Raw genomic sequence first — 259,627 nt, 5'->3', positions numbered from 1 at the left:
ATTAACGACCAAATTTTCGATTTACAGATTTTGGTTTTATTTCTCCTTATTTTATACGTTAAATTCAATTTTGAACTAATTTTCGAATTTAAAATTTTTGTTCTTAGAGAAATGACTTGTTGCAAAACGCATTATTTTATGTTTTTGCATTATTTTCAAACCAAAAACGCATTAATGTGTTTATTTTCTTTAAAAGTCAAATCAAAACGCATTTTTTTCGCGTTTTAAGACATGGTTTTAATGATATTTCTGAAATATCGTTTGGCCTGTAAATTGTTTAGTACCAGAATATAATTTGAGTTGAAAAATCCAAGTCTACTATATAAACTTGAAAGAAGTAAGTTGGGGTATCTTAAGGCAAAGAAAGTTTGAATTTCGCGGGTTTTCTCCATATTTTGGTTTTGGTCGTTAATGCTTTTGTGCTTTGCACGGCAGAACACGTACCTGTAATGAATTTCAATTAATTTAAAAGCTAACCTTCAAAAGGTTTTAGTTAATATTAATTTTTTTGGTTCCTTTTTAAATTCCAAGGGAGGCCATGGCCTATGTATGACGCTAGCACTTATTTTCAACGTGTAATAGTTTTAGAAAATCACTCTATGGGTTTTTACACGGCAATATTTTTATTTTTAAAATTCATCAAAACGAAATAGCGATTAATATTAGCAGTATAGGGAGATGGGTATTGGATTACTTCTGCCGTATTAGATTCCTTCGGCCGCGTTAGATTCCTTCGGCCGCGTTAGATTCCTTCGGCCGCGTTAGATTCCTTCGGCCGCGTTAGATTCCTTCGGCCGCGTTAGATTCCTTCGGCCCCGTTAGATTTCTTCGACCGCGTTAGATTTCTTCGACCGCGTTAGATTTCTTCGACCGCGTTAGATTCCTTCGGCCGCGTTAGATTCCTTCGACCGCGTTAGATTCCTTCGACCGCGTTAGATTCCTTCGACCGCGTTAGATTCCTTCTGCCGCGTTAGATTCCTTCTGCCGCGTTAGATTCCTTCTGCCGCGTTAGATTCCTTCTGCTTACCCTTATTTTTCGAAATTAATTTTATATGAAAATAATTGATTACAACTATTCATATTTACTTGGTTTCGCGCCAAAACATTACCACTCAGAATGTCCGCCATTGACGCTCACTTATGTAACATAATTACTCATAGGTCTGCCTCTGTCTAAAATTCCATAGACAAATTTACAATGAGAGCCATAAATTTAAATTGGTATAATCCTTGGGCTATTGAAAATTTTACCAAGGCAACGAAATCAAGTGAACTGATCGCGAAGCCCGAGCTAAACAATATGTTTTTAAAGTTAACAAGTTGGCAAGCCAAAATATACCTCTCCTCGGAAGAATTGTCCCTAGTGGTATTAATTTCTCGAGATGACCCTTAAAGATAGATCTCCGCAATTCAGAGTTATTTACTAAAACCGTAATCCCGGTTCAATCCCGCCCGGTATAAAATTTTAATTTTAATCAAAATAATAGAGACGAAACAACAGAGTTTAATTTATTCAGAATAATATAAATTAAGTAGTTACAACAGCGAGTTAGACGTACTAAAACAATGCACAATTGAATTTAACCCTATTTACAGAACAAGTTTATCAGTTAAATATAATACGAAGCAAATTTTAATGAAATAAATATCTACAGAGGCTTCTTGTAATTTTCTTGCTTACGAAATACTTGCCGCATCTTTAACGCTCATTTTATTTCAACACTCGCCCTTGATGAAGATACCGTAGATATCTGGTAGTGGACGACTCGTAGACTTCCTGTTGACGTTGTGACACATACCGCATGAAAAAGACCTATACCGTCCAACTTCCAATATAATATAATGACTCGCACACCCAGGAAATCAATGACTGCATTAGGAATCGTAGATGTCCAAATATCCACACCAACAAAAAATTTATTAACAAGAAGCGAAAAACTTACCATTCACAAAGCACAGAAAGCCACTTGACTAAACGACAGCCGTAGACGGAATAGTTAGGGCTCTTTATTAATAAAAACAAACGAACCCAATTGATGTACTGCATTAAACATCTAAATCAGTCGAGAAAACGTTTATAATAAATTACGAAGTAATGACGACCGAGTTGAAAATCAGACCAACTCGATATTTTTTTCATTAATATTTTCTTAATATACGACTGAAAAAACGAAATAAATTACAAAAAACTAACGGTTTCCACCGTTCAATCATCATATCTGCTGACTGCGCTAAAACAAGATTTGACCTTTATATTTTCATACGTAAAAAATGTGGACTTTAATAACGCCAAATTTGGTTCAAAAGTGTTGCTAAAAACTTATTTTTTGACTGTAACTGGCTCGTCAAATCACACCTAATCATGAAACCGAACGGTTATCGAAACTAGTCGTATTATGAAAACAAAATATTTTAACCAATACTACGCAATCAGGCTTCAGAGCAAAAATAACCTATAAAAATATTTAATATTAACCCAATCGATCAGCCTTCAAAACAAAAATACTTTATATAAAATATATAATATTAACTCCATCGATCAGGCTTAAAAGAAAAAATAACCGGAAGAAAAATATAACGCAATCAAGCAACAAATTCCTTCAAAAATTTAGAAACCAAACAATAGAAAATTTAATTATAGCAAGAAGTGCGACACCTTACCATTAACAAACAGGAATTTTCGACGTTATTATTATGAAACCGGATAAGCTAAACAACACTGTAAAAATTCCTTCAAAACTGGACTTTTTCGTGGAAAAAAATAACCTCAAACAAGATTTGACCTTTAGATTTTCATACGTAAAATATTTAGACTTTAACAGGTTCACAAAAATTAAACAAGATTAAATTTAAAAAAACAGATTAGGCCTTCATAAATTCATTCATAAAAAAATTCAAGACTTTATTACCTGTTATGGTTACGATGAGTGTCTTATTTTCAGTGAAGCTAAGCAGCTATCGGTGGTTCTGTGGTAGAGCGCTCGACTGCCAAGCCGAATGGGCTGGGTTCGAAACCTGGGTGGCGCATTTGTTTTAATCAATAGAGAAAACGCTAAATTAGAATTTCTTCGATGTAATAATTTCAATTTCAATTCTATTTCAATTAAACCAAAATTTCATACTCTATTAAATACGCTTCCGATAAAGCTGAAGGTCTAATTTTCAATGAAGCGTAACAAGTGTCGGTGGTTCTGTGGTAGAACGTCCGTCTGTCAAGCAGGAGGTCTCGGGTTCAAATCCCGCCCGATGCGATCGCAAATTGATACTAAGACGAATACCGTAAACAATTGGTGGAAACCCTGCCATTGGACGTTGAGAAGTTGCATAACATTCCAAAGTCATTAAGAAGAAGTTGGAGAGAAAACGCCCGTACAAACACAACAGACTCAACATCCACAACCATCATAACGCAAACACCACAAACTCAACACCCACAACCGTCATAACACGTTCTTAACATTCACAACCTACACAAAAACATTACAATAACGAAATATCCAATCAAACTGAATTAAAACTGTCGCCACGGTGAGCGTTGATGATCAAAAGACAATCCAGACCCAACCTAACCGCAAATAAATCCGTTAACGCTCACCGTCATACGGTGGTTTTGCCAACCCTTCGAGAAACTGCGAACGCAGAAATTTCGAGAAACTGCGTATGCAATGATTAACCTTTGCACGGATAATGCGAACGCGTTCGCAGGACAGACACACACACACACACAGACAGACAGACAGACACGGTGATTGTATAACCCCTCCTAGGGGACTTTTTCCCCTCGGAGAGTTAAAAATGTGCGAGGAATTATTCACGTTTTCAAAATTCGCTTCACTAACTTCCGTTTTCCATCAGTAAAGTTGATTACGCGTTTTTCGTCACGAAGTTAAAAGTGACGCAATTTACAAGGTTTCATTAAAGAAAATGCTTTTACTCTTTTATGGCATACTTATGATTAATTATGTTACATATGCTAGATTGCGAGAGTTGATTTCGGAAAATACATCCGATGTTAACACAGGCTTCTGCTAAAGTGTTTTCTACTTTCTGAGTATGTACACAACAGTGGCGTAGCCAGAAATACGTCCAGGGGGTCTAATTATGTGGATGTTAAGAGGGGTAGAGAAACGGGTGGAAATTTGGTACAATCAAGGAGCTAAATAATAATCAGAGAATTTGTCATAGATCTAGAGTACAATTACCTTAAAACAATGTCAATATAAAATTTAATCCCCTGACTTTTTCCAAATTTGTAAAATTTCCTGAACTTTTCGGCCCATTTGGAAATTCCTGATTTCCCTGACGTGTGGCAACCCTGTAAGACCCAAAAGTGTGTCAGCCCTACCTTTGCGCCTTTTGAAATACCAATTCCAAGCTAATATCACCATCGACCACAAAGTCACCTAGATGGCTATGTACTGAAAGTGTTCTCTTTGACCTGTGGGCTAATTTCTGTCTACCTTCATTGGCGCATAGAGATACGTTCTATAACGCCACACTTTGTACTCTAGGAGGGGTTATACAACCACCGTGTCTGTCTGTCTGTGGGTCTGTCTGCCTTGGAACGCGTTCGCATTTTCGGGGCAAAGGGTAATCACTGCGTACCCAGTTACTTAGAATCAGGGAAAAGATTTTTCCAAAAGCGCCCTCTTTTTGTAATTGGTTGTAGTATAAATTTTTAATCGGCCGGGATTCGAACCCGAGCCCTCTTGCACGACAGGTGAGCGTTCTACACGGATACAGTTACGCTTCACTGAAACATGGCAGCGCCCACATTTTGGCGCGAAACAAAGTCTACAGTTTACAAAGAAACAACCTAGTATCTTACTTGAAGGTTTGGAAGTAATGAAAGCATTGGGTGATTCACCGCCGATGCAAAAAGTGGGCGCCAAGTTGATAGCGGAACCATTGCTGGGCTGCGAAAACATTCCTCTCTACAGCTTCGAGTACTACGCCTGCATCGCCAAAACCTTCACCGCTCCTGGTTACCACACCTGCTGCAGCTGCAGAATGGGACCACTCCAAGAATCCACCACCGTCGTCGATCCACGTCTGAAGTAATTATTACCCGCACATTTTCTTCTTTAATTTTGGTCGTGTACTTAATCGCCACCCGCATGCCACAATTCACCGCCAATAAAATGATAATGATGCTCTTAAATTCAATAAGATTATTACGCGTCAACTTATCCGAATACAACCCATTCGCGATTTGGAATAAAATATTAATACATAGACATGCATGCATTCTACTCTCTATAAGGTACTTGTAAGGGCTGGTTTTCAAATGGGAAATAGCACCTCAATGCTGAAAGCGTAGGCGCTAAAAACCTGTCCGGTGTAACGGATAATTTATGGAAAAATTACGTTTCTAAAGTTAATGTCGAACCTAGTCGTCTGTCTCTGATTTGTAGTTGGCTCTTATAGCCAACCAGGCAAAGCTGATTACCAACCAACCGGAAAAATTTCTTCCTGCGATCCCGCTTTCCTCATCAAGGTCGATGACGAATAAAACTTTTTTTTTATGAAAAATAAACTTTGTATTAACAGAAGTGTATAGCATATCTCTTACGAGACAATTATCCATCTAGGGTATGAGAAACGTGTTCCTTCGCAGATTGGAGGCAGTATACATTAGTCGCCATTTCCTCCAAAACGCATCACAGATTAACATTTATAGCTGGAATACATGAACTTTCATTTTCATTCAGAAAAGAGTCTTTTACAGGGGTTAAGCGCAGAGAGGCTCCATATAGTATAAAATGTTTATGTCTTCGTCGGTTAAAAGATGGCGTTACTACTCCTATTTCTTTTAACCAATCGCGAGTCGGTTCTGTATTGCTAGAAGAAATATGGCGGCGGGTACACCGGACGGGTTGATTTATCCTATTTTAGGATATGTACCATTTTTAAATAAGGTTCCTAAGTTTTCTGAAAATGATATTAAAGAGTACTACAATAAACGCAACAATACCCAGAATCACTACCGTGGAGGAATATATTCAAAGAAAAAACAGAATGACTTTACGTAAGCCTTGCCATTTTCACTCTAATGTTATGTTTACCCATGATAATTAGTTACCTTCATATTTTACAGAGATAAGTGCATTATCTACATCAGCAGTCAAAAGGCTAGGCCAGATCCGTACACCATAGTAGCTGCAATGCATATGGAAGGCATAATTTTGGCCTCTCATTGTGAATGCCCTTATGACACAACAGGCACGTGCAATCATCTAATTGCATTGTTAAGATTGCTACTAAAGATTCAGTTGAATGAACCATCACTAGACAACATTGAAAACACACCAATTTCGTGTACTGAAGTGCCTCTACGGCGGAATAGAAAAAGGGTGTAAAAATCAAACCGCTATGTCTTATGGATGTAAACTTCCAGTCTCCGAAGGAAATTGGTTCAAGCCAGGATATGACATCTAAAGTGTATGAAGCTAGGAAGAAAGTAAGAACTCCGGAGGAAATGGAGGAAGCATTTGCTAAATTGTCAGAAAAGTTTGACTTTATGAAACTTATGACTCAACCGAATACTAAATCGTGGAAACCTACAAAACTAGGTGCTGCATCTACAGGTTCACCACTAACATATCAGTTAAGCTATGTCATTAGCTCATCTGAAGTACTACACAATATTACGAGTTTTACGCCACAGTTCTGTGATACAAGAAATAAAAATGTCATTCAAAATACCAGTGTTTCAGAAACACTGCCAATACCATCAAGCTAGAAGTTGCGTCTTCCCTCTAACGTCTTCGCTAAATGAAATTTTTCAGGTAACTAAATTTTTTAATTACGTTGTCAAATCGCTACCTCAGAATAAAAAAACCGGAACTTGAAAAATTGAGTTTTGGGAAAACTCACCTTAAAGGTTTGACTCCAAGTCTTAAATAAGCTATAAAGGTTCTTGGGCTGAAACTTACTTAAGACCTTTTCACACGAGCCAACTTTTCAAATCAAAATGCTGAGTCGCGTACTTTTTTGGTGTATCAACTCATCGAAGTTTTATTCACACGAACCAACTAGTTGACTCATCTAGTTGGGTCAAAAAATGGCTCGTGTGAAATAGCCTTTAGTAAATTAATATTATTTGAGATTTCAGATCAAGCCTTTAAGGCGAGTTTTCTCAAATCTTGATTTTTCAAGTTACGGTTTTTTTATTCTGAGATAGCGAAATATAGAAACGACTTTTAAAAATTTTAAAATTACAGGGAATTGCATTAAGTGAAAGAGAATGTGTGGAAGTGGAGAGAAAAACCACCGAACATTCACACGAATGGAAAGCGAAAAGAAAGAACCGCCTCTGCTCATCTTCATTTGCCACTGTGTGTCGACATTTAAGGGCTATACAATATGAAAAAAAGATGGAATCGGTGGCTAGGGCTGAGTATATAAAACACATGCACGAGCTAGGACATAAAGTAGAAGTGGTGTTAAACGGACTTGTTATATCCCTGGAAATGTTTTGGTTGGGTACCTCTCCAGATGGGATTGTATTTGATCCAAAAGAAGCTGAGTCATTTGGTTTATTAGAATTAAAGTCTGCATACGCCATGAAAGATCTCAAACCATCTGAAGCTCTTGAAGAACACAGATCTTTCTTTAAATTAGTTGATGGGTCTCCGCAACTGATGCGATACCATCAATATTATTATTAAGTGATAGGCAGATGGTCTTAGCTGGGTACTCGTCATGCGACTTTGTTCTATACTTCGAAAAAGGTTTAATAATTGAGCGTATCAGATTTGATAAAGACAAGTGGGAAGATATGGTTAGAAAGTTTGAGGAATTTTACTTCAATTATATGCTTCTTCGTCTTAAAGAATCTTTTGAAGAAAACTAGTCAATTTCTTATTTTTTTTAATAATTGATAGTAAACAGTTCCTTTTTATGAAATGCAATCTAAATGCAATTGTGAAATACTCAGGGTTATAATAATTTTAAGTTATAAATGAAACTCTTGGGTTATTTAAACTCTAATTGGATCTCGTGATATTTAGAGTAAAAACGCGAACAAGTAAAGAGACCAAAGAAGAGGGGGGGAAACTAAGCTTTAATAGGGGAAAATGTGCGGTACATCGGCCGATACGCCTTCAAGGCGAAAAAATTAATCACGACTAACCGACAATTTGAAAATAAAGACGCGAGACGTTAACACGCGACAACCAAAAGATAATATAAACACGACAACAAGGAGGGGAAAAAACTACAAAAGCTAAAAAGGACTGTCATAAAAGAGGCATGTTTGCAATAAGTTTGATGAACTATTAAAGGGGGGAAAAAGGACAAAGAAAAACGAGGGGCGAGGGAACCAAACATCAAATGCTTGCGAACAAACCCCTACCCGACAACCAAAAAAAACCGTCCACGTTCGAAAAAGACGACAACCGAGCAATGTCGAACGAGGGCGGGAAAAACACGAAGTTGGGATGACCGCAAAAAAAAAAACAACAACTCCCCCAAAAAAAGATCGCACCAACCTGGCTAAAAACTAATTTAACGTTTAACCCCGATGGAAACTCTGTGGCTAAATGAAAAATGAGGCGGTTTTCCTCAGTCCGGCGGCCTTTCGTGGGAAGATTAGTAGTTTTCATGACAGGGATGGAAACGTCATTGATGTTCTGAACGTGATTAAAATGATGGGTGACATGGTTCTTTGCTGTCGTCTTTCTAATGTCGTTAAGATGAACCTGTCGGCGAGCCGCCTTTCAGTCTCACCGATGTAGAGCATCGAGCAGACTTTACAGCTAAGAGCGTAAACGAGATTGGACGTCGTGCAGGTGAATGACCCTTTGATCTGGAAATCCCGCTTCGGACCACGCACCAGTAGATCACCGTTTGCAAAACCAATGATTTGGACACCTCACATTTAATTTCCGTCGCGTCGATTATGACCCGAGTAGAGGGATATTTTTCTTTAAATACTTCCGGCATGTGTTTGGCAATATTTATTCTGGTTGACCAGATATTCATTTGGCCAAGTTGCACGATAAACATGTGCAGCTTATCAGGCTTTCTGACACATTAAAACGATGGGCTTAATCTTTTACTAGGAGACCAAAACTCAACCTCATCATAACTATCAGAAACTGATCCATAACCTCTAATTTTCGAGGCCGTCCAGCAGGAGAGGTGGAATCTACTTAAGTATTTTTTTCCCTCCATAAAATTATATTTTCTCTATTAGCCCCTGGATTCAGATGGTCAAACAAGTCCTTGAATTTTCCATAATTTGGTAAGTCTGTGTAGAAAAAAATATCTTCGTCGCGATCTTTAATGGATTCGAAGTTGAAAGTTTTCTTTATCAATTTGTTTTCTAGAAATAGATTTCTTTCTTTTTCTTCTTTAAGCTCTTTCGTGTTCTTCTCCAAAGTGTACTTTAAATAATTTGAGGTTTTTACTTGAGCATCTAGTTGTTTCTTTAAGTCATTTATTTACTTGACTAGTGCATTATTTTGGTCAATAAGTTGTCTCGTCGATATCAAGAGGTTTTCACTTCCGTTCTTGCTATTTGCTGCTTCATTTCCCCTTCCATTTCTGTAACTTCAGGTGCTTTATTTTTATCTTCTAAAGAAATGTCCCCTAAAACTTCCATTTCGGATGATCTTTTTTCAGCTGTGATTGAAGGATGTTCATTTATTGCGGATGGTGCTTGTTCCTCAAAACGTGGCCATGAAAATATGGAAGGAAAAACACCGTCTAGTAGTCTTACCTTGTTATTGGCAACATTTTTAACAAAACCTTCATCTTTAAAATGCAGCGAACAAACAAACATTCTTGATACTAAATTGTACAGAAAATCTCGTCTACGGATCAGCTGTATCCATTTCTTTCGGTGAGGCTGGGTAGATGGTACTCGATGATATGACAAAAAAACTTTTTGTAAAAGGGCTAAGCTAACTATCAATTTTAATTTCTTACTTTGTTCCCAAATTTATCTATTGGCCCTTTTTGCTTGCACATAAAAACCCCGCAGTACCGCATTGTCTAAGGCTTAGTAAACACTAGTAGTTCTTCTCAAAATGTATGCTTTTACACCGTTTCAAACACCGATATTCTTATATTTAAATTTTCTACTATTATTCCTACAACTACTATTACTAAAAATTATGCTAAAAGAAGTTGATTTTATATTTAACTCTTAAATTATCTTTCACTAACGGAAAACTTCGGAAAACACCAATGTTTACAACCTACAAACAATATCAGCTTTTTCATCCAATTACAATTGACCACATATCTCAGCGCCATCTAGCACCAAATATAAACATTAATATTTTATACTATGCGGAGCTCGCCTGTAGTTAGACTACTCTCTATGGCATATGAGGATAAGTGTAATACACTTATTCCGATATAAAGTGTAGAAATTTATCTGCAAAATATTTTTTTTTTCAACTTAGGGAGAATGACAAGTTTAAGTCGATTGGGTTGGTTGGTTATCAGCTTTGCCTAGTTGGCTAAAAACTACAATCCTTACATAAATCAGAGCCAGTCTCAATCAATTAGGTTCGACACTCACTTTATAAACGTTATTTTTCCAGAAAATCTTCGTTATGGCCTAACATGTTTTTTGCGCCCATCGCTCTCAGCAGTGAAGCGTTTTTTCCCATTTGAAAACCAGCCCTTACAAGGAATTTATAAAGAGTAGAATGCATGTCTTGGGGGTTTTTTGGAACCGGGGGCGTAATGTGATTACCGTCACGTCGAGAATTCGGGGCCACTGTGATGTATTCATAACTATTCTACTCGTGCCTTCCTCGGATTCAATATTTTTATTATTTTAGCATATTTATATTTTAGTAGTAGATTCATTTTGTTCAATTTTATCGCTCAATAACATTGTACTCGTGAGTTCATTTAATGTTAATTCCTCCCTGGTTCAAATTGATTGATATTCCAAGAATAAATATCAATCTATCTGGAAGGGAAAACGTCACCAGTGTGGGCTTTAATCGTATCGAAGCACGTCACAGACCTGAGACCAATGATATACCGCGATGATTTGATTTTTTGGGGGGATTAGGAGCAACGCTTTAAATCATCTCAACATAGGCATTATCCCTTAGTTTAATAAAGATATTATTACTATAGTTAAGTGTATGACAATTAGCAAAAACCATTGTTAATGCACAATCAAGGATTAGTACAGCACAGAGCCCTCTAGTGTCTTAATATGCCCAAAGCGAAACATAATACTATAAATCAGTTGCAGGTAAAGAAAGTCAAAATATATTTCGTAGAAAGGTACTAGTAGCACGAAGCCACGAATTTCCGTTAAATCGGTTGGAATTTCGTATGTGGCCTGTTTACGCGTTATATAATTTTGGAAAATACCGTCTATACAGTGGCGGCCTAAGGGGGGGGCGAGGGGGGTGGTCCGCCCCGGGTACCTGGGTAGCCAGGGGTGCCATCGGAGAAGCTCGAGGGGGGATGCAAATCAGAACGATTAAACTTGAAGAAGACCAGCATGAAAACGTCTGCACGGTCCTGGGGGGTGTCACAAAACGTTATATTTCAAAGTGATAATTAATTAATTAACATCGATAAGATTTAAAAACAGTTATAATAACTTATAATAAGTGAGGAATACCTCAGAAAATTCCACTTGGCGAGTCCAGGTTAAGTATAAAACAGGTAGTGCCGAGATTACCACGTTGACGTATATAAACGTGCGGTTTGATGATTGCTTAGGAGTATAATACTAAATTTCGCTATAATGAAGCTTAAAAATAATAATATACATTAAATATTTATTGACCACTTGGAAATTTACGTAATAGACATTTCTAATATGGATTAATATAACACGCGCCGGAACCTTTATTAATTCAACAGAAAATAGGCGAAAATCAAAATTCCCGCCGAAGATTTACCGGAAATTCGTGTTAGTATCTTTCTGCCAAATGTGCTAGATATTTTGCCTTTCTTAACCTGCAACTGAGTATAGTATAGTTTAAACGTAAATTACATGACCAGATTGATACCTTTAGAAGCCTTAAGCACTTTGGTGCCTTCATATATATCTGAACCTGGTTTAGTTGCACCCAGTGGCGTAACAAATGTCTTTTTCATACGGATCATTTTTCATAACGATGCGATTACCTACATAGGGCACGTGACCTCCGAAATTGGTTGCTTTTTAACCCCTTTCCCCTTAAAAACCAATCAAATCCGGTATATCATTAGTTTCTTAAAACTGACGTCTTTTGACGAGATCGAAACACACGCCGGTGACAGTATTCCTTCCCCTCTTCTCGCGCCAGGGGAAAATTCGACCATGAAATACACGGATCGTCTCAACATTGGCATCTAGGAGCAACAAACACAAGGAGAACGCAGCTAGCCTTACACATTGGACGAGCCTTTACTCTGAACGTTTTGCGGAAAGGGGGAAGACAATTTCCAAATATTCCCCTTCCGACGGCAGCAGGCGCTAAACGTCTAACCAATGAAAACTGTACGCAAGAAAATGCACGACTTTTGACGGATTGCGTTCTCCTTGTGTGCGGTGCTGGGTTTGTTGCTCCTAGTTGGCACGCTCCCGACCGTAGAAATAATTATATTTTTGGTATATTAAACATCTCTGGTATTTTTTACCCCCAAATAAAGTACTTATTTCAATTGTTTTCCAGAGTAAAAGGAATTGAACGCTTGAGAGTCATCGACGCGTCAGTGATGCCGCGCATTATCTCTGGCAACACGGTTTCAGCCGCATTGGTCATCGCCGAAAAGGGCTCCGAACTCATCAAAAGCGAATACAAGCTCAAATAATCACAAATAACGGAATTAAATGTGCGGAAGAAATGGTTTTCTGTAACTTTTGGAGTATTTCCTGTATTTAACGAATACAAAGGCCTATTTCGCTCCCCCCTTTGATTCTGACTGTACATAATTTCAACATTTGCGAACTTCTCATAAATTCTCTTTTGGAAAATACTATAACTAGAATGTTAAATTTAACAAGAATACTTTTTATAATTTAATTTATTAATGATTAAAATTACATTACAACAGTATGAATGAAATGTAAATAAAATGCTATATATTATATGATAAATATAACGTATTTATAAAACATAATGTATTTCGAATAATAAATTAATATATTAATTCTTGTAAGTTTGAGAAAAGAGTTTTATGCTTTCAGTTTTGAGCCCAAAAAGGGACATCATCGTTTTTTGAATCGTGAATTGCGCGCTAACAACATAGATGCACGGGTTCGTCTCAAATTGGAGACAAAATGCCAGTTTGAGACCGAGTACTTAAAATATACCATCGTCAGGTTGAGACGAGACCATTCTAAGTTTCCTTAAAACAGGACTTTGAGCTAAATCTTTCTTAAAGGTGTAAAAAACCACTGTGTGCTAGCTAAGAAAAAATATATTTAGCCAAATATTAGAGTTGAGCTGAGACCCGTAATTTTCTTCAAAAGAGGCTGAACCTATATTTGGTTGTTCTAATTTTATAAGCCTCGTAGTAAAGAATCAAAAAAGAAAAATCTCCAAAGGAGAAGAAATCGCTCCAAAGACTCCAAATAAGAAATCGCTCCAAAGACTCCAAATATGAAATCGCTCCAAAGACTCCAAATAAGAAATCGCTCCAAAGACTTCAAATAAAAAATTGCGCCAAAGAATCCAAATAAGAAATCGCCCAAAAGAATCCAAATAAGAAATCGCCCAAAAGAATCCAAATAAGTAATCATTCCAAAGACTCCAAATAAGAAATCGCGCCAAAGAATCCAAATAAAGAAAACGCGCCAAAGAATCCAAATAAAGAAAACGCGCCAAAGAATCCAAATAAGAAAACGCGCCAAAGAATCAAAATAAAAAATGGCTTGAAAGACTCAAAATAAGAAATAACTCCCAAGACTTCAAATAAAAAATCGCTGCAAAGACTCCAAATAAGATATCGCCCCCCACCCACCGCCAAACAAAAGAAAGAGATCCCCCAAAAGAGAGACATTAAAAGCAGATAAGTCATTTCAGGGGGGGGGGGGGGCGCAAATTTAGTATTTTTTGGGTTTTTAATCGAAATAGTTATTGCATAATTGCTAGTGATTTTCAGGATAGTAGACAGAACATCCGGCATAATCGGCGTCACAGTAGGGGAAAAGTTCCGATGTGTCATCTGATTTGAACAAGAGACGCAGGTTTGTCGTTCCTCGTATAGATACCGAAAAATACGTTTGCCATAGCTTGAGATGTACCCTTCACGGCGAACTAGATATCAGTCCAAGTACCCATTGAAGCATATCGAAGGCTTCCAATGGCTGACGCAAACTACGTTTGACCCACTAATGTCTTCTGGCCGTCTTCGCTGGTGTTTGGCATAGATGCTTGTGTTTTTACAGCTTTACAGTCAAGCATGTTGAAACTTTCCAAGACTTTCTCGAGATAGGCGCTCTGATGAAGAAGAATTGAACCATCTTCCGTGAAGTCGATCTTGAGATCGAGATATGTTGAGACAGCTCATGTGATAATTTTGAATTCATCGGTGAAGCGACGGAGGAAAGCATCAACCTGTAGTTCCGGCAATGAGACCATCGTCGACGTAGAGAATAAGGATAAGAAAAGTCCCTCCAGACGAAATAACGTAAAGGCAATGGTCACCGACAGCACGTCTGAAACCGTAATATGGTAGAACTCGATCAATTCGTTTTTTCCAGGAGCGTGGTGACTGTTTTAGTCCGTACAGACTTCTGTTGGGGCATGTAGATCTCCTCGCACAAATTTCCACGAAGAAAGGCAGTCTTTACGTCAAATTGCTTTAACTTGTAAGTGCAACTTCTTCTGAGCAACGATACTGAGAAATATTCTCAGCGTCTCAAAACGGGCAACTGGAGCGAAAGTCTCTTCGTAATCGATCCCTTCTCGCTGTGCATAGCCCTTGTCCGCGATTCTGGCCTTATAAAAACTCGTTGTACGTAAATGACTGGGACTTCATTCGAATTAAAATGAACTATTTATTTATTAACATTTTAAAATCTATTTACAAGATTAGATAATGAGCGCGAAATAGCCTCCAGTTGAGTCATATATGACGCCGTTAGTTTTCGTGGAAACCTTTTTTCAATCAAAGTTCAGGTTTTATTTTCCTTTTTTTATACATCGATTTTTATTATTTAAACTATTTTTTGTAACCAAATTCTACACTTCCGCCCGATGAGGCTTTAAAGACTCATAACTACAATAGTAATAAAGTTCAATTAATTTCCAAATTACATAACAAATTGATTGGTCTTCGGATGTGTTCGTGTCTAGTCGTAGAATTCAGCCATCCCAAACCCCTGGAACTAGCGCGACTTAAACTAGGCAGCAGCAACAGCAAAGACAAGTAACCGAAAGCAGATCTGGATGAACTCTGATCAATATTTTATTTTTCATAAATAAAGTTAGCTTTGAGTAGACTAAAAAACATATTTCAACGTTAAAAGCATATCGCCCGAAAATGAATCAATGGTTAAAAAAAAACACAGTAAAACGTTAAAGATTATACACAATAAATGAAGAAACGAAAAAAAAGGGTTTTTTTTTTATCCCTTCGCGAATATTTACATCGACCGGAACTATTAACATAAGTTAATTGAATAACTAGAAGTTGAGCGTCTGAACATACTCCCGGCCTTGATGCGGTAGCGTCAAGAATCGGGTACAGCGTCTTCCTGGTCAAACGGAAGTAAACAGAGCTTCACGATCGGTCTTTTAAGCTCCCCTCTGCTGGTGCGTAAAGTGACCACCCTCGTCTGTCCGTCTCGACCTGGATGTATCTGGACGACTCGAGCAAGAGGCCAGCTGGCAGCGAAAGAGGCGTCCGATTTTACGAGTACCATGTCCCCGACTGAGATATTTCGTTGAGGAGTCATCCATTTCGGACGTTGCTGGAGTCTCGTTATATACTCCCGGAGCCAGCGCTTGTGGATGTCCTGTTTCAGCTTTTGAAGGAGTTGCCAACGATTGAGTCTCGTCATCGGAAGTTGCGAAAGATCTGGGTCGGGAACCTCTTGCAGAGACTCTCCGATGAGGAAGTGTCCTGGCGTCAATACTTGCAGATCCGTCGGGTCAGACGACATCGGAGTTAAAGGTCGAGAATTGAGGCTTCCCTCGATTTGAGTGATAACTGTTGAAAACTCTTCAAATGTAAGACGAGTTGGCCCAATGACTCTATGCATGTGGTATTTCACGGATTTTATTCCAGCCTCCCATAATCCGCCAAAGTGAGGGGCGCCGGCAGGGTTGAAATGCCACGCTATTCCTTGTGACGAAAGGTGATCCGCGACCGCTTCGTTATGGGAATCGGACTGGATTAATTTCATGAATTCCGTCAATTCTTTCGCTGCGCCGACGAAGTTCGTGCCACAGTCGCTATGAATGTCGCTGGGCTTTCCTCTCCTTGAGGTGAATCTTCGTAAAGCTGCGATAAACGCTTCTGTAGACAAGGATGAAACGAGCTCCAAATGTATCGCCCGAGTGACGAAGCAGACAAAAAGCGATATATAAGCTTTGTAAGTCGTTTTACTTCTAGGCGTAATTGGTCGTAGATTGAAAGGCCCGGCGTAATCGACGCCGGTTGTTGTAAAGGCTCGACAATATTGCAGTCTAGACTTAGGTAAGTCCCCCATCATCTGTTTCGCCGTTTCTGCTCGATACCTTGTGCAAACTATGCATCTCCGAATTTGATGTCGAATTGCATCCCTCCCTCGGAGAATCCAGTAGTTTAGAGATAGAATACCATGAACCAACTGCGCTCCAGCATGCAAATGCTGGACGTGTGCTTCTTGAATCACCATTTCCGTAAATTTGTGGTGACGTGGTAGCAGAATTGGGCGTTTTACGTTGTCGGTGAAATCGCCATGTTTTAAACGACCTCCCACTCGAAGGATGCCTTCCGAATCCAACTCAGGGCGTAAACAGAGTAATTTGCTCTTCCTTGGCAACGGATTTCCTTCCTTCAATGACTCGATTTCTTCCGCAAACTCTACAGCTTGCATAACCTTGATTAGAGCAAATAACGCCGATTGCAATTCTTCAGTCGTTAATGGACCTTCCATTCGTGAAGCCGTTGATTGCGGATCGGTTCTCAGTCGGTATCGGAGTAGACTGTTATAAGCGAATCTTCGACTCCACGCGGTGATACGACGTAACCGTAAAAGTGACGAAAATCTCGTGAATGTTGAGTTACCAACAACGTGGGCCTTCGTGGCAACGATGACGATCTTCTTCTCCTCATAAACTTGATTGACCTTTGAGGTGTCCATTACCCATTTCGACGTTTTTGGAGCGGGCGTGCTCTCTGCTAACCATAACGGTCCCTTCCACCAGAGCTGATGCTTTACGAGTTCTGAAACGGAAATTCCTCTCGACGCTGCGTCGGCTGGGTTATCGGTGCCAGCTACGTGACCCCACTGCGACGCTGGGATAGTTTCTTGAATTCTCGAAACTCGATTGCCAACGAAAGTTTTCCATCGTTTTGGACACGACGATATCCAGCATAGGACAATTGTGGAATCTGTCCATGCTTTGACCCGAGTGACATCAAGTCCCAGCGATTCTTGTACTGATTCTAAGAGGTCAGCGAGTAGCAATGCGCCACATAGCTCCAGTCTTGGAATGGACATAGCTTGGTTTGCTGGAGCCACCCTTGTCTTCGATGCAAGGAGTGAAACATTGATCTTTCCGAATTTGTCTACCATTCTCAGATAAACCACTCCAGCGTAAGCTTTTTCCGAAGCATCCGAGAATCCATGGAATTCCAACTCAGATATATCCGGTGAGGTGTAAACCCAACGGTCGATACGAATTTCCTGAATTTTCAAGATCGAATCTCGAAACTCTTGCCATTGTTGCTGAATCGATGGTGTCGGTTTTTCGTCCCAACCAACTCTCTCCCTCCAAACGTCTTGCATCATAATTTTAGATCGTATCACGACAGGAGCGAGCCACCCCATCGATCCGAGGCTAGCCACTATTTTTTGTAACCAAATTCTACACTTCCGCCCGATGAGGCTTTAAAGACTCATAACTACAATAGTAATAAAGTTCAATTAATTTCCAAATTACATAACAAATTGATTGGTCTTCGGATGACTGTTCCTCCTGGAAGGCGAACTGAACAAGATCGGACTTTTGCAACTTTGTTCGGGATAGTACGAATTTGGTCATCTTCGCTAGGAAAAGTACCTTCGATTCTTCCCAATTTCCAGACTTGACGAGGAAGCCTGTCATCCGCGACTAAAACTACGTCGCCATCCTTCAGGGGGGTAAAGTCTTTGGGATGCAGATTTTAGGTCTAGGATATTCTCCTTCCGCCATCTTCGCCAGATGTGGTTCATGAGCGTCTGTTGAAAACGCCATCGTTTACGAAGTTGATTTCCATTTGGAACTGGTATCGACACGTCAGTTGGAAGAGAATCTTTACGGTCTAGAACTAGAAAATGTTTGGGAGTCAAGGGGTAACTGTCTTCAACATCTTCGTTAACATACGAGATTGGCCTCGAATTAATGACATTCTCAGCTTCGGTAAGAACGGTAGTTAGCTCTTCAAATGACAACAAGGCTTTGCCCAACGTTTTCTTGAGTATAATTTTTATACTTTTAATAAGGCATTCCCACCATCCACCCCACCAGAGGGCTCACTCTACGACATATTTCCAGGAACTTCCCTTCGAGCTAGAGAAGTCTGAAACCTTTTCAGTCGTAAACGCTTTGAAAAATAATTTAAGTTCTCTTTATGCTTTCTTAAATGTTTTGGCATTGTCGAAGTAGATTATTTGAGGTACTCTTGGTCTCGCAACAAATCTTCGCAATGCCAGTAAGAAACTTTCGGCTGATAGATCCGATACCAATTCGATATGAACCGCTCTGACAACAGCGCCAGTAAAGAGCGCTATATACGATTTCTTGGTTCCAGGGTTACTTCCGTCTTAATTTAAGGGGTCAGCGCAGTTTCCTATGGCTAAAATTAATACAGCCAAGCGCAGGAGAATCAATAGTCGGGTCGCTAAAAAATTTCAAGACTTTATTTTAAGCGATTTTCATGCCCAATATTCAGTATTGTGGATGCCTAGCGGAATTATTCTTACTGTCAACAATTATTGTCTGCCAGTACTACAATTAATATTAATGTAACAGCGTTGGTGTACAGTACAGAGATACTCATACGTATTTGCTGCTACTGTCAACTTCACCGAGAAACGTATTAGAATCCCGTTATTTAACGAAAGTTAGTCGACTGTAGATAAGAAGCTTCGTACTGTTATGAGTTAGTGTACCATTTTTGACACGGAAGGCCAACTGATCAGCTCGTAGCCAGTTTCCCGGAAAAATGCAAAAATAAAATTTTGTCCGTCTTCGAGTTAACGTTGATTTTCGCACTTTACTCATGAAATAGTAAACCATTTCGTATGGGAACTTTAATTAAATCTCATTATTTTTACGAAATTAAGTATTTTTTAAGTAACAATTATCATTTTCGTAATTCATTTAATTGCAATTTAATAGTAGTTAACATTTAACCGTTAAGCCTTTGCTTCGTAGGGAAAATTAGCCTGTAGAACCCGATCATATATTCTAGGTTAAAACTAACGTATTTAGTAGTACCAGAAATAATTTTGTGGAAAGTGAAATTTAGTTTGAAGTTAATTTTGTTTTATCTCTTACATATTTTTTTTTACCCAGCTAATTTTTTCAGAGTTAAAGAAAATAATCATTGAATTTTGATTTAGGTGTATCCATTTAGCATTGTGAAAATAATTTTGAGAATTTTAATTACAGTAATGAAGTATGGTAAATATTTGAATAATTTTTCATAACAATAAACGTTTTGGGCATTCAAACTTAATCCTCTATGTAAAGGCGTCTTAATTATTCAAAAGCTTAAAGGGAATATAACCTCTGGTATTTCTGTCGCCCTCCGAGGGTTCCAATATTGTCCGCTGCCTCCCGTGGCTTTTTACATTTGCGGCGCTGATAATCGCTGATTGTGAAGGGAATAAAGGAAATTGATGGGGTCTTCCATAAAGAACGCGTTGGAGGTTCTATTCCCTTTAAAGAGAAATTATTGTTATTTGAGGATCAGTAGTGTACGAGCCATTTTTAATATAATATATATTCATATTAATTGCCTTTGTGGCTATTTTCATTTACAATATCTGTGTACCCCATTCTATTATAATATAAATTACACATGGTTGGTTTTTTATTTGAAAGCTCGGCAGAGTTGGAAAACTCTTGATACATGATTGAGATAAAAGTAAACGATTAGAAGCCCTTCACAAATCACGCTATGCTACCCATAAACACTATCTCATCAAAGGTCTGTGTTTGATTGAAAGTTTTACTAAAATTAGCATATTTCACTTGCTTACTAGAACCAGTTATACACCTATTATCTTGTTATCTAAGTCTTAATGGCAAATTAAACCTCAATTTGACCTAACCAATTATCATCTTTATTTCCCAATGTTAAGTAAAATATTTAAAATAATATTCAATACATTAAATTACATTCAATAATATTAAAATGGCTGTACAAAATATTTTTAAAAATGAAACCTATTTATTTTCTAACTTATGGATTTTATTTTCAATTATAAACTTTAGTCAAAATTTGCCCTGTGATGCAGAGCAAAGGGACAGCTATTAAATAAAAAATGCTTTTATCAAAGCAGTTGGAAGGTTGATTTAAGGGGTAGTTCGGATCAATGAAGGCACAGATATTTGAAATGTTTTAGATTAAAAAGTTATTTTTTGGAATTATTTTAAAAAGCAAAATATATTTCTAAAATAATTTCCATAAATTTTCCCTCACCTTTTATATATTTTAAAACCCTTTCCTTAAATTTGAGCCTTGAAACTGTAACTGTAAACTGAGAAAATTTTAAATTGTAAAGGATTACGTGTAAAATTACAGCATTTAAATTGCTGAAACTCATTATAGAAACTAAACTAGTAAAGAAGTCATGAATAAAAGAGATTTGCAATCAATTTAATCAAGAAAATTATTAAAGTTAACATGCCGTACATTGTAAACCCAAAGTTACGACTGAATGACTTATTTCAATTTGACTAAGTCTTTCTTGAAAGTCCCTTTAACAATTCAAACAGGCTACTGTAGTGTAACTGCACACATTTCATCAGGCCTTTCTAGAAAGAAATGTGGTCATTTCAATGTAACTCTATTGTCAATTTTTTTTACTACTGCTTGACTTGGATCTTCAGTTTTTCATGATGTATGCCAAATTTAAATACTGTTGCATAGTTCTACTTTAAACCAGAAGTTTAAAATAATAAGTGCAGACTTGGATATATATAATTTAGTACATGTCTGTTTTATAAATTCATTATGAGAATTAGCTTACATAGAAAGTTGCAAACTCCTTTAACCGTTTAATTTCTTATGTATTTAAACAAAAATTTTATTTAACATATAAAACAGCATATTAATTAAGGTTATAATATTTTGCGAGTAGTCGTTTAGTTGGAAACAAAACTGCAGAATCCAATTACGACAGCATAGCAGACATCAAATGTGGAAGCCCTGTATAGACATCTAAAATTTTCCTCTTGCGATAATTTCATTTTCGCGTTTTCGACCTAGTAATTCCCATTTTTTATCCCTCGCTCTTAATACTAATTTATATAGATATTAAGATTAATTCTTAAAATTTTTGAAAATTTAAGGTTTTATTTATTACAAAATTACTTACATTTTAATAATTTTGCAAAAACATACCCTCAAAAGTTGCTTTGGATATTTAGATTGTGACTTTCATTACTTTTATAATGACCCTTTATTAAATTTCCATCGCTTTTCCCGTTTTCCCTTTTAAATTGCATTATTCCCTTTCAGCGTTTTTAAAGGTTGAAAAATTCTGGTAAAAGGAAAAATTCCCCGTATATAGAAGCACTGCGTCTATAGCATTGTAAATCAATGCCAGAAATAAGCGTTTCAAAAATATGGTGCCTTATCAAGCAAAATAACTCAGCTCGTAGTATGTCTTCTCTTTCGAATTTTTTATCCCACAGCCTTATTTTAAATCCATGGCGGCCGATTTTAAAATTCATTTTAAATATTTCCATTAGAATATACATAATTCTGAACTAAACACGCGTACTCCTCTACAATTTAAAATTTTCTCAGTTTACTGTTACAGTTTCAAGGCTCAAATTTAAGGAAAGGGTTTTAAAATATATAAAAGGTGAGGGAAAATTTATGGAAATTATTTTAGAAATATATTTTGCTTTTTAAAATAATTCCAAAAAATAACTCTTTAATTTAAAACATTTCAAATATCTGTGCCTTCATTGATCCGAACTACCCCTTAAATCAACCTTCCAACTGCTTTGATAAAAGCATTTTTTATTTAATATATACAAGGGTCCGGCCAAATCAATGCCCGTAGTGGAGAAAGGGGGAGTCTCAACTATTCTATCCCTTGGAAGTGGAGCAGTCTCTTCTTCGGATGGTTTTACTCTTAACTGTTTACATACTAAGCATTCGTTGTGATCCGTCTACATTTTACGATCCAGTACTGATCTCGTAGGCTTGCAAGCGTTGCACCCATTACGGAGAGTAAAAGTCGTTCGTGTTCGAAGTAATATGATATTTGCTTTATTATTTATAGAAAATTCAATTCGTTTAAATATATTTAAAAAGATATAATATAAATTTTTGTTCAATTATGGGTCGCATTGGTCCTAAAATACCTATATATTTAGTCTTTTTCCAACTCTATTCGATCCTGACTAAATTCCCAACGCACTTTTTATTCAATTTCCATAGACCAAGTAGTTCCAGTGAAGTAGACGGTTATGGTACGAGTGGGTGGCGGACGAGGTTTACTTCACTTAAACGCGTGATAGTTCGATGCTATCGGAGACTCTTCACTGAAAACGGGACAATTCTGCGTCCCGAAGCTTTCCTCTGGGACACCGGGACGGAGTAACGAAAAAAAGGGACAGTCCCGTTTAAAACGGGACGTATGGTCACGTTAGTTTAAGACTATAGCTATTAAAACAATAAACATATTATTCAGGGCAAAAATAGTGGTATAGTTCTGGCAGTTTTGGGCAGTTCTAAAATCGGATTTGGGCAGTGCTATTTATCGCAAAAAAAGTAATGAAAATATTAAAATAGCTGATTACCTCATGGGACATGTCGACGGGTCTTTCCGGGTACACATCGACAAACGCAGTTATTTTTGCTGAACTAAGTTACGGCCCTTTTTGGTATCATAATTTTGTTAAAATATTCGTCATTGAAATTATGTTTTGGGGGTTAAGTTTTGTTTGGGCAGTTCTAAAAAATCCTTATAGTATTACTTAATTGAAAGTAGTCGCACGAGTTTTTTAGTGATTTAGTCTCGTCTAAGCTTTTTCATTTAGTTTGCGCAAAAATACCTAGAGAATGCTCTATCCATCGGAAGTTCGTAACCAGGGTTGGACATAAGAATATTTTTTAAGTAGTCAGCCTGACTAGTGAGCCTCCAATCTTAATTAATTTTAGTAGTCACTGACTAGTGGGGGTAAGAAATGGGGGTATAAAAACTAGAAGGACAGCTTACTTTTTGCTTTACCCGTCAGAATTAAAATAGGAGTTTATTATCACTTGAGTTAGATTATGTAATTTTTTTAAATAAAATGGGATTGATGAATGATGAATTTATGATAAGCCATATTTGCCATATTTATTAATATTTTGGTAAATTTTTCATTAGTCAAATTGACTAGTGAGCCCCCGGATTTCGATTCATTTTAGTAGTACAGAGCATTTATTTTAGTAGTCAAATGCCGTGACTAGTGCCTTGTGTCCAACCCTCATCGCGTAGCTTTTTAAACTATAGGCGTTAAAACTGGGTTTAAACCAAATATTTTCTTTTTTTAGTGAATTTATTAAATTAAAGCCATTCAATATGAATTTAATTAGACAGTTGATAGTGAAAATTATATTCCATGAAGTTGGCCATTTTTAGGCTTTGAGTTGGCCAAAATTGATCTTATCCCCCCAAACCTAAGTGTTTCGCTACGCCCCTGTCAGTTACATTCACGTACAACGCCCTAAGAAAACTACTCGTCATCGTAAGTCAAATACGACCATCGTTAACGCCAAAGAACCAGACATTAGAGATATTATCATAGTAGTAACAAAAGGCAGGTTAAGCCATCACCCGAGAACGTGAACGGGGTAATTTGTAGGAGGTGCAGGCTGTACACACAAAGGCGCGTCTACACGGTTAAAAGTAAAGGTTTTATTTTAGACCTCCAAAGTTGTTAATTTTTGTTCAGTATTTAAGACCATTCAGGGTATAGCCAAACATTCTGCTCTCCAAATTTTTTTGTGGAGTGTTTAAGTACTTCTTTTTTGTCCATTTTACTTGATAAACAGTAAGAAGTTAGACATTTTATATTCTATTTTTATTACATTATAGGCCCTTATTTTTATGAATTATTCAATACGACTTAATATATTTAACAATAACATAGACCGATTAACCTGGTTTTAGCCCGGAGGAAATAGCGGAATTAGCGTCCCCGAAGTTGAGGATCAAATGGGGGTTGCAAAACGTAAAATATCTTTTCGGTATTTGAAATAAATATAACACCTTAATCAACATCCCCTATATTTAAAATCTGTAATTAAACTTTTAAAGACTTAAGGGTTGTGAAATATTCCAGGTGATTGAAAGTTCTTCACATTGTGTTATTTTACAGAAAATATTTAAAAAGATAATAATGTAGTATTCAAATAACCAGTGGTCCAGTTCTCGAGAGAGAGAACGTCATTTTAATAAATTCTAATGAGCATTATATTGTTACTAGCTTTAATACCCGGCTTCGCCCGGGGTCTTAGTTTTAATGAATTAGATCTGATTTGTACGTAAGAAAGGTAAACGCTGTAGAAAAAACGCAACACGCGTAGCAAAAACGGTAGCAAAAACGCAACACGCGTAGCAAAAACGGTAGGAAAAACGCAACACGCGTATCAAAAACGGTAGAAAAAACGCAATACGCGTAGCAAAAACGTAACACGCGTAGCGAAAACGTAACACACGTAACACGCGTAGCAAAAAGTCCTCGTAGCAAAACAGTAACACACGTAACACGCGTAGCAAAAAGTTCTCGTAGCAAAACAGTAACACACGTAACACGCTTAGCAAAAAGTCCTCGTAGCAAAACAGTAACACTCGTAACACGCGTAGCAAAAAGTCCTCGTAGCAAAACAGCAACACACTTAACAAAAAGTCCTCGTAGCAAAACAGCAACACACGTAACACGCGTAGCAAAAAGTCCTCGTAGCAAAACAGTAACACACGTAACACGCTTAGCAAAAAGTCCTCGTAGCAAAACAGTAACACACGTAACACGCTTAGCAAAAAGTCCTCGTAGCAAAACAGTAACACTCGTAACACGCGTAGCAAAAAGTCCTCGTAGCAAAACAGCAACACACGTAACACACGTAACAAAAAGTCCTCGTAGCAAAACAGCAACACACGTAACACGCGTAGCAAAAAGTCCTCGTAGCAAAACAGTAACACGTAACACGCTTAGCAAAAAGTCCTCGTAGCAAAACAGTAACACTCGTAACACGCGTAGCAAAAAGTCCTCGTAGCAAAACAGCAACACACGTAACAAAAAGTCCTCGTAGCAAAACAGCAACACACGTAACAAAAAGTCCTCGTAGCAAAACAGCAACACACGTAACAAAAAGTCCTCGTAGCAAAACAGCAACACACGTAACACGCGTAGCAAAAAGTCCTCGTAGCAAAACAGCAACACACGTAACACGCGTAGCAAAAAGTCCTCGTAGCAAAACAGTAACACGTAACACGCTTAGCAAAAAGTCCTCGTAGCAAAACAGTAACACTCGTAACACGCGTAGCAAAAAGTCCTCGTAGCAAAACAGCAACACACGTAACAAAAAGTCCTCGTAGCAAAACAGCAACACACGTAACACGCGTAGCAAAAAGTCCTCGTAGCAAAACAGTAACACACGTAACACGCGTAGCAAAAAGTCCTCGTAGCAAAACAGCAACACGCGTAACACGCGTAGCAAAAAGTCCTCGTAGCAAAACAGCAACACACGTAACACGCGTAGCAAAAAGTCCTCGTAGCAAAACAGTAACACACGTAACACGCGTAGCAAAAAGTCCTCGTAGCAAAACAGTAACACACGTAACACGCGTAGCAAAAAGTCCTCGTAGCAAAACAGTAACACACGTAACACGCGTAGCAAAAAGTCCTCGTAGCAAAACAGTAACACGCGTAACACGCGTAGCAAAAAGTCCTCGTAGCAAAACAGTAACACACGTAACACGCGTAGCAAAAAGTCCTCGTAGCAAAACAGCAACACGCGTAACACGCGTAGCAAAAAGTCCTCGTAGCAAAACAGCAACACACGTAACACACGTAACAAAAAGTCCTCGTAGCAAAACAGCAACACACGTAACAAAAAGTCCTCGTAGCAAAACAGCAACACACGTAACAAAAAGTCCTCGTAGCAAAACAGCAACACACGTAACACGCGTAGCAAAAAGTCCTCGTAGCAAAACAGCAACACACGTAACACGCGTAGCAAAAAGTCCTCGTAGCAAAACAGTAACACGTAACACGCTTAGCAAAAAGTCCTCGTAGCAAAACAGTAACACTCGTAACACGCGTAGCAAAAAGTCCTCGTAGCAAAACAGCAACACACGTAACAAAAAGTCCTCGTAGCAAAACAGCAACACACGTAACACGCGTAGCAAAAAGTCCTCGTAGCAAAACAGCAACACACGTAACACGCGTAGCAAAAAGTCCTCGTAGCAAAACAGTAACACGTAACACGCTTAGCAAAAAGTCCTCGTAGCAAAACAGTAACACTCGTAACACGCGTAGCAAAAAGTCCTCGTAGCAAAACAGCAACACACGTAACAAAAAGTCCTCGTAGCAAAACAGCAACACACGTAACACGCGTAGCAAAAAGTCCTCGTAGCAAAACAGTAACACACGTAACACGCGTAGCAAAAAGTCCTCGTAGCAAAACAGCAACACACGTAACACGCGTAGCAAAAAGTCCTCGTAGCAAAACAGTAACACACGTAACACGCGTAGCAAAAAGTCCTCGTAGCAAAACAGTAACACACGTAACACGCGTAGCAAAAAGTCCTCGTAGCAAAACAGTAACACACGTAACACGCGTAGCAAAAAGTCCTCGTAGCAAAACAGTAACACACGTAACACGCGTAGTAAAAAGTCCTCGTAGCAAAACAGTAACACACGTAACACGCGTAGCAAAAAGTCCTCGTAGAAAAACAGTAACACACGTAACACGCGTAGCAAAAAGTCCTCGTAGCAAAACGGCAACACACGTAACACGCGTAGCAAAAAGTCCTCGTAGCAAAACAGCAACACACGTAACACGCGTAGCAAAAAGTCCTCGTAGCAAAACAGTAACACTCGTAACACGCTTAGCAAAAAGTCCTCGTAGCAAAACAGCAACACACGTAACACGCGTAGCAAAAAGTCCTCGTAGCAAAACAGTAACACACGTAACACGCGTAGCAAAAAGTCCTCGTAGCAAAACAGCAACACACGTAACACGCGTAGCAAAAAGTCCTCGTAGCAAAACAGCAACACACGTAACACGCGTAGCAAAAAGTCCTCGTAGCAAAACAGTAACACACGTAACACGCGTAGCAAAAAGTCCTCGTAGCAAAACAGTAACACACGTAACACGCGTAGCAAAAAGTCCTCGTAGCAAAACAGTAACACACGTAACACGCGTAGCAAAAAGTCCTCGTAGCAAAACAGTAACACACGTAACACGCGTAGGAAATTAGTCCTGAACTACTTAATAATCCCAACGAAACCTCCCCTTCTACGAAGTCCCTTTCTTTCACACTAAAGACCCTTCTACGAATTTCACACTAACCCGTGAAAAAAGTTTAAAGGTCGGGACGGGCGCAAGGAACTTAAGAGAGGAAAATAAACAGGGCGACGTTTTAAAACAAATAACGGCGCGATCACCTGACATTTTTCCAAAAAAAAATAGATCCGATTTAGATAAGGGAAGTCAAGAGGTGCAAGTCGGAACCATCCGAAAAATAGATAAGGGAAGCAAAGGGGTGGAAGTCGAGAATCAAATTGAAAGCCGAGACCAACCGGAAAAATAGAAGCTTTCTTTGACTTCACTGGCATAATACGAATAAGCAGAACAACTTACTTTACTATGCAGGAGTCCATTCTAAACCCAGAAATAAAAGCTATGTGGTCCAGAGAACGAAACAAAATTATAAAAGATTCAAAAAGTAGAAAAGTTGTTACTATATCAGCAGATGGACGTTGCGACTCACCAGGCCATGGAGCCCGTTATTGTGATTATACGCTAATGGACCAGGATACAAATAAATATTTCCATTTTGAGCTTGTTCAAAATGTGAAGTAGAGTACAAGTCAAAGGAAATGGAATTGGAAGTCTTGAAAAGGTGTTTGGACAAGATGAAAAGTAAAAATATCAAAATAACCCAAATTACTACAGATGGACATGTACGAATCCGAGTGTTTTTAAGACATATATGGCCTCCTATTGTTCATCAGTTGGACATCTGGCATTTGGCAAAGTCAGTCAACCAATAAATCGCTAAAATATTGTAAAACATCTAAAGCAACTGTCCCTCCTCCAAGCTTTAACTCTTCAAAGATGAATGGTGAATTTTCAATTTTACGATAAAGCTTTTTAAATAGTGTATCTCGTCCTAAACAAGTGAAATCTGTTCTCGACGTTACGTGAGATAAATACTAACCACTATATTTTAATCATTGCGCTTTATTGAACCTTGATAGATTACCATCAACAGGCAGATTGTTTTGTTGTGTTTTCATAAATCGCTGATTTTGTGTAGTTGTACTCCCTATTTTGCTCACACTTATTTATATTAATGCAAACTACCGCGTATAATTGTGTCGTACACGTAAATAATGAGCTACTTCAAGAATATATTCAAGGTAACCGAGAATAAATGTATGCAGATGCAACTTCTACATCTCTTTTCGTGATTCCCGGGTGATATTCTCTGCCCACACAGAGAAAGAGATTGTGCTTGTGCCCGAATGATTTTCCCATAACCGGGAGATACACAAGGAAAGACGGAGGGATGTGAATTTTCTTCGGGGAATCAATAGGCAAACTGGGTACTGCCTATGGATTTTCTGATCATCCAAATAAATTCTTGCTAACATTTCATTATGGAGTGAGAAAAAATATACCCCAGTTTTGTAAAGTAAATGTTGGATTAATTTTGTCATAATTTAATGTTGACAATTATATAGGGGCAGAATTACGTACTGCGGGTACGTTTCGGCTTATATAGTTGTCTAGTGTATTACGGAACGAAGTCTGGGTGCTAGAACCATCGGAGAAGTAGGAGAATATAATAAAATTGGTGAGTAAAAAAACAACTTCATAATTGACTATAGCTTCAATTCAGATATAACTATAATGCAAATCCTCTGTTTTTTATCGTTTGAATTAAATACTAAATTTATAAAATTTAATCCCGTTTCGTAACTTTCAATACCTGAAATTACCTCTCTATAGGTATTTTTGTCTTTGTGGGCTGTTTTGTCTCTAAAGGCAATTTAGTTTCTGGAGGTAGTTTTATCTCCGAAGAGAGTGTTGTTTAGTGGCGTAGCCAGAAATTCGTCCAGGTGGGGTCGAAGTATGTTATTGTTAAGAGGGGGGTCGAGAAGGGGGTGGCAATTTAGTACAGTCAAAGGTAGGTTCAAGGGGGGTCTGAACCCGGAAACCCCCCTTGTCTACGCCCCTGGTGTTGTTTCTGTGGGCATTTTGGTGTTGGTGGGATTTTTTTCTTTAAAGAAAGGGTTGTGTCTGTGCGCAGTTTCATCTCTGGAGGTAGTATTGCCTCTGGGGGAAGTTTTGTCTTTGACTATAGGGCTGTCTCTAGATGCACTTTTGACTCTGGACCGAGTTTCTAATTAAATAAGTTTTTTTGAAGTTACTTGTCCCAAGTGCCATGTTTTCCAACATGTGTTGGGATGAAGCGCTTTTGAACAAAGCGTATGAACTTGGATACGGTTTCTGTATGTATTTTACGTTAACAAACATTTCGCAGGCCAGCTGGTTCGGCGAATAACAATCAACGCAATGAAAGTAGATGTAAAGAGAGCCGTTGCCTTCACTTCCACAACGATTCTGAGCGTAATGTTCGCTTCATGGAAACGTCCGAATCTCGCCGTTTTCGTGCTGCTCGGAAGCTACTTCACTGGCGCCTTGGCTGAAGAAGAATGTGACTTCATCATTGGTGAGTTTTGAGTACATTAATGAAGGTAGCATTTGAAGATCTTACATTGCAGGGAAACTGTTCACCCCAATTTTAGTATCTAGTTACAAGTGAAATCTTAAAATTCAGTGACGTAACTACTACTAACTAAGCCAATGATGCCATTGCGGTGCATTCGGGCTCACGAGTTTAGGCGTCTCTTCTCAACTAGTTGTTATTTTCATTACCGGAATTTCGATTTTTTTTTTTGTTATGACGTCAATATCATAAATATTTCGCCTTACCAACATACTTATGGACGCAATCAATTACGAACTATTTAAAGATTAAGAACCAATTGTAATAAAAGGTAATGCTAAAATTAACTTTGAAATCGCGGATAGTATAGTAGACAAATGATGGTATTATCCCCGACGTAACCTGCTAGTTGCACCCTGTTATAATCTGGACCCATGAAACGTGCTCTAGCTTCGTCTTTACCATGGAAAGTTGAGGGCCCATGTGACACTTAAGCCTATCCAGCCTATTGGTTAATTCACCACTGGCTCATTGACACCAAATGTACATTTCATATGATTTCTTGTGTATTCCGTTTTCTATGAATATATTGCAGCAATTAAGATGTTAGTCTGTTTAATTTCCGTATAGTGGGTGCTGGTCCAGCCGGGTCACTCTTGGCTAATCGCTTGTCGGAGGACTCTTCCGTGACAGTGTGTCTATTCGAGGCTGGAGGTGATCAACCAGAGTACACCCAAATACCAGTGTCTCTTCCCATTGTTATTTCGGATCCTTTCATTTCATGGAACTACAAACTTCAACGGCAGACCGTAGGATTCAAGGGAACGACCAATCAGGTACTTTTTCAAACTTGTCCACAAAAATAGTCTGACCTTGACAGTTAGTGTGCAACAACAATATATCAACACAGTCAACTCACACCATTTTGGCCCTAGATTTGAGTGTATTGGCTCGACCCCTTTGACATTTTACAGTCGTTGAACCGTATAACAGAAAATTGAGAATTTGGTTAAAGGGGAATACTAAACGTGGAAGTATTCTGTAAAATGTCACAAAAATAAGTTTAGTTGACACGAGTTTTCTGACCCTCCACCGAATTGTCAGTAAGCCTTGCTTTAACACATATATTCCATCCTTGATTTTTATGACTATGCTTGGAGAAGGTCTGGCGTATCAAAAATCAATCGTTCTACTATCTAAAAATCTTTTATTATTATGCTGTTATCAGGAAACTATAGAGGTATACACTTTGAATGTCTAAGGTTCCATTGGGGCGGTGATACGAAAGCGCGTCGAGAAAAAGGCGGGGCTTAACTACGTCAAGTGTAAGACGTAACATGACTTTTCAAATTCATTGGCTCGAGGTTTGACGCGAAAATAATGCGTCGTCATGGTAACAAATAGGCGATCTCCCCGCGCAAAAAAATAGGCTTATAAAACAATGGATTTAAAAACCTCAATTGCGCGATTTCAAAATTACGTTTTTGCTCGTGGCAGTACATTTACATTGTGAGGTATAGCAGACTTATTTACCTGCTTTTATACCCTAACATGGCGGCGTATTTTCACGCGCAAAATAAATTTTAAGATCCCCTAATTGATTATCGTACTTAATATTTTAAAGTAATTATAATGTTCTTCGCGAAAGAAGTGTAGTGATACGCCGGGAGTAGTGGCTCACTCCTGTAATCCCAGGCGTCCGGGAGGCAGAGTTTGTGGATGGTCGTGTGAGAACGACTACCAATTCCCCAACGGGTGGTCGGAATTCTTCCGCCACGGGTGTCCCCACCCCTGTCCCCACGTATCCCCCCGTTGGCGTGGCCGTTACACATATCTCGCCCTGTTTAATCAGATGGTGTTTCGCCGGGCTCGCGGTCTTCTCAGACTCAATCAGCCTTTCTTCCTTGAATAAAAAAAAGTGTAGTGATACCTAATTTCATGTATTTGTATGGTTATAAAAGAGATAATCAGGTAAGCTAATAATATAATAACCATGACTAGGCTTAATGAGGAGTTTTCGTCGAATTAGGGCAGCGAGGCGCGAGTGTTTTTCTCGTGAGTTTTCGCGCCTTAAGACACGCCTATTTCTACGAGCTTCATCACGGCCATAAAAAATCTTCCTTCGACATTCCAAGTGTATACCTATAGTTTCCTGCTATTATTTATTTTATTTATTTATGATATCTGATAACTTTTACACAGCAACCTCCATATCCGACGGGCAAAGTAATGGGTGGAGCGAGTGTCATGAGCAGTTACTACACCCGTGGAAACAAAATAGACTACGATATTTGGGCCGAAATGGGCGCCACTAATTGGTCCTACAACGATATTCTTCCATATTTCATGAAATTCGAAAATTACAAAATTGAATCTCCGTTAGACGAAGGTAATCTTTTTTATATGGTTTTTATTGCAAATGTTTCTTCAAATTGGTCTTGGAACGATCTTTTATTACAAATGCAGATGAAATCGAATACCAATTGTTTTCTCGCCACATCAAATACCGAATCAAATGTTTAAAACGTCGAGCACTTTGGTCGAATATTTAAAAATTTAGAAAATAGGGCCAGTCAACTTATTAAATACCAATTAATATTCCAATACGAAATAATTGGACAGATTTGGTTTATAATTATAGTTTTACTGAGGCACTTCTGTTGTGGGTACAGCTACGTGGCAGAATCTACTCAAACTGCACCTGGAGAAAATTTGGCATGTTCTAATTCAAAGAAAGTCCGTACAACGCCAAAGGTAATAGCTTCAGTGTCACGGTGCAGTTTGAGCAGTTTTTGCCACGTAGTTTTCCCCACTGACCACTTTGGTTACCCTTTAACTTACTAATTATACCCTGCCTCGACTCATTTCATTTCAAAGCTTTGGGCAAAGGTATCAATCCTGAGGTATGTTTTGGGGAATTTAGAATTTGAAGTTTCTGTTTATTAGTGTCGCCTCTCGCGTTATATAAATTAATTAAAAGAAAGTCAACTGCGCGTTATGAAACCGAGATTTCTCTATCAGAACTTTTACCCTTTCTAAAGTTACAAAATCAAACAACGCCAAAGGTAATAGCTTCAGTGTCACGGTGCAGTTTGAGCAGTTTTTGCCACGTAGTTTTCCCCACTGACCACTTTGGTTACCCTTTAACTTACTAATTATACCCTGCCTCGACTCATTTCATTTCAAAGCTTTGGGCAAAGGTATCAATCCTGAGGTATGTTTTGGGGAATATAGAATTTGAAGTTTCTGTTTATTAGTGTCGCCTCTCGCGTTATATAAATTAAGGAAAAGAAAGTCAACTGCGCGTTATGAAACCGAGATTTCTCTATCAGAACTTTTAACCTTTCTAAAGTTACAAAATCAAACAGGAGAGAAAGTCTTGAACTGTTCGCTTCTAGCTTCCACGGTGATTGACATGTTTTTCTACGCCAACACGTGACTCATAGAACCAATTGAATTGCTCCGAACTCGAGCTCTTCTTTTTAAAACATTGAGTTTGAATAATGTTGTGATATATTTCCAATTTTTGATAGTTTAATTAAAAACTATTTTTATCAATAGAAATTATAAACTGCGTGAAGTAAAATGTCAAATGTAATTTTTAAAAGCACCTACGAGTGTAGTTTTGTCTTATAAAAGAATAAAAAATATATAGCTACTTTTTTCCACTGCAGAATACAAATTTTAATCAACTTTATGTATACAGGAATTTGGGGTGTGAAAGCGGATCATAGTGAAAATCGGGGCGAGACCATCTGATGCCATGAAGTTTATAGCCAGATTCATAGGTGTATATTAATAAATTAAAGGGAATATAACCTGCCAAGCAATCTTTATGGAAGACCCCTCATTTTTTCAAATAACCCTCAGGCTCGACAAGAGAGAGGGGAAGCCGATACAATTTACCGGGGCCAGTGCAGTCTCGGAATGTATAGCTATCTACAAACTTGTTGAGGTTAACGTTAATAGTTAGTGTAGGGAGCTGTTGGCTCGAACGCGTGGCATGCAGGGCTTGTCACCACCCTCCTACGCATTGTAACCCGGCCACCTGAATTAATGGCTTCAAAAGTCGCTTGATGACTTAGGCCTAAGGTGGTGCCTTGGGTATTAGCGTAGCTGATTATTAATTAATATTTTCCCGAGGCCCGGGGATGCTCTCGGTGATAACCCTGTACAGTGGCGCCAAACATTTCTGAAAGCCAAAGGCGAGAGCGCCAGAGCGCCAGAGCTGCAAACGTTGGTGTTCCACACCAAATACCTAAGGTTATATTCCCTTTAATAACCAAACTCAATTATTTCTGTAGCGTTTCACGGATATAGCGGCGAACAAACCGTAGAGTACAGTTCTTACCGCACTGAGTTGGACGAGGCCATTCTAGCAGGCGCCAGATTCTTGGGAATACCCACCAGAGACAGTAACGGAGAAACACAAAAAGGTAACATACATAAAATCTGTACAATAAGTCAGTAAGTCAAGAATAAGGGACCATTCGAAATTATGTGACGCAAAAAAGACCTGTTTGAATCCCACGTACAAAGTGTAGCAATTGAAAAGATCCACCCCTAAATTAAGCAACAAATAATTGCACAAATAATCTAAAATGTTTTAAATTACATTAAAAATGAAATAATTTTTTTATTGTTTTAACCTGATCATACTTTTAGTGTAACTGAAAATAAAAAAAAAACATGAAATAAATTGCTCTAGTGTACCTTAAAGCAAGTGGCGGCTCTATCATTGCCACCTGTATTATGAAAAGCCCCCGTTATTAGAGATGCCCATGAATCTATCCGATTCTTTGAAAAACGCGACTTTACTGGAGAGCGTGGTGCCATCTATTTATGGCAAAGGAAGCTAAAATTTGAAATAGTCAAATGATAACGTCGTCAGAGAGCCATTGTAGAGTATTATAGATAGACAACGAGCCAAAATTAAAAAAAAATCTTATAATCCTTGTGCTATTGAAAAGGTAACCATAGAAACGAAATCTCGTGATCGCAAGGCACGAGGTAAACTATACAGGGTGTTTCGGAAAAGTCTGGCACAATTTTATAGGAGTGTTCTTTAGTTAAAAAGGAGTGAAAAAGGTCCTAAGAAACGTTTTCCTAAATTGAACCGTATCCGAGTAATTGGCCTCCAAAACGTCGAAAAACGCGCAAATGTGCAGTTTCTAGTATTCCTTGGACCCAACGCGTAAATCTGATGACGAGTTTTTCGTCCCTGGAAGTGACGTAATTTACTTCATATCCCGTGAACAAGGTCTCCTTAAAGAAAAAGCTTTTATAGCATATTTTAAAGTAATTATGTTGCGTACGGTATGACCCATACGTTCCTCATTAGTTCCTTTTATAAATCAGCTACGCTTGCCGAACCTGTTTTTATGTTGCTCTTACGTCACGATGTCATAGCTTTATTAGAATAGTTTTGACACGCGCGGTTTGCACGCGCACGTGAAAATCCTAGGTTTCTCGCGCCCTAAGCACGCGCTCGTGATATTACTAAAGTTAAAGTTGTGACGTAATAGCTACATTCAAACAAGAAGGCCACGTTAATTTATAAAAACACCTATACACTCTTTTATATCCTTAATTGTGAGAGCTGCCATTTTATTACAGGTCTGATTTCAAATAGTGCATGGAAGGCCGCTTCACGCGGTCAAGTGCAAGCGACGTCTCGAGCTGACGAGCACGTGCAGGTGCCCTTGCCTGTACTATTTTAAATTAGGCCTGTAATGAAATGGTCGACTTCGTAAAAGAGTGTATTATTTGCACTATTTGCAAACATTTTAACTCGTGCGAATAGGCCTATAATGTTTCTGTTTCAGGTTTTTCATTGCCGCCATTGATGAACAGAAACGGATACAAGTGCAGCAGTGAGAAAGCTTTTTTGAGACCGGCGTACGACAGGAAAAATCTCAAGGTCATGAAAAACACCTTAGTGACAAAGGTAACACGATCGTTTTATCACGCCAGCATTGTCCAAATCCGCGCTACCCTATACATGTAGTGTTAACACAACTTTACATATTACACAGAATAAACCACCCCTTGAAGGATTGTAAACGTAGCTTTACTGTGTACTATCTTGGACTAAATAACACAGGGACGCCATTAGTCTTATTCCTATATCGATGGAAATAGGCTTAAAATTTGGGATCTTCAACGTAAGCTACGTCACCTCAAAGCTATTAGAGATATAAGCTATGAGAGACGCATAAAGTAGAATATTGTATAATAATCATGCCAACAGAGCACGCTACCTAACAGGACCACTCCGTGTGATATTTTCGTGCTTGCGCAGAGTGAGTAACGTATTTTTCGCCAGTAGTGGGATGACCCTAAGTGTGGTTAACGTTTTAGGGAAGCCGAAACGTCCCTGTGTTAATTAGTTCAAGGTACTATCAACACGTCTACAAGTTTTCGCTACAAATAATCTTATGTTACTAATTTTACTAAAGAAGTTATTTAAATAAACAGTCTTTTTAAACCCATGAAGTTTCCATCTTTTCAAACAAAATAAATTAATATTAGTAGAATGATAATCTTCTTTGAAAAGAATCACCTTCAACTACTTTAGAAAAATAACTCGTGGGACGGTGGGAATGGTGCACGGTATGATTAGAAGCCCCTAAAGACTCTTTACTCTAAAAGTCAATTAACAGCGTTCCTAGCGGAATAAATATAAAATTCTGAGATCCAGCCTCAAACTTCCCGTTTCCAAACAGTGCTTTATTACAAGAAATAGTTTATACTAAACAGTGTTTAATGTAAATTAATAAAACAGGTTGACATTGATGAAGACAACGTCGCACGAGGAGTGTACACAGTCAGAGCTGGGATAGAGAGTCGTATCAAAGCCAACGTTGAGGTCATACTCTCAGCGGGCGCCATTAACAGCCCACAATTACTTCAGCTCTCTGGAATAGGACCTCAAGAAGTTCTGGACAAGTATCAGGTTTCAACCATTTTTATCCCTTTCTAGGACATATTTTTTAATTAATTTGTTGTAATCTGCCCGAATTTCCGGTAGCTCCTCACCTTCCGTATACTTCGTAATAACAGATCCAACGAATGATAGCTAATGCTTCAATAAAATTCATTCAGTGATTCGCTAAGAAGTAGTAATACATAGATCCTGGACGTGCAAGCTACTCTCTATATAGTCCTTGTAATGGCTGATATTTAAAAGGGTGTCGACACGAAAAAGTTTGGTTAGTTCAAACGGAGATTTTCGCGTCGATACGAAAAACTTTTTAACGGAGATTTTCGCGCCGACGCGAAAAAAATATTTTAGGCGTAAGGAAAAATTGTATTTTTAAAGTGAATGACCAACCTAATTGACTTGGTTGGGCTTGATTTTGCATATTGTAGTTGGCCTTTTTGCTTAGTCGGGCGCAACTAGTAACCAAAAAATTGGAAATATATCATTTAGTGATCCCCTTTTCAGCTCGTATGAGGAAGTAAAGAGAGAGGATATTTTATTGAAAAACTAAATTGACATTATTCAAGCCTATTTCTGAAACTCAAACGATTCGGTTTAAAATAATGTATAATTTTTATTCTTGAATTAGATTCCTGTGAAGTCAGCCATTCCGGCTGGTGAAAATTTTCAAGATCATGTCATGGTGAGCGGAATGTTTTATGGAGTTAACGTTACAACGGGCATTAAAGTGGGAGCTGCTTTGGCCTCAGCTCTGCGTGGGACATGTATGTATTCAAGACACCGTTTTCTGGTATTTAAAAAGATGCAGACAAGCTCACTTTCACAGATGCTTTTACATTTTGTAAATTTGTAGTCGTTTCGTTCAGTTACGATCAACGAGAGATAGGAGAAGCCTGTATACCAGGGCTTGTGTACTTTGAGGTTCCTGGTTGGGGTCAACCAGATTTATCCCGGAAAATGTAGAATAATTTCCCGAGGGTTTGATCACTCCCCGTAATCGGTGTACAGGCCTTTAGCTTTAACTGCACTAAAATGATTACGTAAGTGAGTAAAGATTTAGCACTACCAAAGGCTGTACTCGTTTTCATAATTATGTAATCGGTGTACAGATTTTCAGAGAGTGGTTTTACGGTTTGTAATTGTAGGACAGATATAAGTCCCCGTCATCTATTCAGACATGGAGATTCTACAATAGTGTTTTCTATTTATAGTATAACTAATTTCTTTGAATAGGTCCACTTCAAGGTTTATTAACAAGTAACACAGCAAGTGCCGCTGGCTTTTACAAAACTTCCCTGGAGACAAGAGAGGGAGATTACAGTGATATTAGAATTGAGTTCAACGAACTTCTCAGTCTTTTTACTGGGTTTAAGCCAGAGGTAAATGATACTTAATCTTTCTGCGTAAAATAATACACTAAGAAAGGAGATAATTCGAGTTAAGCCACAGTCACACGACAGCCTTCTAATTATTTAGTTTTAAAAGGATTTCTGTCCTTGGGGGAATCAAAACAGGTTGTCAAGTTACAAGTTCCAATAGAGTAAGAGCTTTGTGAACTGCTATTACTCTATACCGAATTTGCGCCTTGGTTCTCTCATATAACTACATTAGAAAGGTCTTGTTTAATTGCATGTATACATTGTTTTCGCTTGAATGCTATTCTTTATTTCAATCTTAAGTAGTTCGGCGATATCCATTTACACTATGCAGCTTCAGTGACTAAACACGCGACGGTCTAAACATAGATTTTTTTTTTTACATTTTAAACTGGGAAGTTTTCGACGGATTGTTGCGTTTTTAGTAGGACTGAGCTGTATGAGGAAACTGTAACCAAAACTGCGGTATTTTCGGTAGTACCTAGGGCTGCTGACTGTAGTCGGTGTAGTGTAACGCTGTCGGGGAGTATCCCTAGTTTTTTTAAGAAAATAAAAGACGTAATTTCTTGTAAGTAATTAAATCAAGTTCTGGCCCCTCCTGAAAAATCCAGAAATGACGTCCCTGACTGTAGTCCAATGGGATTTTTCAATCACTTTTCCTTCTTCGTGTATCTTGCTTTATCAGAAAAAGGTGCAAGCGAGTGCTTTCCCCGCCGAAACTCGAGCCGAAACTGGAGCCGAAACTGCTCGCCGAACCACCGAACCAAAGAGTATAAAAACTACGTAACCTAGAGATATAATGACGGTCGAAAGCAGTAAAGGAAGTTGTAGCAACCGGGGGGGAAGGCACTCAGTGAATTTGCACTTCAAATTTCGGTACCGCAGCGCCACTACGGCAGTATTTAGTACAATAAATAATAAAACCGGAGAAAAATCGCAAGTTACGGTGTTGCGGAGGTGCTAAATTTGGCATTTTGGATATTTAATTGTCTAATATCTGTCAATTCAAAAAAGTGACAGTAATTGGTTACTGTTTCGTGATTTTTTTAGTTAGAATTTGTGGATTCGTTGTTTCGGTGTTTATTTTCAAAAAGTGAAGAATAAGGCGTTTGTTCTCTAACGTTGCCAAGTCCTAAAGGTAACCAATTCCGTAAGGAATTTTCAAGAATGTTGAACTAAATCAAAATGATTGCCACTTAAAACTGCCGTAGTGGCGCTGCGGTACCGAAATTTGAAGTGCAAATTCACTGAGTGACTTCCCCCCCGGTTGCTACAACTTCCTTTACTGCTTTCGACCGTCATTATATCTCTAGGTTACGTAGTTTTTATACTCTTTGACCGAACCCTCTTCGCATTGCTTCGCGAACCAGCGCGTAGAAATAAATATGTTAAATCGAAAACGTAAATCGGGCAACGATTTTAAAAAGGAACGTCTAAAAAGGTAGAAAGCTAGTAATAAATCAAACACGAAAACTAGATACCTGGATTAAAAAGGATAAAATAAAAGGTTTGACGTTTTTTTTTTAATATAGTAAAAATGTGTTATTATGGGATTATGAAAATCAAATTTTTAAAAGTAGAACACGTTTTTCTTAAAGCAACACGCGGCAATGTAGATTTGTAAACTATATTGGTTTTTATTCTAGTTTAAAATAAAAAGTACTATTGTTTCTTTATAATACTCTACTATACCAATTTCTAGCCACAACTATTGAGAAAGAAAGGAACTACACAGGAGCGTCGTGGTATTTAATAAGTTTCACAAAAAAGGATAGAGGGCGCAAGAGCTTAAAAGGGCGTAAAATCTGCAGTGACCTGCTTTAAATGCCTGCGCACGCCTATGTGATTAGACGATATTGCAGCAGTGGTATAATAAAAGCAAATAGGACTTCAGTCGTCGCGAGTCGTCGTGTACCCTACTGTAGCAAAATATAATAGAAGAATACCAGTTGTTTTCTGTGACTCTAGAATTGAAACAGTTTTCAATGGCTAGTTTATTATTATTGAACGATTTAGCCAGTCATGTGACCGTGGCTTTAGGACGCGTCAGAGAATCTGATAAAGTGACAGCGCCATCTACTGCTACTCTTTTCTCATTGTCTAATTCGTATTTAAATGTGCAGTATTTCCTAGCCTATGGACCTTTTGCCTTTGATAACGTGTTCACACCAAATGTTATTCATCTTCACCCTAAGACTAGAGGAACAGTTTTTATTCAATCAAAGGACCCAAAGAAACCTCCAATCATAGACTTGCCATTTTACTCGGACGACGACGACTTGCAAGCTGTCGTCAAAGGTACATCTTCATTATTCACACCACTTCATTATTTATTGTGCCCCATCTACGTCAGTCCGTCGATACTATTTAAAGTAAATAATAAATACAATACTACGCAGTTCTCTTTTCTGATAGTAGATGGCGGGATTGTCACTGCGATTGCACAGAGCATATTACTGAAGTGGTGTAAAGGTTATCTGGCCTTGTCATTTTATTTTCCAACTCTACTGTTAGGATTAGAATTCATGAAATCCTTGGGTGAGACTCCACCGATGCAAAAAGTGGATGCCAAGTTGATAGCCGAACCTCTGTTGGGCTGCGAAGACATCCCTCTCTACAGCTTCGAATACTACACCTGCGTCGCCAAAACCTTGACCGCTCCTGGTTACCACCCCTGCTGCACTTGCAGAATGGGACCACTGCAAGAGGCTACCACTGTCGTGGATCCACGTCTCAAGTAATTATTTCCGGAACATTAATCTTCTATGTATTTTGAAGAGTGCATCACGATTTCTACTCTACAGACAACCCACTTATTAAATTTTACTTGTGGCTTACAACCATAAGTCTAAAACATTCTTCCATAAGTATATCTCTATGCGCAAGTATTTATCTGAGATATTAACAAAGTGACCTCATCTCAGTAAGAATATCCCCCCTAAGCGAGGCGCTTTGAAAAGCGGCGTGCGATGTATGAGCTAGCGGACCCAAAATAGCACTGCAGGGTTGCAACAGTTTTTTCAGAATACAATACCCTGACTTTTACTTCAAACTTTACAAAATGCTTAACCTATACTTTAGTAAAGGTTTCCTATTTATAACAGAAATCAAACTCTCTGACATTTATACTAATTTTTGAAATTGAAAGACTTTTCTTTGACTTTGAGAGCCATATTCAAATTCATGGGCGTAGGAACCGGGGGGGGGGGGCAATGCCCCTCCCTAGAATTTCACTTGGAGGGGCAACTAATGTTATTGCCCCTCCAACGTGTTGGTCAGTTGAAATCTTCAAAAGGCTCAAATTCTCATTTTAAAAGCATATAAAGCTTATAGAATCTCAACTGTGTTTAAATTTCTGTCTTTTCCCGCCAATTTCCATAGTAGTAAAAAGTACACATGCATTCGGAGAAGCTACACTCCTTTAAAAATTCAAAACCATTCTCCAGACCCCTTTTCGTTTCTCTTTGCCCCCTCCAACTTCTAGAACGTTCCTATGTCCCGGTTCAAATTCTCTGACATTTCCGGGAATTCCAGGTTTTCCGGGTACTGTGGCAACCTTGCAGTCTCAGTAAAATGTACGGCAACGAAAGAATAGAGTATGACACTTCTTTTAATCAATTTCAGAGTGAAAGGCATTGAACGCTTGAGAGTCATCGACGCGTCAGTGATGCCGCGCATTATCTCTGGCAACACTGTTTCGACCGTATTGGTCATCGCCGAAAAGGGCTCCGAACTCATCAAAAGCGAACACAAACTCAAATAATCACAAATAACGGAATTAAATGTGCGGATACTCCTTAATGACTTAACGATTTTTTTAACAGCCATAAATACATACCACTAGGAGTATGTTATAAATCTTTAAACAAAAAAAGTACCCATCTAATGATCTAGGACATAAAAGTGAAAGAAGTGAAAAAGGATCTTAAATTCTAGAACGAACCTGAGTTGCTAATACTAACACCTTGTAACTTGTAAGTGAATTATGTTTTTCTAACACTTTGTTTTCCATTAATGGACAATATTTTATACAAAAAGAAGGCCTAGCTATAGGAAATCCTTTGCCAATTTGTGTGTGGAGGATTAACAGGACGTTATTTTCTCTAATTCGTTGGATAATTTTTTCTTCAATGCGGATTTTTTTTATGGGTGATATTTTCTTTGTGTGGTCAGTTAATAGAAAGGATCTGGACTCTTTACACCAAAAAATTAGTAAACTAAGTTTGAAAATAAAATTTTCTGTAGAAATTTAATATTTTGAATTAATTTAATTTTAAGACATCAAAATTTAAAATTTAAATAAAGGCTGTTCAGAAATAATTAATTGAGATTTATTTAATGTTTAAAAAATTTATTTTTAACTATTATATATTGGTATTGCATTATCTTTATTCTATTTTGTTAATTTGTGTGGTTCTGCATGGCGTATGTTTCTCATGTATCATATTTGAAATCGCGCATTTTTAAAATGTACGCTCGTATTACAGTAGGCTTAAAAAACGAATTGCTGAAAGACCACGGCTCGAAACATCTCCAATAATCCAATTAATGAAATTGTTTATAGCATAAGTTTTTCTACAGTTTCATTTTTGATATTTATATTATAGCACGGTAGTTAATAAATTAAATATTTATAAAACAAATACCTTCGCAGAAGCATATGTTGGAGTTCAAATCGTATTTTAGCTGCCTAAATATCGAACTTAAGTCTCATAAAAGAATGCACAGGCAGTCGCCATAAAAGGTCTAAACGGAACTGTTTTATTGAGCTTTGGTAACAACAAAGAAAAATTCTGCTATATACAAAATGTGTGGGTGTGAACAAAGTTCACCGAGTTAGAGGATAGAGGGAGAAATAACAAACACAAAAGAAAAAACCAAGGAGGATTAATACAACGGGACAAACAAGCATATATATTTCCAACATTCCCCCTTTTTCCCATGTTTCATTTATTCTCGTAAACCGATTGCGTAATTACAAAGTTCCATCTTACGACGCTCTACCGGTTTTGTTAAAGCGTCTGCTATCATGTCTTCTGATGCAATCCAATGTACTTTGGTGTCTCCTATTTTTATCGCTTCGCGTATAAAGTGATGTCTCACGTCTATGTGTTTGGTTCTGGCGTGATAAACACTGTTTTTTGTTAATACAACTGCGCCCTTGTTGTCGCACAAAATAGCGGTAGGACCATTAGCTCCTTGAATTTGTAGTTCAGTGAGACCTCGCCGAAGCCAAATTCCCTCGGTACACGCCGCTGTTAATGCCATGTATTCTGCCTCGGTTGTCGATAGTGCGGGGGTAGGCTGTTTCTTAGAGCTCCATGAAATTGCGCCCCCGGCCAATACGAACACGTATCCTGTGATAGATTTTCTATCATTTATACAATTGGCGTAGTCGGAATCTGCGTATCCTAAAAGTTCGGAGTTTCCTGACTTCGAAAATGTTAATTTATAGCCCGCTGTACCACGTAGGTATCTCAATAGACGTTTTGCAGCATTCCAGTGTGGCTTCCCTGGATTAGAACAATATTGGCTTAGGACTCCAACCGCGTGAGCTATATCCGGTCGAGTGGCCAAAGCTGCGTAAAGCATCTTTCCAATGAGTGACTGATATGGGCAATTTTCCATATCGGCGATTTCTTTTGCGGTCGACGGTTCCAACAGTTTAATAGGGTTGTATTTTTGTCTAACGGCGTAAGGACTGGTTTGCTATCGTGCATATTGTATGCCTTCAATATGTCTTCTACGTAGGTTGACTGGTCCATCGTAATCGTCCCATTTTTACGATCACGTAAGATGCGAATGCCAAGGATATAATGCGCTTCTCCTAAGTCTATCATTTCGAAATTCTTTCGTAGTTCGGATTGTAGCCATGACTTCGCGATCTTGTCGTTAGAGAAAATAAGCAAGTCGTCGGCGTACACCGCTACCATGAGCACTCTGTTATTTTCAATTTGATAGTAGACGCAACAGTCAAACGTTGCGCATTTTAGGCCAATGTGTTGTAGCATCCTATCTAACTTTGCGTACCAGGCTCTACCAGCCTGTTTCAAGCCATATAAGGCCTTTTTTAGCTTACATACCAAGAAATTACCGTTAGGGTCCCTTTTTTCATAGCCTTTTGGTTGTCTCATATATATCTCTTCTTCTATATCGCCGTTTAAGTACGCTGTTACCACGTCCATTTGATCCACGTCCCAATCGAACACTTTTGCCAATGCTAGCAGTAAACGCAGCGTAGTGTATTTTACCACTGGTGAGAAGGTTTCTGTATAATCAATTCCGTCTTTCTGGAAACAACCCTGAACTACTAATCTCGCTTTATATCGTTTTACCGAACCATCAGCGTTTCGTTAGATTCTATAAACCCATTTACTTCCGATGGCTGTACGACCTTCTGGTAGTTGAACCAGTTCGTACGTGCCATTCTTTATTATGGAATCGTACTCGTCTTTCATCGATTTCTTCCACATGTTAGCGTCGAAGTTTTTAATCGCTTCTTCGTATGAACTGGGTTAATTTCCACCGAGATTATTTTCTTCGTTCGCGATTAGTATATAGTCGCTAAAAGACACAAGAGGGAGCGATTCTTCTCGTTTCTCTAAGGTATCAATTAAATCACCTGTTGCTTTGGCGTAGTCGGTATATTCATCTCGACCATAACGAATCGGGGACCTTCGGTTCCGTGTCGGATATCTTCTCTGTTCAGGATGACGCTGTTCATCGTCTTGAATGTTATTTCCTTGGTCTTGACGAATTTCATTTCTCGGTTCGCCTTCTTGTATGAAGACCTCTATATTTTCACGTTCATCGTTGACCAAGACAGGATGTTCAGCCATACCAACCTCCTCTGGTTGTACGATAGGTAACGCTGCAACGGCTTCAGCTGCTGCGTCAGTTATCGGTATTTCTTCTATGAAGAATGATCCGGTATCTTCCTTTGGTTCGAGTGATCTCGCCATCTGACTTTCTACGACAGTAACATCTCTTGAAACAGTAAATTGCAATGTTCTCGGATTTATCAGTCGATATCCTTTTGTCGTGGAACTGTAGCCGACGAACATTAGTTCAGTTGACTTTACGTCCCATTTCTTCCTTTTTTCTTTAGGGATGTGCGCGAACGCTCTGCATCCAAAAACCTTCAAACTTTTTAAATCTGGTCTTTCACCACTCCACGCTTCGTAAGGTGTTTTCTCCTTAACCGCTACCGTAGGTGCCCGGTTCTTTAGGTAGCAGGCGGTGTTGACTGCTTCTGCCCAAAATATCTTTGGTAAATTAGCGTCAACCAACATTGCTCGAGCTCTTTCAACTAACGTTCTATTTGTTCGTTCCGCTACACCGTTCTGTTCTGGGCAATATGGTACCGTTGTTAGATGTATAATTCCTTCAGATTTGAGAAAATCTTCCATCTTGGCGTTAACGTACTCCGTTCCATTGTCCGTCCTTAACTTCTTGATGTTTCTTCCAGTCTCTTTTTCAACTTGTAATTTGAACTCTTTGAAAATTACAAGCACTTTTGTTTTCGCATTAAGAAAATAGACAAAAGTCATCCGTGTTAAGTCATCTATCAAACAGAACATATATCTGGCCCCACCGATCGAGTTTTCCGTCATGGGTCCACATAAATCAGAGTGAAGTAGTTCTAGTACGCTTTGTGCGCGATGTACTTTCTTCTTAGGAAACGCGGTTCTGTGTTGCTTTCCCATGATACAAGGTACGCAAACACTTTCTTCTGGAATTGACGAATATTCTGTTCCGTCCGCCATTCCTTTCAAGCGACGCATTCCTCCAATGCTTAAATGTCCAAGCCGTTGATGCCAGATTTTGAAGGTCAACTTTTCAGACACGTAACAAATCTTCTCCCAGGCGATATCCAACCGATAAAGGCCGTTGTCTTCTACTCCAATAGCAAGTATTTATCCATTAGATTTGCGTCTAATTGTCGCCTCTTGATCGAATTCAATAATCAAACCATCGTCCCGCAGTTTTGAGACCGATATTAAGTTCTCGTTTAAATACGGAACAACCAAAACCTTGCTCAAGTGTAAAGTAGCAACTTGACCTTTCACTTTTACTGGTAACTTGACGTCTCCAATTCCTGAGGATTGTAACGAACCTCGTCCAGTCTGGATTATTTTAGTGGGTTCGGAGCGTAAATTCTCAACCCAATCTACCTGCGCCGTCATATGCGATGTAGCGCCGGAGTCGATTAACCAATCGCTTTTCCTGTCCGTCGTACCCGATTCATAATGAATGTGCGCCTTTTCGGAAACTTCCTTCCGTTTTTCGCCATCCTTTTCCTTCGTTAACTCTTTATCTTTCGACCAACAATTTGCCGCTTTATGGCCTACTTTGTGGCACTTGTTGCATTTCCCTTTAAAACGTTTCTTGTTTGAGTTTCCTTTGGAAATATGAGCTGACTCCAGTGGCTTTGCCACCTCTTTATCAGCTTCTTGCAACAATCTCGTTACCACCAAATCTGTCGTGACCGGTTGTCCGCAGTTTTCCAATGCCATCACTAACGGTTTATAAGTCTCAGGTAAACTGGCTAGGATAATACCAGCAAGAATCTCGTCTTCGATAGTTGTAGTGATCGCTTTAAGTTTCAATGCCACGGTTTTCTTCTTATTTAAATAATCAGACATACCTTTGCAATCTTCGAAACGAATGTTGATCAATTCAGATATCAGGGTCGCTTTACGAGCAAAACCCTTGTCTTCGAAGCGTTTCCTTAGTTCATCCCACGCCGCTTTGCCAGTCTTACTAGGTAGGTCTCGAATTTCCACGTAAATATGTGGCTGCACGCCCAGACCAATCGTCGAGTACGCCTTCTTAGCCTTTACTGCACTGTCTGCCTCTGTTTTTGTCCCGTCAACAAAATCCCAAAGATCCTTCTCAGTTAGGTAGAGCTCCATTGCAAACTTCCATTCATCATAGTTTGATTTACCTTCTAATTTTTCAAATTTCATGCCTCCGGAATTCGATCCTGCCATTGTTACGGAAATCACCAGCAAAAAATTATTTTTGTAAGTAACCGTACAATTCGACAGCAACTAGGCCTTTGCGATTTTTCGTTAATATTTCTTCACATATTTCGCTAGGAAAATATAACGAAGATATCTCGCTAATTACGTTTGTAAAAAGTGTCCTGGGCCCATAACCTGTTGGAGTTCAAATCGTATTTTAGCTGCCTAAATATCGAACTTAAGTCTCATAAAAGAATGCACAGGCAGTCGCCATAAAAGGTCTAAACGGAACTGTTTTATTGAGCTTTGGTAACAACAAAGAAAAATTCTGCTATATACAAAATGTGTGGGTGTGAACAAAGTTCACCGAGTTAGAGGATAGAGGGAGAAATAACAAACACAAAAGAAAAAACCAAGGAGGATTAATACAACGGGACAAACAAGCATATATATTTCCAACAGCATAACATAAAGGATGATAAAGCTGTGTTACTATAATTTTTCAATAAAATAGAGTATGAGCAAAAAGCATTTAGAAAAATCAGTCCGAGCCTGCAAAGGTACATTAAACTTCTCTCTAACAATTGTAAGAAAGATACTAAATACACTTAACAAATTATTATTCTATTTTCTATTTTATCGTTCATTTTGTGCTGTACTACTGTCGAATAAGATACTGCCTGCTGGTGCTTTTCACATCTACGCGGACATTGTCTAGATTTAAAACTGAATGACGACTACCTTCGACGTGTATCGGACAACTACCATTTCTGTTACTTTCTGTATATTTGTTTATGAACCTTGTGTTTGTGTTCATTTTCTGTGATAAATTTTGTATTTGGAAGAATCAATTCTCTTGAAAAGGTAATTTTATATTCTTAAAGTAGGAACTACGATGGTTGACCAACGAATTTAATATTTTGGCCGCTAGGAGCGCTGTTGGTTGACTTTCAGAGTGAACAGTCTGTAGGAGCTTCTAGAGTTCGGCGGAACAGACAAATTAACCGCCAAAATTTCAATTATTCATAAATATTTCGGTTAACTGTTTTTATTCGGATAATTTTCGGCTATGGATAAAATCAAATAAAACGAATATTTCTTATCCAAACGCAGAGCTTTATTTAATCAGAGTTTGGAATTTTCTCTACCTTCGCTCCTCCATGGATTAAGTAACTAAATTCTTTAAAGGATGTCCTTCAAAAAATAGATATCTGCATAGCATAAATGGACTTAGCGGAAGTATATTTCAACCGATGTTTCGGTTAGTAACCACGAGATTTTTTTGAGGGTCCATAAAACAACCTAATCCGCTAGGGTTGGCGTTCGTAACAGAAATCAAAAGATTTTTCGCAGTTGAGGTACATATCCTTTAATTAATTAATGCATTAATTCCTAGCTTAGTGGTCAAGATGATTCGTTCGAGGAAGATTTTACTAAACCACTCACTGTGTCAACTCTGGGGAAAACTCCTATCGTACAATACCGGAGTGCGGAGTATTACGGAGGCAGTGTGTGAAATGGTGATTTGCCAATGCCAAATGGGTCTCTACTGTACTTATGCCATGGAGAGTTCACTGACTGAGTTATGACTGAGCTTGTGCATTGGTTGTAATTACGCCACTGATCGGAAGGTCCCACTACGCGCATAACGAACGCTATAGGAAATAAGTCGGAAGTTCGTTTCTAAACGCAATTTTCAAATCATTTTATTCTCGCTTTCAATAAAGATGACGTAAGTGTAGACGGAGGGGGGGGGGAGATTTCCTTTAGTTCTGAAGAAGGAACTGATGTCGACGGTCGATACAGGAGCATTTCCCGTGACACATCCGCCGCCTTGTGTACTTTTGTTGTATGTTTCGTTTGCGTAAGAAACATGAAGTCTTCTTTCCTAGGAGATTCTTTATTTATCTTAGGACTAACGACAATCTGGAGGATAAGTGAGTTTATAACTTTCTTTTTGCCAATTGTACTTGTAGTTTTAATTAATCGCAGGGTTGGCTGGCTTAAACCATGGTTTAAATCATGGTTTAAACCAAGTTATTTATTTTTTTAAAAACCGATGCTTTTTTAAATTAACTAATATTATTCCAAAATGTTTGTACATTTTCTTACCGAAATGATTACATTTCTAAACATTTACAAGGTAACCACATTTCCTATATATACAAGGTTTGAGTCTATTTGATCGATTCCCAAATGATCGAACGGGTCCCATTTGATCGAATTGCATTTGATCGAACGAAATTTGATCGAAAGCTACTGTAGGGTAAAACTACTAGTTTTTGGGAGTAAATCGAAAAGGCAACGGTGCATACGCGCCTACTGCGCGCGTACATCAACCTAACCTAACCTAACCTAACCTAACCTAACCTAACCTGACCCTATTTATATATGTCAAAAACAACGGGCCGTTATCGTCGATGTCATAAAAAATTCCATCATATAGTGTATAAAGTAAAAATCTCTTCATCTTTGTGGCTTAATACAGTTAAAGCAATGAATTATTCCTTTTGCACTTAAGCAATGAATTATTCCATCATTATTCCTTCTGCACTTCATATTGACATTCGATAAAATAAAAACATACCAACTGGTACTATAAATACTTTTGAATTCGATCAAATAGTATTCGATCATTTGAAGGTTCAATCTTATGAAACAAATGACAAATGGGATTCGATCAAATGGAATTTCGATCAATTGCAACGTATAATGATCGACTGTCGATCACATATTTTTTGATCAAATTGACCAACACCATATACAATACCTTCCTAATCACCCCTTAGGTTTTCTCATGTAGTATATAGCCCGTCGTATATAATATCGTCGTGTACAATTTTTCATCCTATATTTCACTTTATTTTATCTGTTGTTTTTCGATAAGAATCCTTATTTTTGCTAATGGTTTTTCTTATATTTTCCTTAAATTCGCGTGAAAATTTCCTATTTTTCTATAAAATTTTTGAGGCATTTTCCTACTCTCCCTGCATTTATACAAAATCAAAAATAAAACTAAAACTAAAACTTAATTCTGGTGAGACTAAAACTAAACCTAATACTTTTTTTCTGGGCACGTGAGACTTGTAATAATACTCATATTAATTTTCAGTTGATTTGTAATATTTATGCACGGTTAAACAAAAGCGAAAAATAGATTAAAAGTAAAAAAAGCAGTGTTAAAAAAACCTGAATTAAACCAAATAAACCGGTTTTTTAGGATTTTATTAAAAAAAACTTTTTTTCCCAACCCTGCTTAATCGTGAATCTCGCACTGAACCCGATAGATGGTGGTTATCCCTGTGGTCAAGCTGGTAGTTTCTCGAGTTTAGGGACTCAAAGAATTGAGTACGGAAATGGAATCGTGTCCTACAGTTGCAAAGAAGGAGTTCTCTTTGGAAAAAAGAAACGTTTTTGCCAAACGGATGGCGTGTGGTCAGGAACAATTCCAGTTTGCAGTAAGCAGGCCTGTTGATAAATTTTGGCGAATTTTCCAATTAAACTGAACTGGTTGTCGTAGTACCACCCACAAGAAAATTCGTACGAACTGTCAATCAATCCTCGTTTGATCAAAATCTGGGGCCCGACGCGTTAGAATGTTTGAACGACTTCGCAAGAACCGAACCTTGCATCCGACTGAGACCCGATGACCAGAACTCGACAATCATCATCGAGTTCAATCAACCCTACGCCATCGTTGCTGTTCAACTGAGCTTTCCCGCCTATAGTAAGAACATTCACTTCCAGATTAATAATATCAACCAGTAAAAGCGACATAGACCGAAAAGTGTGTCAGCCCTATACATTTACGCCTTTTGAAATGCCCACTGAAAGCTAGTCTCACTATCGACAACAAAACCACCAATAGATGGCTATGTAAAAGGGAGGGTGGCGGAGTGGTTACCCCTTACGCCTCGCAGCAAGAGGAGCCGGGTTCGATCCCAGCTTGTGGCACTGGGTGAAAACTCGGAACTACTCTTTCTACGTAGAGTTTGCAAGTTGTCTCCCCACTGGTTTAAGGGGTTTTCAACCAAGTTCTTCGGTTTCCCCTTCCATAAAAACTTGTTGAGGTTAACGGTAATAGTGAGTGTAGGGAGCTGTTGGCTCGCGTGGCATGAAGGGCTTGCCACCACCCTCCTACGCGTTGTAACCCGGCCACCTGAATTAATGGCTTTAAAAGACGCTTGATGACTTAGGCCTAAGATAGTGCCTTGGGTATTAGCCTAGCTGATTATTAATTAATATTTTCCCGAGGCCCGGGGATGCTCTCGGTGATAACCCTGTACAGTGGCGCCAAACATTTCTGAAGCCAAAGGCGAGAGTGCCAGAGCTGCAAACGTTGGTGTTCCACACCAAATACCTAAGGTTATATTCCCTTTAATAACCAAACTCAATTATGATTATTATTATGTACTGGAAGCATTCTTTAGTTCATAGTACGCCAAGCCTAGCAAAAGATTTAAGACCCGTCACGTCAGGACCAAAGCAAAAGGTTTAAGAACCATCACGTTAAGTTCGAGATAGACAGTTCCTGAGAATGGTGTGGTAAGACCTTGAGGTGCTCGAATAGAGAGTTCCAGTCTCGAAGCGACGATGGCAGAAAGGAATGTTTCCTAACGGCAAGACGAAATCTCTTTGATCTATGGGTTTGTTGTCTTGGCACGATTTCCTCTGCGGCGCTGGAGTGGCGAAATTTTTTAATTTTGATGACGTATTCTTTACCCACTCTCCTAGGCTCTCTTTTACTTTGCGACAAGCTCTTGGGCGTTTTGGCATACTTTAGGGTCTTAAGTCGCTTTTGGTACCAGATATGGTTTTGTGGTTAAGAGTACGCCAATTTCCTGTTTGCAGATGCTCATCGCCAAATCGAGATAGATATGTTTGAAGAATCGACCGACCCGTGGGACTCTGATGGACTTCGTTGCGGTATGTAGTCTCGTAAATTAAGTATCCGTATAAGTAACATAATAAGAATAAGTGTTACAAGTTCTATGCACAACGTATCCGTAAAACTTATTAATTTACCAGGTTTTATTCAATTATACTAACGTCGTAAGCTAAATAACGATTTTAAATTAGATTTAACTAAAACTAACTAACTTACGGGCTTAACACAGGCTCAGTTATTCGAGCTGACTAATATTCAATAGCATTAAGTTAATTAGAAAGTTGCTATTAGTTAAAACTTCTTTTAAAAAATTGAATCATAATAAGTTAACTGCCGATAGACAATGTTCGATTACAATCGATTATAAATGATTGACACTTCCCGCCGCGCAAATATCCTGGTGGTAGGCCAACCGCAGAACACGTTGGCCTACCACCAGGATATCTGCGCGGCGGGAAGAAAACGTTAAGGGGAAACTGGCAGAAGAAATCCTAGGCCTTTAAGGACTCAAACACCCTGCTTCAAAATCTAATTTAAAACTATGGTTATTAACTTCGTGATTCAATTTGGAAATTCATTAATTGTAGGCGGACTAAAATCATCGTAGCGTTTACTTCATTAAATGAGGTCATTTTGAAATGGAAAATGCTTTCTCTAATTTAAAAAAATAATTGATTAATTAAATAACTGGCTTCGCAACAATACTTTGTTTTCCCTATTCCTGGAAGGTATTCTCCGATTACTAGAGCCGACCATTTTTAGGCCCGACCCGACCCAAAAAGCTTTTTAACGATAAAGTAAAATAAAAGTTTCCCGACCCGAACCGACAAAATAATTTACTAATTTTTACCCAACCCGACCCGAAAAAAAGAATTCCCGGCCCAAAACGATAAAAAAACGTTTTACCCGACCTTACTCGAAAATAAAAGTTTTCCGACCCGAAACGACAAAAAAATTAAATAATTTTTACCCGACCCGAAAATAACATTTTATCGACCCGGAAACCTGGTCCGTATCGAGTTATATACAGGTTGTTTCAAAAGGTTATGCAAAAATTTGAAGGAATTGTAGGGGGTGAGTTGAGAAGTATGCCTGTTGTTTCCCCATTTTCCTACAATGAGTTAAAAGAGCGACAGAGCGCTTCAAAGTGTGGCCTACTAGCCCCTTGAAGTAGGCTACAACAAGCGCAAAACGAAGCAGCAGGGAACAAATCGAGGTAACCAGCGTAAAAAAGTAAACCTAAACAGTATTTAAAGTCCTTGCTGCTTGGTTTTGCGCTTGTTGCAGCCTACTTCCAGGGGCTAGTAGGCCACACTTTGAAGAGCAAAGTTATCTCTTGTGCTCTTTTCACTCATGGTAGTAAAATGAAAAAAAAAGGCATACTTCTCAACTCACCCCCTACAACTCCTTAAAAATGTTGCATAACCTTTTGAAACACCCTGTATAAGGACTGCTAGGCTAATCAGCTAAACTAATACCTAAGGCACCCCCCTAGGTCCAAGTCATCCAGCGACTTTTTAATGCCTTTTTAATTCGGGTGCCCGAGTTAAATTGCTAATCCCAAAAAACAGAGTTTAAAGCTTAAGCGTTACCATTTTTAGAAACTTCCTATGAAATACGTAAAATAATATTTTACATCAATAGATGTTTCTATAAAATAAATTGAACAAAAAATATAAATATAAAATGTTAATTTTACGTCGCAAGACGTAATCGTAGCACGCGCACATTAAAATTCGAATTTCCTCAGGCGACTCTATAACGCGCTCCGAAAAGAAAGAAAAGGTATCGCAAAAGAAACATAAAAACAATAAAGCCAAGTTACTTTAAAGAAAAACCTATTATCACGAGCTAACGTGCACTAAATAGGCTTAAATAATAAAGCCAAATGAAGATGCTGCTCGCCATTCTTAAAGGGAGTATAATATAACTGGAAAATATTCTGCTAACAAGCGCTACTTACCGTAAGTATGGAAGTCTGCTTGCAGGCGATGACCAACGTGACGTCGAAACTGAACGCGAAAAACATTACCGTAATAAACCGGACTCAACGGCGAGTCCGTTGAGCGTTACTGAACGCAGCCCATATATTTCCTGTTCCGATATGGTATTTCATATATGTTTATTACGTTACTGTATGCACAGACCACCTACCCCAAGAAGGACTTGCATCGACCTAAAAAAAGGTGTATCAAAAGTGATGTGCCTTTCTTTTACAGCAAATAGAAAATAGCGCGTTAAGGTTTTTTATTTTACGAAATATAAATAAAAACGTCTTGCACGAGCCAGTTTCTACAATACATTTATTATTGTCGCACGTGTTCGTTTTTGTAACTTTAAAACTGCCTCTACTTGGCGTGAGATTGCGCGCTCTGAAAAAAGCAGCATCACATTCGAGACATAAAAAATGAAATGACTACCAGCGATACATGTCCCTCTTGGGGTAGATGATCTGTGGACAAAGTGACATCTAGAACCAACTTTCCGCATTGTTAATGTAAATTGTTCCTTGTCAGTAGTTCCACAACAACGGTGGTATTGGTAGGGAATATTATTCATTTGTTTTCAAGTTATTTTAAATCTAAATCACGAGATAACACTATAGCACCAATGGTTAAAAATGCTTAATTAATACTCGACATTTCAACAAGCAATGTCAGAGTGAAATGCTATCTATTATTAGTTGGTTTTTTCAAGTATAAATTTTTAATTATACACATCGAAATAGTTTAAAGTTATTCACTTTCTGGTGAAATATCATATAAATAAATTAAATAACTACCAGCGATACATGTCCCTCTTGGGGTACGTGGTCTGTGCTTTACGGAAACCGTTTTCCCTGTATTCGAATATAGATACGCAAGAGTTGGATGTTTACAAATGTCCCAGATCAATAATTGCCGTTTCCATGAGAATACGATTTCTTTCGACACTCAACAAAGTGTACATTTACGAAACGCTGCAAACTGAATTCTGTTCTTCACCGGACGTCCCAGCTTTCGGCCGATATATTGTGGACAGTGATGGGAAAGTTCTGCACTACAGTTGCTACGAAAATTACACTATCTCAGGAAAAACTCGCTCCGTTTGTCTAAGTAACGGTACTTGGTCAGAACCAGCACCAAAATGTCGAAGTAAGAATCTATACCCTATTCCATCTCCGGTTTAATTTAAGGCAAGTGACGGCACGACGTGAAGTAGGTCCTTTTTTCAATAGATGTCACTAGCGTCGAAATCCAAAAGGCGGTACTTATAGGTACCCCTCGCGTTGTTTGGATCGTTTGTAAATTGGTCAATAACATAAATTACATGTGTCAGATTTATAGCCCGGTGTACCGGTAAGATTCAAACCACACCACCGGAGGTCTATCATCAGAATGTCCTACGCCGGCATCCACAAGCCCGGACAGGTGACAAAACCAGCATGGGTAGTAGAACCCTACTACTGATGGTCGCACCCTCGACGCAAGCCACTCAAACCAGCAGAAGGTGCAGCAATGGTTCGACCAGCTCGCCACTTCGCACACAGCAGTGGGAATGAGAGCGGATGCTCTGGCAACTCCGGCCGACACCCTACCTAGGAAGGTAGAGAGCCAAACTCTTTGGAAAGAGCTCCTAAAGGGGAGCGACGAGTACACATTAGCCCAAGTAACCCAGCACAGCTGGCACCGGAGATCCCGGTGGACTCCAAAAGGCCGGGAAACAGGGCCGCCGTGCCCGCAAATGGAGGCCCGCCGCCCCACAGCAGGCTACCCAATCCGCCGAGGCGGCCAGGTTGCCTAGACCCTCTCCGTTAGCCTGGGCCGAAGCCCAGTATCCAGCCCACACCTGACCGAAGTCGGAGGTGGATATAGGACCATTTGGACGGAGCTAACATCTCCCAGTACGCCACCGCCCTTATGGGTTACAAGAGCCGGACCCCGACTCCCCGTTAAAGCCACCAGTTATTGCACACTCTAACCCATTTAGGGCCTAACATAAATTACAGCAATTATAAACAATATTTCACATGGAATATATAATTTAGGTTAAAGTCCACTAAATAGAGTATAAGCCCCTGTTATTAGAGATGGCCATGAATCTATCCGATTCTTCGAAAAAAGCGACTTTTGTTTACAAACGATTCAATCAACGCGAGGGGTAGCTATAAGTATCGCCTTTTGGGTCAAAATGTAGCTCAACTATCTTGTTTTGATGTCAACGATAGTGACAGCGGTTGCAAAAAGAGCTACTTGACGTCGAGCCAACACTTAAAAATTAAATGTGGAAAAATTTCCGGAAAATATTCCGCAGATCGAAAACATAAAAATTGAAACATATATAATGTATTACTTTTGAAGGGTTTTTATTGTAGACTAGTCTAGACTCTAGAGGTTTAGTTTTACTTTTGGATTCCTGAAAATGAGGCGAAAATCCATTAAAAAATTTAGTTTAGTGAACAATATTAGGCTAAGGATGGAATAAAAACTTTTTATTTTTTCGGAAAAATTCGGAAATATTAAAAAAATGGCCTTGGTCATTTTCTAGAAAATTTTCCGACTTACAACTCTAAATCATTCGTTGAGTTTGCATGGTCAATTCCCTCCGAGCACTTAGATTCGAGGGGCAGGTCACTTCCATTTTGGGTGCGTCTTAATCATAGTAAAATTATTAAATCAGGGTAATCGTGATTAAACCAAGGTAATCAAGATTAAAAAATCTAATCAAGATTAGAAAAAATAATCACGATTTAAACGAGATTTAATCATTCTAATCTTTTTAATTAGATTTAATCATTTTAATTTGATTTTATCTTTTTAATTAGATTTAATCATTTTAATTAGATTTAATCATTTTAATTTGATTTAATCATTTTAATTTAATTTAATCATTTTAATTAGATTTAATCATTTTAATTTAATTTAATCATTTTAATCACGATTTAATCAATATAATCTGTCGAATCGAGAATTTATCATTAAAATCAAAACTAAAGTACGATTTAATCATACTAATCACGATATAATTTTTTAATCAGGATTTAATCGTTTTAAACAGATTTAATCATTTTATTCAGATTTAATCATAATTAAATCAGATTTAATCCTTCTAATCATGATTTAACGTGATTTAATCAACTTAATCGTGATTAAATTTAATTTAATCAAAATATTCACGATTAAATCGGATTTAATCTTTTGAGGGGTGCGTCGTTAATCAAGGAAGTGACCTGCCCCTCCCTTAGATTTCCTATTTCGATAAATAAACTATTGGCGGGGATAGCCACAACCCTCCACACGATTTAAATTCGCCTGGTCTACTTATTGTAGAGAGCTGTTTGGAAATGGGTTTTAAGCGTTTACAACGGTAACCGCGGGAATGGGCGGCGATTAGATTTTCGGTTAGGGAATTGATTTTAAAATGAAATTGAATTCGGAAATGGGTGGGAATGGATTTTTAATCTAATCGCAATACTTTGAATCGGGGATGGGAATGGTAGTGAATTGGTGGGAATGAGAAAATATATGTCATATTGAATGCCAGGCAGCGAGGGAATGGGAATGGTTGTAAGACAAATGTTTTAACGGAATTGGGATGAGAATAAATATTGTTTAAACGGGAATGGGCGCGAATTGGAATGGTAGAGAATGGAAAAATATATCATTTTGCAATGGGAATGGGAATAGGAATGGTTGGAACAAAAATGGTAGAACGCAAATGGGATGGGAATGGATATAGTTTCAAAGGGAATGGAACTGGTAGGGATTGTAAAAATATATCATTTTGCAATGGGAATGGGAATGATTGGAACAAAAATGGTAAAACGAAAATGGGATGGGAATGGATATGGTTTCAAAGGGAATGGGCGGAAAACAAATGTTTGAACGGTAATAGTATGTGTGAATGGATACTGTGTTAACGGTAATGGGCGGAAATAATAACGGCTCTGCTTCAAATGCAACTCTGTCTAATGTGTTGGTTTTACTTTACAGATAACATCACGCGCGATTGCTTAAAAACTGGTGAGTCTGCTTCTATATTATCAGGGAAGATTTTTCAGAAGATCGCAATTTTTTTTCTTTCGCAGCGCAACGTTTCAATAGTATATTTTTTGTACCGATTGGCGTGTTGGTCATTTTAATATTGATCATTGTAATCCTGGCCTTGCACTCATGCTGGAAGAAGCGTCGTCGAAGTCTACGCACTGCACCCTGCAACATTTGTTCGAAGGAGTCGAAAGAAGCAGGCAGGGTGCCCTGTCCTTTGCCGAGGACCGACGGCAAAATGCCTGGGATGTATTTGCGTCATCTGTCAGGGCAAAGCGAATCCAACATTTCGAACTATTACAGCGACGTCAACGACCAGGGTGATTACATAACCGTTCTAGATGGTCCACGGGAATATCGATCTGACAGAACCTCGCCAAATCTGTACGACGACTGTCTCGGACGAGAATCGGAACTCTACGCGGATTGTACCGCTGTTCCTCAACCCCCGAATACCAGATTCTCCCAATTGAAGGGAAATGCCAGGCAGTTCTAATCATAGTCGAACTTTAGTTGCGTCTACCGAACATTTTAGTAACAATATACCGTTGATTAGTAGTTTTCCATTAACGGACTAAAGACGAGTTTGGTTTTCAAACATATTGTGTGTTTCGAACAATTATTGACGTTAATTTTAATGAAATAGATAGTTATTTTTATGAACTAAACTAATTACAGGTGGAATTATACAATGTTGCTCTTAGCTAGGCGTAACAAACACAAGGAGAACGCAGCTAGCCTTTAAACACTCTAAAGCAGTATTGTGTACAAATTTCATTGGACGAGTCTTTACGCTGAACGTTTTACGGGCGGGGGGAAGACAATTTCGGAATTTTCCCCTTCCGACGGCAGCAGGCGCTAAAGCGTCTAACCAATGAAAAATGTACACACGAAAATGCACGACTTTTGGCGGGTTGCATTCTCCTTGTGTGGGGTGCTGTGTTTGTTGCTCCTAGCTCTTAGCATCACGAGACATCATATGGTTTTTGGTCACGCGCGATTTGTACGTGCACTAGAAACTCTGCCGTTGCTCGTGACATTAGAGAGGTTAAACAGAGCGCCCTAGAAGTTTGAACGACAATGTCGAGAGTCACGTGATCATCGTACACGGTTTTATTTTCGCGTTTATACTTTCGGAGCCGGGACCTTTTATTACTTAAAGACGACGCCATGTTTCTGCGAGCTAATGTGAATATCTCAAGCGTTAAAATAAAAATACTGAATATTAAAATTTTTCTACTCAATAAATCGATAAATATTTATAGCAGGTTGTTCTTCTTCTAGCAACCTGCATTTTAGCAATCGAAAATACTGGTTTAAATTGAAATGCTCCTAAGCCTCGTATATTTTAGGCGAAAAAGGAGAACGGAGACACATTAAAGTAAAGCAGGGTACACGAAAACAAATGTTGGTCTTTAGACAATACTAAGACGCCTACGCGCCTTTTAGTTTTGGTTAAACACTTTTTATTTTCGTCATGTACCCGGGTTTAGCATATATTTGTAAAATGTGTTAAAATTCTTTAGTAACTGAAAATGTTTTCTTTAGCAGTCAAAGTAAATGCACGCTTAAAGAAATTAATTTAACGAACGTGTAGATACTACCGACGTGGTCGTTCAAACCTTTAGAGCGTTCTGCTTAACCGCTCTATTAGCTCGCGCTCGTAGAGGTGAAGCTATGACGTTGAGGGCGACACTTTCTCACTAAGCTCTACTGTCTTCTTCTTCATCGAATCAACTATTGGGCATTTAGATTTCCAGTTTGAAAACGGAGACTTGAAGGATGATATATCCATTGTAGCATAAGTAATAAAATACCAAAAGTATGGCAGTTATCAAAAACAATCACCGAACTGATTTTCAGAGTTATTGCGCAATCAAGGTTTAGTTCAGTGAAGAGCCCCTAGTATTTAAATATGCGCAAGGGAAAATATTCTAACTATTATACCAAAGGCGATAATATATTATTCAGTTCAGTAGCGAGTCCAAGTCGGAGATCGGTGAGAATGACAGTTGAGTCGGAAAATTAGAATTAAAACAATACTTATTGTTATTATGTTACTTTAGCTAAGCCTATTGTACATTCACTTTTCAACACGAAAATTATTACTAACCTAAATAATAAACGAATTACTAAAAAATCAATGTCTCTAAATTCCTTAAAATTTCACGAAAAACATAAATCGTAATAAAAAAAAATAATAGAGGTTAAGCAAAGCGCTCTAGAAGTTTTAACAACAACGTAGGGATAAACATTCTTTTAAAATCAGTTTAGCTCGCTTCTAGTTCGCCGCCTAACGCAACCAAGTAAGTTTGTAATCGAATTCTAAGAAATTGCACACCTTTCGCTAACTCAGGGTACACGAAGAATTAAAAACGTCGTTTGAACAGGCGTTATGTATGGGTATGAGTGTTGTCGAAATACAATTATTTGTTTTTTCGTGAGACCGGGTGGCCACGTGTCATCTTCCCCTCCTCGAAAAGAGAACCTCCCCACCGCCGCGGCGAAGGTTTGAATACGCCACCTGGCGACTGCCGAGCGAAATTGCCGTCCTAGAAAAATTTGCTCGCTGATAATTTCGGTTCATGTATATCTGCTTGTACTTATTTCGCCAAATTCATCTTAATGTACAAGGGCTAGTCGTATTTCAATTCAAACAAGTGTTTACGCTTTTTAACAAGTACGCTGCTAGATAAATAATAAGTTTTCATGACTCTGTCTCGATTTGTGGAGTTGTAAAATTATAATTACCAGTAATGTTATTTAAACCATAGAAATAGAAATGAGACTAGAACCACGATCAGATTGGGGGCAGATGTACCACCTAGAAGTCCGTCATTAGAATATACATTACCGTAAATTACAGTTTTATAAACGTTTTAAATTTACTGGCCTTGAAATAAAATAAGCTTAGAAAGCTTATGTCCAATGTCTTTCCCTTTCTTTTCCAGGTTTTTGTCTTTGGACATTTTGTTCAGGCGAACTTTGTCATATAACATAATTAGGTCAGTGGCGTACCTAGACCCTTTGACGCCCGGGGCGGGTCACGAATTTGCCGCCCCTCCCAATTTCCAAAAGAGCCAAAACGCAATGTAAAGTATATATAATATAATATTATATTACTATAAATAAGCGTACAATATTGTGCAAGCCTAACATTATGGTACGACCAAAATTTTAACCTAAGATTATTGTTTTGTACAATAATTATTGTACGTCTGGCAACACTGATTTCAAGGCAGTCTAACAATGTAAGTTAAAGTAAAGTAGAGTAGATCTCGTAATTTGTTAAGATGTGATAAACGTATTTAAACCGAACAAAATTTTTTGCACTCGTTTCGATTTTCGTGCTATAAAGGTTTTAAAATGATATTTCCCCATCATAGCGTACGTAGACACGTATCATACGTGTCTACGTATAACTATACGGTATAATTAGTATTTAGTAAGAATTAAAACGGATTATATATAACGGTATATTAGTATTACCTTAAAAAAAATTATGTCGTCTTGTGTGGTCGTGCACACTACTACATCATAACAATATGGAACGTTTGAAAGAAACGATAAAGTTTTGGTTTCACTTTAGAGTTTAGATTATATATTGATAATATTGTTAGATTTTCGATTTTAAACCAAGGGTTAATTCAAGATTAATAAACTTGGTTAACAATTTACTATATGTATTATCAATGTAATGTAAAATTAATGAAGTAAAAACAAATACAGAAAAAAAAGAACTTACAAACTTAAAAGTCGGTGTCAATGTCAAATGAGTAATCTACACTACACAGCACAGATATATTTCAACTATCCGTATAATCCGTTTCCGTTAATCTAAAAACTGAAAACGATCGGCTAAAACTTCGACGGACATTTATCTACGGTTATTACTACGATAGTAGCCGCCGGACTCAGGAAAGTAAAATTCGTATTTAAAAACTTGTATAATTCTAATACTTTCTTCAGTTATAATTATACCCGATTTATCGAAAAATTTTATCCTAAGGACTGAAAACCTTGTGCCGTGATAGAATAAAATAAAATCAAGGTCATAAAATGAACTAAAGAGGGGCCCTCTGGAACTCCCCAGGGCCGTAGCTAAGTCTCAACAAATTTTTTGATTTTTTCAATCCTTTGGAATTGTTTTTTTAATTTTTTTGGGGGCCCCTAGGCATGTGCCTAGGATGCCTACCCTTATATCCGGGCCTGCTCACTGCGAGAAAAGACTAAACGTTAACCATTACTAAAAAGACGAATTTTTTTCTTGAGTGAAAAATGCCGCCCCTAGGTAGGTGTTAGTATATTGTTAATCTTTTGATACGGAAATAAGGCCATATTTGGAAAAGCTTGGCCGTTCCCCTTTAAACACTATAAATATATTACGGTTTGCCACGTAAGCTCGATAGAAATATGGCAACGGCTTGAAGTTGTTAAATATTAGACTCAGAAATACAAACGGGAAAAGTAAAATGTCTAAATTGAGAAAGATTTTTACTGGTACTATCAAGGGACATAGAAGAAAAAGAGTCTGCCCCCGTGTGCCCTAAAACTTCCAACTACTCCCTCAGTTCTTTTCCCCGTTGGGGAGGCGCTAGATTACTAGAAATTTTACGGGCGTAGCACTTTGAAAATGCGTTATTCGGCTGAGAAAAATAGTGTTGCTGAAATTATACTCCTTGCCTAGTTGCAACTTACCAAACACGTTTTTACCAAGGCTTAGTGTGTTATTTAATATTATAATTCCGACACCACATTGTATATATCGGAAAAAAATTTATAATTATTGAATGTTAGCAAGAGGCACTCTTGATGTTAGGAAGTACTGAAAAATTAAAAAAAACCAATTGAAATGGAAACTAGGGAAATTAGCTTGGAAATTATATTGAAAGATTATGAGAAGGGTGATTTCTTTACAACTGATAAAACTGGAGTAAGAAAACAGGCAATAAATAGAGATAACGGATGCCTAAAATAAATATTAGAAGATATGAGTTCTCAGAATAAGCAAGAGACATACTATGTCTCTTGCTATAAGTAACTAAAATATATATTTTTTTAATATAAGCACAATTTTGATTGATTCTTAACATGTATCTTCATAAGGCCCTGAACAGTAGTGAACACCAATTTGCCGAAAATCTTTAAGCTTTGCAAAAGCATTGTACTGCGTTGACTTATTTGTTAACTTTTCTTTCCCGACATTTTAAAATTTAATTCACGTAAAAGTATAATAAAAAACGATTATAACGTAATTAAGCCTGAGTTTGGAAACTCGTTAACTAAATAAAAGCAGACGAAGTTTCGTGAATTATCCCGAATTTCTAATAGGGTCGCTAGTGTCGCGATATTCCCGAAAATAAAGATTTGAATTCTAACAATATGAATGGCTCGCTGGTATAGGGTGTAAGAGGGAGGTTGGTGAAGTTGGAAGTTTTCAGGAAACCTGTGGTGGAAGCTAGGGAAGAGCTATCGAGGCAGACTCTTTTTATTGTCTCTTGGTACTATGCTAAAAAAAATAAGGTCGGTTTTTTCGCGTCTATTTAATAACGGCGCGCGACACACGCTCGGCGTCACGAGTTAAAAGGAACGTGCGTAGTAAAAATCACCATTCCTTAAATTTGCAGCACGAAAAAATTAAATGTTTCTAAATTCCTTAAAAATTCTACTTAAGACGAAATACTACAAAAAAATCTATATCTGAATTCCATAAAATATTTACTAAAAAACTTCAAAGGAAATATTTCTAAATTTCGTAAGAAATTCCACGATAACCGAAATGGTACCGTAACAGTTTTTAAATGTTTTTAATAAAACAATTTTGCGCCATTTTAATAATTTTTCATTTAATTTACAAATTAAATGTCCTTTTAAATAAGCGTTTCTTAAATAACTTAACTAAAATATAATGTAAAATAATATCAAGAATTGATCTATATATATATATATATATATATATATATATATATATATATATATATATATATATATATATATATATATATATATATATTATATAAATAGATACATTTTTGATAATATACTAAAATATAATAAATATAATATAAACTATAATATAATAAATACATTATAATATAATAAATATATTATAATATAATAAATATACTAAATATATTATAATATAATAAATATAATAAATATATTATAATATAATAAATATAATAAATATATTATAATAAATATAATAAATATAATAAATTTATTATAATATAATATAATATAATAAATATAATAAATATATTAGAATATAATAAATATATTATAATATAATAAATATATTAGAATATAATAAATATATTATAATAAAATAAATATATTATAATATAATAAATATATTAGAATATAATAAATATATTATAATAAAATAAATATATTATAATATAAGAAATATAATAAATATATTATAATAAAATAAATATATTATAATATAATAAATATAATAAATATATTATAATAAAATAAATATATTATAATATAATAAATACAATAAATATATTATAATAAAATAAATATATTATAATATAATAAATATAATAAATATATTATATTATAATATAAATAAATGAAATGAAATGAAATGAAAAATCTGTTTATTGTGCTTACAACAGTACAAGTTGTACCAACTTGGTAATACACAGCAGAGTGTTATTTACAGTGGAAAATGAGATGGCAGTATCATTTAGTTAGGGATATTGTTAAACAATTTTTAAAATAGAGGTATAATTGCATGATAAAATGTCAACTTGACTATCGTAGTTGTTGCATGTTTCTTGCATGCGCAACAACGGGGATATAGGTTTTCTTTTAGAAAACGTATTAATCTGACGCGTACAGTATAGTGGCATATGGAAATTTAAATAGGGAGTTAGTTTAGTTAAATGAGATTTGTTAAGTAGTTTCCAGATGAATATAATTTATCGCTTGTTTAAAAATAGATGAACTGTTTCAAGGCTCAAATAGTCCAGGAGGTAGGTGTAATCGTAGGGTTTATTTTTTAGAAAGAATGTATGGGCGAGTTCCACAAATTTCCTTTGTACTCCCTCAATTTTGCGAAACAAGTAGTTAGCGCAACAACCCCAAGTGACCCCATGACAAAGCGTCATAGGCCAATTTTGAGCGCACTAAGCTGAGGTATAAAGTGCGAAAGCACTTAATGGATTTTAAGACCCTCGCCAAACGAATTAGGATACCGTAAAGTCCAAGGTCTTTTAAAGTGTACGTTCGAGGAACGGTATCACAATTGACTTGGTATTTGAAGAATAGAGAGTTCGACTTTCTAGTAAACGAAATGGCTAAGCTTTTGGAGCCGTTTGTTAATAAATTGTTCCGTAGGCACCAGCCGTGAATGCGATGAAGATCAGACTGCATACCGTGGCAGTCTTCGATACCTGTGATTGTTTTATAGAGTGTATTGTCATCAGCGAACTGGATGCCTTCTTCCAAATACAGGGTTCGTACACGACCTGGAATACCTGGAAAACCTGGAAAAGTCAGGGAATTTGAAAATGTTTCCAAAAGGTCAGGGAAAAGTCAGGGAATTGGAAAATGATTCCCAATGGTCAGGGAATAGTCAGGGAAATTTAAAATGGTCCAAAATAGTAAGGGAATTTTAAAATGACCCCAAAAACAAAACTGGCAAATAAATGTTTGAAAAATGTATTAAAAATACACAATTAAAATTTTTCAAGATTTTTACCCTAAAACATAAATTTATTCTACAAAAATGGTCAGGGAAATTTGTCAATTAAGTCAGGGAAAACCTGGAAATGTCAGGGAATTTAATTCCGGAAATTTTGTACGAACCCTGAAATAGGAACATCCAATCAAACCTAACCGTAGTCAGAGACGTTGTTTATCATTTTAACAAGTTTTCGGGTGAGAAACTTGCAATTGTCTCACTAGATCAAACTAAAGCCTTTGATAGGGTGGCCCATAGTTATGTGCTTTCTATTCTGGAACATATCAATATTGGTGATACGATTATAGAATTTATAAGGTCGACCTATCGATGTGCCGAAGCGCGCATCAAAGTCAAAGTCAACGATAACGTAACGGCGAATTTCCCTATTAAAAAGGGAATTCGCCAGGGGGACCCACTGTCAAGCTTCCTATTTGTGTTATCCCTCGAACCATTTCTTTGTCATCTTAGGAAGGAGCTATGTGAACATAGCTTAATCCTACCTTTTATACCACGGCATTTAACAAATATAGCCTTTGCAGACGACTGTACCCACTTTATATCAACCGATCAAGGACTTAGGATTTTACGCAATGAATGTGCCAGATATTGTAATTTTAGCAACGCAAAAATAAATTGAGAAAAAAGCTGTGGTTTGTGGTTAGGTGCTTGGCGTCATCGCTTTGATACTCCCTTGGAAATAAAAATTATCGGAGTAAATTTCAAAGTTGACAATATTGGGCAAGACAATTTTTATGATAACCTTCAAACAGAATTCACCTACAGGCTAACTAGCTATACCGATTTAAAGCCTCGCTTGTCTTTTAAAGCCCGCCCGCAGTTGTGTAACCAAGAAATTAGTAAATACTATTATCATTTACCGCTTTTAAAACGTCCAACAAAAATTTCAGAAACGATACTAAAAACGTGTTTAACTTATATTTGGGACTCTTACAAACATCGGTCGAGTAAAGATATAGTCATGCGGACAGTAGACAATTAAGGGAGGCTTAGGCTTGAAAACTATATATTCAGTGGCAGGTGTTTATAACGTCTAAATTTAAAAGGTTATTATCAAACCAAAGTCATAGTGCATAATTACATTTCTTCAATTATTATCTAAGGAAAACAAATTACTATGGTTTGGAGGCTGTAGTTTTCTGTTTTCAAAATGTTGATTTTGATTTTAAATTTATACCACAATTTTATGTTGATGTTTTTAGCTTTTTAATGAAAATGGAATTACAACTAGGAAAACCGCTCAATTTACAACAGTTTATTAGTTTACCAATTCAGCACAATCCATTTACTACAGAAACCGAATTTAACAAGAAATGGATCGAGCTAAAATTCCATTTTATCCACCAAATTTTTAATACAAATACGAAGCTTTGGTGTAACCCTTTTTTAAAAGGTGGCCTAAATATTAGTGTTCCCTCCCAGAGAGCACTAAACCGAGAATTTAAAAAAATTGTCACTGACATTGCAAAGTCTTTTCCCATGGATGAAATATATACCTGGGAAGAAGGCACTCCTGATCCTGTCTCATATTATAGCGATATAAAAATAAAAGCTAAGAAAGAGTTAAAACAATTAATAGAATGCGAAAAAGCCGATATAAAAAATACAATTTATTGTAAAAATATGAAAAATTTAAAAGATAGTGCTTTAAAACTATTTCATTTAACTGAGGATGAGATAAAAATTAACTACAGAAGCATTTGGCTCTACCATTTCACTGGTAAGGAATCTAACATATTGTACAGAACCTTGAAGGGAAATCTAATAACACCAAATGTGGCACATAAATTTTTTAATTTGTCCTCAATGTGTCCCTTCTGCTCCAAAGAAATAGGAAACCTCAAACATATGTATTTAGAGTGTGAAATGACCAAATGGCTTTTAGAACAAATTACAAAAATAGTTCAAAGTTTTAATAAGGATTTTAACTTTAAAAACATTGAATGTTGGTATAACGTTGTGGAATGAAATATAGAATATCTACAGGTGACACAATTATTGTATGATATTGGAAAAATAATTATATATTTTGCATACAAAGAAGCCATGAATTTAGGAAATGCCAACATGAAACAAAAGATAAAAGAAAATTTCTTTATAAAATTATTAAGAATATGCACTTACCATCAAGAAATGGAGAAGAGAAATGAGTGTAATTTTATAAAATTTTTAAAAGAAAGTAAAATATGCCAGATAGATTGCACCCAAAAAATCTCACTTAATCCCGATCTAGTCAATTTGTTTGTATTTTAAAGAATACTGAATTGTAATTATGTAAATATTAAATATAATATAATAAATATAATATATTAAATATAATATAATAAATATAATATATTAAATATAATATAATAAATATAATATATTAAATATAATATAATAAATATAATATATTAAATTCAATATAATAAATATAATATATTAAATATAATATAATAAATATGAAATAATATAATAAAATAGATAATGACAACCAAGGCAAATACTACATTTTGATCATCGCTAAAAAGACTGAGCAGTTCGAATATCACCGTTCACGGGTAGAAAATCGAAATTTTTCTTTTGTTAGAACAGGGATACAAAACGCCATTTCAGTTACCATTACGCTCGATTTTTACAAGTCTTGTAAAAATCCCCGAAGAAGGAGGAAGAAACGTTGGATATTTAAAAAAAAACAAATTGTGAATTTTAAAATCGTTTTAGTCTCTTTTATTTGATAAATTATAATTTATTATTTTTATAATTATAAATTATAACACTTTTGTAATTTTCAATCGGATCGGTGTAAAAATATCCCACTTTTGTATTGTACAGTAAACAAATTTTAAGGTCGTTTCCACTCTGAGATATCGCAGGGTACAATCATAAAGAAATAATTCCTTATTTCTCTATGGTACAATGTTATCACAAACTTATTTGTTCTTGTTCATACTTAAAATGCCAACTTCTATGCTCCCTTTAATAAATTTTTATGAGTAATTTATAATTTAACCTAGAAAGGTTTTGGCTTATTATAAATTATTAGGGCTCTCGTCAATTTCGTGTAAAAACATTTACTAAATCACGTGCTCAAATAATTCGTGCTCTGCCGAAACAACTCCATTATAAAAGTGCAATTTCCCTTTCTTTATAGGGACTTGGCAGCATGACGTCACGCCGTACCTTTGGCTATGGCCACCAGGCTGGTATTCTTTTTTTTTTCAGAGGCGTAGAGTTATACAGGGTGTCCACTAAAAAATTAACCAGGGCGAATATCTCAAAATCTGTTTTAGGCACGATTTTGAAATTTCCAAGTCGTATACAAGATGTAGGGGGAAATCTACTGCGAAAATGTCGATGACCTTGAACCATGTCTTCAAGGTCATCCAAAAACTAACTCGAGAACCGTAAGTGGTAGAAAGTTGGTTTCAATTAGAAAAGTGTTCCACGTGACTTTTTAAGTAAAAATAGCTTAAATCTGATCAGATTTGACCAATAAGAAGCCGAGAAATGCTAGAAGAAAAACAAGAAGGTCGTTAAGTTGATAACGTGTCGAAAGCGAGGTTCGGGAGCTGATAACTCTAAAGATACACGTGTTAGAGTACTGCAATTTGCTACACATCCTCATCAGGATTGAGGGTCTTGAGTTTAACAATTTCAATGACCTTGAACCATGTATTCAAGGTCATCCAAAAACTAACGCGAGAACCGTAAGTGTTAGAAAGTGTTCCACGTCACATTGTAGGTCTAATCCGCGTGTGCTGCAGCGCGGATTAGCGTTGAAATAAGCTAAGATATCGACGTCAAGGTTGTTTTCACGATAATCTCCTTGAATTAATCTATTAACATCGCCTGTTAATCGAAATCGATTGACTACTCCCAAAAACGTATTGTGCGTAAGTGTTAAACGACGATGACCCTGCCGAAAAATTGCCGCTGCTATAGGCGCGCATTTCTCCCATTTTCATAAAATAACCGAACCATTTCGCCCTTTTCTCGAATAGTATACATAACTTTATTATTTCTAAAGAAAAAATTAACTTTGTGGTTTCAAAAACAAACTTCGAATTAATATTAAGCTTAGCGTAAAATAAAATGACATTTGAAATTGGTTTAAATGTTGTTGTCATGACGACCACCATAAGGAGTTTGTCTAGCAAATTTCGATGTAACTCGAACTGGTTTCGAGTTATGTGCGTTTACTTTCAATTTTTGTTTTAACGACCTTTGCGATTTTGTAAAACAGTTCCTCGACTTCCTATTGGTCAAATTCGATCGAACACTTTTCTAATTGGAACCAACTTTCTAACACTTACGGTTCTCGCTTTAGATTTTGAATGACCTTGAAGACATGGTTCAAGGTCATTGAAATTGTTAAACTAAAGACCCTAAATCCTGATGAGGATGTGTAGCAAATTGCAGTACTCTAACACGTGTATCTTTAGAGTTATCAGCTCCCGAACCTCGCTTTCGACACGTTATCAACTTAACGACCTTCTTGTTTTTCATCTAGCATTTCTCGGCTTCCTATTAATCGAATCCGAATGGGTCTAAGCTATTTGTATTTCAAAAGTCACGTGGAACACTTTTCTAATTGGAACCAACTTTCTAACACTTACGGTTCTCGAGTTAGTTTTTGGATGACCTTGAAGACGTGGTTCAAGGTCATCGACATTTACGCAGTAAGTTTCCTCCTACATCTTTTATACGACTTGAAAATTTCAAAATCGTACCTAAAACAGATTTTGAGATATTCGCCCTGGTTCATTTTTTAGTGGACACCCTGTATAGGCCCATTGACGTTAGGTGAACCCAAAGTGACGAAATTCTGCGTTTCAACATTACTTCAAAGATGGCGCTAGTGGTCGAGGGTTACGGGACCCGTTTTGGAGGGGATACCTGTCCTGGAGAATCATTTATTTGACTATTCTCGAGATAAATTGAGCTAGTTTTTTTGCAAACAACTTTTCGATTTATAAAAGGGGAACAAAACTACGTGGCAGAAACTTTTCAATGAAGTTTATACTTCTAGCGTGTAACTGGAGTGAGCTTCAGGGCTGGACATAAGGCACTAGTCCCGACATTTGACTACTAAAATATATGCTTTTTCTAAAATTAATCGAAATCTGGAGGCTCACAAGTCAATTTGATTAGTGAAAAATTTACCTAAATATTCATAAATAATGGCGAAAATGCCGTATCATTTTTTTTCATTCATTAATCCCATTTTATTTAAAAAAAACATCACATCATGTAACTCAAGTGATAATAAACTAATATTTTAATTCTGGTGAATAAAGCAAAATGTTAGCTGTCCCTTTTGTTTTTATACCCCCATTTTTGCCCCCACTAGTCAGTGATTATTAAAATAAATTAAGGTAGAATGCTCACTAGTCAGGCTAACTACTAAAACCAATATCCTTATGTCCAACCCTAGTGAGCTTCCGGAGAACTAGACTGTGTTCCCGCCACGGTTTTCCACCTTTCCACAGTGTAACGGTGCTGTTTGAGCAGTTTCTGCAACGTAGCTTTCTCCACTACATTTTTTATTGCTCTTTAAGGGGGAAATCAGCAATAACTCTAGAAATAAGACATTCTTACGACAATAATTAAGATAATAAACCTCGGTTTTTTTGCATAATTTTTTTACAAACCTTAACTAGTCAATGATTGAAGATTTATATTTGAATTTTCTATTTCATATTTTATTTTAAATATTTTACAAACTATAGTTTTGGAAACTGGCGGCCTTAAAAAAATATTCACTAGTGGACCGATTTTTAAAATTAAAACTGCTCTCCATAGGTTTGACATAAATCTAGTTAACGATTGAAAATTACACCGCAAGCACAAGGAACAAATTTAATATTCATTAAAACCGTATTTTTTTTGTAATTAGCCTAACTGACGCGCGAAGTCGCTAAGGTCTTGGTGAACGACTTTTTTTAAAAAATAGCAAAATTCAAATGTAACGCGCGAAAGTATCGTTTTATTCCACGAGTTAATATTTCAGCACGAGTACGTTTTTTAAATGTTCGCGCGCTGCTCTCAACAGTACAATGAGTTTAACAAAATTACGTGAAATTGAAATAAAAATATTTTTCTGACAACACCAACAAAAGACGTTTCAGCGCCATCTCTTTTTTTTTCCAGAAACACAAAACCACTTAGTTCCGCCTTAAAACCGTTACAAGTCTTCGGAAATATTTGGCAACATGTGGCTTATAAAACAGGGAACGCGGCAGTTGTCTTTAACTCCTATAACCATAAAAAGATGGCACTGCTAGACCAGATTCATCAAAAAAGGCGCGTATTTCGACTAGAATGCAGCGTTCCAGTTCGCTAACTTCTCTCCATCCCGGCAAGCTGTTTTCCAAGGTGGTCGTTCTAATTTTCCCAAACAACTGGGGGAGGGGGACTCATGGGAGGGGGCCATAGGAAGCGCTCGCCTCTCTACAGGTGAACGAGAGGTGAACCATTCAGTCGTTGACGGGCGTCCTCGGCCTGTGGAGTACACGAAGCGCGCGCCAGTTCTGTCTCTTCTACCTATCTTTTTTTTAAGAAACTAAATCTTTCGTGTTTACCTAATTCGGGATAAGTGGTGGCGCCTAAATCGAACATGAACTGTATTCCAACCTAAAATATCTCTCGCCTACCGTTCTTTCGCAGTCTTTTCAATGGAGCTAGTACTTGTTTTAGGTAAGCATGAGTTTGTTTTGTCATTGGACTTTTTTCGCGTCTGGTATTTGGCAGACGTGACTTTCCCGCTGCGTTTCGCGTGACGTCTGCTTACGTTTCGTCTTCTTGAAATTTATTTACCGACTGGCGTGCATTGTTAACTAACCGATTAAGTGGATATTTAGCATTTGGATGGAGTTATTGGGCATCACGTTGATTTGAAAATTAAGTTTATATCTAACACGACAAGAAACATAACATTGTAATTTTCGAGGACTGATAACACCTCGTAATCAGTGTACAAGCCTGGGGCTTTGACTGTATTAAAATGATCACGTTACTGATAACACTTACAGATTTATCATTACCATAGGCTGTAATCAGTTTTTCGTATGCCTGTAATCGGTGTACAGAAATTTAAGCCCCTGGATAATTTTTGCTAATTGTCATACTTTTTGCTGTTATGTTGATGTATCTATTGCTAAAAGAAACCGATCTTTTGCTGTGAGTTGTAGATATGTAGTTCGGATGCTAAAAGAAGCGAATTGTATTGTAGGCTTTGTAGCATAAGTAACGTAATACCAATTAGCGAAAATTACCACCGAACTAATTTTCAGAGTTATTGCGCAATCAATTGTTAGTTCTCAGTACAGAGCCCCCTAGTATCTGAATATACGCAACGGAAAATATACTAACTACTACCAAGGACAATTATTCGCTAATCAGTTCCGTTGCGAACCTGTTCGAGAGTGTCAGTGTCGAAGAAAGATTTTAGTGTATTAGAACATTCAAGCCATGATTATACATTTGGGTTTTTTGGACTAAGTCATTAAAAGTGACTTGTTAGCCCATTAGCATTAAAACATTAGCATTAGAACAATAGGAAGTGTGATAGTTATTTTTAATATGCTTCTTATACTAACACGTGTAAAATAATGTTAAATTGACAAGGTCGATGACGAGGTGAGTCATGAATTTAAAAACTAGAACAATTGTTAATTCTTTTGAAATCTTTCGGCCATTATACGAATTTTCGAGTTCACAAATTTGTTTACTTAATTTTAAGGAGGTCAAACACTTAATTTATAATCAAACCTACAGTAGGTGGTTTCTTTTCTCCTGTTCTAGGACTAAAAGTGTACTCTTTTCCGGGGATAATAATTACTCCGCCCATAAACTATTCGCTTGTTCCGGAGTATTAGGGCTACTGTTTTTACTCCTTCTGAAAAGGAGGTGTCAAGAGAGTAAACCTCATTTTGTCGTCTAGTAGCCCGAATTTATCCGCTAAAAAGGCCACAGGCAGCTAATTTGGAAAAACGTTTTTACTCCGACCCGAACTATATTGCCACCATAGAATAGGAGTAAAATGACGTCATAGCGTTACTCCGAAATCCCGGAACAAGCGTAAAGAAACGACCTACTAGCTCTCAAATTAAAATACAATTACATCCATTGAATTTGGAATAGTACTCCATTCATAGAGTATACCCCGTATAAAAGTTAACTTAAAAAATTGTAATTTTAATTTTAATTTTAAAAGTAGTCATATTTTACTCACTTACTATTGGGGGTGATTCACCTCTATTTTGTCTCTTGAGAATTCCCAAAAGGAAAAGTTACACACAAGCGTTCGTGTTGTTATGACAACCAAAAATATTATTGACAACTAATAAAATATTCTTTGTCTTTTAAATATATTTTACTATTTTTCTTTTAGTTCAAATATGATTTGTTTTCGAAATTGTCGGTTGAAATTGGTGATTTTCTAGATTCACTAAATTTTAAGTTAAGTCTAGGCACGTACGCATTCAACTAAAATAATTTTGAAAATGGATATTTTAAATCAATATTACATTTTCACGAATATTTATTTAAAATTTATAATTATTTATATAGGTTCAAATAGTAATAATACTTAATATTTTTTATATTTTTGATTGGTTTTATTGACTTCGTAACATTATATTTGCATTTAGTAATATTATAAAGAACAAAATAGTAATCAATTTTCATTTATTTTTAATTTTAATGTAATTTCTATTAGATTAAATATTATATATATTTTTAATTGAAATGTTACTTAAAGAATTATTAAATATTTTCATTACCAAAAGTTTGATTTCAGCATCTTTCTTTAATAATATAAAATTTTTCTTTTAAAAACATAATTTATGGTTCGTAAAATAGTATTTCATTTTCCTCTGAAGACGTATTTTATTTAGTTCTGTTATATAAATATTTTTATTTACACTAATTTAGTTCTATTTATAGAAAATTATATTTCTATTTTCGTTAAATAAATACTTTTCATATATTAATTTTAAATTTTATACGTACCTAATTACCATATTTAAACGTGAAGAATAATTTATTAACGCTTAATAATGTCAATCTGTATCAGAAATTGGTTTGACCTCAAAATATTTCTTACAAAGAAGGTTAACAACACGCGTTAATATTTCCTGGCGTTTAAAGTGCCAAATAAACGCCTTTAATTTTAATATCCTTTCGTTTAGAAAAAAAAAGCCAAAACCACGCGTAAGGAAAAATTCCCGAAAAGGTTTAAAATCCCGTTTGACAACCTTGACAGCTAATTTCGCGACACGGAACCAACTACGTCATTCACGTGTCGCCACGCTCGAACCGTGGTTCCTTTTTTCTTTTGTTTTTATTGTTGTTGTTGTTATTTACGCGAACGCACGTGCTCTTTGGTTCGCGCTTTATCAACGCAACGACGTTGAGCTTGACACCAACTCGAGGACGTCGATGGAATATTTTACTGTATGCTCTGTGGAGTGCTCTATTTAACCCATTTTAACAATGAAATTGGATCTAGGGTCATTGTTGTCTGCAGGAAATTCCTAAAACGGGTCAAAGTTATAGGTTTTACGTAACATTCGAAGCACTTCGTGCGTGACCAATATTGAAATGAAAATGCTTCTTTTTATAAAGTATTAATTGCATGGTAACAGTGGAGGCTTTATCTGAGAGTCATCCGCGCACATCTCTTCCAATCAAAAAAAAAACTACGATTGATATGGATATTTTACGTAATATGTGTATTGGGGTAAATGTTTTAATTAAGTGTAACTAGTAGAGGTTTTCGGAGGACAGTGAACGCTGTGCTAAGTTCCAAAGTATAATTGTATAATTGTGGTACTCTATTAGACCTGTTGGTCATGATATAGTTCATTTACAAACGCGTCACTGGCGACGGGTCGTTTATTGGTCAAATTCACTTACGTCACCCAAAAAATATATATACATATATTTTAATAATCTTTCTAATTTACAAACGTGTCATTGAAATCAGTTTGAAAACATGAAATTCGGACGTAAAATCTCAAAATTAGAGATCTAAAGTAAGGGTTTGATTGCCGGTTTTAAAATCGAAAATACGCAAAAGAAATCGTACTCTCAAATATAAACATCCACGAGAAATTTTCAAATTATTATTATTATTAAGTCTTGGATAAATAGTATTAGTTCCTACCTGGATATATCACTCTATCGTTCCGCGTGCATTTGCTAAGTGTTTGTTACGGGAGTTTCGGAAAATCTCCGTTAACTTCGACGAAGCGGCGCTGCTGTCGCAAAAGCCATTTGCTGTTCAGGTTTTTTTCCAAGTGATATATCCAGGTAGGAACTACTATTATTAATCCCAGATTAAATTATGTTAGAAATACAATTTTGTAATCTAAAAATTTAATTTAACAAATTTTAGACTTCATAAAAATAATTTTTCTAATATAAATATTTTTGAAACCCATAACTTTTTTTTATAAACTTAGAATTTATATAAATATTTTTTTGAAAACCAATAACTTATGTGAGCAAAAGCTACACCCGGTATTTAAAAATGACGTGGCATACAAGTACCGGAAAAGAAATATGGGTTCAAAGCAGCATCCGGTTGATCTTGAATTCAGCCTCTGGCTCGAGGTCAGGACGAGCTAAGAATCTCGATATATCCCAATTTACACATTTTTGGCAGAAATATGCGAGAAAAAAAGGTTCAAGGTTTTGGATCAAACAGGAATTTGTCGAAAAATACTTCACCAAAGAGTATCCTTGTTTACGAAGTATTATAACTGGAAGGTACATACAATTTAACTTGTACACTTTTATCTGAACCTTCGAAAACTAGCTAAAATAAATTAGACTCTCGTAAAATTATTTATCTTTGGTTTTAGCGAAAACCGTTTTTAAATATTATCAACCGGTTTCTTTAAAGATCGAGAGCGAAACTAATTTAGATCTTGTTCGAGATACATAATCAACAGCCTATAATTATGGAAATAAAAATATATATCAATTATTTCTCAAATATATTTTTGAATAAAATTGTTTCAAATGAACTAAAATGGCCTTCCAAAATTGATTCTCAATTTCTGTTAGCACGATAATCTTTCCATTTAGCCTAAAAATCTCAAAGAGGACCTGATTGTAAAATATAGCTTACCTTAAAAATTCACAAAACACCATTTTTTACTATTTAAGTTTTAGTAATAAGCACCTATACTGCAATGTGGATCCCGACCTGGAAAATGGCATTTTCAACCAACCTTCGAGATGGTGACCAGAAAATAAATTTAAATTTAATAATAAATAATAATTTCTATTCACATTTAAATTGGAAATTTTATTCAATATACTTACAAGGAGACATCCCGAAGTGTAACCCACCGATTTTGTTCAAACTAGGGGAATTGGTAGACTTTCATGTATCATGAAAAATCCTTAAGGGAATTTATTCAATGGGCAACCGTTTTGCCATGGCAACGAAAATTTTTTTTGACAACACAAAATATTAAATTTTCCCATTGAAAATAACATGGGATTTTGACCTCAAATTGATCAAAAGTTGATCAATTTTGATGGTTTTTTTTGGTCAATTTTTCTATTTTTTTCTATTTTTGGCATTTTCGAAATTTTAAAATTTGTTTAAATTTTTCACAGTGGGGTCCTAGGAATCGGTTAGAACCCCATGTTATTTTCAATGGGAAAATTCCCATTTTTTGTTGTCAAAAATATTTTTCGTTGGCATGGCAAAACGGTTGCCCATTGAATAAATTCCCTTTAGGATTTTTCAAGGTACATGAAGGTCTACCAATCCCCCGAGTTTGAACAAAATCGCTGGGTTACACTTCGGGATGTCTCCTTGTTAGTAACTCTATTCCCATCATAACAAATCACCTGACCGAGTCGCGTAATTTTCAACACGAGAAGCTGAATTTTCGTCTGGTTAGCAGATGCTTTTTGATTTATCGTATGATTAGCGGATCTATGAAAATTCGACAGTTTATGAACTTCTAACGTTGACCACTTTTTAACTGAAAAGGCTAATTGGTAATCGGTCAAATTCGAAGGTACCATTCCTTCGTAAGTTCTGTTCAATCCAAGGATTGCGCTTAAATTCTTTGGGTAATCTACCTAATTCCACGGAGTTGGATACATCGGATCTTGACTGTATTTATCTTTTTGATTGAGCGTAAATAGGTAAAAATATTAACAGCACATATTTACATTTACCCTTTTACGCAATTTAACCAGGCCACCTGAATTATTGGCTTTAAAAGTCGCTTGATGACTTAGGCCTGAGGTGGTGCCTTGGGTATTATAATTATTATTATTATACTTGGAGTACCAATATATTTACTAAAACCCTTGTGGATAGATGTGGTATACTATATTGCAAACGAAATTTATCTATTTAGTAATAAATACGTGTTACAAGTTTGCATTTAAGGACCCAATTATCTACCATATTGTTAAATACAGAAATAAAAAGTGTTACAGATATTATCAAAATGAAATAGGATCAACTATGAGATACAATATTTTTCAAGAATATTTTAGAAATTGGCCATTTATTTAATGTCTTCCATTCGATTTAAGCGATAGTGTGGTTAAAATATGGCCTACATACATATTTGACAATTCCGTACATGCCTTGTACTACAAGAACTGGTGAGAATAAAGTTAACTTTTTAGAGAAATGCGAGATGAAATCAGGCGTGTCTTTTAGCCGAATAATGAACGGGCCACATTTAGAATTAAAGGAAAAGGCTCATTAGGAAACAATTATATGGAATCGGGTGTAGCGAACGTGGTCCTTTGAAGCAAATAAAAAGAAAAAATGTTGGAGAGAGTGTCATGCAGTTTTTGGACGATTTTAGACGCTTTCTACTTGACTAATCAACCTCGTAAAAATTTCACTTTCTTCAACTGTCTGCACTTTATTTCGCTTCAAAGCACCGAATCTCGACTAAAGAAAAAATTCGCTAAACCCGAAAAACTGTGCTATCATTTTTTTTGTTAGTTTTTTCTCGGTTACCGATAGAGAAAGAAAATGTGTGCTTTTTGAATCGAATATTTATCGCCTTAATTCTTGAATGGAAATTATGAATATTAATTTTTAATATTCCATTCAGTTTAAATCACCGTAGAGTTTATTAACTCCACAAATTAAACTTTTTCTGCTCTGTACCTGACTCGATCTAAGAGCCCGTTAATTTATGCAAATTCCAAATGATGTCTATTTGAGGCACGCGTTTCTGTTTAGTTTGGTACTATTTTCGGTTTATTTTGAGCTAAAATATTATCAAGAATGTATTTATTTATATTTAGACACTTGCTCCCAGAGTTCCTATAATTCCTATAAATTCCTATAATTTCAATATGCTCCTATAATTTCCTATTTTCTCAAAATTGTTCCTATAAATTCCTATTTTTTCGAAATTTTCTAGTTTTTCTATAACTATATCCAGAAATTACTATAATTTAAAAAAATAATATATTAGAAAACAGCCTTAACGTTTGAAAAAAATTGCTTTCTAAATAAAGCTTATGCTCTGGCTTAGCTAAGTATGGTGTTCCCGAAAACATCAAAGGTTGGGCTCCCAGAGTTCCTATAAATTCCTATAATTTCAATATACTCCCATAATTTCCTATTTTTTCAAAATTGTTCGTATAAATTCTTATTTTTAGCTAAAATGTTCCTATAAATTCCTATTTTTTGGCTAAAAATGTTCCTATAAATTCCTATATTTTCTATGAAATTTCCTATAATTCCTATAATATTAAAAAAAATATCGCTGGGAGCCCTATGATAGGTCAACGAATTGATCATTTCTTACACCAGGTTTAACAGATACTCGAGCTGATTGGCGTTAGTCACTTTAAAAACAGGCGATATTCCGATTTAATTCTTAATATCTTTAATATTTGTTTTAATCTGGCATTCAGATTTACAATTAATACAAAATGTTACTGTTCACAGATATCCGAGGATATCAGATATTCACAAAAACATGAAATATTATTACCTAGAAAGCGAGAAAATTCAGATAACTAATATTAAAGCTTAACAAATTCACGGTAAATTAAACTGAGGTGGGTAATTTCATAAACTGGATTCCATATTCGTGATAGCGATGGATTACGAAAAACGTGATGCGGAAAATCTAGCATACCGGTATTTTAGTTACGAACATACTGTAAAAGGTCAACGGTAATCAAACTTTGAAGAACATACGAAGAAGATTCATTTCACTATTTAATCTAGATCTGTTTTCCGCATGGATAGGCGAATGACATTTTAATCAATCAACTAGTTAGACTGAAACCCCTTTCAGAGTCGCCGTAAGATGGCGGGATCGTCGAACGCCCCCTGAACTAGGAAACATAATCTGGCTATCCGCTTTCGCGCGCTTTTTGCGCTTGAGTCGTGCACGCGGAATCACAGAAAGGAAACATTTTATCCCGTTTGAAAACCTTTCTTTTTATAATCGTGGAAAAAAACCTTCCTCGATAAAGAGAAAATGAGAAGTAAGAAAACACGACAATTATTTATAACCGCGCAAGGTCAAGTTCGTTCGTGCTTTTCTTTTAAAGAGTTTTCCCAAGTCTGTCTGATTTAAAATGGTGCCTAAAGGCATCTATTCCCATATTACATCAGACGCCGATAGGGGTCGTTCATAAAACTACTCTTTAAACACCGCCTACAATTTTGGCTACGTTTAAGTTGGAGTTTCAATTCCGTGTGCATTTCGATTTGATCGACTTTACGTCTGATACAATATTATATAACCAATATTCCAACATCCAATACTTAACATTTCCTCCTATGGCCAGAGCGGCGTTAGCAGTTTTCCGGGCCCTAGAAAATGCCTTCGAAATGGGCCCCAATGTAGCATTTTATTTTGTTCTAAAACCACTGTAGGGAAACCTATCTTTTGAATCCAGGCCTCAATGTAGCCTTTTATTTTGTCTTAAAACAGCTGTAGGGAAATCAACCTTTAGAATCCGGGCCCTTCGATATTGCGGGCCCTAGGCAAGGTCTTCTAACCGGGCCCCAATATAGCCTTTTATTTTGTCTCAAAACAGCTTTAGGGAAACCTACGTTTATAATCGGGGCCCTTCGAAAGTGCGGGCTCTAGGCAAGGTTTTCTAACCGGGCCCCAATGTAGCCTTTTATTTTGTCTCAAAACAGCTTTAGGGAAACCTACCTTTATAATCGGGGCCCTTCGAAAGTGCGGGCTCTAGGCAAGGTTTTCTAGCTGGGCCCCAAAATAAGCATTTTATTTCATACTAAAATAACTGTATGGAAAATTACTTTTAGAATACGGTATGGGTGACGTGGATAAACGTCACACCGAAATTACTGAGTAATATCAGTATGACGTTTATCCACGTCACCCATACATTTTCCTATAGATAAAAAACTGCCCTCAAAATGGCTACCATAGCTCAAACCTACGGAGCGATACTATTCTATAGGTTAAGAAACTTACAATAACTCGCCAAATATTCTTCCAAAAATAATTTTTTAAAACCGCGGGAACATGAATACTTCTGTCGTCAGAGAGTTATTATACACTTTTGGCTCTACGTGCTTTGTGAACAGCCCCAATAAGCCTTTCTATAAAGTCATTACGCTTGCCGAGCTTGTTTTAATATATCGCTTTCGTCACGAGATACGTAGGAGCTCAGTTCAATTTTGAAGGTTAGATCTTTATAAAAAGGGTGACTCGTCTTGTTCAACTTGTTAAAATGTTCCACGCGCTCTTTAATATTTTAGCGTAAAATGCTCGTGCGTTTTTTTTTATTTCAGGGAGCACGCGCGAAATCGCTCGAGCCCATTTCCTCTACAATATCAAGACGCGCGCGTGGAACTTTAAACAAGTTGAATAAGACATAAATCAGCGTCTATTGGCTATCAAAGTGAAACGTCACTTCTACGTCACGAGTGACAAGCCCGATACATCCAAACAAGAAGGTCAATGTTACTTTATAGAAAGGCCAATCGCGAAGGCATGGCGCGTACGGGGAACAGAACCGCCTTTGGCCGTGAAACTGGTCTGTTCCCTTATTATCAAAGACTATATAACGCTTCGCTTACTAGACAGGCGTGTTCCTAGGAAAAACCTGTTAACACCTCTGTAGCACTGTAAAAGCTGGGGTATTATTTGGACCCGCGGCTAGAGGCGCCACTAGTAACACAGCTCAAGGTAGGGGATATTTTGGGCCAGCGTCGAGATGGAGCCACAATCGGTATGCAAGTTGAGCCATAGAACACGCCTGTCTAGTAAGCGAAGCGTTATATAGTCTTTGCTTATTATTATTATTATCGTGGCAGTAGCGTGAGTCGCTCCTCCCCGAAGTAAGACTTCGTCTGTAATCGTGGAAACGGGGCTTCTTCGGCGGCGCTCGAGTGGCCATGTTGCAAAGGTCGCCCGAGACACGCTCTCAAGATTTTGTTCCGACATGATATTCTTTGTCGTTTTGTCTTTGAAGTTGCGTAGGTGGGACGTCAAACAAGATGTACCGAATATTGGGGTACATTTATTAATATTTTACCTTTTAGGACTGGTTTTCGTTGGGGTAAAATCTCCAAATAAGGACTAAAATCTCCAAATAAGGACTAAAATCTCAAAATCAGGACTAAAATCTCAAAATCAGGACTAAAATCTCAAAATCAGGACTAAAAGCTCAAAAGCAGAACTAAAACCCCAAAATAGGGACTAAAATCTCAAAATAGGGACTAAAATCTCAAAATCAAGACTAAGATCTCAAAATCAGGACTAAAATCTCAAAATCAGGACTAAAACCTCAAAATCAGGACTAAAACCTCAAAATCAGGACTAAAAGCTCAAAATCAGGACTAAAACCCCAAAATAGGGACTAAAAGCTCAAAATAGGGACTAAAATCTCAAAATCAGGACTAAGATCTCAAAATCAGGACTAAGATCTCAAAATCAGGACTAAGATATCAAAATCAGGACTAAAATCTCAAAATAAGGACTTAAACCTCAAAATCAATTTTTCCGAAATCGCCTCCATATTCAAAACGCTGTTTACAATATTCAGAAATGTCTGACAGCCCGGAAATCACTTTATTGGATGGTAATTGTGTTCGAAAGCGTTGTCTTTACGATTGGAGTAGAGCGTGGTGAAATTTCAGTTTTCGATTTTCAAATGAACTCTTGCCGCTTCCTTCCTAATTTAGGAAACGAAAATAACGTCCAGTTCGGTTAATGACGGAATGCATTAAGGTCCTTTCTCAAGAGATACAAACTTCCGGTTAAAAGAAGCGATAAACGGTTCATTCACGATTTCGAGCTCAGCAAAGCGAGGGAACCAACGAGATTGAAATCAACAACATTCCTTTTCTACTTCTGCCGCAATCAGCGGTCACGACGACGAACAGGGGGGAAGGCAAAGGGGGAAGCGAAGAAGCCAAACAGACTTACGAAATCTTTGCTCGCGCTTGGTTATTACCTCACCAAAACATCCGAAGGGGGGGGGGAATCTTCCACCGAAATACGTGTTTAAATATGCAGTTTTAAAGACCAAAAGCTATCGCTACGCCCTCTTTTGGTTGTCGTCTTAAACTAGATAGGTAACGTCTTAACAGACTGGTCCTTGGAAGCCAGTAGCAATTACGCGTATTGTTATTGTGAATGATGTATGTGAATTTCATTATACACTGTTTTGCGTTTCCTCCACGGTAACACAGACCAATTACGATGGCCAGATTTAGGCATTTGTCTCTAATTTGACAATAGCAGACGCTAGATCATAGGCGCTACCTCGGAAGAGCGTGGGACTGCAGCGCCACCTAGACTCGTTTCGCTCGAGAATAATCCTCGTTGACAACATTATTATCGACCTGATTAAAAAGTTCATGCATACGCCGCGAGCGAACTTGGCACTTCGTGTAAATTCCAGGTAACATTGGTGAGGAATCTCCGACGGAAGTTGATTTTTGTTATTGAAAATTGGCAGGAATCCATACTTTTACTTGGAATGTTTATCGAGGCAGATTTTCGTCTCGATGTGGTTGACGGTTTTTTGACGTCACTAAAAAACTCACTATGTTAACTTAACAAACAACAACGTGAGAGGCTAGCTGCGTTCTCCTTGTGTTTGTTGCTCCTAGCTGGCAGTAAACGATGATCAGTCATTTTGAGGTCTGCTATTTAAAAGTGAGTGGTTTATCCACGTGAGCAAAAGAAATGATGAGAGCACTTCAATCTATTTAAAGAACATTAATGGAATATTTGCACCGGAAAAACTGGAAGCCTTTAAGCGTGAATTCATTTCAGAATGCCTGGTTCTTTCGTAGAATGTGCAAGTGGTTTTGATTTGAATTTGCAAATACGAAAGCAATTAAAGTACCTCACGGCTGATTGGTTTTGTAAATACAGAAGTCCGGATATCTGATTTAAGCGAAAAATATTCACCATTTTCAGCTCCAAGGATAGAAGAATTCCATAGGCAAAGGTAGTAGCCATAAGTATAACTCGTTCTAGAAATAATGCCACCTGATGAGAGCTACGGGAACTTAGGAAGTACCGGAATAGGTTTGAGGATTTATTGATATTTAGCCACTCGAGTTAAACGCTGCCGCCATCTATCGACGTTAAAATACCAAAGACGATAGCACAGATTAGAGATTGATTATAAAGTCCATCCCACTATAGTCTTCTATAAGCTCTATCTTGATAGCCGCTTTGTTTTATTTTATTCGTCTCGAAAATTCGCCAAGTGGGAACTAGCCTTAATTAGACTGAAGAACAAAGTCAGAACTGTGAGCTCAAGACTGACGCTCAAAAGATTTTCAAATTGTACGATTTCAAAATTACTTTTCACTAATTCTGCATTATGAGGTCTAGCAGGCCTACATATTTGCTATTACACCCTAATATGCCGACGCACTTTCACACGCAACATGAATATCACGCCCGAAACGAGTCTAGATGCCGTAACGGCCTATAATCTCACGTCTGCTACATATAAATTAATAAGTTATAAGAATGTTTATTCTAAAATAAAATCATAAAAAAATAAGCAAACGACGCAAAATTTACATTAAAATGCCAGTATCATTATTTATTAAGTCAAATTTACGATTAACGATAGGGGAAACCTAATAGCGTCTGCTTTAGCCACTACCTAGGTACCTAGGTTTCAATGGCGAAACAAAGGGGGAGTAGTGATAGTTTTCGGTCGCGAATAGCTCTACCGATTTTCGGCGATTGTATAATTATTACACAAGAATCCCGTAGTGGCGCTGCGGTACTGTTTTTTTAGGGATATTAAAGAACAAACCCATCCAGTCGTTGTATCTCTAGTTCATACTGCTAAAATCCCCAAAACTTTACTTTTGTGTTGTTTGTTATGCATTTCTGTTCTCGTACCATCCAACTACAATTATTTTTGGAATTTTCGGTACTTTCAAATTTCGAATACAACGACTGCTCTTATTTTCTCCAATTTGAAACACTAACCCTATAATATTAATCCACCATATGGCATTTCCACCGTAACATACCCAGTGTTTTATATTTCGTGAGAAAAAACATTCGAAGTAAACAAAGAGTCATTGTTGGGAATGTGGAGGCGCATACGATCCAACGACGACGGAAATTCCGCCAACAGACTAAACTAAAGTATATTTTTATACTTCAATATACCTTCGCGTAATACTTATTCCCCACGTATAGACATGCTTTCCTAGAGTTTAAGAAAAGGTGGAACCTGCTGAACCAAGCGTAATAAAAATTCCATTTATTTCGGCGACTATAATAAACCTAGAGCTAAGGTTCTCCTTTATTCGCTTGAAATTGTTGTCCCAATTCACACCATCTCATTTTTCTCCGCTTTAAGCAATGAGGTTGTCATTTTTCTTTCAAATATAATAATCTTTAGAATTCTAGCTACCCGAATCGAGTCGGTTCCGGTATTCGAAAGAGGCCGTGGATGTAATCATAAAAAAGTTCCCTTTAAAAAGTCGCTGATGGTGTGTATACTTTAAGCGTGGATAATTAAATATTTTCGCGTCCTCCGGGCGACGGCGACGTTCTAGCGGTGTTCCCCGGGGGCAGGTCGAAGCCTTCCCGAGAACGGTTCTCACCAGAAACGGGTTGTCAAGGCTTAGCAAAAAAATGCTGTCGGGCCCGCCAATATTCCCGCTCCCAAATGGAAATTCGATACTGAACGATTAAAACCATATAATAAATTTCAAAGGAGAGCGAAATAATCTAGTTCGTTACGTTCATTAAACAGCGGCGGGGGCAAACGTCATTGACAGATTAAGAGAAGACAAAGGCTTAGCAATTGGAGAAAGGGCTGTTTTTCATTCGCGCGGAATTCAACAGGTTTTTGATAACTGGTATATGGCGAATGAACTCTAGTCGGGCTCCCGTTAAATGCGCGCGGTGTGCGTGGAGGCTTTCTCTTTGCTTACGAAGCCTATTCGCCATTAATTTATCAGATGTCTCGAGGACCGCCCCTGTATGCCCTCCCCCGAAATTAATGAATCTACAATTTGCCCACTTCATTATCTGGCTATTTTATTATAACCAGAACTTTTTCTACGCATTCTCTTTTCCCTTTTGTATATTACGCATCGATATATTTAAAAAAATTAAATTTGAAGTCTCTACTTTTGGTGAGATTATGATTGTTTGAATAAAATTTTTCAATTCGTGACAGCGTTGCCAGTTCCTGAAACTCAAATTATCGCACCAGAGCCAAAAAATTATCGAATTCAGAAAAATATTATCGTACGCTTGAAAACTGGCGCTTAATTTGAATTTGGTGTGGAATACTGACGTTAAACTTGTGACATAATATTTTTTTAATAACACTTTCCGAAACGAGTCTAGGTGGCGTAACGGCGCTAGCTTCTCCGAGGTTGCGCCTACGATCTAGCGTCTGCTACAGACAAATTAAATAGTCATAAGAACGTTTTTTCTTAAATAAACTTATCCTAATATAATCAAACGATTCAAAAAAGTATATTTAAATGAAATCATTATTTATAAAGTCAAATTTACGAATAACGATGAGGAAAAAACTAATAACGACTGCTTTATCCGTTACCTATCTAGGTTTCAATGGCGAACCAAGGGGGGCGTAGTGATAGTTTTCGGTCGTTAATAGGTTTTTTTTCTTCTAAAATCAGTAACCTATTTTAAATCAGGAATTCAGCTCGAAATTGACAAAAATTAATAGGAAAATTCGTACTGTTTTAGCTCGTATTCTCAAAAGTATATAATTTGTTTTAGTTCGCGCAAATTTGTTAAAATACCTTTTTGGTAGAAAAAGCAGTGCATTGTGAAATACATAACATACTAAATTCCTAAAACTATTACATTGATAAAATATAGTTTATAAATAAGTACATATGCGTACGCAGTGTGTTTTTTACATTTTACATCGTCAGGTTAAACTTCTCGTAGTACGCGCACGCTTCAGCCATTTTCAGTTCAGTGACTTGATGTCGCAACGCGTAGTCGGAGAGTTACAATAGGCCTTTCTACAAAAAAAGCCACGCTTGCTGATCTTGTTTTTATGTAGCTCATTCGTCACGAAATACGTAGAAGTTCAGTTAGTTTATAATTAAAAACCAGGGGTGCGTTCAGTAACGCTTATCAAAAACATCGACGAGTAATCGATGCCAACATTTTGTTACTGTACGATTTTTCGCGTTTCTATTTTGACGTCACGATGGGCATCCGATGCTCATCAAGAAAAACCATCTCTGAGAGAAGGTTGTTTTGATGTCTTGAAGTCGGTGTTTACAGTTTAGCTGGCGGAGGAATTAAAATTATACAACTGTAGTTTTAATAAAAAATTCTACTGGTTTGTTCAAAGGCCTATCATTTAATTGGAATTCCTCAGCTACTGCAATGGCCGTTTTCGCTTTTTTAATAAAAGACTGATGGTTGCAACAATTAAGAATATTGTCGTCAACAATTTCGTCATTTACCAACTCATTAATTATTGAAATTAATATTTTTCGCTTCCTCTGATTTTTGGGCCCCGTATCATTTATGGCCGCCATCTTTAAAAACAGCGCTGACGAGAAATAACAGCGTTCAGTAACTTCCTACGTCACTATGACGACAAGCCGCCATCAAGCAAACATCAACTAAAAACCGATTTTTAGTTGATGTTTGCTTTACTGAACGTACCCCAGGTTCCTCATCGAATTTACTCTTATGTCCAGGGCTTTTCGTAGTAAAACGTCATCGATACGTCACCCGTGACGCAGCAGCAACATCAAAACAAGAAGGCCAATGTTACTTTATAGAAAGGCCAATTTCGTCACTCTAACTTTATCGTAGCAATCTGTTTTAAACAGTTCATTCTAATTTTGCGGTGATAAGACTTCGTTTATCCGAGATTTCAAGGTCCATCATGCAAAACAAGTCTTTGACGCTGCTAACGTTACAAAATGTTTATTCAACTATTAATCCCCTTAAAGGGTGTAGGATCTTCCATGTTTATTGCCTGGCTCGATCCCAGCTTGTGGCACTGGGTGAAAACTTGAAAGTCGTAGTGTAAAGTTTGCAAGTTATCTCCTCACTGTTTAAAAGGGTTTTCTCACGAATTCATCTGTTTCCCCTTTTTATTAAAACTTGCGGAGGATAATGGCTATAGTAAGTGTAGCCAGCTGGTTGGCTCGTGTGTTTAGAAGGACTTTCCACCACCCTCCTACGCATTGTAACCCGGCCATCTGCTGCTTAAAGGTGTTTAAAGTCGCTAGATGACTTGGTGGTGCTATAATTATTATTACTATAATTATCAACAGCATTCCTAGTGGCAAAAACATGAAATTCGTTGAGACTCCATGCATCAAAACTGTACACAAGAAAATGCACGACTTTTGACGGGTGGCGTTCTCCTTGTGTGGAGTTCTGTATTTTGGCTCCTAGCTAGCACGAATTTCCGTTAAAGGCCGACTACATAAATCTTCGGTTTACTCTGTCTTTCACTGGAAGTAGGCTGACTGCATGGCAAACGTGTATTGCAGTAGGCCTACTTCCAGTGAAAGACAGAGTAAACCGAAGATTTATGTAGTCGGCCTTTAAATCGGTGGCGGGAATTTCGAATTTTCTGTTGAATTCCTAAAAGTTCCCACACGTGTTATATTAATCCATTTTTGAAATGTCTATTGCGTAAATTTCCAAGTGATCAATAAATTTTTATTGTAGATTATTTTTTTAAGCTTCATTATAGCGTATTTTTAGTATTAATTATGCTCCTTAGCTTTCATCAAATCGCGCGTATATGTACGTCAACGTGGTAATATCGGTCTTACCTGTTCTATAATTACCCTAGACTCGCCAAACGGATTTTTTAGATATGCCTCCCTTGTAGTACTAAAAATAAATTATTACTCCTGTTTTAAAATCTTATCTATGTTAATTAATGAATTATAACTTTGAAATATAACGCAATAGACGGAATTTTCCAAAATTATATAACGCGCCGGTATACTTAACAATTTAACCGAAAACAGGCCAAATTCAAAATTCCCGCCGCTGATTTACCGGAAATGCGTGCTTGTATCTTTCCGCCAAATGTACTAGATATTTTAAGTTTCTTAAACTGCAACTAGGTTATAATTGGACCATCCCAAGCAAACGACAGACGGTTACCGTTGCACAGTGTTTCGAAATCGCCTTTTTAGTGACAAAATTAAAAATCAACTTAATATAATAAATGTATATATATTTTAAATTGTTGTTTTAAGTTGTATCCGAAAATATAAATTATATTTCGCTACCTGCCACCAGAGGGCCAAATGTTCCCTACATTGAATTCCATAGAATTTCTTTTTGCAAAGCGTGTATAGAATTATGTTATACATAAGAAGGAGAAATCCCTAGCTTATTCTAATATTAGTAGGATTTTGTCGTGCCTGGCTTCAAATAGGTTCGAACTAGCTAGGTGTTTCTCCTTCTTAGTAGGTTTTATAGTAACGAAAAGGCAAACAAGATGTACAGAGACACCATGAATTAGCTATTTCAAGAAATGTTTTTTAAACGTGATAAAACTTGATATATCTTAAAAACTTGGAGGTGATTGGTGCTCGGGTTTGTTGCAAGTTATCCTACGGGAACATTTCTACAAGACAGTGATGAAATATTTTGCAACAACTTGCAACTTTTGAATAAAAAGCCTTGAGAAAAAGCCGTATTTTGATCAAAATTGGCCCTTTGATTGCATTTTACAGAAGATCTGTTCAACCGAATATTACCAAATTTTAAATTTATGTATAATATAATTCTATACACGCTTTGCAAAAAGAAATTCTATGGAATTCAATGTAGGGAACGTTTGGCCCTCTGGTGGCAGGTAGCGAAATATAATTTATATTTTCGGATACAACTTAAAACAACAATTTAAAATATATATACATTTATTATATTGAAATGATTTTTAATTTTGTCACAAAAAAATCGATTTCGAAACACTGTGCGTTGGTAAAAATTACTTCTTCGTGTCCTTCAACTTTTCATTAACTTAAAATTTCAGCTGCAGGCTAGGAGAATTCTCGGATTTTGACACTAAAAAATGCATCCGCATCGTAGACAAGAAAATCTGTTAATGAGACATCAGATTCTATTGTCTCGTTGTCTTATAGCTCACGGACATGATTATGCGCTTCCATACTTTTATTTCAAACACATCTTCGACGTCTGCTGGTACTTCTGGGCCTTCAACCTTATTCGAGAACCTGACACTGCAAAATACATTCAGCATTGAATTCGACATAATCATTATCTCAGAGTATAAATTAATACATTCTTGGTAAAAATCTTGTATCGATCGAGACAACACCTGGGTTGTCACACGTCAGGGAAATCAGGGAAAAGTCAGGGAATTTAAAAACGGGCGTTAAAGTCAGGGAAAGGCCAGGGAATTTTAAGAATTTGTAAAAATTCAGGGAAAAGTCAGGGATTTAAATTTTATCTTGACACTTTTCGGAGATAATTTTACCAAGAATGTATTTATTTATACTCAGGGAGAATGAATATGTCGAGATTATTTTTAGCGTTTCTCCAATTCCACCCGTTGGGGCCCCCGGTATGCTCCTCCGCTTTAATAAAATCAAATAATACTGCAATCTCATTGGTTCTTAAAAATTACGTTTTTCGACGCGATTAACGCTGCGGCGAGGACGCAAAAAATTAGCCCGCCTACTTTTTTCCTCCCCCCCCCCCCCTTAGCGTGACGGGGTTAGGGCCTCAACGTGTCCGTCGATAGTCTCGACATATTCTTTCTCCCTGAGTATAAATAAATACATTCTTGATTTTACTTTAGATCTATATGACAAATTCTATGATTATCATTAATTTCCTTGAAAGTTTGGCTAATTTTTTCACCATTGCAATAACCTTTTTACTGAGTACATTTAAATTTATTAACTTCTGATAAAAGTAAAATATAAAATAAAAATTTTGATCTGAAAAAGTCAGGGAAAATCTCTTAAAATGGTCAGTTAATAGTCACGGAATTTGAATCTCAAAAATTTGTAGCAACCATGAACCCAAAATTGGTCGTGAAATAGCTGTATTTTCAATTCAAACAAATCCTAGTTATTTTCCCAAACACTCTTTCTCTGCGAATAGTTTTATTACAGACTTTTGGTACCACTAATTAAAAAGTTCCAAACAAGTATTATTGTTTTTAGCATGGTTTTTTTTGTTTTCTGCAAAATAACTTGAAATTCGAGAAAATCAACCGGACGTCACGATATTCCTGGGCGTTTCCCAACACTTCGTGTCATTGCTCTGTGACAATTATTTAAAAATGGTAAATTATCATAAATATTCTAAACAATAGGTGAATTTATAAAGTCCAAGGGGGCTGTAAAGATGGTAGTCACTTGACTTTGTGGAGAACTGCAACGCCATCTATCCTAAGAAATACGAACTAATATTCATTTTATTTTGCTAATAACGATTTAAATTTTGATCGATTCATCTAAATTATATAATTATTATTATTATTTAAAACATTTTTTAATAGAAAGGTGTAAAATAATTAGCTGTTTGCAGTATCTGGAAGGAATAATTTTTTTCTTTAACGTTGCACGGCCAACTATGAACACGAGTTACCGAATCGAAGTTGGCTGTGAAATGGTAGTCACGTGATTTCGTTTTCCCATTTTAACAAGTTGGTTAAGACCAAATTCACTTTATAGTTTCGCCTATTCCATTTCAGTCGTATAAAATATTTTCAAATACCGATAAAATGGTTTCGATACTAATCTTCTAATGAGGAATTTTCCTTCATAACAAGAAAGACCATCAATATTTTCCGATCATTCCTCAATTGTCTTCTTGGAAGAAGAGTTTTCTTTAGATCCCCGCGGGCGATGCTGTCTTAAGATTGTTCCAACAGCGCAGATGGGAAATCTGGATAATTGGCACGCGCGAGATCTCTCTGGAAATCTCTGGTGGATTGTGATCGAAGTAAACGACCATTCTGTTATTATTAAGGACGGCTATACCTTCCTTGATGAAAAAAAAATAATTCTTTATCTTTTTTAGTCTTTGGAATTTAGGTCAAATTGAAACTTCCGAAACATTAAATAATTTCGGGGTCCGGTTAATAAGGTAGTTTTTGTTTTACGCGTAGCGCCACTTTGGGGACAAAACGTCTTATGTTTCGGTAAATAACGGTTTATTTCGGTGCTTTAAACGAATTCAGGACATTTCAAAACGGGAACAGTGCTTTTTTTAACCTAAAGCCTTGTCCGCCTTCATTTAAATTTTTATTAACAACAACCTTGAAGTTTTAGGACTGTTCACTCCAGCTCGTGGTTGAAAAACGTATTGATTAACCGACATATCATTAATTTGTTTTAAACAGATTAAAACGAAAATCTCAAATTAAATTGGTATAGTTATTTGATTTCTGTTACTTTCCATTATATCATTAAATAAAATTTTCAGATATTATAAAATCGGAAACCGTTTACCAAACTAGAAAAATTAAATAAATTAATATGTCGGTTAAGATAAATAAACGCTTTTTCTCTGAGTCTTTGTTATCTGTCTTTATTGCAGGATGTAGAAGCTAGATTATTATAATTTTGTTTGGGGTTCCCGACTAGGTTATACTCCTTTTAAATAATAAATAATATAATATAATAAATATATATAAATTGCAAATTTATTGTGCTTTTTATCAGGGTTTTTGATTTTTTAAACCAAATAAGTCGATTGATTCGATTTAAATTGTATTTTTACTGAATTTAATTTAATTTTTTAATTTTTACATTTAAAGTCTATTTTTCTTGACAAATCTATTATAATTTAACACTCGGTTATGTGAATTAAAATTGAAATTAATCCGAATTTGATTTTATTATTAATTAAAAACTAATTTAATTTAGTTCGCTCTGAATTGACTTTGCTAGATAACATACATTTTCGTAAATAGATTTAAATATAATTGGTGATTGAAATCAATTATTTAATTTAAATCGCGACTTAAATCAGACAAAAATTTATAATATATGGATTAAAAATAAGTAAAAGTTTTGATTTTATTTCAAAACCGACAAAGTCGTGCCCTTGTCAAGATTTCACGCTGGATTTAAAGATTTCTTGCTGGATTTCGGATTTCTTAACTTTGTCGCGGATTTCAGGATTTTTCGTCGGATTTTGTGATATCTAGTTGGATTTCCGGACTTTTCTTCGGATTTCGAAATTTCTCGATTTCTCGTTGGATTTCAGGATTTTTCTTCGGATTTCCAGATTTTTCGACTTTTTATTCGGATCGGGATTTTCTAAATCTCTTGACGGATTTCGGGATTTCTCAATTTCTGGATTTCTTCATTTATTTCCGGGGTTCGAGATTTTCTAAAACATCTGGATATTAAAGAAATCCAGAATGGATTTCGGATTTCTTGCAATGTGTACGAGTCTTTTTTGAATGTCCGACTCGAGGGGCTGATCACTCCGCGTAATCGTTGTACAGAGCCGTACCTTTGACTGTACTAATGGGATTACGCGTAATCTTTGAAGTCCCTGCCTTTGGCAGTGCTAATCTAAGCGTAATCCGGTGTACAGACTTTCTAAGAGTGGTTAGCCCCTCGGTCCGACTCCTCAGTTAAAATATTTGAGGAAATATAAACATTTTATGGTAGCCACACGTCTATGTCATTGTCGAGCTTGTTTTCTATCCCTTTAATTTCCATCACTTCTGACGATCAACCTACGCTGAAACGGTGGGTTCGGTTGCCGCATTCGCCGCCGGCTTCGAATGAACGTCGCACGATTCAAGTTGAATGCAAAAATGAATGTGGGCTGAGAGCGGCGATAGGCCAACCAACGTTTTCTGGCTGTTCCCATTTCCTCGCATATTTGCCGGGTTTCGAAGGAGATGAGGAAGTACCGTTTGGGATTACAGCCGGTTGATAATTAGATTCATTTTATATTTAAATCACGTATTATACATATTTTTATTTAAAAGGGGTAAACGCGAGGGTAAACGGCTCGTTTTAGGGCTAAAAATTCCTGGGGTTTTTTTATATTCAGAAAATGTAATTCGATTTGATTTCGAGGTTTTTATCGGTGCGTCGAGCTGCCGATATGGTTCGAGAAGGCGTTCAAAATTAAGCTTATAATGTGTCATCTAAATGACTCTAGGTTATTACGCGTATTTTACATAAATGGGAGATTTTCTTTAATATATTTAACTGCTCAGGGGGCCAAGAGGTATCTTCAACATCTTTGCTCAGTTGAAAATAATGTTAACTACTTTTATATTTAGAAAAATCGAAAATATAGAATAAACAATTTATTTATTTAAGTTATAAGTATAGACTTAAATGCATGCCCCGTTATTTAAAAAAAAACCATGACCGGCAACACTGATGTTATGGTTTATAAGTCCGCAGTATAAATAGTACCAGGTACAGTAAGAAAAGTACCATTTATTTATTTTTTATTTTTAACTGACCAACCAGAAGATCGATTTTTTGTGCGTAACCGGTGCCTCCGAAATGAGTACGAAGCACCGGTATAACTAAGCTAAGTGAATAAATTAATAAAAAAATTAATTAAAATAATTAAAATTAATAAAAAGTTAGCCAGCACTCTAGCAGAAGCAGCTGTAGGGTAAGTGTAGGAACTTGGGGTCCAAAGATCACCAGCGGATATAGTGATGGGCCATGGCTCATGTTTTGACGCGAAACAAAGTCTGTTCCAGCTTTTCCATTTTGTAGTTTGTTGGTCGCAGGAAAATAATGCAAATTCAACCAATACAATAGTACTTAAAGGGAGTATAATCCTTCGTTTATGACGGTTCAAGGAATTTCACATTTATCCGCCACCAGGTTGAATAGAAGCAAGGGCGTGTTCCATTTCTTGTGGATTTTAAACCGTTCGTACCCCTTTTGACCTCTGAACCCCCCTTCGCCATTGATCCATTGGAATTGAAGCTAAGAGTGGTTGTTACGTTAAAAGGAAATCGTAGCGGAAGTTGGTGGATGATTTTCGATCAAGATATAACATGCTTCAGTAGAGTTCACCAAGTCGCCACCAAATGGCGTTACTTCAATATTTATCCATCTTACACATTTACGATAATAATTTTACTTATGATAAATGCGAGCAAAGTCCGTTCGTTTAAAGGGGCACAGAAACATTTGCCAGAATTTCAGGTAGCTCCTCCCCTTTGTTACCTCGACTGATAACAAATCCAACGAATGACCATTTGGAATTTGTCTAGTGCCATTTCTGAAATGCAAAGTATTCTGTGGCCCTATAAGCCATTGTGGACCACTGAGGTGTTTTTAATTTTCTTAAATTTTTAAAAAAAAATTTGCTTAAATATAGCGTCAAGTGTGAAGCGAAAAATATTTGATAACGTATCAAATAGTGAAATTACTTGTGTTGTTAATTTTCTGAAAAAATAAAATGCGGGAAAATTTCCGCAAATCAGAAAAATAAAAAATTGATTCATAAATTCCTTTTTAAGGATTTTTAATGTTTTTAACTTTTTATCGATATAAAATGTCTAATATCAGTAAACATACTACAAAACATTAATAGTGTTACATTGTTAATCAGTTTTAACTACCTAGAGGTTTAGTTTTACTTTCAGATTCGAAAAAATGAGGCGAAAATGCCGCTTTATTTAAACTTACAAACAATATATTAGACTAATCATGGAATGAAAACTTTTTTTATTTTTTTCGGAAAAATAGGGAAAATTTTGCTCGGGAAATTTTCCGACTTACAACACTAGAACTTATTAAAGCAAACTGTGTTCTGAAATGAATATTTGTTTGCGAATTTCAGGTTCTCCATCGAGAATCCTTGAAGAAGGACACCGACTCTTCGCCAGATCGCCCTTCGACGAAAACACACGTTCAAATTCTCGTGAGTTTTCATTGCCTCTTTTTCACTGCTTACTTCCTTGATTCAAATATCTTTTCTCTCTTAACTTACGAGGAGACTACCCCAGGTGATAATCACCGATTTGGTTGAAACTAGGTGGGTATGTAGACCTTATGGCAACATGAAATTTCACCAAGGGAAAAGTTGCAATGGGCATTAGTTTTGCCATGGCAGCCGAAAATGTTTTTGACAACACAGTCTGTATATTGTCCCATTGAAAATAACAATTGATCAATTTTTACATATTTTGATCAAATTGACCAAAATTCATCAAAATATCATAAAATTCATTTCATTTGTCCATTTTGATCTATTTTTTTTTGGTTTTGAAATTTTAGAAGTGCTCAGATTCCCATGTTATTCTCAATGAGAAAATATACATACTGTGTTGTCAAAAACATTTTCGGTTGCCATGGCAAAACTAATGCCCATTGCAACTTTTCCCTTGGTGATATTTCATGTTACCATAAGGTCTACAAACCAACCTGGTTTCAACCAAATCGGTGATTATCACCTCGGGTAGTCTCCTCGTTAGTTGATACAAATTAGAAGTGATTAAAACAAATTAATTATCATTTACCACATATTTAAAAAAAATATTTCTACAGGGTGTTTCAAAAGGTTATGTAAAATTTTTTAAGGATTTGTAGGGGATGAGTTGAGAAGTATGCCTGTTTTTTAACCATTTCCCTACGATGAATTAAAAGAGCGCCAGAGAGCTTCAAAGTGTGGCCTACTAGCCTCTGGAAGTAGGCTGCTACAAGCGCCAAACCAAGCAGCAGGCAAATGCGAACATTAAGGTTTGGGTTCGTGTGATAGGTAAAAAAGGTTACAAATTGAGGTAACCAGCGTAAAAAAGTAAACTTAAACAGTATTTAAATTCCCTGCTGCTTGGTTTTGCGCTTGTTGCAGCCTACTTCCAGGGGCTAGTAGGCCACACTTTGAAGCTCTCTGGCGCTCTTTTAATTCATCGTAGGAAAATGGTTAAAAAACAGGCATACTTCTCAACTCATCCCCTACAAATCCTTAAAATTTGTGCATGTCCTTTTGAAACGCCCTGTATAATAACGTATGTAACATAATCATTCATAAATATGCCATGAAAGCATTTTCTTTAATATTAAACCTTGTTCACGGAATATGACGTAAATGACGTCACTTGCAACTCCGTGACGAAAAGTGCGTCATCAACTTTTTAAATGGAATCGGAAGTCAAGGAAGCGGATTTGAAAAACGCGCGGAATTCCTCGCTGTGAAAATCTCTAGTTAACTCGTGCATCGCGATCACTTGATTTAGTTTCCATGGCAACCTTTTTAATAGGAATATAATAATTTTCCATTTTATTGTATGTTCCGTGTGGAATAAGGTCTTTTTGAAATTTTGTTTGTGGAAATGTTATACTTATGTAGAATTATGTTACACATGATAACAATAGTAGGACTTTATTGTACAGGAAATACACTTATTTAGAGCTCGGGGAAACGGATAAATTAACCGCCAAAATTTCAATTAATCAAAAAAATTTCGATGAACTGTTCATTTATGGATATTATTCGCGACTATTATACGATTTAATATGCAACAAATAAGTTTTTATTCGGATTATTTTCGGATATGGATATAAAAGAAATTAACGGAAAATTTAATATCCGAACGCCGAGCCCTACACTTAGGCCTATTGGACACTGTGTGTTGTGCAATATCAAATAAAATTAAAAACCATTCAGAGAATCAATCAAATTTGAAAATACTGCATTTAAGTTTTAAATAAACAGTCAAATTTCAAAGTACTGCATTTAAGTTTTAGATCATATTTAAGGAATGAAATTTAAGTTTCAGAATAATTACATTTACATTTCCCGACTTAGATTTAACATTAGAGGGTTAAAGAACTGTTGTCGATTTGTAGTGAAACAATGCGCCTTGAATAAATGATTGGCGCTTAAATTTAAGCTCGGACCGCGTTATTTCGAAAAGCTTCTTAGGCCGAATATTCGGACTAGAAATTGTTATAATTAAGCTTCAGTTGCACCCCTTAAATTGCATAAATTTCATAAATGACATTTGATCTATAATTTTTTAAATACATTCGAATTATTGAAAAATTAGGGTAAATGAGGAAACACGAAACCTACGATAAGGTATAAATGTTTGAACGAAGCAATTTCATCGATCTAAGCATGAATATATTTAACAATGAATATACAACCATGGACTAATTAGTTGGTCCATGATACAACTGTATAAGAAGGCCCTAGTACGAGGTCGCTTGGAAAAGGGCGGTAGCTTATGAGCCGATTGACGCGATTTACATGTTTCTAAGCTCCAATCAGGAGAGACTAGGAAATGACGTTTTTTAAGTCCTCGATAGCTCATAGCAGACGGTATTATTTGTTCAGGAAAAAGCTTCGACGGGCTATAATAATGTTTCGGGATTTATGAAGTTTAACAGATGAATGTATTTCAAAAATGTCGTATTGAAACATGTCAGAATTGTAAGTGATATACAATTGTTAAAAGCAATTTTAACAAACGCATGGGGCGTTTTCGATAATCTAGAAGTAAAAACAGTAGGCCCGGTAACCTTAAGCCTTGTCACTGCCAAAAGCCCTAATTCGAGCTAGGTTACTGAGCTGTCACTCCTTTTCTTTCTTTTTTCCCTATTTCCGGACACGTGACTAATACCGTCACTAGATAAGCTCCAACCCTAATTCAAGCCTTTCTAGGTACTACCAGCCGACCCTATTGCGGCTGGCCGTTGTATTTTCTTTGTTAAATATATTCATGATCTAAGTTATTGTGTGATAAACCAGGGTACACGAGGACAGAATAATTGTTTGGACGAAATTAACAAATGAACTTTAGTTATTTTTGACTTTAAAAGCGTGATTAGGGGAGTGGCTATTTTCCTTGGGCTTAATCATAGTGCCTGAAGCCAGACCTTGGCGTAATCATTTGATTTAAGTCGCGTATTTACCTCGCTAGAGGCGCTTATCTATTTTTGGTAAGACGTCAATTTAACGTCATTCCACACATAGCTATCAGTAATTATTTTGATTAGCTGACACACTAGCCTCTTTAAGTAATATCGATTGTTTCTTCATGTACGATATTGAGATAGCGAATTATATTATAATTTATTTTGACGTGTTTAATTAAAAATTTATACTTGAAAAACAAACTACAAATAGATAGCATTCACTCTGACATTGCAGCCCCAATCGTAGCTAGCTTCTGTTAAAACTGGTGGTCCAAATGTGAAATTCGTCGGCCCACCATAAAACATGACAGTTTATACTTCCTTTAAGTAAAATGGTTCGCACTGGTTGTCGAATCACAAATTGGAAATATCCATTTGGTCACAAACTGACGAACTTGAGCCCAGGGTTTATCAACGCATAAATTTACTCAACGAAACATAAGATTGTGTTTATTTCAACTTTGAGGAAATGACCATGCAGAGACCATCCCCGTTGGTGTCATGGTCAGACCCCCCCCCCCCCCCGTGCGTGGGGAAGGAAAAACGTCACCGACGTGGCCTTCAATCGCATCGTAAGACGTCAGTTTTATGGAACCGATGAGATGTCGGCATGATTTGATTTTAAGGGGGAAGTAGCTTACTCTTCGAGTGTGAGGGGGATTGCCAGAGCGACCCTTAGTCATTCTCCTAAACTTTAAATATAAACATCCTGGATATCATACGCTACCGAGGAGTCGGACATTCAAACGAATCCCGTACACTTTCCGAAAAATCCGAAAGCCAGTCTGGATTTCTTCGAAATCTCGAAATCCGACGTTAAACCTTTAAATCCAGCGAGAAATCTAGAAATCCCGAAATCCAACGAGAAATCCGGAAATCCGACGAGAAGTTGAGAAATCCGACGTGAAATCTTGAAATCCAGCGAGGAATCGAGAAATCCCAAAATCCGACGAGAAGTTGAGAAATCCGACGTGAAATCTTGAAATCCAGCGAGGAATCGAGAAATTCCAAAATCCGTCAAGAAATCTCGAAATCCCAAAATCCGACGAGAAATCTCGAAATCCGACGTGAAATCTCGAATTCCCAAAATCCGACGAATAATCTCGAAATACGTTTAGAAATCCCGAAATCCAGCGAGAAATCTAGAAATCCCGAAATCCAGCGAGAAATCTAGAAATCCCGAAATCCAGCGAGAAATCTAGAAATCCCGAAATCCGGCAAGAAATCCTGAAATATGTGTAGAAATCCCGAAATCCGACATAGAGTTAAAAAATCCGAAATCCAACAAGAAATCTTGAAATCCAGCGTGAAATTCCGGATTTGAAAATCGCGTACACATTTTTAGTGAATGTGGGACCCCTCGTACGCTAATATCACATTTCGAGGTCAAATTAATCCCGTTTTTTGGTGTTCGTTAATTACTTTCCCTTTTTTTTAAACGTCCCAGGTGATTTCGAAAAAATTTAAAAGTTCGGTGAATTTCATTTGGCTTCGGTGACCTTGGCCTGTAGCAAAACATCGCGCTATTTCCGTTAATTGAAAATATCGAATGTTATGGCACACCTGTTTATGACACACGCTCCCAACTTACAATTTACATTTTTATACTGATACACCACTATTCGCTTCATTGACTTAATCAGATGACTTTCCCAAAATAAGAAAAAATTACAAACCCATTCGCGGAAAATTTCCAATCTGTAGCTTCTTTTCGAAGATGGTCGCGTGGTTGGTCAAGCGTAAGCGAAAATCGTCGAGAATCTCCGATTATGGCGTGTCTCTCTTTCGAGTCTGCGGTTCAGACAACACACTGGCCGCTTCCCCTACATAGCACTTAAGGGCTTTTCAAACCCATCCCATTGCACTCTATCGACGCCCAGCCTGATTCCGTCAACCCTCCGAAAAGCAAGGTTTGGCCGCGCTTGTGTACGTGCTTCAACTTCAAAGTTTGGGAGTTTTACTGGACGGTATTGTGGCAAGTTCAAGTTAACACCCGTCCACCGACGTTTTTAAGGCGATGTTTGCGGGTACCCAAATATACTTTGTTTTGCGCTCGAGACAGTGGAGAGCTCCCCAAGAATGTAAGCATCATGAAAACCAAAAGTAAATGAACCGAAGTTATCAGCCTGCTATATTCCCCATGTTGGAGGCGTTTTCCTTATGAAGTTACATTTTGACCTCGAATTTGAAATTTTTCGGCCGAAAAAAAAACGTTTGGTTTTTTGAAACAATTTTTTATACATAGAAATAGCTTTACCCACAATTCCCAAGTGCAATTTATCGCGCCCAAAGACGGGTCACGGGGATGGAAATTAGCTTTAACTTGACTCGATTTTCTCTTGAGCGCTATTTCGATAACTTCGGTTCATTTACTTCTAGATGATGACCGTTAATTGAACGTAAAAAGGCTGTTCACAAATTACGTAACTTCAAAATTTCGGTTTATTCTTATAATAGCGACTGTTCCTAAAAGCAATCAATATTTTATTTTCCGACTTTAAAACGATATTTGTGACGAAACATTTTACTAAATTACTGAACCCGACTGTAGCATTTAGTAAGACTTGCACAACCCCCACTCCTCCCCCAGAAGCGTTACGTAGTTTGTGAACAACGCCAAAAATAATATTTGTGTAAAAGACAGGTGAACACGCAAACGTTTATTCTAACTTGCAGACTCGAGTAGCTGATATGGTTTCTTATGAAGTTAACAATTTGATACAATTGTTGGGTAGAATTTTTATTACAGAACATGTTGAAGCATATATTGGACTCTTAATATTATTTGTAAAGTAACCCTTTCCGGGTTTAAAAAAGAAACCACATTCGGCCTAGTAACTGAGTGCACCCACTTTTCCCAAAACTCGTCCGAAAACCCACTATTTAAAATTATTTTTTATATTTTTGACAGTAGATTTTATTAAAAAAAACTAATGTTTATTAAATTCTGAGTTTGCTTTTGGTTTTTTTATTCACGCAAATCAAATTAATGTATAAAACTATTATCATTCTTAAAGTGGGGCAGATTTTGAAAAAGAAAACGTTTCATGCCGGTGATGACCAAGTTTTTAATTTTAAAATCGACATTTTAAAGGTCAATTTATATTCAAATTTTTTAATATCAAATGTTAGTATATCATATTATATATTTTTATTTTAAAATAATATATAATGTATATTATTAGCATATTGAATTATATATTATTAGTATGAAATATTTTGAAGGTCGTTATCGACATTTTGAAGGACGGGCACCCTGTTTTATTGAAATTTTTAAAACCATGACCTTAGGGTCATCCCTGTCATGGATGGTTAAACAAAGTCGTTAAGAAAAGTTAGTAGCATATTGTTGTTGTACGTTATAAAAATAGCTATTAAATTTATACGTTATATTGAAAATGTATTTAAAAATATATAATAGTATCAAGCATTACAATTGATAACTACAAATTCATCCATGTAGTTAAAATAAGTATTAAATTAATTAACAATTATTTATAAAATTTAAAAATACACATATTAGTTATAAAGTATTATAGATCAATTATTTAAATCTGTTCTCAAAATGAATTCACGTATTTGAAATAACTATTAAATTTATTCGTAATTATATATTTTATTGAAAATACACGAATTAATTGTTACATACAAATGGATAAAGTTGTAAAAATTGATTCGAGTATTTAAAATAACCATAACATTAAATAACCATTGCCCATTTCCACGGGGGAGGGGGGGGGGAGTAATTTTGGGCTAGTGTGAAGTGAGCGCATGGGTGTGGGTAATCGTTCGAGACGAATGGCAATAATTTAATAGGCGCATCCTATAACTACAGCGCCACACTTCACTAGTTTCGGTGGATTTTTTTCCAAGTGCCATTAGCGAGGCGTATATTTCTAAACAGATTTATTTCGCATGCTACGTGTGTTTGAAGAGGGTGCTGACCTTGCGGGAAAACTATTGATACATTTCACAGTGCCGGGGTTTTCCAAGAAATGTTTAACATACCGTGTCTCGAGCTTATCACAGGAGCTAAAAATTATACGCACACACTTTTAGAACCGAGTTCGTAAAACTTTAAGTTTTAAAGATCAGACCAGAAGTGGGGTGGCGGAGTGGCAAGAGGAACCAGGTTCGATTCCAACTTGTGGCACTGGGTGAAAAAACGGAATTACTCCTTCCGCGTTGAGTTTGCAAGTTAAAGGGGCTTTCCCCTGAGATCTTCGGTTTTCCCTTTCCATGAAAACTTGTAGAGGCTAACTGTAATAGTAAGTGTAGGGAGCTGTTGGCTCGCGTGGCACGAAGGGCTTTCCACCACCCTCCTGCGCATTGTAACTCGGCCACCTGTTTAGGGCATTAAAAGTCGCTAGACTTGAGCCTTAGGATGTGCCAAGGGTATTAGCCAGCTGATTACTATTATTTAGTACGCATTATATCTCTTACGAGTTTTCGGACCTGAGAGTTTTAAATAATTTTTTTAATAAAACCATGAAGTAGCAGTTTCTTTAAAAAAAAAAAGAATTTATTTATTTCTAAACCGTGGTAACAAAAGAAAACATTTATATCTTGCTACTGTTATTTGCTTGAAACATTACATACAGGTTCCAAGACCGTCATATATTGATTTTAAAATACGGTTTTATCAGGAAAATATGGTTTATGAATAGGTAAATATTCCTACGCAGTGTCACTTTTACATTTTGCACCTTTAAGCGAAGTAACAGACACGGTAAAATTTGGGGGCACATCCGGGATTGGGCGTGAAATTCGCCTCCCACGGAATCCTCGCTGAGCCTGCAAAGGTACACGTTTCATTTTAATGTCCCAGATGGATACTTATCCGGTAAAAGATGTTCAATAAACTTCTGATCATAGCAATTTCCCGCGAAAAGTTTACGCTATTTAACGCGTTAACCGGATTAAAAATGTTTTCGTTATTTTAAAAGAAAAAGCTGCGCAACAATATTAATTAATTAATATTTGTATTTATTCTTGTAAGCTTGTTCAATACGATGAACAATAAAGATTATTAATTAACGTGTCTTCTAAGCTAACTTATAAAGGTCACATTTCCAGAAAATAAAATAAAATTATTCAAGGTATTTTAATGAAAACGGAATTCGTGAACTACTTTTTTTAGCTTTAATTGCTTTTATGCTGTTAAACGTTTAAGTCGAAAAATATTATATAATAATAATATTTTTTTTAAAGATTTTATTAATTTCCATTAATATTAATTACTTAGTAATGTAAAAATGGCTTAATTTTAATTTATTTAATATTGATAATAATGTGACTTGATTTTCATTATAATATGATGATAATAAAGAATAATAATAGAACTTAATATTAATTATAATAATAAATAATTATTTTCTTTCATTTCCATAACACGATCAATCTTCTATTGGTAATTAGAATGTGACTCGATATTAATTATAATTTAATTGATTTAGAAATAAAATAATATGAATTAATTAATTTTAATTATTAATTAATATTAATAAAATATTACTTAATAATTTAACTTAAACGTAATAATAATTTAACTTAAACGTAATAATAATATTACTTAAACGTAATAATAATATTATTGCTTAAATGTAATAATAATATTACTTAAACGTAATAATTATATTACTTAAACGTATTAATAATAATAATAATATTGCTTAAACGTAAAAATAATATCACCTAAACGTAATTCAATTCAATTCAATTCAATTGTCTTTTTATTTCCCGAAAAATAAAAATATTAGCTTAATAATAATATAACATGATTTAATATTTAGAATAATAATATTTTTATTTAAAGGGAATATAACCTGCAAAGCAATCTTTATGGAAGACCCCTTCAATTTTTCAAATTACGCTGTATAGTGGCGCCAAACATTTCTAAAGCCAAAGGCAAGAGCGGCCAGAGCTGCAAACGTTGGTGTTCCACACCAAATACCTGAGGTTATATTCCCTTTAATGTATTAGCAAGAATGTATTTATTTATTCTCAGGGAGAATGAATATGTCGAGATTATTTTTGGCGTTTCTCCAATTCCACCCGTTGGGCCCCCCGGTATGCTCCTCCGCTTTAATAAAATCAAATAATACTGCAATCTCATTGGTTCTTAAAAATTACTTTTTTCGACGCGATTAACGCTGCTGCGAGGACGCAAAAAATAAGACCGCCTCCTTTTTCCCTCCCCCCCCCCCTTAGCGTGACGGGGTTAGGGGCTCAACGTGTCCGTCGATAGTCTCGACATATTCATTCTCTCTGAGTATAAATAAATACATTCTTGGTATAAGATTACATTTATCATTTTTAAAAATATGATTACCCAAACCCTGTTAAATTAAGCTGAAAGGTGAAAATGTTTGAAATCTACTATATGAATGACTTATCTTAGATTTCATTTCCTCAATAGAATAAACCTTTAAAAAGAAAATCTTTAAAGTAAACCTTTAATTTTGTAATAAAACTTGAACTTCCGCAATTGAATTCGTTCGCTGTTAGTCATTTATGTATCAGGCATAAAATAAAATGAAAACGTAATTTGAAACCGACATTCAAAATGACTTCCTATCGTCGTGACTCGTGGGTCGAACTTAAAGGCCTAGGATTTCTTCTGCCAGTTTTCCTGTAAGTTTTCTTCTCGCCGCGCAAATATCCTGGTGGTAGGCCAACGTGTCCTGCGGTTGGCCTACCACCAGGATATATGCGCGACGGGAAGAAAACTTACAAGAAAACTGGCAGAAGAAATCCTAGGCCTTTAATAACATTTCGGTGGCTTCCCAAGTTGAACTTAATGGCATTGGCAATTTGAAATAACTTAATGCTATTTCAATTACACATTCCGCTTTTACTACCATGAGGTTGGCGACGATAATATTTAGCCTAATTTGAATTTAAAACTAAACGTGACGTTAAAACAAGGGTGCCCAAATGGGCGACTTGTAGAAAATGAATTTCCAAACGGTCATTTCGACCTCGAGAATGGTGACCTCGACTTTCAAAATAATCTTTACGTATTTAGCTTCCAACAAAGGCTAAGTTTTTAATTGTAAAACTAAGTAACCATTTATTAAAACAGAATCGAGAATACAAAACTATACCATAACGCATTACTTTAGTTTAAAAACGTCATAACGTGGGCTAAATTAAACTAAAGTGTTACGACTTTTAAACACTAATGTAATGGGCTGTTCTCAAAATTAAGCGAATTTATTTATGGCTTTACCAGTAGAAAACTGATCATACTATTATTAAGTGAAAAAACCAAGTACTAAACTGCTAGTGTTCCTTAAAATAATGGATAATTTAGGTTCTGGTATTGAATTATGATATGTAACTTAACATTTCAGCAACCCCTCCCCCTGTAATACTAAGTATTGCTTGTACAAACCTTTTCCCCTGTAACATTTAATAACACTTTTACCAACCCCCTGCCCTTGAAATAATTAGTAACTCCTGTTCAACTTCCCCCGTGTAACCTTTAGTAACACTTGTACCAAACCCCAACCCCTGTAATATTTAGTAACACATTTACAAACCCCCCAGTAACAATTAGTAACACATGTTCAAAACCACACGGTAAAACTTAGTTACACTTGTACAACATCCCTTGTAATATTTAGAAACCCTTGTACAAACCCCCTACCCCTATAACACTTATTCAATTTTGTACACTCTCCTTGTAACATTTAGTAACCCTTGTACAAAACCCCTACCCCTATAACACTTATTCAATTTTGTACACTCTCCTTGTAACATTTAGTAACCCTTGTACAAAACCCCTACCCCTATAACACTTATTCAATTTTGTACACTCTCCTTGTAACACTTAGTAACCCTTGTACAAACCCCCTTTACTGCATTACGTAATGAGTGACCTTCTCCTAACGATCATTTGCACCTGTACTGTCGAAAGGGGTTTAGAGTCCTAGCCTTTGCTCTACGCATTGTCTTCATAAAGTACTTACGAAAAAACACCGAAATAAAAAATCTTTGAAAGGTATAGTGGCTCCGAAGTAAGTCAAACAAAACAATCGCGTAATTCAGTAAGCATTAATGGTTCCAAAAGTTGTAAATGCTAATTACAATAAATTATGTAGAAAGATATGACCTAATTAAGGCTCTTATAGTTTGGCACAACGCACACGGTTTTATCGAGAGCGAGGACTTTACAGTTCTGGATTTGGTGGCCGGTTTCTGGCCAAGCACGGGCTCTCACTTTTTCGTTATTGTATTTATATATACTGAGAGAGAATGGATACGTTGGAACGATATATTTTGCATCTTCTTTGAACACTGACCATTATAATAATTTCAGTAATATTTTACAAGTTGAATACCAAAATTAAAATAAAAAAACGAATTGACTGATTGGAAAATCTCTAAATTAAAATCTATCTAAGAATTAGGGCAGAATTTTTCAAATGATTCTGCGGCCCTTTAAGTAACAGTGTAACTTAGCTTTCGCAAAGAAAAGTAATTACATCGAATAACGAAATATTTTGAAATTACCTATATAATTAAAAATTTTTTACAATTACTTACCAAAGTTGGTTGAAAAATAAAATAAAATCGATTATTGGAAGAGGTATGACTGTGACGTCATAGAAATTCCCACACGCTTTTTCCCTATATATGTTACATATAATAATAATAATAATAATAATAATAATAATAATAAAATAGCTTTATTAGGATATCCAACACAGTTTTTTAACTGCTTTCCAGTTGGGTCCTCTCGAGTGTACAAATAAAAATACTTATTTAAATATATAAATGTGCTAAAAAGGGACACATACGGGTACAATTTTAAATAAGTCAGAACTACAAAAATTAATCTATTACAGGGAATATATATATATAAATATATAGGGCACTTTGAATGTTTATTAGTTTAACTGATATCGGCAGATCTCCGAGTAAAGCCAGAGTTCCTACCGGGTACTGATGAGCCACAAAAGGGCGAAACCGGTCTACTGTTGGAATATCTGGCTAAAAGTTTTTGACTTTTGATATATAAATGTGCTGAAAAGAACACATACAGAGATAATTTGAAATAAACCAGTACAGCAAAAATGAAACTATAATAGTGTCTTGGAGTAAATTTAAGATGGACGTACGAAATTGATTGAAAGTAGTAGAGCCGTCAATAATCACGCGAGAAAGATCATTCCACAGTTTAATACCGCGACATCGCACACTGGAATTTCAAAGCATAAGGGCCATTAGAGGAACTTGATAGCCATATTTGGAAACTTTAGTATTATACTGATGACGATTTGATATTGGTTGAAAATATTCACGAAGATACATGTATCCAGGAACTAGGTTATTACAAGAGTAACTACTGGTGGCAGAAAAGCGCAAATAAGTGAATCACCATACTGTCTTCAAAGAACAGTTGCGATAGCGGTTCAGAGTCTGTCGTCAATTAATCGAAGTTGACAATATCGGAATGTGTCCCATTCTCCAGAGCATTTATGTGGCATTATGCCAGATAAAATTATAAATTTCCTCATTGTGCTTTTTTTCTATCGAGTGACATATTCATATTGTCATCAAATGAAATAGTGGTTCCATAGACCTCCGAAAGAGTGGATGCGGGTAAATAAGGCGTCGCCATGCATTGCGAAAGAGACACACGATTGTGGCGTTCAGCTTTTTGCGATCAAGGACAAAGATTTTTTTAGTAACGCGCGTTGGTCAATACCGGATTTCGGGAATACAATCAACAGGAAAACGGATGAGTTTCCCTTACTTTTACATAAATATTATTTCGCCAAATCAAACCACGAAATATTTAATCTAGAATGTAATCCGCAAAAATATTTGGAAATTTTATTTATATAATTTGATGGAATGGAATTCCAGTCAATAAATTTCATTTTCGAGACGGTTGAGCCTCAGAAATTGACCAATTTTAATTCCGAAAGTCTGAACAATTGAACTTATTTCCAAACGGTTGTCAAAACTGTCAAATTTTATTGCCCAAATTCTTTACAATAAAACGTATTTCCAACAGGCTCTAATAATAATTATAATTAGCTAGATTAATACCCAAGGCACCACCTCCGCCCTAAGTCATCTAGTGACTTTTACAGGGTTGCCACAAAATTTTTAGATTGATATTCCCTGTTTTCCCTGACCATTTTAAGAGAATTTCCTTGACTTTTTTTAGGCCAAAATTTTTATTTTATATTTTACTTTTATCAGAAGTTAATAAATTTAATTGTACTTATAGTTCAGTAAAAAGGTTATTGCAATGTTGAAAAATTTGCCAATTTTTCAAGGAAATAAATGATAATCAAAGAATTTGTGATAGATCTGGAATAAAATTACCTTCAAAAAGTGTGAAGATAAAATTTAATTCCCTGTCATTTCCCTGACATTTTACAAATTTTAATAATTTCCTGACCTTTCCGTGACTTTTTAGGCCCATTTTTAAATTCCCTGGCTTTTCCCTGATTTCCCTGTTTACCCTGACGTGTGGCAACCCTGTTTTCATGCCTTTAAATCAAGCCATAATGAACGAGCCAACAACTCCCTTCACTTACCATTATAGTTAACCTCTACAAGTTTTTATTGAAAGGAGATACTGAAACAATCGGGAAAAAACCCTTTTAAGGGGGAAGAATACAGTAAAAGCCTCTTTTTCGTTCAAGCTGAACGTTTCTGTTTTAACAATTACAGAATTGAATTATATTTTTCTTATTAGGATTTAACCTTCCTCTAGTGCTTAAAATAATTTTGATAATTATAATATTAATAGTTAACGAGATATAAGGTCCTAACTAAAGGGTAGTTTGGGCGCTTGTCCAACTTGTTTAGCTCCGGGGATCCGAATTAAAACGTAATAACTTAATTACTTTTAAATTTAAAATTGTCAAAATTATTTTAAGCACTAACCAAAAGGCTAAATCTACACTTAAATATTAATTTTATAAGTTTTAATTCAAAATTAAAAAAGTTCAGCTTGAAATAGCGCGAAAGTAGACTGTAGTCTTCCCCCTTAACCAGTGGGCAGAAAACTTGCAACCCAACGCGGAAGAAGTTGTTCCGAGTTTTTCCCCAGTGCCTCAAGCTGGGATCGAATCTGACTATTCTTGCTGCGAGGCGAAAGTGCTAACCACTCTGCCACCCCAAGAATAACAACGAAACATATAGTCCAAGCAACAGTCATATTGTACCATAAATATTTTTTTGATAACAATGTCTCGAGAGGCTAACCACTCTTAGAAAGTCTGTACACCGGATTTCGATTAGATTAGCACTGCCAAATGCAGGGACTTCAAAGATTACGCGTAATCCCATTAGTACAGTCAAAGGTACGGCTATTTGACGTTTTTAATTTTAACACATTATTTATCAATATCTTAGAAGAACCATTCTAAGCCCACAAAAGTTCTTACATTAGAAATTCGGTTCATATGATTGGTTTTTACACACAAAAAGCTAAACATAAAATTCCAAATAACTCTTCAACAATTAAGTCTAGATCGGTCGGTGATATGTCAATCGAAAGCATATGGCATGCCCTCGGTAGCCCGTTATACATTTTTGGAATAGAAGAACAAGAAGTTAATAATTATCTCATTTTAGTGGTTTTTGGCGATTTTTGCCTTAAAAGTTACATATTTTTTTAAATTAAGAGCGACTTGATAAATATTATATTTTTAGTTAGTACTGATCATTTCTGAACTACATTTTCGGTTTCATTTAGAAATTTTAATTTTAAGTGAGATTTCTGGCCAATTAAGTTCATGTATAAGATGTCCGTGACATCCTGTTATAGAAATGTGTTGGTCTTTTTATCTCTTTTAAATTTCAGTTTGCTGTTCCAATGTAATTGCGCAGCTAATATCAATTGTGTATGTACAACTGTTCAAAAGTCCTCAATTTTTACATGATATACGTTATACAAATAAGTTAATAACGTGGGTCACCATTTTAACCTTCAATTAGCTAAAAAAATCAGCTTTTTGAAAAAGCAAGATTGAAAGCAGATTATTTCATTTGATTAACACGCGTGAAAACGGTGAAAACTTTCTGCATTAAACAACTCTACGACATAGAAAGAGAAAAATTTCAACAAAACGTGTGAATGAATTCCTCAAAACCGGTATAGCTAAAGTGTCGAATCCTTCAAAAATATTTTAAATAATCTTTAACCCAAAGACTTTGAGAATTTTATTCGCGAATTTTCGGCGAATTCATTAAAAGGCAGTCATTTAAATGAAATTAATTATAAAGCAGTAGCAAAAAAGATCAAACAATAGAACTTTAAATTTTATGCATTTGAGAGAGATAATCAACTGAATGTATACAATTTGGCAGAAATTGGCCACAAGTACAATCGGAATTTCTTAGTAACCCAGATTTTAAACCCAAAACAGACTTTTACATTTTACAGCCCAAACAAGCTATTGTTCCAGCCCAGAACATTCATATTCATATATATCGTTATTGTAATAAAAAAAAACTACAAAGAGTACCCTTACATTGCGTAACTAAGGTAGAAGTAACAAGATATAATTTATAATTACAAAATTTACACTATAATCGCAACCAAGAATTTATTTATAATTAGGGAGAATGACTATCCGTGGGCATTAAGGTCGAATAATCTCATGGCGCGAGAGGGGAAAGGAAAACGTCACCAGCGTCTGCTTCAATCACGTCACAACTAGTCAGTTTTAGGGAACCAATGAGATACAAGATTTTTTGGGGGGAAAGAGCTTACTGTTAGAGCCGAGGGGCTGATCACTATCCGTAATCGGTGTACAAACCTGTAGCTTTGAGTGTACTAAACTGATTACGCACTTTGCACTACCAAAAGCTGTACTCGCTGTACAGAACTTAAGGAAGTGGTTAGCCCCTCGGTTAGAGCATAAGAGTCATTGGGAGCAACCTGTGTCTTAAGCCTAGCGGCCCGGAACAAGCCACGAACTAAAGGGACCCCGAGAGTATCCAAGAGGAAGCAATGTCCAAGGGGCCCTAATAAAACTCAAGCATAGGGGCCCGGAAATAGCCACAAACTAATGGGACCCCGAAAGGATCCAAGAGGAAGCCAGGTCAAAGGAGCCAGAATACAATTCAAGCATAGGAGCCCTCGTGTTAGTTAATCTGCAACTGGAATCCACGCTAAAAATTGTCTCAACAAAGTAATTTTGCCTAAGTATGAATAAATACATTCTTACCGCGACTTTAAACCTTTAACACGCGGCGAATATAATAAGTATAAAATTAGTAACGCGTATATACCAATCGGCAGAACCACATACAGAACATGACTGCTTCGTTGACTTTAGCTGGATATACGTTCAAAGTCACGTAACAGTCGCCATCTTCTGTTACTTTGATTGTTTAGTGGCGTTATTTTGGGCAATGGCGAAACCGTGTCAGATTAGCCGTAACGGCCCGCGGCGAATTCTTTTTCGTTTAAGTCTCGACCTTGAATATCCGTAATGCGATTAACCCCCCCCCCATTCTTCGCCCCCCTCCCCTCAGGGTGAAGAGAGACTTTTAAACAGGTTGATTTTTATAACTTCATTCCCCTCCACCTTCTTGCCTCCGACGGGGTTGTGTTGCTGGTTATCGGTTGCGTTACTCGCGTATTTCATACTTTTAAACATATACACGAGATGTAGGAAGTATCTTAGAGTTTTTAGGTTCAGATCAGTGCTTCCATTTTAAATCATTTTAATAATTAATTAGCCCCATCATTTACTTATTTTAGGAGGGGGAAACGCGTTTCTATTACCAAAAGCGAAATTGCGTCAGGCCTTCCTTTGCGCCGTGTGAAATATAAATAGAATGGTGTTGTAAATCGGAAAATTTTCCGCGGAAAAGGACCGAGGCCTTTTTTCCGGAAAATTTTCCGTATTTTTCTAAAAAAAATAAAAAAACTTTTCATTCCATGATTAGTCTAATATATTGTTTGCAAATTTAAATAAAGCGGAATTTTCGCCTCATTTTTTCGAATCTAAATGTAAAACTAAACCTCTAGTCTAGTTTAAACTGATTAACAATGTAACACTATTAATGTTTTGTAGTATATTTACTGATATTAGACATTTTATATCGATAAAAAGTTAAAGACATTAAAAAACGCCTAAAAAGCAATTTATGTTTCAATTTGTTTTTCCGATTTGCGGAAATTTTTCTGGAAATTTTTTCCGCATTTTATTTTTCCGGAAAATTAACAACACTATCATAGACCAAGAAATTCTTACACAATGGAAATATCCACTGATCAGTGCTTCCACTAAGTGATTTTATTTTGTAAGAAAGGGAAAATGGTCAAAAATGAGGGATTTTGGGAAAATTATGGGATTTCTTGGAATTTTCATCAATTTCGCCAGAAATATTTTGGTCAAGTGTGTAGTTCTCCTGGGTTCAAATACCGCCCCTCGACGTTTATTGGATCCCACGAATGAAATTAACTGGGTTTTCTTGCTCTCCGAGAGCGCCATTCTGCCAGTCTCAGAGATTTTAAAAGATTTTAAAAAAAAAAGTTTTTCTTCATATATAAGGCCTAAAAATTATAAATCTTATTGTTCAAGTTAAAAAATTATTGAAATATGATAATTAATACATATCTTCGAATATTTTGTTTGTTTTAATCCGCCATCTTGAATTCAAAATGGCGGCCAATTTACTCAAAATTACATTTAAATCTAAATAAGTCAAACTTTACAGATTAAGTGTGCTCAAGAAATCGCGTAGAAGAAATCCGTAGCGTAATCAGTCTGCGCTTAAAAAAGCTACGTCTACACCTCTACACGTTTCTAATATTGTGAACATTTGATACCTCTTTCTAATTAACCGTTTCAGTTTTCACAGTGCAAGGACAGTAGATACAGGGACGAGAAAGCAGGAAAAAAAATTCGATTTTAAACGTCTTCATATTCACGGGGAGTTAGATGTAAACAAACCACGGCCATTGTTAAGACGTGGTTCACCATGGACAGTATTATTGTAGTTAGTTTTTACCATTTTGATGTTAAATTAAAAATAAAACTACGAGCGTAAATAAAAAAATGCCCATTTGTTTTGAACACTTAAGCCTCGTCAAGAACCGCTAAAATTAGGTGACCGCCATTTTTACAACTAACTCTCCTTGTGTTTAGGTCGTTTTAGGTGATATATTCCAACAGAGGCCGCCAATACACTTTCTCGTCCCTTCTACTGTCCTTGAATTTTCAACTGCTAAGCAGACGCTTTGGGATTTATCGTCTGCTTAGCTACGTGACTCTACGTAAATAGAAAAGGGTAATTTGTTACGTTTGAATCAGCGTTTAAATCATAGCATTGGTTTAATTTACCCACACGGACACAATAGACAGGTAGGAGTAGAGATTGTAGATAATAAATCTACAAGTTTACAATAGCACGAGAGGTAGGTGAAAACGTCTCTCCTAAGCTACTATAGCATCTTCGGCAGTTAGCGAGGAAAATCGTTTACGACGCGTGTAATATACAATCAGGTTCCTTGAAAGAAACAACGTTGACTATACTCGAAAACTCGTAAATTCTTCCGAGAAATCAAGCTCTGCCAATGGTTGGCAGGTCGACGACCTTAAACGCTTTACATTCTCCATTCCGTCCACTAGAAAGGCAACTGCTCGTCTCTGGCCCTTACCTTCGCTTTTATTTCTCGCTGTGATGGGCGCGCTCGGATCATTTTAGAGACTCTCGGAGCGTTCGGAGTCGGAATGTGCAGTATATTTCCAATAATTGAGTAGAGACAGAGAGAGAGCTGCCTCTATTTTAAGCTAATAATGAGCTTTAATTTAATCTTTATTAAATGAGTGGAAAAGAAGAGCGGTGAGATGAGCTCTTCATTTTTGCTCTTTTTCCACCAGACAAACTCAAACCATGAGCAAACTAGTAGTTTGCCCATGCTCAAACGAAAGTTTGATAATTAGCATAAAAACCGTATTTTCTGGGCTATAAAATCTACGCTATTAAGTTGATTTTTCAGAATTGTATCTTATTTTGGTAGTAATATGATAAAATTAGTTTGCGTTTTAAAAGGTTCTTAGAGATCTGATTTAGGTTTCTTTGTCCTGTGAGCTGTTGGATGAGACGAGCGGGAACTATTTTTTCTTTATTCAGCTGAGTGTGAGAGAGCTTTAGCAGTTTTCATTTCGATATTGAGCGAATTGATAAAAAAGATGAGTTCTCAGTGATTGCGTTTGATCCGAGTGCTTTTGAGAGAAGAGACAAAAATTTCAGGTTAGCACGAGCCGCTTGTGTGTTGAGATTGGATTTCCAAAAAATGCCCATCCCTGATCTCTCGTTGAGAAAATTCACTTCCCAGATCTCAGCGGGGTTGTACTTTAGAACTATCAGTTACTTCAAACTTATTTCGTACCACGTTTGCCTTCGTTAGTTTAATTTATTTGATGCTAATTTAGAACAACCCTCGCGTACTTAAGCCGAATTATTTTTTATTTAATTTCATTTGGAAGTTTTAATTAATTTCGTGAACGTGAGTACGGTATAATTGTAGCGGAACTCTTAAGATACACTCCTAATTAGGCGTTTTTTTCGGTTCTAATTGATTTCGGTATTTCCGCGTTTATGAGAGAAAATTAATTGTTCCAAGGTGTCGCCAATACTTAACCGGAAACGTTAGTGATTTACGAAAATCAAATATTAATCAGCACAAAGGCAAATCATTCCACGGTAATTATTAATTGTAAATGTAAGGAATGTTCTGGTAATAATTACCTAGGCTATTATTATTTCAGGCAGACGGGGTAATATTTCGAAAATAATTCCTTTAAAGCATAAATTCTCCTATAAATCGACTGTTTAATTTCCTATATTCCTATAAATGTTTTGGGGTTTTTCATTGGTCACCCTGTAATGTTTTAAACAAATTTCGTACGGGATGTTCCTTTACGGTTTAATAATTATGGTCGAGTTTCCGCACCTTGTGACACAGCCCTTAGTGACGCCACTGTTCGTATTACTGTTTGTCAAATGCCAATGACAGATAATGGCTCATATATTTATTACTTACGAGTGAAGATAAGTTGGGTCACGGTGTAGTGTCTATGACCAAGAATTTATATATTTCTCCTTTTTTAGAATGCCTATACGTTGATCCGCAATCCACATCACGGTCTAACAGTACTTTATTCCCCCTTAACTGCCAATCAAATAGGCGCCGTATCTCATTGGTTGAAACACAAGCCGGTGACATTTTTCCTTACCCCCCCTTATGGCGTTAAAAACCAGACCATGGTACCCGTGGACTGTCTCAACATAAAACGTGTCGTACGTGATTGGCAGGAAGTACAGATGAAAAGATTTTCATCGCTTTCCATTCTACTCGACCTTTTAAAAAGACACGCTTGTCACTCTGCGAAAACGATATGACAGGCTCCTCCCTCGCATTGTATAACATTCACATTCCTAATGTGATACACACAAATTACATCCACACGCATTGCATTCAATCTCTTTCCGCATACTTAAACAAATACTGAAAGTCCTACCGCGGAAAGTTTTCGCCAGCTTTACGGCATAATTTGTTTTAGTGGCGTTAGATTAGCCGCAGAAGCTGAGAAGCCTGAAAGTTAAAAAGATCAATAAATTATGGATAAACTATTGGTAAGAAATTTATATTAATTTTGGTTTGATGGAAATGTTATAAAAAAAATTAAATTTAGAAAATATTCATGAATTTCGGATTGAAACATGAACTTAACAATAAATTTTAAAATAGAAAAATGATGAAATCGGGAACAATATTTGATATTCAGAAAAAAATCTTAAATAGAAAACAAATCATGAAATCGGGAATAACATTTGATATTCAGAATAAATCTTCAAATAGAAAACCAAAAAACATGATCTTCATAGTAAATTTTAAAATTGAAAAATGGTGAAATCGGGAATAATATTTGATATTAAGAATAAATCTTGAAATAGAAAAATGGTGAAATCCAGAATATCACTTTAAATTGAGAAGAATACTTGAGATGAATTTCCGAATAAATTTTAAAATAGAAAATACATGAAATCCAAAATGTACATGAAATTCAGAATAAATCTTGAGATACAAAAATCATGAAATCAGGAATAAAGCCCCATTTTCAATCACGATTTTTCCGAACAAAAATCACGCTTTTGCGTCAAAACCAACCGCGAGAAGCTTCGCTATCGGCTTTTTTGTCACGAGAAGCAGATATCTAAATGGATTTGATATAGGCTTATTTTGAAGTAAACGTGCGTCCAAAAAGCAAAAGCGAAAAGCCTAAAATTTATCGTCATTGAAAACGGGGCTTAACGCATTAAATCCTGAAAAAATTATGAAATTTAGAATAAATGATAAAATATCAGAAAAAATCACGAAAAGTAGGGTAAAATTAAATAACTACCAACGTTGTTATTCACGTCGATAGTGGTAAAATAAAATTTAAACTTTTATGTCCGAAAAAGTAGAAATCCGGAAATGAAAAACAAAAAGATATGAAAACATTTCAGAATCCAAGAAAAAATGAAAAGGTGCAGTACAAAATTAAGAGTTATGGAATCTCGTTCATTTTGTAACCAACCATTATTTTTAAGTAGTAAACAAAAAGACTTGGCATTTACTTTTAATACATAATCTCGTGTTATCTTGAACACACCATTTTTAATTGAAGGTTCGCGAAAGGCCGAAATATCCGGTTTTGTAGTAAAACATTCAAATGCTATGCGGGATAGAAGGTTAACTTAAATTACAAATGCAATAATAAATAACACTAAATTTCCAGACCCGCGTTACTCAAAAAGGTCACGTATTTAAGGCAGATTCCATTCCTTACACGCCACAGTAACTGTTTGGGATAAAAACGTTGAAATTTAAGACTTCCCGTTTGAAGAGAAAAAGATAACGTGAAATTTTGCCAATTCAAAGGCTTAGGTAATTGGAAGTTCAAAATGAAATGCGTTAATTGGAGTTTTGTCTATGTGGTAAGCGCAGACGAAGTGCTTCTCAACTCAAATAAAAAATTCGATTACATTTTATGAAAGAAAAGACAGGCGTTCAAGCGTTGCAATCTGCGGAAATCATTTGCTCAAAAGAAATTGTTCTGGTCAGCTGCTTTTTTGAATCTAATTAGTTACAGCTTGTTATGGTTATTGTGTTACAAATATTTTAACAATGTTAAAATATTTCGCTGATGGCATGATTAGACGCGCTCTTATAATTTGAATCTTTGACGACAGCAGTCTACCAATAAACCACCAAACTTGTTGAGGTTAACGGTAATAGTTAGTGTAGGGAGCTGTTGGCTGGCGTGGCTTGCAGGGCTTGCCACCAACCTCCGACGAATTGTAACCGGGCCACCTGAATTAATGGCTTTAAAAGTCGCTTGATGACTGAGGCCTAAGGTGGTGCCTTAGGTATTAGCCTAGCTGATTATTATTATGATTGTTATTATTATCTGTTAATTCTTTACTCTCCGACGAAATCAAAAACGATAATTTATATTTTTTTAATTAAAGCTACATCCTTTAAGGCAGTACAAAGAAATGTTTGAATTTGTTTCTGCTATTTTTTTAACAAAGCCCAAACAATCTACGGAATATTCATTCAAGCTCGTGATAAACAAATGTTATGCCAATTCAATTAAATTAAGTTAAATCATAAGTAACATAATAACAATAAAAATGACAATTAAAGAGATTTACAACGAAACTGATTTTCTTAGTTATTGCGTAATCAAGATGTTTTCTCAGCACGGAGCCCTCTAGTGTCTAAAATATGCGAGACTTCCGCTAAGCCGAAATATCTGGTTTCCGATAGATAGGCGGAATATTAGGCTAAAATCATAAAAATTGGAAAAGTTTTTCTGGGCGCCACGAGCTCATGCTTTTTTTATCACGCATGATTCGCAAGCGGGCTTTCATAACAAAGCCAAAGCCCCTCGCGACTCCAGAACGGGCTCTCCGATATTAGGCTTAAATTTTTATCAAAACGTAGTCATCCAAAACGGTAAGTCGCGAGTCCAAGTCACAGCTTGAAGAGAGTATCAGTGCCGAGAAAAGGTTCGGTTAGAAAATTAGCATTAAAGCAATAGGATTGTTATTATGTTACTTATGGTTAAATGCAATTCAATTTAATTTCCGAGTCGTTGAAGTTTTATTGTAAATCTTGTTTCTATACCAGTTACTAAAATGTTTTACCGAAAGCATATAAACAAAGTAGTTTCTACTTTTTTACGTCTTATTACGAAAGGGAATATACTTATGAAGTCATCATAGGTATAGTGAAAGAGTACTGACATACCCTTTCCCCCGTAAAATTATCCTAAGCCTTAGCAGCGATCTCATCGAAATTTCTCTTGGTTACTATGAACACCAATAAACTCAAATTTATTTGTGTCAGTGTTCGAGTTTGGAGAATAACTTTTTTTTTTTGTGTTTTTCATCCAAAATAACTTACTTTTCAAATTAATCCCAGCCATATTTGAATTACCTCAATTCTCTATCGTTCAAGTGTATTCTACTTTAGAGGTACCGAAACGAACACTTAAAAATCACTCCATTACAACAGTCAATCTTTTGACAGAATAAGATTTGTAGGTTTGTGCCTCCCGGGCAGTAAAATAACTTCTTCTCTTTCAATATTCTCGAAACGCCTATTGATAATACCATAAGTGGATAATAAACGTAAGTGTGACACTTTCTATTCACCCAATGCAATGACAACGTAAACCATTACGTATCGACGGACTGACAACCCTCCGCGAACTGCGCCTAGTATTTGGAGGAAGTCCGGAAAATCGTAGACCGGCGGCTTTTTTGACGGACCAGCCAAGGCCTATTGAAAATTGAAATGCTTTCTAAAGTGTAAATAACGCTTACTTTTGGAAAATATTGATGAATTTATTGAATCGGAAGTTAAAAATAACTATTATAAACGTTGGCTCCATTTGGGAAAATAGTTTTTTTGAAACCTAAACGCGTGTACGCTCGTATTTCTCGCCATCAAACTAGCCAACTATTTTGCCAACGGAAAGAGTAGAAAGGTACGAGTTTCCTGTTCGGAAACTTCCTATTTCGCAATCGCTCCACGACAGATTATCATTCACCGAATTCGTTCTGTGCCATACTTATGTTTAATATCCACTTATGATTATACCAAGAATGTGTTTATTTATTATCTCAGGGAGAATTACTATGTTGAGAAGATCGCTAGCGTGGCTCTGCCAATCCCAATCGCGCTCGATCAGTAACCTCCATCCCTATAACAAAAATTAAATCAGTCCGGTTTCTCATTGGTTCCCTAAAACTGACGTTCTTCGACGCGATTTAAGTTCACGTCGATGACGTAGTTCCTTCCCCCCTTTCTCGTGCCGAAAGAAAACTAGACCATGATCACCTCACCATTGCCATTCTCCCGAGGTATAAATATATACTCTTGATAATATACTTGAAGCGGCCGGCGAAACGTTTTCGAGGCAGAGATGAGCTGTATTCCAAATAAGCAGTCGCGTTAGTTCGTTGCGTTATTTGTACGTTGTGTACGCTGTTCTAAACTGGTTTAGATAAAACCTGTAAATAAACTGTTTCCCATTTTCTATTTTTGGTCAAAATTCGGAACCTATTTAACTCGCTTGCTGTGGCCTTGATTTTATCTGGTAAAGAAATATTTGCCGAAAACAGCCGGTGGCGTTTTTTAAAAAAAAGGCAATTGAAAGCCATTATTGGGTATCGGCGAAAGCCACGGACACTTCATTTCAAACAACCCCGTTAAGACTGTGTTTTTTAGAGACACAATTTATATCGCTTTAATTTATTTCCACAAATAAAACGCGTTTTTGTCGGACAACTTGCGTTTGTTGCTAACATTTATCCGCAAATTCACACTAAACAAAAACCAAAAATAGCAAATGATTAAATACATTTGGAACATCGCTGTAAGCGAATGTCAATTAAATTTAATGGAAAATGTACGTTTCTATTTGTATTTTTTAGCTGAGCATTTTCGTTTGAAATACATTCACCGTAAACCCGCCCGCTTTACTGACTAGGAAATATATGCAAGTGCCTATAAGACCTGCACTTTCGTTGGGCCGGGATTCTAAACTTAGGTTTCCTTACAGTTATTATAGGGAAAAACTTAAATGGTACATTGGGGCCCGGTTAGAAGACTTTGGCTAGGGTCCAGAAAACTGCTAACGTATGGCCCTACCCAACTGATTTGAAAATAGAGAAGCAAAACTCAAATAGCGCAGGCTCGTTTTCCGTCACAAGATGTTAAAATGATCCTTTCCGTTGACTCGGCAGCTTATGACGTCAAGAGTATATTTTATCCCGCAAAGTTTCCCTCCAAAAACAGTAGACCAACTCGTCCTTTCTGATGCTTTAAGAATTTTAATGAACCTTTCGTGAAATTGACTAAATTTAAAAACACGAAATAATTTGTATGAACAAGAATGTTATCGTTGGACTATGTTTAGACGATCCGTGGACATTTTAGTCAAATTTCCCCCTGATTGAATGTGTGAAAAATTATCAATTATGCTCTGAATAAGTCGATTCCGAAAGTCAGTATGTGCTATGTGAAAACTCCCTTCCCCGATCTTATGAAGACTCACCTCTGTTCCCAAAAAAAAAATCAGTTTACCGATATTTTAAATTGAATTTTTTTTCTTGATCACAGATTAAAATAAGGAAAACTATTATCAAGACACAAAAACGTTGATTATACGCTGTGGCTTCTAGAACCAGTTCTATTAAAAGAATACACCGTTATCAGTTATGTTTAATGTTGTTTTTCCCTGTAGGATGTAGAAGAGGTGCTCACAAGTACCTTTCAAAGAATGACACTCATCAACACACGCCACAGATACGTTACGCTACCTGGTCGCATTTACAGAACTACTAAACCATCTTTAATTTTGTACGGTTTTCCTTATTGTTTAACGCTTGTCAAACTCTCCAATAAGATTAGAATAACATAAATTGAGGCTAAGGTGAGCCAAAAACATCGTAATAAATATTAAATGGCGAAATGCATTATGTATTAAAGACAAATAAATCACAATTAATCATTTACCTTGTTTAAGTAATGCGGATCCCATTTTCCCCTTACTCCGGGGCGCTAAGCTGTAGTTGTGGGAACTGCCCTCCAGATAGCGCCACCGAGTACCAATTTTTAAAACTAATTAGATTAACGCCTCTCTCAAAGCGACTTATAGTCAAAATCCTTTTAGCTTCTGTAATTTCCGTTACTTATATAAGGTAATACCCCTTTAAGGGGTGAATTGTCATTACAAAACAGTAAATTATAATGCTTTTGTTAATAACCTTTCGTCTAGTTCAAGGTGACTACTTACTACTTAGACTAGAGTAAATAAAGACGAAATACTTACGGATGTAACATGGTGACTATTTGACTAGAGTAAATGAATGCTGAATAGCAATACGAAACACTTGCGGATGCAAAAAGGTGACTACTTAGACTAGAGTATGTGTAGACTAAGTAACAATACGAAATATTTACGGATGTAACATGGTGACTATTTGACTAGAGTAAATGTAGACTGAATAGCTATACGAAACACTTACGGATGTAACATGGTGACTACTTAAGACTAGAGAAAATGTAATACGATAGCTTAAAGAAGTTACACTGATCGCTGAATAGCATGGAAGACAAGCAATGCACAATTATACTAATCTACTCGGTGTCCTCAATTAGTCGTCATTAGATTAAATTACTAAACCGCTGGATTTTCGTCTGTTACGCAGACAAATATATCACAAAGCGTCTGCTTGACAGGTAAAAATGCAGCAATTTATGAATTTATCTTGTTGACCGTAGCGGTTATGCAAACCGAAAGAACCAATTAAGATTATTCCAAAACGTTTACCTCCTTAAACATTTACATCACGAATTTTAAAATTGTAAAAAAAAAATTATTTTCTCTGACCAGAACTTCCCGGTAGACACCAACAACGATCTAACCTTTCCGCCATTGTGAAACGTATAGCACTGTACATCGCCGTACAGTGGCGCTACTAGAGATAAGCTATTGAAAAATAAAACGTGGAATTATCCCAGCCTATTTGAACAGAGTCTTAAGTTTATTAAATTTCTATGCATTATTTATGAAGTGGCGATGGAATTGCACCCGCCGTATATTAATTAGATAATTTCTCGTCTCTACCCGAAGAGTGGCCAAATTATATATTTTTCTTATTTCGAAGCGGATTTTACCTTCTTCTGACATAATAGAAGGAAGATAGAAAAGAAGATGCTGCTAAATTAAAAGAAAAAAACCCGGTTTGTCTGGTTTTGGGTCGTACAAGAAAATGTTGAAAAAGTCCGGAGGGATTTTTCATTCTCGCAATTTCGCAAACTAGGCTTCCCAACGTAATAAATTAAATCGGTCCAAGCGAACGCCAGGATAATATTAATCCAAAAAGGGGTTGTTGCCGAGCTAGAAATTGGGGCTTTAGCGGCGAACTCAAAATCTTCTCATCATATTGTTATGTAGGACACAACGGGAGTTTTTGATGGAACGCGTGTGCTCCCAAAAACGCGTTTTTTTTAAAAATAATCACTTCAGTCCAAGACTCTATTGAAGCGATAAAAACGGTTGTTATTAGTGGATGCTGCGAATATTCTAAGCATAGTTATTTATTCTCGGATAATTATATAGCCATAAACCCCCCAAAGTGATGTGTTAAAATTAAATTGGTAATATTAGGATTTCAGTTAAGTGTGTAGAGTATGTAAGGAATGCAGAAGTGATTGAGGAGCTGTCGTTTTTGGGGTTTTTATTTAATACATGCGTATTTTTCGTACAAATATATATTCTTTCACGAGGATCCAAAGTTAAGGATAAAACGGTGTGTGATTTATCACTGTCAAAAATCACGTTCAAAACAAACCGCGCGCTGGCTTGTTTTTTTAATTAAATACAATTTAAAGCTTAGCACGCTGATAATTATACCTAACTTCCGAATCTTTGGTTTATTGAATAACTCGTAAGATTTTATTTAAAGAAACCTTGTTCACCGGATATGATGTAAATTACGTCACTTCCAAAAACACGTCGTCAACTAGATGGGAACCGGAAGTTAGTGAAGCGGATTTTGAAAACGAGCAGAATTTTTCGCGCGTTTAGTTTGGCTCGTGATCACGAGATTTTGTTTCCATGATAACCTTTTCAAAGAAATATCATAATTTTCCACATTCAAACTGCACAAGCTTCTAATTTCTAAAACATGATTTTGGTTCGTGTAAATATATTATAAAACATTTATGTTTATCCAAATATTATGTTTTGAAGGTACATTCTTCCCTAAAGAGTTTTGAATCCTTAAAACATTAAGGTTACATTAAACTTCCATATGCAATAATGCAAAATAAAATTGACCGATCTCAACGTTACGTCTATGAGGTCTAGTAGTTTAATTACTTGCTTTTATACACTAACATGGCGACGTAATTTTACGAGCAAAATTAATTTGGAATGATAATTCGATGATGGCTACAGAACTTGGCTTTATTTCAGTTAATCATCTTAGCTATTGAATACTTAACTCGAGTCGACTCACGGCTGGTTTAACATAACAATAGTCAGCTCCTAAATCTGGATCCATTCTTATCTATTTGAATGCGTCAAGGAGGAACAGTGCACGTCAAGTGCGGACAACAATATCTTAAATGGGGCGTGCTTCCCGTAGTCCAAAACCTACAACAAACGTCAATCACTTTACTAACTAGTACATTCGTAATATTCCACATTGGAACGTCGCATTTCATTTTTGGTTAAAAGTCTCCTCGTGAACCTCGAACAGCAGACAGCACTCAATCGTGATGAGGACGCCCTGTTCGTCGCTTTAACCAAGAATCTATGCGGATAAAGAGAGAATATGTATGCAGCACCGTGTTTGCTTCGTGGTTCCCCGGAAGAGAAACCACGCCCCTCGGCCTTTCGTCGTGTAATCTTTTCCCCTTGCTGTCGGTAAGGGGGAAGATACTCTGGTACGACCGCGAGCTCTCTTTCCGTGTAGGAGGACAATATCACCCGGGAATCATATAAACAGAGACAATAAATTCTACTGCATATTTTCTATTAACCAGAGTACATTCTCGGTAAAACAAATTATCAATGACCATCGACCGAGGGTTGAAAGAAAGTGAGCAGTCGGGCGCGTAACCCGGTGAATGCGTCTCCAAAATTTAAACGATGTCTTAAAGATATCCAAAAAAGAATGGTCCCACGCCCTAACGCTTTGTTGGAGGACGCGGACAATTCGACGCTTTTTTGTAACGATTCGTGTCAACTATTTCGCACGTCGCCAAATTGCCGGGAACCAAGCGGCCTTTTCACTCGAAGGTGTGAAAGTTTGCGTCGCGTCTAGTCACTGATGCCAAAGAACTTCCGCGTTTTCTGCTTAGATAATTCGAGATGGGCGTTGCGGGGATGATAACAAATAGTTGGTTCTTTTATTTATTTCTTTAAAAATGATGGTCCTGGTCGTTTCGGTATCTCTTTGAGGGAGATCTTGTTCTCTTTGGCACCCTTTTTCCAAAAGGGTATGAGCTTCAAGGTGTAACCTTTGAAATAAGGAATACGCTAAACGTATATCACGTATTACAAAATGTACCGTTACTGAAAGACCCGTTATGGTAGAAGTATTTAGAAGCCCTTGTTGCAAGCCTGTAATACGCCATTTCAGTATTTTTTGGGGCGCCATTTACGACGGTTTTATTCGGAAGCGGGTAATATTTTGTATAATTGTTAAGTTATTATTATAATAAGAAAATATTTAATTCCATTGCCATGTTTTAACTGGATATTAATAAATAAACAATTATATTCACTCAAAACATCACAACTAAATTTTCAATTTAAGTTTGGTAGAAACTTAAGAAAAGGAAATTACATTAAAAAACATTTATCTTTTCCGACAGTAAACAGCGCGTGGTGCCTTTGAGATTTAATAAGTTAGTTTAACAAACTATCAGATCATAGAAATTTCTAATAATTATTTCTAGACAACATGTGCATTGAAATCGCACTATGTTTTAAGAAAGAGGCTATTCTGTAAAATATCAAAAAATGACAAAAAAATCATGATTTGTCAAAAATGACTATGCGCGTGTGGAGAAGATGCTGCTATCGAAATATCAAAGCATCGATACTATTGGTCAAATTCCAAATCGTGGCGGTCTGTAATGCCGGCATAAGTGATTTTAATTATATGATTCGATACGCGGTCGATGGTGCCATATTTAAGCCTTGGGTACCAAAAATAAACAGATATTGGTCCTACGCTTAAACATTTAGTTTATGATTTGACTTAAATACCGGATATAGCGTAATATTCTGCCACTTTTAGTTTAATTTTCATATATCTGCCCCTTCTCCAAGTTCTCCACTTTTTTAGACGTATCGAGATTTTATTTGCCATTTTGATATTAACAGATTAGCCTTCCTGTTTCAAATGACATTTTTAGCAAATATTATAAAGATATTTTTGGGTTCTACAAAGTAAATATTTGATGAATAACTGAAAATATTGTATTGAGATTTTTTAGCATTTCCTAGTGAAAGCAATCTGGAGAAATCGAAATAAAATTAAAAACGCTGTTCAGGTCAAATGTTTTAAGCTTCATTTAGAAGGTCAAGAGTTAAAGACCCGAAATTTATAAAAAATAACATTTCAGGAAACTACACAAAAAACGCTTTAAAGCAGCTCTATTCTGCTAAAATTTTGCTATTACTTACACCTAGCTTGTCTTAGAGGTCATGCTCATTTTTAACATTTTCTGTAATTTTTCAACGTCTAATGTGTCACTAAACCATTCAATGGGTGTGAAAAATATTTCAGAAATGTTTTTTATGGCATTAAAGACAGACCCCTTAGCAGAATTTGGAATAAAATCTGAAGATTTGGATTGACATTGTACGGCCGTTTGTCATGGAATGACCCAGCACATAGAAAATGAATTCCCGAAGAAAATTGCAAATGCCAGGAGTGCCGTAGTTTTGAAAGGGCGGAAATGTACCTTTGCAACTCGACGTGTTTCAAAATTGCCCAGTTGCTAATTCAGACTCTTATTGTAAATTAAAATTCCAAGTGTTTAGATTAAGGAATTGGTTGTGAAATCACCTGTAAGAATTGCCCTTTGAACTATATTTACAAGAATCAAATAATCATACAATATATTCAAGCGATTGGAATTACTGTAAATTAGTTGGGATTCTTTCAAGGAGATTTCGTTCGCTTTTGTGACTCTGAGATTTCGTTCGCTTTTGTGACTCTGAGATTTCGTTCGCTTTTGTGACTCTGAGATTTGGTTTACTATTGTGAATCTGAGATGTCTTCGTTATTGTAGCTCCGAAATTTCGTTCACTTATGTGACTTTGAGATCATGACACCTAAAGATGAGATTTATGATGATAAAGTACGATATTTACTTTCTCAATTGCGACAAAAAACAACCATTAGAGACAAGCATTTGTACCCTGTGATTTGACAAGCTAAATTTCTTCGTGACCTTAATGAAAGGGTGCCGTAAGCAAAGAGAGAACGCGATATGAGTATTATTCCGGAGCTAGAAATGTCGGCGGACGTAGAATTTGAAGAACGGGTTTTCGGATGATTGACAAACCGGAAAAGGCGCGCGACGGCCCAACGACTATTACGCATTCGTCCTTGCTGACCCCTCTTTCTCGCGTCTCACCCTGTCTCAGTCCTCTGGTCCGATCCCAAACGGCGTACTGAAAACTCAGCTAACCAACATCGTTTTAAAATTGGAGAATCGTGCGGAGATGGGCGCGTTCAGCTCGTTGGGAGCAAAATTGAGGACCAAAATTATCCCTTTAAAAACATGAAATCAGAAATTAGAGGTGCTCCGATTACGCTTTTCAAATTTAAGCGAAAAGTTAAGAATGTTATTATAATATAATATCCCTTATGAGAAACGTTTCCATCTAAGCAATACAAATGTAATGTGCAAAGCTTTCGCAAACTCAAGCCATATTAAATTGAGCGTGAATTTCCCGGCAAATCTCGGATGTGTAATTTATTCGTCAATTATATTTTCTCAATGTAATAGTTTTAATTAACCTTTATACGATGTATATTTCATCAAAATAATATTTTGAGAAATCAGTGAGAGCCCGTGAAGGTACATGTTTCAAGTGAATAAGAAAATCAGTTTAGGCAGATGGGCAATTCTTTCAAAAGATATAGATTACAGACTTCCGCTAGCACTCATACTTCAAATTGAGTGCTAAGCCTTTACCCCGCTCAGATCGGATCGTGAGCTTGTGGTCATGAGCAGCTCTACTTTCAAAATGCCCATCGTTATAAAGCCGGCTCAACTAGAATCTTCGCAAACTCCTTCCTTTTCTTGATGGGAAACACGTCGCCTGAAAGGAAAAACCACGTAACCTTTTGGTGGGCATTTTGAGAAATATCGATTTAAATATTTGAAAGAGCAGGGGATAATTAAAGCACGCGATTTTTGAAAAAAAATATACTGTCGCAAATAAATGTGATAAAGGATTATAGTTTTCACTACTGGTATCAGAAATCATCGTACAATTTAAATTACTATTCAAAGAAAAAAACACGTAAGTCGGGTTACTTGGGTTTTGCTTTCATGGGACGAATAACCCTCCGGCGACCAAACATTCTTTCGGGGCCGAAAAAAAGGATTATTCTCGAAATACGAGCGCCGCTTCCAACCACAAAGAGGTTGGGGTTAACAGACAGGGAAATGCGCGCCAAGTGGGTCGAGTCCGCAGTCAAGGTCTCCCTCCCGCGTGCCGTTTTTCGCGCGCTAAAACAGAAAATGGAAGAGATCAAGGGTTATACTATATTTACAATTACTTTTGAAAGTCGCGAATCGGGGCAGCGCTTTAAGAACTATTATTATTATTATTAAAAAAGTGGTTTGGAATTCCAAAGACAGTTCACTCGGTTGGAAAAACAACACGACCGCTAAAAAATTTGGTTTCGACTTCACGGTATAGAAATGGTTGTTTTCCCTGTTGTATGTTTTTGTGGTTTAGTTATTAAACATTTCTACTACGGGATTTAACATAAGCTTGGGGTAATTGGTCCTATATTTAACGTTAAAAAAAAGTTTCTGCTCATTTTAGCAGATAAATTTTCAATATGGAATCAGGGATGCCAGATTATCAACTGAAAACCCGCCAAAATAAAACTGAAAAAAAAAGCCCAAAAACCCGCCAATCCTTATTTTGAAAAGTAGCCCAAAAACTGTCGATTTTCCCTAGAAAACAAGCCAAAAAACTACATAATTTGTGGTACCCGACCAAAGAGCGTAGTTAATTACGCGTATGGGTCACATGACCTAGAACTGATAAATAGAGCTGCCAAAAGCGCAGACTCCGTAGACGCTAGTTTCGAAAGTGGCAGCTGAGTTTTGCTTGACGAAGAAGAACGAATTATTTTATTTATTTTAAATTTTAATGGTTTTTGGCTCTTGGCGGTATTCTCAGTACAAAAAGCCAAAAAAAAACCCACGAAAAGCCCAATTTCCCGCCAACAGCTAACCCTTTAATTACCAGCCAATTTTCTTGAAAAGAAGCCCAATTGGCTACTTTCCAGTCCAATATGGCATCCCTGTATGAAATAATCTGCTTTTACCCAAGTGACTAGCAGTTTTCGTCCAATTTCGAGGTACACCTTTGGTAGGACTGAATGTAAAACGTTGGTAGTGGATAGCTTATGTCTGGCTAGTGGCTAAACATTTTCACCTACAGGAAAAATAAAACATCGTAAAAAAAAGTTCGATCAAAACGAATATTTATTACTTTTAGATCATTACACTCCATGTAAATGTTTTATAGGTTCGGTCATCTTGAATTAATCTTTAAAATATTTATTATTCCGGATTTTTATATAAGCATAAAATGAAAAAAAAATTAAGAAATATTGCTAATCTTACAAAAATTTCTATTAACTTGACATATATCCTTATCTGTAATCTCCACAGAAGCTCTACAGAAGCTGAGGAGCTTCTGTAGAGCTTCTGTGGTAACACAGTAAAAGACACGGAACTCAACAGGAAGTTTCGCGTCCCGGTCAAATTAAATCCATTTTAATTTTCTTGGTTGTACTTCGAGCGTTAAACAATTTATCAAACTAGGTGGCGCTTTAGTACTATTATTATTATCATTCCTCACTATACCCCAAATTATGTCCAATTTCGTAATAACTGTGAGAACAGCGATTGACGGTTATGATTACGATTGAGAGTCCCGCTAATGACGGCGCTTCGGGTCTTATAAAATACGCTGGAATCGGAACACGAAGCGAGGGAATCGCACTTTTCCATTAGCCTAAAATTAATTAGGATTTTGGATCCCCGTAGGAAGTAATTGCGCCAATTACGCAGAGCTACTTAAATATTCATAAATTTGACCGATTTAACATTTAGCCGCGTTTTGCGTCAACCAAATATTTAGAAAATGGCGGGTGTGTTATCCGTTACTCTCAATCCTATCCCCTGAGGCCATTTGAAATATTTTAACGAGATTTTAACAGTTTAACATGCTGCAGTTTTTATTTGCTTCTTTATTAGTGACCAAAAGCTATCGCTACGCCCTCTTTTGCTTACTGTTGTAAACTAGATAGGTTGCGTCGTTTGGCGGCCAGTAGCGTCAAAAACTGTTTTGGTACGTAAAGTAACGCATTTATGCGTATCAGCAAAAGCGACATATTAGCCCATAGACCTAAGAAAACGCTTCCAGTACATATCCATCTAGTTAGCTTTGTAGTCGATAGTGAGACTTGCCTTCGGTAGTTATTTCAAACAATAGAGTGCTTTCTATTTGAAACTCATGACGCCACCAATGTAATTCGCCTATTGAAAAAAAACAGGTAACTGTCATGGCGACGACGGTGAACACTGCAGCTGTGACGTTACACGTTTTAAAAAAGTATCAAACGAAAACACTCTATTTGCGTCATATTTTAAACATTTTCTAAATAAGGGTATTAAAGTCGAACCTACCTTTAAATGTTTGTTTTCTTGTTAACATTTTGTGAATAGGTCTATTACTCTTATGCTTATGGATTGTCAATTTTTATCATTTCAGATCGACTTCGTCAAGAGTTCAATGACTAATTAACGGAACCCTACCTCCACTTTATCTTAACCAACAAGAATCACTTTCTTTCCCTGAATGGGTAACTCTCAGGGAGCCCAGCTCCGACCTACCAGTCCTTTCTCTTCTTCCGGTGACAGTCAAGGCTTTGGAGCCAGGAAGCACTACAAAGAACGAAGAAGGTGGAGTGGTGGAACCAGCAAATTCGCTGCTCCCGAAAACCGGGTACTCCCTCCGCCGGTGGCTGGGCAGAGGTTGAGGACCACGGATAATGGACATATCCTGCAGAACGGAGGCACCATCAGTGGACGGAAGCTGGCCATGCTGGCACAAGAAAGGGAAAGGCGAAATGAGAGCAGCTTCGAGGACGAGGACTACAATAGGGATCTGAACGAAAGCGGAGACACGACGGGACCGGACACTCCGGGGGCCAGCAGCAAGATGCTCTACGGACATAAAAAGTCACACAGCGATCCAGACATCATTCACAGTATGATTCGGTGAGATATTAACTGTCTAAAAGCGTGATACAGTACGGTGCTGGCTCGTAGTGTTATAGGCACGAATTTTCTCTGTAAAAGAATCTATAGAGCGTTTTTTCTTGGAAACATTCGAAACCCTTCAATAGAGCGATGCGACATAACCATTGCATAAGAATAATAACAACAAAAAGGGCCTAAACTAAAGTAATTAATGGCAGTCGGTACGTATTCTACGAAGAAGGAATATAGCGATAGAAAGGTTAAATTTTTAATGTTATCAGGAGTTAGTCACGCTGTGAGTATTTAACTGTCATTTCGTCAATTACAAAACCCAATTCGTAGCGTTAGAAGCACCATCTGTTGCAATAACTGTTAAGCTAAAATTTAATTACAAATCTACCCTTTATCGTGCCGTTACCTATCGTGCGTTGTTGAAAAAATAGGAAAAGAAATAAAATCAAAATAAAATTAAAAATAAACGAGTGGGAGCGATTATTCATGACCGTAAGCTATCGCTACGCCCTCTTTTGGTTGCCGTCGAAAACAGTATAAGTAGCGTCAAAAGCGACATAAGACCATTGAATTGGGAATAATACTGCTAGAATTACAATTACGATTTCGGTTGCCATGGTTACGCGGGACCTGTTCTGATAAGACTGTAGAAATTCAACTTTATAATTAGGTGGTAGTGCCATCTATATTTTGTAAAGTTATATGGCTAAAAATACATAATTATTAGCTAACTCACCGTAACTTGAGTTAAAAAGGATCGTGTTAACAGAATAAAATTATTTTTAAACAACTTCAAAGGTTTTTGTAATCATACTTTTCAATTTCGCATCAGATTCACGAAAAAATTCAATTGCAATATAGTGGCCACTACTAGAGAAAGATGCCGCCAGGGTAGAACGATAAAGTTGATAAAGTCTCCTTATTGAACGAAATTGGTCCCGCGCGCGCCAGCCAGATTTAGTTGTACCTCTATTTATTCCCAACTCAATGCATAAGACCCTTTGGTAGCGTTAAAGGTAATATAACCTCTCGTATTTCTGTCGCCCTCCGAGGGTTCCAATATTGTCCGCTGCCTCCCATGGCCTTTCACACCTGCGGCGCTGATAATCGCTGATTGTGAAGGGAATAAAGGAAATTGATGGGGTCTTCCATAAAGAACGCGTTGGAGGTTCTATTCCCTTTAACATCCAACAGCGTAAATACTTTTTATGGTACGCAATTAAGTCTATTAGATGGTTGTTATGGATGAAGTAGAAGCTGTAAAAGGTTCATATTTTAATTTCATTATAATTTTACACTGCATGTGTTTCCTTCATAGACCATAGTAACATGGAGTATTTACAAAGCCCAAATTTAGGCATTTTGGTCTAATTTTACAATAGCAGACGCCAGATCATAGGTGCTACTTTGGAACATTGAAAGACCGCGGCGCCACGTACACTCGTTTTGGTACGCTCTAAACATTTTATCATTGACCTTTAAGCTTTTCGCACAAACCAAAGGGACAGAAACGAAATAAAACGGTCGCAACCACAAGTCTGACATCCTTCTAGTTTCATCCCCCTTATTTGCATATTTTTAAAGGACAAACGAAAGCGGTGTGGGGAAAACTAAGGGGCAGAACCTGCTCAAACTGCACCGTGACACTGGCGAAAGGAGGGAAATTTACCAATGATCAACTACAACGCCAAAGGTACTATACCTTCAGTCACGGTGCAGTATGAGCAGGTTTTTGCCGCGTAGTTTTCCCCACGCCACTTTTGTTACCCTTTAAATTTTTTTAGAGAACGACACACAGACGTCGCTCAAAGTTTTCTACTCGTACCTTGGTGAACTCCTAATATTTTTTTATAAAATGGTTCTGTTTTTACGTCCCGTTAATAATGAATTACATAGCCACGGCGCGGTTACTATCAATTCGCAATAATTTCTATTTATCGCAAGTTGCAGTCAAAATAAGACACGGATCATTTTCTTTCGTTGCAGGAACGACATAGTCGGTGAAAGCGAGCACAATCTTTCGAGAAGCATCATCGCAGTGAGTCCCAGCAAAGCGAAAATCAAATCGCGCAAGAAGTCGAGAGCGCCTGAACCTCCTTTGTCCAATACTTTACCCAGAGACCTGGATAAAATACCCATGTTCGGCCATTATCGGAAATCGGGGCGCATTAAACTGAAGATGGACCAGACGATGGCTGCGGCGGCCACGAAGTCCAAGAGTCCGGCGCCTCCCCCTCCGCCCCCGCCCAGCGGCCCCAATGCAATGGACCCGCAGTCCGCCGTTTATGAGAAAAATAAACGAGGGCCATCTAAATGGAAAATGAGTAAGAGTTCTTCGGACATCAGAGAAGAAGACAACAAAGAACCGCCCATCGTTAACTCGCAATCCAAACCGGCTCTTGGCAGGATGGACCTTCATCGAAAGAGTTACGGCGACATTGAAACCAAGACCAATCAAATGTTAACGATCTTCGACACCAGGAACTCCTACAACGCGAAGCTCGCGGAGCACATTAAGCCCAAAACTAACGAAGCTTCTAGGAAAGATAAGCCAAATCTCAACAAATCTTTCCAAGAAGAAATCATGGCCGCCGTTAAAAAAAAGTCCGGCTTTTCGGAAAGCAATTTGTGCGCTCCCAGAGGAACCACGCCGCCAATTTCGTCTCGAGTACACGTAGGGAATCGAAACCAACACGCGAAAACGACTTGGAATGTTGAATTACGCAAAAGAGAGGAAGATAAGCATTCTGAACCCGATTTCGAAGACGTGGAGGAACCCATTACTTACTGCATTAATGAAGAACGCTACAATAAACAACCTTTGTGGAAATCTGACAAACCCGTGGACTTAAACGGGTCGAAGTCGCCTAGATTTGTCAGAAACGACCCAGCGCGATCCAGCCAAATTGACGTTTGTTTAACGAGAGACCTGAAATCCGACTGGAAGGAAAGGTCCCAAAACGAGCACCATCACAAAGCGCAAATGAGAGAGGTTCACAGCCAGATTAAAGTTGGGATAACGGAAAAGGACCTGAAGAGACACACCGAGCAACAAAGGGATTTGAAGCTCGTTAAGACGAGAGAAAATGGTAAATGGATTATGGAAAATACGCAAGACAAATTGACCAAGTCTCCGACGATAGCGCACCAAGGGCTGTGGACGAACAATAAATATCCAGTGGATGTCGAAAATAGACATAGCTTGGCTAAAGAGATTTACCTTCAACAAGAACAACAAAAACGCGCCCGTAACTTGAATCAAATAGAAAATAATCTTTACTCGAAAGAGAACGTTGCGGATAAGGACGGTGGCTCGTGTACGGAATCGGAGTACTCGTCCTCCAGCGACTCGCTTAAGGACCACTACGAAATCGGGGCTTTAATGCGACCAACCTTACCCAGAAAATCTCTCGAGATACCGCAATTTTCACCAACGCAAGCTTGGAAGTCTTTGGTTATCGATCAACCACCAACTTCTTACCTGTCCGACCTTAGTAGCGATGAAGGCGAGATCAATGAAGACAAAATTCGCCAATTCCAAAAGCCAATCGCTCCACGGCGATCTACGGTTGAAAGGTGTACGGATTCTGGAATTTCGCCGGACGCTGGAAGCCCTTTGCCAAATCACGAACATAGGGAGTTGCCATTACACCAACAAACTAGAAAACCGGGCGTTGGTCGTAACGCATCTCCGCCTCCTTTCGCTACAACCAACTGGATACCTCAACAAGATTTGCTCGACGATTCCGATTTGGGTAGCGTTGATCAATTTAACCAGCAGGGTCCCAATTCAAAGAACCACCATTATTGGGCGGAGACAAACGCCGAGAATGGACAGCAGACGAAACAATCCTTCCCGTATGGTATATTTTCTGGCCGTCAACCAACCGAAATCGACGGAACATATCAACTAAAAATTATGCCTGTTGAGAAACAAAAGAGTCGAGGTAAGAAAAAGAACAAAAGCAGTAACGGTGGCCAACATTTTAACAGTTTGAGGAGTCTGAAGAGAGTGTTCGGACTGAAAATGAAAGTGGCGGAAGAACCCAAGGGAATCGACACCAACTGGTCACTAAGTCGCAGCACACCGGTTATAAATAATCAGCCAGATAAAACGTTAATAGGTGAACTTCGACACTCGCCTTCTGAAAACATGTTACATTCAAAGTCTAAGAGCGAGCTAGAGCCCGTTGATTCGAGACCTAATTCGGACGGAAATATGGAATACCGCGTAGAAGGAGAACCTCCTCTGTTACTAAACGAATTCATAAAAGAGAATAAAATCACTAAAATGAAGAAAAAGAACAAGTTCGCTTATCAGAACACAATCCGGAAAGAGGAGAAGAAGAAAATAGAGGAAAAGCTCAACCAGGAGGTCGCGATGAGAGAACAGCGAAGAGAGAAAGAAATACAGTGGATGAATAAGGTCGAAGAGGAATTCAGGAAACGCAGGGACCGGGAGAAAATAAACATTCGCTATCAGCTTAAAATGCTCAACGACGAAGACGCCTCCTTTGAATGGGACCCTGCAGACATTCCGGTCGCGGAACGAGAGTCCAGGTCGTTACCATACATACCATTGCACTCTCCAAGCACTGTCAATAAAATTAATTCCTCTCCTATTCAAAAACAGGTTAAGAAAGAATCGAATCACGTGAATGAATCTGCAGATTTAAGAACACCCTCGACTACGGCAAGTTCCCCAGACTTACCGCAATGGCCACAATCGACTGGAATGAGCAAGTGGTTAAGAAAGAAAAAGTCCCAAAAACCACAATCTAATAACAAACAAAAACCGCATAACGGTCCCTTGAGTCCTCCGAGGCCAGAGCCAGAAGGAGGCAGATCGTCTGGAGACGAGCATAAGTCCATGGAAGCGGCTGAAGAGAAAAGTGAACAACAACAAATTCATATATCTTTAACTAATTACGACAAAAGAAATTCCGTTTACAAGCAAGAAACTTCGGAGCCCCTAGTAAACGGCAAATCGATCACAAACATTGGACATATGACGAAAAGCCCACAAAGAGACGATTTGATAAGAGCCTTCGCTGAAGGACATTCGGTTGACAGCGACTCCATAGATACTTTTATTACCAGTGTCGAGAAACAGGTGAAAACAAAGCTTGCAAACAACGGACATACTTTTCAGTCACACGTTCGATACAACGCCAAACAAGGGGATAACAAGAAAGTGCCAAAAAAACATTCTGAAATATTAAATAACCATTATACGCAATCGGAACTTACAAACGGATTCAATTCTAAACTGCCAATTAAAGAGCAAACGAAGAGCACGGTTGATAATTCAGATGGTGGTGTATTTGCCAGAGGTCACCCACACAGAAGTGGTGGAAGAGCTAAAGTGGCACCACTTAAACTATCTCCAGAAAACTCTGGTTACTTTCCTCAGCCATATAGCCCCAATAAAGGGTTCAGGTCGATTCCATTCGATGTAGTTCTTAATGGCAACACAAACAGAGATAGCTCAAGGTAAATATTCTTTACCAATGACACCATTGAAAAATTACCATTCCCCTCGGAAAGATTCAATCTGTCAGAACTACTAGTCGAATTTTATAAAAAATTAAATTAATAATTAGATTAAGACTGTATTTATGAGAATGACTATGTTCATGAATGTAATCATTTTAACCGTGAATATCGAACTGCATTAGGTAGTCTGGGGTCAGTCGCTAGGATGGGAGGTGCTTAGTTATTATGACGTCGGTCACGCGCCTTTGCCCAAAAATTGTATTGAAGGGCAGTTTGAAACTTGAGTAGCTTTCAGTGCCAAGGCTTAGCACGAAATTTAGTTTCTAAAAGTTTAATACACATCTTTTTGATTGATAGAAAATAGGTAAGAATATAAATAATAAATTCGTTTATTTATTATTATCAAGTAATTTGTTTAGAGTACAGGTATTTTTCTAAATTCACGAGTCATTTTCTTTGCGGGTTAAATGGCGCCATCCCGGAAACGTTTTGTGGATCGAGTCAACGACAAACACCTGTCTCCTGATTGGCTTGAATGATTACGTAAAACGCAAAAAGGCACCGCCCATCTTAGACCCAGATGGTAGAAAGGGTAATGATGGTTGAAATGAATACATTCATGCTATGTTGGGACGATATTTAGCGTTGCACCCAATCCCACTCATGTTCGAAAAGTAAATACTTCCCCTCATAAAATCCAATGGACGTGGTATCTCATGGTCAAGGTTAGTAAATTTTGGGCTATAAAAGGTTGCCTCGATACGCTGTGGTTGCTAAGGGCTAAGGTTGGTAACTTCGTTGCTAACGAACATCGTGATGTCACTGAGATGAGATCCTATTGAAAATCAATGGGATCTCATCTGGGTGACGTCAGCAACAGACGAATTTTGGAGGCAATCCAAAAATTCTTTCAAACCGTTTCTCGATCGAGACCCCGTTGTCTCATGGTTGCCTGAAATGTTCGTCTTCCAACCACGCCCGGATAGACCCGGGTCGTTAAACCGGCGATCGCCGGTCAGATCGGGGTCAACTCAAATTGGGGGCCATAGATGAAATATTTTGTATTAATGAGAAATGGGGCCTACACGATTGCATAGCCTGTGGGGCCAACTACTAGTCAGTCCGGCCCTGCTTCCAACGCGTCTGAAACGTACATCCCCCCCCCTAGGTATCAATAAATAAAATTTCGTTCGTTTAAAGGGTTCCATCACAGGGTTGAGGGGTGGAAATGAGGGAAATGAATTTGCACTACTTTCTTTGGTGAATGTAGCCAAAAAAAAAAGAAGTTTGTAAAGCGGCGCTATGCCCAAGCACTTAAGACTACCAGCGCCAAATTCCTACAGCGGATTTTTGGAAAAACATAAAAATGATCCGTTTTCTTTCCTACCCCTCACCTAATTAAGTTTACATTGGCAACTAATAGATAAATAAGTGTTATCAAATTAAATTATTGGACTAACAAATCAGTAATAACAACACCTAAATCAATTAAATTGAGATTATCATATACCGCAAAATGAGTCTCTTATAGTGGCGCGCGACGCACGTTCTAATAGACACCGAGCATGCGTCGCGCGGAGTTGTTAAAGAGAAGTGAGAAAGGCGCCTAATGTTGTGTATCGCCATCTACAGCAAAGTCAGAGTACTCATTATTACTACTCGTCAACTTTGGCAGGGTTCGTACATGACCTGGAAAAAGTCAGGGATTTGAAAATGGTTCCTAGTCGAGGGAAAAGTCAGGGATTTGAAAATGGTTCCTAGTCGAGGGAAAAGTCAGGGAATTTTAAAATTGTTCCAAAACGTCAGGCAGATAAATTTTGGAAGATGTATTAAAAAAAAATTAAATATTTTGCAATAATTTAGGGGGTATCAAAAAGCGTTACGTAATTTCTTAACAGCCCCTTTTCATTGAATTTTATAATTTAAATGTACAAGGCACTAACGTTTCATGTTAAAAATTTTAGTACTTCAAGGCATAATGCACCACAGGATTTAAGGACAGCTGTTGAAGCTAGATGACAGATCAAAGGTAATAACAAAGTTAATTTTATATTCAAACTACGGGTCGAAAAAACTTCAGTCCGATAAATTATTTTGCCATTATGGCCAATGTGAAGAATAGCCCTCCCCCCTATTATTTTTACGATATATTGATAGCAATTTTTAAGCCGAACTTAATGGTGTATTAATTATTATCGGCAAACATGTAAATAAAAAGTTATCGGGAATTTGAGATTTCATTGTTATTATACGCAGATTTCACTGGCTGTTCTATACTTCGGCCCCCGAGATAGAGTAAGACACACGAAAACAAAATTTCATTTTGGTCTATACCAATTGAACACCAATTAATTATTTGGGCCAATGTGAAGAATTGAACATCAATTAATTATTTTCCTTTAAAATACCATCGCACTCCTTACACACTGGGCTTTCATCTAAAAAAAAAGGTGGGGTTGCTGTTCTTAACTTTTGCCTTTTTTTCTATAAATGGCAACTTGATTTTAGGTAAAATACAGTAGTGAATTTTCTAACAATGCAATAAAATTTAAATTTATTTATTTAAGCTTGAAGCAATAAAGCATTTTGTTCAAGTACTACCAAAACCCATAATTGTAATACTCGGTTTTGAATATTTTCTGAAGTTATTTTTTTTCAAATACATTTAAATATTTCAAATACTTTTCTCACCAAGGTCATAAGTTCCTTAAATTATTTATTTAGTTAATAAAAACATGAAATCAGTTACTTCAAATTAAAATCAGAAGTATATTTAGTTAAAAAGGGTAATTTATCACAGTATATATGAATATATAACTAGGAGTATTAATTATATCTAGTATACTAGAAAAGGATTCATCCTAATCGATAACAATTGAACATGTACCTTCGCACAATTTTTAAAGGATGAAAATTTCCACCAAAACTGTGTATACACACCACAATAAGGTTCTAAATTTACACAGGTAAATAACTGTGCCTCTTGATGAAAATCGTAAAAATAACACTGAGTAGGGATATTTTTGAATGTCTATAATGAGATATTTCCAACATATATTTCTTATGAAACCAATTTGAAAAGCAACAGAAGCCTACTAAGGCGAACATGTAAAGTGAATAAACATGATATATATGTATCATATATATTTATATCCAAGAGTGGTACTAAGCACTTCTGATATAATCAACTTAAAAAAACGTTTTTGTATTTGCAGCTCATCATATTCAAACAGCCAAGAAACTCCTTTGGACCTCAACAAAGTATTATAATTCTTGATTTCTGTATAAAGATATGCAAATTTTAAGTCTAGGGATATTATGTACTTAAAATATATTATCAATAAAAGAAACTTACGTCATTATTTCATTCTTATATGCAATGACACGAACATCACATTTTATTTAGTATTTTTAAATTACACCACTTATACAAATTGGTACAGTTACAATGTTTAATGTATATTCTACCAAGTATCCACCAAAGTAACCTTAAGTCATTTATAAGGTTTGTTTCATAAAAAGTAACAAAATCAAAATATATATATACATAAATGTTTATCGATATTGGTAAAAAAATCAGTTCATAACTAATATTGCATTGGTATTGTAGCAGTACTGATATTGGTTAAACTCCAAAACTGGTATTATTATCAGAAACAGTTAAATTAAACTTTCAGCCAACACCATAAATAAATATATAAAAAGTATTGGAACTTAAAATGATAAAAATAGGTCAAATGTTATAAACTAAATATCGCACTATCTTGTCAAGAATTATAAATCTACGATTATGACGTACAAAAATATGGAATCGACTACAAGCTAGATACATGGCACAATATCGAAGTTCTACTTTTACATCTCTGGGTTCTTGGTCCTATTTATACTAGTTTAGGACTTAATAAATATTGAAAATTGATAGTTAAAATGTAATGAAAGTATTAAAAACAGTATAGTAAATAGTTAAAAACTGTAGACCTGTTTTGGAAACCTCTAGAGAGCTTAGGAGCTATGATTATGACGTGTAAAAATATTGATTGAACTATAGCTGGATACATGGCTCAGTAATACCGATGTAAAAAGTTCTAATCTAAAGCTTGTTTTTTGGCAAATTCTGTTAACGATGAAACTTCAGTTACTTCCGAAGTTGTTGGCGGTTCAGATGCTGTTAAGCAGCTGAATTCCACTTCCTCTTGACTTGAGGCTGTTAAATCTGCATAGAAGAAGCATGTTTTAGTTTACTATTTTGAGGGCTGTGTTAGTTAGTTCTATGGGACGAATACATTAAAAGCAAACAGTTTTTAGAAAATTTTAAAAGATGTGTAACTGGGCTATTGACCAAATTACAGTGCAATTGACCAAATTTGTAATCAGCACCACACTATATTGGAAGTAATGGCACTACAAAGGATTAATTAAGTTCTATTGATGATTTTATAGTTGGTATTTTAACTACTAACCCACAAGTACTTATACTTTAAGACACCATAACTGCAACCCCAAATTTAGCAAAGAATCTTCAATTTCCCAATAAAAACCAAAAAAAAAAAGAAATATTAAGGAATAAACCATGTCAAAAGTTAAATACAATTATTAAAACTATTTCAATGATTGAAATTGGTGACTTGTCCATTATTAATTTGTATTAATCAAAAATTAAAAAAATAATGTATAATGCAAAGCTTGACCAAAGAATATAAAGCCCCAGGAATGGAAGGTGTAGCTCCGTCTAGTGGAACTTTTGCGTAAACCGTTTCCGGTTACTGTGATTTGCTTTGCCGGAAGTTTCTAGCTCAGCCAATAATATCAATCCTTCCATTCCTGGGGCTTTATATTCTTTGGATTGACATAACTTAAAAAACTGCAAAGCGTGTCATTTTGTGCACACATCAATATAACTTAAATAACGTAGTTCATGGAGTAGAATGTGACAAAATCTCTAGTATCGCTGATAATTCACCATTTCTGGGAGACTGAAATGTTGGCATGTTTGCTTCTGAATATTTTTGGAGTGTGATAACATCGAAGTGTAATACATTTGTGGTAAAAACATTTAGTCCCAAAACTACTTACACGCTGAGGTAACATAAAATGTTATAATTATTCCATGTAAGGAATTACCCAGCTAAAGCTGCGTGTAACATTATATTATCATTATATCTTCTGCAGGGAATAAAATAATCCATAAACTATATAAGTAAGGATGATAAGCCTAAAATAATCTGGGTCTGATGTTCATACATACACACATCCACAGACTTGTTAAGTGGTATAAATATTATACATAGAAATTATACATAACTATGGTGCGAAATTAATCACTGGACAAAAGAAACGCTCTTCATCAACGGCTGCTAGGAAAGCAGTAAATTTCCATACCCTAAACTACACATATTGCATGAATTTACTCATTTTTATGTATAAAGTAAAAAATAAGATTATCCCAGAATACATCTTAAAGTGGTTCCAAGTTCCCCCGTACAATCTACAACTAGGAGTAAGAAAAATGACTTCACAGTGGAAACCTGTAATTCTAGGTATCGGGATCTCAGTACCAAATTCAACGGAATTAGCCTCTGGAATAATCTCAGAACTGATATCAAAGAAACTAGGACGTTAACTTCTTTCAAAAAGCTCATAACGCAACACTTAACCGAACTCGGCCTATGACTTTCTACACTTATTATTTGACATGATGTATCTTCTGTATCTCTAAGTATTTTAATTTAATTATTTAATGTGTGGACCCTCTTGTAAATAAGTCTTTGACTTAATAGGTTATCCCTAATAAAGAATTTATTTATTTATTTATTATGCATCTAATAATTAATAGACTTATGTTAAATTTTTCAGAACGATAGGGTAAAAAGATCAGTAACTAAAACGTAATGTTTATGGTACAGCCCCAGACAAAAGTTCTGGACACTTTGTTTTTAAAATGTTACAAAAACCTTTCACAGTAGAAAGTCGAATGATACCTTTTTGGCAAGTTTAAAAAAAGGAGAAACTTTCTGCTATTTTAAATTTTTAAATATTGAATAAGTATTCGACCGAGGCCTAATAAACCGAAACATCGCCTTTTCAACCAATAGAAATTCGTGACACTCTTGCACGTGACAAACACCGATCGACGCACGGAATTGTTTCCTTTTCAAAACTGGATCCAGTTCTGCGTTGCCAGGCGTACCATAATTATGGTACACTTCAATAATTTCACACTGATCTGGTTTCACAATCGGACTAGTGGTTCCGATAATATTGAGGAAAAACCAAAACCAAAAATCGAGCTTATGAAGCCTAATCGAAATTCTTTCAAATTTAAGTCAGTTTTAGTTTGCAGCGAGGAATTGACCGACACCCCGGTATAAGACTATTTGAGTTGTTTACGGTGTTTTATGATATTTCTTGGTAGTTTTTTCGGTAATTTAGGATCTTAATATCATATCTTATAGCTTTGTCAGTGTTTTAACTACGAAGAAATATCATAAAATACTGTCAACAACTCAAATAGTCGTATACCGGGGCGTCGGTCAATTCCTCGCTGCAAACTAAAACTGACTTAAATTTGAAAGAATTTCGATTAGGCTTAATAAGCTCGATTTTTGGTTTTGGTTTTTCGTCAATGTCATCGGAACCACTAGTCCAATTTTGAAACCGGATCCAGTTTTGGAAAGGAAACAATTCCGTGCGTCGATCGGTGTTTGTCACGTGCAAGAGTGTCACGAATTTCTAATGGTTGAAAAGGCGATATTTAATGTTTTTCTACTTCAACCAATTTTATTTCCTCAATTGTAAGTTAGTTAAAACAATTTTAGCTGACCAATTAGCCAAGCATGATTGAACTGAGTGCGAGATTTATATTTAATCAAGGCCAAAATAAGCTAATAAAAATAGATCAATTGAGCTAACATTAGCCAACAAAAACCCTTAGAGAGTGACATTATTATACCCTCTCTGAAGTGAGATTAGGAATAATTAAATCTAACACGAGCCGTTAGTAAGCTGCGAATAAATTTTGTAAAAATGCCCAACACAGTTGGCTAGTAAATGATAAAAATTCTTGGTTATACTAAAAAAATGTTATAGGATCTGAGACCAGTAACCCAGACAATATTTCAATTAAGTTGTCATTCCATTTTTCAATTACACATTATTCAAATTACCAAAGACAAACAATTAACCAACTAGTTTAACCATTTTAGGGTCATCAGTACACTTTTGACAGTAGCACGAGCAAAAAAGGTTTTTCAAAGGCTTTTGAAAGGCAGTATATTAGTGTGATACACCAAAGAAATGCTGCATTAGATAGCTCATATAGGGGAAGTTAGCTATTTTTATACTTATTTTGAATACGCCAATTGTATAAGTTATAAGCAGCCCATTTTTGAATAAATGCAAAAGTTTAGTTTTACACTTGTTGCAGCATTTCATTGTATTTTTCTTTCTCAATCACTATAACTATAATATTATAGATTTAGTTTAGTAGAGAAATCGCTGTTATTCCTCATGTACAGGCCTGCCACGCACGTACGGGCAAACTTACACTCATAATACAACACCTGCTAATGCACGAAGTTACAAATGATGACTTACCAGCTAGAGGTGGATAATGCTTGTGTGATGGAGCATACATGCAGAGTAGGGTAAAAATGTAGCAGTTCCACATGCCATACACTCCAGTGAAAAATGCTGATGTATATTGTAACCTCAAATTGTCTTCGTACTTCCATTTTCCTTCGCTTGCCTAGTCAAATATGTAGGGCATAATTGTTAAAGGTATAACTAAAATCATATTATTTCTAAAATAACTAAAAGATCAAAGAAAATTATTACCTGACCCATAATGAATGATATAATGGTAAGTGCTGCACAAACAAGAGTTGCCATCATAAGGAATTTAAAGCGATAAATAATTCCCTGAAAAAAATCGATATGGTAATTGTTTGTTTCGATTTAAAAGAAAACAAACTTGTGACGATAAAGCATCACTAAAAATTTGTTCGATATTATCACAATTTAACCAATATGGATTTTAACACAAACCAATTTGGCAAATTGATACCAATACTGATTTTCCTCTTAATCAACAGATTGTTATAAATATTCATTACAAAATAACTTGACACAGAAAGTGACTTAAGTCACCTAATCAGAATTGTTAGTTTTTTCAGAATAAGTTGTAGAAATCCAGAATTAACACGGAAAAATCCATAATTTAGACACAAATCAATTTAACAATCCATAATTTAAACGCAAACCAATATGATAAATATCCATTACTTAAACCCAAACCAATTAATTTGGTAAAATCGTTATATCAGTAAGAAAAACTGATTTACATACCTCATAGAACATCCTCCGAGTGCTGCTCATGCTTGGCAAAGCATTCCTCTTAAAGCTAATATTACGGAAGACTCTATACACCATATAGCACAAGAAGATGAAATAAATACAAGCTGAAACTCCAGCAACAATTATGAAAGCCAACTGAAAACGAAAATTTAAAAAAACAATTGACTAAAAATTGGCGAGTGGCTACGAGGAAGCAAGTATCTAACCTACCTAACCTGTAAACTGTACTCAATTGGTAAGGTTAATTTTGAAATATTTCTGCAACTACTTATTTCCGGAGATTTTTGTACACTTTTTGGCTAGTGGAATTATATTTTATTAATATCCTTTAATTTGGCGCCGTTTCGAAGTGATATATCCCCTATTTGAAAATCGTACCATTGTTATATGGCTCATTTGAGGGGTCACATTCACAAATTGGAAGCAATTGAGAGTTTTTACAGTACAACTTCAGTGCTATTTTGTTTTTTAACCCATTTATAGATTTTGGAAATTATTTTCACATAGATTCCATGACTACTAGGTTTGTGATTTTTACTTTAGATTGTATGGCATTTTGATGAATAACTGAGCTCTAGCTCCGCTAAGCTAGCCTATGACTATATTCTGAAGGAAACTTCACCCTGAGAAAATGTTTTTATTCAGTAATAATTATCATTGCGATTAAGAAAATAATTTTCTTTACATATATTTAAAACTGTAAAAGGTTATATACATTTACATGCTAAAAAGTAATTTCCGGGGCCCTCATAATTCTAGCAATGGTTGCATTTTGTGTGCGATTTTTTTGGAAGAAAATGCATGTAAGGGACAAACTATAGCATGATCTAGTTGAAGAAAGTACGCCTGTCCCAATGAATAATACAAAAGTTTCAAAGAGCAAACAAATATTACATTTTTGCATTGTAGAGACAAAATTCCAATTGTAAGTATTGTTTATATTTGATGACCTTTATTATTTAAACTAGTTTTTAGTAGCATGGTCGGTTTAAAAATAGTCTGTTTAATGTGGATTAGAACGCAACCGAAAAATAGTAGGAACCGAACCGAGAACCGAAACAAAAATTGTGGAGAAAATTAACTATAAAACTATTTTCGCTTATTTCCACATATTTGGAAGTAACATAGAACACGCGACGAAATAAAAAAAAATAAATTGGACAAAACAAAATTAAGTGATTTCTAAATACAACGGGTTTTCCTTCCAATTGAGACAATAGACACAATAGTCCTTGTCACTTGTCACTGTTGTCAGTGGTTTATTTATTATTTTTCGCGGCTTTTTCAAAAGTAATAGTATTTGAAAAGTATTCGGTTCTAGATAGAACCGGAACCGCCGAACCAAAGTGACTTCGGTCCCATTTCTTGGAACCAGAACCAAACTAGTGTTCGTACGGGGTTAAAATAAAGTCGGGGTCGGGGTGGGTCTAACCCCGCGAAAAACAAGTCGGGGTCGGGGTCGGGGATGGAAAATTCTTTGTATTTATTAAGAATAGAAAAATTATAAAAATATCCCAATTTTATGATTTAAGATTAGATAGTGCATCTTGTGTAAGCCAGCCTCTGAGCCTAGGGACTATTAGTAATAGTCTTAGTCGATAGCTACGCCGCAAAATTTTCGTTTTAAAAACGAAAACATTTTATCTAAATCTGGCAGCCTTGCCTGCCTTCCGTCCTGTATCTCCATACCGAAAATGGCCGACGATTACGCCGCCGAAAATGTTTTACAAAACTGATCGGCGGCATTTTTTTCCGTTATTTTGAATTATCGACTAGGACTATAGAGTAATGGCAGTGTGACGTCACGTCACGACACCCATGCTTTTTCCTATAGATAAAAAATCGCGACCAAAATGGCGACCATGGTCAAAGCTACGGAGTGCCACTACTCTATAGTAAAAATAGATAAGATAGGTAGATTTTAAAATAGAGGTCTATAGCTTAGGCATTGTTATTGTTTAAATAAGTTGTTTTATAAATTTACAAGTTATTTACAAACGTTGTAACTCCACACTCCTTAGCTGAGACAGAGAGTCCGAAACAACGGCAATTATGAAACTAAAACTTAAAAAAGTGACTCAAGTCATAGTCAAGTGTCAAGCGAGAGCTACGTCAGCGGCATCAGCTGAAAATCATTCGGATCATTCTATTGTCGCCCACGAAAAAAGGGAGAGGAGGAACCTATCTATTTTATATTTTTAGGATTTAGCAGGGTGCGTCGGCGCGAAAATTTTAAATTACACTACGAAAACATAACCCCGAAAAATGGAAAACCCCGACTTGATTTGCGACAGTCGAGGTCGGGGTCGGGGTCCCCGTACGAGCACTAAACCAAACGGGAGTTTAAGTTTGGTTCGATCCGGTTCCTCCGGTTGTAAAGGGCAACACTAATGTGGACTTACTGCTAGCTTTGTTCCTGCATCAAAAGTCCACAGACTATAAAAAGGATTGAACAACTGTACACCCCTGTAAAATAGAAAAAAAAGAAAGTATTAGTCTATAGATTTCCCTAAAATTCAGTGCTCCTAAAATCTTATTGTGTCAAAAGTCTAAATTTAACTTGTGCCTGCCCTCCTTATGATTCTAACTAGCAGTCTAAATTTTCTTAATAGATACAGCAAAAATATTAATTCAGAACTGCTGATATTTTATTAAATACATGTAGTTGAGGCTCAGTACAGTTTTTGATTTATGTTCAGATGATCAATGAGGTTACTGAATTAAAACTAATTTCCTATTAACTCAGCAAAGATCATACAAAACATTTAAGTAATGGCCGGTCTCTAAGAATTTTGTTCAGAACAATTTTTCTGTTGACTCTGTTGAGTTTTACTGAAAGTATTCAATGTTACCAACCTTTCACAGATATCGAACAAAAATAGACAGAAGCATCCAATTGCAACAGCACTTAAGTGCTTCCAATAACTTCTAATCCTGTTTCTGTCTACATCATCCTAAAATATAAAATATGTTAAATGGTTTTCTAATGAATAAACCTAGTTATCTATATTGCTCATTAGAGTATTGCTTTCAAGAAAAATTATTATGTAGCACACAACTATGATAAATACCTTATTAAAAGTAGTAAATTTTTATTAAAAATTTGAGTTCCTTGTCATTTTCGCATTTTGAGGATAATTATCTAGATTTTTAAATCCATTTTGTATAGCACTTACGAAATGTGGTGAATCTAGTGTAATACTTCGCTGGCTCAATAGATGTCATTGTTGGCACGTGAGTTTGGCCGAGGCTTAGCGCCAAATTTGATAAATTATAAAGAAATTTTTTATTGAACAAAATTTAGGTTAAATATGAAAATTTACACATCTTTACTACAGTTCTAGAATTATGTCACTGAAATAAATTAACTATTTTTTAAAGAATTACGATAAATTTTCATCATCAGTTTATCTGAGAAATTGCGGGAGCTTTTAATCTGGTGAGATTAGTAAAATATTTTGCGCTGCTGCAACGATAGGGCCAGTATTTATGTAGTATGGAAAGGTATGCAAATTGTGGTTTGGGGCTGCCACTTGCTTTAAATTAAGATAGACTTGTTTAATATTTCCGAGTGTAAACTCAAGGTTTCAGAGGGAGCCAATTTTATATGAGGTCTAATTATTTGGTTTAACAAATCCTAACCATGGGCAAAATACTCAATGTAATATCTGTTACAAGGGTGTAGGAACCAGGGTGGGGGGGGGGGCAAGGTCCCTCCTTAGAATTTCACTTGGAGGGGCAACTAATGTTATTGCCCCCTCCAACTTTTTGGTCTGGTGAAATCTTCAAAAGGCTCAAATTCTCATTTTAAAAGCATATAAAGCTTATAGGAAATCAACTACAGGTGTTTAAATTTCAGTCTTTTCCCAAAAATTTACATATTAGTAAAAAGTACACCATTCTCCAGACCCCTTTTCGTTTCTCTTTGCCCCGTCCAACTTCTAGAACATTCCTATGCTCCTGATCTGTTAATATTATGGACAACTTTGAGAGAGACAGGTCTAAGATGGAAGGTTAAGCGTTCATTTATTTTGTAAATAGATAAGAGACTAAGAACATGAGGCCCTTAATAATTTTTAATAAAATATTTTATATTATCATTTACCCGTAACAATTTCCAATTTTCAAACATGTTTCAATCACATTAATTTTATTTACTTGGTGATATAAATTATTTATTCATCTCTGGTTGCCCTGAATTGTTAAGCTGTGGGACCTATTACCGCAGCTAGCGTGAGACCCCAATACTAAAATTTTACATCCCATAATTTGATATACTAGTAAACAATTTTAAATATTGGCAAATTATACTTACTTTCCTTCCATCCTTGTTTGATTAAAAATAAAAACAAATAAACCTTACATGAAGTACAAATACAATCTTGTTTCACAGAACAAAAACCAATTTATAAAACTAAACAGTATAGGTGGTTGCTTTATTCCTGCTCTGGGATTAGGGAGGAAGGTAAGAAGAGTAGCCCTATTATTCAGATTCTGTGGTAGTGAATAGTTTGAATTGAGGGCTGAGTTAATAGTGCAGGCGATGTTATCGAAAAATATAATTCCGCTTGCATGCTCTGTAAAAAGCGATTTGCCTCTGGATTATTATTTTAGGGTTATCAACAAAAAATAAAACCAATGTTCCCACTCTGGCAAGTCGGTATTAAGCGGGGAGGGAGGGGGTGAAAGTTCCCCCCCTCTATAAATGGTTTTTATTTTTTACAAAGCAACTAATTGTCACAAAATTGTGAACTAAATTTTATTAGATTCCTTATTGTAGCACGCGCTTACCTGATGTTTTCGGAGATGTTCAGTGCCGTAGCTGAAGGGGGGTGCGCATTAATGTCTACCCCCTCTTTTTTAAAAACGCATACATTCCGATGTTAACAGAAAGGTTTTAATTTTATAATTAAATACTATTCATATTCTGTTTAATTAGCTTACGGGGCTTTGAAAAATGCCCCCCACTAATCTCTAAGTCAAGTAGTAACGTCAATATAAGATTTTGAAATTAACCCCTCCTCCACTTGACAGGCGCTTGTGCGTCCTTAGTTGAGAAACGTGCCGGTATGGGCGCTAGTAGAGTGAACACTAATTTTAACGCGTCTCAGCTTCAACTGTCGCGTGCGCTAAAATGTCGAAAATGGCAGCCGGTAAAAATAGAACGTTTAAACAGTGTTTAATTTGCCAAAAAACCAATAAAACTGGTCTGCAATTTGCGAAAGAAGATTCAATAGCTAAAATTATAGACTATGCTAATTCTTATATTAATAAATATGGAAGTTATAAGTTTAAAGCGCTAACTGATAGAATTCGTCAGAGTTATCTCAATCGGGATACAGCTGGTATTATATATCATAGACAATGTTACCAATCTTTAACTTGTCGATCAAAACTTGAGCGAGCTAAGAAGAAACACGAAAAAGAAAACAAGATATCACTAATATTTGTCGAAAAGGTGAGATTAAATGCCTACTATTCCACTTCTTATTTTAGAAATATACCTAATTAAAATTAATGTAGGGAAAAGACCACATGAAAGTTCATCTTCAAACTCAAAACGACAAAGAGCGTTGTTGTATTTTTTGCCAACAAGAAAAAAATGAACCTATTCACGAAGTTGCAACACCCACTATGGGGGCTCAATTAAAAGATATAGCTTTAAAAACTAAAGACGACGAAGTGAGAACTTATCTTAGTGGTCTTGTATTTACAGAAGATCCCCTAGCCGCGGTAGCCTATGGCATGAAATATCATCTTTCCTGTTTAACTTTCGTAAAAAGATAAACTTACAATGAATATTAAAAGATCTGCTACTACATGGATTTGCAATACTTGTTTATTTAAAACTCGGGAGCTTTCAGACCGCGGTCCTTCTTCAGCCAAACAGTTTTTACTGAAGAAGGAGAATAGTTGCGGACCATGCAATAATTGACACACTGTCTAGAGAACTTTACTCTGACAGTAATGCCATTTTGAACATGAATGATATTCAAATTACTTATAAAAATATTCTCGAAGTAAATCTCATACTTGAAAGAATTACCGACGTGCAATTCAAGAAGTCCGATGTGGTTAATCAACCTGAAACAGTTTGGTCTACCAGATCAGTTCAAGCGGCAATGTCGGATTACCAAAGAGAGAATAAGAGTTTGGAAAAGGACTTGAAAACTTTAACGGAAGCAGCGAGAATTCTGAGAAATGAAGGGTTAAAATTACTGAAATGGAAGTTTGAAGGCGACTTTACGAATTATCAAGAAGCGAAGCTAATTACGCAGTTCTGCGAAGAAGTAATCTGCGGAGTCCACGAAATAGAAACTGAAAGGAAACGAGCTTTTGTCGATAACAGAGTGACGTCTTTAGTAAATCATTTATTACATTTATTCACGACACCAAGACAAGTGAGCAACAAGCCAAAAAGTGATAACGAACGACGAATCCCTTACCAAAAAATAAGTGGTCGAAAAACTATTTAAGTTGGTTTTAAGTTTGTATTTGAGACAAATACCAACTAAATACCAACTAAAAACCTACTTAAAAACTAGGGATGCACCGATATGGGTACAGCCGATATATCGGCCGGCCGATATATCGGCTAATTGTGGCCGATATTAACAAAGTTACCTATCACAATATTATGCTTTTTTGTTTACTCTCGTAACCACCTGTTAAAAAATGATTTGATCTATATGGCTTTTGGAGTCGAAAAACCACTTATGATTCCTGACCGTTTTGGACGCGAATAATTATTTCCTACAACAGCGATCAACTGGCCTTTTTAAAAGGAAATGTAAGGTTGTGGCAATAAATGTTTTCCATTAATTAGTTAGTTGAGTATCGCCTTTTTTTAAAGTTTTTCCTGAAAATATTTTTCTAATACCAGAAGTATCGGCTAATATCGGCCTCGCTTAAGCCGATATTGGCCGATACCGATATTTGAAAAATTAGCCGATATATCGGTTACCGATATATCGGTGCATCCCTATTAAAAACAACTTAACACCAACTAAAAACTTACTTAAAATGTTACTTAATAAAGACCACTTAAAGCCAACTTAAAACTTACTTAAAATGTTACTTAATAAAGACCACTTAAAGCCAACTTAAAAAATAATATGTAATTTTCTGACCAACTTAAAGTAAAAGGCATTTTCCCACCAACTTAAAACCAACTTAACTAGTTTACTGAAATATGCAGACCACTTAAAACCAACTTAAATGTGAATACCAACTAAATACCAACTAAAAACCAACTTATTTTTGGTAAGGGATCTCATCGAATCACGAAACGCCTTTAACAGTTCGACTAGCCCTGGACATTCAAAGAAGTATGAGATCCAAAGTGCTCATTTCTAAACTACATGATCTTGGACTTTCGATAAATTACGAGAAGCTGATCCTTCTCGAAAATGACATTTGTTACGCAGTACGAGAAGAAATGTCTAAATATAACGGAGTGTGCATGCCAAGATGGCTGGTAAAGGACCAATTTGTTTGGTTCGCCATGGATAACATTGATTTTATGATTTCTTCTCCTTCTGGTCAAGACTCTTTCCACGGAACTGCTATAGCTGTGTATCAAGCAAAAGCGACCGATAAACCTCTCATCCTTTACCAAAAAATAAGTTGGCTAAAAACCACTTACGACAACTTGTATTTCAACTTGGTTTTCAGTTTGTATTTGGGACAAATGCCTACTAAAAATAACCTAAATCGTCTTTATTAATCAACTTATTTCCAACTAAACCAGAATCGACATTTACATTTAACTACTTAAAACCAAATTAAAAATAATATGTAACTTCCTGACTACTAAAAACCAACTAATTACAAACTTAGCAAAAGAAGTATTTTCCTACCAACTGAATAACAACTTATTACCCCTTCAACTAGTAACTTGAAATATGCTGACAACTTGAGCCTACTTAATACCAAGTTAATGCCAACTAATAATGTGTATACAAACTAAATACCAACTGAAATCCAACTTATTTTTTGGTAAGGGATGGTACCAGAATTCAAATTTATTAGAAATAAAAACTACATAGCACATTTTGAACCAACTGATAACTGCAAGAAACCCGATGTGATTGTAGCAGAACAGTTCCCACTAAAACCGATTGCAGTCGAATCGCAATATACAGTCGCGGCCATCGAAGACTTAGCGTGGCTCTTAGGAAGCGCTCTTAAAGACGAAGGGAGAAAATAGGCATTCGTTCGCTCGTGTCTCAGACCCTCTTTGTCACAAAAGTCATCGAACTCCCTTGAACAAAATTCCAACCCATTGTCGGTACGAACTGCCTTGATACTTTTCCCGGTTTGTTTCTCAACAAATCTCTTATACTTCTGAAAACAAGGTAACGCTTCATTTTTACGAACCATTGGATACACTGTCAAATATCGGCTCCTGTCATCAATGAACGTGATGAAGTATCTCGCTCCCCCTAGCGAGGGTATCTGTACAGGTCCCCAGACATCGGAGTGTATCAGCTCCAGCAGCTGTTCGCTCTGGATCTGGGCAATAGGCTTATAACTTGTCTTCGTACTCTTGGACAAACTGCAGGCTTTGCAGTTCTCCATTGATCCCTTTAATGGACCAAGACCCCGTAACATCTCGTGTGAAGCCATAAACTTAACATCGTTCTCGTTCAAGTGACCTAAACGGTAATGCCACAGATTAAGCTGACTTACAGTTGCCGTTGCCGCTGCATAAGACTTAGTACTCTTCTTGTCTTCCCCATCTGGACCATTAATCATGACCTGTGCGTCCACTGCATACAGGTTGTTTTTCGACAACGGGGCTTGAAACGCAAATGATCCATTAGGGAAATACGTACGACAGTTCTTTTTCTCTCTACAACTCCTGTATCCGGCTTGATCAAGCAATCGTTCGGAAATCAGGAAGCGCTCTTAAAAACTAAGGGAGAAAATCCGGAACATGGGCAGCGTTTAATTCTTTAATATCTCAACCAAGAGAAGAATGTAACGTAGCGCTCTTAGCACCCCTACTAACTACTTCACCAACCGATTATTCAACTTTTATACAAGGATTATTAATGGCACAAAACGTTAGTTGCGATGTACTTGGACCAGACGCAGTTACTGTGTTAACTTTAGATATGCAACTGTACGAAATGGCGATGAAACTATGGGTATCAACACCGGATTTGAGAGACCAGTTCTTGTTTAGACCGGGCGAATTGCACATCGTATTTTGGGCCTTAGCGAATGTAGCGAATGCCGAGGAAATTGTTGAGTGAAGTTTTAGACGGTACGAAATTGTGGACGAAGTATTTGAATAAAATAAACTTAGTTAAAATATATATTTACAACAAATGTTACAAGTGCCATGAGAGACAATAGTTAACAGTTAAATTTTAAACATAATACCAGGCAGATGGGCACAGCTGAAGTGTGTGACTGAAGTTAAGAGTGAGGTAAGTAGCTATATCTGCATGGCTTTATATACCAGAACATACTGATGGTGGCGCCACCAAGCGATCGTTACGCGTACTGTTTTTATAAACAAATATGTTCATAAGTAAATTAGATTAACATAAGTAGATAGTTAGATTTTAGTAATGCCAAAGTAATGGAAAACTATGTTTACCAACAGAAATTAAATCACTTGCTAAAAAAAATCTATACGGAATTTGAGACCTAAACGATTCGGATAAAGGTTCGCATAACGTACTTCTCATTGATGGAATGACAGTAGTACAATCTATTAAAAAGAATTCTTCCATTAAAACGTGTCAAGATTTAGCGAATTTATTTACTAGTATAATTCAGAAGAAGGCTTTTGGTTATGACGAAATACGTTTAATATTTGACACCTATAAGGAAGGGTCTCTTAAGGAACAAATAAGAAAAAAACGGACAAACAACAATTCAACTTATTATCACATCAACGACACTACTAATATCGCCCACTTATCACTCAAAGACATGCTATCCTCAATTAAGACAAAAACAGAGCTTTAGCACACAGCCGAAGTTCATTGAATAAATTAAAGATGTTTTTCGTTACGTATGGGGCTGTTACCAAGGCAAATGTCCCTGTACATCCTTCTATCGAAGAGCACTCCCACGAAGAGGCCGACACACTCCTTATCCTTCACGCTTTAAATGTCAAGAAAACAGCAAACCTATTTGTCGAATCTCCGGACACCGATGTCTTACTTCTTCTTATTTACTTTTTACCGTCATTACCAAAACGCACATTTTTCATAAAAAAAGATAACACCAAACTAGGAAACAATATTTTAAACGTCTCGACAGTTTATAAAGCCATTGGGGAGGACCGTGCAAGGGCAATACTTGGTTACCACACGTTTACTGGATCTGATGTAACAGGGAAGTTTTGTGGCCATTCCAAAGAAAAGTCCTTTAAAGTATTTATGAAATGCGACGATGAAATGTTGAACGCATTCGCTTCATTGGGATGCCCGAAAACCGAATTAAACCAAACTATCGAGGACAACCTTTTAAGTATGTAGGCCTACTCTACAGCCCTAAGAAACAGGAGTCGCTTGAACTCCTGCGTTGGCAACTTTATTCTTCGCGTGGTTTGCAAGGTGAAAATCTCCCTCCTACAAGGGGCGGAATGAAACCACACATATTGAGAGCACATTACCTGTGTTTTGTTTGGAAAGGATCTAAAGAAAACCACCCTAAGACACCACTCCCAGAAAACTCGGGATGGAAAATAAAAAAGACAACCCGGGTAAATATCAAGCTATAACCAACCTCGAATTACCAGCACCAGAAGCCATTTTCGAATTGATAAAATGTGGGTGTAAAAGTGGCTGCAAAGGCAATTGTTCTTGTCGGAGAAATAACTTATTTTGTACAGACGCCTGATTTTGTTCAGATAATTGCAATAATATTCCTATACTGAAATTAGACATGTCCGACAATGATGAAGATGGAGAATAGTTCCTTTTTTCATTAGATTAAAGAAATACTGTATTTATATTTAAAAATTAATTTAGTAATATTAAGTAGTCAATAAGTTCAAGTACCTGATATTAAATTTATTTCTACGTATTTGTTTCGACGCAAGTGTGGTAATTTAACAAACTAATTGCATTACGTAAATCAGTATTATTAAGGGGAAAGAGTTCTGTGGCCATTGTCTACTTTTGCGCTATTTCAAGCTGAACTCTTATTTTTGTGTTTTTACTTATAAAATTCATATTTACGTGTAGTACAGCCTCTGGTTTAGTGCTTAAAATAAGTCTGACAATTTTAAATTTTAAAGTAATTTAGTTATTATGTTCTAGTTTGAACCCCCGGAGCTAAACAAGTTGAGCAAGCGCGCAAACTACCCTTTAGTTAGGACTTTATATCTCGTTAACTATTAATATTAGAATTAAAAAAATTATTTTAAGCACTAGAGGTAGGTTTAGCCTATTAATAAAAATTTAATTCGTTTGTGTAATTGTTAATACCAAAACCTACAGCTTGAACGAAAAATAGGTTTTTACGGTACTCTTCACCCTTAAGCTAGAAAAACCAAGTAAAAGTCATATGCCTAATGATAAATTACGGGATTACACTTTGGTGGGGGTAATTTCAAAATCTTATAGTGACGTTACTACTTGACTTAGAGATTAGTGGGGGGCATTTTTCAAAGCCCCGTAAGCTAATTAAACAGAATATGAATAGTATTTAATTATAAAATTAAAACCTTTCTGTTCCCATCGGAATGTATGCGTTTTTAAAAAAGAGGGGGTAGACATTAATGCGCACCCCCCTTCAGCTACGGCACTGAACATATCCGAAAACATCAGGTAAGCGCGTGCTACAATAAGGAATCTAATAAAATTTAGTTCACAATTTTGTGACAATTAGTTGCTTTGTAAAAAAATAAAAACCATTTATAGAGGGGGGGGGAATTTTCACCCCCTCCCCCCACTTAATACCGACTTGCCAGAGTGGGAACATTGGTTTTATTTTTTGTTGATAACCCTAAAATAATAATCCAGAGGCAAATCGCTTTTTACAGAGCATGCAAGCGGAATTACAACTTCACCTGCACTATAAGGAGAAGAAACAGTTTTCTGAAAAATTATTTTGGTTAAGACCATTGCTCACCATAACAGAATTTTGCTTAAGGCTTTTTGGACATTGCGTAATGGCGTCTACCTGAAAGTACCTCATGTGCACAAAGACTTAGCTAAATTTCACCCTTAAACAAATAATTTAGTTAAAATTTTTTTTAAATCATTTTTGGCCCTTATAGCCAATGACTTCATTTAGCAACAAGACATTAAAACTGGCAACTCAAAAAAAACTTACAGTAAGAAACTAAACTCAAAGCATGTATGCGGTGACGCCACTGTGGGCGTGGTTTAAAAGCTCACCTTTTTTTTAATGTGATGGCGCCAGTATCATCTAAGATTTATATTCATGGTTAAATAGGAATAAATTCATGCTTGAAGTTATAGCTGAGATAAAGAGTTTTCCCAAAATGATTGAACCAAGAAAATGATAGCACATAATAGCGTGAAAACAGAACCAAAATTCTAATTCTAAGATAACACTTTTAACCTGTCCTGCTAGTTCAACGAGGCCAAGAATATTTTCTACTTATGGACTAGTTTGGACCAAACTGCGTAACTGACTTGGTTATGAAAAGGTTGAAAAACTAGTGAAAGTAAACCGGTTTCTAAATATGAAACAAAAGATAATATAAATAACTATTATTTTAATAAAATATTGTAAAATTTTTCGTTTTTTAAAGAAGCCGAAAAAAATCTGGATTTTTTCAAGTGGCTATAATCAGTTTTAACCAGGTGGCTATAACCGGTATGGCTGGTTCCATGCCAACCCTGCAAAATGGCTGCCTGTGCTCATTTTAACAGATAAATTCATGATAAGCAGAGGATTTTTTTAATTTACTATCTTTAGTCCTGCTTTTGAAGAGTAGAAAAAGTAGCCCTAATACTCGGGAAACAGGTGAATAGTTTATTCACAGAATCAGATTAAAATGACCTCAAACAGGAATCCATACCTCTACTTGGAATGCTTATTGCGGCGGATTTTTGTCTCGATGTTGCTGATGGTTTATTTGACGTCACTATGTTAACTTAACAAACAAATATGTGAGAGCGGAGGGCGTAGAGGGGTTTTTTGTTCTCTTAGTCGGGGCCAAAGAAGTCAGATTGATCTTACCACACTCAGTACAGCAGGATAAGCATTCCATGTAGAGTTATGGATTCCGGCGTCATAGGATTACTCTATGAAATCCCTTAACAAGTGAAAGGTATAAACCGAAATGCATTTTTCTATTGAGGTGAGTATTCTCTAAAGCTTTGTTTATCAAAATCCCCTAAATTCTAATCGAATAGCCAAAATAAAAATCCTAATATAAGAAATCCACCAGATCATCGAAACAGAAATTATCCTTCATTAATAAGTTTTTAAAGTCAAAATAATTAACTCACCATCAAATGCTCCCCGCAAAAGACAAGCCAGAAACTCAAAAGGCAGGCATAAAATATTCCTTGACGAATATCACTTAGTAGCAAAGTAAATGGCATTTCAATCCATAATGTTAGAAACTCCAAAGGTGCTGTCAGTAAAAAATTCACACAGTTCTTAATGATCTACGCGTAGTTCATATAATCTGCAGTTTAAAACTATTTAATTTGTAATAAACAGAACTTTTTGGCCATCTCCAGTTAATATTGAAGAAGGAGGAGAAAAACTAGCTATATGTTTTACTACTCTTTTTCATAAATATGACGTCATGAGCTATTTGGGGCTTGGCCAACTTGTTTTTGGCGCGCATGGTTTTTGTCTTGCTACCTGTCACTCACTCTCCTGCTTAGTGCTATATCATACAGTTAATGTTTTATACTACTAATAAAATAATTACTTTGTTCAAATAAAAGTTGAATGCTTTATTGTAACCAATATTAGTAGTACTTGTCAATAGCCAAGAGCAAATCAAAATTCAAGACACTTGGGGGTTTCTTTGCGCTTGTTCCGGGATTTTGGAATAGTGTAAGAAGAGTAAGGCTATGACGTCATTTTACTCCGATTCTGTAGTGGCGAATAGTTTGAGTCGGAGTAAAAACGTTTTTAAAAAAACCGGCCTGTGGCTTTTTTAGTAGATAAATTCTGGCTAGCAGAAGACCAAATCCGATTTACTCCTTTTCAGAAGGAGTAAAACAAGTAGCCCAAATACTCCGGAACAAGCGAATAGTTTATGGGCGGAGTAATTCTCATCCCCAGAATGGGCTAATAAAACATTTTAGGTTAAAAGCGTACATTTTTAGTCCGAGAACAGGCAAAAAGAAACCACATTCTAAAAGCTTATTTATTAAACATTTGTCTATTTTATACTTTATTATAAGGCCAAGATACAATCAAGCTTTACTCACTATTAAGAAGGGTAATTGATGAACCAAGAGCGAGTAACATCCTAAAATATTTAAAAAAATAATTAATCGTTATCATATCTAACATAGTTACTCTTAAGTATGTCATAAAAGCGTTTTAATAAAGAAACCTTGTTCACGGGATATGATGTAAATTATGTCACTTCCAACTCTTATGATGAAAAATGCGTCATCAACTTTATAGAAAAGAAACTGAAGGTAATGAAGCGGATTAAGAAAACACTTAAAATTCCTCGCGCGCTTCAACTTTAAGCTCGTGCCCCGTGACCACGTGATTTGGTTTCCATGGTAACTTTTTAATTAGCGCAAGGTTTATAAGAATTTCAGCATTTTTTTTCCGCTAAATGTACGTTCCATAAGAAACAAGGTCTCATTTAAACATTACACAGAGTCATACTTAAGAGTGATTATGTTAGAAGCCTACACATGCCATTATGTATGGAAATGACTTATAGTATTATAGTAAATTAACCCTGCAGCTGATATTTATTATTCATTTAATTTCTTTATATGATATTAGTATCAGTTACCGATAGTAGTAAATAATTTGCCATAATACAACGAAAAATAGTCAAAAAAGATCGCATTATTCTCTAACTGAATCAGTCTCTTAAATATATTTTTTACGATTTTTCTCAATAAAAGATTTACTGTACACTATTTTCCACATTGGCCAGTCGCCAGTAACCTCTGGCTTTTTCATACTATTTACCATTTACCACCAGAATATTCTCACCTCAGAACACCGAGGACATGGCCAGATCCAAAAATCTTAAATCATCTTACAGGCCACAAAATTAAATTTAAATTCCTTCATAAAAATTATTATTAAATAACTATTATTTTTCTCATCAGAATTGCAAAGCAGAGCCTACTGTTTAATCAATGTGGTTCAATCAAAAAAAAAATAACCAGAATTTAAGTTTGGTCATACCTTTCCAATAACATTGGAGGTCTGGCAAGTAGTTTAATTCTATTCCAATACCAGATCATTGTTGCAATGATAATTGGAAAGAACACAGTCTTTAGTGAAACCCAAACTTTAGTAAAACCTCCATTTTGATTGATAGCCTGAAAGAAAAACATATTCGAATAAAAAATTTCAGAACGTGATAGGAGTTAATTGCAACTTTATCAGAGTGCTGCAAAAATTTGTGTTTCAATGATTATGCCATAAGGGAATTTGGAAAATATGCTTGAAAAGTGTAATTTGATTTTGGGTAAATATATCTGATGCAACAAACTAATTGTGTAGTTCCTTGTTGGCTCAATAGATGAGGTTGTCGGCAGCTGAGTCCAACAGATTCTAAGCAATAAATTGTATTTGGCCAATTGTGATAAATATCTTTGCGATTGAACTAATTAAATATTTATAGCTGGTGCAAGCGATACTTTATGGGGTCTTTATTCTGTAATAGAGGTTTTCTTTGGAGCTGCCACATGCTTTAAGATGTGTGAATGGTTCATGAAAAATCAGAGGTTCCATTGCTAAAAGTACTTTCCCATAGACGACATAGGAGCCCAGAAGAAATTTTTTATTTTAAGCCTCTCAACTTATTTATTATAAGATGTTTTAAAGAAGAAACCACTTATACTTACTGTCATGTGTATGTCCCTAATTTCTAGAATGTCACCATTAAGTGGTTTGCCTTTTTTGTTCTCAATAGGCAAGCCAATATTTATTAAGTAATAGTCATAATGCAAACTTCCCAACTCAAAGAGCGACATCATATCGCATATAACTTCTTTCTGGAACATTAAAATATTTAACATACATAAGATTAATACATAAATTTAAAAGGAAGCGCTAAGTAATTCTAGGTTAATAAATAAATATTTAACTAGGGAACGTGGGATAAAGTTTCAATTCAATCTGGAAAGTATCACTGTTAATATCAAGTACCAATTAGCTTTAAACACAATTAGTTTTGTGTTTTGATGGCTTGTAACGGACATTAATCCCATTAATGCAGAAATTAGGCCTATCAGATGGAGCTAGTGTCGTCCATAGATAGATTAGATAAGATAAGAGGGGTATATATATAGAGGACATTCTCCATTGTCTATCACTCCACCCGTAAGCTCCATTGAGTTAGGTCACTTAATTTCTGTGGTTTTAATATTTGGGTCATTCCACAGAGAATGGGTCAACGTGGGTACCATGGGTCAACGGATTTTAATGAAAATTGACAGTAATGTTACTATAGCTATACGAATAGCGAATATGAAGTGTTTTCTAAAAATATGAAGTGGCCATTTTTTTATGTCGAAATGTATGACATCCCAGAAAAATTGAATTCGTAAAAGACCATTTCTCCTCCAGTTTTTCTTTATGTAATTTTACGTTTTCTTTGGATACAAAAAAATATAATTACTTTAATATTTTCGTTAGCCCATTCGAAAAATTGACCTGGAGTAACAATTTGATTGCCAACTGGCAACTGCAAGGAAGCTCGTGCTACAAGACGTTTAGCTGTACCTCCAATACCGTCGCATGCATTTTTTCTGTGGCTCGTGGCAAAAAATTCCACTCTGCTGAAATTCCATTTCGGTTTTTATATTGGGAAGCCGCGCCATCACTGAAATAGTGAATGTGCCTTAAGTTGGGAAGTGATGTTTTGAGAGACTCTAGAATCGTTTTGATGAAACAGTGGACTGTGGAATTGGTGTGCTCCATTTCATCACTTACTATACATAAGCTTAAGCATTGTAATTTTCCAGTTTTCTTGTAAGAAACCGCAAATGGGTGAAGCATTGCTTGCTGATTCTCCCAGTGTAATCCTTGTACAGCATCCTGCACCAAAAAGGAATAATTTTCGGAGAAATCCAAAATTATCAATGCTTTGTTTTCTGGCAATTGCTCTTTTAATTGTCGAAAATATAACGCTTGCGCCTTTGCAATGTAATGGTGTTCTAAAGCTTTCCCCGTACTAGTCGTCAGTTTTTTTATGAAATCGCTGACCGACAGTACGATTTCTTGTAATTTGGTTTTACCATCTTGATGGATCCATTGCTTTAAAGAAATTTTATCTTCTAGATCAATTTCACTTTCATCAAACTTTGATTCGACAAAAATTTTTAAACCCTCAGAGCCGGGACAATTTTTACATAAATGGAGCATGCATTGACGGTTACTAACATCGCGAACAAATTGGAAGTGCCATCAACATTAACTTGATATTCTGATGTATTACACAAACTGAGTGTGAGCCACTTGAATCGACAGTGATACACCATTTCGGTCTCAGCGAACAAAATTTTGAAAAGCCAACTCCCGCCTCTGGGTATTTATATTTAAACTGAATATAGATTTCGCTAATGTTTGATAATAAGAGTCTTTTTTGCATATGGATTTTTTTTCATTCTATACAAATGGAAACAAAATCTTTCTTGCCGGGAAAAATTCTAGATACATCATCTTCTTGATAAAAACTTGTGACAAGATCGACTATATCCTGAGATATAATTTTGCCTTTCCTTTTCTCGAATTCAGGTAGAAGACCCTTTTCTTTCTTCAGAGAACGTGATTTTTTGGCCAAATATCTTGATACCTTAAATTCTTCGCATATTTTCCTAATTGACCATTTGAAAGGAATTAGTGTAAGAAGTTTACACTTTTCTTGTCTTGTTGATTTGTCTACTTTTGCTTTAAGGATAACTATCAGGTCCTCAAAATCGTCTTTTTTTCAACGAACTTGCTTCATCTGATATGTTTAGGACTTCGACTAGTTTTCTTTTCACCCCTTCAGTAACTCCTTCCACTTTTCTTTTAGCATAGGCTAATCGTTTTTTAGCCGACAAACTATGAAAAGTAACAGGCGAAGTGTTGAAGCTTAATAGGGTTTCTGGTGCGAAATTTATCACTGGACAAAAGAAACGCTCTTCATCAACAGCTGCTAGGAAAGCAGTAAATTTCCATACTCTAAACTATACATATTGCATGAATTTACTCATTTTTACGCATAAAGTAAAAAATAAGATTCTCCCAGAATACATTTTAAAGTGGTTCCAAGTCCCCCCCCCCCCCCCCCGCACAATCTACAACTAGGAGTAAGAAAAACGACTTCATAGTGGAAACCTGTAATTCTAGGTATCGGGATCTCATTACCAAATTCAACGGAATTAGCCTCTGGAATAATCTCAGAACTGATGTTAAAGAAACAACGACGATAATTTCTTTTAAAAAGCTCATAACTCAACACTTAACAGAACTTGGACTATGACTTTCTACACTTAATATTTGACATTATGTATCTTCTGTTTTAAGTATTTAAATTTAATTTTTTAATGTGTGGACCCTCTTGTAAATAAGTCTTTTCACTTAATAGGTTATACCTAATAAGACATTTATTTATTTATTTAAATCTTCAACTTTCTCTTCATTTTGGATTACTTCTGACAACGCAATAGGCGATTGGTTAGAAATCGTACGAGACAGGGGAGGTAGGCGTTGGCGATGTTCCAGAAACATTTTGTAACAGTTAGAGCAGAGCTTTGGTCCTTGTTTAATGTCTTCACCAGAAGTGTTTTTCAATAAGGTTACGTCTTCTACGTTTAACGTCTTCTTGAGTTGAGCTGTTAATGTTACAACCAAAGGCTTACAAGCTTATCCAAAACTTTTACTTGTATCTATACAAATGCCTTAAAGCCATCAACTGATATTGTATAGAGAAACGTGCGCAACTTAATCTACAGTGATTTGTTAGCTAGTTTATTAAAACTGATTAAGGCAGTGACAGCCACTGAGTACTTTAATTTGACCACATTGAGTTCGATATTTTACGTTAGTAATGACCCGCCATTTTGAGTGCAAAAAACGTAGCTATTTTTATTTTAAAGTTATTTTATTTAGTTTAGTCTCAACTTATTTGGTTATCGCTGGTCCTACTTTATATCCACCTTATATTATCCTTAAATTGACAACTTTTCCTTAAATAAGAGTGGCGGTGCTTTGCGTCCCCAACAGGTAAATGTTATCCAGTTAAAAGTTTTTCTTATAGCGTTATGCGGTTTTTTAGTTCAAGTTTAATAATGTCTTAAATAGCTACTAAAAAGGGACGACTAGCTCAATGGATTCAGAAATGTTTGGAAAACAAACTATCATTTTCGAGAAAGCAAATTAACTATTTTAACTTGAAATCACGAGATTAAGTGTTATAAGCTTCGACCGTATTTTGCGTCTTTAGTGTAAATTTAACACAGCGTGTCAATCGAGATGCATAAATTGGACCGAGGCTTAGGCAACGTCGGCTATTTCTCTGATTTCTTAAAATAATATTTATGTATATTATATGTGATCTTACCAGACACTGCTTTCTTGTGACGTTTGAAAGGATTGCAACAAGTCTTTTGTAAGCTTTCATATCTGACCAAAAGTAGAGCATCACATGATCGTGATAACACACTGTTTTAAATGTCTTAAAATTTGTATTGGTTCGAATCTGAAGCAACTGCTTTTCAATATCAGTAAGATCATTAAATGAGTAAATACCCTTAGAGGAACATTGTGTCGTTTTATGACAAGTTTATTTCTTGAATTCGCCAATTGAGCATACTGGATAATCAGTTATGTCAGCCATTTTCACTACTGGATCACAAAAATAAAATTATGGCATAACATCAACCGAAAATGCGCGCGTGCAAAAGGTTTACTGCCGCACTGGCTCCATCTATCAAAAATTAAGAAAACATTTTTTTCAAATTTGTAGGAAAAATTAAAATATTTTTTTAGTAATACATATTAAAATACTCTATTAAAAGAATGTGTTTTTAGAAAGGTCTCGTTGCGTACTACAATAACAACTGTTTAATTATTTTTTTGAAGTTGGACAGTTTCCGTAAATGAACCCAAAATGGCATCCCCCACAATTAATTCTTTGCGTATACAACTCTATACTTTATGAACTATACTATTTACGTTAAATCGGAGTAGCCTACCGTTTTAGTCAGCCTACATTACATACTTGATGCGAGTTTTGACCAGTTGATATAAAATTTGAGGAATTTATTCAATATTTTGTAAAGGGGTACTGAAATGGTCTTTTACGAATTCAATTTTTCTGGGGTGTCATACATTTTGACATAAAAAAATAACCACTTCATATTTTTAGAGAACACTATATTCGCTATTCGTATAGCTATAGTAACATTACTGTCAATTTTCATTAAAATCCGTTGACCCATGGTACCCACATTTACCCATTCTCTGTGGAATGACCCAAATATTAAAACCACAGACAAACAAAGCTCAGTTAATTAATTACGAATATGTCCACTTTATTTTATCACTACCACCACTGCACTCCGCATCCGAAACCACAATTCTAAAACTAAAACTGAAAAAGCAAGAGCCACATCAGCGACTGTGAGCGACGCATTTTGAAGGTCAATCAACTAATTCCATTATCTCAAACGAAAAAAGGTGGGAAAGGAACCTATCTTTAATTTTTTTGGCAGCCACCTACCAAAGTTGTTCAACGTTCCATTTCGTACCACAGACGTCTACACGAAGGACTCTAAAATCCTTCTAAAAAGGTTACGTAACTTCAACAGTGCGCTTAACAAGCAATGTTGGAAAACTGTAACGAAGGCTGAAGAGCCAACTGCCATCCGTTGGATTTTTCAGATGGATGGTGAGTTAGTCAAGGCCATCAAAAAAAATGGGCATCAGGCAAAAACGGGCCTAGACAGGGGTATCCTTTAAGATACTCCATGATCCTAGCCTGACGATCCCTAAAACTCTATCATGATATTTCAAGTCACGAAAAGGCTGATGATAGCCTTTGGTACAGAGTTATGTTTGTAGACGATTGGAAAGGTTTGCAAATTCCACATATTACTGCATTTGGTAGTTGTACGTACTGTGTTAAGCTTGAACACAAATCACATAAATAATTAATTATACAACACCTTAGTCTTGTTAATTGTACAATCCATTGTTCTTTCCGTTGTTGCATGTGCAAGCATGGACCAATTATCAGGGCTATCATGTTTGTTTCGATATCCTACTTTCACCATCATGGTTAGAACTGGGTTTTCAACTGTAACAAATAAATATTATGACATAAAATACCAAGGGATTTAGTTTTTAATTACAAGCTTTATAATAAATAATGTGATTTTGAAAATAAATGTAGAAGTTAATTAGAATAAAATATATTTAATTCTAAATAACTTCTACACATAAACTCATCCCAAATTAAACCTGCAGTTGAATAATTTCTTAATTATTTTTATCATAAAATGTTATAATTTTTTTAATAAGCTTTTTAACATTTGTGCACAAGTTAATTTGTTTTTAAATAAGAAATTTGAGCCATTAAAACGCAATATGTTTAGTATCGCTCTTCCACAAACACAAAGGTATCACTTACCGAAGGACTTATGTTCCTGATAGTCAATATCTAACCAGAAAACTGCAATCAAATTTTGCATCCAACGAGAGTAATCAAGTTCTTGGCCATATTTGGGTAAAGGTATTTGGAAAGCAAAAACGATCTTGTCAGCAGTGATGTCTTTATTTTCAACAACTTCCGAAGCACCTATGTCTTGAATATATTGACAATTCTTAGATCTGCCAAATTCAAATCGTGGAATCTGCCAAGCTTTAGTCGTGAAAAAATCATCATTAATGGATGTCGCCCTAAGACATTTCGTTGCCAAGATGATTTCGGCATTTGATGGTGCAGGTGCTACGAAACAAAAGTTACCTTTTAACCAAGTTGTTATAAAATAATTTAAATCACGACCCAGAGTTTAACGTAAGCTTCTTCGCATGCATGGCCTTTAAAATCCAAGGTATTCCTTCATATCATTATAATAAGGCTTGAGTGTTGTTCAGTTACTATATGCATTCATATTGCTTTTATTATTAAATAAAAAAGTTTTATATATGCAAATATAACGACGTTCTTTTATTCTTCACTTAATCATTATAATAGTAGATCAAGTAATTAATAAAGATTAAATTAACCAAACATCCAGCTTTGGAGTGAATTCAGAATTAAAAAAAATCCATGGACTGATCACTAACCGTTTTCCTGTACACCAAGCATATCAAAATTATTTGAAGAGTATGCACAAATATTATTGTGAAGTACGAAGGATGACGAGAAGTATGTACACTAATTACGGAGTGTTCAACCACTTGGACATTTGATAATTTAATACTATTAAAAACATGCCAAAACACATCAAGTCACTTCCAACTATGTAGTCGGTGTAATTTTTAAGCAGCAGAATCAATTTTCTAAGAGTTATCAGTCAGATCAGTGAGAACTCTACGGGAATACGTCCTGATTGGGTTCAATCAACCTTTATCAAACCATTTTCGGTGCATCATGGTAATAAAAAGATCAGTACTTTTGACAAGGAGGGTGTGGAGACTGGGTTCTATGGAGTTTAACCTGTATCCTATAGCTTGGCTCAAAATGGCCATCCAAATAACTTATTATTGGTGCTTCTACAACAAGAGTCAATGAGCTCATCACCCTCTCTAAGACTAATATTACTTTGGTAACTGACCTACAACTAGGGCAATGTAAACTGCATTAATATAATATTCATCTGATTGTTATCAGTGAGGTTTCAATATCTTGGTATGTGTAGGTTGGTAAGACAAGAACTTTATGAATGACATCTTCATGAAGCTGTATCTTAGCTTGGTCTCTGAGGTACGGCTTTTCAAAATCCAATGTATGGAGTGAAACAATGGACCTCTGGTATATCCCATTCTAAGACAAGGCTGAAAAGGAACGTCTTTATTCTTGTGCACAGGGTGCACATTGCTGTTAAGTCAGTCTTGTCATTTAAATCATGGTCATTTCATATTATATGTAAAGTCCAGTATTATTAACACCGGTATAAACCACATCTTCGTTCTTACCAACTAATCCTCCAATCAAGAAACACGCAATTTGGCATAATAGAATGACAGCGACAAGAGCAGCTAATTTCCTTCCGCTTAAATTCTCCAAAATGGTCCCAGCCATTCTAAATGCACTGATAGTTTTAGATTTTCATACATGCAATCCAAGTAATTATTTAGATACCAAATCACGGTCAAATACTAATGTACCATACTATTAAGGGAACCGCACAAATTGTCAAACGTCAAAATGACTCAAAATGTGTGAAATTCCACGACATGTTTGCCAAGCTACCAAATACCAAAGATAATTCCAAGTGACTATATTTTTTTTTTTTTTAGAAGCTCGTTATGAGCGATTGTGACGGGTGGGACAATTCAGTCCGCTCGTCCATTTGATTAATCAGGTGCGAGACATGTGTAACGGCCACGCCAACGGGTGGATACTTGGGAATAGCGTTGGGACACCCATGGCGGAAGTATGATAACCACCCGTTGGGGGATTAGTGGTCGTCCTCACACGGCCTTCCACAAACTCTGCCTCCCGGACGCCTGGGATTACAGGAGTGAGCCACTACTCCCGGCTCCAAGTGGCTATTTGGGCCGACATTTTCCGCCTCTTTAGCACCCAGACTAAATGGGCCGAAATTTTCGGCCCTTTTAGCTACCGTCCACAAAATTGTTATTTGGTCCGAAAGTTTCGGCCCATTTAGCTTCACGACTATTGTAAGCTAATTTGGCCGACAATTTTAAAATTTCTACATTTCGGCCCAAATAGCATTCTTTTGAAATATTGTTATTTGGGCCAACATTTTGTGAAATCTGAAATGTCAGCCCATTTAGCAACGCCAACCTTGGGATATCTATTTGGGCCGATTTTTATTTTATTTTTTTGAGATGAGAGGAACAGCGTATATTTATTTCGTAAATTTGTACTCCCGGCGTTATGATGAAGGAAAACGGCGGGGAAAGCGACCGAAATCATGATTGATAGTTTCTATTGCGGAAGGTAAGATGGGGGGTGGATGGGAGAGGGTTAAGGAAAAAGCTGTTAGTAGCGTCTGCTACGACGCTTCTGTACGATCTGCCGACGAATTAACCTCGTGTTCGTATAACCTCGTGTATGTATACTTTTATTTGGGATTGTTATTAATAGAATCATCTTTTAATTATAAATTATAACAACTGACAGAAGTTTACTTTTAATAGTTTTTAATTTTTATTGATTCCATGTACGATTAATATTGTATTTAAAGTTCGCAATGTCTGACGACCGAAACGAGTGACTAACCAAGGCTTATATATTTAAAACCCTATTTTTGGGCATATTATCCACCTTGAATTGATTGACTTCATTCAAGATATAACTTTCAGAATTAAAGTAGTCATATTTTTAACCTATTATGTAAAAATAATTAATACAAAGCCATTTTGGGCCTTTAAACCACCAAGTCTCGCACACTAGCATTTTTCAACTAGTATGGTTAAAATAGCGTATTGAAATTAGTATCGTGTTTGTATTTGAAGTAACGAGTTGGGAATTTTGGTTGTAGCGGGCTACTCCAGTTATTTTTACAGGATTCTTTAAAACTGCTGCTCTGTGTAAAGTCTCTTCACTATAGAGTAGTAGCACTCCGTAGCTTTGGCCATGGCCGCCATTGTGGGCGCGAATTTTTTATGAATAGGAAAAAGCATGGGTGACGTTATGTGACGTAGCACTGCCATTACTCTATAGAGAGACGCAACTCCTTCAAAAACCTGGGGTACGATTTTATTTGCTGAAAATGACAACAGTTTCTGGATGTTTGGAAGCGCGGTTTAATTTTTTCGAGAATAATAGTGGATTGTTAAACCTAGGAGCAACAAACACAACACCCTACACAAGGAGAACGCAGCCCGACAAAAGTCGTGCATTTTCTTGTGTACGTTTTTCATTGGCTAGACGCTTTAGAGCCTGCTGCCGTCGGAAGGGGAAAATTCGGAAATGGTCTTCCCCCCGCCCGTAAAACGTTCAGCGTAAAGGCTCGTGAAGCTCGTCCAATTAAATTTGTAGACAACCCTTCGTTAGCGTGTTTAAAGGCTAGCTGCGTTCTCCTTGTGTTTGTTGCTCCTAGGTTAAACTAGGGATGCACCGATATGGTTACAGCCACAAATATTGGCCAATATTAATAAAGTCACTTATCATAACAGTAGTGTATATGATAAAAATCATTGTAACTCAGTGCACTGTCATACCATTTTATTCCAATTAATTTTTCATGAAAAAAGTTTGCAAAAGCATATCTGCATGTTTCTTTTTATTTTACTTGATACATATTATCTATCACCCTTACCAAAAAATAAGTTGGCTAAAAAATATTTAAACTTGGTTTTAAGTAGGTTTTAAGTTGGTATTTGAGACAAATACCAACTTAAAACCTACTTAAAACCTACTTAAAACCAACTAGAAGTACACTTAAAACCAACTCTGATTTTGCTTAATGGAGGCAACTTAAAACCAACTTAAAACCAACTTGAAACTTGCTTAATAAAGACTACTTAAAACCAACTTAAAACTTACTTAATAAAGACAACTTAAAGCCAACTTGAAACTTACTTAGTAAAGACAACAACATGTTTAGTGGGTGGCCTACCACCAGGGTATTTGCACTGCAGGCAAGTCAATATAAAGGCGGACTGACAGAAGCAAACCTAGGCCTTTAAACCACTTAACAACTACTAAAATATACATATACATACTCCCTTTAAAACTATATATTAAGGGGGGCGCAAAAGCGGCTAAATACCCCGGGCGCCATTTTCTCTCGCTACGCCTCTGCTGGAACAACACTAGTCACAAGCATGAAATGTGCCCGAAATATTCTGTTAAAGAGCGACCCTTGGACAGATCGTTACAAAGTACCCTCGTAGGTTCTTAGAAATATAAATACGTTCTTTGCATATTTGGACGAGCGTAGTTATTTAGTAGAAAAATATTCGTCAAAACATTTTAAACCTTCTCGCGATACAAGCACAAACTTAAAGCCAACTTAAAACCAACTTAAAAATAATATGAAATTTTCCGACCACTTAAAACCAACTAATTACCCCTTTAACTAGTTTCTTGAAATATGCTGGCAACTTGAGCCTACTTAAAACCAACTTAATATCAACTAAAATGTGTAAACCAACTAAAAGCCAACTAAAAACCAACTTATTTTTTGGTAAGGGCAAAAAGCGAATATCGTTGATTTTATTTGTTTACACTTTAAACCCCTGTCTATAAAATTGTCTAGCTTCTAAAATCTGGCGTACGTGGCTCGGTCAATCACTCTTTGGGTATTTTAAAAACATTCTTTGGTCTTACGCGCCAAGTGGCGAAAAATTCTCAGACCTCTAATCCCCGAGTAAAGCAATCTTTTCGAATGGTGGAGCACCAATAAAGAACGACAACCAATTCTTGCCAGCCTTGATGGAATATATCTATATTAAAAATTAAGAAATATGCCAAGCCTTTTTGAAAGGGAAATGTCAGGTTGTGGCAATGATTATTATCACAAGGTAGTTAATCGAGTATTTTAGTATTTTTAAATGTTTTACCTACAAATATTTTTGAAATTCCGGTATTGGCTGATACCGATATTAGAAAAATAGGCCGATATATCGGTGCATCCCTATGCTAAACTCGCATTTCACTGCTTCAAAATTTTGTTTACTTATTCGATTATATATCTCAGACGCTAATGAAGCAGCAAAGGTAAATAAAGTAGTTTTCTTTCAGTTAAGACTAATTTTCTTTTTTTGAGTTGCTCTAACGTAAATTATATCAATAGAAAAATTGAAGCCTTGGTAGTAAATTCACTAGTGACATCCGGTGCCTGGGAATTGCAATAGCTGCCATCTGCTTCTTCATCATGGTTGTGTTTCTCTGAAGCGAAGCGACTTACTCTCTCTGTGGGTTATGTGTGTATGTAAATATATTCATAAGCGGGTTATTAATGCAAAAATTCAGCTTAAGTATTTTTTTGTATGTGGGTTATGTGTGTGTGTATATATATTCATAAGCGGGTTATTCATGCAAAAATTCAGCTAAAGTATTTTTTTAGTATTTTATTTTAAACAATTTCAAAAAATTTATTAAAGTATTTTTTTAAATTACTAATAGTTTTAACACTTCAAGTAGACATTTTGACTTCTTTTTGGTTTTCACATTTATGCCCTGTGTTATTCCGTACATGCATGTTTGATACTTAACATGTTCGTTTCAATGTAGCATGCACCAAAAGTGACATAATTACCAAAAGTGTGGACGGCTTACCTTCTTACAGGTGTATTTTGTTTTTAGTTGCAATAGCATATGGTAGATGGTGATAGGTTTCCCGTTGATTGAATTAAAAACTATGTATCTAGCCCTTCTCAGGGAATTATATCACACATCTATACTTACCAGGCGTTTTATTTGCCAGTTCTTTAATTTCCTTCCCTCCTCAATGTAAACTCTCCTTCCTTCCCTCTACACTTTTACTTTGAGAGGAATTTTCATTACCAAAAAATCTTCAATTGACACACTTTGTAATTGTAATTTTTAGATGCACTTATTTATTACTTACTTCAATAGGTAATACCGAAAAAAATTGAAGGTAACGTGTTTTGGTTACTTTTCCCCGTATGCAGAGATGAGAAAAAGAGGTAAATTCCATTGCTCGCCTTCTCTCTTGGTTCCCCTGCAATATTTTATCTCTCCTGATAGAGACTAAAAAAGGGAGAAGGAAATTTAACTCACATGATCCCATGCACGCAAATCTTTTTGGAATCATCTAATCTGCTAACCCAAGCGATTTTGTGTGGTCTGCGAGCAATTTGTATGAATGGTGTGTCAAAGTGGATGCAATGACAGATAGTAAATGTTTTTCTAATACCACTCTTAGGGTATTGATTGAGCTTTAACATTTTTGTAATAGGTAACACCAAGAATGTATTTATTTATTGTCAAGATTTTTTTTTGCGTTTCTCTAATTCCACCTGTTGTGGCCCCGGTATGCTCCTCCGCTTTAATAGAATCGAATAATACTGCAATCTCATTGGTTCTTAAAAATTACGTTTTTCGCCGCCATTAACGCTGCTGCGAGGATGCAAAAAATATGATGGCTGCCTTTTTTCCTCCCCCTCTTAGCGCGACGGGGTTAAGGCTTCAACGTGTCCGTTGTTAGTCTCGATATATTCATTCTCCCTGAGTATAAATAAATACATTCTTGGTAACACTTTAAAAAGTAATTTATCTCAGCACTACCTGCGCTATTAAATAAGGTACATGCATGCTCACATCAAAATTTTAAGAATTTTATAAATCTCGCAGATTTTTTTAATAAAAAGTAGGATTTAGGTTGAAAATATAAGAAATTTCTAAATGTCTTATGTTCTTAAGACCGTGGTTAGGTAAATTAATTAAATTATCAAGTATCAATAATTTTTCCATCAGTATTTTTCTAAACTAAAAATAGTTCACAAATCTTCAAAACAATGAAATCTCATTTGCATATAAAATTTTCCCTAAATTACACTGGAGGTCAACCTAGGGTTCATAGCATGTATAGTATCTTAAAAACTACAAATAGTTTTAAAATGGTTTTTTTATAAAATAACCTTTGCCATCTTGTTGAAATGTTGCCTCCCCGCCTCAGCTGTGGATCTGTTTTCTCTCTCACTAAAGAGTTTATGAACTCATTCTTAGGCGTTGGCTGAACTATTCCAGGGCAACATTTCAACAAGTTGGGCAAGCGAAAAAAACATTTTATAAAATCATCTATTGATAATATGGTTCTTACAGTTGAAAGAACCCCAAAAAATAAAATTAAAAAATTTCTTTATAGGGGTCGTATGGGGTGAGTTTTAGTCAGGGTCGGGGAGATAATAAAAAACTCAGAAACCCGGATCAGGTTGGGGTTTATGATATATAAATTTAAAAAATTTAAAATAGGAGATTTTGAAAGTCTACTCCAAAAACTACTGAAATAGTAGAATGAAAGAACTGAACTGTCTTTACCCAGGACTATTACCATAAGTAACATTAACAATAAGTATGACACTTCCTATTGTTTTAATGCTAATTTTCTAACCGAACATTTTTTCGGCACTGATACTCTCTTCAAGCTGTGACTTGGACTCGTGACTTACCGTTTTGGATGACTACTTTCTGATAAAAATTTAAGTCTTATATTGGAGAGCATGCTCTGGAATCGCGAGGGGCTTTTGCTTTGTTTTTGAAGCCTATGTGCGAATCATGCGTGGTATAAAACATGAGCTTGTGGCGCTGAGAAAACCTTTTTTAATTCTTATCATCTTAGCCCATCTATCAGAAACCAGATTTTTCTGCTTAGCAGAAGTTGAGTATATTTTAGATACTAGAGGGCTTTGTGCTGAGAAATCAACTTGATTATGCAATAACTATGAAAATCAGTTTGGTTGTAAATCTCGTCAATTGTAATCCTTATTGTTGTTATTTTACTTATGCCATTTGTTTTAATGTTGCAAAATTTAAGGACAATCGTGAAAATAAAGAAGTCAATAATTATTTTGAAAGTTTTGTAAAGTTTAAGTGTTTCTATTAATTGAAAAAAACATTATAAGCTAAAGAAAAACGAATTCATTTATTTTTTAGAAAACCTGACCTTTTTTAAAACCCAGACTTGAAAATTGGTCATCCTGACCCGAGTTGGGCTGGGTATAAAACCTGAGGTCGTGGTCCCTGTACAATCACTATTTCTTTAATGTGGTTAAATGTCTTTAAGAAAGTCTTATTTCTTTTTAATTATTGGAATTTCAAATTTAATTAAATTTCGACTGGAAAAATTCTTTGTAAGAACTAACATCATCCATTTTTATGACCGAGGTTGGTCTAAGTAACGCAGTTCTTTATTCTTGGTAGAAATTAATGTTCAAGCACTAACCTTATTTGTTTTACTCTTAATTAATTTAATAATGGTTAAATTTATTCCTACTACGCAGTTTGATGATGTCTGAAAGTAACCCTTGGAAAAGATCAGGTTCTTCTATCTCACAATTGGATGAATCAGGAATTGAAGTATTCTCAATTCAATTGAGAAAACGTAAACAACCATCAAAATGCAGAGAATTAGGTATGGTGAACAAACTTAAGAAAAACTGATTTGTAATATACTGAACAGAGGTAAGAAATCAACCTAATATAACAGTAACTAGGGGTATGTTACACTAGGAGGAGTTTCCATTCCTAGCCCCTTCATTTTTGTAACGCCACTGGCTCTCCTAGTCTGAGCAGCTGCTATTGTGCTTGGTCTTAAAATTTATACCTTTTTGTAACTAATATGCTGAGAGATTATAGAACATGGAAAAAGTCACAAATTTAATTTGTGATACTAAAAAAGATTACTTTGCTTCAGAACTTAAAGGTGTTGAATGAAATTCCGGTGTAATCTGAAAAAAAACTTTTACTGAAAAACTGATACCTGTAATTTGGTCTCCCTTAAAACTGGATCAGATATTATTAATGACATAATGATGAATTTATTTATTTTGTGGGAGTTAGTGAATCCAATGTTTTTACCTTTTAAACCAAGTAAAGCGTCGGGAACTGATGGTCTATCATGTGTATTGATCAGGGGTTAAGTTATTATTTTAGCACCTATTCTAACTAAAATAATTAATTTATACTTAACTCATCAACAATTCCCAATAATGTGGAAGATTGCCGGGGTTATTTCGGTGTTTAAATCAGGTGACCCTTTGGATTCTGAAAATTACCGTGGTATTTCAGTATTACAAGGTCTTTTTAAAGTTCCTCTGAACAGTTGCTACAATATATTATAGATAAACAAAACTCTCACCAAACCAATCAGGCTTTAGACCCGGACACTTTACTGTTGATTGTGCCATTAATCTACATCAATCCATTCATTGTTACTGAGCTTGGAGTGGTATTTTTGGATTTATCAAAAGCTTTTGATAGAGTTGACCAAAGACTTTTAATTAATATTCTTAGAAATAATGGTGTCAGTGTAGAAGCTGCAAACTGGTTTATCATGTTTATGTGAACGTTCTCCATCTTAATTGGTTAATATACATATGTTCTAATTCTAAAAGCCTGAGGTCTTCTAGATCTTTTGAATATCTTGATGACAATTCAATATTAGACTGATACTGCTACAAATATTAGTAGCTTAATTCATCGATTAGAGAGTGATATGAATCGTTTAAAACTACCCTAGCACCAAAAAAATTTGTGGAACGTAACTAAAACCTTTTTCTTATTGTTTGCTCCTAACCAATTTAGACGTGTAATAAAAAATTTGTTGCTTTCTTAATTTAAAATCAAATGTAAAGAAAGTGTCGTTACTTGACATTTGAATCCTTGACAACGATTATTTTATGTATATGTATATTTTTTGTAGAATACTAAGAACTAAAAAAAATACGTTTCTTGTAACATAGTGTATTTTAATACCTCATGATGCATTTTTAGGTGACAGAAAGAGAACGGCACCTGTATTCAGAAGAAAAAAACAAGCTTCTGAAACCTCTATTGTTCAGCAGATAAATCTAGTTACTAGTGATCAGAATATATCTAGTCACAATGAATATCATTATCAAGCAAATACTACATTTGTGGACGAAGAGGTATGCTATATTACAGCTACTAGTGTTAAGCCTGTTGAACGACTGGCTATTCGATCTCGAACTGACAGGCACAGAGGCTTTATATATCAGTTTAAATTCATATTTTTCATTTAACCTATAATTTCTCAAATAACTAAAGCATAAACCCTTATATAAATGTCTAATTTTTATAAATAGGCTTAAACAACATATAAATATTGTAAGAAATATGGTTTAAAAAATCTTAAATAAGAGGTTCACCCTTCATTAGAAAAATTACAATTTTTTTAAATAATTTATTTAACGATTTTGAAGTGTCTAGTTCTGATGCAATAAAAAGCACCATTTCCAATAGACTACTAAATGTATGCATAATAATATTAGAAAGCATCACAATTAAATCTAAAGGGAATAATGTAATTGTTTTTAATTAAAACAATTTATCATATATAGTGAATATTTTTCATGTTTAGGTGTAGTGTACTAAAAAATATTTGAATTTAGAGTATTTCTGTCTAAGTAATGTTTTCAATACACGTCTTTCATTTTTCTACTTATAAACATAGAAATATTTCAAAAGTGAACCTTTTTTAAATATTTATCTGTTTTTATGCTGACTTTAATGGGTAGTTTTACTTAAAAACCATCAATACCAAGTAACTATTAGTAGGTGTTGGGAATTCTTCGACCAGATTTTCTCAATGTTTCATGTGAATCAAGGACTTGCTAGCAATTGCAGCACGGTAAATGATAAAGTTCCCCTTTTCAGTTCAATTTTCTCTAATAGTACGCTTAAAACCTTTGCAAGAAATCCGGTCTGAAACTATATAGTATTTTACCGGATTCAATTGTCAAAACTAAACCAAGAATATGTGATGATTATTTTTACATCCTTTCATGACAAAAATGCCGCCGTGATCTATTAAATTATGTTGTGGTTCATAATAACTGAATTCTAATGGTCATTAAAATAAACATAAAAAAGCAATAACAATCATAACTTCCCTCTAGGTTTTTTTTTCAGGGTATCTTATTAAGAGTACTATTCCATTGCATTAAAATTTTCTGATAAATAATAGTTAATCATTTAATTTTTATATGTATTAATTTATATATATATATATATATTAGAGGTACTATTTTTTTAAACAGCCGTCCAATTTATTTGCATATAAACTTGAAGTTGCAAGGGTTCAAGGCTTGCAGCCTTGCAGTGATTCTGGCAATTTTTTTTGGGTTCTTGACTTTAACGAGGAGCAGAAGAAACTTAAAGTATTCATTTCAAATTTTTGTTACTCAGTACCAAATGTCAATTTGGTTTTTCGTATTAGGAAAATAACGTAATTTTTATTGAACCACGGAAGAAAACCTTTACAGATGAAATCAAAATGATATACTGTTGTGCATCGTGTGATAAATTTTTATTCAGTTTATCTCCAATTATCCAAGAAACCTACAGTGGTAATATCTTGAAATTTTTTTTTATTTATCATTTTAATCTAGAGTTGTGAGAGTACCATATAATTGTGTAGAAAGAATACCTTAAGTCTTTAAATCTCAAGTTTGTTTTTTAGAATGAGCTTTTTTTTTTCAATATTAGCAATTCAAATTTTGTAATTATTTAAAAAAAATATGGTGTAGCTATAGTTTCTTTTATGCGGGTATTTCACAGGAGCTGCTATTACCATGCTACATGTGAGAGAACGGGTTTGGGGAAATAAATTTCAATGTCAGTCGGTCAGAGATTTGCATAAAAGAGTGTATAGGAGTGTATGTGGCAATTTTTGTTATTGACAAACTTATACAATCTTCCAGTGGTGGGTTTAGGAACTACCGAGATAAAGAGGAAATAAATTGCTGCTCATTTATTTTTACAAATATATTACTCGAAATTAGTTGCTTATTTTTGGAACTAAAGAAACGCTTTATCAATTGAAATTCAGCGATAAATGTGACTTAAGTTTGCTAAGTCTCACCAGCCATTTTTGCTGAGTATAACACAAAAACAGCGTGTAACTTTGGGTAAATTTGTAAACATCTGGTGATTTGACGCGTCGAAGAAATGTCAGGCAACCATGAAATTTAGATTCTGAATTTCATGGTTGCTAGACATTTTTTGTCTGAAACATATTAAATTTAGACAAAAATGGACTGACAACTATGTATTTTAGTAGTAACAAATGGTCTGCTTCTCCACACTCCCTTCTACTTCCAAAATCCGCCACTAGATGTCAATATTAATAATGTTCATTGCCTACTGAAAATATCTCAGATTGATAAATTGTATAGAACTCGCAACACTCTTTAACTTATAAAAATTTGCAGATTTCATTAAAAAGACTGAATTTTGTATTCATTCAAAATGTGCGAAATTCTTCCTTGACGAATATTTTACACCAGAAACTATCGAAGGTAGGATATACATTAAAAAAATAAGCAAAGTTCTTAAAAAATATTACTTTCTGGGACAATTAACTATAACCTGATTTACCACATGTTTTAAGACTACAGTTTGTGGTTTTAAAGTTTAAGATCTTAGTTATGTTGTTTATAACTTAAAAATTATTAAAAAAAAATTTAAGGAATAGGAAAGGCATTTAGGTCTGCTATGTACTAAAATCAGAATGAAAAGTAATATTTTTTCTACCGTTTTAAGCATTAATATAGGGAAATTTAGCATTTCAAACCATAAATTTTTTAACTTCTGATTGTAGACATGCAATATTGTCAGGAAGATTTGAAATCGGTGACAGTGTTGGTTCGATTTTAAAATGGTTATTCCAACCGCAAATTTTATCAGCTAATTTATTTATTGTCATTTCTCTAGTGGGGGTTTTTAACCCCAGGAATAGACTCAGGGAGTGAAGTTATAGGAAACATTGATGAGATGAAAACTTAAACAAAGATTTAACAAAATTAAATTTGAAAATGGGCGATATTCCTATTGCTCTCAAACTGTGGTTTTAAAAGCTTAGAAAGGGAAGAATTGAGCATACAATATTTCATTCCTTAAAATGACCCATACAATTCCTAAAAATACAGGGTTGCAATCTCATATTGTCCAAATTTTTTTTGTATTAAAAATGTCTGGAAACCATGATTATCAGATACCAAATTGCTGGTTTTCCAGATATTATTTTTGTTTAAATTACAAGATAAATCGGGATGAAATAAGACTGACAAACATTTATTAATGAATAAAGTATCGTCTGCTTGACCAGATTCCCTTTCTGAGAATAAGAAAACCATTTCGTAAGACTAAACACATACAGGGGCAACTCCAGACCAACTTTTTGTTGTTGATCACTACTCTGAAAAAGCCTATTTAAATGACACAACGATGTGAATGCTCTTAGTGGACGCGTGATTTCCGTTACTATTATTACAATATAGTCATGCACTGTTTTGACCTTTGACGTGTGTTGGAAGAAATTTAATGACTGTCACTTTGCGGGGTTTAGCTATGACATACATCTTTTTGCTTTAAGTATTTTGCTCATGGTTCAAGGATCTAACCAGTTTTAATTTATCTGTGCAATGAAATGATTTTGTGAATGTGTAATCATTTACGTGACTGTCAAAATGTAAAGAAATTGTTCACTGATTACACTTATTGATTAGCCTAGCCCTTACCTTGAAGCTTCAGGGATTTAAATTTTCTGTTTAGGGAAATATGTTTGACTGACATGTTTTTTTTTATAGATTTCACAGAAGAACATACGGAGCCATTTTCTGTAAGTTTAGGCATTTTATTGCATTATGAAAGTTTTGCTAATGATCCTAAGAGAGAACTTGCAAACTCTACGCAGAAGAAGTGGTTCCAGATTTTTCACCCAGTGCCACAAGCTGGGATCGAACCCGGTTCCTCTTGCGAACCGCTCCGCCACCCCACTTTTTATTTTAATTATTAAAGATTAATTATAAAGTTATGAGTAGCTCAAGTATCCCTAATCTATCCAATGGATCTAACACTGAATTTTTGATGCCCAAAAATAGTGACCTAATAGTCTGTTATTTACTTTGAATTCATGATTTCACTAATATTTTGTTGTATCGTTACATTTTAAGCAAAAATTTTAATGAGAAATTTTGTGAAATTAATACAATAATATATAGAACCTTCAAATGTAGTATGAGGGGTGTACCAGCAACAAGGTAAAGAAATTGTTTCCCAGCTGGCGGAGTTCAGAGGAAAGAGGGTAAAGAGAAGCTCCCGCTAAATTATCTTTCTCATAATCGAATAAAATTCTTGGTTGTACTAAATAGCCCCAAGAAGTAGTGAGGTATTTGAAGTCGCAAGAGATTTGATTTTCATTTAAAAGGGGTTGTAAGTGAATAATGGTTTATATGGTCACGATTGCTTTTTTGGTAAAAAATTGTATTAATAAATATCTTAGTCATACTTTTTTTCTGATAAATTTCTATATGTGTAATTTCATTTCAAAAAATTTCCTTAGCATATCATTACGTCTGTGAATGTGGCACATCATTTGCCTTTGATGGAATAGAAATTGGAGCGATTAATATGGGACGCTTCATGGTGAGCCACCAATTACTTTGGGAGTACCATGATGCTTTTGTTTTTGCAAGGTAAAATCTTTGAATGAAAGGAAATTTATTAAAATTTCTGATACATGTTTAAACCTTTATAATTTTATGTATTTTCAGAAGTTCTTTTCATGCTTTTTATGAAATTGTCATTGCTCGTTTTGAGAGATCCTTCAATTTTCAAAATATCAGGCAACTATTGTCATATGCTCAGTTAAAAGCAGCCTGGGCTCACTTCCTGAGTTTGCTGGATATAGACTATTCTGATGGCTATAAATGTAGTGAATGTCTTGAAAATCCAAGAATTATTCTATGTGATGGGACTACTTTAGGGTTCAAAAGAAAGTTTTTGTCCTGGAACCACACTAATATCGAAGACCAAAATATCAGAAAAATACCTTATGCCAAGTATGTTTTACTTTAATTACTAGACTCAAAATAAAATTTTAAGTATAAATATCCAAAATAATTAACAAGACTCAAGAACCTTTTAGTTTTATTAATTGTCAAATTACTTTGACATCTAAGAGCTCCATAGTTATTGTAAAATAAATGTTATAATGAAAAGTATAAACCAATATAGGTTTCACATTTTCTTATTTTTCCTAAGAATATAGCACTTGTTTTGTTTTTCTAAAAGTCTTATCTTTTACAGGTTTTCTGATAGAACATTTCTAAAAAATTCTCAGTTAAGGAAAAAACTATCCAACTTTGTTTGCTCGAAGAACATCTCCAAATTTTATTTTGAAGTTTTAATTTCTGATCTGTTATCTGAAAACACAAATGCTGCAAACAGCTTAGTGAATCTACTCAATTCTATTATTGTCAAATCAGAAAACCCTTGTTGTCCTCAAAACTATAAAGACTTCCTCTATTGTTTATCAAAGGATTCTGCACTTTGTGCAACTTTTCCCTGTTCAGTAGAATTTCAAAACTTAATAGATAAATTATATGTTGGATATAAAATTTGTGAATTTCCTGATGATATGAAAACATTATCTACAGAATGTCCAGTTTTATATGATTTATTATCAAGTGAATCATTGACTTCAAATTTAATTCAAATAATGAGTGTGATTGCTGTTAAATCAAAAGTGTTTCCCACTGTATGATGCAACTGAAATTAATTCTGAAAACTCATCATTGGATTTACCAGAGGCTTCAGATATCCTAGCATGCTTTCCAGCAATGACCAAGAAATGCACAAGAGGAATCTACTCAGCTGACAAGTCAGCAGATGATAAGTCTTGCGAGAAAGATTTTTCTGGGAAACATGCAACACTCACTCCTGGAATATTCACAATATATTGCCAACATGGTAATTATGTTTTCATTAATTTATGAATAGAATGTGTGGGAGAAAGAACAACAATATGCTTTTGCCAAACTTTTTGCAACTTATATTTTTTCAATATCAGCTGTGGTTAGATAAAAACCCATACTTCACAAACTTACATCAGTTAGCCCACACTCATTTAAGTTCCTCACAAAACTCCATAGGAATTAAGCTAGTTAGTCATTTCTAGTAGCATCATGAATTCTTAATTAAATTTATGAAATTAAATGTCTGCTTTATTAAATAAGGTAAAGGGAAGTAGCTGTGGTCACTAGCTCTTAATTCAAATGATGAGAGGATATTGGAATATAAATATTTATTTGACTGAAATTTAGTTTTTCAAACTGTATATTGAAAAACTATCTTTCATCAACCCACATTTTCAGTTTTTTTTCAGTTAAAATTAATGTTCCATAACATTTTTACTAGCTAGCAGACTCCTTTTTTTATTTTGTAGTTTTGGTTTAGATGAAAAGAAAATAACTTTCTGATACCAATCCAAGTTGAATAACATTTAACTGGAAAAATATCCAAAATCAAAGTTAATTTCAATGTTTTTTAACTTTCATAAACTTAAAATGGGTAGCTCCGATTAAAATTACCAAAATTGAACTGCTTTATAAATAAACAGACCATTTTTAGTCAGTACACGTAAAATTCACATTTTGGATTAGTGTGATCAGCACCAAGGGGTTAACTTTTGCGTTTTCAAAAATGTTTGAGATTAATTTTGAGTATGTTGTTAGTTAAACCCCAGCATGCCATATAACGATACCATACCTTAAAATATAATTATTTTTCATTCAAGAGTAATTTCAAGTCCTCTAAAAATATTTGTGATCACAGTAGATTAAATTATATTTATTATATATTAAAAATGATAATTCTAAATATTAGTTGGTATATCTATGCAATAAGATAATTTTTTCTTTTTTTTTCTTTTGAGGAATTTGTTATGGATTTCAAGTCCTTAATAAGTCCGAATCTGTTAATGTTCCATTTTCTATATTGAGAACAAGATTTCACCAAAGTATGATTATTTAAAATATTTATCATAAAATTTCTACTAGCACTTCTATTTAATACTAGAGTCCAAGTACTTTATAGTGCTCAAAAATCTTTTGCCTTTGGGAACTCGGAATTTGCAATTTGAAAAACCCTTCATATGGTTTTCTATACAAATAAAACAAACTTTATCTGTAAATGCTTTAGCTTTGTTTCAATAATAAAACTGAAGTAGATTACTACCAGTAACGTTAGCACGGGGTCATCCAATTTGTTTTTTATTTTATTTGAAATGAAGTTTCTAAAATATGAAAATATGAAATTTAATTTTTCTTTTTATGAAAACATTTCTTTTAAAATGAGTCGTAAGATGCTAATACCTTAAATATAACCAAATATAGATGTTGAAAACTAAATTCTGATATTTTAATAAAATGATGTTTTTTTGTTTTTTTTTAGGTCCTGGGGTTGTGGTATATGACTTTGCTTGTGGTCTTCACCAATACTGCCTAAACAGAGATCCTATCTTTTTTAAAAACACAAAGTTTTTAATTGATAAGCTTCACTGGAGGAATCATACAGGTGCTTTGCTAAAACCTAAACATTTAAAGGGGCGTTCAATAGGAGAAGGCAACTCCTGTGGGCCCCCAAATGTGTCCAAATTACATGTAAAAGTTAAGTTAGGGGCCTCCATGCCTCACCCCAAACGCATGGCAATATACAGCGATGTACTCTCAGAAACATATTATCTGGAGCCTCCCCTGAAATAATTCAATGTGGGCATTAATTTAATTTAAGTACATTAATTTAACATAAACACAGCTGTTATCAGACTTAATTTTTATTGATGAGCACAATACCAATTGTTTATGCAGGTTTTTGAAAAATTTGAGTGGCAACTGATGTATTTCAAATCGCATTTAGACTTCCTAGAGATTTCTTATAGGGATGCACAGATATAACAGCATATTTTTCTAATACCGGTATTGGCTTAAGCAAAGCTGGCATTGGCCGATACCGGTATTAGAAAAATGTTTTGAGGAAAAACTTAAAAATAAGAAGATTCTCGATTAACTAATGAAAAAATTTTTTTGCCACAATCTTAAATTTCCTTTTAAAAAGACCTGTTACGAGTGTAAACAGAAAGGTCTAGTGTTATGATAGGTAACTTCGTTAATATGAGTACAGTCGATATATGGGCTGTACCCATATTTTTGCACAACTAGTTGAAAGTTAATTAATTAAAATATTTTTTGCCTTAGGATGTTCGATTGGTTTTTGTCTGGACAAGTATCCTCAGTATAAATTTTTAAACACTCAAATTAATGAGCAGATGAACTCCACACTTAAGAAAATTAACCACATACTTACTTTCATGAACCAACCAAATTTCATGGCTCACTGTCAACTGTTCCTTTATTGCTACAATATGAAGAAGAAATTAAAAAATCAAAAAGGTATTTATTTTACTCGTCTCACTATTTGTAGATCTAGGTAAGATAATCAGGTTTACACGATACAAAAACTTATAAAATTCTTTTAGCCTTGACTTCCACACCTAAAAAATACATTATTAGACATCTAGGTGACAATCTTCCTGTAAACCGATTAGTTTTGTAGAGCTACCTTTTAACCAGACTCTTAATCAATATTTTAGTTGTAGAAAGTGGAGAGCAGTGATGGATTAAATCTAATGGAAACCTAAGCTTAGGAACCCCTGGGAAGCTATATCCTAATACAATGTCACAGGGCTCTTAAATACCTTATAACAATGGGCAGCTGCCTATTATCCCTAATGGTTAATTTGGCACTGGTGGAGAGAAAAGGAAAAATATTTAACGAAATTCAATTTTATTGGCTGTTAACAATATGAAATTAGCAAAAATGGCAAGTTAATAATTACTATCAAAATTGAGGAATTGATTGTTTTAATCTGATTTACATAATTGAATTGATTTTTCTAGTTCCTTTTTAGTCCATTTTACAGATCCAAACATTAAGTTGAAGGCTATAATAGTGAATTAAATTAACTTGAAATAAAATAATTGGTGTGATTAGTAATTTGCAAAAATTAAAAATTTCTTATTCAATAGAAAATCGAATAGTATTTAAAAAAATTATGTAATACTTTATAGAGTAATAAAAGGCTTTTACTAAAGTACTCTTTCAGATAATTCAAATAGCTCCAGTCATTAAATTAATAGAAAAAAATCTTACGAAAAGATATTGTACATTCTAAACTACAATGGTTTTATCTTTTATGTTAAAATGCCCCAATGTCGCTAAATCATCCAAATGACTTTGTTGAAATTTTATTTTGTTTAAATTATAGCTTTGTTTATAATAAGTATTTATTAACCTTTTTTTCCAGCTCAAGCCACTTGAAATGAAAATAGATTGTTGTTGACCTCACGCAGCCAGCTACATCATTCGTGATATAATAGTTCATTATCTTTATAATATAAAATTTTACATGTATAAAAATATGTTTTTAATTAAAAAACATTGTGATTGACTTAAAATAAACTTATAACGCAGAACTTAAGGCATAGAATCATAAATTGTTACCAATTAACTGACTAGTTTATCAGAATTGTATAATCTCTTTAACTTATAAGCAGCACTCAAGTTTCTATGTAAATTATTCAAAATCTTAATTGCAGAAACTGACAAAGATCCTAATTATTGTATAATTCATACTATATATTCACTGTTTTTGACAATACAATTTAATAAATCATTAAATGTTTTTAACAATGTCTACTTTATTAAATTGATTTTAAGGGTTTTTTAACTAATATTTGGTATGAAAACAATTCAAGAAGAAACCCTAATTTTTTTTTTGCTATACTGTATAGGATAAATTAGCATATAGGATGTTTTTTTCATAACCTCATGTTATTAGATTGTAATAAACATTTATAGATAACACCAAAATAATTTAAAATAAATATAATTTTGGTTGGGTTTTATTTAAGAAAAATGATCTTTACTCGAATAATTTGCATCGAGCAATAAATAAGTTTTGCTTATGCTTCCACTAGGCGTTAAAATGATCTAAATGTTTTAAAATAACGATTTTGCATGCTGAACTAACTCCATTATATTCCAATAAGCCAGGCCTACCAGAAGTAAATAGCCCTAACTAATCTACTTGCTATTCCTCCTACGTAATTTTCTATCGTACTACTCAGTGGTCTCGCTAGGTCACTTTTTGGGGGCGTTAGCCCCTCAAATTAAAAAAATAGCCCCCTTAATTTTTCTCAAAGCCCCTCCAAAATAAACCTATCACCCCTCAAAATATGTTTGCTTTACTGAAGAAATATTAAAATATACATTCAGGTTGTGTATTTTAAGTGTTATTTTTATACTGTTTCTTGTTTATAAACTACTAAGTGCTGAAGGAGCGAGGCTCCTTCAAATCTCTTGCAGAGAATAGCTCCCAAATTTAGAATCCTGGCGACGCCATTGAGTAAGCTTAAGATTGATGAACATCTTTTTTCTCACCTCTGTTATACCATGATATAGACTTATGGCATAAGTATGACGTTTGGTTAAAATTTTTGCAAACTTGATTTTCACAGTAGTGTCAAATCAAATATTACGCAGTGGCAATGGCAAGAACTATACTAATGTGATTAACATCAATGAATTTGAAAAATTCTCTTAGGTTTGTAAAAAGGTTTAAGAAAGTGACAAAATAGAGACAAAAACTCCAAAAATTTTGAAACAAAATCGTAGCAATAACTCCTGAGAATTTAGGAAATGAAAGGACATTGCAACTAAAATTCCTTAAGTTGCCATTATGGAACAGAATTGGAAAATTTATTTGAATATTTGGCATTTTGTCTAAAAGTCTGATAAATGATTTTTTTTATACATTTATGTTTTTCAAGCCATGAATAAATCCGAGTCAGTCAGCATACAGTTTACAATACTGAGGATAATATTTCTAAAAAGTATGACAGTAAATTTCTGTTACGTAGACTTGACCAACATTTTTCTAATTTATGTGCTTGGCATATAAGTTTATTTATTAAAAAAGTGTGACTGGTGTGGATATATAAGATCTCATAGTACCTTTTGAAGACATAATTAACACCCACCTTCACCCAAAATTTTTTTTCTTAAATATGGATGAGATAAATGGGCGGCTCAAATCAGCCATATTTTATGCCATTATGCAGGTGGGTTACAATGTGTAGCAGGGTGGTGTATATCCCTTCATGCACTTTTATTAATTAGTGGAAACTATAGGTTTTATTAGTGCTACACTCTCACCTAGTGTTGGACCAAAATAAACTATTGGCGTAAAGTGTAACTCAAAAATACCCACACTGGAAATTATTGGCCAGTGTTTTTGTAAACTGTAACACTAGTTCTACACTCAACCTACTCTAGAAAAGGAGATAAATCTAATGTAACTCGTTTCTATGAAGCAAAATAGCAGCTTTGAAAAAGTTTGTTTCACTGCTTCAAAAAGCGTTTTTCATTTTTAACCTAGCTGTTTGAGGTATAAAACTTGGGCGGTTAAAGAACCATAAAAGGTAAATAAAGTTTATTTCATTTCAATTTCGGTTCTTAAATTATTTCTAGATGAAATTAGGTTGAAATAAAAGGTAAGTCTTGGCTTTAATTACATAAAAACAAGCTATTAGTGTGAAAACATCAGGATATGTGCAGTTCAACAGTTTGAAAGAGTAATTAAAGAATGCTTTATTCTCTATATTTTCTGGTCCTCTTTAAGCCCATTTGCAAATCTTATGTGTGCATCTTCCTTAAGAAAATTTATTTCTGCATGAGTCAAGTTTGTAAAAATTGACAATTTATTCCACGATAGATTGAAACCTGCTCACCCGACCCCTACGATTTCATACAAATTCGCTTTCTAGGGTTAACTTAATTGTAGAAACCAAATTCCAGATTTTCAGAAACATCCAAAAGGCCATTTTGGAAAACAGAATAGGTGTTCAGGCAGCTCTTTATAATTTAATAATTGGCCAATCATTGATTTTATTTTTGTGGAATACCTCTTACGATATTATGATAATATGAAGAAATAGTAGCCACATGGCATCAGTATGAAAATCACACAGAAACTGCAGTATTTAGTAGCATAAAGTAAACTTTAATACAAAACGTTGACAATTGTCATAAGCAATTACGATTTTTTTAAAATTACTGAAAAAAATCAACTGAGAAATATAACTAGCTATTAACTATTTATGAAATTGAAAACGAAATTTATTCAATATCGTTTTAAACATTATTAGATGAAACATAACTATAAATCAAAAAATTTATCCTAAAGAAGATATTCATTAATTGATTAATTACTTATTAAATGAGTTATCCGAATTTTACAATTTGCATCAACTTAAACATGAACTTCCACGAATCCAATTTGCTCGCTTGCCCGCGCTTTTTTAGGTATTTATTCTTCAATTCTTGTTCACACTTTGCGCTTCTAAGCCTTGGATACCTAAAATTTCCTAATAGGTTGGAGAAGCATCCCAGTGCGAACAAACTTTTAAATTGAGAAACTTTTAAAAACATCAAAAACTTTAATATTTAAGCATATTTTCAAGGAAAAAAGTTATTTTCTCGAAAATAATTAAATACTTAGAAGCTTGAAATAATAAAATTGAACTTATGTTGGTTTACTATTGTTTAAACGCCAAAATACAAGATTTACCTATTTTGTCAAAACCATCTGCTAGTGTAGCCAAGCCCATAAGATGGGACTACTTCTCATGCCTCTGATACCAGATTACAAGTCTACATAGTAAGACTAAACTTTTATCGCAAAAGCTTTGAAACGTATAGAAAATGTGTACGGTATGAAAAACTTGGAAAACGATTGTTGAAATTGGTTCTGACGATGCCATCACCTAACAATGCTGTTAAAGGCTACGAATATACCAAAAATGCAAGGTTTTAATGCCAGATTACTTAATTAGAAAAATTAATATAAATATTGTTTATTTGTCAAAATTATTAACTGAAATCCAAATTTTTTAATGAAAGGTTCAATTTATATCAAAATTGAATAAAAATCAATTATTTTGAAACGAAAAAATTTAGCAACTATTATTTTTTTTAAATTTTTATATTTAAATTTTTTAATTTTATGATATTATAATCATATCATACCAAGTACTTCATAATAAATGATATATGATGATATTAAAGGATGATAAGTCTATTTTGGCGCTCTCAAAGATTAGTTTTAAGATAACGCCAAGGAGACTATTAATATATAGTTTGAATGCCTTAAATGTAAGATTCCATGAATAAAATAATATTTAACTAGTTTTAAAGTAGGCGCCCGTCGGTTTTCTTAATTAATTACCTTTTCTTAAAATTGGTTAATCCCTTTTTATTATCTCAGAGCGCTCTGAGGTCCACTTTTCGTTATCCTTTAACTCTACTCTTTATAAAAAGTGTAGTTCAGAGGGTTCTTAGCGCACTGAGAGCGGTAAATGGGTTTCACCAAAATAATGGGACGATCATGTTTCGATTTTTCCTATATATTGCTTCAAAAATGCAAATACATTATTTTTGGCAATTTATTTGTGGCCAAATACTTTAGATTAGCTTCAAATAAATTACATTTTCAAACACTTAAATTATTTTATTTGTTTATCCCTTGTATCATTGCTTCCAAATCGAAGCGTTATATCGTCTTTGCCTTTTTTTTTCTCAAGAGTCTTAAAGCAAAGAATTCTTTGCCAGTAGCTGAGGTACTTGCTGAGTGAGAAATAAACAGAAATCCGGTCTATAATTTAAAATCTTTGTTTTAAAGAAATAATCCAAAGGAAGTATAAGAGAGGAATAGTTTATGGTTAAAATTATCTCGTCGTTTTAAAGCTATGATTTTTGTGCGATAAACTTCCGGTTAATAATTTTTCAATAGGCAAGGCTTAGTCGTAAGTAATCTTTCGCCTCCAAGACCTATCGGCCGAAGTACCTTAGTACCGCATTTTAACTTAAACTAATAAAATTTAGTTTGCCCCATTTGTTGTTGGTCTTTTTAATCTTTTCACGTCGTTTATAAGGCCTAGTCATAACTTACCGAAAGTGAGTAAGCCTAACGTATCCCGTAACGTATTCCCCTTTTTCTGTTTACTTTCAATAATCCTGTATTATGATTTTACCACACGTAAGAAAATCCCAGGCCGGATTCATTTCTAAAGGGATCAACCAGGTCAGACTTGACATTTAATAAAAATTATTAATTGACCTAAGTAATATTTAATTTTAATATCATTACAATATGGAAAATCCAAACCAGGGTTTTTCTGCCCTGAACCAAGTACCTGGTCAACTGAATGGATTGTTGAAAGTTGATGTTGGGCTTTGAGGCTCTACTGGACGTTTTATCAATTTAAATTTCTTTGTTTCGATTCAACTACACTGCGCCTCCCTACGCGATTGGTTAGATTTATTAATAATTATTAATCATGTAAAAGGGCATAGGCATAATAAAGGATGTAATTAGTAAATCAGAATTAAACGTCCTTCGTTTAATTCGAATACACGTGGCGTGGGTTCTGCGGAAATTAATCGTTTGGATTTATTCATTTTAAAACTACAAGGAGTTTTAAATATAAATAATTAAGGATGTATAAAGGCATAGACATAATAAAGGCTGAATTTGGTAAATTATAATTAAACGTCCTTTGTTTAATTCGAATATATTACACGTGGCATGAGTTCCGCGGAAATTAATCGTTTGGATTTAATTATTTTAAACTACCTAAATTATACAACCTAAGCTTACAGGCTATTTTAAAGTACCTATAAAAATTTAAAACGGAATGGTATTAAAATATACATAGTTAAAAAAACCATTGTTAGAGAAGATTAAAAAATATACGTGTAACTTACTCAAATTCGGTCAAGAGAAAACAGAAACGTGGAAAAATATTTTTAAAGAAACGGCCAAACAATTAGAATTGAAGGAAGATATTTCATTGGTCAATGCAAGGTCACGTGGTTGGGACTGTGAACGTAGCATACGAGCTAGATCCACGGGGTGTGGATGCAGCAAATTGACTACGCTCACGGGGTGTGGACGCAGAAAGTTGGCTACGTTCACGGGGTGTGAATCTAGACTCGGCCTTTATCTTTTTTCTTCAAAACACCCTTTTTAAAATATTCTAGACATAAGCATTTATTTTTTATTTTTTTACCATTTTGTTAATAAACAGGTGAAGTCTGGTATGGAAAATTCTACAGTTGTTTTTTTTAAGAAAGATCAAAAGACAAGTAGTGCTTAACATATGTAAGTTATCTAAAATACTTAATTATTTAAAATTTGCTATGCAGTGGTCAAACTTTAAAGCAGTGGCGTAGACAAGGGGGGGGGTGTTTCCCGGTCCAGACAACCCCTTGGGTCTACCTTTGACTGTACTAAATTTCCACCCCCTTCTTGACCCACTCTTAACATTCACATAACTCGACCCCCCCCCCCCCCTGGATGAATATCTGGCTACGCCACTGATTTAAAGGAAAGGTTAATTATAAAATTATATTGGTCTTAGAAATTACCAAAATTCCTGATTCGTTCAAAGAAGAGGCAATAGAGTTGTATCACCTTGTAGCTTTGGCCATGGCTGCCATTTTAGAAAACAAACCCTCTCTTAACTTAATTCAAACGCCTATAAAATGGATTATAAAATGCCAAAATAAACAGTTTTCATAGGGCTTCCCCTTTATAGAAAAATCAGAGTTGTAGTTACTGGTTCATACCTAACATCGTTTAACTGGAATATATAAACTGTTTGTTTATTTGAAAGTATCAATCCGCCCAAAATGACAATGACCAAAAGTGAGCCAATGCTAAAGATCTGCTTTTGTGTTTTGTAATTTGTGAACCGTTCCTAAAAGCTTTTTGTTGATGTTAAACCTATTTTTCTTTCGTGGTGTATCCTATGCTATAACAAATGTTTAAATTTTTATTAACTGTGCTGCCCCCCTGGGTACCAAAACTTCTTTAGAAAAATTTTGTTTTTATACGAAGATTTTACCAAATGTTTTACATTTACAGAATTAAACTAAATATTTATTTCATCATTTACAAATTTGGGATGAGTGGACCACTATAACTTTATACGTACAATATTTCAGGGTAAATAAGTCATTATGGACAAATTTATTTATAATATTAAAGAACTTTATTACAAATTTAGGGTTTTATCATATTCAATGTATATAAACTGAAAAATTAGTAACTTTTGACAATTAGACAAAAACCAATAGGGGAAGGGAGAGCACATTATTAGTACCCAACCCACAAAGCCTTACAACACCACTGATAGTGAAGGTTTTTTTTCTTAATTTTCCCTTTTAGTTAACTGAGAAAACACTAACAGGTGTTTAGTTCATGGTTTTACCATTGGGGCAGCCCACTTAATTGTAATTGTACTGGTAGAATATGAATTTTGCTTTAACTTCCTTGTTTTTTAGGTGATGAAAACTTTGGATTGGTACTGAATTCCTCTATTTAACATTTGTGGTGTAGTGCTGTTACCAGCCATTATTTTTATAAAATAAAAACATTTATGGTATAAAAGTGTTAATTTTGCATAATATAACTAATTTTAAATGCACCAACCTTTATATAATACGGGATTATAAAAAGACCATTTTTTATGCATTTTTATTAAATAAATTCCTGTATATAGTACAAATTTTTCAATAAAAAATTTAAATATAAATAAGTATGACGCACAATAAACTTCAACTTTATTGGATACCTGACCACAAAGGGCATCACGAGAACCTTGGCTATGGAGGGTGCAAAGGCTGGATTTAGTGAGGCAGAACCTGCACGGAGCCTAGTCTCCAAGTATGTGTCTGATCGTCTGTCTAGCGTATGATGGCATCACCAGTCCCTCTATTATTGGTCCAAGGTGCTGAGGCAGGTAAAATCACAACTCTTCCCCCCAAGAAGGGTCCAACAAAGCATATGGCTGTAGTATTTGCACATCTGTAGCAACATTGCGTAGCATTTCAAAGTGTGAAAAATATGCTAGCTCGACCCCTTATTACCGTGCTAGTGCTCTTTCGAAATAAGATATCGCCATCTGTTCCTTTTTACTATGAAAATTCTAAAATTATATTCCTATATTAACTTTATTGGAGCATATCTACATATCACACCCCCAAACAATTATATCTGCATGCATCACGCCTTTTGGTGCTTCTGGCTATGACATTACTTTGTGCATCAGGAAAACGAAATGCCCAAAGATCAAGAAAACTATGATAAAAATTCAAGACTATAATAGAACAAACTTTGCTAATCTGGTAAGAGAGGTCCAACAGTCCTTATCACAACTATTAGTAATTTAGACAAGCATGCCCCTTTTATTACCAAGAGGAAATCTTTAAATAACCCCCCATGGCTAACTATAAGGAAGTTAAATACCCAAGGTTTATAAGTGATTAATAAAAAATAAAAACCTGTACGACGATTATAAACACTATAGAAATATGGCTAACAAGGCTGTTAATATTGCTGAGAGTAAATATATTAATTGTCCAGAGACTTCTGGAAGCCATAAAAAAGAACTCTCAAACTTTAAATGTAAATAATGTATATATAACTGAACCTTTTAACCATCACTTTATAACCAATCGCAAAATAACTGCGCCTCTCCTGATAACAATGAAATTATTCCCCCAATTTAACTTTGAAAAAGTTGACGAGAAGACTATCATGTGTTATATCAAGAAACTCAAAAATAGTTTCGCAATAGGTACTGTTGGTATCTCTGCTAAAACAATAAAGGGTTTAGCGACCCTCATATCTCCAGTTCTGGCCACAATTATAAATCTATCTTTTGAAACAAATTGTTTCACATCCCTATGGAAAGAAGCCGAAGTCTCTATTTTAAGTCTGGGAACAAGGAAGATCCCATCTCATATAGAGGCATCTCTATTCTGCAATACTTATCAAAAATTCCCGAAAAACCCAACTGTTAACAAATGTGACACAAAATTATATGCTTCATAGTAATCCATCTGGTTTTATCCCTAAGCATTCAACTATGACATGTATAATTTACATAAACTTATCAAAAGCTTTTGATTGTGTAAATCACAAGAAGTTAATAAGTTTAATGAATGTAATTTGTCTCCTGACGTCTCGAAATGGTTCATATCATATTTATCAAACAAAGCAGGCAGTCAGTATAAACGGAATTGAATCTAATAAGAGTACTATAACCTCAGGTGTCCCACATGGGAGCATTCTTGGCCCCCTAATTTTAATATGTATACTAAAAACATGTACAAATGTTTAAATTCCTCAACATCTTTCGAGTTTGCTGATGACCATTCACTGCTCACTTCTGACGAGTCAGTTGATAATGCTCTATTGAAATTACAAAACGATTGTAAAGAACTTGGAACAACTGAGTTTAAAGCTAAACTTAACAAAAGACTGTTTTCATGTTATTTTATCCCTTCAAAAATACTGAAAAATTAAAAAGCATAACCCAGATGGGAACCACAGATGTTAAAAGGGTCGATAAAATGTCAAAAATTTGCAATACCTAGGAAAACAAATATGGAATAAACTACCAACCAAAGTAAAATTTATTGCTAGTATTAACTCTTTTAAAACTGAAAAAACTAAATATGTAAGTAGTACGTAATAGCCCATTTCATGTAATTTAGGTTGTTTGCGTCAAGATTCTTTTTAGGTAAGTAAAAAAATTATTTTTGACATGTACAACAAATCATGTTCAGTAGTCTATTGCCGTTAAATGTACAGTTCAGGCAATATTTCGGTAAACCACTTTTTCACCTAAAAAAGACTATTTGAAAATTTCAACCCCTTTTAGGGGGTGTTATGTATGTAAATTCAATTCCAAGCTTTGCTGTATGATGGCACCACGGTACACAAGATATAGAAGAATGTAGCGGCAGTCAAAAAATCTTGAACACAATCAATGTATCAGTAGTCATTCCCCAATTATATTGAAATGTTTTGATTTAAACTTAAGTATGTTTTAAGTTATTTAGGATAAAGCTAGGACGCAACGCTAGTGATGGAGATGGGATCAATTCCCTTTTGAATGTTCACCAAATATTGTAGATAGGTTTATTTGTTTATTTTCAAGTTTCTCTATCTTTCATTTCAAACCAATAATACAAATTCAGCTTAAAAGAGGAAAAAATAGACTGCGCCAAGTGGAAACACTGCATGAAGTAGTAAGGGGGCCAAGTTATACAATTACTTATAGCTCTTGTAAAAGATTCCTGTACCCAAAACTCAAAATATTTTTTTCCTTAATTTTGTCATTTGACATAACAAAAATCCGATTAAGAAAACTGTGTCATTCGGTCTGTGTCTGTCCATCTTCACACTCTCCTATTGATGGGCGCCTACCTCTCCCGTCGCCTTAGTGATGGGTGGTTACTAGTCGTTGTTCACTATTTTTTATTTGAAACTGTAAAAAGATATTTGAACAAACTAAGTAATCCAGCCACGGATTATTAGAACAATACAAAATGAATAACACTACTTCTAACAAAACTAGTTAACTTATCAACAATCAATTAGTCACACATGTATTCAAAATTAAATAAAAACTTTTTATTAAAATAATACATTTGTTTTGACTAGTCTGGTTAAGAAATAATTATTCATAGAATTAAGTTTTAAATGTTCATAAATCAGAATCCTTCCTCAAAAAAAGAATCGTGGGTTTCTTCATGCCACATACCAACTCCTGTATGATAAAAAAAAATATCCTGGTTATACTGATTAAGAAAATATAAAATAACCCTATCCAAACTTTAGTTTTAACATGCATCAATATACTTGAGACAATATAAAAAATTTAAGCCCTTTTGGGAGTATTTTGAGAGTATTTTTTAAGATTACAAGGGGCCCAAATGGGTGACCAACATAAAAAAAAAAGAAAGAAAAATAGATTACATTATGTGGTTGGCAAGGGGTTTAAAATTGCTCAAAGAATGGCTTCTTGTACACAAGTTTGTGTTAAGGGATAATGAAAAGCTTAAATAACCTATCTTTTATCAATTCCTAAACCAAAAATAAGTCCAAAAATATACTTACACAATTAAAAAAACTTCTGAGAAAAACGGGCCTCTGTGTTTTCAATGCATTTTGACTGTATTCTGCGCTTTTTCCGATTCGGCAATGGCAGCCCATGAAATCGCATTTTACTTCCAGTCTCAAGAGCCAATAAGTAAGTAAAACGCGATTTTATTATCGAGACAAGTGCAGAATACAGTTTGGATATATCGAAATCACCAAGACCCGTTTTTCTCCATGTTTTAATTTAATTAAAAATAGTTTAATTTTTTTGGTAATGTAAGTATATTTTTGGTTAAGGAATTGATAACATATAGGTTATTTACCCTTTTCATTATCCCTTTAAATGAGAAGTACTCTGTAAAGTCCAGAGCCAAATATTACAAAATAATTCAAACCCCGTGCAAACTATTTGAAAATATTACTTTTCTTACATTACTGATTGTAACAACCCTTCTAAAATTTTAACTTAAAAGACTAGTTACACAAAATTTTGCTCTTCTCTTATTAATCACTAGAGTATCTTATTACCTCTTTCTTTATAGTTTTTACAATTAATTTGTTGTATTTCTGCTCTATGACAACTTTGAAAACCATGTTTTAATTAAAAAATAATATTACTAACATCTTTCTGGTCACTATTCATAAGAAGATAGCTGCATAAACTTTCACTCTCTGTATCTAATGTTGGAAGCATTAAACTTGTAGGTTTCGATGCCAGTTCCTCACCATGTATGTAGTTCCCACCATCTGAGTGTGAGGACTGACTGCTAGCAACAAAACTCCTAATTAAGATTAAAACATGAAATGTAAAGTTACTTATCAATATCATCAAAAACCAACCGGCATTGTGGGGAAAGAGAAAATGGACTATCAGCAGGAACACACGATGCGGAACTTGATGCTCGGGTACCAGTGCCTAGTATAAAATAAGATATATAAACATTGGCTCAAGTATTACTACTTCAGATGAGTTATATTTGTGGTCTATAGTGACAGGAAAAACATTTTAGAGCTTTATAGTTTGTTACATTTTTTCCATATCAATTAATGCTAGAATAAATTAGGACCTCAATGGTTGTAATAATATATTTCATGTTCTTTGGAAGCTTAAGCTATCTAAATTTAAATCAAAAACACTTGATATGCACTAATACAATATGGAAAAATTCAATGGTGGAGTTTCAATATCAAACTCAAAAACAAAACAAAACATCAATTTTAGAGATATTGTAAATATTTTTTTTAGTTCATAAGCATTAATTAAGGACACTTTTCCCTTTTCAATAAAGGAGAGGGATGCTACTGGCTAATAATTTTTTTTTTAACTTTACAAGGTGGACTAGCTTATAGCTACCAAAACAATTGGGATAATGGGCTTTGAGGTGTAATGGAATTGACCCTAAAAATAGTCATCCTTAGTCAAATTAAAACAATTCACTTACTGGAACAAGAACTTCGTTCAGAATTGCTAGCACTCCTTTTAAATTTTTGAGATTGATTAGTTGCAGATTTATTTAATGCACTATTTGGCAAAGGTGCAACAGAATCAACCTCAGAATGGTTTGCTGGAGCAACATCATTTTCCATTTCAGATTTTGGTCCAGTGTCTCTATTAACCTGAATGAAATTAATTTTTTATTTATACGTTACTAGAAATTAAAAACAATTTCAAAATAAATAAAAACTATTTTTCAAGACATTTAAGTGTATTAAGTAATTAAATAAAAGAGTATTTTAAAGGTGCTAATAATACCAATACTGCTTACCCAAATATAGCTCTAGCATATTGAAAAACCTCATATTGGTTTATAATAAATATTACTGAAGAGCCAATAGATTTCTAACAAATCCAATTTAACCTCCTCCAAATTAATGTTGATATATTACTATCATGAACATATTGAAATATAAATATTCAACCATATAACATTTCCCTCATAACATTTTGATTTAAATAAGTGGAATCTTTTGGGTCTAGTGACTAAGGCAAACAGAAGACAAAATGATCTGAAATCAGAACTTCATAAGATTGTAGTGAAATTTTTTTGCATGTAATTACTACGAGTTACATGAATGCATACCTATACAGGCTCGTGAGCCCGAGCTACATTTCAGTCCGATACCATGCTTATTTTAAAGATTTAAAGAGTCCGAGCGGAGACCTAACTATTCTGGTCTTTTCATTTGAGCCCGAACCCGTATAATTACTCATAAAAATACCGAGCCCGAGATGAGATCATTGAAATTATAAAATACTGTTGTGAACCCGAGATGAGTCCATTGTCATACATATAAATAGTCATGAGCTTGGGCTGAGCCCATTACCATTTTATGAGCAGTACCAGAGCTGAGAGTCAAAAATTTATGCAAGCTCGAAATAAGCCAATTTTGAGCCCGATAGGAGTCCATTTTTTAGTTTGACCAGCTGGCACTCGAGTAAAAAACCAACGGCGAGAAGAGAGACTATAAATTTAAAATAGTCAAACAGATTTATTTGTTTACTTTTATCTTGTGAACCCAGTAATTGCTCAGTCACTCAGAAAACCTTGCAATAACTTCGAAATTTCAGTAGAATGCCCAGTAATTGACTCGGGCTACACATGCAAATTTTGCAGTGATGATTGTTAACACCAATTATACGATAATGCATGTTAAAGTAAGACTGTGGCATCTGAGACTAAGATGAGTCCACGATTTGGAAAAACAGTTGTGAGACTGAGATGAGTACTTATGTTTAATAACATTAAAAGTGTGCTTTAGCTTTATTATGAAAAAAATGTGAGACTGATCTCAGATCTCGAGTAGATTATAACAAATAATTAGCCCAGGACATGCCCTCAAAAAACTGAGTGCTAAAATTTGTGAGACTGAGACCAAGGGTTAACTATAAAAATTAGTGAGATTGAGCCTAAGCCCAAAGTACATTTCCTAATTCTCATGAGCTGAGCCAGAGACCAATGAGGTAGAATAAATAGAGATCCAAATCCGCCTTCCACGACCTACCGTTTTGCGGGACAGTGTTTGTTAAGTTGAAGAGTTAGGCCTACAAAATGAACTTAATCAAATCGTGTTGGCGCCATCTATCGTGTTATTGGAAAACTAAAACTTACTATATTTTGCAAAAGTGTCTGCTTATAGAAACAGATGGTGCCAACACTATTCGATAGAGTTGAAACTTAAGCCTAATTATCCTACTCGAATAAAACGTGTCCCATGAATCCCAGATTGGTTTGGATCTCTATTTATTCTACCTCATTGCCAGAGACCTAGCATTGGTGTACATTTATCCATGAATGTTAAGTAAAATTAAAAAAATAGTCACTTTCTTGTTGTTATGGTTCAACCAACTTGAATAAATAGACCGAAAATTGCTTTCCTTGAATCTGTGACCATCTAAAAAATGGATTGTTAATATAATATAAAATGGCTTTTCATGTTACAAATTACCAGTATTTGAGTTATTCATTGAATGGTATGGCTCATTTGATGGCCAAAATTCCGGAATGTTTTCGGGATCATAAAATTTTCCATTTCCTTAATAAAACAGAAATAGTCCATTTGGTTAAAAAGGTTGTCTAGCTTTGACAATGGAATTAGTGTTTTAGCAGGAATGCTATTGCTATCTAGTGACATATTTTAGAACTTTACATTTGTAGGGTTTTGCATTAAATAAATCAAAATGTCCTAAAAGTTTTCGTGAAAATTTCCCCAAAAATTATTAAAACTTTCTTAGAAAAACAATTTATATTTTTCAATTACTTATAATGGCATCTACAAGTTTAAAACTTATGAAGAAATATGTAATTTTTTTTTACAAAATTTCCTCTTCATTAAATCACAAAATAGGATTCATAAATTAATTTGTGGCCTTTCAATAGAAAATTTTAAAAGCTGAAATTGGAAGTTACGTTAGAGTAGTCAAATAGCCTGACAAAAATTTAGTAAAAATTACTATTTTTAATAGTACATTTATAGATTTGTGGGTAAAGAGATTTTCAACTAGTTTCATTCAAAAAGTTCTCTTGCGCAATTTGATGGAATTGACTGCAGAACAAGTAATCTCACCTTATAAGGTGAGATTTTAGCTATACATACAGTAGCTAAAATCTCTACATCTGTCGAAGATTAAGCAATAGTCTGAGTCATCTGTAAAAAATTGGCATCAGTATGAATAAAATAACTGATTTATTAATATGGAAAGCTCAATCTCAGCATGGAAAGGACTGTGATAAGAGATAAAAAAATAGCACCAGCTCTCTCGCCACACTTAAGTGATTCCCATAAGTGTAGAAATATCGACAATGTTAAATACAAAATTGATGTACGGATGTTGAAATAGAATTGGAAAAATTGAAGTGTAATTGCGAGTATTATAGTTAATATATAAAACAGTCAATACAAAAAGGTTTGACGTGCAGCAAGCAGTATCGTGCAAACTTATCGCTACATGCGAAATACCAGAGTTCTGACATTAGAGAAAAATGCAACTAAATCCCATGATCAGGTAAAAAAAATTACCAGAAATTTCTTGTTAAGGCAATGGACAGACCTGAATTAAAAAGATTCCTTACAGTCACATCAGGTTCCTTATTACATTTTACAAAATACTAAATGACTTCTGAAGCCTTGTATTTGTCAATGAGAATGAAGATAACAATTTTGAATTCAAATTATAAGTAACTGTTACTATTCTGAAGTGGTAAATATCTGGTGACAAAAAATATTAAAATAATCGTTAGCTCTGACACGACCAAAATAAATATTTCTTATCAGAAAATATTTCAGAACAAAAATGTTACATTTGGGCCATTTTACCAGATTTTGGGTCAGAAAAATGTAAGAGAATAAAAGAATTTATGCCTAATTTTCAAGTTTTTTTGTTCTGCCAAAATTCAAATCAGCTGCTGTATTTTTTTAGTTACTATTTTTAACTTTTTCAAGACCGAAGTCACCATTCAACACTTTTTAACTTATTATCATTTGAAACGTGTAATTTTACTATTCTTTTAAATTAAACCCATAGAAATCTCATAGGTAACTAGAATGCTGCCGTGTAACTGGCAAATGGGCCAAACGCCGTGACAGACGATAGCCAGATCTCAGCCAATCAGAGCTCAAAGAGTGGTTCTGCCAAGAATTTAATGTCACCAGAGAGAATGACGTCACCTATCTCCCGCTATAGTAGCGGATCCAAGGAGGATTGTTAGATGAAAACTATTCGTGAGTTCTGAACCGTTAAGAGAACGGCCTAGGACTGAGCTGTGACGTCACACAAAAGTTCAGGATAGTTCAGAGCTTTTGTACGAATAGTTGTGATTCGTACAATTTGACGTACGCAGCCCGATGTGCAGACGAATTTTAGAGATTTCAACCTTGAGTTCCGGCCAGTACTTGCTCTTGAGCAGGTACCATTAAGAACGGTTCCGAACGGTTCAACAAGAGGTTCTTGTCTGCGAATAGTTTGCATTTGGGTAGTTCTAGAATTTTTTTGCCGAATAGTGTGCATGGGGACTGGTTGAACGGTTCAGAACTCACGAATAGTTTTCAGCTATTATCCTCCTTGGCGGAACCACTCTACGGCCTCTCATTGGCTGAAGGTTCAAGGCGAACTGGCGTCAAGCTCGGCCGTAGGCGGCAGCATTCTAGTTACCTATGAGATTTCTATGATTAAACCTGAGGTTCATTATAGAACAATGATATCATTGATATGAGAAGAAAACTTACTTATTTTGGCTTATATTTTAATGCCAAAATTTGCTCTTAGCTACTTTGTTTTGTCAGTTTTTGCCACTGTTAGGGACTATTCTCAAAAAATGTCAATTAGGTAAAAATGCTTTTAAGATATTAACAGTAGATCACAAAGGCATTTGGCTCAATTATGTTCGCTGTAATGCTTCCAATTGACATTTCAAATATACAAATTATTTCAAAAATGAAATTCAAAAAGTTTATGCATTGTGGATTGAATTGATTGAAACTTTCAAAGGGAGAATACAGTAGTTTTAAAAATTGGTAACATCACTGTATAGTGAGGGTGACAATTAATTTATTTAGTCATAGAGAGGGTTTTAACTTTCCATTTAATCAAATCAAATGTCTTAAAAAATGTATAAATATTTTTTTTAAATAACACTGTCTTAAGTAAAATGAATTTTTTGGAGTGTTCTTAACATTATTATTGTATTTATTTATATTTATTATATCAATCGCTAGTCGACTTTGCCCTCCTCGCCACTCATTAATTAATAAAAATTAAACTTAAAACTTAAACCCTGCTAAAATTCTATTTGAGTATGTTTCAATAGGAGATTATAATATTTTTATTCAGTGAGCAATTTAGTAAAATCTATTTTTACTTCAGGGGATACGTGGCTCACTTGAAAATTTTATCCATATAGCGGTAGTAATTGTAACTATGATTATTAAGTGTTTCTATCACTCACTCTTTATCAAGACATGGTTTTTGGAGTCTATTTGTGGTCTTTTTCTGATGGTTACTGATATTTGATTATATAACGAAGCTTTTCACTAGGCTTAACTATAAAAAAAGAGGTGATATTAATATTGATTTTATCTTACTCTTGTATGGTTTCACTGAAGAAGTCACAATTTCTCTTATATCCGACACAAAAGCCTCATCTGGATGCGGAAATACTTTTTCAGGCATTAATGCTTGGCTGTCTGAAATAATAAGTAAAAATACAGGTATTTATTTGAAATTTCAAAAAAAAATTACAAACTTGAAGTAAGCTTACTATAGGTAACAAATTTTAATGGTTTGAGTGAAAATATTGAAATAAAACTTGATTGTGCAATATGCATTAAATTACAAAAACAAAATAAACAGGGCGGACCTTTCCCTGACAAAACCATTAACAATGTACCAATTACAATTTCACATGCAAAGTATTATAAAAATCATCTAATTGAAAAGTTAATTGTTAGTTTTAAATAGTTTAAGATTGTTTGAAAAATTGTACATGAAACAGCAGCATTTTGGTCTGGCAGCACTTGTTTCTCCTTATGTCATAAGGAGAAAAATCAACATTAAATTTTGGGCAGAATTTGTATACATTGTTTTTAAAATATATTTTGGATTTTAAAACAACACATTTAAGTAAATAAATAGTTATTGACAAGATAGGAAAAATATTTTTAAGATTTAAAAGTAGTGGAGAAGCAAAGTTTGTCATTCTATTTAATATTTAGTTAATGGTTTATGTTAATTTATGTGCTTTAGATATTGGATAAAATGCTACGTTTTTCACTCAAGTGTGAAAAATTTCACCTGCCTATGTATTTATAGGTTACACATTAATAATTAGTAATAATAACTTACCAACGACACTGCTCTTTCTTTTTAATGATTTTATTGAAATTTCTATACTCTCTTCGAAGAGGTCTTTAATCTTTTTAAAATTTTTCATGTCAACGCCTGCTTTGTGATAATGGATTTTACCATTTTTAATTGTTAAAAACAATGAAGAAATATTTTCATTATCATACAAATCATCAATCTGTAACAGTTTAAGTTTAAAGTAAGCTTACATAAAAATAAGTTTAATTTTTACTCCAACTGTATACTATGTCTTAAACGTAACTCATCAATTAATGGCACAAAACACCTCTAGGATCTAAACTGAATTATAAATAATTTTATCAGCTGATTTAAGAACTGGAATTATTTAAGTTTTCTTCTCAATACTTGAACTAATAAGAATAATATTCTTACTGGTATATGTGTGAGGTTTTATATAGGACCAACCATTATAAAGTCCAGCTTTCTCCTGAGCAGGCCAGAGAGGTAAACTGGTCACAACGTTCTGGGATGAACAGTAACACCTTTCTTTTTGTATTCGTATCTAAGTGACTGCAGCCTAAGCTCTCCAGTTGCGTGCTCACTTTCTCTGTACGGCTGTTTTTTCACTAGTTATAAGAAAATTATTATTGCAGAAATGTTCACCTCTTGCAGCAGAGTACATGATGGTTACTCTCCACGCTTAAGGGCTAGAGACCTTCCAGCATTTTTTTAAACTTAAGCGTTTCATTTCTCTCAGAATTTACTCTGAAGTTCTTGACAAGGTGCTACATGGCAAATTTTAATAATATTACTCTACATATAACCCTTACCAAAACAAAACTGGTATTTTAGTGGATTCAACATGTTTTCCATTAAATAAAAATGTTTTTGAGAAGTTTTAACTTGGTTCAACCTATTTTATTCATTTTGATAGCTATATGTCAAACGAACTACTTATCTATGCATCAAATATACCTGGTGTTTAGCAAGTGCAAAACTGACCTTTAGCTAGTGAAAAAAGCTATGTATGATGAAGTGGTACTAGCGTGATATAAATGAGTAGTTACCTAGCTAAATAGCGACTGTACTATCAGTAGAGGTCTGTTATTATGTATAAACCTATTTTCTAAAAAGGACAGGCCTACCCTTAAAAAAAATAAGTTGTCTAGGAACTACTTAAAATTGGTTTTTGTAACTAAATTTAACTAAAAACCAACTTAACTAGTTTATTGAAATATGCTGATAGCTTAATATCAACTAAAATGTGTATACCAACTATATACAAACTTAAGTCCAACTTATTTTTTGGTAAGGGTAGTTATTACATGAAAATTTTTCAATTTTCCCAAAGGTAGCAACTGTGACCTGGTTTCTTAAAATACTAGCCTGGAAATATAAAGTGGTGTGTCATTTGAGAAAAATACAATGTTGAAACTAGGGATTAACATAGTTCTTTCACCTTTGACAGGGTTCCCTAACAGTCAATAGTACCAAAAATTTATGTAGGAATTATAAGGCAAAATTCATAATATAGAATTGCAGGACTGTATTTCCCTATTTATAGGAATTTTACAGGATAAAAAATGTAAGAGGGTTTAAGTTCTTCAAGACTGCAAAATCAAACTTACATAATCAAAGGTTAAATATTTGATAGACTGATATTATCTGAATATCTTTGGAGGTCTTTCTTTGGAATGTAAATAAATGTTATAGCAATATTAAAGACAGTGAACTTAACTAAATATATACCATTGGTTTATGGAAATTATTTTCAATTCAAGTATAAGTTATTTGCTACGAGCCTATTTAGCTCAGTGGGGCTGAAGCTTTAGCATTTACTAAGAGGGTACCCTATACACCATCTGTAAAATCTTCTCTTGCAACTTTGACTGAATTATTATTATGTTTCTGTTGGCCTCCTGAAAGGTGATGATGATCAATTTTGGAAGCTAATTGATGAAGTATGTTATTATAAGAGCCATTAACTTTTAATCTGCTATGGTTTTAATTAATATATTACTATTCAATTAGTGATGATTTATAAAACTTCCTAAAATTGAAATGCTGGAAAAAATCATATAACTGATTTACAGTGTTGGGTAGTATTTACCAGCAGTATTTTAATTACTATACAAATAATAAAAATGGTAATTTAAATACATTTATGGGATTTGTATTTACATGTTCGCAGTAATGGGGGGGGGGGGGAGATAATGGCCCCAGGCGTTCCAAGCAAAGCGATAAAAGACGCTGGTATGTGCCCATTAACGTATTTTATCAGAGTCAGTTTTAATGAGAGCTTTTGTCATAAACGTAAATTTTTATCGCTTTTCTAAGAGGGTTTGGTTTCTTAAAAGCTCGTTTATCAAAATTGAGTTTATACTTTCCCAAGCACGTTTTTCGTAAGCGATTACTTTGGTAGGTAAATTTTCTCACTAGGGCGTCTCATTTAAAATTACCCCCTTTTGACCGAGAAGATAAAAATCCGAATACAATCAAAATATTAGAAGCATAATGTGTAACAGACAACTGAAACACAGTGTTACTTCTTAGCAATATGGCAGACCCCAAAGCTAAAGCCCAGCTGCTGCACCAATCCCAATATTAGTGCGCATATCGCCGGAATGTCTCAAGCACTAGCCATTTTTTTTAAATAGTTTTTTTATTGAATGCGGAAGTAGACCATTAACATGCAGAAGGATGACTATTATTGCCTATGACCTGGAATATTTGAAACAATTAAGTTTGACATTTTCAGCATGTAAGATAAGTCGGTCAGGTACCCTGGCTGCAACGAAATTGACCGGTTGTGACCAGATAAATAGCGGATGCTGTTTAATAGCTTCTTAATTTAATCAGTTACTCAAAATTAAGTACACCTTTCCTATATTTTAAGCTTCTTCCAAGTATTTTTGGATAACGGGGACGAAATGTAAATCGGTATAGAAATCGGACGCGCCCTTTGTTTCAAATTTCATTTAAAAACTTTTAGTCGAGAATGTAGTCAATTAGCTATACATAAAAGAGAGTGCATATCTTCACTTTATAATATTATTTAAATTATAATTCTGGAAGAAAAATATCACTCCTTAGCTGCATAATTTCTTTCGATTAATAAATGAACCAATAAACTGCCTGTTTACATTAAGGTCATGTTTATTTATATGGCGAAGGCCACAAAGCATAACTAAGTCTCTGGTTTGGGCAGTTTACAAACTGTGCTAATGGACCCATTCCAAAACGACCCACAACTGCTGATTTATTTTTTCTAGAATGCCTATCATTTCAAAATAAGTTTCTGAAATGTATTTAAAAAAATGTTTACATGCTATTCTAACTTTCTACAAAATATAGATTTCATGAAACTTACATATTGTTCAATGAGCCTGTACCTAGTTTGTAATCTTCTTCGTTTGGCCCTTTTGTGCTCACTGGGAGGGTGCTTATCTTCTCTTTTTTTTGGTTTATGACTCATAATGGCCAAGGACAAATCACTGCAGTGCTTATTTACCTTTCTTAAAGGTAAAGAAAATTGATCAAGAACTTTTGTAACATTTCCTAAAATTTATTTACTCAGAAATATAATATTATTCATTCAAAGATAAATTATTACATTCAATAAATAATGTTTAAACCAATTTAATTTTTACACTTCTGAGCTTTATTCTATCAGTCTTTAGAAATCTCATGATTGTTGACTATCTCAGACGAGCATTATAAGGTAAATGGTAATAGTAAGTGTAGGGAGCTGCTGGCTAGCGTAGCATGAAGGGCTTGTAACCCAGCCACCTGTTTTAAGTCATTATAAGTAGCTAGATGACTTGGGCCTAGGGTGGTGCCTTGGGTATTAGCGTAGCTGATTATTATATGACAACCAACCTAACCCATGGCCCCCTGGAGCAATTATTGTGGGAAACAAAAATATGTATAAAAATACACTTGGAATGCCTATCCCGTCATAGCGCTTAGCCGCAGATGATGGACCCCAGTAATGGACATTTACATCTGGTTGTGGTGATGCCCGATCGATTGGCTCTTTACTTTATAATTCTCAAAAAATGAAAGTCACTCCTCCTTCAACTAGGGAATGCAACTTGATTAATTTTAAGCACTTTTGCTTTAGGGCTAATCACAATAGATTAGCATACACTAATAAAGTACTATACTATAAAGTATACAAGTCTATGTCAAAGTCATCTCTCAATGATCTTAGAAATACCTAAATCTGTTCATTCATTCATTCTTTTTGTAAGAACTGTTCACAGAGTACACAAAATTGGTTTGGTTAGACTTTAAATATGTAATGGGTGCACAAACCTGCGTGTACGTAATCACACGTGCTATTAACGTGTAAATCAAAAGAACTACCAAAATTTCTGATAAATAGGCAGCTTGAGGTGTTAGCCGCAACCACCAAAAATTGATAAAATAAAACTCACAGCGGATTAAAAGCCGCGGCTACCCCAAGTAGTACTACGGTTTATTAAGATCTCTTTTCATAAACCAAATAGGCAAAAACAAAATAATACCTAATGAAAACTATTAATTGATTATTATTAGTTAAAAACAAGTGAAATATTTTTAATAAAATATCCAAACTTTTAAATCATTATTATTTTCAAACTTATCCTACAAATTTAAAATATCACCCATAAAATTCAATTATAGGCTAGCAAAAAAACTTGAGAGAAGTTGCACAGCAGTAGAGGTAGGTTGCACTTTACGTAGTGTCTAGAATTAGTAATTACTGCAACTTATTTGACGTCTTCGCAACTGGATCGTTAAATTGGCGGCCATATGCCTTCCAAAAACCACAGCGATAAGGCATAACCCTTCGTCATCACACTCCGATGGAATTATTTCTGGACTCAACTGATATGCCAGAAAACCAACTTATCTTTTGAAATACGAAATTTTTTCGATGTTCTATAATTGGTCAACAAAATGTAAAAATTTCAAGACCTACCTTCCATTTAAATGAAAAATTATGTAGCACGAGCAACTTAGCAAAATGGCGATACAAAAATCGAGGAGCTAGGAACAGCAACCCCTCCTAGTGCAACCTACCTATAAGCTGCAAACAAATTTTTTTCATATATCTAAACCCTCTCCTACTTTCTCTTCTCATTTCGCGACAAGCTCTATGTAGAAATCTACCATTCTGACACACTTTTGGGTCTTATGTCGCTATTGATCATAGCTAGAGCCAACCCTGAGATATTAAAATTTAATTACATTAGTCAGAGGTTTTTTAAATATTTTTCTTCAACTCACCATATTCAATTGTTATATAATGGGGGTCATTTAAGTCGTGCCTTATTTCTTTAGAAGCTTACACCTAACATGCACATGCATATAACCCAGTTTTTTAGAATCCGGTAAAAAAAATAAAATAACCCACACAAGATACAATTTGCAACAACAAAAATTCGCAACTCATTAAAATAATAAATTTTTTAAAGTATTTAAAATACTAAAACCATATTTTAGTTGAATTTTCACATATATAACCCGCTCATGAATATAACACACACTAGCATATAACCCACAGACAGTGTACGTCGCTTTGCTATAGAGACAACTTCCTATTCCTATTTAGTTATAATTTTGTTGTCATTCAATGACGAAGCAGGCAACCGCGATGGCAATTCGCAGGCACGGGATGTCACTAGTGAATTTACTACCAAGGTTTCAATTTTTTTATTGATTTAATTTATGATAGCGCAACTCAAAAAACAAAAATTAAGTCTTAACTGAAAGCAAACTACTTTATTTACCTTCGCTGCTCCATTAGTGTACCAGATATACAATCGAATAAGTAAAAAACTGTGAACAGAGTTTTGAAGCAGTGAAATCAGAGTTTAGCTACACACTATTATTCTCGAAACAATTAAAAAGCGTCCTAAAGCATTAATAATTTCGGAATTTAGTTCAAATAAGGAAATTTTGGTTTTACATTTGGAAATAATAATCAGCTAGGCTAATACCCAAGGCCTAAGTCATCAAGCGACTTTTAAAGCCATTAATTCAGGTAGATGCGTTACGATGCGTAGGAGGGTGGTGGCAAGCCCTTCAACAAGACGCAACAGCTCTTACACTTACTATTACCTTTAAATTCAACAAGTTTTTAAGGAAGGGTAAATGTAAGAGCTCGGGGGAAAACCCCTTAAACCAGTGGGAAGAAAACTTTCAACCTCAACGCAGGAGTTGGTCCGCGTTCCCACCCAGTGCCACAAGCTGGAATCGAATGCGGCTCCGCTTGCTGCGAGGCGAAAGAGCTAAACACTCTGCTACCCATTGCTCTACCAACCGCGCTTCCAAACATCCAGAAACTGTTGTCATTTTCAGCAAATAAAATCGTACCCCAGGTTTTTGAAGGAGTTGCGTCTCTCTATAGTGAAGAGACTTTACACTGAGCAGCAGTTTTAAAGAATCCTGTAAAAATAACTGGAGTAGCCCGCTACAGCCAAAATTCCCAACTCGTTGCTTCAAATACAAACACGATACTAATTTCAATGCGCTATTTTAACCATACTAGTTGAAAAATGCTAGTGTGCGAGACTTGGTGGTTTAAAGGCCCAAAATGGCTTTGTATTAGTTATTTTTACATAATAGGTTAAAAATATGACTACTTTAATTCTGAAAGTTATATCTTGAATGAAGTCAATCAATTCAAGGTGGATAATATGCCGAAAAATAGGGTTTTAAATATATAAGCCTTGGTTAGTCACTCGTTTCAGTCGTCTGACATTGCGAACTTTAAATACAATATTAATCGTAAATGGAATCAATATAAAATTAAAAAATATTAAAAGTAAACTTCTGTCAGTTGTTATAATTTATAAGTAAAAGATGATTCTATTAATAACAATCCCAAATAAAAGTATACATACACGAGGTTATACGAACACGAGGTTAATTCGTCGGCAGATCGTACAGAAGCGTCGTAGCAGACGCTACTAACAGCTTTTTCCTTCACCCTCTCCCATCCACCCCCCATTTTACCTTCAGCAATAGAAACTATCAATCATGATTTCGGTCGCTTTCCCCGCCGTTTTCCTTCATCGGCGTTATCTGCTACCTCTGATCGTGACGTGCCAATATATAATCGATGGTGTCCAACGAATCTGCCGGTGGATAAATCTGTTATATTTGAAGCGAATCATAGTAGTTTAACGTGGATCACAGATTTCAGTGACCGATATATTTAATATTTGAATGTCGTCTGCTTTTGATTTTGTAGATTTTTGTTCTTCAACTTATGATGTATCTGAATAACTCGAACCGAAAGATGGGGTGAAATTACATTTACTAGCCGCCTCGCTGGCTTCGCTCACTCGACAGCTAGTTCGTTCGTTCAGAAAGAGGCAGACAGAAGTATTCCGTCGTACATTATCTGGTCGCTGCTGGCTTATTTTAACCAAGTGACCCCTGTAAAAGTGTTATACTAGCAATAACCCGGGGTTTTGGGAGAGGTCCACATTTGCTCGCTCGCTCAGCCGCTATTTCGTTTGTTCGCTTAGTGGTTAGTTCTAAGGGCATTCGTTTGTTCGTTAGCCAAACAGAGACAGACAGACAAAACGACTCTGATTTTAATATTATTGGTTGTTCAAAGTAGGTACAGTATTTTAAGTGGTAATCTGAAGTGAACTTTATGTGGCAGAAACAGCGTCTCTCTTTTTAGTCTCATTTCCAATAGGAAATGCCAAATGGGGTTCTTATTTCTGGTTCCGATATTTCTGTTGGTGGTGCGTCAAATGGAGGCAGTTATGTTAAGTCGAATTGCTCTTAATGTCATTGATACGTAGTTGGTTAGTTATTGTTCTCGGCTAACGAACTATACCATTGTCGCCCAGGTGGCGATGGAAAAAAGAGATATTTTTAGGCCCCCATATGAATATAACTCGTACGTGAAATTGCTATTGCAAAGTTATGTATCCCTGTATCTAGCAACACAAGCATAGAAATCTCATAGGTAACTAGAATGCTGCCGTGTAACTGGCAAATGGGCCAAACGCCGTGGCAGACGATAGCCAGATCTCAGCCACTCAGAGCTCAAAGAGTGGTTCTGCCAAGAATTTAATGTCACCAGAGAGAATGACGTCACCCATCTCCCGCTATTGTAGCGGATCCAAGGAGGATTATTATCCTCCTTGGCGGAACCACTCTATGGCCTCTCATTGGCTGAAGGTTCAATGCGAACTGACGTCAAGCTCGGCCGTAGGCGGCAGCATTCTAGGTACCTATGAGATTTCTATGAACACAAGTGTCGTCCTGCTGGTCATGGTGAAAAGGGGGAGTTGGGAGCCCCGAATGAAAAAGAAATACGAAAGGAGAATGAGACTACTATTAAAGCCTGTGCCATCTTGGTTTTATGATTTTTCAGTTTGAGTTTATTTCCGAGTTCATCTCGTAAACGGGTTTATTTTTATATCTGGCTCTCTGTTTCGTATCCGTCCTGCCTTAAACAAGGCATTGTCTCCGTTACGAAGCAAAGGCTTGTGGAAGCCAGGACAGAGACGTTACGAGGAGTAGTGAGCGCTTGGCCTAGGCCATGTAGTACCTAACGCTTAGGAATATTTATCAAGTTTAAAATCAGATTCAAAAACTTTAGGGGTGAATTTGATAAATGGGTAGTACTTTTATGTTAGCTAACATGTTTCATAATTCGTTTTGGTGATTTTTTTATTAAAAAGTTATAGAAAAAGTGTTTTCTACTAAAAATCTTGTTTTTATTTGGTAAAAAAAGGTTAATTTAAGTGTTTTTACGCATTGCAATAACAAGTAAAACAATACCGGAAAAGGTTTCATTCCATAAGTAGGATTAAATTATCATATTATTTTGATGAATATTCATTCTTATTTAAAATCTTTTTATAACGAAACCTACAATACTTTCTCAATGGACAATTGCTGTAAATCGCGACACATTCAAATAATGATTTAATTTGTAATGATCACTTTTTAGAACGGGATATACAAATTGTAAATGGCAAAAGGTGGGTCACACTAAAAGCCATTCCAACTCTGGTTTGGTTTCCATAGAATTAAAATGGGTAAAAATAGTCAAAATAATTTTTTTATTTAATTTAAAGAAATTACATCCAGTTGAAAGTGAAATAGAAAAAACCGGTGATGCTAACTTCTCACCTTTAAATTTTGACTAAGGATCATTTGGTGTAGGTTTAATTGTTATTATAATTTGAGTAAGATCTCCTTGGTTTTTAGCCAATTTTGTTCAGTTGTTATGAAGAGATATTCCTCTCTCTATAAAAGAAATGTAGTCTAAGAACTAGAACTTGCTGTATTACGAAATATTGTTGGCATGGACATCTTACCAGATCACCACGAACATGTTTGATGCTGAAGTTGGAATCGAACATCATCATTAAGAAAGTTATTAATTTATATTGCAAGCTCAGACTCCACAAATTAGCGAAGGACAAAAATCTAGAAATGAAGGGTCAAGCCATCAGACTTAAATTGTCAAAGCTAATTTTATTTCAAGGACAATAGCTACATACCTTTAGTAGAATCATTATTAATCCAAGGTAGAATCATCCTTTTCATCAAAATTCCATTTACTTTTGTTTACAATTTAGAATCTCAGAATATTCCCATAACAAGCCATAACCACAACAAACCGGATAGATACTTAAGCCTTTGACAAAATATCATTTCGCAATTAGAATTTTTTGTTTTTAATTATAAGATCATCTGCTGCTTTTTATTTGGGTTTTGAAAGAATTAATTGACTTATTTAAAAATTATAATAAAAATTTACCTTATTTTAAATTCTCACAGCCAAAATATTCGCGAATCACGTCAGAGTACCTAAAAGATTACAAACACGAACATGTGTGACGTGTCACGTGATGATTTTGTATTTTCTCGCTTAATCGACAGGCGTCGCTTAAACGTGGTACCACAGGAATACTGAACAAATACCGGTTGTCTGCTAGTTATCGCTCCCGTATTTACCCCCGGTAGAATCTTGGCTTTATTATGTCTATGGTTGTACCTCTATTTATTCCCAACTCAATGAACAGACGGTGGGCTTTCAAATTGATGATTTGGTAAAAATTACTTCAGGAAGCTGAGTGAGCCTAGTCGAACAACAACTCAGGACTATAATTACTGCAATATCCGTTTTTTTAAAAACACTTTATTTAACATAGTAAATATCGGTCTTCGTTGAGTACTATCTCTTATGTTGTTGTTTAACAGTGGAATGTTGAATTTAAGCAGAGGGCGAGACATTGATCTTGGCTAAGCTTCTAAGAGAAAAAGTATATTATTAAATAGAAGGTAAAGTTTTGAAAAATAAGACAATTATCAGTATGATTGTTGCTGTATAATTCAATGACTGTCGTCAATTCGTCATAAGTGTCATTCTTTAGTGTAATGTATTTTTTTGGGATATAATTACTCTTTCATAAGGTTTTTGTTTATCTAAGTTTCTACAAACATAATAATAAGTATAATATTACTTACTTTAAATGTTTGACATTGCCTGCTTTTTAAAAGTTGGGCCTATGTCAGGCCTAGGCTTAAATATTTTCAAAGCGATCCTAAACGAAATCTTATTTATCTTCCTCACAATGGCATTTAAATATTCCTTATAATAAGTAAATATGAAAACAAAACTAAAAGTTCAAAAAATCTTAACACTATTATCATATGTAACATAATCACTCATAAGTATGCCATAACAGCATTTTCATAATGAAACCTTGTTCACGGGATATGACGTAAAATACGTCACTTACAATTCCGTGACGAAATACGCGTCATCAACTTTACTGATTGGAAACGGAAGTTAGTGAGAATTCCTCGCGCGTTTCTGGCTTTGCCCATGTCAAGTTTAGTTCGTGCCTCGCGATCACGTGATTTCATTTCCATGGTAACCTTTTCAATAGCGCAAGGATTATGAGCATTTTTGCATTTTTGGGGTCCGCTTAATGTATGTTCCGCGTGAAACAAGGTCGAATTGAATTTTTTTCAATGGAAATGTTATACAGAGGCATACTTATGAGTAATTATGTTACATGTGCTATTATTAAATAAAAATCCAAAAACGTTGAAGTGGTTCATGTGAAAAATTCCAGAAAAAACCTATGGGAATTCTGCGAGCTTGGATCGGATGGATCCTGTAAAAATCGTCTGAGCTTCTACTATTTTTAACCGCCGTAGTCAATGAATGGCCGCTGATTGGCTGAAGCTTAAAGGGACTTTCAAGAAAGACCTAGTCGATTTGAAATACGTCATTCGGTCGTAACTTTGACTTCACAACGAACGGCGGCCGAATGACGTATTTTAAATTGACTAGAGGGTCTCTTGAAAGTCCCTTTAAGCAAAGACTATATAATCATTAGTCGTTGCTACAAAATGTCTTGGCGTCAGGTTCTCCCGTAGACGGGAGCATTCTATGTAGGAGTATAAGATTTCTATGGATTGAAGCACGGGACATGTGAAAGTGAACAATTGCACGATGATTAATATTTTAGCTTATGCGTTTCTCAAATACTCTTGTTTATATAGACTTGCTTTGAAGAATTAAGGGAACATCATATAACTGGTGTTACGAATGAAGATTTAGTTATTAATAACTAAATCTTCAACTGAAAATATTGATAAATTTATCAATATTTTCAGTTGAAGGATCCAGTGTATTCGATAAATTTAGATATAACTTTAAACGAAGCGAACTGTTAGTTAATGATGTACCGTAGTTTTTACAAAACTCATATTGACATGATTTCCCCATCTTGGAAATGTCAAATGTTTATTTAATCAAAAATTAATTATTAGATCAATAGAAATTCGCTTCATGGTTTGCGCCTTACCGCAACCGATGGAGCCCGATTTTTCTGAGGTCACGTGCCGGAAAAGGGTAAACGCTTCGTAACAAAACCATCTATGGAAAAGCTCTCAGTATTCGAATCTAGGGTACGAGTTTAAATTATCTTTGGTCTTATCTATAGTTGGTTACCAGTAAACATGGTAACTATGGAGGCCGGAAGTGTGTTAACGCTATACACTCTTTTACGAAGTTGGTCATTTCATTACAGGCCTAATTTAAAATAGTACAGGCAAGGGCGCCTGCACGTGCTCATCACCTCGAGACGTCGCTTGCACTTGACCGCGTGAAGCGGCATTGCATGCACTATTTGAAATCAGACCTGTAATAAAATGGCAGCTCTCACAACTAAGGATATAAAAGAGTGTATTGGCTACGCAGAAGGCTGTTATTTCGAATTATCCTTGCAAATACCCAAAAGGCAGGGAAATGGAAATAGGTGTGTCTATAAAATACGGGAGGGCACAAGTACGTCACTAGCTATAGTTTCTGATAAGCAAACTGTATATACACTCAAAAGAGCTATATTGTTTTATAACGAAGGTTCGACTTAAAAACGTTCGTTCCCGTTTATTTTATTTTAAAAGGAATCTACATTATAGCGACAAATAGCTACCAGCGTTCAGTACAATTTGAGAGGAGTAATTTAAGTTTAGTAGTGAGATTATGTCTTGGGGGAGAGACAGCTGCCCAGTCAGCAACTGTTGGATTGGACATTGCTTGTGACGCTCGATTCACCGCAAACTCGATGTCCGGTCGAGTACCAAGAGCCGCATAACGGAGACTACCAATGGCTGAAGCCTAGATTGTCGTGAACTCGAACGCTTTCTGTCCTTCTTCATTAACGTCCGGTTTTCAGGCAGGTGTCTTAATTCATACGCTTGCAGTTAGACATGTCAAAACATTCCAGGATTTTCTCGACATAAGCAGTCTGATTAAGAAAAATTGACCAATCCACTGTATAGTCAATCTTCAACCCGAGATATGTCTTAGGTTGACTTGTAGTGATCTCAAACTGCTTTTCGAATATGTCTTCTTGAGCGTAGACCGATCTCTGAGGACAGGACCGCTAACTTCAGAGGGTGTTTCAACTGGTCTGGCTGCTACGATTCTAGGTGCACGGACGAGTATGGACGCCACGTCTTTTGGTTTGTTGACGGATATGGATGCCACGTCTTCGCTATTGAGTTCTGCGTCTGAACCGTCTGTCTGGTCATCTTGAAAGTCCGTCTTGTCATCGTCACTATTCTGCTCGCCTTGGCTAATAGCTTCCGGATTTTAATCCAGAAATTCCATGACGTATGTCTCTAGATCAAACTTGACATCCCTTGATCGAAGCAAATCGTCAAGTTCGGGAACGTAGACTCGATAGCCATCAGCGTCATCTTCATAATCGACGAGGAACCCCTTGTAAGCTTTCTTTGCCAGCTTCACACTGCTTGTCAGACGTCTGCTCGATGACATCGTAACCAAGGCTCTTCAATATAGTGGCGACGTGCCGCTTGTCTTGATGACCCATTCTCTCATGCCATATTTGGAGATCAGCCTTCTTCGCAGTCTTTGGATCTACCACGACATTACCTCTTTTCGCAGGCTCTTAACCTCGATATCAAGACGGTACAGGGCCTCCACTAAATAATAAGAGTTAAATTAGTGACCTTGACTAATCTCACTCTTTGTGGAAGAGTGAACTCGGTGAGTGACGAAAGGCGAGAATGGGAAAGAGTGAAGATTTTTATTTAGTTTCACTCTCATTCTTGAGTGAGAGTAAATCTCTAAAAATCACCAGCGATTTTGCCCATGTCTGTACCCGACTCGATTGCCTAAAACCACTACTCGCACAGTCCTAGTGAATTCGAATTGGCGTGTACAAACTGTAACAAACATGTCACAGCCACCGTTACACCAACCTTCAAATCCAAAGACTAATAATATAACATTTGGACCAACCAATTGCAAAATATTCAAGCAGAATCACTTAAAAAATTAAAACACCTCGAATTAATTAAATGGTCCAGTGGACCACTAACCCCTCTCCGATTTAATTAATAAACTGGTCCGGGCAATTTTTAAACTGGTCAATTGCCCACTGCCACCGCGGCACCGCCTTATTTCCCACGCTGTTCCGATTTACCTCGTGACTTCTCGTCTGCTTTTCTTTCTGGTAGCAATTGAATTTTCTCGATCATTTATTTTTTATCATTTACTAAAAGTAAACAGCATTTATACGATATATTTTTTTCTGAAATGTGAAGATTTTTAGTGAAATATTTATATTTCAATACCTATCCACCCTGGATTGGACACAAAGATGGGGTGGCAGAATGGTTTTCACTTTTGCCACCCAGCAAGAGAAGCGGGGTTTGATCCTAGCTTGTGGCACTGAGTGTAAACTCGAACAACTCCATCTGCCTTGGTTTTGCAAGTTAAAAAAGTTTTACCCTGAGCTCTTCAGTTTCCCCTTTCTATAAAAACTTGTTGAGATTTTTGGAAAAGCTTCAGAATTTTTAGGCTATTTAGATATTCAAGCAAAATAAAGATTTTATTTATTTTGACTTAAAGTCTACGTTATTTTCAATGAAATCACTAGCTATAAGTACTTGGGATGGTAAATTGATAAATTTAGTTTTGCTAAATAAGTCAGAGCTTCACATTTATTTATTTACTTAAAGCAGGTCGAGACTGGCTACTTTGGGGGCCCTTGGCTACAGACTGTAAAGGGCCCCCTATAGAGTGCTAGCAGTTGATGCGTTTTTAAAAGTTAGTGACGTCACAGCCGTAGCTTCCGTAGTGGTTGTCATGAAAACTCACGTTTTTTCTCAATAGACATTTAACATTGGTGACGTCGCAGGGATTCAAGCTGCTGGCACTCTATACTGGGTGGTGTGGGGGTATGCAAAAGAAATCTAAATGGTTATTTATAGGACATCTAAATACTTTTAAATTGTACTAGATTTCTATGTGTACAATAATTTTAATCATCAAACGCGTCTAAAGAACCTTTATGAGCAAATTTGGGGCCCCCTTGAGCTGGCGGTCGCCGACCAGCCGACCTGTACAGTACGGGCCTGCCTTAAAGTGAAATAAACAAAAATATATTGAACCACAAAAATTTTAAATTTTACTATCACATAATGTTTAAATGAAATTGTAACAAACCATTTACTGATTATTTATATAGATTTTGGCCATATGATGTTAACTCTATTTTGAAAGTGGAGCTCAAGAAATTTTTACTCTTGAAATAAATTATTATGTCGTCAAAAATTTCTCATACAGTTTCGGTGGGAGAGAGAAATGTAGAGAACACTCAACCTTCAAGAGTTATTCAGGAACTAAGAACATTTCTCAGTGTTGCGACAAATACAAACAAAGTTAGAAGCTCTGAAATTACAAAATCTGCTATATATTTGCTACAAACACTTCCAGCAGCTCGAGATGGTGTCTTAGAGCATTTTTATAATTTATTTGATGAAGCCGTGAACAATTATGTTTTGAAATTAGAACTAGAGGACAATGCCAATGTTGCTAGTAATGTTCAAGCTGATGAAATTACAATAGAAGAACTTCGAAATATACTAATTGACTTTGTGAAAAATAACCCTGATGCATGGGCCCCAATCATTTTTAAATGGGCTCTAGATTTGTTGGGTTATTTGAGTCGTAAATATTGTGATCGGCGTATTGTTCCGCATTCATCCAGCCTGCCTGAAATTTTACAGTTATGGATGGCATGTTGCCCAACAAGAACGCTCATGGATTTAACAACTCAGTGTTTGCTATTTCTGATTACATCTAATCCAGACATGTGTATCACAGTGCTATTAGAAATATCAGTACAATATTCACCCCATTTTGATTGGGCTGTGGCTCATATTGGCTCTTGTTTCCCTACTACAATTGTGACAAAAGTCTTATTTTGCGGACTGAGAGATTTTTGCAATCAAGAGCAAACAAATTCCGCTTGTACCTCAAGATCAGATGTTCGTCCAAATGTACCAAAAATTGCTTCAGTTGTTGGAATTTTAGGACATTTAGCTGCGCAACATAGTGAAGAAATTAGAAAAGCATTGGTGGCCATGTTTCTTTCTTCTTTGAATGAAAACCCTACAAAAGAACAATATGCGACTGTTCCGTTTCTGCTTCACTTGGCTTCAATGTCAGACATGCTTTTGCAGGTCATAAGTTCAGAGATTTCTCATTTGTGTAAGTACTTGTAACACAGTGGTAAAGAAAATTTCATTACTTTGTTCCATAAATTTTGTTATATCTGTTTTATTTTATATATTTAGTGACAGCACCAGTACTCAATCAGCTTTCAGCTCAAGTTTCACAGAGAAAAATTAATCAAATTCCTGGTACAGACGGGCTAGTTAAACTAATTGTCCACTTGTTGTTACGTAGTGAGAAATGGGGTATAAGTGTCGTACAACAACTGTTAGATACCGCAATGGCCTCGGAGAAAGAAGGATCCAATTTATTACCTGAGGTAAGAATACACCATTAGGTTTAAATGAAAGGAAATATTTTAAATAATGTACTATTTCTATTCTATTTTCTATTTAATAGGTTTCAGCTGCTTCGGGCTTAGTTTTGGACAACCTTTTAATTGAAATACAGCATCAAGTGCATAGTGGTAAACTCGATATTCCATTACTGCAATGTTTAAAAGAACATGTGCTACATCTGTGCAGTTATATAAAGAAAGATACGAAAGATGCTAGTTTTGTCTTGAATTTACTCAAGTTTATCTGCTTGCAAGGAGGAGATAATGTTAGTATTGCAGTTCTTGGTCAACTGTTATGTATTGTTGATGGCAACCAAGAGTTTTCAGACTTCCTTCATCTGTTGCACTATGTGCAACTGGCACAACCCACCATACTTCTTCAAACTGTTTCTGGCAAAATCGCTGAAATGAAATTAGGACGAATAGCAGAACCAGTGCGTTTAGTTGACAATTTGGCTTTTTTGGTTCAGCTGGAAAGTCACCAGTGTCTAGAAGTTTTTCTCCCAAACTTAGATGCTTTAGCAGTCCAAGTTGCTCAGCCTGATCTCAACTTTGCAGGTATATATGTAGACCAAATTTATTATTTTGTACGTACCTAAAGTTAGAATAGGGGCATTAGTGAGTGAAAACTTACTTGAAATTCTTAGCTTGTTCGTGGGAGTGGCTTGTGTTTGTTGATGTGGTTTGTGTTTGTTGGCATGGTAACACGTTTAGGTCCTTGGTGGTCACGCAATTATTAAGCAAAATTGTGTGGCATTTTGCCTCATGGTCTGTCATGTCTGTGATGCTAAATAATGTCATGGCGGCCTTTTCAAGGTCAGGCTTTTCTATGACGTATGCCTATGATGCTACAAGAAAGCACCCAATACCCTTGAAAAACTACTTTATTTAAATGTGTAACATATGGTGGCATTTCAAACTTTTCTACATTTGTTGCAATTTCCAAATTATTGCACCAGCTTTTCCTTCCATTGAAAGTACTAGTAGGGTTGTTCCCTCACAAGTTAAGAAACCTCTGCCCCATCGTATTTTACTCACTCTTCGTTTGTTCCCAGAGATATTAAAGGGCCACACCAGCGTTAGTAAAATTTTTGCCCGCATTTACCATGTGGTAGCAGATACGACCAATCATATTCTGAATACAAGAGTATGAAACTGGTTAAATTTAGGTGGTTCCTAACGATATTCTGAAAAATATGTTTTTTAGTTTTAAATGAAAACGCAAGTAGCTGATACATGGTGGCACAAAACTTTGATTGAATAAAGAAATATATAGAGACAATTAACGGTATTCAGTAATTTGTGGGAAACATGACAGCATCTATCGCTAGAGGTGGAAAAACTCCAAATTTCATGGACGGTGAAAGCAGCCTGCAGCTGAATTCGCTCCATCGCACATTTTACCTGCCAGCCTGTTCCCCCCCACCCCTGGCCACTTACATCGCCCTTTAATTGTTTAAGCTCCCTGCCTCATACTAGGAAGAAAGAGATTTATCCATTATAATTATTATTCATTCATGATTCAAAATTTTTAAGTTGAGAAATTATAGTCTTGACTTCGTCTATATTATAAACTGATGTGTGCTATATTTTACTATACTAATAAATTGTTTACTTTACCAGGTGCTGTTGTTCAACTTCTAGCCAACTGTGTTTGCCCTGAAGCAATGTCTGTTTCGTCGTTGTTAAGCATTAGCTCCGCTGTTGTTGCCTTCATTTTTAGATTCATTTGTACACATTCGGATGAAGAGCCAATGACTCCTCTTAAAACATGTAGAGATCTACTGTCATCACTCTGTCGTCATAGTGGAACTCAAAATGCACTTTTAAGAATGCTACTGGAGGGAGTATTACACGCAGATTATGTAGCACATTTTGGAAGTATTGTCCAGTTACAAAAGCTTACTGCTAGTGGTAAAAAGCCAGGAGCTTCATTGCTTATAGAGAACAGAAAACACGCAACCTCAGTTACAGTACCTCAAAGTCACTCCTCAGTTTTCCACGCTGGTGTTATAGGAGACGGACTTCGAGCTCAATGGAAAGGAACTTTAATTAGTAAAGAAAAAGCAGCGATGAATCGCCAAGCTTTCATTGAAATGCTTTTAGCCTGTTGCAATCCTACGTCAAAGATAGGAGAACAGTTTTCACCAATCCATGGAATGAAAGCCTTAGCATTACTAATGGTAGAGTTGATATCACCTGATGTTATGTTTAACGGACTTCCATGGCCAGATGAAGAGTACATGAAAGTAATTGGTTTTTTCTACAAACATTGATTTTCACTCAGTTTTTTCTATTTTTAGCAGTTTGAATCAGGTTTGTCAGAGTTTTATCCAGCCTGATTTTTCCGCATAAATCTACTTAAAAATTAAACATTTTTTTAAACCTCCAAACAGTTAAAAAATTAGATTTCTCAATTATATTTCATAATATTATAATTGTAAAAATTAGTTACAATTTCATGGCATTACACCCGTTTTGGCATCTTAATGATCTAGATAGTTACACAACTGTGGTTATGAATAGTGTAGAGGTTTCGGAGATCTATAAAGTTTTATATAAGCCATGTAGAGATTATCTGATCCCTCTCTCGCGCTGCTGCTGCTACTGCCTTTCCTGAAAGCCATAGAGGTTTACAGACGGTAGTTGAAATTGTCTTGTCTCTTTAAATTCAATGATTCAGTAATTAAAATTACCCGTAGCTAGGCTAACTTGAAATGATGAAAAGATCTAATATTTGAAATGCCAGAAATCCAAGGGTGTTCTTAGAGTTTCTGAATAATAAGTATAATGTACGCTAAATCACTTGGAAAGACCTGGTGAGAATTGTTATTCGTAATCTGGGGATCCAATGTGCTTTTCTAAGCTAGCAGAGCACTCTTAGTTTCCGCATCCATCAATACTGAGGGAATAAAAAAAATTACACACATACATAGCTAGCCAGACTATCATAAAAGCTTTTTTACACCACATTATTAATAAAAAAGCAGATTGATTCACTACAGAAACTAATTCTGGACAGTTTAGTGGGCGTCTTTATCAATGCATAATTAAAACACTGTTCCAGATTAGAAAAAGTGACAAAAATATCAGTATATTTAAAAAATTATATCTGGATTTAAAAAAAAAGAAAGTAAATTTCAAATACATAATAAGCTCATGCTTTCTAAAATCCTATCAGTATAAATACTGATTTGAAATAACAATTTAAGAAAACATTAAGCCAAAAATTAATACATAATTTTTACCATATTTTATTAGTATAATTTGTACCAGGAGACATGACTAGGAGTTGACAGCGGTTGCCGCGGTGAATGGGCACCGGCGTCGTGAACACAAATCCCGTTTTTCCCAATAAATCCTACTTTCTACCCACCCCTCGAATTTTCTCTTTGGCATTTTCTTTTTCTCGGCCGTCGCGTGAAATACTATACTATCCACATTGCGCCCTCTGGGAGAAAAAACCCTTCTCGTGGGCTCACGCTGAGGCGACTCTACAACCCAGTCAGAACTGGTTTTTTCTTCAGCGGAAGTTCCCACAATCCTCGCTAGCGAGCGTCACTAAAATATTTCATCTTGAGACTGGAGATACCCCTAATGGTTCTTTAGATGTTTTTAATGACCTTGAACTAATGGCTCAAGGTCATCCTAATTTCAAATTTCCTCACTAAAACTAGTTTTTAATGAAAATTTTGATGCTGTAAAACTAGTAGTTTTCGATTTATTATAAATTAAGTGTTGTCTATTGATCATTATTCCATTAACGACCATCTGGGTATCAAATTTCTCAGGTTCCAATTGGTCACATTACGTTGGTTTTAAGCCATTTTGACAAATTGTGATGGGGAACACTTAACTAATTGGAATGATGATTCTATCTTCAATAATTCTTGAGATACATTTTGAATGACCTTGAAGACATGGATCCTTGTTGAATGACCCCTTACACGCTTTATACACCTTTAAAATTTCAAATTCATACCTAAAACACATTTTTAGTTATTAGCTTGTATCGTTTTTAGTTAACACCCTGTATATAGTTTTAGTTTCAGTGTAACACTTGGCAGAAATAAGACAAACGTGATTTAGTTAAGAGTGGTTGGTGGAAGGGGACTGATTTTCTAAAGCTTCACCCATTCAAGGAAAAAGGGTCAATACAAAATTGGGGTCAGTAAAGGGAGAAAAGTTGTTCCAGCCACAGCTGTCTAAGTGGAGGAAACAGAAGAATACATGAGAAATTTCCATGGTTTGCATAGCCATTCGCAACAAATTGCAATTATTCAAACTAAAATCGGGACTGAATTATTGGGCATGTCTGGTTGGAACCCTCAAATCATTTACCCAACCACAATTTGACAATTATATTTCAACAAAAATAACTATGTTGAGACCATTTTTAGCGATGCCCCAAACCCCCAAAAATTTTCTTATGACAAGATTGAAGACTATTCCCTTGCCCCCTCTCGTTTAAATAAATACATTGTTGATTTTAGTTTAACTTTAATTTTATCTAAATGAGATAATCTTATAACCTAGTACTTTATTCCATTTCAGGTGACAATTGAGAGGGATTTGTATATCAAAAAGCAGTTCGATGAAAATATTATATTGTGGGATGTACTTTTTCTCATTGCTTCTGTGCATCCTTCATTGTGTTATTGTAGCGTTTTATTGAGAGCCATTGTGGCTGTTTCCATAAGTTACTGGAGTAGCTGCCAGGACAGGGTTACTTCAAACTCTCCAAAGCAATTGGATACCACTCAAAAAGTTTTGGATTTAATGGCCCTTGGTCAATTATTACCACCATCTCTTGGTGCAATATCTGAAATTGCACCTTTCTTGACTCCATTTGAATTGTTCTGCTTACTTTCGGATGTGTGGCAGTATATGAGAGACAATGTGCCAAGCCCCGCTTTGTTTACAATTGAAGATCCTGAAAAACGAGTTAGGCGCGAGTTTGATTTAGTTGATTCAAAATACACAGACAGATTACGTTTCATTTTACAATCCAACATTCAAAAATTAGGTGACTTTTATGGTCGATACTTCTCAGCAAAAGTTGATTAAAAAACATTTTTATTTGATGTCGTATTTTATTTTACCATTTTTGAAGACATTGCCAAACTTCTAGGTTATTTGGTTTTTACCAATTGATAAATTAAATTTTCTGAAATAAAAAAGTTTACACTTAAGATAGAAATATATGAACCGAAATTATCAACGACCTCCTTTTTATTGGGGTGCATTTTCCCATAGTACAAGGAGAGGGAGGCAATAAAAACCGAACTGATTTCAGCCCGCCCGCGGGAGAGGAAAAATTCTAGTGCATCATGGGTAGATTACTTCTACATCTAGTGAGAGGAAAGATCAATAGCCAGGTGGCGTACTCAAGTAGCCTTGGTGAAATCGCGAGAGGCTGAATTTTGAGGGGGGTTTTCTCCTCCTTACTAAATAGAGGGGGGGAATGGGAACTTGCTTCCCCTGTTAGAGGAATAGGACGTTGATAATTTCGGTTCATGTATTTCTGCTAAAGAGTGATTATAATAAAATTTAAAGGCTGCTTACATATTTGGTAATAGATTAAAAACAATTAAAAACCAATTAAGTTACGTAATAAAATGACAAACTAAAATCATTAACATGACATCATTATTTTATTTCACCTTTATATTACGTAACTGAAGTGGTTTTTGATTGTTTTTATCTATTAGTGATTACAAAAATAATTTCAGCCAAAGTGTACAATGATTACGGCAAGTGGCCAGCCCCTTGAAAATTTTGCCGTCATTGTTGAGGAATAAAACTTAATTGACTTCAGTCTTTGTAATTCCTTTACCAAACTGAACAGATATTATGATTAGCCATTAGGTTATTTGTAAGGTTTGTTATATACGTAAACAAAAATAATGGTACTACTATTATTGATAATTACTGAGAGTTTGGCCCTCTTGTATAACTATAAAATCTGAACTATACTTCAATTGACAATACAGAATAGAATAGGACAAGAAAATTTACAATAATGGTGGTGGGAATAACACCTAATAATGCCAATAGTGCAACCATACTTTATCTCCAGGGTGACACTAGGTTGTATTAGGGTGAAATAAAAGATCGAGGTGGTGCACAATGGTTGTGAAAAAGGATCGGGAGAAGAGGGACATCAAAGGCAGTTGGCTGGAGAGAAGGATAAAGGGTAGTGATTAAATAGGTTCATAGAGTTTAACTAAGTAGTCAGTATGAAATTAAAAGTGGCTTTTCCTTTATTGCTGTCACACAATGGTTGACTATTTCTCACGAAAAAAAATGACTTTCAGCTGAATGTTGAAACATGTATTAAAAAAGTTGAAATATAACTTGAATTGGGCATAAAACCCCTAAATTATGAAATTTTGTTTTACTACCAGAAAATAAAGTGTTCAAAGAATCAACTCAACAAACAAGGTAAAATTCAACTGAGTGTAGAATTTACCATCTAATTTTGTTTTAGAGAATCTTTTAGTGGAGTAGGTTTGTACTGGTCCGGCATTACAGTGTGCGGGGCCCTAGGCAGCAAGAGATAATAGAGATTATAAACAAGCCCAAAAATAGTTTAATACTGAACGCAGGGTCCCCAGGAAGCTCTGTAAAGTGGGGGGGGGTCATCTCGTTTGCCTTGCCCTAACGCTGGCACTGGCTTTGTGAGTAGGCTGATGAGGATGTTCATTTAAAAATAAATTGACTCTGATTTTAAGAGCAATTAAGATTGAAAACTATTTTGGAGCATTTAGATGTGTTGATAGTTATATTTTTTTTTTATTTGGCCAACTTTCAAAATGAAAATTAACTTAAAATTGAAAAAGCTAGGCATTTTCTCTTTAACACTATATAACTAACAAGTTTGGAAGAGTAAATTATATGTAACGTAATGAAATATTGAAGGAGAGCCAACAGTAATTTACCAGAGCCAACGTTTTTAAAAGTGGATATTGCTTTTGATTCAACATTTTAGCTAGATTGGGTAGGTGGCAAAGAATTAGCGAGAAGTATACTAGTAATGAAAAATAAGTTAGCTAACTTTTACTAAAATGTGTGATTGCTCCCACTATGATTATAGTAGAATCTGGTGGTTTACTTAAAAACTAGTTACAATAGGATTTTGAGCTTGACTTGTATAAAGTATCTGAAAGTAAGTGTTAGGGTGAGTATAGCAACATTAGTAGCTCTGATTATTTCAAAGCCGTTTTGGGTGAAGTGCACTACAGCGGCCTCATCGAATTTTATATTAATTTTGGTTGCGCCTGATAGACCTTGTCACGTAGATGCCGGGGGTTTTTTTTATTTTGGCCGCAAATGAGTATTTAATTGTTTAATTTATTTTTTTTAATTTTAAAAATTTCTCATTTTCATTGAATTTTATATTAAATTTGGTTGCGCTAATAGACCTTGTCACGTAGATGCCGAGTGTAATTTTTATTTTGGCCGCAAATGATTATTTAATTTTTTAATGTAATTTTAAATTTCTAATTTTTGGGCATTTTCACGTGTTTCGTTGTACTTATTTCCGTCGTGTGTTCGCCGACACCACAGTTTTGGTGTTCTAATGAATTCCACGTGATATTCCCTTTTTTTATAAAATCAATTACAGTTTTTGTTCATTTTCTCGGTGTTTTGTATTTTTGGGCCACTTTTTTTCTGGTTGAGATTAAAAGTATATACTTGACGTAAGGCTTGGTACTGTCCTCTAGGTCGCGTTATAGATGGATCATCGTTTTTTTTAGTATGGGGTTGGGGAGGCGCTGCGCGCCCCCAGCGCTTGAGCGAAGTGAGTGCGCGGCGCCGTCAGGCGCCAATACGGGGAATCTCAAAGTGCGTCAGGCGCCAATACGGGGAGTTTAGTAATGTCTTTTACGTGTTTTGGAATTAATTATCTTCGTCGGAATGGGGATGGGGCGTGTCAAAAAAGGGGTGTCGACGGATACACGACGAAAATAGTTTTTAGAAAAACGTTACTAAACTCCTAAAATGACGACTTTTTTAAAAGTTAAGTTGATTAAAAAATTATCATTTGCGGCCGCAAAAAAATTGGTTTAGTAATCTACGCGTCAAGTGCTACATTCTCCTCCACAAAAAAATACAAAAACACGGTAATTCCTTAAAATTACTAAATTTTTAAAATTAAGTTAATTAATTAAATTATCATTTGCGGCCCAAAATAAATTAGTTTCGTAATCTACGCGTCAAGTGCTACATTCTCCGCCACAAAAAAATACAAAAACACTGTAATTCCCTAAAATTACTAAATTTTTAAAATTAAGTTAATTAATTTAATTATCATTTGCGACCCAAAAAAAATAGTTTCGTAATCTACGCGTCAAGTGCTACATTCCCCACCAAAAAAAAACACCAAATTACATGAGGCCGCTGTAGTGCAATTTTGCCCAAGTTTTTAAAGAAGCATATTTTTGTCACACAGTTTTGAAATTTTAATGGTAGGCTTGACGTGAAGTAGCTCTTTTTGCAACAGATGTCGCTAGTGTCAAAATCAAAACAAGATACACTACATTTTGACCAAAAAGGCTCATTTGTAAATGTGACGATAACTTAAATTATAGTTATTTTGAACAATAAATTTTACATGAGAGTAAGTTTTCTAATTATATTACTGGACAATGGTTCTCTGACCATAGCTGAACGGGCTCGTCTCACACTAAGAGCCCGAGCTCGATTTGAGACTGAGCCCAGGCTTTATTATGATAATGATACGAGCCCGAGAAGAGACCAAAACGTTGTGGTCATTTTATTTGAGCCCGAGATGAGACCTTTATAATATAGCGTATTTTTGTGAGCTTGAGATGAGACCATTAAAATATAGTAAATTTCTTTGAGCCTGAGCTGAGTCCTATACAGGGTGTTAACTAAAAAACGATACAGAGCCAATTACTCAAAATGTGTTTTATGTAAGAATTTGAAATTTGTGGGTTACATAAAGGGTGCAGGGTGACAAATGTCAATGAAAATTTCAATGACCTTGAACCAAGCGTTCAAATTTACAAATAATTTAAATAAATAATGAAAACACTGAAGATTAACTTTTAAATAATAATGAACATAACAATGATAATGTAATGTTTCAAGCTCCCTTAAATTCTAGGCTTATTTTATGAAGTGTTCAAAAATACCTCCATTGGCTACTACGCATGCTTGCGCTCTTGTATTAGTTGCTGATTTAGTTCAATTACTTATCTAGTTTCTTTTGTGTTTAAAACATTTAAACTAAAACAAGTTAATAAAAATACTTGGTACGTCTTAAATAAATTAATTAACGTTTATTTTGGAGTTTTATTTTTTTATTTACCTCGGGTGAAAAGTAATTTGACCTAAAAAACCTTGGCGGGCATTTTTCTAATTGGAACCATTCTCCTAATCCTAATGGTTCTCGAGATAAATTTTGAATGACCTTGAACTAATGTTTCAAGGTCATCATAAGTTACAAATTTTTAACTCTTCCACTCAGTTTAGAGTTTCCCGACAATTTTGATCCATTAGATCTGGTAGTTTTCTATTTATAAACCCTTAAATGTCGTGTCTTGATTAGAATACCACACACGACCTTATGGCTGTTGGTCTAACATTTCTCGGCTTCCCTTTGGTCAAATAAGGTCGGGTCGAAGCTGTTTAGAGTTAAAATTAAACGTAGAACACATTTCAAATTGGAACCATTCTTCTAATCCTAACGGTTCTCAAGATAAAATTTGAATGTCCCTGAAGGCCTGGTTCAAGGTCATTGAAATTTTCATTGTCATTTGTCCCCCTGCACCCTCTATGGAACCTGCAAATTTCAAATTCTAATATAAAACACATTTTGAGTAATTGGCTCTGTATCGTTTTTTAGTTAACACCCTGTATAGTATAGTGTATTACTACGAGCCCGAGCTGAGACCATATTTTTGTAACGAGCCCGATATGAGACCTTATAATTTTTAAGAGACGGTTGTTATCGTGTCCTCCGTTTTTCAATATGGATTTGATACTAGTTAAACTTATTGGTTTTATAATTTATGCAAGTTTTAGGTATAAGAAATTTATTATCCACCGCTCCGTCCAACGTTCCATTTCCTAACTGCCTTTTTACACGTGCCTCTCTTTTTAGCGCGGACTCGTGCACGTTCTCCTTTAATTTTCAATAGATTAAGCTTCAACGTATATTAGAACAGAGAATGAAAAGTACGAAATATTACATTTCTCCCTTTGCAAAACAAAATAAAATAAAATATAAGATAACATGGAATTTTGTGTTGTTATAGTTTTCAAATTGATGCGTGAAATGCGATCATGGTTGGAAACGATCCGGTGGTTTGATAACTTCGCTTGGGCGAAGATTGTAAGGCCTCTGTATGGCGTTTGGCGACTGCGCCCTCGGAGGAACGTTGACTGACTGTCCCCTCGGTGGAACGTTTGGCGACTGTGGCCGTGGTGGAACGTTGATTGGCCGTGCCATCAGTGGGTCATTTAGTAGCTGTACCATTGGTGGTAAATCTACTCGATGTGGTTTGGGATGGGTCTCGAAAATATTGGTATAAATATCAAGTGTGGTGTCTTTTCCACGTGTTGTTTTTGGCTCACCGCAATTTATGGGTTTCAACAGTGAGCAATTGCGTTTTAGCCTTTTTCCTTCTTTGTTTTGTATAGTAATACTCGAGCCGTGCACTTCAATGACTGTCCAAGGATGTGGGTCGTATAGGGGATTGAACTTGTTGCGTTGTAAGAGTTTCGGCAGGACACGGTCGCCAACTCTAATGGTGTGTGGAAATGATTTTCGTTTATCATCAGAGTAGTTCTTCATTTTTTGTTTTCCTTCGTTATCCTTTTCACGTACCACCTTATCGAAAGGGGAAGATGGTAAAATTGCAGGTAGTTTCGTTTGAATTGGGCGGTTAAAGAATAGGAGTGCTGGTGGTTGTCCTATTGTTGGATGAGAACATGCCCTGAAGTTCATCAAGTAATTTGGCAAGACATCTTCCCAGTTCGTACGGTCTAGAAGGGCGGTACGAATGGTTTTGGCGAGCATTGGCATTTGTCGTTCAATTAAGCCATTAGCCTGTGGCCATCTCGGCGTCACTTTGTTGTGATTGAACCCGTATTCGGTCGCGAAGACCTGAAATTGATTACTGTTGTACGGAGGCCCGTTATCCGTTTTGACGTTGGTCGGAATTCCGAACATGGAAAAGATATTTCGTAACACTGTAATGTTGATATGGGATGATGTAAAAGGTACTGTGGCAACAACAGGGTAACCGGCTATATTCGTCGGCCACCACCAAAATATAATTTCCAGATGGCGTTGGGCCAAAATGGTCAACGGCCACAGAATGCCATGGACGGTCGGGCAAAACGGTCATCTGTATTGGCTGGTTTTGATGGTGTGGTACATTCGCTTGGCAGGCTATGCATTTACCGACTTTTAAACCAACGTGTTCATTTATTCCTGGAAACCATATTTTGTCACGTAATATTTGTTTAGTGCGAACGATTCCAGGATGCCCTTCATGGGCGATACTTATGGCTTGTTCAATGAGTGCGTTTGGTAAAATAATTCTATTTCCTCGAAAGACAGAGCCTTGGGTTTCTGAGAGTTCAAGTCGAAGTTTTTTATAAGCGTTCCAAGCTGTCTTGTCTGTAGCCGTCGGGTTGTAGCTGTCCCATAATTTCGAATCGTAGATGGCTTCTTTAACTTTGGGTAGTATCGAGTCTTTAGCTGTGGCGGTAACAACATCCGACATTGAAATTGCACCAAAGGCGGTGAGATCCATTGCGTCGAGACTGTAATCGTTCGCATTTGGCTGAGCTGACATGACCGGATGTCGGGACATATAGTCAGCGGGGTTATTCTTGCCGAGCTGGTAAGCAACTCGAAATTTGTAGTGTTGCAGGCGGAGGATCCAGCGTTGTATGCGATTTGATGTTAATGTGCGGGGGTTATTAAAGATGGCAACTAACGGATTGTGGTCAGTGAGAACTGTGAAAGTAGAGCCAATGAGGTATAAATTGAAATGTTCACAACCGTAGACAATGCCTAGAGCTTCACGTTCGATTTGCGAATACCGTTGTTCAGTGGCGGATAATGATTTGCTCGCAAATGCTACAATATTCTCTTGTCCGTCGTTGTCGTGTTGAGTAAGGATTGCAGCGACCCCCACGGGACTCGCATCGACAATCACGGTTGTAGGCTTGGCAGGATCGTAGAATTTTAGCGACGTACAGTTTTTAATTTCAGTCTTTATTCGGTCGAGTGCTGTCTGGTGTGTTTGAGTCCAAATAAATTCAGTAGTATTTTTAAGTAAGTGTCGTAAGGGTTCGGTGAGGGTTGCAAAGTTGGGTATAAATCGAGCGCAATAATTGGCCAAACCTAAAAAACTACGGAGCTCAGTGATGTTACGAGGTGATGGTAGTATTTGAAGAGCTTCAATTTTTTTTGGATCAGGCTTGACGCCATCCACCCCAAAAATATGTCCTAAGAAGATTATTTCCGGCTTCGCAAAATCGCATTTGTTCTTGTTTAATGTAAGACCAGCAGATGATATTCTCTTTAGCACTTCTGAAAGTTTCAAGTCGTGATCTGTCACACCACGTCCACCAATAAGTATGTCGTCGCTCGTATTAATTGTATTCGGAATATCCCTAATGACATTTTCGATCGCTTTCTGAAATATTTCTGCTGCGGAATTTATTCCGAACGCTAACCTTTTATATCGAAATGGGCCCATATGAGTCGAGAAGGTAGTTATTGTAATGATATTTGGTTTAATCAACAACGAGAGGTTAACAACAACGTGAGTTTATTACGGACGCCATCTTACAACTGCCTAACTGTTTTATTCCGATGCGCGCGCCACCTAGAGGCGGTAGGCCAAACTATGAAAATATCTAGAACTGATATCACTACATCTTTCCTCTCAGATGGTTTCTTTACCAAGCATTTAAAATGTAATAACATAATTTAATTTGATTATACTGAAGTTTAACTTTAACTTCTAAACATGAAATAAAACTTAATTGAACGTGACGTCGAATATAATGTTCAGCTTATAAATCAAGTTTATGTGGCTTGCGTTTCACTCTTTCCGACTTTCTTTGTGGAACGGAAGTTGACCGGTTTGGCACTTGTGCTTGACGATCTCGGGGTGTGGAGATCTGAGGTGTGGAGATCTGCGGTGTGGAGATCTGCGGTGTGGAGATCTGCGGTGTGGAGATCTGCGGTGTGGAGATCTGCGGTGTGGAGATCTGCGGTGTTGGAATGGTTTCAGATGTCTGACTTTGGACGCCACGTCGTTGTGTAGCTTCACTCTGGACGGAATCCGAAATAACTCTTTTAGCAGTGTGCAAAGTCTCAGACGTTTTCAACAGTTGATGTCTATTTCGACGCAATATTGCTCCGTCTGTAGTTTCAACCACATACGAACGTATGGCGACTTTCTTCAACACCTTCGCTTTCCTTGTCCACTCTCCTTGACTGTGAATTCGAACCACTTCACCCGGTTTGAGCTCCGACAGTTCTTTTCCCTTTGTTGTTTGCTTTTGCTTCTTCGGATAAGTAACATTGCTTGCTTTGACGACGTAAGGTAGTCTTGTTCTACAATTTCGTCCCATGAGTAATTCCGAAGGTGATTTCCCACAATGCAAAGGAGTGTTCCGATAACTAAGAAGTCCAAGTTCAAAATCCTCATTGGCGTCTATAGCCTTCTTCAAAAGTCGTTTCGCTATTTGAACTCCTTTCTCTGCTAAACCGTTGGACCTCGCGTATCGCGGACTAGAAAGTGTACTCTTGAATCCATAGTCGATTGCAAACTTACGGAATTCAGATGAATCGAAGGGTACATTGTCGGACAGTAATTCCATTGGAATTCCATGGCGGGCGAATACTCGTTTGAGACTTTTTATTACTACATTTGCCGTAATTGTTTTAAGAGCTTCTACTTCAAGGTAGCTGGAAAAAGCGTCTATGACTACAATGTAGTTTTTTCCATTAAGCTGAAACAAATCTGTCGCGACTCTGTCCCAAGGACGATTCGGCGTATCACGCATAATGAGTGGTTCGTATTTTTGCGAGTACTGAAATTTATTGCATGTGCTACAACTCTTGCTTCGGCAATCGATGTCCGAATTTATGTTGGGCCAATAAACTGCCTGTCGAGCTCTTCTCCTACACTTTTCGATACCCATATGTCCATCGTGTATGACATCGAGAATCCGGCTTCTAAGGCTGACTGGTACAACGATCCTAGAGCCTTTGAGAATCAATCCGTCAAATTCAGTTAATTCCGATCGAACTGCTGCGTATGCGGAAATAGTAGCGTCTGAAGTGTCCCATCCATTTCTCAAATGATTTTTAATTTTATTTAACACGGTATCTTTCTCAGTTTCCTCTCGAAGACGTCGTAACATTTCACCACTTATTGGCAACGCTTGAACCACCGTGTTAATATGAATTTGAACTTCGTCGTTTACGTCACCTTCACCTGGCTTAACTGGTAAACTTGCTCTTGATAACGCATCCGCTATTACTAAGTCTTTACCAGGAGTGAACTGCAACTTAAACCGGTATTTCATGAGCTTAAGAAATAAACGTTGCAGTCTTGGAGGAACTTCGGCTAGTACCCGTTTCGTCATTGCGAGAAGTGGCTTATGGTCGGTTTCCAGTATAATGTCCTTGCCATAAATATAGTTGTGGAAACGTTGGCACCCAAATACCAATCCTAAGCTCTCCTTTTCTATTTGAGCATACCTCTTTTCACACTCTGTCAACGACCTGGACGCGTATGCTATTGGCTTCCACTCACCAGAGTATTCTTGTAAAAGAACAGACCCGAGACCGTGTCCCGACGAATCCGTGGAAACTTTCGTGTTTCTCAATGGGTCGTAGAACTGTAACACTGGTTCGCTGATCAATACATTTTTTATATACTCCCACTCTTTGTCGTGTTCAGGTTGCCACTGAGGATCAACGTCTTTCTTCAAGTAATTTCTGAGATTAACTGTGTTTGCCGATAGGCGTGGTATATACTTTCCTACAAAGTTCACAGTTCCAAGAGCTCGTTGCACGTCAGCCCTATTCTGTGGCTTCGGCATTTTCACTATAGCTTCCACTTTTAGCGGATCAGGTCGAATCCCTTCACTACTGATAACTTCTCCCATGTACGTTATTGACTTTTGACGAAATTCACATTTATCGGGATTTAGAGTAGCGTTTGCGTCGTCTAATCGTCTTAAAGCTTCGTGCAATCTTGTATCGTGTTCTGCAATGGTCTTTCCCCATACTAAAACATCGTCGTGCAGCGGCCTTGCGCCTTCCGCAGTATCAAATATTTGACTGTAAGCTTTGAAGAAAATCTCTGGCGCAATTGAGATTCCAAACGGTAACACCAGAAAACAATACCTTCCAAACGGAGTATTGAATGTAGTTAAAGGTTGACTCTCCGCATCCAAGGGAATTTGGTAGAATCCGGAGGCGGCATCCAGCTTAGAAAAGTATTTCGCTCCAGCTAGTTCAGACTGGATATCTTCCTTAGTCGGTATTTGATGATGTTCTCGGCATATGTTTTGATTTAAAATTTGAGGATCAAGACATAAACGTAATCTTTTATTTTTCTTTTCGAGTATTACCAAAGGGCTAACCCAGTCGGTCGGTTCGTCAATTCGTCGAATAATTCCACTTTCTTCAAGGCGATCTAATTCTTCTCGCAGTTTGCCCCGTAAGGCGTACGGTACTCTCCTAGCGGGTACAATAACTGGAACGGCGTCTGCCTTTAACGTGATATGACACGTAGTTTGCAAACATCCGATTCCCTTAAATACGGAGGGATATTTCTCGGTAACTTCCTTCCGTAAGGTGTCACTGTCTCTCGAGACTTCGTTCACGTGTGTTAGACACTTATTGGTATCATCAAAAGTAGTTTCTATCTCCAAAGCTTTTCTAGTGACTATACCCAAAGCTTCGCAAGTTTGTAATGAAAGAATTGGTGTTTCGCCTTTATCGACAATTACAATTGACGTAGCCACATTTTTGGAATCTACCATGATATGTAACAGAAACTCTCCGTAGGAATTTATCATGAACCCTCCGTAAGCCCTCAGCTTTAATTTTCGTCCAATTACTCTTGGCTTAGGCCTAAAGGAATCGTAAATATCCTTGGGTAAACAATTCACTTGAGCTCCAGTATCGACCTTGAACTGAATTATCTGTTTATTAAATTTGATCGGAACATACCAATCTTCGCAACTTATTTCTTTGCGACATTGAACTGTATCTATTATGAAGTCGGATTCGCTGTCTGTCGATCTGGTTTTAACTTCGCTTACAGCCTTTTTACTTCGGCATACTTTGGCAAAATGGTTCATACCGTCGCATTTATGGCATTTTTTACCATAAGCAGGGCATTCGTTTCGCTTGTGCGTATTCGAACATCTATTGCAACTTGTGATTACGCCGTCTTTACTATGCTGCGTCGTAGGCCCTTTATTATTTACCGTCTGTGAAGACGTAAACGGTTTCTTTCTATTTCGCTTCTTACGCGACTGCTTGTTTCGGACGAAATCAATATGTGCTTCGGATGAGTCACCCGCAACTGACTTGTCGACGCGCTGCTCTGACCAAGTCTTAACTTGAAGCGCCAAATTTTCAGCAGCCCGGCAAAGGTTCAATGTTCTATCAAGAGTTAAATTGTCTTCTGCCAATAATTTAGCACGCATATGAGATGGCACTCCGGCTATTATTTGATCTCTAATCATCGATTCCTCTATAACTCCAAAATTACATGACTTCACTTTTTTCCTCAAGGTCACCAAAAATTCATCAACAGACTCGTTTTCTGACTTTGTTAAATTTCGGAAAACCCAACGCTCATAGCTTTCATTCCTTTTAGGCGTACAATGGGCCGCGAACTTGAGAACGACATTCGCATACGTTTTAGGGGTTTGAGCATCGAAAACAAAAGTGTTATAAACATCTATCGCAGACTGACCTGCTACAGTTAGCAATAAGGCTATTTTCTTACTGTCAGATCTTGCGGTGCTTGGAGACGTAGCTTCTTCAAAAATTTCGAACCGCTGTATAAAAACCTGCCATGCTTGATTGGCGTTGCCGGTGAATTGTAGTTCGTCCGGTTGTCGTAGACCCTCCATTCTCTTTCAAATTTTAGTTAGATTAGAATACGTTGAAGGCGAAGAGTTAATCGTAAATTCTGGCACCATGTAATGATATTTGGTTTAATCAACAACGAGAGGTTAACAACAACGTGAGTTTATTACGGACGCCATCTTACAACTGCCTAACTGTTTTATTCCGATGCGCGCGCCACCTAGAGGCGGTAGGCCAAACTATGAAAATATCTAGAACTGATATCACTACAGTTATTTCACGCGATGTTTCATCTAATTCGATCTGGTGGTACCCCTTGTTCAAGTCTAGTCTGGAGAAAACGGTCATTCCGTTCATGTTATATATGAGGTCTTCCATTTTTGGTGGAGTGTGCCGTTCTCGTTTGATCGCGGTATTTGGAATGCGCATGTCAACACAAACTCGTATACTGGAATTCGGAGTTAGTAAGCCGGTATGAGATTCGGCGTTAAGGTGTGGTCCTTCATTTTCATTAGCTTCTTCGTTTTTTTGAGATTGAGTAATATGACTTGGTTTTTTCGGAACTATGACCAACGGAGATAGCCAGGTTGTAGGACCGACTGCCCGCTCAATAATGTCCTCACGTTCGAGTTCTTGAATTTCTTGTTTGACTTGTTCTCTAAGATGGAATGGTATGCGTTGATGATTAACCGCGACTGGTGAGACAAACGGATCAATATGTAGATGCGCTTTAAAATTGACCATTTTGCCAATTCCACTGAAGAGTTGTTGATATTCGTTTATGAGCGTAGTCCATCTACTTTCTTGAGGAGATGTCAACGAGGCGGATAAGTTCATGAGATCCGGGAGTAAATTTAATCTTTGAAGGGTGGACGCACCAATTATATTATACGCTGTCTTCTCAGGGTGTAAAACGTGAAACGTTGCTTCGGATGATTGTGTTTGGTAAGTTAGTTCGGATGAAAATTTCCCCAGTAGAGGAAGTGATTCCACTGACGCGAATGGAAAGACCCGAATGTTCGACGACGTTAGAACTGGTCGGGTTTTTAAACTTTGATAAGTATCATAATTCAAAATGTTAACACAGGCTCCAGTGTCAATTAGCGCTTTCACATTCGTGCCTCCAACGTTGAATATCTGTATTAGATTGTGTCTGTCCGATCTATCCAAGGGAGGTAAAATAGGGTAGAATGGATTGCTAATACCGGAATCAGAAAAGGGTGTTAGCGTATATAAGTGAGTGAGAGTCGGGGATGCTTCTGAATGAGGGTCTGGTTGCTCGGTGTCAATTTGGTGGATTTCGGTAGTGGTGTATTTAGTGTCGTGTTGTTTCATTTCCATTTGTTTTGTTCGACAAAAACCTTCAAAATGGCCGTAGCGTCCACACCACGAGCACTGCTCGGTTTGCGCAGGGCAGCCAAATCGTCCACGTTGATGGGGAAACTGACCTCCACAATTGTAGCAGCTAAGATGAGAGTTCCGTGACGGGTAAGTTTGACGTGTCTGCACAGGTTGAGCTCGTCGTGAAATTGTAGTACTTTGCGGGGTAGCAGTGGGACGGTCAGAGTGTGATTCAAGCTGACGTGGGTGACGTGATGCGTTACGGCGAATCGTATCAACGGAGCTGCGTGATGAAATGATGTCTGACGATTCCTGATTTTCAATCTTTGTCGCTTGTTCGTCAGCTTGTTCATAGGACCTAGCAGTTGTCAAGAGTTCATCTAATGTGATGGCAGGATCACGAAGAGCGATTCGACGTAGGTGTCGTGAAGTGCAAGTTTGTATTATATGACGTAGAATCTCCACGTCGGGATCGGCGAATCCACAGGTTTTTGACAATGATCGTAGACGAGTGTGGTATTCGTCGATACACTCAGACTCACGTTGGCGCGCACCTCTGAACTTGAAAATTTCGTAAGTGGTGTAACGGCGGGGTAGAAAATGATTATTTAGTATTTGAACTGCAGCGTCGAATGCATTAAGAGCAAGGGCTGGCGGTTGTGGAGGTGGTGGGATGGGCAAGGTATCGTATATATTCTGGACCTCGTCACCAGCGTATAGTAATAGGAGATTCTTCTTGCGGGCTGGATCGTTAATGTCATACGCAATGAGAAAGGTATTAAATCGCTTGAGATACTTTTCCCATCTGGTGCCAACGTCATCGCGATTTTCTTGCACGGAAAATGGTGGAAAATTGGTCAGTTGCAGAGTCATTGTTTGAAAAGTTCGTTTGTTCGATTGTTTTTGAAAAGTTGGCGCGTGTTTTGTCGCGGGCTTTAGAAGAAAAGATGCTAGCGTTAGGCTTACTATATTCGTTGTGGAATGGAAGAACGATGCAATCAATGTTACGATGAAGTTTATAGAAGTTAGGTGTGGGTTCGATGAATCTCCGTCGCCAATATCGTGTCCTCCGTTTTTCAATATGGATTTGATACTAGTTAAACTTATTGGTTTTATAATTTATGCAAGTTTTAGGTATAAGAAATTTATTATCCACCGCTCCGTCCAACGTTCCATTTCCTAACTGCCTTTTTACACGTGCCTCTCTTTTTAGCGTGGACTCGTGCACGTTCTCCTTTAATTTTCAATAGATTAAGCTTCAACGTATATTAGAACAGAGAATGAAAAGTACGAAATATTACAGTTGTGTCCGTTTTTGCTCGAATATATGTTTCCCTTGGCCACTGGGGAGCGCTGTGGCGCAGAGAAAAACGGCCGTAACCGTAACGCTTTCTTTCCCGACCAACTTTGATTACGTGCTGTTTGCGCCATAGAAATCTCATAGGTAACTAGAATGCTGCCGTGTAACTGGCAAATGGCCCAAACAGCGTGGCAGACGAAGCCAGATCTCAGCCAATCAGAGCTCAAAGAGCGGTTCTGCCAAGAATTTGATGTCACCGGAGAGAATGACGTCAACCATCTCCCGCTATTGTAGCGGATCCAAGGAGGATTATTATCCTCCTTGGCGGAACCACTCTACGGCCTCTCATTGGCTGAAGGTTCAAGGCGAACTGGCGTCAAGCTCGGCCGTAGGCGGCAGCATTCTAGGTACCTATGAGATTTCTATGGTTTGCGCTATGGCTAAAGCGTGAACAGCGCGTGATCGCAGTTGGCCGTGTCGCCCTTGAATAGAGCTCTCACCTACTGGGTTAACACGGAATTTACCTAATTGGCTATTTCGGATAACGTAAGTTAACCCACTCGTTCTCTGATTGATCCAAAGTAAACTAGCTTCTAGAATTTTCGAAGATTGTTGTAATGAAGAAAATACCAGGCCTGGTCGTCCGGCTGTTTCGTTGACTTTTGTATCGTGCTGTGCTGCGTCACCGGCGTGTGTAAGGTAGCCTAGCCCTTGCTTCTACTCCTAGAGGGAAAGGCAATGACCCGGCAGACGGTTTTTATGACGTCACTATGTTAACTTAACAAACAACAACGTGAGAGGGGAGCGCGCGCAGAAGTTTTTTTCTCTCGTAGGCGGGGCCAAAACCGTTAGAGTTATCTTACCATACGCGGTACGGAAGGATAAGCATTCCGAGTAGAGGTATGGATTCTTGATTGAGTTGATAGGGGATATGAAAGAAAAACATCCGATTTAAAAAAGGTGATGTAATAACTGAATATCAGCTACGTTATAATATTTGCTAATTTTCGTACTTATTGTTCTTATATTTCTTATGGAATTATTTATTTATCTATATGAAAAAATATTAAGACTTAAAAAGTTATTAAAAGATTGGAATGAGTTATGCAAATTCTTATGAGACTGACACCAGCCCTTGTTAGTAACAGAAAAATATATGAGCCCAGCCCGAGACGAGCTCTCGTGTTTAAAAAAAATATTAATGAGCCCGAGACGAGCTGTTGTATTTAGGAGAAAAACGTATGAGCCCGAGACGAGCTCTCATATTTAGGAAAAAAAACTTATGAGCCCGAGACGAGCTCTCGTGTTTTTGGGGAAATTATTGTGAGACCGAGACGAGACTAAGGCCAAACAAAAAGTTTGGTGAGACTGAGCCCGAGACCAAGTTTTGGTGTTCAGCTATGTCTCTGACTACCTTATTGTTTTGCTATGCTCACCAGTTAAGTCGTTTTTGTTTAAAGAATCGGATAGATTCAATGCCATCTCTAATAACAAGGGCCTTATCATAGTACAGGTGGCAATGATAAAGCCAACAAATCGTTGATGCAGCACATCATGATGCCGTGAGTGAATTAGCTGGTCCGGTCGGAACGGCTGGATGGTCCCTTCCGCTCTCAATGTACACCTCCAGGGATATTGGCACGGTAAAACTCATCACCTCGTCGGATGGTGGTGGGGAGGTTAATATTTCATCGGCATACCTACCGTACGACGATGCTCTCCCCCCCTCGCAGGGGATGGCCAGTTTGGTCAACCACTGTGAGAGTTTGGGGAGGAAGCTGGTCATCGGTTACGATGCTAATGCTCACCACGAAATCTGGGGTAGCTCAGATTGCAACCAGCGTGGTAACGACTTAATGGAATATCTGGTTAGTACCAGACTTCACATTCTGAATAGGAACAATGTACCAAATTTTGTTACCTCTAACAGAAGTGAGGTCATTGATCTCACACTGTGTACAGCGAATGTCACAGATAAAATTAAGAACTGGCATGTGTCTAACGAACCGTCTCTGTCGGATCACAGACACATTTGCTTTAATATTCTGGTCAAACCTGTGTGGGCTTGTACCGCTATTCGTAACCCTAGGCGCACAGATTGGTCCGGTTACAGGGAAGACTTAAGCTTCTTCCTTAAGAGTGATAAGCCACGGCTGTCATCAGTGTTGGATTTTGATTTGGCTGTTGATCGCGTGCAACAGTGCATTATCGACTCCTATCATCGCAATTGTCCGGCAAAAACTGCCAGCTAGCCAAGGTTAGTGCCTTGGTGGAACAACGAGATTGGCAGGCTGCGCAAAGAAACTCGTAGGCTCTTCAATAGGGCAAAGAAGGGGGTGATTGGGATGCCTATAAATGCACCCTCACCACCTACCATAAGTCTATCCGCGATGCCAAGAAAGCTTCGTGGAGGGACTTCTGTGAGAACATAGTGGATGTTCCCAGTACGCCCAAATTAATGAAAATTTTGGCACACGATAATACCAAGCATCTTGACACCATTAGGTTGAAAGATGGTAGTTTTTCCACGTCCGGTAAGGATACTCTAACACATATGTTAGATGTACACTTTCCGGACTCTAAGGTCACCAGTAATGGTGGCACTAGCAATCTCCCTTTGAGGATCAATCGAACCAAAAGAGAAGATTGGGCAGTGGCGAATAAGGTCATCACGCATTCTAGACTTATATGAGCTATAAAGTCATTTAAACCCTATAAGTCCCTATATTCTATGCCCTCTGCTGCTGAGAATCTACAGGGCCTCTATTGCTCTAGGGCATATACCTAGCACCTGGAAGCTGTCTCAAGCAATCTTTATACCCAAGCCTGGTAAATCTGATTACCTGGAAGCTAAGGCATTTAGGCCAATTAGTCTTACCTCTTTTCTCCTAAAAATTCTGGAGGAAATGGTGGACAACTATATTAGAGAGAAGGTTATTTGCAACTCTACTCTGTCGGCTGCTCAGTATGATAAAATACGCAAAAAAGTAGATTAGTCCATAACTAAAAGGGATAATATTGTCACGGGTACAAATAACGAGACAAGTGTTGGTTTTGACCGACGAGGTTTATTTATATTTTCACTTTACAAAACTGAATAATATACAAAAGCAATGATAATACATAATACAACTGCGTAGTAGTCTTGGGGACGGACGAGACGAGGGGATAGGCTTTTTCAGCCTTAGTCACTCCTCAAGTATCGGTTGGGCTTTTACAGCCGCGAACCGATGCTTAGTACTTTGCGAGCTTGGCTCATACAGCCAGAATCTACGCTCAGTAATGTCCCTGGGACGAGTCTCCCGTCTTTGGAGGAACTGGGGCTTTTATACCCTGCGAGGCCTTTGTTCACGGGTTTTCTGTCCGCGACAGCATCCCCTAACAAAACAAACACAAAAACCAAGTGTACGTCCGAAACAAGGTAAACAAGTAAATATCAGTTATGGCACAATCGCAACATAGTAACACGACCTAATAAAGTCATTTACTTATGGGAAGAAGGCGATCTTGAGTCAATTCGGTGGACAAATGTTGCCGAATGGCTGCGAAGGAGAGATCGCGAACAACAGGCAGTGGTGTGTCGGTGGCGATGAGTGCGACAAAGACGCACAGAAGTAATCCTCCGTCCTGGTTGCTATCTTGAGGAAACCTTGGCGTTGGGATGGTGGAGAATTCGGTGGGGTCGAAGTCCAATATTCCGCGAAGCCGTGCTTCCTCCGTCAGGAAATGGGTGCAGCGAGAGATGACTGCAGGGTCCGAAGATGCTGAGAACGTCCAGTGGCCAATGTTGCAACGGTCGAGGTAATGGATCCGTTTCCCGATATTGTTGAAGCCGTAGCTTGTAGGCTTGATTCCGCTGTTTGCGAGATGGGCGCATAGTGGACGGGAAAGTGGTTCTTGATTTGGTGTTGTTCGACAACAAAATGCTGGTTGGGCGGTCGAGAGAGCGTTTTGCTAGCTTGAGTAGCCCAGGCGGTCGGGGATTTTCCTAAGACGTAGTGATCGCCGGAAACCTGTTTCGGCGGGGCAGGGAATTGTTGGTCCGGGAGGGGGGCCATGCAGGTGGCCGTATTTCCCCGAAGTTCATCGGCCAATCGGACCCGGCGGGGGGTTCGTTTCGTTGGAGCTGGCGATGAATCGTAAACGGTGGGAGACGATTGGATCTCCGTGAGGGCGGAGGGGGGTTCGAAGAAAAAAATTCCGTTAACTGGGTTTTGGGGCAAAGCGAACTTTCGTAGGTGGCGCGGCTGGGAAATCGTCAAAGCAAGGCTGACGTGTGAAAAACGGTTTTAGCCTTTCCACTGAGACAAGATCTGTTTTAGTGCCGTCTGATGTTGCGATTTCGAAATTATTTGGAGCCGTCTGACGGAGAATTCGCTAAGGTCCCGAGTAGGGATGCAACAGTTTCTCGCAGAGACCAGGGATGCGACGTGGGGTTCGGAGAAATACGAGATCGCCTTCTTTGTAGATGGGGTTGCTCCTTTTGTTGTCGAAGCGCTGTTTGTCTTTCTCCTGGGCTACGGAGTGTCGCTCGGCAGCGATCAGACGGGCTTGTTGTGCGTATCGGATGTTTTCAAAGCCCATCTGGCTTTGCACGGTGGAGGCTGGTAGATCTAGAGCGGCATCCAAGGCGAGGTCCGCTTCATACCCGTGAAGGAGATAGAAGGGTGAATAGCCGGTGACTTCGTGGACTGAAGTATTATAGGCAAAGACCAGGTCTGGTAGAAAACGGTCCCAATCTTTATGATCTTTGGAGACGTAGTGGGCCATCATGGTGGCGAGTGTTTTGTTAAAACGCTCGACCATACCGTTGGTTCGTGGATGGTAAGCCGAGGTCTTCTTATGGTTGATGCTGTGCAACCGGGTGACCTCGATGATCATAGCTTTTAGGAACTCGGTCCCTCGGTCTGAGACTATTTCCCGTGGAGCGCCAAAGCGAAGTAAGACGTGTTGCACAAAGAATTTGGAGACTTCTTCTGCTGTACCCCGAGGAATTGGGACGGCGACAACTGTAAGTGTGCAGTAGTCTGTACACACTATGATGATATGCTTGTTTCCATCAAGAGACTCGGGAAAAGCACCGAGTTTGTCTATCCCAACCCTTTGAAATGGTATGGATGTCGGTGGTATCGGCTGAAGGAGTCCCGCTGGCTTGAATGGGTAGATCTTCTGCCGTTGACATGTCTCGCAGGAACGCACGTAGTTGGTGATATGACTCAGCATTTTCGGCCAGAAGAACCTTGAGCGTACTCGTTCCCAGGTTCGGCGGAGTCCCAGATGTCGAGCCGTGACGTCATCGTGTAGCGAGTGCAATATGGTAGACCTTATTGGTTAAGGGGCTACTATGACGAGTTTGAATCCCGTTTCGGTCTTGATTCTTCGATGAAGAATCCCTTTGTGTAACTCAAAGCAACTTGCGGTGCGTCGAAGCGTCCTAGACGGTGAGTCTGAGGGGTGCTCAAAGAACCGAATCAGCGATGCCACGTAGGGGTCGTCCAGTTGAAGGGCCCGAATGTCGACAGTGGCGAGGTTCACATGATGGTCCGACGGCTTGAGCAAAAGGGCATCTTCGACGGAACTTGCTGGCTCCTGGGGCGCTCGTGAGAGAGCGTCCGCGTCGAGGTGTTAACGGCCACTTTTGTAGCGGATAACGGGGTCAAACTCCTGCAGCTCGAGTGACCATCGGGCCAACCGGCCATTGGGATTTTTTACCGATGTCAGCCAGCAGAGGCCATGATGATCGGTTACAATGGATATTTCTCGGCATTCCCTTTCGGTAGGGCTGTAATTCTGTTCGGCTTTGTTTAAAAGTTTGCTGGCGTAAGCGATAACCCGTTCCTGGTTATTAATCTTCTGTTTCAAAATAGCCCCGACACCGTAAGCGGACGCATCCGTGTGAAGCTCGAAGGGTTGATCCCATCGTGGGTGCTGTATGACAGGGCTGGATATGAGGTGGTCGCGAAGGGTCTGGAATGCGGTTTCAGCGTCTGAGGTCCAATCAAAATTGGTGTCTTTGCGTGTGAGGTTGGTAAAAGGTTTTGTGACCGTAGAGAAGTGATTGATAAAGCGGCGATAATATCCTGCTAATCCGAGGAATTGTTGAACCTGCCGCTGTGTTCGTGGTCGTGGGAATTGCCGTACGGCGTCCAAATTTCGCAGGTCTGGGGAAATGCCATCCCCATCGATGACGTGTTCTAGATATGTGATTCGCGTTTTGGCGAATGCACATTTACTGGGTTTGATTTTGAGGTTGGCCCTTTCCAAGCAGACGAAGACGTCCTCCAGATGATGGAGGTGGTTGTGGAAGGAGTTGGAAAAGATAATTATGTCGTCCAGGTAAGCCATAGCGAATCTCCACATCAGGCCACCGAGGGCCGTGTACATCAGCCTCTGGAAAGTGCTAGGCGCGTTGCACAAACCCATGCCGAGTACGATGAATTCGTATTGGCCGTCTAGTGTTACGAAAGTCGTCTTCTCCTTGTCTCCTTCATCGAGAAGAACTTGAAAATAGCCTGATGCCAGGTCTAAGGTTGTGAATAGGGTCGATCCGGCCAGTTGGACGAGGGTATCATCGATTCTCGGGATAGGATGAACGTCTTTCTTTGTAATTTTGTTGAGACGACGCCAATCTACGCAGAATCGCCAACCCCCATCGCGTTTCCGGACAAGGATGACAGGGGCAGCCCAGGGGCTGGAAGACTCTCGGATTACGTTGTTAGACATCAATTTGGCCACCTCTTCTTTCTGGATGTCCCTCTCTTTGAGTGACTTTCGATAGGGGTGTGCTCGTACAGGCGCAGAGTCCCCGGTGTTAATTTGATGGCTGATGAGGGAAGTACAACCCAGATCGTGGTCATTGGAGGAGAAAACGGCAGCGTGACGTTGGAGAACATGGTATAGGTGTTCTCTTTGGTCGGCCGTTAGTTGGTTTCCAATGTCAAGATTTCCAGGAATCGCACTGCGGTCGTCCTCTGAGTTCGAAGTCAGCAAAGCGGGTTCTATGACGTCACGGGCGGTAGCAATGGTGGTGTTGCGAGGTAGAGTGAGAGGCCGAGAGTATGGATTAGCAACCCGGATAACAGCGTGACCCTTGCGGAATGAGGTCAGGGTCCGGCAGACGAGTAATCCAAAGCGATCGTGGGTACTAGGTAACGCTTCAATCAGAAATGTGTCTGATTGTCCCGGAATGGTAACGTCCAGAGCGACTTCGGAGTGAGGAGAGATGACAGAGTCGCCCACTGTGCGAGCCTTATAGCTATGAGACCAGTTAGCCGATAGTGGGAAAGTGGATGATCCAATAGTCACAGTCTTTGTCCGGAAGCTTATTTCGGCGTTGCTTGTGGCGCAGAACTCCAGCCCCAAGAGTAGATCGTATTTGAAGTCGTGAATGATCAGAGCGTCAACTTCGTAGCCGGTGGTACCAATTTGTAGGGGGAATGTAGTTTGTCCAAGGGGAGTGATACATAAGACCAAGTTTCTGAACTAGGGCTGGGCTGACGATGTTTTTCCGGCTGCCCGAGTCGAGGATCACCGTCAGAGGGACATCATTGATGGTTGCCGGAATGTGTACCAGTTTGTGAGGTGTACTGTGGAGGAGTGGTATGGTTCCTGGTGTAGACGGGTCGGTACCTCCGGTTACCTCCGTCTACCTCCGTCTGTTGCCGTTTCCCGACGCGTAGTTTGGGTGGGGAGATGAATTGCGATTTCGTGGTTCTTGATTCTGGTATCGTCCGGGAGATGGACTGTGGTTTATTGTTGGGGCGGAACGCCATGGGGACGACGAGCGGGAACCCCCGGGGCCGGGGGACGGTCTTCGTCGATGATCCGGGGTGTACCCCTCACGAAGGTCACGGCAGTATGAAGCTAGTTGATCGGTGCGTCCGCAGGTGAAGCAGGCTGGGTATGATGAAGGTCGGCGGGACTGGCGAACTTCTTGGCGGAGAGTGGTCACCTCCTCGCGGAGAGATTTAAATTCTTTAAGCAGGTTGTGGTACGAAATGTTTTCGTGACCGGAGCTGTAGTTGTGAAGGAGGGCGGGGCTCGTGACAGTCGGGGTGTTCTTATTTAGAGCAGTTGTTGCGAGATTCGTTTACGGAAGAATCTGGCGTCGGCACTGTAGAGATTAATCGAAGTTTCTCCAGAAAATCCGCAGATGAGTTTGGACAAGTTAAAATAAGTCTTTCTCGGAGGTGGGGTAGCAAACCACTCAAAAGGTGATTTACTTTCTCGCTTTCTGCCATAGCGGGATTGGCCAATGAGCACAACGAGAGCGTAGAGCGATAGTAAGAAACGGGGTCCTGTCCGGCAGTCTGTTTGTGCGTCATTAACTCGTTGAAAATGGCCATTCCGGAGCGGGAAAATTCGGCCTGTAAATCTGTTTTCCATCGATCCCATGTCTGGGCGATTCCGTTGAGACTGCGAAGTCTCGTGGAGTACCAGTTTAGGGCTTTTCCCCGAAGAGTGGTTGGCAAAAGAGCGATGCAGTCATCGTCAGATCTTGTACGGGTGCTTTGTTCGAAGAGAGGCAAGAAGTCTGTGATGTCTTGCGAGTCTGGGTCGAATTTTGGAATCTCTGGTTTGTGGAGGTTTACTGCTTGAAGGGCTGCGGCGACGATTTCGGCGGCGGTAGCCATAGCGGGCGTCGGGTTTTTGCGACGAGGCCAGAAAACTCGGGAGGTTGACCTCGGCGGGAGCGGCGGAGCTGGTCGTCGGTATCCGCGGTAGCGGTAGAGAGGGCGTCGATGTTGGTGATGGTGATGGTGATGAGGGGATCAAACTCGGATAAATCGGCGAGGGACGGATTCGAGGAGAAGCTCATCGGCGGCGGGGGACGATCGTTGCCCGACGCCTCCACCAGTTGTCACGGGTACAAATAACGAGACAAGTGTTGGTTTTGACCGACGAGGTTTATTTATATTTTAACTTTACAAAACTCAATAATATACAAAAGCAATGATAATACCTAATACAACTGCGTAGTAGTCTTGGGGACGGACGAGACGAGGGGATAGGCTTTTTCAGCCTTAGTCACTCCTCAAATATCGGTCGGGCTTTTACAGCCGCGAACCGATGCTTAGTACTTTGCGAGCTTGGCTTATACAGCCAGAGTCTACGCTCAGTAATGTCCCTGGGACGAGTCTCCCGTCTTTGGAGGAACTGGGGCTTTTATACCCTGCGAGGCCTTTGTTCACGGGTTTTCCATAGTTCCCCCTACGGAGAGGTAGGGGATCATGGCTGTTAGGGACGGCTAATAAGACGGAGGGTTTGTCTGTCCGCGTATTTTATCAAACTTCGCACAGTCCATAGGTGGTTACTTCTAACTTAACTTTTCAGCTGCTCAGTATGCCTATCAGAAAGGCAGTAACTGTGAAGGACGTAATAAGGAGGGCTCTAGCATCAGTTAAGAGCTGGTGGAGGGAGGTCAACCTCATGGTTAATCCTAATAAAACTGTCCTGGTTCCTTTTACTCGTAAAAGGATAAAAGGCATGTACGAGGGTATTTCCTTATTTGGAAAGGACCTAGTGGAGAGCACCGAGGTGAAATACCTCGGGGTCATCCTGGATAGCAAACTAACATGGAAGCCACACCTTGACTATATAGTCAAGAAGGGTAAAATGTTATTTTGGAGAACTAGAAGTGCAGTTAGCAAGACCTGGGGCCTAAGCCCCAGAGCTGTGTACTGGCTGTACACTATGATCATCAGACCTATCCTGTCCTATGCAGCTGCGGTCTGGTGGCCAAGAGTTACTTTAAAGACTGTGTAGTTTGATCTGCGCACTCTACAGAGGCTGGCTTGTGTTGGCATTACAGGAGCCATGAGAACAGCCCCAAGTGCTTATCTGGAAATTCTCCTGAATATGCTTCCTCTCCACCTTTTTATTGAGGAAGCTGCCTATAGGCTTAACCAAAATGGCTGGTGGAAGGCTAATAATTGGGAGCACAGCCAGTCAGCCACACTAAGCTCTATCGGGATATTTCCAATCAGATGCCGATTTTGACAATGGGTTCTGATATGATGGTTACTAAACTTCACTTTAGTAAACCTTTTGAGGTCAACTTCCCTAGCCGTGCGGAGTGGAATAACTTGACCCTCGGTACCAGAGGAGAGAGTAGAAGGAAAGTGAGGGTGTGGCATCGATCCCGGGTTCGGGTTTGGGTTCGGGATCGAAATCCGGGATTTAAGGGATGAAATGGGGGTAAAATCATCGAAAAGTCAATGTATTTAGGGTATTTCTCGCGACGATTTGTTTTCCCGTATATCAACATATTGTGTCCAGGCCAACTTGTTCATTTATCTACGCTTATCTCGAAAGATACTTGAACGTATATCTTATCAAGTTTTATCGTACGGAATAAGTTGAAATGATGTAAAAATTGATAACCTAGGCGACGCGTGCGCAGATTACCCCGGGGGACGCGGTTAATTTGAATTGAAGTGTTTTGACGTCATGGAATATTCGTTGTTAAAGTAGAATGGAAATATTTTTAAACTTCATTTTAATATCATTGTAGTATGCTTGACACTTGAACCAATCTCACGAGTATTTCTTAAAACGAATATCTCGATCGCGTTTTATCGTACGAAATAAGTAGAAATTATGTAAGTTGTATGATACTTGATAACCTAGGCAGGAAGATAGCGCGCGCGTGTGTGGATTACCTGGGAGGCGTGGATTACCTGGGAGGCGCGGATTGCCCGGGCGCGCGGTTAATTTGAATTTAAAACATGGATTCCCTCTCCGAAATAATTCATGTACCCAAAATTGGACCGCAAGTTTTTTTCTTTTAGGGGAATCTCTATGGGAGTTTAACATTACAATAAAGCTAATAGGTCCAGTTTGGGGTACTTTTGGTCCGAAATGGGATACATAGGGCCGAAAATGGTGACTTTGGTCGTTTTAAGGGTACTTTTTTTCTATTTTGGTCCATTTTTGGGTACATCAGAAAAGCAGTTGGAAAAACGAAGAGCCTTATTTTTTTTTTTCCCACCCATCTCCAAACTCCAAAAATTTATTGCTTTAATTTATTTATCGCTTCCGTAGGTATAAAATAAGATAAAAACCACTTACCTATATTTTAATTACGGTAAATTAAAAATACTTAATTAGTGTACTAAGTTACGTTTAAAAGAACCTTTTGTAACAATTCCAATATGTAAATATAGGTATAAGGATTGAAAAAATACTTAAAGTGGTTTTACTGATAAACTCTAAAGGAATTTAACTTTAAAGGGTATCTTAGATTATTGTTTTTAATTTTATTCAAGTTGAAAACGTATTAAGAGTCCTTCAAAGTACTATAAAAGGATTTTATTTACGAACTTAATTCATATTTTCTTCAAACTTTCAATTCGCTTTTATTACTATTTAAATACGGTAAAATATAATTCTTATACACAAATATAGTCAGAAAGATACTATAAAACACTAAAATTAAAATTAAATTAAATTTGTGTGGATAAGATTTGTAAATATCATTTTGAAACTAATAACTTTCACGCTTTATTTAAGTCAAGCCAATAAAAACAATTACCTATATTTTAAATACGGTAAAATATAAATACATTTCCGATATGTAAATAGGTAGAATAACACTATGAAAAGTTCCTTTTTCTTCTTTTAATACGACAACACACAACTCTGATACGCAAATATATAAAGAAAATATAATAAAAAATTTACTCTACGTTCGATACGTTAAAATACATTTCCGATACACAAATATAGATAAAGAAATACTATAAAATGTAAAAAGGAAGAAAAATACTACACATTAACCATTATGAATTTAAGCTTACAACATCCTTCACGTATAGAGCATAACATATATGTTCAGAGTTAACTTGTTTCCTCGTTATCTTTATCGCATGTGTTTTAAATAGCGTATGGAATAAGTTAAGAATGTACTGAAATGGTGTATGTTTAAACCTCGTAGAATAAAGAGTAAAACATGTTCAGAGTCGGCTTGATTACTAAAGCGAATAACACAGAGACGTTTCCGGTGTAGTCACGTAGGAAGAAAAATACTACAACACTCTCTATACTCTACATTCAACACGTTAAAATATACTTCCGAAATGCCAATATAGGTAGTAAAATACTACAAAATCTCTATACTTTACCTTCAATACGTTAAATTACATTCCAATATGTAAATATAGGAGGAAAATACTACAAAAGCCTCTTTTCTTGGCGTTCAATATGTTAAAATAGATTTCTGAAATGCAAATGTAGGTAGTAAATACTGCAAAATCTCTATACTCTACCTTCAATACGTTAAATTACATTCCAATATGTAAATATAGGAGGAAAATACTACAAAAGCCTCTTTTCTTGGCGTTCAATATGTTAAAATAGATTTCTGAAATGCAAATGTAGGTAGTAAATACTGCAAAATCTCTATACTCTACCTTCAATACGTTAAATTACATTCCAATATGTAAATATAGGTAGTAAATACTACAAAAGCCTCTTTTCTTGGCGTTCAATATGTTAAAATAGATTTCTGAAATGCAAATATAGGTAGTAAATAATACAAAAGCCTCTTTTCTTGGCGTTCAATATGTTAAAATAGATTTCTGAAATGCAAATATAGGTAGTAAATACTACAAAAGCCTCTTTTCTTGGCGTTCAATATGTTAAAATAGATTTCTGAAATGCAAATATAGGTAGTAATTACTACAATTTAAAAAACGTTGGTAAAAAGAATATCATTTTAACTTATTTAATTGTGTTTTTTACCCAACCAAGCATTTATTTGAATAAAAGTGGTATTTATTTAAATAACCAATAGTTAAATAAAAATTGTTAAATGTTTAAATAATCGAAAGTGAACAAGCCTATTTTTTAAATAAAACAAACAGACTTTAGAGTTGATAAGATTTGTAAATATCATTTGAAACTAATAATTTTCACGCTTTATTTAAGTCAAGCAATTACATTTTTAAAAATGAAAGAAGTTAAACAATATAAAAATTTGTAAATATTGTAAATATTTTTAGGTAATAAAGAAATTAAGAAATGTTTTAATTAAAATATCTTTCATTTTCTACTACATTTTTAAAAATGAAAGAAGTTTAACAATATAATTATTCTAATATAATTTCAAAATCAGGTATTATTTAAAGTACAAATGCATAATTTAGTGAAGCAATTCTTATTTAAATACTTTTATTTAATTAATTTGTGTATCTGAAATGTATTTATTGAAAAATAAGTGGGTTTTACTATTTATCACGGTTTTTTATATATATATATATATATATATATATATATATATATATATATTGGAATTGTTACAAAAGGTTCTTTTAAACGTAACTTAGTACATTAATTTATTTTGGAAGTTCAAAACGTATTAAGAGCCCTTCAGAGTACTATAAAAGGATTTCATTTACAAACTAAATTAATATTTTCTTCAAACTTTCAATTCGTTATAATTTGAATTTAAATGAAAACATCATGGATTATAGGTGCGTAATCTACTATTAGACCTAACTAATTAAAAAAAATACTTAAAGTAAGTGGTTTTACTGATAAACTCTAAAGGAATTTTGGAATTTTCTAGAATAGCAAAGTAAAACTAAAACGTAAACCAAGTTTAAAACGAAACTAATAACTGGGAGAAAGGTTGAAGTAAGTAATTTTTTTGATTTTTCGTTTTTTAATTTTTGAGTTCCCTATATTATTATAAACTAAATTAAATATAATTTATGAAAATTTGTGATAAAAGATCTGCTCCTTCGTGTTTTACATATATTTAAAAACTCGAGATTTTAATGAATTGTTTTCAAAGCATGAAAAATATAGCAGATCCTTTGATTTTAATTGTAGTTAGTAGTTACTTAAAAAAAAAAGTCGCTAGCTGACTTGGAGCTGGTGTAGTTAAATTTTAAAAATGTGTATTTTAAATTTTGTTTGTAAAAGTTTTTTTTGAAAAAGTTTAGTATTATAGTTTAAATTTATTAAATAAAATAAAATATAAATTATACATTTGGTTTAGTATTTTACTATTGCAAGTAAAATTAATAGTAATTTCAATTACTTTTTTAGTTTTTTTTTTGACAAATATGCAAACTATTTAGTTATTTCAAAAACAAATACGTCGAATTATTTGGTATTCGAAATACTATTGGTTAGTTTTTATATCTTTAATTTTATTTTTCAGAACAATTTCTCTTTGTCTAGCTTCTTCTAACTTTAATTTAGATGGCCTTAAAGCCAAGTATTTAACAAATTTTGTAACCAAGTAGATGGAGCTTTAAACAATTTTTCTGTCATGTAGTCAAGGAAATGTTCAAATATACGTGTATTTGGTCATTTTGATGGTCAAATAGCCCAGTATGGAACTGCGAGATGATAGTCAGACATTGAGACGCGGGTGGCGCCCGTGCCCCAGCGTCCGCGCCCTCGCCCTGATGGTGCCCCGAGCCTCCGTCGACGTCTGAAATGTGAAATGGGGCACCGACGGGGCTGGCGCGGACGCTGGGGCACGGGCGCCACCCGCGTCTCAATGTCTGACTATCATCTCGCAGTTCCATACTGGGCTATTTGACCATCAAAATGACCAAATACACGTATATTTGAACATTTCCTTGACTACATGACAGAAAAATTGTTTAAAGCTCCATCTACTTGGTTACAAAATTTGTTAAATACTTGGCTTTAAGGCCATCTAAATTAAAGTTAGAAGAAGCTAGACAAAGAGAAATTGTTCTGAAAAATAAAATTAAAGATATAAAAACTAACCAATAGTATTTCGAATACCAAATAATTCGACGTATTTGTTTTTGAAATAACTAAATAGTTTGCATATTTGTCAAAAAAAAACTAAAAAAGTAATTGAAATTACTATTAATTTTACTTGCAATAGTAAAATACTAAACCAAATGTATAATTTATATTTTATTTTATTTAATAAATTTAAACTATAATACTAAACTTTTTCAAAAAAAACTTTTACAAACAAAATTTAAAATACACATTTTTAAAATTTAACTACACCAGCTCCAAGTCAGCTAGCGACTTTTTTTTTTTAAAGTAACTACTAACTACAATTAAAATCAAAGGATCTGCTATATTTTTCATGCTTTGAAAACCATTCATTAAAATCTCGAGTTTTTAAATATATGTAAAACACGAAGGAGCAGATCTTTTATCACAAATTTTCATAAATTATATTTAATTTAGTTTATAATAATATAGGGAACTCAAAAATTAAAAAACGAAAAATCAAAAAAATTACTTACTTCAACCTTTCTCCCAGTTATTAGTTTCGTTTTAAACTTGGTTTACGTTTTAGTTTTACTTTGCTATTCTAGAAAATTCCAAAATTCCTTTAGAGTTTATCAGTAAAACCACTTACTTTAAGTATTTTTTTTAATTAGTTCGGTCTAATAGTAGATTACGCACCTATAATCCATGATGTTTTCATTTAAATTCAAATTATAACGAATTGAAAGTTTGAAGAAAATATTAATTTAGTTTGTAAATGAAATCCTTTTATAGTACTCTGAAGGGCTCTTAATACGTTTTGAACTTCCAAAATAAATTAATGTACTAAGTTACGTTTAAAAGAACCTTTTGTAACAATTCCAATATATATGTATATATATAAAAAACCGTGATAAATAGTAAAACCCACTTATTTTTCAATTAATACATTTCAGATACACAAATTAATTAAATAAAAGTATTTAAATAAGAATTGCTTCACTAAATTATGCATTTGTACTTTAAATAATACCTGATTTTGAAATTATATTAGAATAATTATATTGTTAAACTTCTTTCATTTTTAAAAATGTAGTAGAAAATGAAAGATATTTTAATTAAAACATTTCTTAATTTCTTTATTACCTAAAAATATTTACAATATTTACAAATTTTTATATTGTTTAACTTCTTTCATTTTTAAAAATGTAATTGCTTGACTTAAATAAAGCGTGAAAATTATTAGTTTCAAATGATATTTACAAATCTTATCAACTCTAAAGTCCATTTTTCAGGTATTAGTAAGTATTTCATACAAACTAACTTCTAAAATATGGATTTAGTTCGTAAATAAAATTCTTTTAAATTACTTTGAAGGACTCTTTATACGTTTTGAATTTGAATAATATTAAAAACAATAATCTAAGATACCCTTTAAAGTTAAATTCCTTTAGTTTATCAGTAAAACCACTTACTTTAAGTATTTTTTAATCCGTTCGGTCTAATAGTAGATTACGCACCTATAATCCATGATGTTTTCATTTAAATTCGAATTATAACGAATTGAAAGTTTGAAGAAAATATTAATTTAGTTTGTAAATGAAATCCTTTTATAGTACTCTGAAGGGCTCTTAATACGTTTTGAACTTCCAAAATAAATTAATGTACTAAGTTACGTTTAAAAGAACCTTTTGTAACAATTCCAATATATATATATATATATATATATATATAAAAAACCGTGATAAATAGTAAAACCCACTTATTTTTCAATAAATACATTTCAGATACACAAATTAATTAAATAAAAGTATTTAAATAAGAATTGCTTCACTAAATTATGCATTTGTACTTTAAATAATACCTGATTTTGAAATTATATTAGAATAATTATATTGTTAAACTTCTTTCATTTTTAAAAATGTAGTAGAAAATGAAAGATATTTTAATTAAAACATTTCTTAATTTCTTTATTACCTAAAAATATTTACAATATTTACAAATTTTTATATTGTTTAACTTCTTTCATTTTTAAAAATGTAATTGCTTGACTTAAATAAAGCGTGAAAATTATTAGTTTCAAATGATATTTACAAATCTTATCAACTCTAAAGTCTGTTTGTTTTATTTAAAAAATAGGCTTGTTCACTTTCGATTATTTAAACATTTAACAATTTTTATTTAACTATTGGTTATTTAAATAAATACCACTTTTATTCAAATAAATGCTTGGTTGGGTAAAAAACACAATTAAATAAGTTAAAATGATATTCTTTTTACCAACGTTTTTTAAATTGTAGTAATTACTACCTATATTTGCATTTCAGAAATCTATTTTAACATATTGAACGCCAAGAAAAGAGGCTTTTGTAGTATTTACTACCTATATTTGCATTTCAGAAATCTATTTTAACATATTGAACGCCAAGAAAAGAGGCTTTTGTAGTATTTACTACCTATATTTACATATTGGAATGTAATTTAACGTATTGAAGGTAGAGTATAGAGATTTTGCAGTATTTACTACCTACATTTGCATTTCAGAAACCTATTTTAACATATTGAACGCCAAGAAAAGAGGCTTTTGTAGTATTTTCCTCCTAAAAAGAAAAAAACTTGCGGTCCAATTTTGGGTACATGAATTATTTCGGAGAGGGAATCCATGTTTTAAATTCAAATTAACCGCGCGCCCGGGCAATCCGCGCCTCCCAGGTAATCCACGCCTCCCAGGTAATCCACGCACGCGCGCGCTATCTTCCTGCCTAGGTTATCAAGTATCATACAACTTACATAATTTCTACTTATTTCGTACGATAAAACGCGATCGAGATATTCGTTTTAAGAAATACTCATGAGATTGGTTCAAGTGTCAAGCATACTACAATGATATTAAAATGAAGTTTAAAAATATTTCCATTCTACTTTAACAACGAATATTCCATGACGTCAAAACACTTCAATTCAAATTAACCGCGTCCCCCGGGGTAATCTGCGCACGCGTCGCCTAGGTTATCAATTTTTACATCATTTCAACTTATTCCGTACGATAAAACTTGATAAGATATACGTTCAAGTATCTTTCGAGATAAGCGTAGATAAATGAACAAGTTGGCCTGGACACAATATGTTGATATACGGGAAAACAAATCGTCGCGAGAAATACCCTAAATACATTGACTTTTCGATGATTTTACCCCCATTTCATCCCTTAAATCCCGGATTTCGATCCCGAACCCAAACCCGAACCCGGGATCGATGCCACACCCTCACTTTCCTTCTACTGGAGAGATCGTCTGGTTCACTGATGGGTCTAGGGGGCCCACTATGGCACTGGTGCGGGGATGTACTGCCTTACTAATAATTTTGGCTTTTATGAAAGCCTAGGGATACACACTAGAGTATTCCAGGCTGAAATTTTTGCCATTTGCTCCTGTGTTGCTTATGTCTACATCAGGGGTATCATGGGAAGGTTATGCAGATTTATTCGGATAACCAGGCCGCTCTTAAGAGCTCTCAGCCAGTATAGTATTCTTTCTAAACTGGTTTTTAGCTGCTTAGATCTCCTCTGTGCTCTTGGGTTGCACAATAAAGTTCATA

The 259,627-nt window shown here is 36.1% G+C and overlaps 10 protein-coding genes and 2 long non-coding RNA genes across 22 annotated transcripts; 7 read left to right on the top strand and 5 right to left on the bottom strand.

Annotated features, from left to right (window-relative positions):
* Positions 1 to 15,652: 15,652 nt before the first annotated feature.
* Positions 15,653 to 17,959, bottom strand: LOC149957359 (uncharacterized). The gene has a single exon (XM_090166986.1). It carries the CDS (start codon positions 17,957 to 17,959, stop codon positions 15,653 to 15,655), a length of 2,307 nt encoding a protein of 768 aa, XP_090023112.1.
* Positions 17,960 to 30,153: 12,194 nt separating this feature from the next.
* Positions 30,154 to 42,804, top strand: LOC149957358 (glucose dehydrogenase [FAD, quinone]-like). Its single transcript, XM_090166985.1, has 11 exons — positions 30,154 to 30,310; positions 30,938 to 31,143; positions 32,510 to 32,696; positions 34,612 to 34,743; positions 36,133 to 36,254; positions 37,092 to 37,262; positions 37,879 to 38,014; positions 38,484 to 38,629; positions 40,750 to 40,924; positions 41,141 to 41,363; positions 42,251 to 42,804. The coding sequence occupies exons 1-11, from the start codon at positions 30,154 to 30,156 to the stop codon at positions 42,387 to 42,389; spliced, it is 1,794 nt and encodes a 597-aa protein (XP_090023111.1). The 3' UTR covers positions 42,390 to 42,804.
* A 5,305-nt stretch (positions 42,805 to 48,109) lies between these two features.
* LOC149957357 (sushi, von Willebrand factor type A, EGF and pentraxin domain-containing protein 1-like) lies at positions 48,110 to 59,023 on the top strand. Its single transcript, XM_090166984.1, has 7 exons — positions 48,110 to 48,152; positions 50,880 to 51,050; positions 51,113 to 51,319; positions 52,444 to 52,518; positions 55,336 to 55,614; positions 58,453 to 58,482; positions 58,548 to 59,023. The coding sequence occupies exons 1-7, from the start codon at positions 48,110 to 48,112 to the stop codon at positions 59,000 to 59,002; spliced, it is 1,260 nt and encodes a 419-aa protein (XP_090023110.1). The 3' UTR covers positions 59,003 to 59,023.
* A 13,694-nt stretch (positions 59,024 to 72,717) lies between these two features.
* LOC149957356 (uncharacterized) lies at positions 72,718 to 140,996 on the top strand. 2 transcript variants are annotated; one of them, XM_090165547.1, is made up of 6 exons: positions 72,718 to 72,904; positions 96,502 to 96,582; positions 131,690 to 132,198; positions 134,179 to 137,685; positions 139,653 to 139,717; positions 140,904 to 140,996. In XM_090165547.1, the coding sequence occupies exons 3-5, from the start codon at positions 131,777 to 131,779 to the stop codon at positions 139,705 to 139,707; spliced, it is 3,984 nt and encodes a 1,327-aa protein (XP_090021673.1). In that variant the 5' UTR covers positions 72,718 to 72,904; positions 96,502 to 96,582; positions 131,690 to 131,776; the 3' UTR covers positions 139,708 to 139,717; positions 140,904 to 140,996. The 2 variants fall into 2 exon arrangements, with proteins under 2 accessions (XP_090021673.1, XP_090021674.1); XM_090165548.1 differs by lacking the exons at positions 139,653 to 139,717; positions 140,904 to 140,996 and having other exon boundaries at positions 134,179 to 136,752; positions 136,826 to 136,965.
* Positions 140,997 to 141,075: 79 nt separating this feature from the next.
* Positions 141,076 to 169,578, bottom strand: wls (Wnt ligand secretion mediator). Its single transcript, XM_090165546.1, has 13 exons — positions 169,336 to 169,578; positions 167,825 to 168,142; positions 167,361 to 167,491; positions 162,051 to 162,200; positions 161,386 to 161,522; positions 160,434 to 160,474; positions 159,492 to 159,619; positions 148,897 to 148,994; positions 148,443 to 148,506; positions 146,032 to 146,175; positions 145,522 to 145,605; positions 145,282 to 145,432; positions 141,076 to 141,901 (listed from the first exon to the last, which is right to left on the bottom strand). Exons 1-13 carry the CDS (start codon positions 169,439 to 169,441, stop codon positions 141,774 to 141,776), a joined length of 1,680 nt encoding a protein of 559 aa, XP_090021672.1. The 5' UTR covers positions 169,442 to 169,578; the 3' UTR covers positions 141,076 to 141,773.
* A 687-nt stretch (positions 169,579 to 170,265) lies between these two features.
* Positions 170,266 to 182,512, top strand: LOC149957354 (uncharacterized). Of its 8 annotated transcripts, none has more exons than XM_090165537.1 (10): positions 170,266 to 170,326; positions 173,130 to 173,263; positions 173,915 to 173,985; positions 176,302 to 176,432; positions 177,794 to 177,948; positions 179,080 to 179,199; positions 179,259 to 179,388; positions 180,253 to 180,339; positions 181,630 to 181,661; positions 182,385 to 182,512. In XM_090165537.1, the coding sequence occupies exons 2-10, from the start codon at positions 173,258 to 173,260 to the stop codon at positions 182,433 to 182,435; spliced, it is 783 nt and encodes a 260-aa protein (XP_090021663.1). In that variant the 5' UTR covers positions 170,266 to 170,326; positions 173,130 to 173,257; the 3' UTR covers positions 182,436 to 182,512. The 8 variants fall into 8 exon arrangements, with proteins under 8 accessions (XP_090021663.1, XP_090021667.1, XP_090021662.1 ...); XM_090165536.1 differs by lacking the exon at positions 170,266 to 170,326 and adding an exon at positions 170,333 to 170,438; XM_090165538.1 differs by lacking the exon at positions 170,266 to 170,326 and adding an exon at positions 170,451 to 173,053.
* A 1,055-nt stretch (positions 182,513 to 183,567) lies between these two features.
* LOC149957353 (uncharacterized) lies at positions 183,568 to 187,573 on the top strand. Of its 2 annotated transcripts, XM_090165544.1 has the most exons (5): positions 183,568 to 183,793; positions 184,758 to 184,841; positions 185,276 to 185,398; positions 186,079 to 186,273; positions 187,188 to 187,573. In XM_090165544.1, the coding sequence occupies exons 1-5, from the start codon at positions 183,664 to 183,666 to the stop codon at positions 187,199 to 187,201; spliced, it is 546 nt and encodes a 181-aa protein (XP_090021670.1). In that variant the 5' UTR covers positions 183,568 to 183,663; the 3' UTR covers positions 187,202 to 187,573. The 2 variants fall into 2 exon arrangements, with proteins under 2 accessions (XP_090021670.1, XP_090021671.1); XM_090165545.1 differs by lacking the exon at positions 184,758 to 184,841.
* On the bottom strand, positions 186,683 to 190,499 carry LOC149957352 (uncharacterized). Its single transcript, XR_016478481.1, has 3 exons — positions 190,154 to 190,499; positions 187,176 to 187,268; positions 186,683 to 186,824 (listed from the first exon to the last, which is right to left on the bottom strand). It is a non-coding gene; the product is annotated as an uncharacterized LOC149957352 (long non-coding RNA).
* Positions 190,500 to 191,523: 1,024 nt separating this feature from the next.
* On the top strand, positions 191,524 to 197,395 carry LOC149957351 (uncharacterized). Of its 2 annotated transcripts, none has more exons than XR_016478479.1 (3): positions 191,524 to 192,253; positions 193,030 to 193,103; positions 193,869 to 197,395. It is a non-coding gene; the product is annotated as an uncharacterized LOC149957351 (long non-coding RNA). The 2 variants fall into 2 exon arrangements; XR_016478480.1 differs by having other exon boundaries at positions 191,524 to 193,103; positions 193,869 to 193,949; positions 194,288 to 197,395.
* Positions 197,396 to 197,404: 9 nt separating this feature from the next.
* LOC149957350 (uncharacterized) lies at positions 197,405 to 205,752 on the bottom strand. Its single transcript, XM_090165535.1, has 9 exons — positions 205,627 to 205,752; positions 205,234 to 205,329; positions 204,474 to 204,575; positions 201,342 to 201,428; positions 201,217 to 201,287; positions 199,337 to 199,511; positions 198,735 to 198,810; positions 198,517 to 198,676; positions 197,405 to 197,562 (listed from the first exon to the last, which is right to left on the bottom strand). The coding sequence occupies exons 2-9, from the start codon at positions 205,319 to 205,321 to the stop codon at positions 197,500 to 197,502; spliced, it is 822 nt and encodes a 273-aa protein (XP_090021661.1). The 5' UTR covers positions 205,322 to 205,329; positions 205,627 to 205,752; the 3' UTR covers positions 197,405 to 197,499.
* Positions 205,753 to 219,246: 13,494 nt separating this feature from the next.
* On the top strand, positions 219,247 to 226,643 carry omd (integrator complex subunit 5 omd). Its single transcript, XM_090165533.1, has 6 exons — positions 219,247 to 219,440; positions 220,236 to 221,260; positions 221,347 to 221,543; positions 221,624 to 222,119; positions 223,185 to 223,810; positions 226,116 to 226,643. Exons 2-6 carry the CDS (start codon positions 220,309 to 220,311, stop codon positions 226,626 to 226,628), a joined length of 2,784 nt encoding a protein of 927 aa, XP_090021659.1. The 5' UTR covers positions 219,247 to 219,440; positions 220,236 to 220,308; the 3' UTR covers positions 226,629 to 226,643.
* Positions 226,644 to 238,857: 12,214 nt separating this feature from the next.
* On the bottom strand, positions 238,858 to 240,891 carry LOC149957348 (uncharacterized). The gene has a single exon (XM_090166983.1). The coding sequence runs from the start codon at positions 240,889 to 240,891 to the stop codon at positions 238,858 to 238,860; it is 2,034 nt and encodes a 677-aa protein (XP_090023109.1).
* Between the last annotated feature and the right edge of the window lie 18,736 nt (positions 240,892 to 259,627).

The sequence above is a fragment of the Leiobunum rupestre genome, chromosome 2 (assembly GCF_980474605.1).
Source record: "Leiobunum rupestre chromosome 2, qqLeiRupe1.1.hap1, whole genome shotgun sequence".
Classification (NCBI taxonomy): Eukaryota; Metazoa; Arthropoda; class Arachnida; order Opiliones; family Sclerosomatidae; genus Leiobunum; species Leiobunum rupestre.
This window is presented reverse-complemented; position numbering and strand designations above follow the sequence as displayed.

Excerpts from the sequence above, each read along its gene's own strand:
- LOC149957359 (XM_090166986.1), bottom strand. The coding sequence starts at position 17,959 with ATGGGGTGGCTCGCTCCTGTCGTGATACGATCTAAAATTATGATGCAA.
- LOC149957358 (XM_090166985.1), top strand. The coding sequence starts at position 30,154 with ATGAAAGTAGATGTAAAGAGAGCCGTTGCCTTCACTTCCACAACGATT. Across the intron at positions 31,144-32,509 it reads TCAAGGGAACGACCAATCAG|CAACCTCCATATCCGACGGG; the intron begins GTACTTTTTCAA and ends ACTTTTACACAG. Across the intron at positions 36,255-37,091 it reads AAAACACCTTAGTGACAAAG|GTTGACATTGATGAAGACAA; the intron begins GTAACACGATCG and ends TTAATAAAACAG.
- LOC149957357 (XM_090166984.1), top strand. The coding sequence starts at position 48,110 with ATGAGCAAAAAGCATTTAGAAAAATCAGTCCGAGCCTGCAAAG. Across the intron at positions 51,051-51,112 it reads AGGAACAATTCCAGTTTGCA|TACCACCCACAAGAAAATTC; the intron begins GTAAGCAGGCCT and ends TGGTTGTCGTAG. Across the intron at positions 58,483-58,547 it reads GCGCGATTGCTTAAAAACTG|CGCAACGTTTCAATAGTATA; the intron begins GTGAGTCTGCTT and ends TTTCTTTCGCAG.
- LOC149957356 (XM_090165547.1), top strand. The coding sequence starts at position 131,777 with ATGGGTAACTCTCAGGGAGCCCAGCTCCGACCTACCAGTCCTTTCTCT. Across the intron at positions 132,199-134,178 it reads ATCATTCACAGTATGATTCG|GAACGACATAGTCGGTGAAA; the intron begins GTGAGATATTAA and ends CTTTCGTTGCAG. Across the intron at positions 137,686-139,652 it reads ACAAACAGAGATAGCTCAAG|TACTTCAAGGCATAATGCAC; the intron begins GTAAATATTCTT and ends TAAAAATTTTAG.
- wls (XM_090165546.1), bottom strand. The coding sequence starts at position 169,441 with ATGGCTGGGACCATTTTGGAGAATTTAAGCGGAAGGAAATTAGCTGCT. Across the intron at positions 162,201-167,360 it reads GTACAATTAACAAGACTAAG|AAAGAAGTTATATGCGATAT; the intron begins GTGTTGTATAAT and ends TTAATGTTCCAG. Across the intron at positions 146,176-148,442 it reads ATGCAGGAACAAAGCTAGCA|TTGGCTTTCATAATTGTTGC; the intron begins GTAAGTCCACAT and ends TTTCGTTTTCAG.
- LOC149957354 (XM_090165537.1), top strand. Across the intron at positions 176,433-177,793 it reads ATCAAAATGCAGAGAATTAG|GTGACAGAAAGAGAACGGCA; the intron begins GTATGGTGAACA and ends ATGCATTTTTAG. Across the intron at positions 180,340-181,629 it reads TACACCAGAAACTATCGAAG|ATTTCACAGAAGAACATACG; the intron begins GTAGGATATACA and ends TTTTTTTTATAG.
- LOC149957353 (XM_090165544.1), top strand. The coding sequence starts at position 183,664 with ATGACCAAGAAATGCACAAGAGGAATCTACTCAGCTGACAAGTCAGCA. Across the intron at positions 183,794-184,757 it reads CACAATATATTGCCAACATG|GAATTTGTTATGGATTTCAA; the intron begins GTAATTATGTTT and ends TTTTCTTTTGAG. Across the intron at positions 184,842-185,275 it reads GAGAACAAGATTTCACCAAA|GTCCTGGGGTTGTGGTATAT; the intron begins GTATGATTATTT and ends GTTTTTTTTTAG.
- LOC149957350 (XM_090165535.1), bottom strand. The coding sequence starts at position 205,321 with ATGAAAAATTTTAAAAAGATTAAAGACCTCTTCGAAGAGAGTATAGAA. Across the intron at positions 199,512-201,216 it reads TGAACCATAACAACAAGAAA|GTTAATAGAGACACTGGACC; the intron begins GTGACTATTTTT and ends AATTTCATTCAG. Across the intron at positions 198,677-198,734 it reads TCTCTTTCCCCACAATGCCG|GAGTTTTGTTGCTAGCAGTC; the intron begins GTTGGTTTTTGA and ends AATCTTAATTAG.
- omd (XM_090165533.1), top strand. The coding sequence starts at position 220,309 with ATGTCGTCAAAAATTTCTCATACAGTTTCGGTGGGAGAGAGAAATGTA. Across the intron at positions 221,261-221,346 it reads TTCAGAGATTTCTCATTTGT|TGACAGCACCAGTACTCAAT; the intron begins GTAAGTACTTGT and ends TTATATATTTAG. Across the intron at positions 223,811-226,115 it reads CAGATGAAGAGTACATGAAA|GTGACAATTGAGAGGGATTT; the intron begins GTAATTGGTTTT and ends ATTCCATTTCAG.
- LOC149957348 (XM_090166983.1), bottom strand. The coding sequence starts at position 240,891 with ATGACTCTGCAACTGACCAATTTTCCACCATTTTCCGTGCAAGAAAAT.